The 227,330-nt window shown below is 37.8% G+C and overlaps 2 protein-coding genes across 5 annotated transcripts; one reads left to right on the forward strand and one right to left on the reverse strand.

Moving 5' to 3' along the window:
* Positions 1-79,682: 79,682 nt before the first annotated feature.
* On the reverse strand, positions 79,683-163,952 carry SERPINI1 (serpin family I member 1). 3 transcript variants are annotated; one of them, XM_027541956.1, is made up of 9 exons: positions 163,837-163,952; positions 111,743-112,010; positions 110,488-110,718; positions 107,921-108,115; positions 105,892-106,096; positions 98,772-98,869; positions 83,015-83,101; positions 81,485-81,574; positions 79,683-81,254 (listed from the first exon to the last, which is right to left on the reverse strand). In XM_027541956.1, the coding sequence occupies exons 2-9, from the start codon at positions 111,990-111,992 to the stop codon at positions 81,178-81,180; spliced, it is 1,233 nt and encodes a 410-aa protein (XP_027397757.1). In that variant the 5' UTR covers positions 111,993-112,010; positions 163,837-163,952; the 3' UTR covers positions 79,683-81,177. The 3 variants fall into 3 exon arrangements, with proteins under 3 accessions (XP_027397757.1, XP_027397766.1, XP_027397775.1); XM_027541965.1 differs by having other exon boundaries at positions 163,848-163,948; XM_027541974.1 differs by lacking the exon at positions 163,837-163,952 and adding an exon at positions 123,252-123,274.
* Positions 163,953-164,725: 773 nt separating this feature from the next.
* PDCD10 (programmed cell death 10) lies at positions 164,726-213,077 on the forward strand. 2 transcript variants are annotated; one of them, XM_027541985.1, is made up of 9 exons: positions 164,727-164,844; positions 165,985-166,045; positions 181,338-181,548; positions 194,260-194,313; positions 201,122-201,239; positions 202,910-203,036; positions 208,343-208,421; positions 208,729-208,811; positions 212,015-213,077. In XM_027541985.1, exons 3-9 carry the CDS (start codon positions 181,453-181,455, stop codon positions 212,094-212,096), a joined length of 639 nt encoding a protein of 212 aa, XP_027397786.1. In that variant the 5' UTR covers positions 164,727-164,844; positions 165,985-166,045; positions 181,338-181,452; the 3' UTR covers positions 212,097-213,077. The 2 variants fall into 2 exon arrangements, with proteins under 2 accessions (XP_027397797.1, XP_027397786.1); XM_027541996.1 differs by lacking the exon at positions 165,985-166,045 and having other exon boundaries at positions 164,726-164,844.
* Positions 213,078-227,330: the final 14,253 nt, after the last annotated feature.

Below are 227,330 nucleotides of genomic sequence, written 5' to 3' on the forward strand. Positions count from 1 at the left end.
TCAGTATTTGGTTTCATACTCCTCTTCTGTAGTTTCAGAACAAGCAGAAGGAGCAAAAGGGAAGTTATCTAATTCCAGCTTGAAACTTGCTCAGATAAAACACCTTGGACCTGAAGGTAGGGAATTCTGCCTTGTTCAGCACAAGGAAAGAAAAAGTATTTCAAAGCAAATGTTTACAACCTGTCACAGAAAAAGGAGATCATATCATATTGTATTCTCATTTACTGATTCAAGACGTCTGCTTATAGTACCTGCTATGTGTGTAGATAGCACTGTGAATTTTTAACTTCAGGAGCTGATAAAAGTTCTCTCAGCCTGCTCCTTGCATGCCTTCTTTCCTCCAAATAGAAAATGTGAGCTGTGCTTTTGAGGACTGAGAACTTGTTGTTTGCCAGAAGCACAGTAAACACTTTGATAGTCTCTACTGATTCAGAGAACAAGACATTCAGGAAACCATTTTATTCAAAACCTCATTTCAAAACAAGATGTTTGGCATGTCCTGGAAAAAAGCATTATGTCTCCATTTCTTTTTCCATGCAGTGGCAATCCATCCATAGGTAAAAATTTTCAGGAACCTTAGAGATCTGCTTCATATCAAAAGAGTGTAAACACATTCTCTACATTACGTTTCTGTTAGAATTTATATTACAAAAATGTTTCAGGCTGAAACTTAACATAAAAACTTTTTATGCTAAAAAATATCATTTGATATATTTGGTAAAGACCCACAATTGATTTGTTTCTGTCCAAGTTAGTATAATTAAGAAAAGCTATCAAATATCTATAATAATTAGATCTCAAATTTTCTGACTATTTTTCCCATGATGAGTAGAGATGCCAAATGGCAGACATTTCTTTACCCTCGTCATTTCTAAGCATCCTCAGAATTTCCCCAAGTCCAAAAATTGTAAACCAGTATTATCCCAAGATGAATTAATTAAATTATAAACTGGTCTTAATTAATCTTTTTAGCTTTTAGCCCCCCAAAACACACCATAGTTTCACTACCTCTGGCAAAAGCTATTCATACTCAAAGTTTTCATTCTGACTTTGCCAGAATCCTCAGATCCAATGTCTTCCCCAGTCTCCCAGTTGATCCTCACACTTTCTTCTCTATCTTCTAACTTCCAAGATCTCTGCTCCCATCCTTACTTCCACAAAGCAAACAGAAAGAAATTTCCTCAGGGTCCCATCATCCATTCATCCACTTACTCTCATCTTCCTGCCTATTTCTCATGCTTTCTCCTCATTTACAGGTATGACATCAGCACTTCTATTTTCATTTGTGGACTAGAGCCTATCCCTTCATCTCTACTCAAGACCATTGGTCCAGAAATTCTTCTGCATCATCAATTTCTCCTCTTCACTGCATCATTCCCACAAATGTATAAACATGCTGTGATTTTCCCCATTTAAAGCAGAAACCAAACAAAAATGCCCTGGATCCATTTTTCAATCCAGCTTCATCCCATTGCTTCACATCCATTACAGTGTGGGGAAAGCTTTACAAATGTTGTCTATGCTTGCTGCATCCAGTTCTCTTCCCATCCCTCTTGAACTCATTCAGGTGTTGTTTTCACTCTACTACTTCACTAGAACTACATTTGGCAAGGCCACTAATGACCTTCAAGTCACTAAATTCAGTGGTTGGTTCCTAGTTCTCATTTCCTTGATCTAGCCACTGTATTTGAAACATCGAGTTACTCTCTTCCCTGAAGTACTTTCTTCATTTGGCTTCTAGGACCCCACACTCCACTGGTTTTCTTTCTACTTTATAATCTCTTTTGCTGTTCCCTACTCATCCAACTAATGTCTTAATACTAATGTGTCCAAATCTCAGTCTTTAGACTTCTTTCTCTCTTAACTCACTCCATTAATGATCCTATCCAGTCTCATGGTTTTAAAAACAATTTCTATGCTAATGACTCCAATATTTATAACTCCATCCTAGACCCCCCTTCTCTCTCTTGAATTCCAGGCCTATATATTTACCTGCCTACTTGACATTCCCCTGGATGTTTCACAGTCGCCTCCATTTTAATATTCCCAAAATAAACTTCTAAATCTCCTATCCAGATCAACCCCTTTTATATCCTTCATTTACACAAACCCAAAATCATGGAATCATCCTTAACTACTCTTTTCTTTCAAATATTGCATCCAATCCCTGATGAAATCCTTTCAGCTCTAACTCAAAATATATTTAGAATCTGGCCACTTCCCATCTACTCCATGGCTACCACAGACCTCATATTTCTTTTTTTTTAACTTTGTATTTTGTATTGCAATATAGCCAATTCACAGTGTTGTGATAGTTTCTGGTGGACAGCAAAAGGACTCAGCCATACAGATACATGTATCCATTTTTCCCCACACTCCCCATCCAGGCTGCCACATAACATCAAGCAAAGTTCCCTGTGCTACTTATGGTACCATAAGACTCCATATTTCTCATTTATTTATTGAACTATAGAAACTATAGTAATGAGCACTAGCAATATTGTGTTAGTTTGGGTGTGAAGCAAGGATATTCAGAATATATATTTAGATTCTTTTCCATGATAGGTTATTATAAGATATTGAATATAGTCCCCTGTGCTACACAATGGGTCCTTGTTGTTTATCAACTTTATACAGTGGTGTGTATTTGTTAATCCCTAACTATTTATTTCTACCCTACTTTCTCCTTTGGTAACCATAAACTTGTTTCTAAGTTTGAATCTAGTTCTCGTTTGTAAATAAACTCATTGTATCATATTTTTAGTTTCCATATATAAGTGATATCACGTCATATCTGTCTTTCTCTGCTTGACTTTCTTCACTTAGTATGATAATCTCTAGGTCCATCCATATTGCCTCAATAGCGTTTCATTATTTTTATGGCCGAGTAATATTCCAATGTACATATATAGCACATCTTCTTAAACTAGTCATCTGTTCATGGGCACTTAGATTGCTTCCATGTCTTGGCTATTGTAAATAGTGCTTCTGTGAACACTGATGTGAGACCCCCATATTTCTTAACAGTCGTATTGCAACAGACACTTCACTAGTCTCCTGTTGCAAACAATGCCCCCCCACATTCTCTCCTCAAACACAACATGCAGAGTGATTCTGTTAGTCATTCTCCGTATCAAACACTCAAACGGTTATCTATGTCACAAAGAAAGGACCAGCATGCTTACTAGGAACTACAAGGCACTGATATATCTGGCATTAAAAAAAGTAATATCTCAAAATTAAAACTACTTTTGAACTGTCCTCAAAACAATCAAGATTCAAGTTGACTAAGGTTCTTTGACAACTACCTGGAAGCCCAGGTGGATACCTGATGTTAGACAATTAACTCTTTGAAAACATCCTTCTCCTTTTCTCTCTTATGGGCATCCCAGGTGGCGCTTTTGGTAACGAATCTGCCTGCCAATGCAGCAAACACAAGAGACTCGTGTTCGATCCTTAGGTGGGGAAGATCCCCTGGAGTAGGAAGTGACAACCCACTCCAACATTCTTGTCTGAAAAATCCTATGGACAGAGGAACCCGGCAGACTACAGTCCAAAGAGTTGCAAAGAGCTATACACGACTGAGTGACTAAGTATGCACACTACTTTTCTCTTAAGTTTCAGGACCAGTTAAAATAAGAAGTGTTCCAAATGTGGAATGTGAGCTATTAAAAAAAGGCTACCATTTACAAGTGTTTCTCTGTATAATGGAGTGTTTTCTCAATATTGTGAAATAAAAACAAAAGGTAGAGTTTGTGGGTAGCTTCAGACAGTGGTAGCAGACTAGTTACCAGATCCCTAAGAGGTCCTCTTAACATGCAGCACACACACACTAGGTCCTCTGAGAAGTATACCAAACAAAAGGAAGGGAAGAGTGTGTCTACACAAAAACTCAGCAGACCTTGAGAACAGAGAGTACTAAAACTTCAAAATAACTATGAATTAAAAAAAAAAAATATGAATCTTTTTTTCATCTCATGTGTGTCTCATTTGTCAGTCCTAGCCTCACTCCACAGCAGTATTTCAAGGAAAGCAAAAGCTGAGCAAGAAAAACTGTGGAAAGGACAGAAAAAGATGGAGTCCAATGTAGATCTAAAACTATCACAAGAAAAGATTAAGTCCAGCCTAACCAGGATGTGTTATGAAAATATCCACACAAATCAGAGGAAGGATTATTAGGGAAGAGACTTCAGAGTATGCCAGATGAAAAAGCCCAGGCATGATGTGAAGGGGACATCTTTGAAATAAGTAACTTCTGGGAGAGAAAAATGTGAAAAAAGAAGTGAGAACTTCCCTTTGGCAATTAGGAGGTGGAGACAAAGATAAAAGGGAAAACTTAAGGTCTTATAAAACAAAATAGCATCACTAGATGGAAGGACTCACAATTCACCCTGTGTCAGGTAATATCTCCCCCAGAGATGTCCATATCTGAATACCCAGAGCCTGGGAATGTGTTACCTTACTTACAAAAAGGGAAGTAAGATAACAGATGGAATTAAGGTTGCTAATTAGCTGACTTCAAGACAGGGAAGAGTCTCTGGTTTCTCCAGGTGGATCCAATGTAATCACAAATGCCCTTAAACATAAGAGGAAGTAAAGAAAATTGGTGTCAGAGAAAGACAGCTAGCCATTCCTGGCTTTGCAGATGTAAAGAGGCCATGGGCCAAATAAGGAGGCCATGTAACACAAAAGCATTATCCATAAAAGAGAAAAAAATTGATATACTAACCTTCATCAAAATTAAGACCTTATGCTCTTCAAAAGATACTTGTAAGAGAAAGAAATGGCAAGCAACTTGGAAAAATTATTTGCGAATACATATAATATATCCAGAATATATAAAAAACTCTCAAATTCAATAGTAAGGAGAAAGGGAAAGGAACTAAAAAAGTGGGCAAAATATTTGAAAGGAAGTTTAAGTAGAGTACATATGTGGATGATGAATTAGCATATGAAAAGCATCAGTCATTAAGGGAATGCAAACTGAAACAACAAGATACCATTACACATCTATTAGAATGGTTAAAATTAAAAATAAAAAACTGCAAACAAACAAAATTTCTAGCCAAAAGAAGTGAATGGACTAAAAATTACGATATATTCATACCGGGGAATTACATAGCAATAAAAATGAATTAACTAATGAAATGTAATCTATAGTAACAGAAAGCAGATCTGTTTGTTTGGAAATTGGGCAGGGAATATGCCCACCATTCATCAGAGCAAGAATAGGATTACAGCCTTGCAGGTGGTCCTACCCCAAGCCTCCTGCACTGCCCAGCCATGGTCAACCTCATCATTTTCTTCAATATCACCATCAACAACAAGCCTTTGGGCCACATCTCCTTTTAGCTATTTGCAGACAAAGTTCCAAAGACAACAGAAAACTTTCATGCTCTGAGAACTGGGGAGAAAGGATTTGGTTACACAGATTCCTCCTTTCACAGAATAATTCCAGGATTTATATGCCAAGGTGGTGACTTCAGAGGCCATAATAGCACTGGTAGCAGTGCCATCTCTGGGGAGAAATTCATGGTGAGAATTTCATCCTGAAGCATACAGGTCCTGTAATCTTATCCATGGCAAATGTTGACCCTAACAAAAATGATTCCCAGTTTTTCATCTGCCAGGCTGAGACTGAGTGGTTGGATGGCAAGCATGTGGTCTTTGGCAAGGTGAAAGAGGGCAAGAATACTGTGGAAGCCATGAAGAGCCTTGAAATGGAAAACCCAGAAATATCACCATTGCTGACTTTTCTGGACAAACCCAGCAAATTTGACTTGTGTTTTATCTTTAAGAAAAAAAATAATGGGATTATGAAGGTGTACTTAAAAACATTTTTGGATGATGGACACGTATGTTATATTGATTGTGATGGTTTCACAGGTATATACATATGTCAAAGCTTATCAAATTGTTTTCTTCAAATCTGTGCAGTTTATTATATGTCAATCACACACATACACAGAGAGAGACAGGGAAAGAGTGTGTGTGTGTGTGTGTGTGTGTGTGTGTGTGTGTGCATGTGTGTGTGTGTATGAGAGAAAGACAGAGCCACAGAGAGGAAGAAGGATAAAAGGAGGAGAAGTGAGAGAAGGAAAAAGGAAATAGAATGAGAAGTAAAATGCTGTGGAGGTATAATAAAACTATAACAGCCACTTATAAGCTCAATCTCAAATTTCTGTGCTCATGGAAATAGCCCTATTTTCCTCACTGATTATCTTTATCAGTAATGTATATTTGAACTTCAAAATGAGCTTAAATGAACAGCCTACTGCTCTAATCTCTTTTATACACGTGAGTTCCACTAAGTGGTTATTTCTTTACAGGGATGCATTGCCTACAGATATTGAAAAAATACTGTTTTGCTTTATTTTTGACACTCAGAAAGCCCTTCTAAAATGAACCTGAATATTTACTAGGAGTACTGCTGATGCATTTTGACTTATTGTATTTTATCATGAAATGGTGATTTGCTAGGCAGGCAAGGTGATCCATCTAAGCCCCCACATCCCCTTCAACACTTTAGGCAGAGTTGTGCTTGTATCTATTTTATAAATGGATTTCTGCGTAAGATTTAGATTGATAAAAAGCTGGTTAATAATTGGCAATTTCCATGGAAATGGAAACCAGGGAATAGTGGAAAAATGAACTCAGAGCATGATGCCAGGAAGGGCAGGCCAGTTTGCAAAACTGCAGCAGGGGAAAGCAGAGGGACACTGAGGAAGTGAAGGGTGAGATGAAGAGCGTAGGTTTGGAGATGGCGCCCTATAATGAGTACTATCAAACAAGATTACTCGGGGATAGTCTTCACCTCTACCAAATTCTTCCAGACATATACAAATGAGTAACTAGCCTTCCTCTGCTCTTTCTCCATAATGATCTTTTTGCCTTATACTAAGTAACTAATACCCATAGTACTTTCCCTGTGTATATCATTCACTACTTGATATCTCTCATGCCAAACACAGTGACTAGAATATCATAAGCATGAAATAAGTTCTGGTTAAATGAATGAGCAACAGTGCAGGGTCTAGAGCCATCCTTCTGAATCAGAAGATGGAGGGAGTCCACAGCTGAGAAGTGGTCACTAAGCTGCAGAATATTTCACTGTGTTAACTACTGAGAAAAGTTTGTGTGTTTACAAAGGCATAGATTAAAGAAAACATTTCAAGAGCCTTCTTTCAGTAGAAATGCACTTTAGTCCCCAACAGATTGATCTAGAATCTTCAGAAAAACAAGTGCATATTTTCCTATGAGAGTGTGAAGAATAACTGATAGGCAAATAAGGGAAAAACTGAGAAAAATTCCATGGCATTTCTAACGCAGATGTATGGATTCTGCCTCACATTCCATTCTTTGGGGAGAAAATAACCATGAGAAAAAGTGTTCATTTCCTTCCTGTAAGGTTAAATTGGAGACAAATCAAGGTTTTGCCCTTTCTTTTTCCTGCGATGTGAACAGTTCTGTGCTCCGTGTAGCAGAATTTTGAGGACCTGGCTAGGGTCTTGTACCTAACAGGTACTCAATCATGAGGTGACACCAGAGAATTGGGAGTTCTTTGAGAGATGACTTTATTAATTAGAAGAGAAAAAGATCTTACCTTCAGAGAAGCAGAACAAGGACTTGAGCAGCACCCATTAAAAGGCAGACTAAGAGAGTTCTAAACTTAAGCTGGAAGAAATTATTATTAGGCAAAAATGATTAATAGAATGTATGAGATGGGTCAGGTTTCTGGCATTTTAAATCTTTTTAAATATCCTTGCTACATGAGAAATCTTCTATATGTATATTTGCATGTGCTGTGTTATGTTCAGTTGCTCAGTCATGTCCAACTCTGTGTTACCTTGTAGACGATAGCCTGCCAGGCTCCTCTGTCCATGGGATTTCCCAGGCAAGAATACTGGAGTGGGTTGCCATGCCCTCCTCCAGGGGATCTTCCCAACCCAAGGATCGAACCAGCATCTCCTGCATCTCCTTAACTGCCGGTGGATTCTTTACCTCTGAGCCACTGGGAAACCCCTTTGCATGTGTATGTTTATGTATAATATAAATTTTTAATCTAAAGTTGAATTCACTTAAAAGTAGCTCATGCTGCAAAGTCATAAAGTAGTACTTTCCATTTTGAGTCTTTTCTAAATACACACAAAAAATTAGTTAATTGGCAATGAATTAACAGTTTTTTATATAAAATAACCAAAAACAGCAAAAATACTATATACATTCATCATTTCTAAAATTAAAAGATTGCATAATCCATGTAAGAAAAATACTATCTTAAAAAATATTTCATTAAATTAACAAACTATCTCTGTTTTAAAAAAAAAAAAAACAACTCTATTATGTTTTCTTTATTTTCCCTGTTTGCCCTTGGCTTTGCTGATACTAACTGTGGTCCGTCTTTGGGTCTCTGGCAGTCACTGCTCTGGAGTCAATTCTAAGAAGGAAGCAGGCTGCTGGACTGTGCATAATGGAGTAGGAACATTTTATTGATATTTATTTAGCAGATTTATCATCCTGAAACTCACAGATGGACATAGGGCATGTCATGCTAATATAACTCATGTGTTATGGTATGATAACATCATTTGTACACAAGGGGTTTATGTGAAATATGAAGAAAGTCTTGCTTGCTTTCAGATAAATAATGGGATGAGTTAGCTAAACTCTGGAGACCTAAATTTTGAGTACAGGATGGTTCTGATAAAAGAAGTAAGAAAATAAACTAAATAGTATTCTATTTGGAGTTGCCTCACATCTGATGTTATATTACTGCTGATTCTTAGAATATTAAAATTTTTCTTATATATATATCATCTTTTCTTACTTAATACATGCTAACCAATAGGTTATGAAAATTATATTCTCTACAATAGAAGCGGCAACCAGCCAAATCCCAATGAAACTCATTTTAAAAATTGTTCATTTGCAAAAATATATATGCCAAGAATTCTACTTTGTTTTGCCAGTGTCCAGTAAAATGAGTAATATTTCCCAGTCATAAAGAGTTGCTCTTTTAGGGGTGTGCATGCTAAGTTACTTACAACTCATTTTAACCCTTAGACTATAGCTTGCCAGCCTCCTCTGTCCATGGAATTCTCCAGGCAAGAACACTGGAGTGGGTTGCCATGCCCTCCTCCAGCTTTTTTAGAAGAAGAAGATTAATAGAATTGGGAAAGACTAGACATTTCTTCTGGTAAATCCCATGGGCGGAGGAGCCTGGTAAGCTGCAGTCCTTGGGGTCGCTGAGTCGGACACGACTGAACGACTTGACTTTCACTTTTCACTTTCATGCATTGGAGAAGGAAATGGAAACCCACTCCAGTGTTCTTGCCTGGAGAATCCCAGGGACGGGGGAGCCTGGTGGGCTGCCGTCTATGGGGTTGCACAGAGTCGGACACGACTGAAGCGACTTAGCAGCAGCAGCAGACATTTCTTCAAGAAAATTGAAGATATCAAAGGAACATTTCATGCAAGGATGGACATGATAAAGGACAGGAATGGTAAGGCCCTGACAGAGGCAGGAGAAATTAAGGAGAGGTGGCAAGAATACACAGAAGAACTATTTTTAAAAGGTGTCAATGACCCAGGTAACCGTGATGGTGTGGTCACTAGATGTCACTAGAGCCAGACATCCTGGAGTGTGAAGTCAAGTGGGCATTAGGCAGCATTACTATGAATAGAGCTAGTGGAGGTGATGGGATTCTAGTTGAGCTATTTAAAATCCCAAAAGATGATGCTGTTAAAGTGCTGCACTCATATTTCACCAAGTCTGGAAAACTCAGTAGTGGCCACAGGACTGGTAAAGGTCAATTTTTATTCCAATCTCAATGAAGGGCAATGTCAAAAATGTTCAAACTACTGTACAATTGCACTCATTTACCATGCTAGAAAGGTTAATTTTGAATTTTTGCTGGATCTGCTTCTGTGACTTTAACTCTCATCTTGCCACTTCTGTAAGATAAATAATGGCCTGCCTCAGAGAGATAACCTGAACTGCCCACCTGTGAAGGACTGTAAGAAAATGAAACTAACACAGTCCCCCGCCTGAGGCTTGCCATACTAGGGGACATTTGCAAGGATTGAATAGTTTTTTTTACTTTGTTTCCTCACCTCCACTGCCCATCTCTGATCCATAAAGGAATCTGGAAATCAGGCCCTGATAAGATGGTTATTTTGAGGCACTAGCCTGCCATCTTCTCAGTCAACTTGCTCCGAATAAAGTCCCTTCCTGATCCCAACACTTCGTCTTGGATTCATTGACTTATCCTGTGGCAAGCAGAGCAAGCTTAGACTCAGTAAAACTAACACGTGAAATGAGTGCAATTGTATGATTGTTTGAACATTCTTTAGCATTGCATTTCTTTGAAATTGGAATGAAAACTGATCTTTCCCAGTCCCATGACCAAGTGCTGAGTTTTCCAAATTTGCTGACATATTGAGTGCAGCACTTTAGCGGCAGCATCTTTTAAACTTTGCAATAGTTCACCTGGAATTCCATAACCTCTGTCTATATTTCTTCAAGCACTCTGTCTACCAGATCTAATCCCTTGAATCTATGTATCTTCTCCACTGTATAATCTTAAGGGGTTTGTATAATCTTAGGTCACTGTATAATCTTAGGTCATACCTGAATGGCATAAATCTGGAATATTAAAATTATATGCAAAGAGAAGTGAAACTAACTTCTTCTTCCATAATAAGTGAGGGGAGACCGTTGGACCTCTGTGGAACAGAATTTGAGTATCATTGTCTATAGATAAAAATTATTCCGCATTGTATCAGTTATTTATAAAGCACAGAGTTAATAGCTCCCATCAAATTGAAATTAGATAAGACAAGAAGGTGTGTTCTAGATAAAGGCCAGGCAACCTCCTGACCTCTGGTCAAATTTGTCCTACAGTTACTTTTGATAGGACCTGTAGGTAAGAACCCTTTTTACATTTTTAAAGGGTTGTAAAAACAAACCAAAAACCAAGCAATAGCAACAAAGAAGAATATGCTACAGAAGTATATGCGGCCCTTATAGAAATAGCTTGTTGATCCAACTTGTTGACCTTTGCTCTATTGCAGAGGCCAGCAAAACATGCCATCCATCCAGATGGTTGCATTAGTTTTATAAGTTAGGTTTTATTGAAACATAGACATACACACACATGCATTTTTAAAAATTTACTCTCTATGGCTATTTTAGTATTACAGTGGCAGAATTTAAGTTATAACAGAGCAAAGCCAAAACACTGACTGTATGATCCTTGTTAAGAAAAGTTTGGCTTTACCTCCTTAGACAATACATGGTTCTCCAATAAAACACGGAGTTATTCCTCCTGGGAAGATCTTTTGCTTTTCCTGTTTCTATTTTTTCTTCTCTTTCCTTTACTTGGTTTACCCCATTTTTTCTTCCTGTCATCCATAATTCTTTTTCATATGTTTCCTCCTCTTTAACTCTTTCTTTCTCCATTAAATAGCTATAATGTGGAACCAAAATATAAAATTTTTAAAGTAATTTATGAAATGAATTTTTAGATGTCTTATTAAATCTAAAATAAGAAGAGACCTTTTTCTCACCACATCCAATGCCCTAAGAGTCTCAAGTTAAGTGAAAGTTACTTTTCACTGTGATATATACCTATGTCTATGGGTCAGTGATTCTTAAAAGGACCCCTTACTTGAGAAACAAGAATGGGCGGGTCCAGTTAGTTGCCTTCCCTTTTCCAGCCAAAACAAGGAACACTTATTGATGTTTCAGTGAGAAAGTGACTTAATAACATCTTTTTTGAATGGCTCTTTACTCCCACTGGTATGTACACAAGGCAGTGTGAAGTTGAGATTGACTAATCATGGTATAATTTCTGCATTTTAAAATATAAATATATAAATATAATATAGATTATATCATAAATATACAGTGTAATGTCAGCGTTTTTTAAAACCACTATTCCCAAGCAGTGAAAGATTTACAAGGAAAAGTTTTCTGTCCCTGTTTCCTCTGCTGATTCTTTTTTGTTTCCCTAATCCCCTCTAGATCTCCTTTATTTCATCACTTTACTTCTGTTAATGTCTTAAGTGTCATTTTTTCAAACCATTACCCTTGATCTTCTTTTATTTGTGCATTCTATGTCTGAAAACTCACATTTACTCTTATTTTAACTACCAGCTAATGATTCCCAGTCCGTATCTTTAACTGAGAAGAATAACTAAGGGAAACAGTGAGAGACATTATTTTCTTGGACTCCAAAAATCACTGCAGACAGTAACTGCAGCCATGAAATTAAAAAACACTTGCTTCTTGGAAGAAAAGCTGTGACAAATCTAGACAGCATATTAAAGAGCAAAGACATCACTTTGCAGACAAAGGTCCATCTACAGATGTAAGAGTTGAACCATAAAGAAGACTGAGTGCCAAAGAGTTGATGCTTTCAAACTGTGGTGTTGGAGAAGACTCTTGAGAGTCCCTTGGACTGCAGGGAGATCAAACCAGTCAATCCTAGAGGAAATCAGTTCTGAACATTCCGTACTCATGCTGCAGCTGAAGCTCCAATACCTTGGCCACTTGACATGAAGAGCCGATTCATTAGAAAATACCCTGATGCTGGGAAAGATTGAAGGCAAGAGGAGAAGGGGATGACAGAGGATGAGGTGATTGGATGGCATCACCAACTCAATGGACATGAATTTGAGCAAACTCTGAGAGATGGTGAAAGACAGGGATGCCTGGCATGCTGCAGTCCATGGTATCGCAAAGAGCTGGAGACAACCGAGGGACTGAGCAACAACAACAACAATAGATGTTGCATGTATATATGCATAATACTTATATTAAATGGTCATCTCTAGTTCAGTGTTATTGGGTTGAGCTCAATACACCCCATAAACTTTTATTTATGCATTCTTCCTCATCAACATTAACTTAAGAAACAACCCAAACTCAATTTACCCACACTTTCAATTGATCTTAAATTTTTATTTTTATTGCAAGGGGATGTCTGCAACTTACATTGGAATACATTGAAAAAGGAACAACAGGTGAATGTACTGAGAGATGGATAGATGAATAGATGGATAGATGGAGAGATGGATAGATGAATATGATAAAGAAGGTATAATGAAATGTTAATTGTAGAATTAGGTGATGGGTATATGAGAAGGGAAAGGCCAGGCAGAAAGGGAAAGACAAATTGCAGAGTTCCAGAGAATAACAAGGAGAGATAAGAAGACTTTCTTAAATAAACAAAGCAAAGAAATAGAGGAAAACAACAGAATGGAAAGACTAGAGATCTGTTCAAGAAAATTAGAGAGATGAAGGGGACATTTCATGCAAGGGTGGGCACAATAAAGGACAGAAATGGTAAGGACATAACAGAAGCAGAAAAGATTAAGAAGAGGCAGCAAGAATACACAGAAGAACTATACAAGAAAAGTCATAATATGTCAACAAATTTGGAAAACTCAGCAGTGACCACAAGACTGGAAGAAGTCAGTTTTCATTCCAATCTCAAAGAAAGACAATGCCAAAAAATGTTCAAATTACTGTACGATTGCACTCATTTCACATGCTTGCAAACTAATGCTCAAAATCCTTCAAGCTAGGCTTTACCAGTAGGTAAACTGAGAACTTTCAGATGTAAAATCTGGTTTTAGAAAAGGCGGAGGAACCAGAAATCTAATTGCCAACATTCACTGGGTCATGGAGAAAGCAAGAGAGTTCCAGAAAAACATCTACTTCTGCTTCACTGACTATGCTAAAGCCTTTGACTGTATGGATCACAACAAACTGTAGAAAATTCATGAAGAGATGGAAGTACCTGACCACCTTACCTGTCTCCTGAAAAACCTGTATGCAATTCAAGAAACAACAGCTAGAAGTGAACATGTAACCATAGACTGGCTTCAGATTCAGAAAGGAGTATGAAAAGGCTCTATATTGTCACTCTGCTTATTTAACATTTGTAGAGCACATCATGTGAAATATCAGGCTGGATGAATCACAAGCTGGAATCAAGATTGCCAGGAGAAATATCAACAGCCTCAGACATGCAGATGATACCACTCTGATGGCAGAAAGTGAAGAGGAACCAAAGAGATTCTTAATGAAGGTGAAACAAGATTGGGTGAAAAAACTGGCTTGAAACTCAACATTAAAAACAACTAAGGTCTCGGCATCCAGTCCCATCACTTCATGGCATGGCAACTAGGAGGGAAAAAGTGGAAGCAGTGACAGATTTTTCCCACTCTTAGGCTCCAAAATCACTGTGGATGGTGACTGCAGCCATGAAATTTAAAAACGCTTGCTCCTTGGAAGAAAAGCTGTGACAAACCTACACAGCATGTTCAAAAGCAGAGACATCACTTTGCAGACAAAGGTCTGTATAGTCAAAGCTATGGTTTTCCAGTAGTCATGTAGAGATGTGAGAGTTAGACCGTAAAGAAGACTGAGCTGAGCATCCAAGGAAGAATTGATGCTTTCAGACTGTGGTGCTGGAGAAGACTCTTGAGAGTCCCTTGGACTGCAAGGAGATCAAATCAGTCAATCCTGAAAGAAATCAACCCTGAAGATTCATTTTAAGGATTGATGCTGAAGCTGAAGCTCTAATACTTTGGCCACCTGTTGGGAAGAGCTGCCTTATTGGAAAATACACTGATGCTGGTAAAGATTGAAGGCAGAAGAGGGCGGCAGAGGATAAGATGGTTGAATAGCATCACTAACTGAATGGACATGAATATGAGAAAATTCCAGGAGATAATGGAGGACAGAAGAGCCTGGCATGCTAAGTCCATGGGGTCACAAAGAGTCAAATAGGACTTAGCTACTGAGCAACAACAAATACGGGTACTCACTGTAAGATACTAGACATTTTGTAAGTTTTTTTTTTTTTTTGAATCCGTTAGAAAAGTCTTTCAATCTGCCCCAAGAAGTCTTTAGTTTCCACCACTGCTTTACCTTAGACCCTCATCTCTTTCCTAAGCTATCATGTTTGCCCCTAGTGGGTACTCCTAAGGAAATTCCCCTGAAATGCTGCTACTCAAAGAGTGTTTCACAGAGCAGTAATCAGCCAGCACATCACCTGGGAGCTTGTAGTAAATGCAGGTCTCACCAGGCATATTAAATCAGAATTCACAGTTAGGAAGATCCCCAAGCAATTTGTACAAACTTGAAAGTGTTGAGAAGCTCAGCTGTATATGACAACTTTAGCCTCCATCACTCCATTGCCTGAAACCCTTCAGTGGGTTTCATTGTATAGTGTGATATCTGAGAACTTCAGAGTGGTTGCCTATTTAGAACATTTCAAATATTAATATTTCCAAGGCACATGTGTTGTGTCTCATTCTAATTGCCCTTTCTCTAACACTCTCCACATACCTTAACACAACCTACCTCTTTGTCCTTCAAAATAATTTAGTCCACATTGCTTTCTTATTACTCTGGCAATATCTTTATAGTACCCCTATATTTTAACTTTTGGGGGATAAGAAGATATCTGTTACTTTTCCCAATAAGCTGTGAACCTCAAAAAAAAAAAAAACAAACCAGAAAACATGTCTTATTCGTGATTACATTCCAAGTATTAGCACACTTCGTGTTGTGGATGTGAGTTATTTAAAAATGCTTATTGAACTTAACCCAGAAGGAGGTGACTATTCCTGAAGGTGTGGAGAGTTGGTTCAGAAAGAGAGGTGGAAAGGTGAACAAACAAGGAAAACCAAATTTTACTACAGCTACATTCGTTTAACTATATCTACCTATCTATATCTACTTTCCAGATCCTGACTTTATTCATAACAAAATAGCTATTTCATTAACTGTGTATATACTGAATTCAAATGAAAAAGCCATATAAATGTTGTCACCATATATTTACTGAATTTATTAGAACAAGGTTAGTCTTATTAAGATGTAATATTGCTTTTGTTGTACTTAAAGAGATCTCCTAAATGCTTGTTTTCCAAAAGTTATAGCAATTATATTTATCAGTTTTCATGCATAATAGATGAAAATACAATGTCATATTTATCAACAAAGGCAACGAAATGTTATTTAGATATTCATTAGGCAATCAGTCACCCATCAACAAAGCATAATTCAAATCTCATTTTGACGTTTGCCTGTGAGACTATTACAACTAAATAGAAAATTAAGTATTTTGTGTATATACCTTTGTAGTAGGGTAAATCAGAGCTTTAAGAAAAAAAAAAGAGAGAGAGACTAATAATTCTTATCATGGATCATAAAAAGAAATTCTTGCAATTTAAACCCTAATTCCATTCACCCTCCAATAAAAAGCAATTTTAATCTTATTAGTAGAATAATAAAATATATTTTTTAAAAAAGTAAAGTATGTTGGTAGAATTCATCTAATTTTGAAATAATATTTTAGATGCCAATCACAAGAACTAAATAAGCTATTTATTATTTTACACAGAGCTAATAAACTGAGAAATGGAAATTATTTTCCAACCTCCTTCCTTCCACAATGTTTATTGAACGGTTGCATTGAGCAAAACATTGTGCTATGCTAGGTTCCATGGATACAAAGATAAAGCATTCCTTTATTCATTCCAGAAATATTTAGCACCTTCTACATGCCAGACACTGTCCTAAGCCTTGAAGATACAGCAGTGAATGGACAAAGACTTGTGCTTTTAGAGTTTATATTCTAGTGGGTGAGACAGACAAACAAATGGGTAAGGAGTACAATTACAGATAGGTGATCTGAAAAGTATAAGACGGGGTAATGGCAGAGTATATAAGGTTGGGGAGCAGGAGAGGATGCTATTTTAGGTACAATAGCCAGGAAAGACCATTCAGGAGAAGACAATATCTGAACAGAGAACTGAAAGAACTGAAAAAGTGAGCAATTTGAAGAATGGGACAGGAGAGGTATTCCAGGCAGAGAGAACAGCAGACATAGAGACTCTAAGATGAGATTGAACTTGGGGTATTTTCAGCAAGGAGAAAGGTGAAGCTACTGGAACTCAGGGATGCAGGTAGAGGCTGGTAGAACATAGGGTCAGGAGGGGAGACATGATCTGAGGGTCATTTGATGAGTCTGGATTTTATTTAAAATATGCTGGGAAGCCACTCATGAGATTTAAGCAGGGAAAGTTTGTGAAATGATTCTCTTTTTAGAAAGATCACCCCAGCTACCATGTGGAGAAATAATCACAGAGAAACAAATGGAAGCAAATATTGGGCTAAGAGGCCATTACAGCAGTTCAGGAAATAAACAGCAGTGTCTTAGGTGTCTTAAATTTCTTTCCAAAGGTAGACGTGCATGCATGTGTCCTCAGTCATTTCAGACTTGTCCAACTTTTTGCAACCCTATGGGCTGTAGCCCACCAGGCTCCTTTGTCCATGGGATTCTCCAGGGTGAGAATACTGGAGTGGGTTGCTGTACCCTCCACCAGGGGATCTTCCCAACCCAGGGATCAAACTGGTGTCTCCTACCTTGCAGGAGGATTTTTTACCACTGAGCCACCAGGGAAGTCCCATAGGTAGATCAGATCAGATCAGATCAGTCGCTCAGTTGTGTCCGACTCTTTGCGACCCCATGAATCGCAGCACGCCAGGCCTCCCTGTCCATCACCAACTCCCGGAGTTCACTGAGACTCACGTCCATCGAGTCAGTGATGCCATCCAAACAGTGATGCCATCCAGCCATCTCATCCTCTGTCGTCCTCTTCTCCTCCTGCCCCCAATCCCTCCCAGCATCAGAGTCTTTTCCAATGAGTCAACTCTTCGCATGAGGTGGCCAAAGTACTGGAGTTTCAGCTTTAGCATCATTCCTTCCAAAGAAATCCCAGGCTGATCTCAGGTAGATAGAAGTGATTCAATTGGAGATATACTGTAGAGGTAAAGCTGAGAGGTATTGTGTTTGATTTAGATTTAAGGGAACTGGAGGAGAATAATAACAATAATAATAATAAAGACTTCTGTGTTTAAGTGATAAAGTGAATAGTGAATAGTGAGCTAAGATGGTAAGAGGAGGCAGAAGTCTGTGGAGAAATTGAGATGATATAAGAGGCTTCCTTCCTTGGTGGCTCAATTGGTAAAGAATCCGCCTGTAGTGCAGGAGACCTGGGTTCAATCCCTGGGTTGGGAAGATCCCCTGGAGGAAGGAAAGGCTACCCAGTCCAGTATTCTGGCCTGGAGAATTTCATGGACTATATAGTCCATGGGGTTGCAAAGAGTTGGACACAATCGAGCAACTTTCACCCTCACCCTAGACATCAAAGTGGAAAGGCTAAGCAGGCAGTTTGATATGTACAACTGGAGCTCAGAGGACAGGTCAGAGTTTGTAGAACAAATTAAGGAGTAATCCCCACATAGATGACATTTGAAGCCCAGGGGCTGGATGACATCACCTAAGGAAAAAATAAATGAAAGAAGAGGCTTAGCTCTTATGCAAGTCGTAATATCTAGATCCAATGAGGAAGACTGAGAAGGTGCAGCCAATAATATAGGAGGAAACCCAGGAAGCAGATCAAGCTTCTTGGGTGTATAACCCATGCAGCGCACAGCGCTTTGCACTCAGAAGGGCCCCATACTTGATTGCTCAGCTGCCACCAATTCTTACTTATCTTTGATCTTATGTTTTGTAGGTGAAGTTTGATGGGACAATGGAATGTGCAAGTGAGGAGAGAAGATACACACATTATGTATATCGGCCATTCCTTGACACCCCCATTAACATTCCTGATGCTGCATAAGCACAGAGTTCTAGGGGACCCATGTTGCTTGGGTGTTCAGTGAGACTCAAATCAAGGACAGGTAAGCGAATTACACCTACAACAGAGCAAGGGTGGTGCTGGTGCTGACAGCGTCTAGAGGCGGTACTTTCTGTTCAAACCAAAAGTTGCTTTTAGAGCAGAAGAAGGCAATGGTGACCTAAAAAGCATGAACAACCAAAGAACCCTATCCTGTCCTTTCTTACTTATGCTGCTGTTAACATTTGATGGGGTCCTGATGTTCATCGCTTACAAAAGCAATTGTTTTCTCACAAATGGTAGAAAGGAAAGCCTGAGGTAGACTCAGTGTTCCCTGAAAATCATCTCTGTAGATTCTGCTGGGCCATGAAAGTTTTAAAGGAAAGGAAGGAAGTAATTTCAGTTAATCACTGAGATAGGGGGTCAGGGTCATCACCATCCCCCACTGTTGCAGACTTGTGTGTGGGCTTTTCACTCCTCGAAACATTCCTCTAGAAGTTATCTTCTTCACATGGTCACACAATTTGTTAGGAAGATTACTGAAAGGGAAGCTAAGGAAGAGATCTAGTCATCTGTTCATTACTTATTCTTCATTTCTACTTCTTTGATCTACAAAAAGAACCAACAGGTTAGGCAAGGCATTGTGTGATTAAGAGATTTGAAAGGTGTGGTAGAGCCAGAGATGAGTAGAGGATGGTGGTGCTTGGTTTAAAAGTTAGTTACAGTATAGATTTGTTAAAGTGACAAGAAAAGGGGCCTCCTGCTGAGGGCTGTCTACTGCAAAGAGCTGCTTACGTTACTTCTCTGTGTTAGCCAACCATTTACACTGGAAAGGGTAATGTAGAAGGAGCGGGAAAGATAGAAGAACCCATAGAGCCTTTTCCTTTCAGTCCTCCTTTTCTCATCTATTAGCCAAAGTAGAGAGTATTGATAGAATGAATGCATCACAAGAAGTGAAATAAAAATAATCGAATTAGTCCTGTGCAGCACTTCCACTGTTCTGGGAAAAATAAAAAATATATATGCATGCATTGGCTGCAAACTATGAACTGTGTAATTCATATGACTTAAATGCCCTTATATTTTCATTAACTCTGGCATTGCATATTGTAAAACTGAATGGTAAAATTCATGTTGATAATTTAAATTCTAAATTTTTCTTTATTTATGAACAACATTGAAAGGCAAAAAAAAATGATAAGTTGAGGGAGAGACAGTGGAAGAAAGGAAAAAGCTTTTTTATGATTTATGACCTTTAGATATTTTTTCCCTTGCTTTTTGAACAAGGAAGCCCACATTTTCATCTTGCTCTGGGCCCACAAATTATGTGGCTGGTGCCGCAGGAAGAATATGGTGTCCTGGAATCCAAGTGAAGAAAGTGCTTCCAGGAGGGAGGAGTCTGTCAATTATGTCAAGTGCTGCTGAGAACTGAATAAGGTAAGGATGGAAAATCCATCATTACTTTCATCATGCTGCTGCTGCTGCTAAGTTGCTTCAGTCGTGTCCAACTCTGTGTGACCCCAGAGACGGCAGCCCACCAGGCTCCCCCGTCTCTGGGATTCTCCAGGCAAGAACACTGGAGTGGGTTGCCATTTCCTTCTCAGATGCATGAAAGTGAAAAGTGAAAGTGAAGTTGCTCAGTTATGTCCTACTCTTAGCGACCCAATGGACTGTACCCTACCAGGCTCCTCTGCCCATGGGATTTTCCAGGCAAGAGTACTGGAGTGGGGTGCCATTGCTCTCTCCGCTTTCATCATGGAGACTATCCAATTAAAGTCAGTTCTGTCAGAGACGGTAAAATATTGCATGTAATAGTTTGTGTGAGTAGCTAAGTCATGTCTGACTCTTTGTGACCATGTGAACCGCAGCCTGCAAGGCTCCTCTGTCTATGGAATTCTCCAGGCAAGAATACTGAAGTGGTTAGCTATTCCCTTCTCTGAGGATCTTCCTTACCCAGGGATCGAATCCAGGTCTTCTGCATTCCAGGCAGATTCTTTACCATCTGTATGATAGGTTAGCAATAGTAAAAATAAAGGGCAAGATTTATGCACTCATTTTTATCTGTGATGTTTTTATTTAAATAGTCTATTTAATTATGTTTCAAGAATAAATTAGCATTTGTTCAATGATAAAATGGAATCTTCCTAAAAGTGAAACAATTTAAGAAATATAGTTAAATTATTACTGTTTGTATCTTCTGTTGCAGCAGGTTAAAAAATGTTTATTTTTCTTTCTCTTCTTTTTATTTACTTTCTGCTTTCTTCCCCCTTTACTTTGAACATGAGTACACAAAGAAAGTAAATTATTAGATCAAATTTGGCACAAAAAAAATAGTTTGTTAAAAATCTGTGTGATATCAACAACAGAAAATGTAGATGAAATGCAATGACCAAAACCTTTGCCCTCCTCTATGTGCGTGCTCAGTTGCTCAGTTGTATTTGATTCTTTGTGAACCCATGGACTGTAACCCGCCAGGCTCCTCTGTCCATGGAATTTTCCAGCCAAGAATACTTGAGCGGGGTTGCCATTTCCTACTCTAGAGGATTTTTCCTGACCCAGGGATCAAACCACGTTTCCTGTGTCTCCTGCATTGGCAGGAAGATTCTTTACTGCTGGGCCACCTGGGAAGCCACCCCATCCCCATATTATTTACATAAAAATAAAATTTTCTAGTTCATTATGAAATTAAAAGACACTTGCTCCTTGGAAGAAATGTTATGACCAACCTAGACAGCATATTAAAAAGCAGAGACATTATTTTGCCAACAAAGTTCCATCTAGTCAAAGCTTTGGTTTTTCCAGTAGTCATGTATGGATGTGAGAGTTGGACTATAAAGAAAGCTGAGCGCCAAAGAATTGATGCTTTTGAACTGTGGTGTTGGAGAAGATTCTTGAGAGTCCCTTGGACTGCAAGGAGATCCACCCAGTCCATCCTAAGGGAAACCAGTCCTGAATATTCAGTGGAAGGGCTGATGTTAAAGCTGAAACTCCAATACTTGGGCCACCTGATGCAAAGAAAAGACGCTCATTTGAAAAGACCCTGATGCTGGGAATGATTTAAGGTGGGAAGAGAAGGTGACAGAGGATGAGATATTTGGATGGCATTGCCGACTCGATGGACATGAGTTGAGTAAGTTTCAGGAGTAGGTGATGGACAGGGAAGCCTGGCATGCTGCAGTCCATGGGGTCTCAAAGTGTCGGACCTGACTGAGCGACTGAGCTGAACTGAGTTCATTATGTGGTACTTCAAATCAGCCAGTAGATGGCAGATGTTACCATATTCAACAAATCGTTCTCAAAAGGAAACTGGTTATAAGATTACTCAAAATTATGAGTTGCGGAAACATAAAACCCTATTGATTCATCTCTCCACCCTCCCCGCTCTTGATGAACTCCTTCTGGGGGCTTGATTTCTGTGACAGTTTTCCTTGCATAGAGATGGAAGGATTAAAGCTTTCCCCTACATGTGTATAAGACAGATGATTCAGAAAGCAATTCTGGAATCCTATCAACTCCATAAAATATAAAATTAAATCACAAAACTGAGTAACAGATTGCATTTAAATGACTATGAAGATGAATGGCAATGTTGTACTGGAATGTTTTCAACCAAGGCCAAATGGATAACCACATTGATCTTGCATTTTATATCTTACAAAGAAGGACATGACATAAACATCACAAAACAAGCCAATATATTTACTGCTATGCTAAACTAGTTATAGAACCTTTAAAAAAAAAAAAAGCTTTGATAAGGCATTTGTTCTTTTGACCACTGTGTTGTTTATTATTCCTTATATGGCAGTTCCAGTTAAAGAGTAGGTGAGGAGGAAGAAACCAGGGCTGTTAAAATAATGTAATACTGCAGCATTTAATGTTGTCCCCCATATGCAAAAGTTGACTTTTAGAATCTGCTGAAACTGAAGTCACTCAGTCATATCTGACTCTTTGCGACCCCATGTACTGTAGCCTGCCAGGCTCATCCGTCCGTGGGATTTCCCAGGCAAGAGTGCTGGAGTGGGTTGTCATTTCTGTCTCCAGGGGATCTTCCCTATCCAGGGATCATACCAGGGTCTCCCACATTGTAGGCAGATACTTTACCGTCTAAGCCACCATTTAGAATCTGCTAGAGATTATAATCAACCAAATTCCTTTTGTGGGATTTCATATTACTTATGTGTTGACTGATAACTTGAAATATATTTAAGCAAAATGTGAACCTTTGTTAGTTTGTAATTTTCCTAAGGAAACATACTAATATTCCCTTATGATAAGGGATTTTTTTTTTCAGTTTTACAATTCTGTGAACATTTCATTAAAATGGCTGTAACTATCCTGCAGTATTTCATACCAGCCAAGTATTCTTGCCTGGAAAATAATGAAACAAACAAACAAACAAGAATTGATGAACATGGTGGAAAATTTTGGAACCTGAAAATAAAGAATCAGGGTCAGAAAATAAACCATATTCCCTACTAGAATTCTCCATCACTGCTGACTCTTTTCTAATTCCACGGTATACACTCTGTTTTTCTCTCTACCTGCCCCTTCTCACTGTCTCCCCTGGATTCCTCTTCTGCCTGCTTCTTTCATGCTTCGTCTCTCAGCACTTTTCTCATCACTCTTCACTATTGCTCTATACAATCTATACAATTGTAAGGATACAATTCATTCCCCGTGTTTCAGCTGCTGTGAATAACTAGTTTCTCTCCAAATCCTATGAGTCAGCATCACATACATAGAAGTTATATTTAAGCTCTGACATTAGGCTGCCTGGATTCTAATACTAGTTTGACCACTTAATGGTTAGGTGATATTGATAAATTACTTAACCTCATTGTCTCAGTTTCCTGTCCTGGAATTTGAGAATGATAATAACTCTAATATCTTGTGATTAGGTTAGAATGAAGCAATTCATGTAATGCATTTAGCACAGTATCTGGCAAAAAATAAGGACCTAGTAAATATCCCATCTAGAGCTTTTCCTAAGAAAACAGAGCCATCCATATCCACTGGAGGTCCTCACTCTATGTCTTCTTACAGAAGCCTTAAGATGATAGATCTAAATCTTACAGATCAATATACAATCCCTGAATTACAATCCCTGAATCAGTTTTCCCAAAGCTAAGGAAACTGATGTTTAATATTTAATGTTGTAGTGCTTTTCCTCTAAAGTCAAGAAGATACCTACCATATCCATAACATTTAGCATCATATTGCAGATACTAACCAAAGCAGTTAGATGTGAGAAAGCAACTACTGGATTATGACAAGGAAACAAGTAGGTAAAACTTTATTAAGAGAAGATGTGATTATATATCTGGAAAATTCAAGAGGATCCATGGAAAAAATACAATAATCAGTAAGAGAATTTGAATAAAATAATAGGTTATAAATGTGTGTGTGTGTGTGTTTGTCTGTGTGTGTGTTAGTTATTTAGTCGTGTCTGACTCTTTGCAGCCCCATGGACTGTAACCCACCAGGTTCCTCTGTCTATGGAGTTCTCCAGGCAAGAATATGGAAGTGGGCTACCATTCCCTCCTCCAGGGGATTTTTCCAGCTCATTGATCGAACCTGGGTCTCCTGCACTGAAGGTAGATTCTTTACTGTCTGAGCCACCAGGGAAGCCCCAGTTTATAAAGTAAGGATACAAAAATTAATAGGATATATATGTATGTATGTATGTTTATAAACATATATATGCATAAACAAAAATAGAAAGTGTAATTAAAGACTCCATTTATGATAGAAAATAAAGAAAAGAGAAAAATAATAACATAAACTTAACAAGAAATGTCCAAAACTTAAATAAGCAAAACTGGGGATTGTTTTTGGAAAAAAACTGGATCTTAATGAATGGAAAAACATATCGATTCTGGGAGAGAAAGAGGCAACATCATAAAGATGTCAATTCTCCCTGACTTAAAGACTGGGAGAAAAACCTGTGTCAGATTTTTTTCTTTTTTCTTGTCTGCACCACTTGGCATGTGGGATCTTAGTTCCTGATTAGGGATCGAACCAGCACCGCCTGCATTGGTAGCAGAGTCTTAGCCACTGGACTGCCAGGGAAGTCCCATATCAGACTTTTTACAGTACTATAAAGCCTCTGTAAGTTAAACAATTTATATTAGCACATGAATAGGCATATAAACCAAAGGGAAAAGTAGAAAATCCAGAAATAGATCCAATTCCATATGGAAATTAATATACATTATAGGTGCCTTCACACATCATTGGGGAAAAGATGGACCTTTAAATAAATGTTGTTTTGATTACTGGGTAGCCATATGGAGAAAAATTAAATTGGATCCATTTCTTACATCATAAGCCAGGATAAATTCCCAACAGATCAGATATTTAAATCAAAGATATAAAAAAACACCATGTAGAAAAAGCTTCAGTGAATTCCTTTATAGTCAGGAGATAAGAAAACATTCCTAAATATTACTCAAAATCTAGAAGCAATGAGAAAAAAGATTGACAGATTTTTATCTTGTAAAAGTTAAATTTTTTTTCATTATAAAAATATAGCATACCATTCACAAAATTTAAAAAATACAAGTAGCAGCCTGGGAAAAATATTTGCAAAATATACAGTGAAAGGTATACTGATATATAGAGATGAAAAAGGCCAAGAAGTGGTCTACAGAAAATTCATAGAAAAAGATATATAAACTGCTCTTAACAGTATGAAAAGTTGTCCAACCTTACACATGAGTTGATATAATTGTTTACTGTGTGATGAGTTTGCACATGTTCATTACATCCATGTATGTCCAAATTTGATTCTGTCATTCATTTGACTGAGAACTTCAGATGGCTTCTCATAGCCTGTAGGATGAAGTCCGCTTCGTAGCATGGCATTTAAGACTTTTTAGACAGAGTTCTGCCTAATTGTTTAGCCAAATCCCTTACCATTGTTGTTGTCCTTGTTAAGTCGCTTCAGTCGTATCTGACTCTTGGTGACCCTAGAGTCACCAAGACAGCCAGCCAGGCTTCTTTGTCCATGGGCTTCTCCAGGCAAGAATACTGCAGTGGGTTGCTATTTCCTTCTCCCTTACCATTATCCAACTCTAAAACATTATGCTGTAGTTGCATCAAAGGTTTTGTTATTCCCCAAACATGACATGTATCTTTTTCATATGTCCATGACCTAGCAACTTGTTATTTCCTCTGTCCATAGTCCCCTTTTCTCTGTTCTCTGCTTGGTAAAATTCTACTGTTCTTTAAAATACACTCAAGAGTTCAAGTGTTGAACTTGCTTGCTCCTTTGAGTGCCCTTGACACTTTCCACAGATGTTTATTAAAGCTGTTCTGGGATTTCCTGGGTGGTCCATTGGTCGGAACTCCACACTTCCAACATCGGGCACTCCAGTTCAATCCTTGGTCAGGGAACTAAGATCCCACGTGCTGTCCAGCTCGGCCAAAAAGTTAAAAAGAGACAAAACCTTTCTTACACAGTTCTGTTGCTGCTCCTGCTAATTCGCTTCAGTCGTGTCCGACTCTCTGCAACCCCATGGACTGCAGCCTACCAGGCTTCTCCATCCATGGGATTCTCCAGGCAAGAACACTGGAGCGGGTTGCCATTTCCTTCTCCAACACAGTTCTGTAGTAACTGGTTTTTATGTATGCTTCTGCCATGGACACAGGGTACTTTCTTGCCTCAGTTTCTTTAGTATTTTAAGTGCTTAGCACAATGCCTGGCCCTAAAAAGGCATGGAATAAGTTTGTTGAATAATATGATTTTTATGCTGTTGCCAAAAAGACTTCAACATTTCCTATATAAACCTTTCAAGACAGATGTCAAGGGGAATAGAAGCTAGAAAATAGATGTCTTGCAGATTTTGTTTACTTAGCACCCTGAGTTTTGGCTATTAGTCAGGACTTTTAGTTAAATGACAAAAACTTAGCTTGAACTTGCTCTGCAAGTGGGCAAATTATTTGCTCTGAAAGGCAAAAAGGCAAAGCTTGGAAAGTAGATTTAGCCTCAGGGACACTGGGTTTCTCTCTCTCTCTCTCACATACACACACACACACACACACACACACACACACTTCTTTCCACTTCTGATTGATGTCTTCATCATCTTAGGCCTGTGACCTCCACAAGGCAAGAACTGGTAGCAGAAAGCTCTGGGCTTGTATTCTGAAGGCTTGTTAACTAACAAGAAACAAAGCTATTTCCTGCCAGATTCTGTTAGAAAAATTCTATGCAGGTACTCAGATTGGCCCGAGTCCTATTGATACATTTGTCCCTTAGCTAATTTCCATGACTAGAAAGGTGACATATGTGATTGATCCCCGTCTGGCACCCGTGCCCATCCTGGGGTGGAGATGGGGGAAGAATAATGTGATTAGCAGCCCCCATGAGGACCATATTTTGGAAAGGGAGAGGAGAAGCTCCCCAAGACAACAAAGATCTTGTCTGGACATAGTAATACAAAGAAATGACTCTCCAACATGCATGTGAAGAAAATAGTAAGATCAAATGTTGAAAGGATGTTATATAATTTTATAATTAAATTTTTCTTCTTCCTGATAAATAAATATTGTAGCTCAAATGCATGATAAAATATATCCATCAAAAGAAACAGCTGACCACGAATCTTATTTGAATGCTTTCATCTTTGGGTTCCTATTTCTAATTATTTTTTAAATAAGGACTCACCTAAAGAGTAAAATTCCCTAACCTAAACTTTCTAAGTTTGATACATACATTTTATTATCTTATTCTTTGTCAACCATATTCTCTTGTTCTTTCTTTCACTGAGCACATTTCCTGCAAAATCAAGTACAGTATTCAAAAATAAGAGAAAATTGAAGATTAAAAAAATGTTCTTGTCTGTGAATGTTACCACTCAAAGATGTTTCGAGAGTAGAAAATTATGGAGCAAGCACTTCCATGATATTCACTCTTAACCAAGTTTTCTGATAGCACTTGTGAAGGTATTATAGCATCACAGTGCTCTATATCCAGGAAATTGGGTTGTCTGGCCAAGTATCATCACCCAACTCTGGAAACTACAGTTAAAAAATGTGATCTCATGCTGGTGTGACAGCCCCAACAAGCAACTTTCTCTTGGACTTATTTGGTCCACATACATTTGATTGCCCATAATGGGTAAAAGAACTATCCCAGGAATAGTGGGTGGACAAAAGAAAACCCTCAAAAAGTTAACCCTCCTTAGGAAGAGAAGTGTGCAAAACTGCTGAGTAAGATTTTGAAATAACTTAAGCAAATTAAACCCTTTAATGTAAAGATATATTTATTTTGCCTATCTGTATTTTGTTTATTATGATGAACATACATTTCAAAGATAAAACAAAATGAAAAGTTATTGTAAAATATAAAAGGCTGTGTTCACCATCAAATATGGCATCAAATAATTACAAATCCCATTTCTACCAGTCACCAGCTGTATGAATATGAACAAGTTAATTAATCTCTCTAAGCTTTGGTTTCTTGGGCTATATAATGGAGCTAATAATTCCACCTGCTCAATATTAAATAAGATAAAAGGCAATAAAGTGGTTAATACTGTGTCTGGAATATAGGAGCTGCACAAAACACTATGTTCCTTATTCTTGATATGAATATGAACAAAATCTCATTTGCAAGTTGGAAAAACATTAAGTCTAGGAACAAGTAGTGCCTAACCTAGTTTATTCTTTCCCAATAATTGCTCAAATATGAATTCTCTAGACTCTTCCAACTTTACATCGAACCCTCTCAGAAGCCACTCTGAAGATCTCCGTGTCTTGGGCTACTGTTGCCACATATTTTATTTCTAGTAGCAGACACTGCCTTCAACTTCAGAGAGCCACAGAAACAAGCAAATCTTGCCACCAAGAGAACACAACCTGAGACTATTGGTATCTGCATCTTTTTTTTTTTTTTTTCTAATTGAATCACAATGGGGGGATAAAATGGTGACTTTTCCTTTCTCCTCATTTCTATTACTTTATTTTTCAAAATTATTCAGGTGGAAGTGGTGAATGATGACAGTCTCATCTTTCATCTTCCTTCCATCCTCTCTCCTGCCTCTCAACTCTGGATGGGCTCTTAGTGTTTCTTTCCCACAATGAGAAAGCTAGTTACTGACTTGCATTCTACTCAACTGTCCCTAAAGTTTTCTCACTACCAAACTGGACTTTCTTTTGAGAGGGACTCTTCATTTCTTTCTCTTGTTCAAAATCTTTTTAAACAACAACATCCCAAGAAAGGCATGCAGTTTTATCTTCCTTAGAGGTTATTAGCCAATTGAGACAGACTCTTGACAAATAGATTTTCTCCTGACTTGCTATTTGAATAATCTTAAAGACGAAAGTTAGCATTCTTGTATACAGCAATGCAACTGAAACAAAACAAAATATAATTCTCACTAGCAGAATCCTTGGAAAACAGAATTGATGGCTCTCTAAGTATGGTAGCTACTACTCTTGGTTCTTCTACTAATGAACGTTTAATGTATAACTTACTACTTGTCAGGTAGGGAATAGGCATCATTTAATCCTTTTAGCAACACTAAAACAATCATTGTTATGATTTTTTACCCTTTATAGTTGAGGAAACTGTAGCTGACAGTGGTTAAGTAATTGGACCAAAGCCACCCATTTGGTGAGTGATGGAGTTTGAGACATCCCAATTAAATTGTTAACCTCAATAGATTCTATGATGTACTCAGAGAGGAATATAACCATTGAATTAAACGTTTTAATGTGTGCAAAAGTCCATTCAAAAAGCATGAATTTAGCTCTAAAAGTTGTTTGCATTAAATGAACAATAGTCATTTATCAATGAATTACAGTATATTACTCTTTAAGCTTAATCTGTATGACCTACTGTTCCAAGTTTGAGGGCTTCTCAGACCACTATCGCACTTTAGCACTGGAAAGAAATTTAGAATCTGTCTACTTCAGTGTTTTTTCAACAATACTCTGGAGATGCCCAGTCCCTTGGGGACCATTTTGGAAGAAGGGGCAGGCTTATCAGGCATACCTGGTATTTTCCGGATGCATGGTTACTTGATCCTCTTCATAATAACGATGCATATATTGTTTCAGACCATGGCTGTTCTGTAACTGGTTTATAAGTAACTGGGAGTTTAGAAAATTTGGCAAAGCATCCACCAAACCGATCATCTGAATGTTTACATTTTCAGTCAGTTTTGGTAGAAGTCTGACTTTGGTTGCATCACTTGACAAGGAAAGAAAATATATCATTCTTCATGAGATTTATGTCAAAGATGTACAGACACCATGATTTTCTCAGGTACTTCCAATTTCAAATATTCAGTTCTGGATTTTCCCATATATTAGGAAGTGTCCCCTTCCCCCCCACAATTCTAGTTTATAGAAAATAATCACGGATTGAAGTCAGTCAGGATTATAAAATGAACTAGTCACAAAATTTGTTGCCCCACAAAAGATGTGGAAACACAAACTGGGAGCAATCTGTCTGCATTAAGATTTTTTTTAAACTACTCATGAAAATGCTGAGTGTGTAACATTTATGAGGCATAACTTTATGAATGTGGTACTTCAGTCATAAAGTGTTGTAAAACCACAATAGTGAAAAAGCAGTGTAGTTAAAGTTGAAAAAAAAAAATGACGTAGTACAAAGTGTGTGGTGGGATAATCATTATGTCTGTTATGAGCCATTACTTTGTCTATGGTCAGAAGTTTGAATTAAATCCAAAAGGATTAGTTATAATTTAATGTCCCATGCACCCAGGCAGAAAGAAGTTTTCATTTACTTATGCAGTAAATATACACAGGTATGAATAGATGCATAATCACCAGAGGTTATTGGCTGGAATAAGAGTGTTAGGGACAGCCTGCCTGAGTTCAGATCCTGATTCTGCCTCTTACTAGCTCCTAAGTTAGACAAATGACTTCATTTTTCTGTTCTTTAATTTACCCATCTGTAAATGGGGCTAATAATAGACCCTACATCATATTGCTGATGTAGGGATTAAATAACTTAGAAGAGCACCTGGCGTATATTGTAGTACAAATACTTGGGGCCTGCTCTGTGTCAAGCATTGTCATTTATTCTGGGGACATGAAGGTGAACAAGACAGAGAAGGCCTCTGTTGCAGTCTGCAGTCACATTCTAGTGCAGAAGAGAAAAAATCAGGAAGCATACACCATAAATACATGAGAAAATTGAAGACTCTCTTTAGGACTTCCCCAGTCGTCCAGTGGTCCAGTGGTTAGGAATCTGCCTGCCAATGCAGGAGACACAAGAGCCGCAGGTTCAATCCCTGGTCTGGGAAGATTCCTCATGTTGCAGGGCCACTAAACCCATGCACCACAACTACTGAGCCTGAGCTCTAGAGGGGCTGAGCCACAACTACTGAAGCCCATGGACCCTAGAGCTCGCAATAAGAGAGACCACTGTAATGAGAAACCCACGCACCGCAACTAGAGAGTAGCTACTACTCACTGCAACTGAACAGAAATGCGAATGAGAAGACCATGACACTTCAGAAAGTTCACTTTTAACCCTTTCATGTCCAACCTGAAATAGCCAATGTAAGCTGTGAGAAAGGCACAACCTAAAAGTTGTGAATTAAGTTTTGTTCGGGGATCATACTGAGGATTATAGCCTAGGAGACAGCCTCTCAGATAGCTCTGAAAAACTGCTCCAAAGAAGGAAAAGAGGAGCCAGGATATAAAGGAATTTTTAGCTGGAATAAAACATGTAGTCCAACATCAAAAGATTATTGCTAATCACAAAGCATAGACATTTTAACTAATGAATTTAGTGCTTTTTTATGTATGAAAAGATGCAAGACTATGGGCTTGTGGAAACTGTTCCTTAGCTGCTGCTGCTGCTAAGTCACTTCGGTCGTGTTGGACTCTATGTGACCCCATAGATGGCAGCCCACCAGGGTCCCCTGTACCTGGGATTTTCCAGGCAAGAACACTGGAGTGGGTTGCCATTTCTCCAACGCATGAAAAGTAAAAAGTCAAAGTAAAATCACTCAGTCGTGTCCGACTCTTAGCGACCCCATGGACCACAGCCTACCAGGCTCCTCCATCCATGGGATTTTCCAGGCAAGAGTACTGGAGTGAGGTGCCATTGCCTTCTCCGGTTCCTTAGCTATGCATCCAAATTATTGAGGGCTTCCCTTGTGGCTCAGCTGGTAAAGAATCCATCTCCAGTATTCTGGCCTGGAGAATTCCATGGACTATACAGTCCATGGGGTCGCAAAGAGTTGGACACGACTGAGTGACTTTCACTCACTATCCAAAGTACAGATTCTTACTGTTTTTCTCTGTCCTGAACTCACCTCAGGGTACAACCTTGGGAGGGGTTTCCCAGGTGGCACAGTGGTAAGGAATCCACCTGCCAATGCGAGAGACTCAAGAGATGCAGGAGACACAAGAAATGAGGTTTGGATCCCTGGGTCAGGAAGATTCTCTGGAGGAGGAAATGGCAACCCATTCCAATATTCTTGCCTGGAAAATCCCATGGACAGAGGAGCTTAGCAGGCTGCAATCCACTGGGTCACTAAAAGTTGTGTACACACACACACACACACACACACCCTCGTGGGTGTGTAGGGAGGGTAGGATGGGTAGGGAGGGAGCTGTATGTGCAGTAGCTGAAGGTTTGCTCCTGATAGGCAGGCAGCATTACTTGTTTAGTGAATTGCCAGGCAACAGTCCCTTTCCACAGAGGCAATAAAATATAGTGCAGTTGCTAGTGCAGAGTGGGGGCAACAAATCAGATCGCAATGTCTATTATTGGAAAAATAATTCTTTGTTAGATCGTTTATGCTGGATTTGGGGTGAAACATATTTGCTCATGGGATAGAAGTCTCTAATACTGAAATATTGTTATTCATTTTAAGGATGCATTTTAAGAACTGTTTGCTAAAATAACTCATGAGTATTTTTCTAAAATCTATGGTGAACTGTAAAGACTGGGTCAATGAGAATGGAAGTAGGTTAGCTGGCCCTATTTTAATGTCTACAATATTGAAGCATCAGATGAACAGAGGGAACAGTCAGGAATTTGCTCTTTGTGGACAACCCCTCTGAAGAGGGCACAACCCCTCATCATAGCTTCCTCTTTTATGTAAGCTAGACCTTTAAAGAGGAGCCTTTCTTAAAATTCGTTCTTCCTTTGTTTTTTTCAGCATTGACACATTTTTATAAAGACAATTGTGAGACTGCAGTATGGGAACTGTATCTCAAAATGCAATACTAAGGACCTAGTTTTTTTATGCAGAGATCTTTTGAGTACTCTAGGCTACTTTCACAGCAAATAAAATATTTTTCAGTTATTCGTAATAAAGTAATACAAACAGTTCACTCAAATTATGACTGAAAAATTAGCTAGTATTTATTTTATCACTCTCCATTGTGGCTCAGCTGGTAAAGAATCCACCTGTAATGCGGGAGACCTGGGTTCGATACCTGGGTTGGGAAGATCCCCTGGAGAAGGGAAAGGCTACCCACTCCAGTAGTCTGGCCTGGAGAATTCCATGGACTATAAAGTCCATGGGATCACAAAGAGCTTGACACGACTGATTGACTTTCACATTGTTAAAAAACCAAATTCAGCTGAGTCAACTTGAAGATATAATTGGCTTTATTCAGTGATTCATGAGTTGGGCAGCATCCTGTCTAACAAATAGGAGGGATCTCCAGGGAACTGTATGCAATCGAAGTCTTTTATAGGCAGGAGGGCATGAAAAAGGAAGTTTCTGACAAAGAGTGGACTGTTTCAGGCACGGTTGCCATCCTTTAGGGAAAAGGAAGGAGTCTATCCAGCTGATTGATTAATTCTGATCAGGTAATCCCAGATTAACTGATGAAAGGTTGCATTCTTGGGAGAGGCTGAAAGTGAAGTTAGTTTAGGTCTTAAGCTTTGTTTCCTGTACTGAAGGAAGAGAATCCATCTGGGCCCTGTTATTCCTTTTTTTTTTTTTTAGGCACATGCTAGCTGTATTATTTTATTCTCACAATCCCTATGAACTGGGTATTATCCTGTCAGTTCCTGTGCTGATTTAGCTGAAGCCTGGAAAGACTTCACCAACAAAACGCTTAATCATCATGCTCATCATTGGCATCACATGGTTTTCTGAAGGGGTAGAGTTCAGGGGAAAAAATGAATTAATAAATGTGTATATGATGATTTATTGTAACTAGAATTGTCTTCAATGCAAAGTTTAAAATAGAGCTCCCTAACTTTGTAAAGACACGATTGAGTGGGAAAGGTATTTCTCATTTGGATAAGAGGATACTGCAGTTGTTCATGATGTGGTGAATGAATAGTCACAATGAAAGTGTCCTTATTGACAACCATCACAGTTTGCTGTAATAACTTTTTTTTCATTTTGGATCAGTTGTGCTAGTAAAGGATATTTGTTCCACTTCAAGGACAGATGATGTATTAGCATTCCTGGCTTGCATTGACAGGGAAGGAGCTTTTCAGCTCTGACTGGCAAGTCAGAAACCACCAAGGAGACAGACAAAAATCATAGTTGGAACTTGAGAAAATATTTGTTTTGAATCTCAGTAATGTCTTTCTTTCACATTAGAAATTCAACTATTAAGTTTGAGTTGTTGCTCTTTTTCCTCAAGGCTTGTTGTATCCATCCTTCCTGAAATAACAGCAAAGGGATGCAAGAAAGCAAAGAAGCTCGAGGACAGCCATTGATTACAGTTTTACAAAGTGAAAAACAAAGTGTGGGCTTAGGGAAAAAAGATACTTGAAAAGTTTACATCAATCTTTTTGACCCAGAGTAAGTAATTAGCAATTACTTTTTATTGCCTTTGTTAAAAGTTTTTTTTTTAATTACTTCAAAATTTCCTAAATTGCAAATGTTAAAAACTTGAGTGCAGTTGAATATCATATGTTTCATGCTGGCTATATTTAAGAATAATTTAGGAAAGTATTATCAGAAGACTTGTTAAATTCTCCTATGGGTAAATATGAGTATCTAATCTCTATGGGAACCAGAAATACTTCTGCTTTCTAGTGACAAATCTACAAAATAACATGTTTGAACAATTCTATGCTCTGCAGTCACCGTGGAATACAACTCAAAACACAGTTTTGTCATTTACTAAATATCTGCTTTTAGGAACAAAATAAAGGGTGAGAGTCTAAGTAGCTGATGCTTGGCCACATCCACACCTCAATTCTTTCCAGCATCTTAATGAAAAACAGTTGTCTTGTGACCTGGAAGAAGAGGTGAGTGATGTTAAAACTCAGGCTGGCACTGTAATACTCTGGGTGAAGAGAGGATACTCTGCTATGAAGTAGGAAGTTGTTGAAGGACCTTATATTTATAAAACAGCACACTTCAAAAATACTATTTGAAGTATATGTACTGACAGCGTACATTTGAAAGAGGTTCCATTTTTGTTTTTTTCAGTCCAGTGGAATATTAAGGACCTATCATTTTATAGAAAACCCAATACTTTTTCTCTAAAAAGCAGGATAAAGGAAGCATTTTCCATCTAATATTTGGTGTCTTCTTAATCATTAACCTCTTCTAAAGCTTAAGAGTTCATGTTTACTCTGTAAAGCTGCAAAAAAAGTTTGTGTTTGTCACTAACATTTTAATTTGTTAATAATCTAAAAAATAAAATTTGATTATATCCTAAATGTTAATTTAGTAGAAAGGAAGATATATGTAAAATGAATGATTTACACATGAATAAATAAGAATAAATGCAGAGACTTGGGAAAGTTACCAGAAGTTTCACCACGATGCACCCTGTACATCTTACTTATTAGTATGTGCCTGAATCAACCCTATGTGTAGCTGTAAAAATGAAGAGTGATTACACTTAAAATGTCAAATAAATTGCAATAAGTTTAATGCTGTTTTCTGTTTCTGGAAATTTCTTTCATGTTCCTCCCAACCTCCAGCCTACTGGAAAGAATTCATATCTTACAGCACTAGTTCATAATTTCTCATTTATATCATTTTATTTTGGGAGATTTTAGCAGTGAAATATATTTAAAATTTTACCTCCATGAGGTAAAATCTAGTCTTGATTATAATACGTTGGTTTAGAAAGCTTGTTGGGTTTTAATTTTTTTTAATTTATTTTTGATAGTCGCTTTATAATTTTGTATTTGTTTCTGCCTTACAACAGCATGAACCAGCCATTTTGTTTTGTTTAGGCACTAAGTCGTGTCCACCTCTTCTGTGATCCCATGGACAGACCCCCCACCCTGGCCCCAATTCCACCCCTCTAGGTTGTCACAGAGCACCAAACTGACCTCCCTGTGCTCTATAGTAGCTTCCCATGAGCTAGCTATTTTTACACATGTGGACTTTAATTTTATTTATTTTTTATTTTTTAATTTTATTTTATTTTTAAACTTTACATACTTGTATTAGTTTTGCCAAATATCAAAATGAATCCATCACAGGTTTTAATTACAAGGGTAATATATAACTTTACCAGAAGTGTTGCATAATAGTAGTGATAGCAAACATCCATGTTGCTACTTCAAATGGGAATGAATTTAAAATGTCAGCATTCAAAAAAGTCAATGACTCTTTTGTTTCTCCTTTTCGTTTTGCAAAAGTTAAGGTGCCAGTATCCACATTTTTATGCTCTGTAAGATATCTTCCCTATTTTTCTCATATTTATCCTATTTTAATCTCCTCTTTTTCATTGGAATATGAGTGTGTTATTCATTTCAAATGAGTCAATACTCAGTGAAGGGAGGAAAATGAGAAGTAGGAAATAATAAAGAAGAAAAGAAGCAAAAAATACTGGCAGCCATTCATAAAAAAAATGCCCACAGTATAATCAGTATGGTCAAAGTAGTCCCCACTCCTGTGAAAAACAGCACCAATAAGGTTTTAGATCACAGCCTTCCAGACATTTCCCACGTACTGTATTTATAAATGTATACATAGACTTTCTCTAATTAGACATATTTCTCTATATATTTATGCCTTTTGATGTAGTATATTGCAGGTATTATTTAATGTTAATATATAGTGATCTACACCAGTCCAGGTTTGATGCATGAGACTAGGTGCTCAGGGCTGATGCACTGGGATGACCTTGAGGGATGGGATGGGGAGGGAGATGGGAGAGGGGTTCAGGATGGGGAACACATGTACACCCATGGCTGACTGATGTCAGTGTATGGCAAAAACCACTACAATATTGTAAAGTAATTAGCCTCCAATTAAAATAAAAAGAAATATATATATATATAGTGATCTAAATGGCCATTTTATTAATAAATTGCTGAATATATACAATACATTATTTAACCAGGCCCTTCTTAATAGATGTCTGTACAATTTTTTCAATTACTTTTCTATTGAGAACAATGAATGAACCTACTTTTACATACATTTGGCCCAACCACCTAAATCGTTTCTTAAGTTTTAAATTTAGTTTTTAAATTAAGTTTTTTAAAGTATGAAATTAAAATTTTTAAAAGTGTATGCACCAGGAACTCAGCTCAGTGCTCTGTGAATACTTAGTTGGGTAGGATGGGGGAGCAGAGGGAGGTTTAAGAGGGAGTGGATACATGTATACATATAGCTGATTCACTTTGTTGTACAGTAAAATCTAATGCAACATTGTAAAGCAATTATATACCAAAAAAAAGTACAGATGATCCCCAAGTTATAGTAGTTTAAACTTATTTTTTTATTTTTACGATGGTACAAAAGCTATATGCATTTTGTAGAAACTGTACTTTGAAGTTTTGCATTTTGGTCTTTTTCTGGGTTAGCAGTATGCAGCGTGATAGTCTCTTGTGATGCCTGGCAACAGCGGCAGCCACAGTTCCTAGTGAGCCATGGGATCATGAGGGTAAACAACACCTTACAACCACTCTGTTTTCCATTTTCAGTACAGTATTCGATAACTTACATGAGATACTCAATGCTTCATTATAAAATAGGCTTCATGTTAGACAATTTTACCCCTTTCCCAACTAATTCAAGTGTTTAAGCATGTTTAAAGTAGGCTAGATCATGACATTCAGTAGTTTAGGTGTAAACAAATTTTCAACTTACAGTATTTTCAACTTACGATGGGTTTATGGTGATGTAACCCTATCGTAGTAAGTTGAGAAAGATCTGTATATACATCTCAGTCTTTCTGAAAGTCTATGCTAATTTGCACCTTTACCATTAGTGAAGAGAATTTGTTTATACATATCTTTAGCATCACTAAAATTTATTTATCTTTTTATTACTCCTAGTAGATCTCTTTGTAGAAGTCTGGGAAAGTAGGAAAAGAAGAAAAGAAAAATGTCCACAAAACCATTGTGATCCTTCAGTCTATTTGTTTAGGACTGAATTCATGATGTACATCAGCTTTCAGTTTATATATTTACTATATCCTAGGGAAGTTCTTCAGCCACTTCAAAGTTTAATCTTAATTTCTATTTGTCTACATCCTTTCATATGTGATTTGGACAGGGGCAAGCTATGAATATAATCAAAGAAATTTCTCTTCCCTTGATTTGTTTCATAGTTCTTATTTTAATAGCAGGAGATAGTTAAGAAATAATGATTCAGCTATTTTCTACAGACTTCACAGTTCTATATTAAATAAAGAAAATGTGAATTCCTGGGTGGTATGGTATTTGTGAAGTATTTAAGGTCAGTTTTCATGGAAGGCCTGGACACATCCACACCCTAAAGCTCATAGAATACCATGTTTCAGAATCTGCTAGTTTGGTGATTTGCCAAATGAGATTTAAGCATCACTGTGTGAGTTGCAGGTTCATTTAGTGTTAGAATATTTTATAGTAAAGATTAACTGTTGACTAAAATGGCAGCAATGTTTTTTCTGTTAGGCAGAGTAATGAAGGGGAGCCTTGATGGATAAAATCTTGCCTATCTCATGATCTGGATTATGAATGTGAAAGGATACTACTAAAACCAAAAGCATAAAAAAGCAATATGATGTTCTACTTTTTAATTTGTTTACTTAATGAATCATAGTGATGAATTTTCTAATGCTGAACCATGAGATGGATTTTAAAATATAGAGATAAAAAATGGAAAAGATAATATGCATGGAATGTATTTAAGTTATGAGTAGTTACTCCTGAACCAAGGAAAATGCTGTCTGAGAATATTTAGCCAGGATATAAAACATTAAAAATATGAAACTGTTACTAAAAACCAAAGCATTGGCTGTTGGCAAGGGTGGGGATTGGCTCAGAATGAAGGGGTGGGGACAAGTAGAAATGTTTCCTCTGAAAGGGAGTGAGGGGGAAGCAGGGGCAGGAGATGGTGGGCAAATAAAATATTAATTTTTATGTGCTAGGAAAGACATATACAAGGCTGTGATCCATGTGATCATTTTGGTTAGCTTTCCATGATTGTGGTTGAACAGTTCTAAGAAGACCTATAAGACCTCCTAGAACTAACACCCCATGTCCTTTTCATCATGGGGACTGGAATGCAAAAGTAGGAAGTCAAGAGATACCTGGAGTGATGAGCAAGTTTGGCCTTGGAGTACAAAATTAAGCAGGCAAAAGTCAGCAGAGTTTTGCCAAGAGAATGCACTGATCATAGCAAACACCCTCTTGCAACAATATAAGAGAACTCTACATAGGGACATCACCAGATGATCAATACAGAAATCAGATTGATTATATTCTTTGCAGGTGAAGATACATGCGTGGATGCTAAGTTGCTTCAGTCATGTCTGACTCTTTGCAACCCTATGGACAGTAGCACACCAGGCTCTGCTGTCATGGGATTCTCTAGGCAAGAATACTAGAGTGAGTTACCATTTCCTTCTCCAGGGGATCTTCCCAACTCAGGGATCAAACCCACATCTCTTACATCTCATGCTTTATACAGTCAGAGAAAAACAAGACCTGGAGCTGACTGTGACTCAGAACATCACCTTCTTATTGCAAAATTCAGGCTTGGATCTAAGAAAGTAGGGAAAACAACTAGATATTCAGGTATGACCTAAATCAAGTCCTTATGATTATACAGTAGAGGTGACAAATAGATTCAAAGGATTAGATCTGGTAGACAGAGTGCCACCATGCTTATTTAACTTATATGCAGAGTACATCATGAGAAATGCTGGGCTGAAAGAAGCACAAGCTGGAATCAAGATTGCCAGGAGAAATATCAATAACCTCAGATGTGCAGATGACTCCACCCTTATGGCAAAAAGTGAAGAAGAACTAAAGAGCCTCTTAATGAAAGTGAAAAAGGAGAGTGAAAAAGTTGGCTTAAAGCTCAACATTCAGAAAACTAAGATCATGGCATCTGGTCCCATCACTTCATGGGAAATAGATGGGGAAACAGTGGAAACAGTGTCAGACTTTATTTTTCTGGGCTCCAAAATCACTACAGATGGTGACTGCAGCCATGAAATTAAAAGACGCTTACTTCTTGGAAGAAAAGTAATGACCAACCTAGACAGCATATTAAAAAGTAGAGACGTTACCTTGCCAACAAAGGTCCGTCTAATCAAGGCTATGGTTTTTCCAGTGGTCATGTATGGATGTGAGTGTTGGACCATAAAGAAAGCTGAGTGCTGAAGAATTGATGCTTTTGAACTATGGTATTGCAGAAGACTCTTGAGAGTCCCTTGGACAGCAAGGAGATCCAGCCAGTCCATTCTAAAGGAAATCAGTTCTGAATGTTCATTGGAATGACTAATGTTGAAGCTGAAACTCTAATACTTTGGCCACCTGATGCAAAGAGCTGACTCATTTGAAAAGACCCTGATGCTGGGAAAGATTGAGGGCAGGAGGAGAAGGGAACGACAGAGGATGAGATGGTTGGATGGCATCACCGACTCAATGGACATGAGTTTGAGTAAACTCCAGGAGGTATTGATGGATAGGGAGGCCTGGCATGCTGCAGTCCATGTGGTTGCAAAGAGTCAGACACGACTAAGGACTGAGCAACTGAACTGAATTGAACTGAATAACTATGGAGAGAGCAGATGCTGTAATATTGTGTAAAAGGCGATGACCAACACCATCCCCAGAAAAAAGAAGTGCAAAAAGGCAAAGTGGTTGTCTGAGGAGACCTTACAAATACCTGACAAAAGAAGAGAAATAAAAGGCAAAGGAGAAAGGGAAAGATATATCCAACTGAATGCAGAGTTCCAGGGAAGAGCAAACCAAGATTAAAAAAAAAACCCTTCTAAAGTGGACAATGCAAGGAAATAGAGGAAAACAATAGAATGGGAAAAACTAGACTTCTCTTCAAGAAAATTAGAGATACCAAAGGAACATTTCATGCAAAAATGGGCACAATGAAGGACAGAAACAGTGAGGACCTAAGGGAAGCAGAAAATATTAAGAAGAGGTGGCAAGAATGCACAGAAGAGCTCTACAAAAACAGTTCTTAATGACTTAGATAACCACTAAGGTGCGGTTGCTCGTGTGCAGCCAGCCATCCTGGAGTGTGAGGTCAAGTGGGCCTTAGGAAGCATCACTATGAAGAAAGCTAGTGGAGGTAGTGGAATTCTAACTGAGTTGTTTAAAATCCTAAAAGACGATGCTGTTAAAGCAGCAAATTTGGAAAACTCAGCAGTGACCACAGGACTGGAAAAGGTCAGTTTTCATTCCAATCCCAAATAAGGGCAATGCCAAAGAATGTTCAAACTACTGTACAATTTTACTCATTTTACATGGTAGCAATGTAATGATAAAAATCCTTCAAGCTAGGCCACGGCAGTATGTGAATTGAGAACTTCCAGATGCACAAGCTGGATTTAGAAAAGGCAGAGGAACCAGAGATCAAATTGCCAACATTCGCTGGATCATAGAAAAAACAAGAGAATGCCAGAAAAAAAAAAAAAAAATTCTGTTTCTGCTTCATTGACTACACTAAAGCCTTTGTGTGGATCACAACAAACTATGGAAAATTCTTAAAGAGATGGGAATACCAGACCACCTTACCTGCCTCCTGAGAAACTTGTATGCAGGACAAGAAGCAACAATTAGAACCAGACATGGAACAATGGACTGGTTCAAAATTGGGAAAGGAGTATGTCAAGGCTGTATATTGTTACCCTGCACTTGACTTATATACAGAGTACATCACGCAAAATCACTATCTGGTATCAAGATTGCCGGGAGACATATTAATACCCTCACGTATGCAGATGACACCACTCTAATGGCAGAAAGAGAAGAGGAACTAAAGAGCCTCTTGATACAGGTGAAAGAAGATAGTGAAAAAGCTAGCTTAAAACTCAACATTCAAAAAACGAAGATCATGGCATCTGATCCCATCACTCTATGGCAAATAGATGGGGAAAAGTTGGAAACAGTGACAGATCTGATTTTCTTAGGCTCTGAAATCACCATGAATGGTGACTTCAGCCACAAAATTAAAAGATGCTTGTTCCTTGGAAGGAAAGCTATGACAAACCTACACAGCATATTAAAAAGCAGAGACATCACTTTGCTGACAAACGGCCATATAGTGAAAGCTCTGGTTTTTTCAGTAGTCTTGTATAGATGTTAGAGTTGGACCATAAAGAAGGCTGAGCACTGAAGAATTGATGCTTTCAAGTTGTGCTGCTGAAAAAGACTCTTGAGAGTCCCTTGGACTGCAAGGAGATCCAACCAGTCCATCCTAAGGAAATCAACCCTATTCATTGGAAAGACTGATGCTAAAGCTGAAGCTCCAATACTTTGGCCACCTGATGCAAAGAGTTGGCTCATCAGAAAAGACCCTGATGCTGGGAAAGATTGAGGACAGGAGGAGTAGGGGGCGACAGAGGATGGGGTGTTTGGATGGAATCACTGACTCAATGGACATGAGTTTGAGCAAACTCCGACAGATAGTGAAGGACAGGGAAGCCTGGTTTGCTGCAGTCCATGGGGTTGCAAAGAGTCATACACGACTTAGCAATTGAACAACAGACACATAAATTAAAGTATTATTCTTACATTTGTAAGGTAATATTTAGAGGTATGGAGATTCATCAAACACCATTAATTTAATGATTAATGTTTGCCATAAAAAGGCCTAATATGATTAGCAAAAATACATAGAGAGATAAAAATAGAAAAATTAATAAATAGTAGAAGCAGAAAAAATTAATAAATATTAAATATGATGAGACTAAAAGTCTATTAATCTTCACAATAAATTCCCTATCATGAAACAGTGAATATCAAATTGAATTTTAAAATATATACTGATGTATACTGATACATCGGAGAAGGCAATGGCACCCCACTCCAGTACTCTTGACTGGAGAATCCCGTGGACGGAGGAGCCTGGTAGGCTACAGTCCATGGGGTCGCTGAGGGTCAGACACGACTGAGCGACTTCACTTTCACTTTTCACTTTCATGCATTGGAGGAGGAAATGGCAACCCACTCCAGTGTTCTTGTCTGGAGAACCCCAGGGATGGGGTAGCCTGGTGGGCTGCCGTCTATGGGGGTCACACAGAGTCGGACACAACTGAAGTGACTTAGCAGCAGCATACTGATATATACTATCTATCAGAAACATACCTGAAATAAAAATGAAGATAAAAATTGAGAAAAGGATATGCAGATCACAGAGGCAAATACAAATAAAAATGTAAGAAGGGCTGGCAATATTGATATATCAAATGAAGTAAGATATACAAGAGCATTAAATGAGACAAAGGGGTTCTTTTATCATGGTAAAAGCTAAAGTACAAAGCAAAGTTGATATCTTTATTTGCCAGGCACACAGCATCAAAAATACATAAAATAAAATCTTTCACACATACAAAGATAATTTAATCAACTAAAGATATAATGCATTAAAAATAAGTTCAGCAGACTCCTTTTCAAATATTTACAATTACACATACATATATTTAAAACATTCATATTTTACTGAAAGGGAACATGCTTTCTTTTCCCATATTTTAGAGCATATTCAATTGTGAGTCATATACTTCATCTCATAAAGAGCAATAGAAGCTATATATTCTTTAGTCAATCCAGTAAAACTAGGATTCAATGACAAAATCATGAATAAATAACCAAAAGTACTCTTCTAAACACCCATCAGATCAGAGTAGAAATCAGATGCTAATTATGGCAAATTAATTACTCTTCTGAGCATTTCACTTCAAAATCTATAGAATTGTAGCCTTGAACATTTTTACAGCAACAAAGAAAGCCTACAATTTAACAATTAAGAATTCAACTTAAGGAAGGAGAAGAAGACTAAATTCTGTTACTCTAAGAGTTGAACTATTTTAGGCTTCTGGCTTATCTAGGCTATTTAAGGTCATAGTACACAGAATTCATGGCGATGCAGACCTGGCAAGGATTCAGGCCTATTTCTGATGATTTTTCTGGCACAAGCAGCAGAATGAGTCAGGCTGTTCTGGCTCTGCAGGGCCCAGGGTGGATTCCCCACTAGGACTGCAGAAGAGGCATCTCAGTCCAGTGAGGGGAGTGTTAAGGCATCTCCCCCAGGTTGTTGGCTCCTGAACCACTAGCAGTCTTGGCCTCCTTCTGGGTTCTCCTCAAGGCCTCCTGCAGGCCCTGCAGGTTGGCAGAAAGGGTTCTGAGAGAAGTGGCCTCACCCAAAGGTGGAGCCCAATGTGAGCCAAGAAAGGCAGGATGCTGCTGGTATTGGGAGATGAGGGCTCTTTGGAAGAGCTCCAAGCAGTTTTCCCCCACAAATCATCATCTACTCGCTGGCAGCTGGACACACTCTCAAGGATCTGGGTGGTTCTCAGCAGGCTGCTGGTTCTGTGTTAGGGAGCTGCCGGAGGAAAGGCACTGATGCAGTCGTGCGGGTTGTGCCTTGCAAGTGGCCACCCAGGACCAGCCCTGCTCCACACACACACGGTCCCTCAGTTTGCCCACATCTTTCTTCCCACATGAAGGGTCATTTTCTGATCTGCACAAATGTGTCTTGAAGGGCTGAAGGGAGGCTGTTGTTATTCAGTCACTAAGTCCCGTCCAACTCTTTGTGATCCCATAGCCTACCGCACACGAGGCTCTTCTGTGCCTCACTATCTTACGGAGTTTGATCAAACTCATGTCCATTGAGTCAGTGATATCATCCAACCATCTCATCCTCTGTCTCCTCCTTCTCCTTTGCCTTCAATCTTTCCCAGCATCAGGGTCTTTTCCAATGAATCAGCTCTTTGCATCAGGTGGCCAAAGTACTGGAGCTTCAGCTTCAGCATCAGTCCTTCCAATGAATATTCAGGGTTGATTTCCTTTAGAATTGACTGGTTTGATCTCCCTGAAGTCCAAAGGACTCTCAAGACTCTACTCTGGCACCACAATTTGAAAGCATCAATTCTTAGGCACTCAGCCTTCTTTATGGTCCAACTATCATATCCATACATGACTACTGGGAAACCATAGCTTTGATCATATGGATGTTTGTCAGCTAAGTGATGTCTCTGCTTTTTAATATGCTGTCTAGGTTTGTCATAGCTTTTCTTCCAAGGAGCAAGCATCTTTTAAATTTGTAGGTGCAGTGACCATCCATAGTGATTTTGGAGCTCAAGAAAGTAAAATCTGTCACTGCTTCAACTTTTTCCCCTTCTATTTGCCATGAAGTGATAGAACTGGGTGCCATGGTCTTTGTTTGTTGAATGTTGAGTTTTAAGCCAGCTTTTTTACTCTCCTCTTCACCCTCACCAAGGGGCTCTTCAGTTCCTTTTGAATTTCTGCCACTCAGTGGTTAGAGTGGAACCATCTGCATATCTGAGGTTGTAGCTATTTCTCCCAGCAATCTTGATTCCAGCTTGCGATTCATACAGCCTTGCATCTTGCCTGATGTACAGGTCAGATGCTGCCACATTTCTGGTCCCAGAGAGAAATTTGGGGAGCCCTGAAAATGTTGCAGTGATGAACTGAGGCAAAGATCTAGCTCAACACTCCACCAGGAGGTGGGGACAGAAGGAAGGGACTCAGTTTCTTCTGGAAAGTTGGATTCTGGGAAGCCACAAGGGCAGGGATTTAGTGTTCTCTCCCGTGCTCCACCTTGCTTCCTCTAAAAGAGGACACTGTCATTTATGTCATGATGCTTTGACTGCAGATGTTGTGACACTGTGGCAGCAGGTGACCTCCGCTGTCTAAACTGTGATCCTAGGAGCTGTCGGTCTCCAGCCCCACAAGGAATGAAGCTGGCCTCTCCTTGAACATCACATGCATCTGATGTGACCTGAGCAAGTGCAGAGTTCAGATCAGGCTTGGAGCTTCCCATCACATCAGGGGCTGCCTACACCCCACCCAATGCTACCTTCCACTGATTTAGATGGTTGGCTTTGAAAACAAGGCAGAGCTTTTCCAGTCCTTCATAACCCAACAGATTCAGTGTACCATGCAGGACTCTGGTACTCTGGGTGCTTGCTACCCAGTCCTGAATTCAGGAGCATCAGCAACTTGGGAGACAAGACCTCCAGGCAACCAGTGTGCACATTTGGATTTGAGAAACACTGCCTACCAAGCCATCTCCTTTCTCAGTTAGAGTTGAGGCAAGAAAAAGTATGAAATTGTTTTAAAGTTAATATCTTTGAGTGGTGTGTGTTTCTCCACCTTTTCTCTGGTTTAAGTTGCTGAAAAAGTCTTGAACTAAGGAAAACAGAATTGTAGCCATTTCCTTCTCCAGGGGATCTTCCCAACCCAGGGATCAAACCTGGGTCTCCCACATTACAGGTGGATTCTTTACTCTCTGAGCCACCAGGGAAGCCCCAAGGATTACTGAGAATTGCTGTCAGTATACATGGCTTGTCTCATTCATGCCTGGAGCCCTGAATCTGATTTTAATGTCTAGCTCTCCAGGTCCTCTGGGGCCCTGCTGTTTGAAGAATGTAATGTAAATCCCACTCAGTTGGACAGCAAAGGACTATCTCCTGATGAATTCATCCTTTTCATCCTTATCCTGAACCAGTTAATTCTCATCTCACAAAATCTCAGGGTTTAATATTCTAAATTCATTAGGAAATACCATTTTACATTCACTACTTCTGTTTCCTACATGACAGTCACCCGATAGGTATGTGAACTGTTTATCTCATTTTTTTTCAAACGAAACAATCTCTTGTAAGCAAGCCAAGATTTATCAAAAATGCAGAAATTAACTGCTCATGGAGGGGCATTTTTATTTGTTTTCTTATGTTCCTAGGTTTGTTTTAGACAGCCTATTATATTTCTAAGGTATGATTTTAACAATAACCGCATACACGTTGTCATTTTATTTACGATGAAGTATAGATTGGTAAATAGTTCATTCATTATGAGGAAGATTTCCAAATATCTATTATAACATGTGTTTGGTGAGGCCATTTTTAAAAAGGAGCATAAAAATATATTTTTTTAAACATCGCATTTTCAAATTCCCCAGGGCACTCAACTTTCCCACTGCAATACAGAAGTGAATAAGGTATTCTGTTTAAACCAGCTGAATTCTCATCTCTGTGGAGTTACAAAAAGGAGAAACAAAGCCTTTCTCAAAGAGTTTACAGTCTACAATCATATCTATAAAAGAGAGAAAGTTCAATATTGTTTTATGGTTGGACTGTGTACCTTGAAGGTCAAAGAAGAGAGAATCTGTAGCTTGCTGTAATAATCTGCATACATAACGTGTAACTTGAACATTCCACATAAACAGAGTCAGGGTTTACAGTGAATGTGGGAATGAGAATAAAATATTTGATGTCAGCCAGCATTTGTGTGCAGATTAACTCCAAAACGCCTCTCCCAGGATTTCTAATTTTAAATGCCCTCTTTCTCTTCAAGCTAAAAAATTTCCATGAGGATGTCCTCTGTTCAGTTCAGTTCAGTTCAGTCACTCAGTTGTGTCCAACTCTTTGCAACCCCATGGACTGCAGCATGCCAGGCCTCCTTGTCCATCACCAACTCCTGGAGTTTACTCAAACTCATGTGCACTGAGTCTGTGATGCCATCCAACCATCTCATCCTCTGTCGTCCCCTTCTCCTCTCACCTTCAATCTTTCCCAGCATCAGGGTCTTTTCAAATAAATGAGTCAGGTCTTCGCATCAAGTGGCCAAAGTATTGGAGTTTCAATTCCAGTATCAGTCCTTTCAATAAATATTCAGGACTGATTTCCTTTAGGATGGACTGGTTGGATCTCCTTGCAGTCCAAGGGACTCTCAAGAGTCTTCTCCAACACCACAGGATGTCCTACTCATGACAAATATACTGGTTAGAGACCAGGGTCCACGGCATGGGACTTCGGAGAGAGAGAAAATCGCAGGCTGAATCAGGACACTCATCACATACACAGTGAGACAAGCTAGGATTAAAATTTCAATGGTATAGTAGATCCTCTGATTATCAATGTAATATGTATCCACTGACAAAAGAAAATAGAAAAAAAGAAAAATAATAAAAGAAGCTATTTGATTCTAACATACCAATTGGAGATAATTGCTGTAAGCATTTAGGACTGTATTTACCAGGATTTTGTATGCATTTATAATAAAATATATACACATTATATATACCACCATTGTGTGGTATCCTGCTGTGAATTCCTGGGACTGACAACAGAGGAGAGAGAAGACGGATAAGGAGGCTACAGCTCAATCAGTCTCTTTCAGTTGATACTGCTTTGTCTTGCATTGCTTTTCAATGCTATCATTTTGATGTATGGTGTGACAGGTTACTTTCTTTAGCACCATCAGTGCTAAAGTGATGGTTAATTCAGTATTCACTTATGCTGTCTACACTGTTCTAGGTGAGATTTGACAAATGCACACACTACGCAAAATAGAAATGATACTTTAGAGTTTTTTTCATGGCCTTTGAAAACTGAGTTACTCAGTTATTTCTTAAAAGGTTTCAGATGTCTATATCTGCTTTCATATGAGAAAAATGTCAAGTCTTGCAAGATGTGGTTGTGATGTAATTAACATAAACCTTTTTGCTAAGCTTGTAGATCTCTTAATCCCAAATCACCTGTGTACTGCAGAATGGGACTGTTTGAGAATTGATGTTAAAGACATCATTCTAGGCCCAGTGAAAGAAAAATTTGTGCCAGATATGGGCCTTGACTCATAGAACTCACTGTCTAGAATGGGAGGTACGCCATATGGAATGTACTAATCATGAGCACACGATGAGTATACATTCCAGAAAAATGCAGGGGCGATTTGCCTTCGTGCCTAACTGAGGAATCCCAGTTGCTCTTTTGGATTCTCTTGGGCATCATTCCCCAGTTCCCCGAGGACACCTTCTCTCTGAGTCCTAGTTAGACTAGAGACCCTTTCATGATACTTCTGTTAGGATATGCCTGTCTCTATCTCTATGCCAACTCCATTTTTATTCCTTATATCTCTTTTCTTTTCCAGGTTATGAATAAATTGAAAGCAAGTAGCAAAACAGTTATTTTTGCATCTCTGGGAAATAGCATCTGGCACGTAAAATTATTGAATAAATGCTATTGGGATGTATGAAATCAAGAGAAGTTCAGGAAGGGAACTTGAAGGTATCATTTTGATGTTGAGGTACTAGCAAATTCTTTAAGAAACCAAAATTTGAGAAAGCAGTTATAATATAGAGTGAAATTGAGGAGCTCAGAATGCCATGGCACTGAGGGTATCCATGATCTCATTCACAAGTGGGGTGCCCTGGCTTGCCTCAGTACAGAGTGAAACTTGATGGGTGGTGCAAGAGAAAACAGTTATTTAATTTTCTTAAAGTTGTGATTCAAATTTCAAAGACAAGTTAATTTTAGAAACTAGCCTGCCTTTAAACAAGTCAGTGGGGCCAGAACAATAGCACATCTTTCAGAATTTTTAAAACAAATGGTTTTTTAAAAAATGACAAGTGATTTTTTAAAATAATTGAATGGTCTCTAATATTTAAGAGATTGTCTTTCCCAACTCCTTCTCAACATTACTTTCCCCCTCTACCACCTTTTTTTAAGTTAATTTTTTTGTTTGTTTCATTTATTTATTTACTTGGCTGCGTTGGATCTTAGTTGCAGCATGTGGGATTTTCATGCATCATGTGGGATCTTTCATTGTGGCACACAGACTCTCTAGTTGTGGCTCAAGTATTCAGTAGTAGCTGTGCACGGGCTTAGCTCCTCCAGGCACGTGGGGATCTTAGTTCCTGACTAAGGACTAAACCTCTGTCCCCTGCATTGCAATGCAAATTCTTAGCCCCTGGACCACCAGGGAAGTCCTTCTGCGGTCTGATATATAAAGTGAAAATGTTAGTTGCTCAGTTGTGTCCAACTCTTTGAAACCCCATGGACCATAGCCTGCCGGGCTCCTCTGTCCATGGAATTCTCCAGGCAAAAATACTAGAGTGGGTAGCTATTCCCTTCTCCAGGAGATCTTCCTGACCCAGGAATTGAACCCAGGTCTCTCTCATTACAAATTCTTTACTATCTGATCCACCTTTTAAAACATAAACATATTTGTTACGGGCCTTCAAGAGTAATATAAAGCAGTCCAACTGTTGGAGGCTTTCAGGTGAAGGGAGAAGGTGATATTTGAGGAAGGCATTCATGAAATGCATACACATGATTTATAAGAAAACAATTGAATTTTAATCAGTCTCAGAAACACATTTTGGAACAATTCTGGAAGTGTGGGTGGTAATATATTTGAATATCAAATAGAATGGTTCCAGTTTACCATATGATTTATGTCATATGAATCAAATTTATAAAGATATGCCTGTACTGCCCTTTTATGCTCAAGTTTTTCATAAATTTCCCTTGTAGAAACTCTTTAGGTGTGGGTCATTTTTTCAGTATTATCTTTAGACTTATTATATTCACTTTCAAATTGATATCCACATTTTTTAGATTTAATTTGCATTACAATATTTTATTACAGAGCTAGAAAAAAAAGTCTTAGAGTTAGAAGAGATCTTGTAGCTATATTAACCTAATCCTGAACAAATTGAATAGAAAGACAAGTACTTGTCACAGTACTGTGAAAGAACATACATTTTTAAATCAAATAATCTTGATTGTTGTCTTGGTTCTACTATCTACTTTTTGGATTTTATGTTTTGTAAGAATGAATTAAATCATTACATACTGGAATTAAATGAAAATAGTTGGTTAAATGTTTTAAATATCTTAACTGAGTACCTATTGAATTAAGTATTCCAATAGATTGTAAACTTGCTTAAAGTAGGAATTTTTATCTATTGTCCAGATCTGGAAATAATGCTTGGAAGATAATAGGTATTCTATATAATCTTTTAAAATCAATGAATTTAATAAATTAATAGCTTTGAAGAAATACAATCCTTTTAGCATTAAAACTACACTGAGTATAATTCAGTATTGAATAACTGGAAGTCAATATTATATTGACTTCCACATATCTTGACATCATTAAAGTATTTTGATTTTGAGGTGCCAGAAGGTCATTTAGGGGGTTCTAGTTTTATGGGTTGATGGAAATGGAGCTTATTGAGCTTTAACTTCCTTTAAAATTTTCAGAGACAAGGATCTTACTCTGTATTTATACAGACTTAGGCTTTTTATTAATATAAGTGAAGGTATTCTCCTTGTGATTCATGGGAAAAGACCAAGAAATATGATTTAATTATAGGTAGCAAAATTTTGGCAGCAAACTATCAAATAAATTCTCTCATTAATCTATCCAACCACCCATCTATTCATAATGATTCTGCCCTGGAAGCTGACATGATGGATGAACTAGGAAGTGTATGGTGTAGAGTGGTTCAATAAAGTCTTCCTGTTTAATATTTATTGGGGACCCTCTGTGTGCTAGGCAACCTATAGAATACAGATTAGACCACAGTTCTCACCTTCAAAAATCTAAGACACAAGTATACCTCATAAAGTCTCTGTGGAATGAGGCAAGCTGCCAAACCAAGAAAACAGGAAAAAAAAAAATCTGAAAAGTAATGACTTCAATTTTACCTCTGATTTTTGATTCTTTCTTGCTCTGTCTGAAGAAATAAATCTGAAACAGAACAGATGGGGCATATCCAGCCTGTGTTCGATTACCTGGGCATTGAAGTAGACCCATCCATCTGCAAAGAGCTATATTGAGCTGCCTTCATGGAAGAAAAGCTTGATTTGTGTTTTAAGAGATAATAAATTTCATCAGTTTCTTTCTAAAAGTTGTGATACAAAGTTCAAAGAAAACTTATTCTAGATATTTTTCTCTGTTTAATTGAGCAATAACCTGAGTTACAAAAAAAAATATTTTTTAAAGGATATTTTAAAACAGCTGAGTTTCTATATAATTGATTAATAGGTAAGGACATATTAAGAGGGTGAAATCTCCAAGCCTATGGTAAGGGAAGGTGCCTGCCCCTTCACCCTTCAGAAAACTTGTCTAAAGCACAAACATGTTTGTAACAGAAAGCTGGATTTATTCTATGAGTGATAAAAAACCATTGTTAGGTTTCCTCACAAGATAATCTGTAACAGAGTTGTCTAAAATGGCTCCTGGGCACTGAAATGAGTCTAACCCAAATTTAAATGGTCCTGTAACTATAAAATACACACTAGATTTTGAAGACAGTATCAAAAATGAAAACTATCTAAATTAATATTTTATATTGATCACATGTTGAAATATATTTTGGATAAGCTGGGGTGAAGTATGTTATAAAATTAATTCCAAACTCTTTCTCTTCACCTTTTTAATATGGCTGCTAGAAAAATTTAGAATTGCCTAAGTGGCTTACTTTATACTTCTTTTGGAAAACAATGTTGAATATTGAGTGAAACTTTTCCTATTGCCCTGAAATTGGCTTCTAGGACCTATAGATAAGGACAAGTGCTATCTAGCCCCACATTCCAAAAACAGCAGCCAGAAACTGGGCTAAACAACCCTCTGAATTAGAATGTGGGGAACTCTTTCTTCTACAGTCCCAACTTCAACCAAACAGTACACTCCCAAGGGCACTGTTTGTAGAAAAGGGCTTTCAGCCTCTCCTTCCTACATGCATATTTCATCCACTTTCAAGCCAAGTGATAAGGTTTGAAAGTAGGAGGTGGAAATTAAAGCTTGAAGGTCACTGCAAGAGATGGAGCTGTGTATTTTGCTTCTATTCCTGGCTGAATGTTTGATCAGTTGCAGGATCTTGGCACCACACTGATGGGGCATCAGAATGCAGTGGAGAGTGTGGCGAAAGAATCATTGGGAAAACTTGAAGGTGGCTTTTGGATTGAAACATAGAAACTGGTCTCTCCTTTTAGTCTAGAAATGCATGAAAGCAGGATGCTTGCTGTAATCGTTTGCCTAGAAAAAGAGACTGTTCTGTAATTTTCCTGTAAAGAAAAATCAAAGGGAAGAAGCCATTCCCAAGTCCCATGGCCCTCAGAAAGAATATAAGAGGATCACTTTTATTCTCGTGGCTTCCTATAAAGGGGCATGGAGGCTACAGGAGGGAGCAGAGGCTATAGGTTTACCCAGGCATCCTGGCCAAGGGAGGGGACATTCCATCTCACCAAGAATGCTATACTCCCTCTCTTCATTTTCCCAGTGCTGCTTGTATGCATGTGTGGGAAGGGAGGTGATGATTAAGGGAGGTCAGGGTAAAACCTGTTGCCTGAATCATTGACTGTTCTTTTTATAATGTGAAATACTTAACATTGGTTCTCAGTTATGAACTCTAGTCCCAAGCACACAGCGCTAATCCCAACATTCTACTACAGACTCACTTGTGTCATGGTCCTACTCAAAGGCTATTAATGGTTTCTCACTGTCTGGAAGACAAAATTGTAATTCCTTAGAAGACCATAGTTATAGAATTTGGTCCATACCCAACTTTTTAGCCTCTCATCTGTTAACACCAATCTTTCTGCTTTAACCAGATAGAACCACCAGGAACTGCTCATTTTTGTTTAAAATCATGTTTTCATTCATTCAACAAATGTATATCATCTCTTATGCATCCAAGCACTCTTCTAGGCATTAAGGATGTAGTAGATAAATTAGATATATTTCCTTTCAACACAGAGCTAACAGTCTCTAATAAATAAGATACTTTTGTCTCGGTAAAATTCTGTCCCTGCTTCTTGAATATGTGTCTCTTCCATTGCAGCTTAAATATTACCTCCACTGTGAAGCTTTTCTTCAGATAGGACAAAGGCTGTTTGGCTCTGTAGTTTGTATTTATTATTTGATGGAATCTTCTGTTACTTGATTATCTCCCCACCTAGTCTGAGATCTCATTGACAGGAACTGTGTTCAATCTATCTTTGAATCTGCAACATCTGGCACATTATGTGTGCTTTAAAAATGCATATGCTGAAATGCTTCAACATTATTGTCTTTCATTTAATTCTCTCCTTATTTCTTACTTTTGTATTGAATATTTTCTCAGAGGTTACATAACAGTCAGAGACTTACAAGCCAAGTTTAGTTCAGAACAGTTACACAATCAAAATATGCTTTAAAGAAGTCTATTCCAAGTAGCATTGGTTGAATATTTCTTTCTGCATCTAAACAGTGAAGTCATTCCTGTCTTTTGGGCAAAAGGTAGAGTAATAGCTCCCTGAATATTCTCAAAATTAAGGATAAGCAGCTGCTATCATTTTTAAAACATAAAACTATTTTGACCATCAGAGGCTCATTTCAATGCATACAAAAATAAAGCTAAATATAGTTAACACAGACTTGCATGTTGCTAAGTTATAATCACTGAGTCACTGATTAAGGGTGGCTTACTTCTGGGATTTGTCTTGAAAACAAGATTTTTCACCATTAAAATGGTTATTTTCTTTTCTTTAGTATTTGATAAAAACTAAAAGTAATTCAAGATTTCAAATAGCAATCTGTGACACTGAATATTAGCAGTTGAACTTTATTAATCTACTTTATTAGTGGGACTCAAATAAGTAGTTATGTAGTTGATTAGATCCCCAGATAACCTCAGAATTTATGATACACAAAAACATCAGAATGTCCCAAGCATCTGAAAGTAGCATCAAAGGAATGAGGGTCCCAGCCTCCCAAAAGTGTCTGGCATCTTGTATGGCAGTTGTAGAAGCAGCAGGCAGGATGGGACCACAAGGAGGAAATCTTGTGATAAGGAAGTAGACATCTGTGTATAAAATCTACCAAGTACCAATACAAAGATGGCCAAGTCAGAAGATGACAGCATGGCTGGATTATGACAAAAAGCCAAGTATCCACGCATACCCCAACCCCTCTTTTCTCTGCATGCGTCCTGGTTCTCAGATGCAATTCCAGAAAAATGTCAGGAAATGAATCCTGAAATGAATTAGATTTATTTTTACCACATGGTGCAATGGGCTTGAAGTATAAATCAAGTTGACTTAGAGGGAAAAAAAAATTACATTTCTTGAGTTTAGAAGCTGTTTTGCAAATATGTTGCACAATATTCCTGTGCATTCATGTGTCTTTCTGAAGGATATATTTCTAGAAGTGAAATGCTGGATCAAAAGATACGCATCTTTCACATTTTGGTAGATACTACCGAATCAACTTCTAAAATTACATGCATTTTCTTTCTACTAATGATGTATAAGAATGTCCTTTGTCTGATCCCCTTGCCAATATTTATTAATAGCTTCTAAAGATTCATTTACTTAAAATATCTTCTTTGGTTTCTTTCCACAGAAATATCTCTTTTGGTTTGCTTCCAGAAAAACCTAGCCCAAAGATAATTGCATTTAGCTCAATTTCATTCAAATCCAATGTCATTAATTCATTTTTATCATCTATTTCCTTTGCTTTGAGGACATGTAGAGGTGGAGGACAGGAGGGTAACATTCACGAGGTGGTTACTTTGAATCAAGCACTTTATAAACAGTATTTCTCATCCTAATGACATTGTTTCAGTGGTTTTCAAAGTGTGAGATCTAGAAAAGCAGCATCAGCATCACTTGGGACCTTTGTGGAAATGCATATTCTCAGGCCTTGCCCTGGACCTACTGAATCAGAATCTCTGTGGAGGGCCCAGCACTCTGTTTTCTCTTTTTCAAGCCCTCCAGGTAATGCTAAGGTACCCTACATTTTGAGAACCACTGCATATGCCCATTTCATAGGGGAGGAACTAAAGGACTAAGTAGCTTGTTCAAGGTCATCAGCTATGACTTCAAAGTCAGCACAGTGCTTCCTCCTTGGGTGGAGATAAATGTTAATAGGATTCAAGGTATGAGATGTGCTGTTGGGGAGAAAATATGATAAAGTAAGACAGAGTAGGACTCAGAAAATCCAGCAATAGCAGAAGCCTGTGGATAATCATTATGGCCAGGTGATTACCAGCAGAGTAAACAGGGTTCCAAAACTAGGAGAGGGAGACAGACTTTCCCAATATACCCACTAGGCCTGAAATTGACCCTGTGTCTATGATTCCTTTTATTCTCACAAAATAAGCTGAAAAGGTGGAGAATAGCTAGTACACAAAGCGTAAGCCCATGATTTTTGTGTTAGGATTCTTGTGGTCTTGAAAATATGGCAAAAGAATGGAAAAGTTGGAAGAAAACAAATTTCTCTTGTGCTCAAATTAGAGCGTCTTTGTCAAAGATGATTATTAGTCCCTGAAATGTTTTTGTTTTTTTAAGAAGCAGAAAACATTGCAAGTTGTGGTAAAAAGTTTGGGTCACAGAAGAATATGAAAACTAGAAAGTAAAGGGCTTTCATTTCAGCAGAGGAGAGAGGTCCCCCCCCCCCAGATAATTATAGTAACTTTAATCAGATAATAAGTTAATAGTACAAGTTCTTTTAAAGGAGGATCTTATGGATTTTTTTATTTAAAATTTTTAATTTTTTACTGGGGTATAGCCAATTAACAATGTCATGATAGTTTCAGGTGAATGGTGAAGGGTCTCAGCCATACATCTACATGTATCCATTCTCCCCCAAACCCCCCTGCCATCCAGGCTGGTACATAACATTGAACAGTTATGAGCTATACAATAGGTTTTTGTTGGTTATCCATTTTAGATAAAGCAATATGTACCTAACCTTCCCAAAGTCCTTAACTATCGCTTCCGCAATCATAAGTACATTTTCTAAGTCTGTGAGTCCCTTTGTTTTGTAAGTTCATTTGTATCATTTCTTTTTAGATTCCACATAGAAGAGATGTCATACAATATTTCTTCTTCTCCGGCAGAGGCGAGAGTTTAATGTTGCTCATTGTTAAGAAAATAAGTTCTCTGAGACATCTTCCCTAGCTTTCCTTGTCTGCTCACATAAAAATTTAACTTGAGCTATATACGGGGAATAACTGGCTACTAGTCATTTAATTCAGGAATGTAACCTTGGGAAAGGAGTCTATTGGATAGATTCTTAATTTCAAGAGCCCTTTGAATCTGAAAGTAGGGTAAATATAACTTTGGCTTCCTATGATGTACCCGAGTGTCCATATCAAGATCTCTTGGGTTCATCTCCAAGAATAGCAGTGTTTTTCTTCTTCAAATCTTAAAATAACTAGAAAAATCTTTGATCAACTTGAGAGCAGGAAATGTGGGCAGCAGGGTGTTGTAAGTGATTCTCAAACTTAAGTGTGCATCAGGATCCTCTGGAAGGCTTGTTAAATACAGGTTGCTGTGCTGGACTCCCAGAATTTCTGATTCTTTAGTTGGGGGTGGGACCAAAGAATTTGATTTACAAAGTAAGTTGCTTGGTGAGGCTGATACTTAGAACCACTGGTGTAGGGGAAAAGAGTCTGAATTTGGGAATAAGATCACCTGTGTCCCTCTTTAAGTTGTAGCATCTAACTGCCAAATTCCCTTGGAAAAATCACTGAATGCTCCTGATTTGGGACTTCTCTTTTATAAATTCCGTGGATAAGGAAATGACAACCCACTCCAGTATTCTTACCTGGAGAATTCCATGGACAGAGGAGCCTGCTGGGCTGTAGTTCATACAGAGTTCACAAAGTTCACAAAGAGCTGGACATGACTGATTTTCACTTTCACTTTTTATAAATTAGGCATAATAGTAATAATACCAAGTTAATAAAGTTGTCCAGAATTATTGGGAGGACCAAATGCAGTGATGCAAGAAAATGTTTGTGAATACTGGTTAATAATTCGTGTGTGTTGGTTAACTTTATGTGTCCACTTGACTGGATTAAGGGATGTGCTCAGTCCCTTTTTGACTGGACAAAAGGCAGAAGAAGGGCAAATTCTCTCTCCTTCTTCTTGAGCTAGGATGTTCATCTTCTCTTGTTCTTGGACATCACAGCTCCTGGTTCTGAGGCCTTCAAACACAAATTGTATTATATCATCAGCTTTCCTGGTTCTCCAGTTTGCAGATAACAGACTGTGGGACTTCTCGGGCTCCATGACCACATGAGTCAATTCTTATAATAGATCTCTTTATGTATCTTTATATATCCTATTGGTTTTGTGTCTTTGGTGCACCCTGACAAAAATAGTATTTCTTCCTCTTTATTTTTACAGCTCAAAACAAAAAACTCCTCCATCCACAAATTTATCTCCAGATGGCTCTCCTTTGTTTGTCTCAGTGCTGATGTAAGCCAAAGTAGGTGAGCAGTCTATCACAATGGTAAATCGGAAATTCTATTAGACAATATTGGTGGCCTACCCAATAACCACCTCTTTTCTCTTTTTTGTCTTAGCAGAACATTAATTTTCTTCAAGAATGTGCTCAAGGTAGAAGAATCCATTCCCTAGCCCAGGGGTGTCAATTGATCTAATCTGATCATGGCAACCTTGACTTTTTCTCATTATTTCTCATTATTCTCTTGAATAATGCTAAGAGGGTCAAATTCACACATTCAAAATTTATTTATTCACTGCTAAACACTGTTATTGATGCCAGAAAATAAAGATGAACAAAAATGAAAGGCCTGGGACTTCACTGGTCATCCAGTGGTTGAAACTCTGCACTCCCAGTGCAGGGGTTTGGTTCCATGGATGGGTTCCATCCCTGGTTGGGGAAGTAAGATCCCACATGCTGTGCAGTGCCTTCCAAAACAAACAAACACAAAAAAACAATGGGAGGCCTACTTTGAACAATTAATAACAAATCATTTCTGCCATAAAATAAATTTACTGTATGTAGTAAGGCTATGTTATTGGAATTCTAAACTGTTCTGGGGGAAGCAAGAGGAAAGGGGTATCAAAGAAAATTTCTGTAAGTTATGCTTTAAGAATTAAGGATGATAAGAGCAAAAATATTTCAAACTTGTATGGAGGCTATGATATGAAAAAAAACTTTGAAATACACAGATTGGAGATATCAAATGGGATCAGATTGTAGAAAGTGTGGTGGGTTATGTTGGGAGTTTCAAACTTTAGCCAAAGGGAAAAATGGGAAGTCACTAAAGGGTTTAAGCTTACTCGTAAAAGCAGTTTTGCATTGAGAAAAAATTATTCTGGCTTCCCATGAAGAATGAACTTAAAGGGTACCAAGTGGGCATGGTTGAAGCTCATTAACAGACCCTACAAAAAGAGATGGTCAGAGGGTGGACTAGAGTTGCTCAGTCTGATATGGGAGGCATTAGCCACAGGCGGCTACTGAGCACTTGTGAAATGTGATTTGTCCAAATGACAGTGTGCTGTAAGTATAAAGTACACTTCAGATTCCAAAGAACTAGTAAGGAAAAAAAAGAATGTAAATACTGCATTAACAATATTTTATATTCATTACATGTTAAAATAGTAATACTTCGGATATATTGAGTTAATATATCTTATTAAATTCAATTTCATCAATTTCTTTTTACCTTTTTAACTACTAGAAAATATAAAATTATATGGGTGACTTGCATGTATGGATTACGTTATATTTCATCAGACAGTGTTCATGTGTTGACAATGGAGATGGAAAGAAGTAGACATATTTGAAAAGTGTTTAGGAGACTGGATTGAGTAATTTGATAATTTATTGTGAAAGAGAGGATTATTAAGAATCATATCTCTGTTTATGGAATAAATAATTAGATGGATATATCATTTCTTGAGGCATGAAATAAGGAACTGAACTGCGGAGAATATGAAAGAGGATGTGTTACATTCACTCACACTGAGTTTAGTATTCTCCCTCACAGATATCTGAGCCAGACATAGGAATTTAAGAGTTGGTAAATAAAGCTATGGGAGTGGTTGCATGTAAGAGGAAACTAACAATTTAAAGAAAAGACTGAGAAGCAGCTCCCAGAGGAATAAAAAGCAAACTAGGAGAATGTGTTATCTGAAGAAAAGGAGGGAGGTGTTGAGACAGAAATCACAAAAGGTTGATAGTTTCTGAAATTCAGTGATGGACACATGGTAGCTTATTCTTCTCAAGTTTGGTATAAAATAAATGGTACTGATGAACCTATTTGCAGGGCAGAGACACTGATGTAGGGGATGAACTTGAGGAATCGGAAGGAGAGGGTGGGACAAACTGAGAGAGTAGTATTAACATGCATACACTACCATGTGTAAAACAGATAGCTAGTGAGAAGCTACTTTGTAGCACAAGGAGCTAAGCTCTGTGCTCTGTGATGTCCTAGTGGGGTGGGGTCCGGTAGGTAGGAGGGAAGTTCAGGAGGGAGGAGATACATGTATACATATAGCACAGCAGACACCCACACAACATTGTAAGGAATTATACTCCAATTAAAAAAATTTCTAATACAGCAAAATTAACTCTTCTAGAAACCTAGAAAGATAAGGTCTGAAATATATTCTTTGGAGCAGATTCAGCCTAATCATCCATAAATTTTTATCAGTTAAATTGTACACATTGCTTCCCTGGTGGTTCAGATGGTAAAGAAGAATCTGCCTGCAATGCGAGAGGAAAGTGAAATGAAAGGAAAGTGAAGTCGCTCAGTCGTGTCCGACTCTTTGCGACCCCATGGGCTGTAGCCTACCAGGCTCCTCTGTTCATGGGATTTTCCAGGCAATAGTACTGAAGTAGATTGCCATTTCCTTCTCCGGGGATCTTCTCGACCCAGGGATCGGACCCAGGTCTCCCGCATTGCAATGCGAGAGACCCAGGTTCAATTCCTGGGTCGGGAAGATCTTCTGGAGAAGGGAATGGCTACCCACGCCAGTATTCTTGCCTGGAGAACTCCATGGACAGAGAAGCCTGGCGGGCTACAGTCCGTGGCGCCACAAAGAGTCTGACGTGACTGAGCAACTAACACATACACACAGTACAATTAATGAAAAACCAAACAGTTATAGATTTTAAGGCTCAGGGACACTTGTCCAATGAAGAAATACCTTATGAACATTCTCTCTTCCATGGTCATAGCAGTGTATTCCATGTAATTTGAGAAGAGGTAATGTATGAGTGCAGGTACTCCTTGTATGTGGGCTGGGCGAGAAAGAGGATAAGAATAAGAACTTTCAGATCGTGTCCTATGAATTTTCATTCTGCCCACTGACCCAAAGGAGAAACAAATCACAGAGATGTAAAACTTAGATAATCTCTTAAATGATAATATACAGTAGCTTAAGTCAAGGCTAATATATTCCAGCTTTGTGATTTCCTGTTCCTAACATTTAAGCCAGTATTGTCTATCTTTGTGTTTGGTATATTTTAATTATTTTCGTTATGAGTTCAAATTCCTGGGATTTTGAGTATAATGGTTCTAGGTGTCAGTAACCAGTAGATCATGTTTTAATACTTTTTTCTTCTCTAGGCATGAGTAGGACTAGAATTCTAAGATCAGTGAAAGTAAGAAAAACCAATAATTTAAGTTATATAGATTGCATTAAAAATGTTACCACAGTGAGTTTGTGTTGAAAATTTTAACACAAACTTATTCTTAAAGTTCTTTCAAAACTGTATTAAAAATACACCTTTTTGTGGACTGATATTTTGTCTGAATATGGGAAGAAAATACAAAATTCACAAACAGGAAATATAAAAATTAAGTATTGAAAAAAGTTTAAGTTTGTAGGTTAAGTCTGAATTGTTCAATGAATGCTTTTGAAACAGTTGATCAATTATTTGTAATAATCTATAATAAAATAGATCCTAGCACCATATGTCCAAATATATTAGAATAAACTCCATATGGGTTGAATATCAAAATGAAACAGAAATGTTAACAATTACATAAGTGATCTTATACATATATATATGCAAAAACATAAAGAGAAGTATTTATAGATATAACTTTACAAAATATGGGACATTAAAAACACTCTAAACCAAAATAAAAAGGCAAAACATAATATGGAGGAAATATTTACAACATATGCAAAAATATTGATGTATTTAATACCAAAATCTTACAGAACTATTAAAAAACAGATAAATGTCTAGTTAAGATATAGACAAAAGGCATGAAATACTTTCCAAAATAGTAAAATTCCACTTTATGTAACTATTGGAGATTTAAAAAAAAATAATAGATGCTACTCTGAGAGCATGGGCTGTCACATAGTCTATTGATGTAACTTAATATAATCTTTTTGGAAAGCAATTTTAAAACATGATTAATCCCATAAATTTTACTTATAAGACCATATTCAAGGGTATTATCACAGTTATGAAAAAATATATACATCCAAGAATATTCATTAAAACATTATTTAAAATTATGAAAATTAAAACAGCCTACTTTTTCAGGAAGGGAAGATTGATTAAATAAAGCATGTTATAGACATATAATGAAATGCCATTCAGGAAAGATGTAAGAATAAGTATTTAATATTTTGAAAATATATGTATAATATAACTTTTTAAATTGCAACAAAAAGCATGGTGTCATTTCCCATACATATGACTACAGAATACAGTCACAGTTGTTATTTCTAGACGGTTGACTTATGGTGGTAGCATAATGAAAATTCGTTTCTCCTTTGGCTTGTCAGAAGGTTTTCAAATGTTCTCTTATTTCTATCTTAAATAATTTATAAAATTATGACATAGTTCAAACCTATAGAAAAGTGTGGGGTATAACATAATAACCATCTCAGAACTGGAAACTCAAAGTGCTTTATTGAGTTTATTCCTTCCCTTCCCTTCCCTCCTTCTTTCAGGTTATTTTTCAGAATTAATTAATACTTGCACTTCAAACCATAAGGAAATAAGAGGATTAAACAACTTAAAAATTTAAATTATAGGAAACAACCACTTCTTGACATTGGACTACAGATAGCACTGGGACGCTTGAGGAAAGGCAGATGAGCCCTAAAATCACTCTACTTGCTGGTAACTGTTGGACTGTATGACACATACATTTGATATCTTCCTCCCTTGGATACCCTTGTTTGATCTCATATCTTGTCTTTTTGATCAAAACAGGGTTTTATATTTTTACTATGTACATCCATTTAGCATTATATGGTACTATTTTGTGTGGCTTAAAATTTTATAGAAATTTTGTTCAATGCTATGTTTTTGAGATTTTTTTCATATTCCTCCATGATATATAGTGTTAAATTGTATGAATCTGAAATAATCTATTCATCCATTCCAGTTTTGATGGACCCAGTTCATATTTTATACAAATAAATAGATATTATCTTTTAAAAATCACAAAAGTATTGAGATTATTGAGCACTACTAAAAAATATTACATGATGAAATTCAGATAATACATTGGCTGTGATATCTTGCAGGGATTATCTGATTTTGCCACTAAAATGCAAATATTCTTATATAAATTCCCCTTATATAAAGGTAAATTCTATTTAAACTTATAATGACATAATTTTCTCATTTAAAATTTTAAAAAACCATTTACTCTCTAAAATACTAAAAAGAATGTAGAAGAAAAAGCTATTTTAGCTTCTTTGTAATGGAAGCTTCCTAGGCAGTCACACATCCAGCAGAAAGAGACAGTTTTAGCCTTTTTTAAAGGTCAACTGAATTTTAATGTACAATTTACCATCAAGTTGACATAAAGCTACCTATTTTTCTGAACCTAAGGGTAGGAATAATTCTCACTCCTCTCTTCTTGAGGCCTGGCATATAATAGATGGACAGTAAATATTCGTTAAATAAGTTGATATTGAATCTATTGATTTTGGGCTTTGAGAAAATGTCTGGGAGAGGGCATGTTGTCATCAAAACTTGGAAATTTCAGAAACACTTGGGTGTTTTATAAAAAAGTAGTGTGGGCAGAATATCTCTTTTAAATTGATATTTTCCTAGAAAGTCTGAGACATGATTTTGGTAGATTATAATAGATTCTTGCATGCTTTGCTATCCCTTTCATTCAATATCTGGTAGATGACATTAAAGCTTCAATAAAGAAGTATCAGATGACCCACCTCCCAGAATATTGGAAATAAAAGCAAAAATAAACAAATGGGACCTAATTAACCTTAAAAGCTTCTGCACATCAAAGGAAACTATTAGCAAGGTGAAAAGGCAGCCTTCAGAATGGGAGAAAATAATAGCAAATGAAGCAACTGACAAACAACTAATCTCAAAAATATACAAGCAACTCCTACAGCTCAACTCCAGAAAAATAAATGACCCATTCAAAAAATGGGCCAAAGAACTAAATAGACATTTCTCCAAAGAAGACATACAGATGGCTAACAAACACATGAAAAGATGCTCAACATCACTCATTATCAGAGAAATGCAAATCAAAACCACTATGAGGTACCATTTCACACCAGTCAGAATGGCTGCGATCCAAAAATCTACAAATAATAAATGCTGGAGAGGGTGTGGAGAAAAGGGAACCCTCTTACACTGTTGGTGGGAATGCAAACTAGTACAGCCACTATGGAGAACAGTGTGGAGATTCCTTAAAAAACGGAAATAGAATTGCCTTATGATCCAGCAATCCCACTGCTGGGCATACACACTGAGAAAACCAGAAGGGAAAGAGACACGTGTGCCCCAATGTTCATCGCAGCACTGTTTATAATAGCCAGGACATGGAAGCAACCTAGATGTCCATCAGCAGATGAATGGATAAGAAAGCAGTGGTACACATACACAATGGAGTATTACTCAGCCATGAAAAAGAATACATTTGAATCAGTCCTAATGAGATGGATGAAACTGGAGCCTATTATACAGAGTGAAGTAAGCCAGAAGGAAAAACATCAATACAGTATACTAACGCATATATATGGAATTTAGAAAGATGGTAACAATAACCCGGTGTACGAGACAGCAAAAGAGACACTGATGTATAGAACAGTCTTATGGACTCTGTGGGAGAGGGAGAGGGTGGGAAGATTTGGGAGAATGGCATTGAAACATGTGAAATATCATGTAAGAAACGAGTTGCCAGTCCAGGTTCGATGCACGATACTGGATGCTTGGGGCTAGTGCACTGGGACGACCCAGAGGGATGGTATGGGGAGGGAGGAGGGAGGAGGGTTCAGGATGGGGAACACATGTATACCTGTGGCGGATTCATTTTGATATTTGGCAAAACTAATACAATTATGTAAAGTTTAAAAATAAAATAAAATTAAAAAAAAAACTTAACTGTTAAAAGTAAAAAAAAAAAAAAAAAAGAAGAAGTATCAGATGGCACTATTTTAGAATAGAAATCAGCTCCCATTTAGGGAAATATGGATATGTTTTACATAAATATTATTATTATATTCTACATAGATTTTTATTAGAAATTTCAAAAAATGATGTTATATTAATTCTTTTAAAATGTTAGAGTTTCAGTTTTATCATTGATAATTTCTTTACATTTATTCTTATTTTCTTCAAGACACACTCAGATGTCTCAGCCTTGTTCTCAACAGATAACACACATTTCTCCCCTCTGAACTACCTTATATTTTATTTTCTGTCAACATAGTGATTGTAATGTACAAGTAATTTTTGAAAGATAATCTTGAAACTGATGTCTAACTAATTATGTGGATGGAACCACTCCTTCAAACGTGTTGGTGAAAATTTGCCACAGATAAATTTGTGATGACAAAGCACTATGTTTTATGCATTTAATTTTCATTCATTCATTTGCTCAACAGCATCTTTGAATGCCTAACATGTGGCGAGTTTTTTAATAACTATACCAACTATACTTGGTCGTCCCGAGGCTTGGATTCTGTGGTTCCACAACCAACAACCATCTGGTGCAATGATTCAGAATGCTGGCTCTGAAGAAAGAAGCCCCATGAATGACATTTTAGCTGTGTGATCCTGAGCACAGCATACAATGGTTCGGGCATCAGTTTCCTTATTAATAAATGGAAATGAAAATAGCACCCAGGAGTAAGAGGATGATATGGTGCAATATATAAAGCATAGTGGCCAGCACAGAGAGTGCAAGAGTCAACACAATGGTGAAGTTGATAATAATGGTTAAGTCCAGCAAGAACTGCACTTGTTTGGGTCTCTGTTTCTTCAACTATAAAATGTGGAGTTGAACCAGGTTCTCTTTAAGTGCAAATAATTGATTACATGGGGGCCATGGGCGGGGAAGAACTACAGCAGAAAACATTTGTACTTCCATTCCCTTAGAATAAATTAGGCATCCTGGGAGGCCTTTAAGGGCTAGTTGGAAGTGCAAAACACACAAAGATAAAAATTCTGTTCCTGAGGTGTGCACAGGCTAAGTGTCCATAATGCTTATGTTGCCACATCTGTATCTCATGCCAAGACCTAGCTGTGGTCATACTTTCTTTAAAACAGTGAACTAAAGTGTTCTTGGTCAGGATCATAGCTGAATAGTCACCATTAGAGGAACTCTGATAATACTCTTTTCATACTTGCAAAACTTTTAAGGTCTACCTTGTAAATATGCACAGTCTTAATATCAGATAAATTATTACTTGATAATTATATTTACTAAATGTGTCATGATTTTAGAACTTAAGGAATAGAACTATTTATTTTTAAAAATCAATTTTAAAATATGTTTCAAAGGTCATATTCAGTGATCTATTATTTTCCTATAATTTTATTAAAAATCACTCTATTTTTATCTTTGCCACTTATAATATTTGGGGCAGATCGTTTGTTTTAGGCCATTGCTTTTATTTGTTTTTGCTTGACATTTGGGGTTTTGGGATTTCACCAGTTCTGTTTTGATTTTGAAACTTAAGAATTCAGAGCTGAGTTCTTATATTGATAGCTTGAACTCTGTCTCTTGGTGGAGAAAAGCACACAAAACTACTAATTGCCTGCAATGCTTCCCTCATCTGCTCTGTTATCACTTGGAGCTTCCACTGCATGTTATATTTTCAAAGTATCTTAGCACTGTTTTAATTTGTGTTATGCCTGTGAAATGAGAATGCCATAAATACTCCCAAAGTAGGTTAGTTTATAAAATATCAGTAAACATCTTGATTTTTAAGAGAAAATAAAGACCCAAACTAAAAATCAAAATAACAGGAAAATATATTTAAATAAATGCAGCATGAAAATGAATCTAAAGGAAGTGTTTCTTACAGCAGAAGGCTAATAACAAATGCTATTTTAAAAAATGCTTTAATAGGCTCCTTTTTAGACAATGTTTTTTAAATGTCTTACATTGCATGCAATAAAAGGCACAAATCTAAAGTTTGCATGACCTAATTTTAACAGAGCTTCCCTCTATCACATATCTCTTAAGGCTTTTAACTGCCTTAGTGGACATTTGTCTCTACCTCCTTCTGTAAGAGTGTAAGCTCTCTGAAGGTAAGGTCTGAGCCAAGCTCTCTGGTTTCTCTGTGACCTCACAGAGCCGGAAGGTGCTCAGTGAAAGATGAATAAATTGATAAGTGAATAAATATTCATGAATAGGATATCTTATTATCCTGCCTAGCTGCTTTTCTTGGTGGCTCTGGCCTGATAAGAGATGGGAGGGGAATAAGGGTTGTGAATACCTGTGGCAGCCTTGGCTTGAGGGTGTGGAGGGTGATCTACCAGTCAGGGCTCTTCTTCAGTGCAGGTTGAAGTTTCTGAGAAAGATAACTGGACAAAAGATGTAGTGTCCTGGGGCTGACTGGTTCAGGAAACGAGCTATTTCAAATACCTGGCTCTTAGAGTCAAAAGCAGAGAAGTGGTAAAAATCCTATCAATAGTTATTAGTTGACACAGTAGGCTTGTGCAAGGGGGCTGTACAGGCTGCCAGCATTTGAAAATCCTTCCTGAAAATAGTGTCCTGCATTGTTCAACAGTTTCTTTTACCATCTGAGCCACCAGGGGAACTCTATTCAGTTTCTAATGAAAGCAACCTCATAATGATCAAACATTAATGTAAAATAAATATGTTGATTGGAGACCACATTGGTATCTGGAGTAAGTATACTATGTAGTGTATTATTTTGACAAAATGTCAAGGAAAAGGAAAATGGAAAAAAGTGTAAAGGTATACAGCATGCTTATAAGAATAAATCAGTCATATGTATGCCTAGAAAAGTCACAGTAGGCAAACTGCTATAATAAACAAACTCAAATTTAGTGACTCAACTATACATATTTTAGTTTTTGCTCCTGCACAGGTCAAATGCATCTTCCTGGTCTCATGGCTCTTCTGGACATCTCTTCTACAAGTGGCGGCTCAGGAAACCAAGCTCCATCCCTCTTGGGCTTCTTCCAGCTCTGAAGGCCTGAGCCCCACTAGAGATATTCTGCACCCAGTCAACAGATAAGGGGAGAGAAAGAGCTGGTCAAAATTTAGTTACTTGACTGCACATAACTGGGGCAAGCTGGGATTTGCTGGGTTCGGAGTGTTAGGCAGGAAGTTAGCTACGAGCAAAGAGAGGTGACCCCACTGGCTAAACATTCAATGGCCACCTAATCCTACCAAGCTATTTACCAACCCCACCCCAGATATGCCCCCATCAGTACTCCAAAACAGGGGACTGGAAAAAATCCCCCACTGACTGACTGGCAGGACTTTCCTTACTCTGGTATATGCATACACCTCACACTATCATGTACTTAGGTAATCTTTGGTGGCCATTGTACTCATTAAATATTCATAAATATTCTATGAATGCATGCATCTAAGTATAACAGACTGAATTATGGGAAGGACATGCAGAGTAGAGCCTCTTGTTACATAACCTGCAGCTGTCAATCAAGACTGTCAGTCAATGACCTCCTGGATTATGCAAATAACCTTGCCTTAAAAACTCTGCACTCCAGCTCTCCAGGGCCATTGCCTCCCTTGGCCAGGTCCATCTCTCTCTTGAGGTGTTGATTCTGTTCTCTCTTTTCTTATCTTCAATAAATTCTCTTACAGTGAGTAAGACCTCAGATTCTTCTTTGCCTCCTTAACAAGAACAGAGGCCCATGGGAAGAGGAGTCTCCAGACCCTCCTCTGCTAACACCAGGAGAAAATGAAACAGTGGTGAAAAGTAGTCATTTTTTGTCACAGAGCTAGTCATATCTTATCCTATGAACTGTTGGCTTTGGGGATATCTTTTGACCACCCTCAACCTCCACTCCCCCAAACCCTGGACTCTGGCAGCAACCCATCTATTCTCTGTTTCTGAGTTGAGTTTTTTTAGATTCCACATATAAGTGATATCATATAGTATCTCACTTAGCATAATGCCATCAAGGTCCGTCCATGTTGTAGCAAATGACAGGATTTCCTGGATTTTTATGGCTGAATAATATATCACCTTTTCCTTATCCAGTCATCCATCCATGGGTACTTAAGGTTGTCTGCATGTTTTGGCTATGGTAAACAATGGTACAGTGAATATGGCGGTGCAGATATCTCTTTGAGATAGTGATTTCATTTCCTTTGGATATATGCCCAGAAGTGGACTTGCTGAATCATGTAGTAGTTCTAATTTTAGTTTTTTGAGGAACCTCCATATTGTTTTCCATTGTGGCTGCACAACTTTACATTCCTATGAAGGCACAGCATTCCCTTTTCTCTATATCCTTGCCAATACTTGCTACTTCTTGTCTTTTTGATGACAGCCATTCTAAAAGGTTTTGATTTGCATTTCCCTGAGGATTAGTAGTGTTAACATTTTTTCATGCACCTGTTGGCCATCTGAATATCTTCTCTGGAAAAATATCTACTCTGGTCCTCTGCTTATTTTATAATCAGATGGTTTGGGATTTTTTTTTTTTTTGCTATTGAAGCTTTTTGTTTTGCCAATTGTTTTTAATTTTTAAAAATCTAATTCTCTGAAGAAAATATCTTCTTCTTGACAGTAGCTGACATTTTTATTCTAAGAAAAGCCATAGACAACCTGGATGGGAGGGGAGTTGGGGGGAGAGTGGATCTATGTATTAATATATGTATGACTGAGTCTCTTTGTTCTTCACGTGAAACTGACAAAATTGTTAATGGGCTACGTGTGCTGTGCTTAATCACTCAGCATGTCTGACTTTTTCGACCCCATGGACTGTAGTCCACCAGGCTCCTCTGTCCATGGGATTCTTCAGGCAAGAATACTGGTGTGGGTTGCTATGCCCTTCTCCAGGGGATCTTCCCAACCCAGGGATTGAACTTCAATACCCTGCTTTGCAGGTGGATTCTTTACTGTCTATACCCCAATACAAAATAAAAAGTTAAAAACAAACAAACAAAACACACCTAAAGACTGATAAAACATTTACATTCAATTTTGTAAATACAAATACTAAAAAGATTTTTTTAAGTCAAAAAAAGAAGTAATAGACAGCAGGTGCTAGGTCAGATCAAGGAAGATAGTTGGGGTTGCAGGATGGATATGGAAATAACTCAGACCTAGTTTAGGTTGCCTATACTTAGGTTTATCCCCCATATAGCAAAGAAGCGGTTCAAAAGATGCAAATGCCAGATATGACTAGGTGGGTACTGTACTCCATGGCTCCCTTATAGGGGTTGCCCAGGAATTGGTGATTTTGGTGACATTTTTGGAAAGGGATTGCCCCAATGTTGGAAGACCATAAGAATGAACTTGTTCTTGTTTACTTCCGATCAGGTCATTGTCCAGAAACAGCTCATGTATCTGTTGTTATTATCCAACTGCTAAGTTGTATCTGACTCTTTGCAATCCCGTGGGTGAGAGGACATCAAGCTTCTCTGTCCTTCACTCACTCTCAACCCAGAGTTTGCTCAAATTCATGCCCATTAAGTCAGTGATGCTGTCTAACCATTTCATCCTCTCCCACCCTCTTCTTTTGCTTTCAATCTTTCTGAGCATCAGGGTCTTTGCCAATGAGTCACCTCTTCACATCAGGTGGCCAAAGTATTGGAGTTTCAGCTTCAGCATCAGTCCTGCCAATGAATATTCAGAATTGATTTCCTTTAGGATTGACTAGTTTGATCTTTTTGTAGTAGGGACTCTCAGGAGTCTTCTCCAGCACCACAGTTCCAAAGCATCAATTCTTCGGTCTCAGCCTTCTTTATAGACCAGGTCTCACATCTGCACTGGATGACTACTGGAAAAACCATAGGTTTGACTATATGGACCTTTGTTGACAAAATAATGTCTTTGCTTTTTAATATGCTGTCCATGGCTCTAAATCTACCACTTAGGAACTTTTGTCACCTTGTAATGATATACAAGCTCTGACCACAGAGATCTTTCTGTGCCAGCACTGGAATAATCTTTTTACATGACCCTGAATATCAAGGCCAACGGAGATGTTTATGCCTGAGCTGGGGCTTTCCAAAGGTAAGGTCTAGCTGTGACTATTACAGAGGAGAACTCGTTTTTCTAACTCCAGAGACTAGGTTTAGGGATCAAAACGTGCTTTACTAATAAGGAGAGAACTTCTAGCTGACAAGATAAACTCCTAAGCTTTGCTGTATCTCTATTCTCCATTAATTTTTTTCACCTTTTCCTTTTTTACAGACCAGGAGATCAATAGACAAGCACTTTTTTTTGCACTAAGTTATGTGCAGAAGCAAGCAAGTGTGGAATTCAATATGGTTATGCAGCCACATGAGCATTGCTTCAGAGAACTTCTCTTTAGGAATATTTTCTATCTTCAAGTAAACAATCTCTTACATTTCTTTCACATTAACAATGGTTTGATGAGTTAAGTAAATTTATCAAAGCAGAAAGAAAGCTGAAATGATGCATTTTGGCAGGTTTTTTTTCATCGTAGAGGAAAATAAATCAGCATATCTAGTGAACAAATAGCAGTCATCTAAAGGTCTATGTTGCCTCCTGCTTGAAATTTATATAGACTGGACCTCTTTACTCTGCCTCTTGGGGAACTCACCTTTTCATCTCTGCCCCAGCTGCACGCGGTATGAGCTCCTACCCCAACATCATCTGCTAATAGAGTTGCTTTCTTCAGCTGGATATCAAGAACCTTAAGATTCTGGTGGCTCTGTATCTCATTCATCTTTGTAGCTCTCTGTAGCATGATAAATTAGTAATTAAGTGAATACATATGGAAAAAAACTTCAGTAAAAGAAAAGTGATGACCAAAGTTACTGGTGGAAAGGCTTTCGTATAACTGGTTATGTGTTGCTTTTGTAACTTTTAAAATTAAAGTATAATTATTTACAGTATTTTACTAGTTTCAGGTGTACAGAAGAATTTGTTTTTCAAAACGTTTATCTGATGAGACACTCCTTTTAAAAAAGGGACAACTTTTTAAAAAATGCCCCCAAATCAATATATACAAAACAATCAGTTCCTTGTAACTACAGCATAAAACTTCTGAATGTAGTATCATTTTACATGTTCAGAGCATTAAAAGGACTTGCTTTAATAAGTGACAGGTTGTTTTATTAGTAAAATAACCAACTAAACTCACTTTTCCCCATGAGCTTGTCACTATAGTTGAAACAGAGGTTCATAGACGCCCTTTTAATCTGTGTGCTTTGACTGTAGGATGTGAATCAAAAGATTTTCTACAGGGAAGTTAACAAGAATGAGTAGTTCATTTATGGTTTTTGTCTCAAATATATTACCAAGAGAGATTTTTTTCCTTTTTTTTTTCTTTAATGGCCTACACTGTGTTTTTCTCACAATTTTATCTCCATCAAAAGCATCATAGAACTGGTATAGAGAACTTTCAGTGGATCTTAAACCTGAAGTTTTTATTTCCAATCAGTCCAAAGTATTATTCTACTTGAAATCTGAATCAGAAATAGGCTAGATAGAATTTTGTCATAAAAATGAAGATGATTTTATTTCAAAAGAATGAAAGATTCATATTCTATTCTATGAAAGTTGTCATTGAATACCAGAGGCTCATTCCAAGGTGTATTTTTTAAGAGTTGTGTATAGATTTGAAAAGATAGATTGTAACATTACCAAGTGCTTTGTGCCTATTTTGAGTGTTTTCTCACCTAACTTCTTTTAATGTTGAAATAAAAGCAGTTACTACCCTTATTGGTTTATTAGGATTACAGTGACATCTTGTGGCATGTCATTTTCCCTTTTAAAACTTGCCCAGGTCAAAATCTAAGATTTTAGTTCTTGCTAAAGAGTTTTAGTTTTATTAATGGAATAGATATTAATGAAAAAACTCAGTAACTACTATTTGAAATACAAGTCAGATGAATAAAATGCAATCCAGTTTATTTGGTTCAAGTAAATACTTCTGGATAATTTCAATTAGAAAAATATTTTCTTTCGAAAATACCAAGATCTAGCATTCATTTAAAATTTTATTCCATTGGCATCATTATGACACAGGAAAGGCCCTAGAAATTGATCCATGCAGACAATGAAATTAAAAATTAAAATTCCATTGCTAATGAAGTATTGTGTGATTATAGCTTCTGTGAATTGTCAAGACCAGCTAATTAAAAACAGTCTTATTGGAAGAAAGGTTTTTATTGGAAGGAAAAAAATTTTCAGGACAAAATTAAACCTCTGCCATTTAATCTGATACTTATCAGCTTCCTCATGGACTGCCTCTAATTAGTATGTAGAGTATGTAAGGTTAGAATGTCATTAAACTACATTAAGAGGTGTAAATTAAGAAAAAAAGAAAAACTAGATTCAATATTCCCACCCTCCCATTCTGCCCTCCTCACACATATTCCAGTCATTAACATTCACTTCTGTGTGATGAATGCCAGAAAAATTCTTCTTTCAGATGCTTTTTAATGACCAAGTTCAGTCTACTTTAGATATTGTAGAGTCATTTTGCTGAAAATAATTACCATTTGCAGGTAGCTTGTGCATATTTGCTGTTCTGCTCCCATTTTCCTTTTCTTGCTCACACACTGCCTCCCTCCCCTCTTTTAAAAGTCTGGAACGCAATCTCCTTTGAAAATGATATATAACAACATTTCCACTCACTATGTACTTTAACAAATATGATTCCTTCACACATCTTGCTGTGATTAATATATTTCGTCCAATTCAAGACATCAGTTTTAGGACACTCCTTTGTTTTATGTAAGCTTAGAAGGAAAAACCTGCTTTCAGTTAAACTATGACACATTAAACAGAAGGTGTATTTCAAAATTCATTTGAGACATTAAGTGTATCTTTTAGACTTATTTAAATAACATTTTATTATGGATCATACTTATGTATGTTTTAAAGTGAAAATATGAACAAAATGCAATGTTTTTCAACAGAGTCCAGCTCCAAGTCCCTTCCTATGCGGTGACTGAGGTCTGCGTTTGCCCACACCATTGTCCTCCATGCTATTAAGAGCCGCGGCATGACACAGACATTCCCAGAGTGTAACTTCTGTCTCTAGGACTTTCCCTTAAGCTATTGACACCTGTTTCACAAGTTTTGAAACTGGCACTTTATCTGACAGAAAAATCAATGAAAAGTTTTTAGACAATTCACAGTGCTTCCTCAGACAGTCATTATGATTCTTTCTCAGAGGTTTGTGGACTAAGAAGTCAAGAGTTAGACTGCCATCATGTAACAAGATTGCTGCGTATACAAGCAATACCATCTAAGTCATGGCTGTTACCTTCACCAGCAATTGTAAGACACCATTGATCACTCCATTCTCTGAATGTTAAAATCTGAAAAATGATGTGCCTTAGAAGAGCTGAAATATGGTCATGTAATGCTAACAGCTAGCCTTTTGTGACTGACTGCTATGTGTCAAGTACTTACTGTATTCCTCATACACATTATATCATTTAATCCTCAGATAACCCTACGAAGTAGATGTTACTATTTCAATACACAGATGAAAATCAAACAACTGGTCAAGGACAGACATCTAGTAAGTGGCAGATCTGGTGTTTAAATTTGGTTTTCTCTCTTGCCACACGATCTGTGTTTTTCCATAGGAAACTGGTTATAAATACTTAAGCAGAAAATATTTGAAGCAGGGGTGACTCAATCATATGGAAGAGAATATGCTCTCCACTGGCAATTTTCCTTAAATAACAGACAAAGAGCAATTGTGTGAACAAATATCAGATTTGTATGTTTGTGAATTATCACGAAACTTTCAGAAGAGGGGAGAGATGAAACATTGTCTTCTATTTGAGGAAGACAAAAAACTGCTATATCAGCCAGTAGCTATGATGACTGCTAAAGAAACATTTTCTGGAACATGCCATATGTCACAAATAATTATGCAATTTTCCCCCAAATAGAGAAAGATCTCTGCAATTTTCAACAAGAGGAAAAGTTTATCTATATTTCACTTATAATAAGGCCCAGATTTGGACAAAGGACAGTATGTATCTTATTTGAAATTGGTTTTATTTTCATTAATTAAACACTTTTCTCACAACTCTGTGCATCTTTGTCTCATCAAAATCAGAAGCCAATATATTTAGGATGCACCTTTAGTTTTTAGCTTATTAATGTTAAACTGTATTCTATCTGTAGACTGATTATTTTGTGGAAATATCTCTCCCAGTTTTCATAAGATGGAGTTCTTTACATGAAGTATTTTTATGTTCATGTAGAGAGTTCAGAATTCCCTCAGGAATAACTTAGTTGGCAGACAGGAAACAAAGCAGTGGAGTTAAGCTTCATATTCTCTATGTTTGTTCTCTTAGGACAAAACACAGGGGAAAAGATTCTGATTTTGGTCTTGGCCATCAGTTTTTGGATATGACACCAAAATTACAGGCAATAAAAGCAAAAACAACAAATGGAATTGCATCAAACTAAAAAGCTTCTGTAGAACAAAAGTAACCATCAACAAAATGAAAAGGGAATCTAAAAAATTGGAGAAAATATTATTTGCAAACCATATATGACAAGGGTTTAATATCTAAAGTATATATCCAAAGGAATAAAAATTAGTGTCTTTAAGAGATATCTGTACTCTTGCATTATTGCAGCATTATTCATAAAGGCATAAAATAACCTAAACATCCATTGATGTTTGAATGGATAAAGAAATGTAATATATGTATTCCTGTGTAACGCATATATATATATATACACAAATACATATATATACAAGTGTAATATATGTATTCCTGTGTAATACATATATAAATATACACACACACACACACAGGAATATTATTCAGTCATAAAAAGATGGAAATCCTGCCATTTGCAATAGCATGGATGAATCTGAAGGACACCATGCTAAGTGAAATAAGATAAAGACAAATACTGTATGATCTCATAATGAAAAATCTAAAAATAAAAGATAAATAAAATAAAAAGTAAGAGTATATAGAAAGTGAACAGAATGGTGGTTGCCAGGGTTGAGGGGCTTATTTATAATAACAGGGATAAACCTGGAGGGCCTTGTGCTATGTGAAATAAGTCATAAAAAGAAAGACAAATACTGTATGATATCAATTATATGTGGAACCCTCAAAAAACAGTCAAATTCATAGAAACAGAGAGTAGAATGGTGGTTTTACATGCGGAGGGGTGGGGGAAGTAGGGAGATATTGAGCAAAGGATACAAACTTTTGATTATAAGATGCATAAGTTCTGGAGATCTAATGCACAGCATGCTGACCATAGCTAAGAATACTATATTGTATGCTTGAAATTTGCTAAGAGAATACATCTAAAGCATTCTCACCACACACACACACACACACACACAAGGTAACCATATGAGGTGATATATTTGTTAATCAACTTGGTTGTGTTAATCACAGCATATACGTATATCAAATCATTGTGTTGTAAAGTTTAAATATATACAATTTTGTTTGTCAATTACACCTCAGGGAAGCTGGAAAAATGATTTAAAGTAAAAGCAGAAAATGTATGATTGTTGTTGATTTCCTCCCCCCAGATATGAGACAAATAGAAAAGTTTTCATAAGCTGGCTGTGCACATCGTATGTGTGTGCCTGTGTGTTTGTGTGCTAACACACATTTTAAAGGAAATGAAACTGGCCTATACTTTTTCATTTTTCTCCTCAAAACACTAAAAATATAAGTACCATATGATCCAGTAATTCTACTCCTGTGCATACAGCTTAAGAAAATGAAAACACTAATTTGAAAAGATACATGTACCCCAAGATTCATAGCAGCATTATTTCCAATAGCCAAGATATGGAGGCAGCCTAAATGCCCAACAGCAGATGAATGGATAACAAAGATGTGGCATATGTATATGTATGGAATATTAATCAGCCATAAAAAGAAAGAAATTTTGCCATTTGCAAAACCAAGGATGGACCTAGAGGATATTCTGCTAAGTAAAATAAGAGAAAGACAAATACTGTATGTTATGACATATATGTTGAATCTAAAAAATAAAACAAACGAATGTAATGAAAAAGAAACTGACTTACAGATGTAGAGGAAAAACTAGTGGTTACCAATGGGGAGAAAAAGAGCAGAGGGGCAAGATAAAATAGGGAGGTTAAGAGGTAAAAACTACTATGTACAAATAAACAAGCAACAAAAATATACTGTATAGCACTGGGAATATGGGCAGTATTTCATATTAACTTTAAATGGAGTATAAGCTATAAAAAATTTGAATTATTATGTTGTATACCTGAAAATAATATAATATTGTAAATCAACTACACCCCAATTTAAATAAAAAGAAACTAAAAAAAGATTTATTTTTCAATAGAAAGGAAATATTGAAGAAATTATAAACAAGACAAAACAATAGGAAAACCTTGGTATTATCAAATATTCTATTTTTAAGCACTCCATAAACATGCTAATAATAAGGTAGACTCCATTTTCATTTAAGGGACATCTAAATTGTTTTGAAATATTTTAAGGTAAACATTGACTATGTCAAACCCTTTGACTGTGTGGATCACAATAAGCTGTGGAAAATTCTGAAAGAGATGGGAATACCAGACCACCTGATCTGCCTCTTGAGAAATTTCTATGCAGGTCAGGAAGCAACAGTTAGAACTGGACATGGAACAACAGACTGGTTCCAAATAGGAAAAGGAGTATGTCAAGGCTGTATATTGTCACCCTGCTTATTTAACTTATATGCAGAGTACATCATGAGAAACGCTGGACTGGAAGAAACATAAGCTGGAATCAAGATTGCCGGGAGAAATATCAATAACCTCAGATATGCAGATGACACCACCCTTATGGCAGAAAGTGAAGAGGAACTAAAAAGCCTCTCGATGAAAGTGAAAGAGGAGAGTGAAAAAGTTGGCTTAAAGCTCAACATTCAGAAAACTAAGATCATGGCATCTGGTCCCATCACTTCATGGGAAATAGATGGGGAAACAGTGTCAGACTTTATTTTTTGGGGCTCCAAAATCACTGCAGATGGTGATTACAGCCATGAAATTAAAAGATGCTTACTCCTTGGAAGGAAAGTTACGAGCAACCTAGATAGCATATTCAAAAGTAGAGACATTACTTTACCAACAAAGATCCATCTAGTCAAGGCTATGGATTTTCCCACTGGTCATGTATGGATGTGAAAGTTGGACTGTGAAGAAAGCTGAGCGCCGAAGAATTGATGCTTTTGAACTGTGGTATTGGAGAAGACTCTTGAGAGTCCCTTGGACTGCAAGGAGATCCAACCAGTCCATTCTAAAGGAGATCAGTCCTGGGTGTTCTTTGGAAGGACTGATGCTAAGGCTGAAACTCCAGTACTTTGGCCACCTCATGCGAAGAGCTGACTCATTGGAAAAGACTCTGATGCTGGGAGGGATTGGGGGCAGGAGGAGAAGGGGATGACAGAGGATGAGATGGCTGGATGGCATCACCGACTCGATGGACATGAGTTTGAGTGAACTCTGGGAGTTGGTGATGGACAGGGAGGCCTGGCGTGCTGCGATTCATGGGGTCGCAAAGAGTCTGACAAGACTGAGTGACTGAACTGAACTGAACTGAAGGTAAACATTCAGAATGGTAAAGTTTAATTTTATATCAGCAAATAAAAATTACATTTTGGACTTTATAAAATTCACATGCTTGTCTAATGATGTTTACTGTCCCTTATAGGTAACTCATTTAGTTGACTGATGGCTACACAGGTATAACAATATAGGTAATGCTTAAGAAGTAGTGAAATGGTAATAAAGAACATCACAAACTCAGGATATCAATACTGAATCAACAGCCTGTGTACATTATAAATGAAAACAAGAACGCTGGTCTCCAATAACCTCAGCTTTATGAATAAACTATAAGTCTTATGAATATACAAGTAGTAAAAGATTAAATGTTAAATATTGTGTCCTTGGATACTCATAAATTCTTTTGTGGGCATTGCCTATAAATGTCTTTATATTTTTAAAGACTATATTTCAAGTGTTCTAATATGCGAAGGAAGTCTGCATTTTTCTATAGTGTGTAATAGAAAAAAGAACTCTCAAGTACAATAATTTTCTAATAAATTTACTGCACTCTTAATGTAAACTACAACCCTCTCTCTTGAATCTCTCCAAGTTGCATGAAAATTATAAAATTTTTCTGTTTCAATAGGTAAACCTTGCTCCACTTAAGTCAGGGGGCCTGAGTCAACGGGCCAACAGTAATGGCATGGCCTGGGAACTTGTTAAAAATGTAGAATTTCAGGTCCCACCCAAAAGCTACTAAATGAGAATCTGCATTTTTAATTAGATACCCAAGTGATCACATTACACATAAAAAACCAATTTAGGGTACTTCATTGATTGATCTAATTTTCTATAAATTAACCACATGATCTGATCTGAAACTAGTGAAGCTTTCCAGGGGTTCACTGGTAAAGAATCTGCCTGCCAATACAAAAGGACACAGGACATGTGGGTTCAATCCCTGGGTCAGGAAGATCCCCTGGAGGAGAAAATGGCAACCCACTCCAATATTCTTGCCTGGAGAATCCCCATGGACAGAGGAGCCTTGTGGGCTACAGACGACAGGGTCACAGAGTTGGACATGACTGAACGACTGAGTACTCATGCATGCAAACAAATAATATTTAAGTGTTCCACATGTATCCTTTATTTTAGCAATATTCAAGATTTAGTGTATAACAAAATCACCAAAGGAACTTTTTAAAAATGCAGATTTTCAAGTTTTTCCTCTCAGTTTAGAATTCAGTATGTCAAAGTCAGGCCTGCTTGCTCTAAACCACAGCTCTCCTGAACAGAATTAAAGTTAATAATATCAATCCTTTTAACAGCTCCAAATCATAGCAAGATATCTAACATACAAGAAAGTCACAATCAAACTGTTTCTGTTAAATTTTGAAACATTTAGAACCTTTTCAGAAATTATTAATCAAAGAATCAAACATTTGGCATTAAATGAGTCTGGTTCCATTCATGGAATCTGATGAGATTATTCCTTCCCCCATGCACCCATCCCCCAACAAAGGAATGCCGTTATTTCAGCCACAGGATGACAAAATAATTTACTAGAGAACTTAAGAAATTGATACTGTCCCCACTGGAATTGACAACATTTGTACTAGAAAATAAAAGCAAAACATTACATAAAGGACGTATCTCTCAAGAGGTCTCAAACACAAGTGTATTCCAGAACCATCAGGAACCAATGGGAAAAACAAGGAATGCGATACTCCAATTACAGATCTTTAAGTTCAAAAAAGGAAAACCTCTTACACAGAACAAACAAGAACATCCCTGTGAGCAGCTTTCGGCCTGTGACCTGCTAGTTTCCAGTATCTGTACCAGCAGAGTTTTTCTAGTTTATTCTCCAGTGACATACCAGAGGGCATATTTTTAATTTGCTCATCTGGCTTATTTGGCAACTTGGGGGACCTAAGTTGTAGGTCAGATTTTACTTGCAGCAGCAAAACATGGTGATATACCAGGCTTGTAATCTATATCACCCTTATGAAGCCAAGTGGATCTTTAAAGACATAGTCAATAAGCTATAGCTATAAACTATGGGTTGGCATAGCCCCAATTTTTTCCTAACAATTTTTTTCATGGAGCCACATAAAAGATGTTCAGTTTGTAGATTTTTATTTTAAACTATACACTGTCTTCAGAGAAACAGCAATCAGAGTTTTTGTGGAGTAGCTGTCCACAAAAATACCTCACTAGTTGTTATGTATAAGTGAATAACACTAATCTACTTTGGTGCTTTGTTTCTGCACAATTATGAAAGACTTAAGAAGTCCAGAAGTACCACTGTTTCCAAATTCTATGTAGAGGTATCTCTATACTACAGCTTCTAAAATGAAAAACAGAGCTGTTCACATGTTCACTATGTACTTTTATTTTAAATACTAGCACAACAAACACGATGACATGACAGGACCATTATCTCAATTATACTGATAACATTCCTTGACAAGTTGGCTTATAATTTACATACATTATTTTTCAGGAACTATTTTAAATATTATTTTAAGATATATTGTAAAACACAAGTCTCAAATATATACCAGTTGCAAACATAATGTGCTTAGTTACTGTTTTCTTTGTTACTCAAATAAAATGATTTAAAGTTCCTCAAAATCATGTCCACTGGCATTCATGGTTTCAGGATGCATGACTCGTCCCATGAATAGGATTGTACCTGCATTGGGTAGGGAGTGAACAAAAAAGGAGTTGAAACAAAAGCTATTTATTTTCCTTCTTGCTTACAATTAGCAATGTTCTAAAGATAAGAATGTGAATAAATTATTGTCACTTAAAAAATCATTTGAACATTAGAAATTATCTGATAAAAATGCAGGAATATGTTTTCAGTTAACAAATGATTTCTTTTTGGCCATAAATAAAGTTCTGTTCTCACAACACACTTACCTGTTCTCCTGTTCCTGATAAGAAAGAAAAATGGATGGTCGACAATAACTTGAGGATACAGCACAGCCATCCTGCTAATTGCAATCATTCCTGTAGCACAGAGAGAAAGTAATTACATGTCTGTGGAGATGCAGGGACTAATAAGCAATTTCTCCAAACCATCTATGTTCAGCACAAAGGTAATGATTTATACAAAGCAAGATTTTAAAGACTTTTAAAGAGAGAAAAATTGTAAATGAGCTAATATCTCTATTTGATCTTAAAGAAAAACAAATACGTACACACACATGTACACACACTCAGTTTCCTCCCATCACCCCACCGAAAACAGAGGTTAATTTATTCTGCCTATTACAAATTTTTATTCTCGGCCTCAGACAAATACTTATGGCTTTAATAAAATGACTTAAGGAAAATGGGAAAAAAACAAAAACAAAAAACCAAATACCCTCCTCCAGTTTTCCCCTCCCCCAGTTTCTTTATATTACCAAATCATCATTTATCTGAAATGGGGATTTTACATAGCAAGTCACCAGGCTTCTAGCAAGTGGCCAGAACAGCAGTGATTAAAGAGAAAATACAGCAGGGAGAGATTCAATGATGTTTCCTACAGCTGGGAAACTGAATTCCCTTGAGATCCTTATTGTGGGATAATCATTTTATACTTGCTGCAGGGTGATGTGTTGTCAGGAATAGGCCAAGATTAAATGATGTAAGATTTGAAGCTTTCTCGATGCCTGAGACTACTGTTTCTATTTCCTCCCCCAAACACCATTTTAACTGATGAGATCCTTGTAACGGGTAAATATATGTGGAGGTTAAAAATGTGTACAAACATGATGTGTTACATTTTACTAGAGAAGGGAAAAATCCTCCTAAAATTTGGTGATGGCTGTTGAACATGATATTGAAAAAAAACCAAACAAATAAACGAGAAAAGAAAAATCCTTCTTACTTAACTAAGGAAATCAGAATGTTCAAAATAATTAAGGACATTTACTGTTATTGTTGTTGGTTTTTTTTTTTTGGATGCATGATTTAGGTAAATTTTTTAAAATTTTCATTTAAAATTCTTATTTTATTATTAACTTAAAATTTTGTATTGCATGCTATCATGTATGCTTGTTTGTGCATGCGCTTTTAAAAAAATCAAAGCTCTTCACTGACAAACTTAAGAACTAACTCCCACAAATAATTAAATAGAAAGAAAAATGTTTAACGGGGCAGCAGGGAAATATTTTAAATATCTAAATGGACAGCACAGCAGGAAAATCTATTCTGCATAGCTGACAGTCTCCTCCTGCCTCTCATTAGAGATGGGAGTTATTCTGTATGGGGCACTGAAATGAATGCATGTTTCATACCCTATTTGGAAAATCCTAGCACGTTCATCATTAGCTTGACTTCTAAGTGAGGGCAGCATCAGTTTTATGACTTGGTTCTAAAAATGACTCCCATTCCCCCACCCAAGACTGCTTTAAGAATACAAATCTAGAAAAGGTGAGATTTGGGAAGACCAGAGTTTGGCACCTGAGGCAGCAGCAGCTTCTGAGCCTTCTTCATTGACCTCTATGAAGCACTTGTGAATTGCTTTGGAAAGGAAAATCTCTTTGTTATCTGCCAAAAAAAAGAGAGAGATGACAGAAGCTTTTTTTTTTTTTTTTTGGTATCAGAGATAGGAAAGCACTTTACCCTTTACAGATCTGAAAAACATAAGTGACATAAGGTACTAATATAAAACATATGAGATACTGTTGTAAGATTACTTTTATGATTTGAGAGAACTGTTGAAGATGTATTTCCTGTTTTGTCTTTTATATTATATTCTCTTGCTAACTTTCTCCTCCATTTTATTGGTAATTTTCCCATCGTTTGTTTTGTATATTGCCAGGAAAAGCAAAACGTGGCTCTGTTTTTAATAACAATTTCAAATTAGTTCATAACTCAAGAAAAACTCTTTATCTGTTTCTCGCTAACTTGAAACTTAAAAACATAAAATGAAAATGGGTAGAAATCCACATATAACCTAAATAAGAAATTTAAAAAAAATCTAATCTCTGATTACTGTGATAATATAAATATCCTTGGCAAAGGAAAACAAACTTGACTTCTAGATTGTAGAAAAATGAACATATTAAAAAGTTATTTCCCATGCCAGTTAATTGGTTTATCTCAGGTTTCAAAAACACACTTTATCTTAAAGTCAGGCTAAATAACACTTTTAATATTAGGAGGGCTGTTTTTCCCTTTGAATTGTCTTTCTAGTTATGCTTACTTTTAAGTTGATGGCTGTTGTAGCTTGAATTTCGGAGAAGGCAATGGCACCCCACTCCAGTACTCTTGCCTGGAAAATCCTATGGACAGAGGGGCCTGGTAGGCTGCAGTCCCAGGGGTCGCTAAGAGTGGAACACGACTTAGCGACTTCACTTTCACTTTTCACTTTCATGCATTGGAGAAGAAAATGGCAACCCACTCCAGTGTTCTTGCCTGGAGAATCCCAGGGACGGGGAAGCCTGGTGGGCTGCCGTCTATGGGGTCTCACAGAGTCAGACATGACTGAAGTGACTTGGCAGTAGCAGCTTGAATTTGTTCTCTAAAATGCATATATTGAAGCTCTAACCCCCAAAATTTCATAATAGGACTGTATTTGGAAATTGCTGTTGTTGTTTAGTCGCTAAGTTGTGTCTTATTCTTTGTGACCCCATGGACTGTAGCCCATTGGGCTCCTCTGTCAATGAGATTTCCCAGGCAAGAATACTAGAGTGGGTTGCCATTTCCTTCTCCAGGGGATCTTCCCAACCCGAGGGTCAAACCCACGTTTCCTGCACAATTGTGCAAGCCAACTCCTTAAAATAAATCTCAATCTCTGTGTGTGTGTGTGTAAATGTGTATATAGACACAAATGCACCGAGCCATCTGTGTGTGTGTGTATCCATTCATCCTGTTGGATCTGTTTTATCTGGAGAACCCTGACTAATACAACATGTGAAGACATAGAAGACGGCCATCTATAACTCAAAGAGAGAGCTCTTATAAGAAACCAACCCTGAAGACACCTTAATCTTGGACTTTCAGCCTCCACAACTATGATGAAATAAATGTCTGTTGTTTAAGCCACTCAGTCTGCAGTGCTTTGTTATGGGAGCCCTAGCAAATGATACAATACAACAGCATTCAGTCTTGGGCTTCCAACTTCTCTTCAAGATTAAAACAAAACAACCAGGAGGTACCTCAAATACAGAAAAAAGAAAAAGTAGCACAAGGAAGCAGAGAAAGGATTACTCAAGTTTGTACCTTTTTTTTTTTCATCCCAGGAGGTCTACTTCAAATTTAAGATAATTAGCTTTGTTGCTGATGCCGAGCACCACTCAGTAAAGGCAGAATTGATTTCCCATTAAACTGCTTAGTAGTACTTTCAAAAACACATAATTATCTGATACGGTTAGAAAATGATGTTAGACAACATTTTTGGTACACCTCTTGAAACGCTCCTGCTTGTTCTGAATAAGCCTCAAGACAAACTGGTAGCATCTCTGATCATACTTTTTAAAGATCTATTCCTTCTTCAGCTCATATTTAGCAATAAGATATAAGCCCTGCATTATGAAATAGTCCATCTCACATATTATGATATTTTCTTCTAGAATGCATTTGATAACTAGAAGAAAATTAGAAGGCATAAAGTTTTACATTAAACAAGTATAACTAGCTCTCTCAAATCCAGACAACTAGTCTTTTTTAGCAAATGAAAAGAAAAATATCAATTGCATTAACTAGTAAAAACAATTTAGTTGGCAAAACACTGAAATCCAAGAAAGTAAAATATATTAACTATTTAGTATTTAAATGGTGCTATATTATTTTCGGATTCTGCCGTCCGTTTTTATCAGCCTGCCAGTTAAGGCAGGCTCACACATCAATGGCCCTGAGTGTGAAAGAGGCAGCACCTAGGTAAAGAGTGTCCACAGAAGAGAATTTTTAAAAATCACAAAGAATACTGTGCATAATTTTCTGCATATAAATGTTAATCAACTTTGTGTGCTAAGTCAATTCAGCCACGTCTGACTCTTTGCAACTCTATGAACTGTAGCCTACCAGGCTCCTCCAACCATGGGATTTTTCAGGCAAGAATACTATAGTGGGTTGCCATTCCCTTCCCCAGGGGATCTTCCTGACGCAGGGATTAAACCTGCATCTCTTACATCTCCTGCACTGGCAGGCAGGTTCTTTACCACTAGCACCACCAGGGAAGCTTAATCAACTTTAAGGGATATAAAGTATTTACTATGCACTGTATCTGTTTATAATACACAATTTGGCAAATTCTGATAAATGCGTATATCTATGACCCCACTTCCACAAATAAGATAAAGAATATTTCCACCTCCCCTCAAAGTTTCTTGTGCTCCTTTATGTGGATAACTTTGAAATAGAAGATTTGCCATAAACTGGACAATTTTACAAACATACATAAATCAGAAAGTTGAATCAAGGAAAAATATAGAAAGTCTGAATAGTCCAATAAGCATTAAAATAGCTGAATCAGTAGACAGAATCTTCCCCAGACCTCAAAATTAAAGACTCCAAGCTTAGATGGTTTTCTAGGGAACTTTAACCAAATCTTCTAGGAATAGATAGAATTTTCTGAGATAAAACTATTCCAGACTCTAGAAAGAGAATAAAAGCAATCTAAGTCATCTCTGGGTAGTCTTAACCTTGCTATTAAAATTAAACAAGTTCAGTTCAGTTGCTCAGTTATGTCCGACTCTTTGCGACCCCATGAACCGCAGCACGCCAGGCCTCCCTGTCCATCACCAGCTCCCGGACTCTACCCAAACCCATGTCCATTGAGTCGGTGATGCCATACTCTGTCATCCCCCATCTCCTCCTGCCCTCAATCTTTCCCAGCATCAGGGTCTTTTCCAATGAGTCAGTTCTTCGCATCAGGTGGCCAAAGTATTGGACATCAGTGGCCAAAGTATTCAACATCAGTCCTTCCAATGAACACCCAGGACTGATCTCCTTTAGGATGGACTGGTTGGATCTCCCTGCAGTCCAAGGGACTCTCAAGAGTCTTCTCCAACACCACAGTTCAAAAGCATCAATTCTTTGGCACCCAGCTTTCTTTATAGTCCAACTCTCACATCCATACATGACCACTGGAAAAACCATAGCCTTGACTAGATGGACCTTTGTTGACAAAGTAATGTCTCTGTTTTTTAATATGCTGTCTAGGTTGGGACTGTCTAAAAAAAGAAAATCATAGACCAAACTCACTTATTAACATGGAGGTAAAATTCTTTAAAATCAGAAAATTAAACCTAGAAGCATATACAAATCTTTTTTTAAAATGAGTTTCTGGGGATGTCAGCAGTTAAAACTGCTCTGCCTCCAGTTCCCATCACAAGCTTCCTCTGGGATGACCATCAAACACAAACCAATTTTTGCTACTCCCCTACTTAAACTGTTATCCTCTAACCTGCTAGCCCGCCCTCCCATCTCCCATTCAGTATATCACATACCTACATGCCTGCTCAGGATGCAGTATGAAGGCCTCCGTGAGGTTGACTCTGCCTCTTTCATTTAGCATTCTTCACTCTACACACTGTGTTCCAGATTTTTTGAACTGCAGTGGTTTGAGCATACCACACTTCATCACTTCTGTGTCTTTGTTTCCCTGGAAACTCTCTAAACCCTTGTACAGTCAGACACTAATCTTTTAAGGCTCAGCTTCCAGCCCTACCTGGGCTTTCCTGGTGGCTCAGAAGTAAAGAATTTGCCTGCAATGCAGAAGACCCGGGTTCAATCCTTGGGTCGGGAAGATCCCCTGGAGAAGGGAATGGCCACCCACTCCAGTATTCTTGCCTGGAAAATTTCATGGGCAGAGGAGCCTGGTAGGTGGGCTACAGTCTATAGAGTCGCAAAGAGTCAGACACGACTGAGCAGCTAACACTCACATTTTTCCCAACCCTACCAGGACTTTTCTGCTCTCCTCTGATTCCTACCCCCCATTAAAGTAGAACTAAGCACTTTCCCTCTGAACCCAGGATCTAATTCTATTTAAGCCTTCATAATATATCATATTTATACTGTTATCTCCCTCTTTCAGTGGATTTTCCACCTCCTTCAGGCAAGGATTGTGTCCTTCCTCTTAGCACCCCTGGCTTCTGGCATCTAGTGAGCCTAAGGGGCGAACTAACCTAAGTAGAGGGAGCTTTCTGGTAATGTGTAATTTACCAGTATTTAATTCAACATTTTGTTGTTGTTTAGTCATTAAATCGTATCTGATTCTTTTGCAACCCATGGACTGTGTAGCCTGCTCGGCTGCTCTACCACTGAGCCATCAGAGAAGTCCACAATCCAACATTTAGTAATTGTTGAATGAAAGAAAGAGAAAGTTGCTCAGTCGTGTCCAATTCTTTGTGACCCCATGGACTATATCCCGCCAGGCTCCTCTGTCCATGGGGATTCTCCAGGCAAGACTACTAAAGTGGGTAGCCATTCCCTTCTCCAGGGGATCTTCCCAATCCTGGGATCAAACCCGGTGTCCTGCATTGCAGGCTGATTTTTTACTGTTTGAGCCACTAGGAAAGCCCAAATGAAAGGGGTTAATTATTTCATATATTAATAGTAAGACCGTGGGTATTGTCACTCTACAGGTATTGTCACTCTACAGGCCCCACAATTCTGTTCACAATTATGGCTATAGAGTTTATTCTTATAATAAATAAAACATATGACACTAATTCAGAGTAGATGGAAAACAGTCCCAGAGAGACAGAAAGAATACAAAGACCTCACACACACTAGAAGACTTAGAAAATCTAACTGAGTGGAAGAGCAAAGGGAATGTGACTCAACAACCAATGTTATCATATATATTTCAAAGACAGCAAATAAAGATTGAAACCAATGTCCCAACCCCACCAGAGACAGCAGGCTTCTGCAGTTGTAAACAAGATCTCAGGACACTTAACCTTGAGAGAAATGCCACCTCTTTGGATGTACAAGTAGGAGAGAACATGTAAAAAGTGAGAAATCACATCATGAATACTGAGTTTTTCTTTTGGGACAAACTTCAAGCAGTTACATTGAAATAAAATATAAGCTGTAAGTGGCTTAAGAAAGAGTATGCTGCCAGCACATCACAGAAGGAGATAAGGTCATGCAGGAATACAGGCAAGTTCATAGCTTCTGTGTTTGCCCTCCAATATTGCTCATCCTTGTGTAATTATGTGTCAATCAAGGCCATCTTTCCTACTAGGCCAGACACTTATTCCCTGAGGGCCTGGACCTTCCTGTGCTATTCATCTTCTGTCTCAATCCCCAATTTCAGGCACACTGCCAGCCACTCAGGTATTTGAGGAATCATTATGTGAGGGGAGTTAAAAGAGATTCACACTGATGAGTTTATCTTATTGCTTAGAGAAAAGATAACTGTTCTCTAAAAATGGAAATAAAGAAACCATTGGGAAATAGACACACCAAAAAAAAAAAAAGAAATCCACACACTGTTCCCAAGCAGTCTTCCGGTCACTGCAGACACTGCTGCCAAATAACTGGTCCTTCTTTTCTCTGGGCAGCATGGTGCAAGGCTTTTCACAATGGATGAGATGGGAACAGGGCCAGCAAACCCTAGATCCCCCAGAGAAGAGCTGGGAGATAATACAAGCTTTCCCCAAAAAAGCAGAGCAAAATACTAAGGTATTCATTCAGCCGCAGAGCAAATATTTATCGAGTACCTTGCTTGCATGAGGTGTTGTTCAGGGCACCAGAGGCTCTGAGTGTCTGCGATGGACATATGCTGGCAGGCTAGCCTTCATACGGGAGGATGCCACTACTTCCTTCGTGGCACTGTTCCTAAACAGTCAATTTAAATAGATTGCTGCGTCACCAAGGACAGGCTTAAAATAACAAATGAACGGAGTTCCATAACAGAACCCTGGGCTACCAAAAACGTCTCTGTCTCTGTAATTTAGCTGCTAAAATATTTTGAGCTTCAGGCCCACCCACGACCTTTAGAAAGGTTTTAAGAATCTGAGCTCCTTCAAGGTGGGAATAGTGTTTGCTTGTTTATTTTTCCACATAGATTTTGTGATAGACCAGCAAATATTCATTTATGTATTCACTCATTCACTTAGTCATGTACTGAGCACCTGTGTGCCTGATATTGTTGATGAACTGGGTATGCTGCTGCTGCTGCTGCTAAGTCGCTTCAGTTGTGTCCGACTCTGTGCGACCCCATAAACGGCAGCCCACCAGGCTCCCCCGTCCCTGGGATTCTCCAGGCAAGAATACTGTAGTGGGTTGCCATTTCCTTCTCCAGTGCATGAAAGTGAAAAGTGAAAGTGAAGTCGCTCAGTCGTATCCGACTCTTCGAGACCCCATGGACTGGGTATACTATGATGCACTAAATAGTTCCCTCCTGGGAGGGAAAGCAGACATTAAATGAATGCATGCTCAGTTGCTCAGTTGTGTCCAACTCTTTGCGACTCCATGCAACCCTGCCAGGCTCCTCTGTCCATGGGGTTTCCCAGGAAAGAATACTGGAGTCGGTGGCCATTTCCTACTCGAGGGGATTTTCCTGACCCAGGGATTGAACCCACATCTCCTGCATTATCTACATTAGCAGGCAGATTCATTACACTTTCACTTTACTTTTTACCACTGAGTCACCTCGGAAGTCCAGACATTAAATAACAAGGATGATTTTTAAAAAAGAGAATCAATGAAAGACCACAGTTTCAGGGTATATTAAGTATAAGAAATAAGGTAAAGTGATGGGTTAGCTGTGACTAGGGCAGGTAAGAGGAACTACCTGATATCAGATGTTAAGAAAGGCTTGTCTAAGGAGATTAATTTGAGCTGAGACCTAAAGAATACAGAGGAGTCAGTGCTGGACAGACTTGAAGGCAGAGTTTCCGGTAAAATGGGAGAAAGGCTAGTGCAATGCAGATACAAGCCAGGTGTGTTCAAGGACCCAGAAAAGGCCTGTGTGACTGGAGCATGGGGAGCGAGGAGGGCCAGAGCCTCGAGAGAAGCCCCCAACTTGGAGCAAGGCAGGGCCCAGGATCATCTCCTAAGGGCTTGCTCCCATCCAGCATCTATCCTGCTTCCCACATTGTGTTGGGCTCTGAGGACAGAAAGACATCTGTGACACATTCTGACAGCTTCTGAGGAGCTTCTGGCTTAGTGATAGGTAAGAGAACAAACAATCTAAAGAAAAGTGGAACTCTGATAGCACTTTGCACTATCAGAGTTCAGATGACGGAGAGAAAAACCATCTAGGAAGGGAACGATGTCCAGGAAGCTGCTCAGGGATGGTGACATATGAACTGGTTCTTGAAGAATAAGTAGAAGAGTGAAAGTTGGAGAAGGGGACAAGGCCATTCCCAAGTCAGGAATTATATTTGCAAGGTGAGCGGAGCAGTGGTGATGACCTGAAAGTCCAACTGAAGCCGGGGCTATAGGAGGAGGGAAGGGGCAGGGAATGTGCTCGATCTTAAGAGCTTGGATCATGATGCTAGAGAGCCTGGGGTTCGTTCAGAAGGAACAGGACACGACTGCTCTGATTTTAGCAGATACCTGCGGCAGCAGCTGGAAAGCGTGAATTGGATGAGCAATCAGCTGGGGGCAAGAAGATCAACTTTGTCAGTTGTTGCAACAATCCAGGCAAAAAAGTAGGGGGAGAAGTGGAATTATGGTTTCAGTTGGAACCATAGCTGGAAGAGAAAGGCAGCCCTCTGACTTACAGGCAGAAGAAGAAAGAGAACAAACAAGGGCAGGTTGTAAGAGTCAGTACAGCACAAATCTACATACTTGAGTCTGACCTGAATATGGCTTTTGCTGTGTCTTCTTAATTCCTTTATTTTATTGGGTCCTTTATTAAAGCTCATACTTTGTGCTGAAGGATTTAGTACTCTCTTTCTCTTTCCCCTTACACCTTCCAAGAGGATTATCTATTAATCCAAATGCTGACATTCATTTCCATTACAAAAATAGCCCTACTCTATAACCGGATCCTCACTGCAACTAGATGAGCATTTTAAATACAGCCTGAGAAGAAAATGATTCTCAGCACTCTCTAGGTTCCATGTTTATTATATGAGTCTTTACTATGTTTTATGTTAATGGAATTTAGCGTCAAAAGTAATGGACATCAAACCGAGGTGAAAAAATAAACACCACAGATACAGAGCGTCTCATCTTATTTGTTCTTTCATTCAGACAGTACAAAGCAGAAAGCAACACACATAAGGATCAATTTGGGGGAGCTTAAATTCTGGCAGGGGATACCTAATACATAAATAATTTTAGGAGATTAGACATGATATGTGACATAAGAAAAATAAGAGAATATTGTAGTAGTTAAGGAGTGGTAGCTTCTGGTTGGTATAATCATGGTGACTTATCAAAGTTAGGGATATCTGACCTGAGGCTCAGTTCAAAAGATATTTCAGGTGGGAGAGATTTCATAATGATGGGGTGCTGGGGGGATGTGGGGTGCCGAGCGAGTGTTCAGTTTGGCTGGAGCACAGGCTGTCTGTATGGAATCAGATGGAGCTGAGGCTGGAGGGAGCTGAGGCCTGAATGTCTTGATGAGAAGTGTGGATAGTGCACGGCAGACTGAAGGGACGCTTTGAACAGGAACTGGAATGATCTGAGAGTGAGTTTTAAGGCGATTAATCTTGGCAGTGGTAGATAAGACAGATTAGATGGAAGAGAGATTGGAAACCGTTTAGGAGGCTATTGAAATAGTCTAGGGCAGCAGTAATGAGAGTCTGAAATGAAAGTAGATGCCATGGAACAGAAAATGAAAGAGTGGATTCAAGGGGTCTTAGCAAAGGACTCTCAAGTCACTCAGTTTTTCCAGGAGCAAGAGAATGTGAAGCAGGGTATTTTGTTGTTGCTGTTGTTCACTGCTAAATCACATTGACTATTTTTGAAGAAAGATAAAATTTTCATTACATGATTTTAAAATGTAACAGCATCCCAACAGTACCGAATTGTTTTCTGGGTGCTTTCAAATTTATAAATTCTGCTAATAATGTTATTTTTAAAAGATTTTCTTAGTTTTTAAATGTGTGTGTGTACACCCGGTCATGTCTGATTCTCTGGGCCCCATAGACTGCAGCCTTCCAGGCTTCTTTGTCCATGGAATTTTCCAGGCAAGAATACTGGAGTGAGTTGCCATTTCCTTCTCAAGGGATCTTCCTGACCCAGGAATTAAACCTGCTTCTCTTATATCTCCTACTTTAGCAGGTAGATTCTTTACCAAAGAGTATTAAAGAAGTCATACATACACAAGGTAAATTTCCAAACCAAATACAGTGGCCTATGAAGTGAAAAGCCCTCTCTCACCTACAGCCTCTGTCCTTGAGGCAACCACTGCTATCATTTTCTAAGATAGTCATAATATTCTGCTCATTTAAAAGCTTAAATACATACTTATGAGGAGGTGGTCTAAGATGGTGATGGAGCAAAATCCTGAACTCTGCTTCCACAGACAGCAAATCTACTGCTATGTATGGAACAATGACTGCTAGAAAAGAATGAATAAGCAGCTGACCAATGGGAGGGGTCACAATGAGTCAAAGGGCCTCATGGAGACAGGTAGGAGAGGCAGAGGATCAGTCTCACCAAAAATCCCACACCCTGGTGCAAAGACCCCCAGTAGGGAGGGATTTCTGGTCCAGAGCTACTCACCCAACCCTGCAGAGATGAGATCCCCAAATATCTGGCTTTGGAAACCTAAGGGGCTTATGTCCAGAGGACCCAGGGGCTGGGGAGACTTGAGACATTCCTTTTAAATGACACGGTCTCGCTTGTTCCAGAATTCAGCACAAAGACAGCAGTTAGAGAAGTGGCATGGATGAGTTCTGTGTTTGCTCTCTCCCTGTACCTTGCTTGCACAGGCTCAGCCTTGCTGGTCTTGGGTGTGCCCATTCCCAGAGCTCGTCCCCAATCTTTCTAAAGGCAGGGGTGTGCCCTTCCCCCAGTGTTCTTCACCTGCATCACTAAAGCCAGGGAGTGAGCACAGTCCATTCAGGGAGGCCCCTTAATTGCCTGGTCCTTGTGGCCAGAGGGGTTTGCATTTCTGGCCACCCCCCCAAACTGTAACAACCAGAGAGACAGTTCTGTGAGGCTCCTACCCCCAGGGCACTGCATAGACAGTAAATTAAAACCACCTCAGTCTGCCTGCGAAAAAGGCTCATTGCCTTGTCCTGGAGCTTCAACCTGAGGGACAGGCTGCAGGTGTGTTTCCATGAACAGGTTACAGAGGCGCTCGCAGAGAATGCAGGCAGGAAGACACCCTCCTTCAGCCCTCTCTGGGCCTCACCACAACTTGCTGGTCCCTCCCCAGAAAGAAATTATTCACTCCCCTGAAGCCCTGATTTTTGCAAACTTTCACCCGGGGACACATTGAGATCTGGTCTGGAGATCAGCAGTGTTTGTAATTGTGGGCCCGCAGGGCTGCAGGGACTTGCATACCTTAAAAGCTACAGCCTGGGGCTTCCCTGGTGGCTCAGTGGTGAAGAATCCACCTGCCAGTGCAGGAGACAGGAGTTCGATCCCTGATCCTGGAAGATCCCACGTGCCACGGAGTGACAAATCCCATGAACCACAACTGTTGAGCCTGTGTTCCAGAGCCCGCGAACTACAACTACTGAACTCTGTGCACCCTACAGCCCATTCTCTGCAACAAGAGAAGGCACTGCAATGAGAAGCCCGCCCACCACCACTAGAGACTAGCCCCTGCTCCCTGCAGTAGAAAAAAGCCCGCACGCAGCAGTGAAGACCCAGCACAGACAAAATTAAATAAATAAATAAAATTATTTTTTAAAAAAGAACCACTCTAAAATAAAACATTTTTGTCACTCTTCCCTTAATTAAGTCCAGCTGCTTATGTCTCTCTCCTCACAAGTCTGTGTATCTCTTCAGAGCAGGTCAGGTCAGATCAGATCAGTCGTTCAGTTGTGTCCGACTCTTTGCGATCCCATGAATCGCAGCACGCCAGGCCTCCCTGTCCATCACCAACTCCCGGAGTTCACTGAGACTCACATCCATCGAGTCAGTGATGCCATCCAGCCATCTCATCCTCTGTCGTCCCCTTCTCCTCCTGCCCCCAATCCCTCCCAGCATCAGGGTCTTTTCCAATGAGTCAACTCTTCGCATGAGCTGGCCAAAGTACTGGAGTTTCAGCTTTAGCATCATTCCTTCCAAAGAAATCCCAGGGCTGATCTCCTTCAGAATGGACTGGTTGGATCTCCTTGCAGTCCAAGGGACTCTCAAGAGTCTTCTTCAACACCACAGTTCAAAAGCATCAATTCTTTGGCACTCAGCCTTCTTCATCGTCCAACTCTCACATCCATACATGACCAGTGGAAAAACCATAGCCTTGACTAGATGGACCTTTGTTGGCAAAGTAATGTCTCTGCTTTTGAATATGCTATCTAGGTTGGTCATAACTTTCCTTCCAAGGAGTAAGCATCTTTTAATTTCATGGCTGCAGTCACCATCTGCAGTGATTTTGGAGCCCAGAAAAATAAAGTCTGACACTGTTTCCACTATTTCCCCATCTATTTCCCATGAAGTGATGGGACCGGATGCCATGATCTTAGCTTTCTGAATGTTGAGCTTTAAGCCAACTTTTTCACTCTCCTCTTTCACTTTCATCAAGAGGCTTTTTAGTTCCTCTTCACTTTCTGCCATAAGGGTGGTGTCATCTGCATATCTGAGGTTATTGATATTTCTCCCAGCAATCTTGATTCCAGCTTGTGCTTCTTCCAGTCCAGCGTTTCTCATGATGTACTCTGCATAGAAGTTAAATAAACAGGGTGACAATATACAGCCTTGACATACTCCTTTTCCTATTTGGAACCAGTCTGTTGTTCCATGTCCAGTTCTAACTGTTGCTTCCTGACCTGCATAGAAATTTCTCAAGAGGCAGGTCAGGTGGTCTGGTATTCCCATCTCTTTCAGAATTTTCCACAGTTTATTGTGATCCACACAGTCAAAGGTATAACATCATAATCATTTCTTCCTTTTTATGACTTAGTACTTTGCTCACCCTCTCTGCCTTACTAAGAGTTGTTAAATGAAAGGAATAGATGTGGCACTGAATATAATTAATTTGTATAACTTAAACACCATGAAATTTTCATTAAAGCAGAAAGTAGTAATCAAATACATGTTTATAATTTGCCTAGGTACTTGCGAGGATTACTAAGTGTCATAAACATTTTAATCAGCAAGGTTTTCATGTTATTTGGGGAAAAGAAGTATACATGTGAAAAGGACACCAACCACATAAGACAGAGCATATGGTGTCCCCAAAATGATGCAGGGAATAAATGCTATTGAATTTAGAGGAATGGAGAGGCAAGTTTTATAGTTGTGTCACTAGAAGGTTTCTGAATGAATGATTTATAAGGTAATGTGTATATTTGTGAGAGAGAGAGAGAGGGAAAGAGAAAGAGAATGAAGAATGTATTAGCTGGGGTGGCTGGTATGCCAGGATTTCCAAGACTCTGGCAAAACTGGAAATTTAAGAATCAAGGAATTCTCACTGAAAGCTTGAGAAGTTAACCTTAGATCAGTTATCCTGAAAATCTCAATTGGGTAGCATTTGAGGCCAATCCTGGATTTCTTACTGATATTTTAAGGAGTTAAATGATCCAAGAAATATAGCAGACAAGGTGGCCCCAGATAAACCTATTCTCTCCTTCTCTCCCTTGTTTTATCCTCTAGCAGATGTTTGTGTGTGCCCAATCAATTCAGTCATGTCCAATTATTTGTGACCCTATGTACTGCAGCCCACTAGGCTCCTCTGTCCATGGGATTCTTCAGGCAGGAATACTGGAGTGGGTTGCTATGCCCTTCTCCAGGGGATCGTCCCAATCCAGGGATTGAACCCACATCTCGTACATCTCCTGCAATGCACCAGGGAAGCCTAGCAGATGTCTACTGTGTACCAACTATGTGTCAGCCCTGGGTCAAGTGCTGGGAATGCCTCTGCAAGCAGGATGCTGAGACAAATTCAATGCTGATGGAGGCTTGTTCAAAGAGCAGAGACTTTCCACTATAGACTATACGAACTCCGAAAAAGACTAGTGTGATTTCAAATCTGCACTAATATGTACATTTATGCTCTACTGTCCCTGACAGTAAAGGCAATTAAATATTACCTTATAAACCTTCCAGATATGTGAAAAAATTTAAGCCACACTAATCACAATAATTGATTTGCCATTACAACGATACTCCCTCAGGACTGAAAAGCAGCAAATATTCTGTGTGTGCGAAATAACTGCCTAGATGTTTGGGTGAGACAGTGAGGAATATTTAATCAAACTGAAAATAGAGCCATGGTAAGAAAGCAAAATATAATTATCCAGTTGGAATTTGGCCAGTATAGCAGACAGATTATCTGAATTCCTAAGGAAAGGAGCGTAAGAACTTGAAATTATCCTATGCTCGAACCATGAATATATTTCTGACTCAATTACAATGTACACATTACTTTCTGAATCTCCACCAGTCCTATCTTCTTGACAACCCTACTCAAAAGTTCAGAGCCCTAGGAGCCTGGATGTGAGCCATGAGGACCTTTCCTCAGGGAACATTCACTTCTCTCGTGAGGACAGGAACATCTATATAGTAGACATGTAGAAAAGTTCTATTAGTGTTTTGGGATGTAAGTTGTCTAAATGACGGGTAGAAGTTGTGGTATCGAATACATCAGTATCATCTCATTGCCAGAAGCTGAATGCTGGTTAGAAAACAAGCTTCCCAAGCCAAAACCTGGGAGGATAAAACCTTTTTTCATTGTAGACTCTTGAGAAATTCTTGAAAGCTATGTACCTGCTATCTCTGCCCTGTCTCTCTTTCTTGTACACACACACACACATATATATGCATGCACCCCTATATGCAATTTCGGGGGGGACGCATCCACTTCTCTAAATTCAGTCCATGTTGAGAAGCTATTATTCACACTCCAGGTTGAGAAGCTATTATTCAGTCAGCTTGATTTTTCTATAGGTTGCTGCTTCAGGAGAGAAAAATCTAAATTCTTTCCTATAAACACATGAAAGGCTAAGGATTTTTTTTTTTTTTATCACCTCTACTCTCTCTATAGTTGGAGACTTTGATTCAATAAATTGCATATAAAGAAGCCCTACCTATTCAGTATCTTTTTTCTTGATATATATCTGTCTTTATCTCATCAGAAAAAGGATTATTTCCCATGTTCTATAGAAATAATAGAAAATAATTATCTAATCTAAGACTTATACTCACAAGTGTCTTAGAATTGGCTGCTTTAAAGTATTTCCAAAAGAATTGTACATTTCTAAGTACCTTAACAGTACTATTACTAATACGTTAATATTTTTATCCTGATCAAATTAGGAAATCAAATAATTTAACTGGTTGTTTTCCTGTGGGATATTTAAAATAAATTACTCAACAGCTAATACGCCAAGTATATTTGAAGCTATTTCTTCAAAACCACGGTTTTTTATTGAAGACTTAGGACAATATTTAGGAGAAGGCAATGGCAACCCACTCCTGGTAGGCTGCAGTCCATGGGGTTGTGAAGAGTCGGACACGACTGAACGACTTCACTTTCACTTTTCACTTTTCTGCACTGGAGAAGGAAATGGTAACCCACTCCAGTGTTCTTGCCTGGAGAATCCCCGGGATGGGGGAGTCTGGTGGGCTGCCGTCTATGGGGTCGCACAGAGTCGGACACAGCTGAAGCGACTTAGCAGCAGCAGCAGCAGGACAATATTTACATCATCTCACAGGTATTCTTTTTAAAACATCTAGTTCTCACAGTGGGTACTCAGTTATCCTTTCTGCCTTCTTTCTTTCCTATATGATTTATTATAGTAGTTTAGTTTAGTCGCTACGTCGTATCCGACTCTTGCGACCCCATGGACATGATTTATTATAACCAGATACATTGAGATATTCAATCAACACATCTATTGATTATCTACAAGGCATTTTGTCAGATGTTATGGGGAATTCAAAGATGTATAAGAGAGGTCTTCTGGAGAATATAATCTACTGTCAAAGATAAGACATGAATCAGAATAACAAATTTAGTGTTATGACTGTATTTATAATTTTCTTATAGAAGTTAAATATATTTGCTATATTTATCTGGCAATTGATAAATATATTTTACCTCAGAACTCTGTAATAAACAGAGGCTTCACCATCATCATTATAAAAAAGCTTTTTGGAATATTTTTTTTAATTGATGTTTATTTCCTACCAGACAAGGCTGTCAGATTTGCATTTTTGATGAAAACTTCAGTTACTCCAAGAGCCTTCAAAACATCTTTTAAATCAATTTCCTGTTCCACTGTGAACCTGGAGAACATAGAGCGGAAGAAGTATTTAGTTACAGCATATTGTTACCTGGGACAAGAATAAAATGTTAGATATGTTGATTTTTTAAAAGTCTATTTTATAGAGGATAAATTATGCTAAAACTGGCTTTTGACTGCATGTAGCATTTGGTTATTATTGTAAAAAGAGGGAGTATTAAAAAGAATAACATAACAGAATAGTATTACATTAATAAATAGGGAGTCATGTTGGTCTTAATATGGAATCTCTTCCAAATCAATGCATTGTATCACCAATATTTCCAGTGAAAAATATGGACCAAATATGACTGTATTAATAAACAACCACAGTTTTTAAAAGCAAAGGCTTTTTATTAATTTTTTTATAAAATGTGAAAACAGCTGGTTAGTACTATTTCCTTTTAAAAATATTGTTGCCTTCTAATCAAAACAGATCATAAATATACAAGTTTTTAGGTAATGGGCTGTGTCCTTAAAAAGCTAAGTTTGTAATAGTCACTAAATGTTATACTAGCATCATTTGTGATTTTCTGGTTTTAAGAAGAATGACAAGAGAATGGTTGCTATAAACAGGAGTAATAATCAGGAGAAAACCAACAGATGAGTAAATGTATAGCAAACATATTAAACTAAGTACTAAATGTTGTCTATATCTAACAGTTTAACTTGCACTTAAACATTGTTTACTTTGATACCACAAAAAGCAGATAGTGACTGTGAAAATAAAAAGTGGGATGAGTAGGAAAATATACTGCAGAATATATTCAATGGCTTGAGTGAAATTTTAAAGTGTTTTCTGTGTATGCTTTGTCATTTATTTATTTGTTCATTTACTTATTGGTCACAGATGGAGCTTACTATACAATAGAAACTTTTCCAACAGTATAAAATAGATCAATAAAAACAGATTAATTTAAATATCACTACAGCCCTTTGAGGTAGCTATTATTATCTTCAGTTAATATTAGAGGAAACTGAAGGGCAGAGAAATGAAATAACTTGATTAAGTTGTGACGGTGGTGGTTTAGTTACTAAGTCGTATCTGACTCTTTTAGTCCTGTGGAATGTAGACCACTCAGCTCCTCTGTCCATGGAACTTCCCAGGCAAGAATACTGGTGTGGGTTGCCATTTCCTTCTCCAGGGGATCTTCCTGATCCAGGGATCAAACCAAGGTCTCCTGCATTGCAGATTCTTTACTGCTGAGCCACCAAGGGAGCTCCACCTTGGATCATAGCTAATAAGTGGCAGAGCTGAGATATGATCCAGGTAGTATATATATCCTGATCTGCCTAAAATAGGGACGTGAAGGAAGATATCAGTAAGGAATCCTTTTTACTTCTTAAAACCAGCTTCATTTGTTTCACACTTCTGAGGCTGTTCAGATGAAGATGGTATTTGATAGAGATTGATTTGGGGCAAGTTCCCTAATTTCTGAGCCTTGATTTTGGGATGCGGAAAATGGCAATAATAATGCCTACTTCACAGTATCATTGAGGAGATTAAATAAGGTTTCCAAATGTCTTAGGACAGTGCTATCATGCAGGAGGCATGAAATAAAGGGCAGATACTGTTAAAGTACTTACTATATTGCAGCTATGTGTAACATTCACACTGAGTGTTCACCAAGTCCCAGTGCAGTGCAGTGCTAAGTCGCTTTAGTCATTTCTGATTTTTTGTGACCCTAGATCACCAGACTCTTCTCTCTGTGGGATTTTCCAGGCAAGAACACTGGAGTGGGTTTTCATTTCCTTCTCCAGAGTATCTTCCCTACTTAGGGATCAGATACACATCTCTTACATCTCCTCCATTGGCAGGAGAGTTTTTTACCATTAGTGCTAGTGCCACCATGTCCTGGGCACTGTGCAAATTCTTTTATGCTTAGAATCTCATTTAATCATCCCTGTGATAATCTCACACAGTCCTATGAGATAGGTATTATTATCTCTGTTCCACAGAAGAACAAACTGAAGTTCAACAACACTAAGCTGCTACTAAGTCACTTCAGTCGTGTCCAACTCTGTGCGACCCCATAGATGGTAGCCCACCAGGCTCCTCTGTCCCTGGGATTCTCCAGGCAAGAACACTGGAGTGGGTTGCCATTTCCTTCTCCAACTCATGAAAGTGAAAAGTGAAAGTGAAGTCACTTAGTCGTGCCCGACTTAGTGACCCCATGGACTGCAGCCTACCAAGCAACTTGCCCTAATCACACAGCTAGTAGGTGGCAGAATAAAGATATGAGCTGAGATCTTCCTGACTGAAAAGTCCCCCCACTACTAATCACCATAATTCCAACAATGGCTTCTTTAGAAACAGACAAACAAGCTACAGGAAGATCTTACATTTCACCCACTGGTTTTAAAAATAAAAAGCCACAACACTGCTTTTTTTAAAACCATTAGGCATGGCTGTTTTTGTAAAGGCATTTGATGTAATCTTATATTTGCAACTTTCTATTATATCTGAATAAATTAAAGAGGTATATGGAGGGCAGAAACACTGGAGATTACGTGAAGTAAGTGTTAGAAAAGAACAAACATATATTACATATAAGGACATTTGTAAAAAAAAAATATGTGTAAGAATCAATCAAACCCTTTGTAGAAAAATCTAATAAAAGCATTCATGTTAAAGAACAAAGTCAGATGGCTTATGCACCGGTTTTCTTTTAAGGCATGGAACTGAAGTGCTTTATTAGTAGACAAGCATTTCAAAGTAGCAGGATGGTTTCTCATTACAAAATAGAGAACCACTTATCCTTTGATTTCTAGCACTCTGATCACAAATGAAAAATCTGAGACTACAAAGGTCAGAGTGGAAAGAAACTACAGCCAGTCCATCTGCATTCCAAACAGAGATTTGATTCTGATGTTAGAAAAATCTTTTTATACCTAAACTCTATCAGTAAAAACAGAAAAGTAAAAATATATAATGAAGATGGCAATTTCATTAGAATCAGGTTTTAGAAATCCTACTTAGAGAAAAGTATGTATAAAGATAGATTAACAAAAGATAAATACTAGGACTTAGAAATAAACAATAGTAATAATAGATAATAATTACATGATCGTTACTTTAGGGCAGGCATTATTCCACAGTGCTTTTAAATATTTTACATATATTATGCATATATAAATAATACATATTTTATATAGTAGCCAAATTATATTTTCTAACATGGATAAATTGGAAGACTATTTGGCAATCCCATTTAAATCTTAGAGATGTACGTATGACTTTGTATAAACTTTGTGGTATTTCACTGGATTTGGTAATATCACATAGAGATAGAAATCTTACCCTCTTCTGAACAGATTCTTGTATTTTGGATAAAAATGTAATTTCAATTCAGCATCTGATTCCTGTAGGATTTATTGTTCAGGGGGAAAAAAATAACAATACAAAAGTAATTGCCTCTTCCACTCTCCCCCAACTCCCAAATACCCTATGCCTCTTAAGGAAAGCATTTTAAATCAATTTGTATAAAACCTGATATAATAGAAAGTAAATACCTGTCAGATAGGACCAGAATGTGGGCAAATTCAGAAATACTAAGTTCAATTCTTAGAGTAATGTCTTCATGTGAAAAAAAACAAACAAGCAAGCTATATAAGCCCTTTAAGACAGACACTTGAGTAAAGCTGGAACACAACTATTAGAAAATTTTTACCTTTGCTAAAATTAAAGTCACATAAATCATTACCCTAATCATTACCCTCAATGAACATTTGCTGGGTCCTAAAGCTGTAAAATGGAAGGGTGGATGGTTCCCATTGATTATTACTGACACACTGGCATTTGAAAACAGTCAATCTCTTAAAAAAGGAAACCCAATTTATCTTATGTAGCTATTTAGCCTCCCACTCTATGCATTAGCCATGCAGAAGGAGAATTGGTAGTACTTCTGGCAAAATGGATACATGGTAATTAACTGTGCCTAGTTTAGTAACAGGCATTAATATGAGCAAGCAAGCAAGCTAAACTATTTCATAATTGAAGAGTATCTCTTAGAAAATGAAAATTTAATTTTCTTCTGCTGCCGCATTCAATTTCTCAGTGGACAGGACCTAGAGGCCACATTTTCTAGTGAATACGGTTGAATTACAATATATGATACTTATTAAGCATTCATTTAGAATTCTTTTAAAATACCAAATAACTTTGCATCCTCATAGAATTAAACATTTGAGGAAATGCTACAGCTAATTCATAGAATTTAGTAAAAGATGCATTAATTCTGTACTGAATTTCTGATATCATCAAAAAGAATTCCTTATAAAATACAAGGGAAAATACAAAATTAATGATAAAAGGTCAGTAGATAAGAGTTTAAATCAGATTTAGTTATTTAAAGATTAATATTGAAAAGTAAATGGTTCCTTTAGAGTTAAGATACATTGTTCATATATTAAATGGTTATTGTTCAGTTGTGCCCTACACTTTTGCAACCCCATGGACTATAGCCTGCCAAGTTCCTCTGTCTATGGGATTTCCCAGACAACAATTCTGGAGTGGGTTACCATTTCCTTCTCCAGGGGATCTTCGCAACCCAGTTAATGAACCTATGTCTTCTGCATTGGCAGGCAGATTCTTTACCAATGAGCCATCAGGGAAGCCCTCATGTACTAAATAATAGACGTAAATGATCACCTATTATAAAAACCCTTGGTTTTGTTTGTTAGATATTCATTGACTATCTCTCCTTGAGAACAGAAATCTTTCTACATAAATGTATTATCATGGGAAATTATACAAGTTAAGTACATTAGCCAGAAAGAAAAAAAACTGGGGTTATGATTACCTTAACTTTCATATGTAGACTAAGAAATATATGGCTATATATTATGAATATACAACTTTAAAATAAAGTGCACATATAGTTTTAGCTAAAAATGTATATAGTTTCAAACAGTCTTTCATTAACATAAACAAACATCAGCTAAAGTTTTGGAAAAATAAGTATTAATATAAAATGTGACTTTCAAATGATAATTCCTATTGTTATTAAAGGAATAAATATGAACTAGTTAATGAGTTTTAGTATTCTTGCCTGGAGAATCCCATGGACAGAGGAATCTGATGGGGTGGGGGGCATTGCAAAGAGTTGGACATGACTGAAGAGACACAGCATGCATGCGTGAACAATGAACTTTAGTAATTCAATTTTAATACTAATATCTTATTTATCATCCTTCAGTATTCATATTAATCATGTTTTTAAAATTTTCTAATGAGGTGGATGAAACTGGAGCCTATTATACAGAGTGAAGTAAGCCAGAAGGAAAAACACCAATACAGTATACTAACGCATATATATGGAATTTAGAAAGATGATAACAATAACCCTGTGTACGAGACAGCAAAAGAGACACTGATGTATGGAACAGTCTTATAGACTCTGTGGGAGAGGGAGAGGGTGGGAAGATTTGGGAGAATGGCATTGAAACATGTAAAATATCATGTATGAAATGAGATGCCAGTCCAGGTTCAATGCACAATACTGGATGCTTGGGGCTAGTGCACTGGGATGACCCAGAGGGATGGTATGGGGAGGGAGGAGGGAGGAGGGTTCAGGATGGGGAGCACATGTATACCTGTGATGGATTCATTTTGATATTTGGCAAAACTAATACAATTATGTAAAGTTTAAAAATAAAATAAAATTAAAAAAAAATAAAATAAAATTTTCTTAATATGGAATGAATATTGGAACTGTACTCCACATACACACTTGTACATGCTTATTGGCTGTTTATCTGTGTCTTGTTTTCTAGCCTAGAATTTACACATTATGTTTATAAATTTGTTGTTTGTGTTTACTGGTCTAGCTCCCCTATTAGGTTTTAAGGTATTCAGGGCAGAATAATATCTTCAGTTGGATTTTATTTTTGCAAACACTTATTGTGTTTCTAGGATGGGAGAGAGAACTGACTTTAAAAGAATCGACATAAAAAAAATCAAGACCTACAAAAAATTTAATTCTGCTTGGGGTGGTAATTTGGGACTTCCCAGGTGGCACTAGTGGTAAAGAACCCACCTGCCAATGCAAGAGACAGTAAGAGACGTGGGTTCAATCCTTGGGTCGGGAAGACCCCCTGGAGGAGGGCATGGCAACCCACTCCAGTATTCTGCTTGGACAATCCCATGGACAGAGGAGCCTGGTGACCTACAGTCCACAGGGTCACAGAGAGTTGGACATGACTGAAGTGACTTGGCAAACATGCACAGTAACATAAATGCATTGTCATAACAGGGAGGTGCATACATGAGGCAAAGGGAGGATCATCTGCTCCATCACCTGGTTCTAGAAGAATTGGTGCCAGAGTTGTAACCTGAAGGCCAAGTAAACAATACCTGGCAAAGACTCCAAGAGGGCATTTTAGGTTAATGCAAAAATGTACATAGAGACCTAGAGGCATAAAAGGGCAGGTGACTGTGCTATAAGTACAAGCACACAGACAGTACCTACTACAAAGGATTTGATACGGTGAGTGGTCAGAGAAAGGGTTGAGGAAGTGGATGGTAGTCAGAATATCTAGGCCCTGCATAGCTTTTATTCTTTCAGCCACAGGGAAAATTTTAAGCTTCTTCCTGCTTATTTATGATTGCATTTAACACCTAAAACATGACTTGTTTGCACTTCCAACAAAATAGAAAGTTATTTTCCCCCAGCTATTATCAACTTCAAATATTAATGAACTACCAGAAGACTGTCAATGCAAATGATATTCAGAGACAATCTATTGAAAAATCTTCTAAAATTAAGCTAAGGATATTGACTCATATCTGAAACTTGGTCTTGATAAGTGGTACTGAATAAATAAATGAGTCAGCCTGTGTCTCTGGGCAGAACTGAGTGAAAGAATATTTTTTAAAAAGATGAAGAAGGAGGAGAAGGAAAAGGAGGAAGAGAAGAGCAACACAAGACAAAATTTGAAAGCAGTGACAAGAGTTCCTTTGAGTCAGAAGCCTCATTGATACCCTCTGCCCATGCTTTCAGAGGGAGTTATACAGGAGTCTCTCACCTGGGCAGGTACACTTCCACCTTTTGCTTCTTTACAGAGTTTGCCCACTCTTCAATCAGCTGTGCTTTAACCAATGGCTCCAGTGTGGCCAGTGGAACTTCCTGTCTGGACAATACCAGCATCATACTTATCGCATCTCCCTCATATGGTATTTCCAGGACTTGGTAGATGCCACCAGCTTCATTGGAGCCATCACTAAATTCCCCTAAAAAAGGACAGAAAGGAGAAAAAGGGCCTCCATCAAGGCTTGAATAAAATGTTTATATTTGTTATAACTTTCTTCCAAAGTTATGCATAGAATATAAAAAATTCAGGCATCTGAGAAGAAGACAATTTATTTTAAAGTAGGCCCTGAAATTGTGATTCCTCAGTCCTACCAAATTAATTTTAGGATCTCCAGAACTGTTTCACATGTGTCATAGCATGTTCTCTAGACTTAACATTTTATTTTTAAGGGATATACCTCAAATGAATATATTTTAGGGATATCATTAAAAAAATGAAAAGTCATGATTAGAAAAATAAAGCTCTGGATCCATGTTGGATGTGAATCACATTTACCAATATCCACCTGATTTCTAAGAAGGGAAAAACTGACCATGTAATACCCCATACTCTTGCTCAGTCATGTCCAACTCTTTCTGACTCCATAGATTCTAGCCCGCCAGGCTCCTCTGTCCATAAAATTCTCCAGGCAAGAAAACTGGAATGGGTTGCCATTCACTTCTCCCAAGGATCTTCCCAACCCAGGGATAGTCCACCAGGAAAGCCTACTCTATTATTACCACAGCTAAAAGTTTTGAGGCCAAGGTAGCACAGCCAACATGAAATTTAGAGCATTTATGGTGACTAAAATCTCCAAAGTAGATAATTAGGTAATTGGCTTAGTGTTCCATGAATTTAGCTAAATTGACCAGGCTTTCATTAATAATAATAATAATAAAGTCTTTAAAATAAATAACCCTGCAACTAGTTTTAAAAAATGTAATGTTTTTGTTCTGAATATTTTCATTTAACTGATATCCTTTAGACGCCACATTAAATATTTTGGTTCTCAAATAAATGGATATTTTCCTTTCATATTTTGACTGTTAATTTAATTAACTGTGATTATAATCTGTTACTTTTATAATGTACCTTTGCATAGAATAAAATATTTGTTCTAATATATATTTAGCTTACTTATATTTCTGCTTAAGACAATAAATTATCACAGTTCAGCATGGTATATAGAGAGGATTAGCACCCTAAAATTCTGAAAAGTCCAACAAAATATCCCTGAAAATAATGCCAAAGATGCTGACTTGTATCACAAATTATAGACTCTCAGTAAGTGAAACTATGAATAATTATGCCTGACCATGCATATTTATGGGCTTCCCAAGTGGCACAGTGGTAAAGAATCTGCCCACCAGTGCAGCAGATGCAAGAGATATGGGTTCAATCCCTGGGTCAGGACGATCCCCTGGAGTGGAAATGGCAACCCACTCTAGTATTCTGGCATGGGAAATCCCGTGAACAGAGGAGCCTGGTAGGCTAGAGTTCATGGGGTCTCAAAGAGTCAGACATGACTGAGTGACCGAGCACACACACACACACACACACACACACACACACATACATACATAAGTCTGAAAGCAAAATTTTAAAAGAATGCTTATAGTTCAAAAAGTGATGGGGTGTACAAACCAAGACCTGGGTAGAACATATGGTTCACTGAAAACTACCCCAAAGTGAATGGCTTTCTGGAGGAACTCAGAACATTCTTATACAAGGTCAGATATTTTCACATGAATAAAGTCACTCTGTATGTGTACTCAACTTTATAAACTAAACATATTGGAAAACTGTCACAACATATAATATTCACTCAGGATCTAATCAAAAGTCTTTGAAAATAGGGCCAAGAAAATTGAATTGTAGCCCAAATCAGATTGACAAGAAATCTGAATAACAAATATTTCATGTTTTTTCTTAGAAATTTGTTGATGTGCTCTAAGAAGAGAGAAAAAAAGCCAAAATGTCTTACCATAATAAAATTCTCCTTGTTGGTACATCATTGGAATTTGGACTTCACTTTCATCATCTTTAGTGAAGGAAAAAGTTCTGGTATTTTCAGGTCTGAATTGTGACTTCCAGCTCCCCTTGAAATAGACAGCATTGATGAGGGCCAGATGAGTGACAGCATCAAAATCCCTTGGGGATACCAAATCCTTCAACAGACCTATTCAGGAAAAGACAAATGGATGAAAATTCATATTAAATCAAAAGATGAAAGAATATCAAAAGATTGTCAAACTATCATCTGACAGAGTGATTAAGAACTTTATACCATTGTAATATTTACAATAAAAATTAAAAGTACCTAATGACATTAAAAGACACTTACTCCTTGGAAGGAAAGTTATGACCAACCTAGATAGCATATTCAAAAGCAGAGACATTACTTTGCCAACAAAGGTCCATCTAGTCAAGGCTACGGTTTTTCCAGTGGTCATGTATGGATGTGAGAGTTGGACTGTGAAGAAAGCTGAGGGCTGAAGAACTGATGCTTTTGAACTGTGGTGTTGGAGAAGACTCTTGAGAGTCCCTTGGACTGCAAGGAGATCCAACCGGTCCATCCTAAAGATCAGTCCTGAGTGTTCTTTGGAAGGAATGATGCTAAAGCTGAAACTCCAATACTTTGGTCACCTCATGTGAAGAGTTGACTCACTGGAAAAGACTCTGATGCTGGGAGGGATTGGGGGCAGGAGGAGAAGGGGACGACAGAGGATGAGATGGCTGGATGGCATCACCGACTCGATGGACGTGAGTTTGAGTGAACTCCGGGAGTTAGTGATGGACAGGGAGGCCTGGCATGCTGCGATTCATGGGGTTGCAAAGAGTCTGACATGACTGAGCGACTGAACTGAACTGAACTTTTAAAGGAAAAAATGTTATACACACACACACACACACTTACAGACTAAGGGGATCTAAAACACCCACACCATCTAAAATAACACTAGTAGTATTCTGACATTTTCACAAACTACAGAACCACATACAACAGAATCTCAGGCTTCACTACTTCCTAGTTGCAATGATAAACGTAAAACTCAACACAGAGTGTGCATGTGCTCAGTAGCTCAGTCGTGTCTGACTCTGTGACCCTGTGGACTATAGCCTGCCATGCTCCTCTGTCCATAGAATTTTTCAGACAAAAATACTGGAGTGGGTTGCCATTCCCTTTTCCGGGGAATCTTCCCAACCCATGGATAGAACCTAGTCTCCTGCATTGGCAGGCAGATTCTTTACCACTGAGCTACCTGGAAAGCCCCCCAACACAGAATAAGCATTCAACAAACATTTCTAAGTTTACTCTTGTACAATGTATGTAATTTAAATGTCATCCAATTCAAATGGTTTCCCCATGTACATTGGATATCTTTTTACCAAATGCAACAACTGCTTCTGAGTAAGTGAAAACAGATGTGTAAAAGCCAATTTAACTCATGATATCTTATTTCTCATCATTTAAATGTTCCTATCTAAATCTATTGTGAAAGACATTGGGACTTTGGTGATGGCTGAAATTGTTTAAGGGGAGTTTGGAATTAAACAGCTTTCAATAATTCAGTCTGATGCAGGTGAATTATTATTCGTAACTTACTCTTTGAATGTTAAAACACAATTGTGTTTCTTTTATGTTACATTTTAATCTCATAGTTAGAAACCATAGAGCCAATATTTGCTTGGCACTCTCTCATTTTATTAGTCAGCACTTCTTTTTTTTTTTTTTAAGTCAGCATTTTGGGGATTATGGGACAAAGAGTATGTGATCAGGGTCTTTTGTTGTTGCTGTTCCAGCATTAAATGTATTAAGACTAATATTATTTTTGGAGTCTTGACAACATGAGTTAATTAATTTAATGAACAGCCAAAGTAATCTACTTTCAGTTTGGTCTTATTTTTTTTTAATTCCAATTTCAATTATTTTTTGGTAAAATTGGAAAATAAAATGATAACATATGAAACATTTGGAGAGTTCGAATACATTTGGATAATAAGATTTAGAAGTAAAAATTAAAACAAATGCATCTTTTTCTAATCCCTCTCCATTTATTTGGCTTAAAATGGGCTTCTCTTTTTAAAAGGAATCCTGTATAATTTTTTGATTACCAGTTAAGTTCTGTGGTTTAAAAGTCAACAAATATTTTTAAACTCTCTTATTCTATTTTAATCACACTGTTAAGAGAGTCACCAACTGTCATTCTAAATAGTATCTAACTTATGAAATAGTCAGCTGTAGTAAAATTCCATACAGTAATAAAATTACTGTTCAGATGAAACTCACCAACTGGGGACACACATCTCATATTAATTTATCAGTGCCAATATTCTATATATGTCAAAAGACTTAACATCTTTCTCTAATGTTTATTCATGAACAAGGTTTCTAAAATCAGTTGTAATCTATAAAAAATAATTAGTAGATACTCAACTAAATGCAATCTAACATTCAACATGTAAAAGGAACAAAGGGACAAATAATGTCAGAAGGAAAAGAAAGTTCAAACTAAGCTATTAGAGAAAGAAAGGAGCCAAATAACTTACTGTTTGTGTTATTCTCCACCCACTTATTGATATAGTTGGCCACAGCTACATTTTGACTGAAGTCCACATGATTGACTTCTGCATTAAAGTACTTTTTTATCATTTGCAAAAACTCTTCACTGATATGAAATCCATTTTGCACAAAGAGGGAATTGGCAATTTTCATCACATACTGGCTCTCTTCAGCAGTTACCATGTGAGAAAGATCCTTCAAGAAGGAAAATTCTTCACCTGCAAAATGACAAAGGATGTTTATTAGTGGAACAAACACAGTGAAAGATTCTGAAGAGTGGAAGAGCATGAAAATATAGCAAGGAGGATTAAGAGAACAGGCCCAAAGAAAAAGCACTTGCTTCTTCCCCACACTGACATGGTGTGGAAGTTGCAAGATTTGTGCTATTTCTAGATGTTCAAATTAACTTTTGCAGTTTTATTACTGATATTATTTTTATTTTTTATTGATTATCTATCTATAAAGTAGAGATATTTGGATTGTTTTCTTTCAAAGTACTTAGGTTACTTTAAGTTAGTCTTATAATTATCAGAAATATGAATTAATTTTTATTATCTAGTTTAAAAATCAAAATATTCCTTTAAATTTTACTTTCAGTAAACTTTTTAACTTTATAAATAGAAAATCCAGTCAAAATTGTATTAATTCTCAAGTTTTTAATGAGTTAATTCATATGTATATTGGAAATATTAAATAGAAATTTTACATCATAGCAAAGTGATTACAATATACATTTTGGCTAGAAATTTTCTCCAATACAAGATTTTCATGATAGTATTATACAACATTCCAAAAAAATTCATGGTTTCTAGTTGAATAATGAAGATACAGTTGATTTTAAATAAAAATTTCTGATATTTAGAGAATTTTTTCTTTAAAGCACTCCTAACAGTTGTAATTTCTCATTTATTTATGTGATAATTGATTAATTTATGCCTCTCTCTCTAAATTGGAAACGCCATCAGAGCAAGAACCATGTTTGCCTTTGTTAATCACAGTGAAGTTTATTTAAATAACAATAATAATAATAATAAAGATATCATTTCCTTAGATTAGCTCAGCCAGGGATGCAGCTAAGAAAAAGAACTTTCTTGAGTTTCCTAATGCTTGTCTTCCTCATACCATCTTAGTGAGACCACTTTCTTACCCTGTTTAAATACTGCTGCCTCAGATATAGACAACACAATTGAGTTGAGAACTAAAGTCAAACTATTTTGAGAAATCAAACCTAAGCACACTTACCATTTTTCAGGCTGTCATATCCCATTGAGTGACGGATTTCTTTCAGCGTAGACCCTTGGGCCCCAAGTTCCAACATTCCCATTGCAAGGGTGACACTCAGTGGAGAGAAGAGAATATTTTCATCCTCCCCAGTGGCTCGAAGATGATTATACATATTCACTGACAACTCAGCAATGGTTTCATCAGTGAAAGTGGTCCCTAAAGCCAAACTTTGCAGAACCAGCAAAGAGAAGAGTCCAAGAAAAGCCATGCTGGAATAATCTCAAGCCTGGAGAACAATAATTTACATATTAATTACTACCTCAGAGAAATGGAACCATAAAATAATAATAAAAATAATTTCCTGGAAAAGCTGTAAAGCAAACCAAAATTTTTAAACACATGCAGTGTTATTGTCTCTATAACAAAAGCTCATTAAGGGATTTGTTGGAAGATCCTATTAATCAATTAATAGTCAAATGAGCAAGTAATGCTGCTGATTTCTGAGGATACTCCCCGGAACAAGATAGCCCTGGTCCCATCTTCATGAGGTTAAGTATATATAGATACATATTTAACAATGTGTGGTGAGGCTAATATATCAGTTTTCACAGCCTCATCATATATGAGGCTTCTTTGGTTGCTCAGATGGTAAAGAATCTGCCTGCAATGCAAGAGACCCAGATTTGATCTCAGGGTTGGGAAGACCTCCTGGAGAAGGAAATGGCAACCCACCCCAGTATTGCTGCCTGGAGAATTCCATGGACAGAGGAGCCTGGCTGGCTACAGTCCATGGGGTCACAGAGTCAGACACGACTGAGCGACTACCACTTCCATCATATATATTTTGGTCATGACTTTGAAACAGTTTATTCTAGCTAACACTAAACTATGTAGGCCCAGGACAATCCAAGTGAAAACCAAAAAATATTCACAGGGTTTAAGATCAGTTACTGAAGTTAGGCATTTTCAAATGCCCCTTTACCCCTTTACTACAGTTTGATGGCACAGACAGTAAAAAATCTGCCTGCAATGCAGCAGACCTGGGTTCAGTCCCTGGATTGGGAAGATCCCCTGGAGAAGGGAATGGCTACCCACTCCAGTATTCTTGCCTGGAGAATCCCCATGGACAGAGAACCCTGGAGGGCTACTGGGGCTACTACTCCCCCTGGCAGTCCATGGGGTCACAAAGAATCAGACACGACTGAGCGACTACCATTTTCACATGAAGTTAATACACCACCTGGGTTACCAACTAGAGGGGAGATATCAGACACACACCTGCCAGGAGCCCCAGTTTACTCAGCCCAAGCTGCTGAACCCACAGGAAGTGGTAACCCTGAGAAAAAGCAGATGTGGCAGATCCTGTGTGGTTTTCCTTACACATCAGTTCCTAGGAGGCTGCTGTCCTAGGTGCCTGTCTCTGTGCAGGGAGGAGCCACGCTCCAGCAATACTATCCTTTCATACTCAGGCTTATAGGACTATTTCAGCTCACCAGTAAACTAGTGATTCTATTTAAATAACTATTCAAAATATCAAGCTCATCTGGTCCTTGAACCATTTTCTCTTGGGAAGAGAAAGCAGTGTTACCACCCAGATATCTTAGAATGATATTCCTGCCTCTTGGCAACTAGTGTTCCACATGCCCTCTCTCCCCACAAAGAGCCTAACTGGCACACACTGGAAACAGGATTCCCTCTCTCCTAGTATTCTGACACTTTGTCACTGTAGGCATCTGGAAGCTAAACTATTCAAACAATGAAGTAGCTTCCTTGTTCTTGATACTTTTTAAAAAACAAATTATCATTAAAACAACAAGTAAAGTGGTAGTGAGCAAACATATTTGGAAAATTGTATTTTAATTAGTATGATGCAAAACAGTCCCCATTACTCAGTTAACAGAGTGAATACACATTTAATCTAAGAGCAGCATGCTTCTGACAGGTTTTTGAGTCAGAATGCTTTAACCAGTCCTGTAATATTTCTGATCAATTTCAGAGAACTTTGCCTAGTCACTTTGCAAATCCTTCACATTTTAGGGTTAAGTTTCAGGTATCAGTTTTTTGTCTGAGAAGTTCCAAACTCCCCCACCCCCACATCCATCCCCCCACACACTTCGTGTGTGTGTGTGTGTGTGTGTGTGTGTGCGCTTAGTCACGTCTGACTCTTTGTGACCCCAAGGACTGTAGCCTGCCAGGCTCCTCTGTCCATGGAATTCTCCAGGCAAGAATATTGGAGGGAGTTGCTTTGCCTTCCTCCAGGGGATCTTCCCAAACCAGGGATAAGAACCCGGGTATCCCACATTGCAGGCAGATCCTTTACTGTCTGAGCCACCCGGGAACCTCATGAATACTGGAGTAGGTAGCCTATCCCTTCTCCAGGGTATTGTCCCAGCACAGGAACTGAACCAGAGTCTTCTGCATTGCAGACAGATTCTTTACCAGCTGAGCTACCAGGGAAGCCCACACATTTTGCAATAAGGTTTGAATAATTTTTGCCTGTTTAGGAAGATAACGTTTAGCCGATATGTAAATATGAACTCTCACAACCCATGCGGTGAGGAGGCCGAGAATAGCTACTGGTGGGAGATGAAGTGCACGGTTGCAGAACAGAGTCTGCAGTGGAAACAGCATCCAGACAGAAGCCAGATGCCAGGGCACAGCTGCCCTGTTGGTCCACAGACTTCAGCCACCATAGAGGCTGCTGTGGCATTCTCTTTTCCTCTGTCCTCTCCAGGGAAAATCAAAGTAGAAGATATGAGTTTTCTCTCTAGTTTCAGATGGAACAAATTTAGCATATACTATCGTAAGCTGAAAGAGAACTTAAAACATATCTAGTATTTAATACTGAAGATGTAATGGTATTTAGGGAAAGTCTGAAATCCAAATGGGGTTCAAAAGCTCATGCTCTTCATCATGTCACCGTACTGCTTACTATCTGATGTGCCATCTTCACTTTACCTAGCAAAGACACATTGTTTTCATTTAATGTTATCTAGTATAAGACCAAGAAATTAAAGTCACTATATGGTAGTAGTATCTGTCATTCAGTAACACAACTATTGGGAAATGACTGCGTTTCACATGGAAAAGAAATGCAAAAAAGCAAAATGGCTGTCTGGGGAGGCCTTACAAATAGCTGTGAAAAGAAGAGAAGTGAAAAGCAAAGGAGAAAGGAAAGATATAAGCATCTGAATGCAGAGTTCCAAAGACTAGCAAGGAGAGATAAGAAAGCCTTCCTCAGTGATAAATGCAAAGAAATAGAGGAAAACAACAGAATGGGAAAGACCAGAGATCTCTTCAAGAAAATTAGAGATACCAAGGGGACATTTCATGCAAAGATGGGCTCGATAAAGGACAGAAATGGTATGGACCTAACAGAAGCAGGAGATATTAATAAGAGATGGTAAGAATACACAGAAGAACTGTGCAAAAAAGATCTTCACGACCCAGATAATCACGATGGTGTGATCACTCACCTAGGGCCAGACATCCTGGAATGTGAAGTCAAGTGGGCCTTAGAAAGCATCACTATGAACAAAGCTAGTGGAGGAGATGGAATTCCAGTTGAGCTATTTCAAATCCTGAAAGATGATGCTGTGAAAGTGCTGCACTCAATATGCCAGCAAATTTGGAAAACTCAGCAGTGGCCACAGGACTGGAAAAGGTCAGTTTTCATTCCAATCCCAAAGAAAGGCAATGCCAAAGAATGTTCAAACTACTGCACAATTGCACTCATCTCACACGCTAGTACAGTAATGCTCAAAATTCTCCAAGCCAGGCTTCAGCAATACGTGAACAGTGAACTTCCAGATGTTCAAGCTGGTTTTAGAAAAGGCAGAGGAACCAGAGATCAAATTGCCAACATCCGCTGGATCGTGAAAAAAGGAAGAGAGTTCCAGAAAAACATCTATTTCTGCTTTATTGACTATGCCAAAGCCTTTGACTGTGTGGATCACAATAAACTGTGGAAAATTCTGAAAGAGATGGGAATACCAGACCACCTGACCTGCCTGAGAAAGCTATATGCAGGTCAGGAAGCAACAGTTAGAACTGGACATGGAACAACAGACTGGTTCCAATAAGGAAAAGGAGTACGTGTCTCCTTTTACATATACTCTAGAGGAGTATATGTCGCTAGAAATCTAAAGAATACCCAGGTGTAATGCTGCTTCTCAATTCTTTGCCCGTGGAAGGAGTAGAAGAAGTAACAGTAACCTTATCGCATGATCATTTACTAACACTTATGCACACCCTGAAAGGCTGAGAAATGAGGTAAAATACCGGGTGAAGTTTTACGGTGTGCCAATGTAAAAAAAAAATTTTTTTACAGAAAGATTTTCAGAACATTCAAATCCAGTTTTAAACATGTCTTGATAATGTACAGTCAGAAGTGTAAATACAATTTTGTAACATGATGAAATAGGGTATTGTCACCCTGCTTATTTAACTTATATGCAGAGTACATCATGAGAGACGCTGGGCTGGAAGAAGCACAAGCTGGAATCAAGATTGCCGGGAGAAATATCAATAACCTCAGATTTACAGATGACACCACCCTTATGGCAGAAAGTGAAGAGGAACTAAAAAGCATCTTGATGAAAGTGAAAGAGGAGAGTGAAAAAGTTGGCTTAAAGCTCAACATTCAGAAAACGAGGATCATGGTATCTGATCCCATCACTTCATGGGAAACAGATGGGGAAACAGTGGAAACAGTGTCAGACTTTATTTTTTTGGGCTCCAAAATCACTGCAGATGGTGACTGCAGCCAAGAAATTAAAAGATGCTTACTCCTTGGAAGGAAAGTTATGACCAACCTAGATAGCATATTGAAAAGCAGAGACATTACTTTGCCAACAAAGTCCATCTAGTCAAGGCTATGGTTTTTCCAGTGGTCATGTATGGATGTGACAGTTGGACTGTGAAGAAAGGTGAGCGCTGAAGAGTTGATGCTTTTGAACTGTGGTGTTGGAGAAGACTCTTGAGTCCCTTGGACTGCAAGGAGATCCAACCAGTCCATTCTAAAGGAGATCAGTCCTGGGTATACTTTGGAAGGATTGATGTTGAAGCAGAAACTCCAATACTTTGGCCACCTCATGCGAAGAGTTGACTCATTGGAAAAGACTCTGGTGCTGGGAGGGATTAAGGGCAGAAAGAGAAGGGGACGGCAGAGGATGAGATGGCTGGATGGCATCACTGACTCGGTGAACTTGAGTTTGAGTGAACTCCGGGAGTTGGTGATGGACAGGGAGGCCTGGCGTGCTGCAATTCATGGGGTCACAAAGAGTCGGACACGACTGAGCGACTGAACTGAACATGAGTGTTATATTTTAAGCTAATAAAAAGCCTTCCTTCATATAAAAGCAAAACCCATTGCCAACCAATAAATATTTCAGGAAGTATGGCCAACTCTATTGCATTTGTAGACATTTTTGTTTACTAATGTATATGAGTGTGTGTTTTGGTTGCTCAGTCATGTCCCAGTTCTTTGTGACCCCACAGACTGTAGTCCACCAGGCTCCTCTGTCCGTGGAATTCTCCAGGCAAGAATACTGGAGTGGATAGACATTCCCTTCTCCAGGACTAATGTATGTACCATGAGATAATAGTAATAGCTGACATATGACATATGGCTTATGACAAGTCATGTGCATTCTGTGTCTTGGCTTCCTCATTCATTACATGAAGATATCAATCCCTACTCTGCACACTTATTAAAGAAAGAAATGAGACCATGTGTATGTTTGAAGCACTCATTTTATGCTGAAAGTTATACTAGTAAAGGACACTAGAAAATTATTAGAAAATATGTTTCCTAGGCTTGTATAATTGCTAAGTCAAGCAAGAGATTGTAGAGACAAAATGAGCATTTTATCATTAGTGCTGGCCCACTGAATGCAGCACCATTACCCAGTCATTCAGCCAAGACTGACAGAGGTATCAGGAAGATACCAAAATTTATAAGGACTGGCTCTTGTCTTCAAGGAACTCACATCATTGTGCAACACTGCATGATCTATTACAGTGCTTCTCATCTTTTTAAGAAAAGAGATACTTTTAAGAATCAGGTGAAGGGTAAATCATCTCCTCAAGAAATGCATGCATGGGGAACAGAACATTATATTCCCTGGGCAGGGTATTTGCTGGCCTCACATTAGGAATCCCTGATCTACAGCAGATGGTCCATTTCAGAAAGAAGTGTTCGATGGACCCACAGCTCTGCAACATTGCCTTACTAGGGGAAAGAAATGTCTAAACCTATCATGTCCCATCAAGCTTTTAGAGGATTCCTGGAAAGACCAGCCATATGTTTGTGAGACAGGGCTCTTCCCAGGGGAGTGAGCAGCAGGACACTGATTTACATGTTCTGCTAGAGAATTAGAAATTCTAATAAATTAGAAAATCTCTAGCAGAAGCAAGTGATATCAGGAAACTCCTTAATAAAGATTTAATGAACACTCCTCTGGAAACAGACATCTGATCTATAGTTAAGTGATTTTTCCTTCTTTTGAAGGCAAGATCATGTGCAAGCAAAATGAGCTCTGCTAGCCTGATCCAGCTATTGTGATCCCACCTACTCCACCCTTGGTCCCTGGCCCCCTTCACCTCTGCTGCTTCTGACTCCTGAGTGGTTCCCCCCCACCCCACCTCCTGCCCCGAGGAGAGGGGAAGATTTCCTTTCCCCTTCTATCAAGTAGGTATACTCTCTGGATCTGTTCCTGACCTTCTCCCGTGTAATGCTATTCTTGTTCCTGCTGGTGAATGTCTCAAAACAAAAAAGTACTTTAACTATTGTTCCTATTCATATTATTCCCAAATAAGTAAAATTCTAGCTCTAGCTTTATTTTTATCTTCATTTCCAGTGTGCATTGCAAGTCATTCTTGGGATATTTAGTCTTTGACTCCTGCCAGCATTTCAAATTCAAGGTGGCTCAAATAGGAATCTTTGTCTTATCAATCAAACCCACCCTTTTTAAAAATGTCAGTGTCAAAGTCTTTGATGCTTCCCCATCTCTTTTCCCCTTATGTTCAACCATACTGCATCCCTGACACCTCCTAGCCATCAACCCATGATCACTCCCCTGACCATGGTGGCAGTTCTTCCTTTTAATGTATTCCTAAGGACTCCACCAAGAACCCTCAGCCATTCTCTGAATTCCGGGCTACAGTCCTCCTCATTCCAACAACTGCATATCCTCCTGATGAACTGTCTTGATGTGCTGTTACAAACAGGTATTCCTGTATTTATAAAACCTTGGAATCACCCTTATGCCTGGAGACTAAACTCCCAAATCTTTAGTCTTGAATATAACTCACTTCTGTGCTATGCCAGCATTCCCTTCTATCCATTACTCTCCTTCCTGGATCCTGCATTTCTAGTGAGAATCCCTCTTGCAATACATATCCCAGAATTTCCCTCCTGTTTCTGGTTTGTGTAGTTTTCTTTCTGGAACAACTTTAACCTGGTTCCATATGTTCAAATCCTAACCACTTATCAGGGTTCCTAACCACTTCCTTTTCTTTTATGAATACCCTCCTAGTTCTTCAGTTAAAACATCTATTTCCCCTTTCTCTGAAATCTTGGCACATTTTATCTCTACCTCTCCAACAGCATGTACGCTGCTTCCTTCTATTACAGACAATTCTCTACATGTGTTCTCTCTTCTCCGAGGCTTTTGGAAGGCACAATAGAAGTGCTTTCATCTTTTATATCTTAGGATAATCAGAATAAGCACCTAATGCATCCCACATACTAGGTGCCCAATAAATATCTGTGGAATGAATATAGCATGGGATCTCAAGGTCTACACAGCGGCTTTAGAAGGAACAGCAAGAGTAGTGCGGCTTCTGCGTTCTTGAGGCTGATTTAATTTGAGCCCACAGGTAGTAGCTCATTTCCATTTTTTACTGCCTTTGATAAAGTGTTTCCTTATTGAGTCTGAGACTGTCTTTCCAGCCTGACAGAGTGGCACTGTCACCAATGCTGGCATAGTGCGATGGCTGGACACGGGGTGCATTAACACACAAGTATACCACCTTGAAAAATCACAAAAGGTGATACCCAAATGTTACTGTATTAACATTTGTCTACAAAATGCCAGGGTCCCACCATTAATCATAACAATCCATGCATTCTAAAATGTATTACTCTCACACGGAACATCACTTTGTAGATTATTTTCAAGCTATTGAATAAAATACTTTCTTCGTAAAAACAAGGGGCTACAGTACCAGACTAATAATGGACTGTGTTTTGGTGCTAGGAAAGGCAAAGGCAGCTGAGCTGTGGATAAACCATGTTAATTCTTGCATTTCTCCTCCTATTGCTATTGGTCAGGTAGGTTGTGGACACATGTATGAGTATCTTACTTCAGAAAAAACCTCACTGAAACAGGTTAGAGAACTAAATCATTTTATAACTGAGGTATGAGGAATCACAGAACCCAAAGCTAGAACAATAAAAAAAAGATAGTATTATTTATATTATTTATAGAGAGGTTGATTATTCATATATGTAACATTTCTTTTTTGATAACCTAATTATTTGAAATTTTTAAAAAGTGTTTTCATATTTTGAGTTGAGAAAGCAAGGGAGGTGTTCTTAAGAAGGTGAGATAAATAGCTGAAGAAGGTCCTTTCTCCAGTAAGAAACAGCCATGGGACTTAACTACGGAGAAACGTCTACTGCAAAGAATACTTGAAATTATCACAATACTTTTTTGTTAATCAGCTATATCCTAGTACAAAATAAAAAGTTGTGTTTTTTTTTTTTTTTAAAAGAACACTGTCTTGAAGCCCTCTGGCCTATTAATTCTCAGATTTTTGCATGAAAATTTTTTAATTGAGGGAACTAAATTTAGGTTTGCTATATTTTTACTTTACCAAGTACGTATATTGGGATGGGGCAAAAAAATTCACAACAATAATGAATCACATAAAAGAGCAAACATTTCCAAATGAAAATAAGACAGTCACTTATAGTGTATATACTTAAATTCATGAAGGTTTCTCTTCCCCCATGAGAAGGTATTGAGTGGTTGGAAACCACTACTCTAATTTTGGTTAGTTCTAGCTCACTTGATGAAATTTGGAACAAGAAAGTTGATGTTTCTAGATCTGTGGTTTCTGATTAAGAGACAGGTTTAACCTAGATCTGCAGAAATGAAACTGGGAAATTTTTCAAAGAATTTGTCACATACAGAAAAAAAAAAGAGAGAGAGTCATTACTTGTGAAACAATATATATTTAAACAACCCATAATTTAGCAAGCTTCATCAACTGTAACATGCATGGTGTTCCTTCTTATCCCCAATTTTAACTTTTCTGAAATTGGAATGATTCTTTTAATCAATGTTCAATGAAACCACCTAGTCCTCAGACAGAGAGGCAAGTTGCCATTACCTGTATAAGCATCATAGCCTGGAAAATGTGAACTTTAGGCTATTTGTTTGCCCTTGCTCTCTAAGCTGACTTATTTTGACTGATGTTGGCTCCCATAATTAAATTCTTGCTTCACGTTGGATCTAGAATTGCCCTCAAAAGGACTATAGTATGATGGCAGTCCTAGAAAGAAAGAGAACCACATATACAGAAGAGAATAAAAAGGAGAATGCTGCTGCTGCTGCTGCTAAATCACTTCAGTTGTGTCCGACTCTGTGACCCCATAGATGGCAGCCCACCAGGCTCCCCGTCCCTGGGATTCTCCAAGCAAGAACACTGGAGTGGGTTGCCATTTTCTTCTCCAATGCAAGAAAGTGAAAAGTGAAAAGTGAAAGTGAAGTCACTCAGTCATGTCCGACTCTTAGCGACCCCATGGATTGCAGCCTAACAGGCTCCTCTGTCCATGGGATTTTCCAAGCAAGAGTACTGGAGTGGGGTGCCATTGCCTTCTCCGAGTGAAGGACTAGGACTACTGAAGTGAAGTCGCTCAGTCGTGTTTGACTCTTTGCAATCCTATAAACTGTAATCTGCCAGGCTCCTCTGTTCATGGGATTTTCCAGGCAAGAAACTACAGTGGGTTGCCATTTCCTTCTCCAGGGGACCTTTCTGACCCAGGGATCCTACCTGGGTCTCCCGCACTACAGGAAGACTCTTTACTGTCTGAGCCACCAGAGAAGCCTAAGGACTAATGCTCAGGTGCTAAGCTGTCAAAATCATCCTGATAACTTTCAAAAATAGCTATATACTCATGTGGAGTGTAGGGGTATGGTGACGGACTAATCAAATCATCAAACGGAAATGTAGAGAACACATCACTATTTGAAATGTCTTAGGATTACACTTCAATCACAAAAGCACTAAAAGTTTTTGATCAGAAAATGCATTATGTAAAGTATCATGTCATACGCATGATAAATAATGGCCCAGTGTTAATTCAGAAGGATGACAAGAAGCCTTAGATTTAAACTCTGCTTATTAAGGGAACAATATACTATGGAATGAATAAATATATTCCATTGTGTTATTTTTAAAAAGACATGTACACCTTTTTCCTTTTTAAATATCCCTTCTAAAAAAACAGGTGTTATTAAATTGAGATATATATTAAAACCAAGAGGTCAGAAGCAAGGAAATAAGAGAAACAAAGAGGTTTAATTTTCTAATTGCAACATCTATGAAATTATGATATCAATGATTTCATCTTTTCATCTTTTTCTTTCTTTTGCTTCTCCCTTCAGCTATTCGGCCCACTGGGACACTTTTCGATAGTCTCTTAGATTTTTCTGTAAGAAATATATTTATGTTCTTTTTCCTGTTCTGTTGAATCAAGAGAAAAAAAAAAAAAAGAAAGCCCATCAAATATCTCTCCAACAAGGGGGAAATGGCCAGGCAAATCAAAGGACCAGAGCTAGGGAGAGAGAAAACCTATAGAGATTTAATTTACCATAAAAAATTATAAAAGGCTTGGAAGTGGACTAGGATATTTACTGGGTGTCTTCAGTGAAAAATTATGTATTATCTAGAACATACCCTTCCAAGTTATCTAACTGTGGGTTTGGACCTTTCATTGTCTTTGAACAATTTTACAACTCTCTAAATTACAGAGAATTGATAGTGATGCAAATGATTCTTGTCTATAAAAATGCATAGTGTATATGGATGGTTAGAATGCAACTAATTGCATATTGTCCTGTGGTAGTGACCGGTTTTGCATCAATTAAGCAAATACATTTCAGTAGTCCTGATAGACTTATGTATTCATTTGCTTCCTGGATTTTCTCATGAATTGTTTTTAACATGTTACTGGATCTCTTACTAATTAATGAGCTAAATAAAATCTTTGACATTTGTTCATTTTATATTTGGATGAAAATCAAGATTATAATCTTAAAAAGATTATAAATAAGATTAAAAAATAAAGAAAAAAGGTAATTTTTCTTTATTTTTTAAAATCCTTAAAGTTAGAATTTTTTCTTTCAAAAAATGTTTATTTTCATGGGATACCCCAATAAGCAGAATAGGAAGGAACTGTGATATTAGACTTTAATTACTGACTATTCCTTAATTATTGGTTGAATTAGTATTATACCTGTGGTATCCCAAAGTGATTTCATAGAACTCTGAGTTTCATAGAACTCTGTGGAATTACTGATTATATAGCAGCCAGCACTGAGTCGCTCTCCTATAGTTTTAAAGTTCTTGAGTATTTTGCATGCATCCCAGATGAAGGTTAGGCCTGCAAAAGACAATGGAGATCTGCTCATTTAGGGACTAACTAGTTCGGGTAATGCTGAGAAATAATTAAAGGTACCAAAACTTCCCAGAATTTATAAAGTGCTTTGATACATATTAATATAATTAATATATAGTCCTCAGGCTAATTGGAATGAAGATGAACAGTGACTGAGAAGATTGGCTTTCTCTGATAGCAGCTAAGGCTTCCAAGGAGCTTTTGGGTTTTCTCAGTAATCTCCCTGGGCCACAATATCATCGATCTAGTAAGAAGCAGGGGCCATAAACTTTCAGGAATATTTCACAACAAAGATAACCTCTTGGGAAATTGTTTTGACTCGGTGAATAAATTCTGAATAAATAAATCTCTGGCCAAAACTTTTCCTACTTTAGGCCCTAAGAAATTTCTAAAATTAAAAGCCAAAATATTGTTTACTCTGTATCCTTCAAAAAGTTAGGAAAATGTGGCCCAAAAGAACTCTTGGCAATGATAAAAATATTACCTATGTTTCCTTGTCCAACAAGATAGCCATTTGACACTTGTAATTATTGGGTTCTTGTAATGTGGTTAGTGCAACAGAGGAATAAGAATTTTAATTTAATTGATTTAAATAGTTACATGTAGCTAGTAGTTACTGAAGGACAGGGAAGCCTGGTGTGCTGCAGTCTATGAGGGTGTAAAAAGACAGACACATATTTGAGCCACTGAACAACAACAAGTGGTTACCATATTTGCAAGTGTAGAGCTAGAAGTAGGCGAAACACATTTACTCTCCATAATCTGACCGTGATACAAGTGCTTGAAACAAAAACAGAAAAATCAGCAGGGACCTCACAAAACATGTTTCTTTAAAAATATACTCCCTTTCTTCAGATCTTAACTCATAAGGAGGCTCCATTTGGAATTCAAAAACGTTTGGTTACTGCTGGTGATTACTGAGGAAAACAAAGTCAATATCAACAAAAACTCGTGAGCTGGCAGGTGCTTAGTCCTCCTAGATATATGATTTGGGCTTTCCATAAAATGGTAATGAATAATTCTGTTTGGCACAATTGGGAGAGACTTTGTACTTGCCAACAACCAACTTCCTCTGGAATACTGTCAGGAAAGCTAAACAAGTGACATGCGAGCCCCACAGCAAAATTCAGTGAATAGTTTCAGAGAGATAGGTTAAAAAGTCCTCACCATGATTGATGGTCAATCATGGTCACGCGTGGCCCAAGGCCACTGTGGAACTAAGCCAGACATTAATGGTCTTAGCTTACCCATTAATGTTTTAAGAAATGCTTGTGCTCTCTCTCACTCTCTTCCCTAGCCTGAAGGCTTAGCTGTTTACAAGACTATAGCACATTTCTGCCAGAAACACTTTGCCCAGACCCTCATGTTATAGATGAGGAAACAAAGTCATTTGTATTGAACATCTTGTACACAAACAATATTTAATGAGTTACGATAGATACTTAAAGAAAAAGCCAAAACTTCCAATGTGAATACTGAATTTCATTCACTCGTTCAATAAATACCTGTCCTTGACAGCTACATGTCACACCCTACATTAGTTGCTAGGAATGTAGATGAGAACAGAGAGACACAAGAGAGGCCTTTGTGGTATTTGCCTTCTTGTGTTAGTTCTACATTGTTTAAAGAGATATTCAGTTTTTTTCAGATTTCAGGTTTTTTCTATTCTCAATAAAAAAATATTGGATTTTCTATTTTTTCAATATTAAAATATTGCTTGTGTAATAAAGCTTTTAAAAGTTGAATATGTCTCTAGAAATCTAAATAATACCCAGGTGTAAGGCTGCTTCTCAATTATTTGCCAGTGGAAGGAGTAGAAGAAGTAGCAGTAACCTCATCGCGTGGTCGTTTACTAACACTTAAGTACACTCTGAAAGGCTGAGAAATGAGGTGAAATACCCGGAGAATTTTTACAGTGTGCCAACCTAAAAAAAAAATTTTACAGAAAGATTATCAGAACATTCAAATCCAGTTTTAAACTTGTCTTGATAATGTACAGTCAGAAGTGTAAGTACAATTTTGTAATGTGATGAAAAAGGAAAAGGAGTATGTCAAGGCTGTATATTGTTACCCTGCTTATTTAACTTATATGCAGAGTTCATCCTGAGAAATTCTGGGCTGCAGGAAGCACAAGGTGGAATCAAGATTGCCGGGAGAAATATCAATAACCTCCGATATGCAGATGACACCACCCTTATGGCAGAAAGTGAAGAGGAACTAAAAAGCCTCTCGATGAAGGTGAAAGAGGAGAGTGAAAAGGTTGGCTTAAAACTCAACATTCAGAAAACTAAGATCATGGCATCCAGTCCCATCACTTCATGGGAAATAGATGGGGAAACAGGGGAAACAGTGACAGACTTTATTTTTCTGGGCTCTAAAGTCACTGCAGATGGTGACTGCAGCCATGAAATTAAAAGACACTTACTCCTTGGAAGGAAAGTTATGACCAACCTAGATAGCATATTGAAAAGCAGAGACATTACTTTGCCAACAAAGTCCATCTAGTCAAGGCTATGGTTTTTCCAGTGGTCATGTATGGATGTGAGAGTTGGACTCTAAAGAAAGCTGAAAGCTGAAGAATTGATGCTTTTGAACTGTGGTGTTGGAGAAGACTCTTGAGAGTCCCTTGAACTGCAAGGAGATCCAACCAGTCCATCCTAAAAGAGATCAGTCCTTAGTATTCATTGGAAGGACTGATGTTGAAGCTGAAATTCCAATACTTTGGCCACCTGATGCGAAGAACTGACTCACTGGAAAAGACCCTGATGCTGGGAAAGATTGAGGGCGGGAGGAGAAGGGGACGACAGAGGATGAGATGGTTGGATGGCATCACCGACTCAATGGACATGGGTTTGGGTGGACTCCGGGAGTTGGTGATGGACAGGGAGGCCTGGCTTGCTGCGATTCATGGGGTCGCAAAGAGTCGGACACGACTGAGTGACTGAACTGATCTTCTAACAGAGAACAGTAGTGGTTAGGGCTCTTGATCAGACACACAGAAGAATCTCAGATATTCAGTATATTTGCATGTTTTTAAAATTATATTTGGGTTATAATTACAGTGTTTCCAACTCCCCTTTCTCCCTTCCTTCTTCCTTTCCTTCATTCCCTCCTCCCTCTCTCTTTTCTTTCCTTTTTTCTTTTTTTGATTCTCTGTCTCTCCCCATGATAATGGAGCCCTACAGCTATTGTTAATTTGCTCCCCTAGCTTTACCCTCTCGCCTTATTTTAAGAGATCATGGGTGAGGTTTGGGGACATCTGAACTATCCTGAGGTGAAATGCATAGGTTCTCTTTGCCTCAGGGTCTGTTAAGGCCATACAAGTCTACTTCTTTATCCTGGCTAATAATTATAATATTCCCAAGATCAGCTTGCCCTTTTAGTAATATGGTTTAGGCTCATGGAATTCTGACACCAAATGAATAAGGCAAGATGTTAATATATTAGATCAAGTCTTGTGAAATTACCATTTTTATAAGTGAAAGTGGTTAGGTATCAGCAATTTCATATGCTTCCAACTACACTTTACTGAGCATCTATTGTGTCCCAGGCTAAATATTAAAACATTAACAGATTGTTTTGTTATTTAGTATTTCATACAGTTGTTTCACTGTTTTCAGAGGTCACAATATCTCATATTTTTAATAGGCATCCTCATTAAGAAATCTGGGGAAACAGTTATTATGATTTCCTCTTAGAAGTCTTTTCTCTTTATCTTTTGCTGGAAATGCTAGAAACTGACAGAGGAACACTCCAACCAATACAAAACACTAACCTAAATTAGGTGGCTCTTTCTTTAGAAGAAAAAACACAAAATCCTTGTGGCTCACACCCACTGTACCCTGAGGAAATTGTTATATGCCTTATTTTTTTTTTAAACATCAGTTGTAAAAAGTACTTTTTTTATTTTTTAAATTTTTATTGGAGTATAGTTGATTTATCATGTTGTGTTACTTTCTGCTGTACAACAAAGTGAATCAGTTATACAGACCTATAAGGGAAAACATTCTAAATAAGGGCAGATACATACATTACTTTAAGAAACACCTGGAGTAACAGGCAAATTTGGCCTTGGAATATGGAATGAAGCAGGGCAAAGACTAATAGAATTTTGCCAAAAAAATACACAGGTCATAACAAACACTCTCTTCCAACAACACAAGAGAAGACTCTACACATGGACATCACCAGATGGTCAACATCGAAATCAGATTGATTATATTCTTTGCAGCCAAAGATGGAGAAGCTCTATACAGTCAGCAAAAACAAGACCAGGAGCTGACTGTGGCTCAGACCATGAACTCCTTATTGCCAAATTCAGACTGAAATTGAAGAAAGTAGGGAAAACCACTAGACCATTCAGGTATGACCTAAATAAAATCCCTTATGATTATACAGTGGAAGTGAGAAATAGATTTAAGGGCCTAGATCTGATAGATAGAGTGCCTGATGAACTATGGACTGAGGTTCGTGACATTGTACAGGAGACAGGGATCAAGACCATCCCCATGGAAAAGAAATGCAAAAAAGCAAAATGGCTGTCTGGGGAGGCCTTACAAATAGCTGTGAAAAGAGAAGCGAAAAGCAAAGGAGAAAAGGAAAGATATAAACATCTGAATGCAGAGTTCCAAAGAATAGCAAGAAGAGATAAGAAAGCCTTCTTCAGCAATAAATGCAAAGAAATAGAGGAAAACAACAGAATGGGAAAGACTAGAGATCTCTTCAAGAAAATCAGAGATACCAAAGGAACATTTCATGCAAAGATGGGCTCGATAAAGGAAAGAAATGGTATGGACCTAACAGAAGCAGAAGATATTAAGAAGAGGTGGCAAGAATACACAGAAGAACTGTACAAAAAAGATCTTCATGACCCAGATAATCACAATGATGTGATCACTCACCTAGAGCCAGACATCCTGGAATGTGAAGTCAAGTGGGCCTTAGAAAGCATCACTATGAACGAAGCTAGTGGAGGTGATAGGATTCCAGTTGAGCTATCCCAAATCCTGAAAGATGATGCTGTGAAAGTGCTGCACTCAATATGCTAGCAAATTTGGAAAACTCAGCAGTGGCCACAGGACTGGAAAAGGTCAGTTTTCATCCTAATCCCAAAGAAAGGCAATGCCAAAGTATGCTCAAACTACCGCACAATTGCACTCATCTCACACGCTAGTAAAGTAATGCTCAAAATTCTCCAAGCCAGGCTTCAGCAATATGTGAACCGAGAACTTCCTGATGTTCAAGCTGGTTTTAGAAAAGGCAGAGGAACCAGAGATCAAATTGCCAACATCCGCTGGATCATGGAAAAAGCAAGAGAGTTCCAGAAAAACATCTACTTCTGCTTTATTGACTATGCCAAAGCCTTTGACCGTGTGGATCACAATAAACTGTGGGAAATTCTGAAAGAGATGGGAATACCAGACCACCTGATCTGCCTCTTGAGAAATTTGTATGCAGGTCAGGAAGCAACAGTTAGAACTGGACATGGAACAACAGACTGGTTCCAAATAGGAAAAGGGGTACGTCAAGGTTGTATATTGTCACCCTGTTTATTTAACTTATATGCAGAGTACATCATGGGAAACGCTGGACTGGAAGAAACACAAGCTGGAATCAAGATTGCCGGGAGAAATACCAATAACCTCAGATATGCAGATGACACCACCCTTATGGCAGAAAGTGAAGAGGAACTCAAAAGTCTCTTGATGAAAGTGAAAGAGGAGAGTGAAAAAGTTGGCTTAAAACTCAACATTCAGAAAACGAAGATCATGGCATCTGGTCCCATCACTTCATGGGAAATAGATGGGGAAACAGTGGAAACAGTGTCAGACTTTATTCTTTTTGGGCTCCAAAATCACTGCAGAGGTGACTGCAGCCATGAAATTAATAGATGCTTACTCCTTGGAAGGAAAGTTATAACCAACCTAGATAGCATATTCAAAAGCAGAGACATTACTTTGCCAACAAAGGTCCATCTAGTCAAGCTATGGTTTTTCCTGTTGTCATGTATGGATGTGAGAGTTGGACTGTGAAGAAGGCTGAGCGCTGAAGAATTGATGCTTTTGAACTGTGGTGTTGGAGAAGACTCTTGAGAGTCCCTTGGACTGCAAGGAGATCCAATCAGTCCATTCTGAAGGAGATCAGCCCTGGGATTTCTTTAGAAGGAATGATGCTAAAGCTGAAACTCCAGTACTCTGGCCACCTCATGCGAAGAGTTGACTCATTGGAAAAGACTCTGATGCTGGGAGGGATTGGGGGCAGGAGGAGAAGGGGACGACAGAGGATGAGATAGCTGGATGGCATCACTGACTTGATGGACGTGAGTCTCAGTGAACTCCAGGAGTTGGTGATGGACAGGGAGGCCTGGCATGCTGTGATTCATGGGGTCGCAAAGAGTTGGACCCGACTGAACGACTGATCTGATCTGATCTAATCTGATAGACCGTGGGGAAAGTGAAAGTGAGAAAGAACATGTAAAAATTTTTCACTGCTTTGTTTATACACTTAAAACTTAAAATATAAAATTTTCCTGATATTGACTAATGTTGTATTAATGCTATTTGAAAATATCCACCTGATAACTCTATTTATAAACCTGCCACACACGGTAACAGGGGATTTCTAAAAGTGCTTTGGTTTCCTCTTCCTGTTCATCACTGTGAATGACTGAAAAAGCAACTTGTAATTTTTCTTGCTGAGTGTGGGCAAATAAGTGAAACTGTATGCAGATATATGGGCTATATGAAAGTATCCTGGTTTCACTTCCTGTAATTTTCAGAACAATATTTACAATATAGTAACAGCTTTAGGAAGTGTGTAGAAAGACGAATCAAGGAAATCAGCCAATGAAATGTTGCAAAGGCAAAAACATAAAAATAGAGATGGCTAGGGTACTTCTCCACAAGGCAGAGTTAAATCATTCCAAATGGTAACCAATGTGTCTTATTTTCAGAGATCTGTAGAGATGTATCAATAGATTTAATTCTTTTTTTTTTTTTAATGTCTTCCAAGTTTAATAGTCTTCACTGACAGGAAATTGTCCCTAGCACTCTCCTTGCATGGCAGCTTAAGGCTTTCCCCATCATTGTACAGTTAGATGGAGGGATTTATCTCATGGTTCTGATATTGTGAGAACGAGCACTGACCAGCACCCTCTGATGGTGCAGCTGTCTTCCTCTGGGTTAACAATTGAAGGATCCAGAAGAGTCTGGAGAAATGGAGGCAAGGATATTGGCTTTTCATTGTGTTACCTTGCGTGCGGGCTGCCTCTTACACATCTTAAGATTTATAAAATGTGAAAGTTAGCTGTATCAGAGAAATTTCAGAGAATATTTTTATGACTCTAAGGTATCTGTCAGAGTCTATCTTGCAGATGAGACATCTATAAGTAAATTGGAATAAAATGAAATAGGTCTCTCAACTTAGCTTTTTAAAAATTCAGATAATTGGCCTTGCAGAGAATGACTGAATGGTGGGCAACCTGAGCCTCATAGATTTTAGCCTGTAACAGCGCTATAGAACTATAATTTTAAATATACAGTTTTATAGGCCCAAGGAGAAAAAACAATGAAAGGCAGAGCTCAAGTCAAGAGAAGTGGGTAAGAGGCCACCCAAATAGAATGGGAAACACTGCCTGCTTTCTCATTTCTAGGATTGCTTGAGAGTTTACATATAGCTGCTGGGAGCCTGAAGAGGAGGGCATTGCTAATAAAATTCAAGAACACAATTAGGGATATCTCAGTTTCAAAATAAAAAGGAGAAATGTTCCCATAAAATATATCCTTTGACCTCAGTTTTCTCCCCAGGGACTAATTAATTCATGGAATTCTAGAGCTAAAAAATAACATAATGGACCAGGCATCTGGGCATAATGTAAATTACCACTCATTCTCATAACAAGTTGGAAGTTAAGTGAAGGTAATTCTGTTTTGTAGAATAAGAAACTGAAACCTAGTAAGTTTAAGATATTTTTACAACGTTGATAAGTTTACTAAGAAAGAGAAAAGGCGGCTGAACTTTTGCCTGAGGGCTTCAAACCCCTTGCTAGTTTTATTGTGCCATGCCAAACATGTTGGGCAGGAATTCCCTCAACAACACTGACTGTGTGAATTCTGTGTGCCAAATAATGCTACAACAGGCTTTAAACATAAAGCATCTTAATTTGGATCTTAACCTGTTATATAATACATTATAATACTTAAACTTTTAAAGTAAAAATCATTAAATAGGTAAAGCATTCACAGAGTACAAATTCAAAGGTATATGAAAAGGCATATAATGAAGATTCTCTCTCCCACACTCTCCTGTCCCTCAGTCAGCCAATTTCTCTTGGTGAATCAATGTTATCTTCCAGAAATATCTTATGTATATTCAGTATATATATGTCCCCTTTTCTTACAGAAATAATAGCATAATATCCATACTGATTTGCAACCTCATTTTTTCATTTAGCAATATATCTTGGAAAATATTTCTTACCCTTACATAAGGAAGTCCCTCATTTTAATTTTTTTTAACAATGTTATAGTATTTCACTACATGGGCAAGCCATAATTTACTTAATTAGTCTCCAACCAACGGGAATTTAGATTATTGCAATCTTTTGCTATTACAAATAATGAGACAATGAGTAATTTCAGAAATACATCATTTCGCAGGTGTGCAATTACCTCTGTAGGATAAATTCCTAGAAGTTAAATTGCTAGGTCAAAAGATACAAGTTCTTGCAATTTTGATAAATGGTGCCAAGCTGCTCTCCTTAGAGGTTATATGATTACTAAAAAATCTTAGGAATACACTCAGAAAGAAATAAGGAAGATATACACAAGAAAAATGGAAATGTCGCTGAGAAATAGATTAAAGAAAACACAGAATATTTTGTCTCCTATGTAGTATTCTTCCTAAAATAAGGACAGATGAACATGTTAAACACCAACAACAGGGTATAATCAACAAGATCCAGATGGCAGGAAACTCCACAGGACAAGTGATTGTTTCAACAAATAAAATGTAAAAATAAAGGGCCAGTGAGATGCAGGGAGGCAGATGGTTTAAAAAGATTTCAAAGACATATCAACAAATTGTAATTTTTGGACTTTATCTGAATGCTGGTTGAAGCAAACAAGCTGTAAAAATCATTTATGGCATTGTGAGACAATTAGGGGAAAGACTAGGATAAATGGAAATTGATATCTTATTCTTAAATTCAATATCATAAAGCTGTAAGTTCTTCCTATATTACTCCGTACATTTAGTGCAATTTCAATAAAAAAAAAACTTTAAAAAATTAGACAAGAAAATTTAAAGTTTATGTAGAAAAAAATTAGAAAGCAGGAATAGCAAGAAAAGCTCTGGGGATAAAAGAGTGATCAGATAATAAAATGCACTTAAAAGCTATGATAATACTCTGTGGGAGAAGGTGAGGGTGGGATGATTTGAGAGAATAGTATTGAAACATATATATTACCATATATAAAATAGGTGACCACTGCAAGTTTGATGCATGAAGCAGGGCACTCAAAGCCAGTGCTCTGGAACAACCCAGAGGGATGGGGTGGGAAGGGAGGTGGGAGGGGGGGTTTAGAATGGGGGAACACATGTAAACCCAAGGCTGATTCATGCCGATGTATGGCAAAAACCACCACAATGTTGTAAAGTAATCAGCCTCCAATTAAAATAATTTTTTTAAAAAAAGCTTCAATAATTAGAATGGTGAGAAATATAATTTGGTATATCATAAAATTTAGCATGTCAAATCAGTGGGGTAGCAGAGATTATTCAGTAAGTGGTAACTGGTGTTAGAAAGAGGTGAAGATAAATTTCCAGGGATTAAAAATAAAGAAGATGAGTAGTTTGTATTTTAAATCAAAATAAGTTCCAGATAGATCAAACTTTAAAAGTGAACACTGAAACTTGAAATTTCCAGGGAGAAAGTACGGGGATTTTAAATAATATATTCATAAGTAAAGATATATGTGTATATATATACACACACACATAAATATGTATATATACATAGTTCATATATATATGTATATACATATAAGGCTATGGTTTTTCCTGTGGTCATGTATGGATGTGAGAGTTGGACTGTGAAGAAGGCTGAGTACTGAAGAATTGATGCTTTTGAACTGTGGTGTTGGAGAAGACTCTTGAGAGTCCCTTGGACTGCAAGGAGATCCAACCAGTCCATTCTGAAGGAGATCAGCCCTGGGATTTCTTTGGAGAGAATGATGCTAAAGCTGAAACTCCAGTACTTTGGGCACTCATGCGAAGAGTTGACTCATTGGAGAAGATTGAGGGCAGGAAGAGCAGGGGATGGCAGAGGATGAGATGGCTGGATGGCATCACTGACTTGATGGACGTGAGTCTGGGTGAACTCCGGGAGTTGGTGATGGACAGGGAGGCCTGGCGTGCTGCAATTCATGGGGTTGCAAAGAGTTGGACATGACTGAGCGACTGAACTGAACTGAACAGATATTTATATTGTACTATCTTTATGTATATGCTTTATGTATATATACTATACACACAAATGTATTATACACACAGTGTTGAATGGAGAAGGCCTAAGTGTGACAAAGACACAGGAGCCATTAAAGATTAATAAATTTTACTATATACATACAGATTAAAATTCTGCACAGCAGAAATCATACGGGTAAAGTCAAAACAGAAGGGATAAACTGAAAAATCAGTTTAAATCTTAAAGATAAGGGATAAGTTCTCTACTCTATATAAGACCTCTATCAATCAATAAATCCAACAGAAATCCTACAGAAAAATAGGCAAAGGACAGACATCAAAGGATTTTAATAGCTCTTAAACACATAAAAGATGATCAAACTTTTCTACAATTATTAATTATAGTAAAATTACACTGACGTACCATTAGTTACTTATTGGACTGATAAAAGTAATATTATGGCCTGAACTATGCAGATATAACACAATGGCCTTAAAGTCTAGGACCACTTACTACAGGTACATTTCTTATGAGGATGAGGGTATTAACGTAGTGCCCAATTTTAGATATTCATGAGGATGCCCTTGAACCATCTCAAAAACATTAGCTTATTCTGCTCAGTAGATTCTGGAGGAATATAAATAACAAATAGACAAACTACCATAAGTCATCTGACACAAAATGCTGGGATATTTACCAGGATAAATTTCAATTGTCTTTTTCTAGACATAGTGAAAAACAAATTTTTCCTTGGACACAGCTATCTATGGTATTCAGTTCAGTTCAGTTCAGTCGCTCAGTCGTGTCTGACTCTTTGCGACCCCATGAATTGCAGCACGCCAGGCCTCCCTGTCCATCACCAGCTGCCAGAGTTCACTCAGACTCACGTCCATCGAGTCAGTGATGCCATCCAGCCATCTCATCCTCTGTTGTCCCCTTCTCCTCCTGCCTCCAATCCCTCCCAGCATCAGAGTCTTTTCCAATGAGTCAACTCTTCGCATGATATCTTCGCATAATATCTATGACATTACCATAGGTTAAAAGACAAATAACAGGGAGTTCTCTGATGGCCTAATGGTTAGGATTCTGGGCTTTCATTACCGTGGCCCTGGTTCGGTTCTTGGTCAAGGAACTGAGATGCCACAAGTTGCACAGAGAGGCCAAAAAAATGAGAGACAAATAATAAATTGTCATTGGCGTGCTTTTAACCCACAAGTCAGCTTTTCCGCCTTTTGCTTTTAATTCACAAGTCAGATTTTCCACCTTCAATCATTCTGAATTGAGTAATATCTAACACCTTCTGATTATTTACAAAGGAATAATTTTGTGGGTTTATGACCTTATTGTAGAACATGGCCACATGTCATACATCAAAATTACTTGCCTTAGCATAATTATGTTAACGGAGTGAAATGATGTTCACATTTGAATCTGCATGGCTCAATCATGGCAGCAGTCAGCACCATCTGTTGATTGCTTTCCTTAGTGTCTGTGGCAGGAAGGCTCTCTGAGGTCAATTTTCTTTTCGGTTGTGGCTCTCTTTGCTAGTCCGTACTTCTTAGCCACATAAATGGATGACATTTTAAAACCCTTTGTATTTTTTGCAATAAAGCTACAAGGCAACCAAAGATGTTCTCAGGGGGGTGAGTTATTTTAAGATTGAGACCCTAGTAAGATTAGATAGCATGTGTGTAGCCTCTAAGGATCATTAATATCATTAATATGAGGCAAAGTCTTGGAATAAATGGCTTCTAGGAGAGCATAATTTATTCAAAATGACATGACTTTAAAATGTTTTTATTACCTATTATTAAAAAGAAAGATGATAAAACTCTTTCTCTAAATCAGCACTTCTCAGTGTGTGGTCTGTATCAGAATTTCCTGGGAGATGGTGAAAATGCAGGTTGGAGGCCATATTACCAACCTCTTGAATCATTCTAGACATATACCCCCTGCCTCCTCGCCTGTATTTTTTATGAAATATTTCAGGATGCAATCAAGTATGAAAATCAAGTTGGGAAGATTACCAACTAGCATATGCCTCTCAGGAAAACTGAGCTTTTAGGCAGTGGTGGCAAGAGAGTAACATTGTTACATTTGTTTCTAGGATTATTGAACATATCTAGGTATTAAACATACCTACCTCCTTCCTAGACTCCAAGCTCCACGAGGGCAGGAATCATCTCTGTCTCACTCAGGATTGTCTGAGAACGTAGCCCATTGCTTGACCTAGACTGCCCTCAACATTCACTGAGTGAATGATTTAAGTATATTATGCCCACCTACAGGTGAGCAATCTGAGTCTTGGAAAGGGTAGACAGCCCAAAGCCACTCAGAGGGTGAGCAGAATGTCCTTCCGGGCTGGCTCCAAGCCCAGGCCCTTTCCTTGTCATGGGACGTTCAATTTGGTGGTAGAGGGGATCTATATCAGCTTTGCCTGTTAAACAATCAAATCCTCAAAAAGCCCAATTAATGAGTTTATTTAGAAAACAAAATAAGTTTTATAGTGCTTTGCTGCTGTTACTGCTAAGTCGCTTCAGTCGTGTCTGACTCTGTGCGACCCCAGAGACGGCAGCCCACCAGGCTCCCCCATCCCTGGGATTCTCCAGGCAAGAACACTGGAGTGGGTTGCCATTTCCTTCTCCAATGCATGAAACTGAAGTCGCTCAGTCGTGTCCGACTCTTAGCGACCTCATGGACTGCAGCCTGCCAGGCTCCTCCATCCATGGGATTTTCCAGGCAGGAGTATTGGAGTGGGTTGCCATTGCCTTCTCCTATTAGAATGTTAAAAAAAAATCAACACAGCACAAGAGGATAAGAAGTGAGGGGATGTGAAGAACTATTTCAATTTTAAATAAAATGATGGAAAGTTTTCACTCAACAGGTGATTTTTTTGAACAAAGCCTTAGAGGAAGAAGCAAGCCACTGACACCTGGGGTCAGAGGCCAGGGACCACCAAGATCAAATGCCTGAGGAAGGAGTAGGTCTGTTTAATCCAAAGATCTACAAGAAGCCAACACAGATGGAACAGAGAGGGTAGGGAGGATGAGGTGAAACCTGATCAGAATGAGTTACAGAAGAACCGGAAGAGATGATTCAGAAACAGTAGAAATTGGGCAGCAGCTGGGCAGCAGCGGGGTGGAGAAGTGGTTAGTCAAGAGAGTTTCCTTTGTTTGCTTAAGGTAGGAGGAAACACAGGATGCTTGTTTTCTGGTATTAATGCTCCAGGGGAAGAGGGGGGAATTGATGATTCAGGAGAGAAGGGCATTGCAGGAGCAGAACTGTGAGGTTGAGAAGGTTGAGAACCTGTGCACTGGTAGGGGGTGGCCTTAGAAACACAGACACTTCATCTATAGAAACAGGAGAAAAGACAAAGTATATGGAGGGACTTCCCTGGTAGTCTGGTGATTAAGACTTCATGCTACCAATGCAGGGGGCATGGGTTTGATCCATGGTTGGAAAACTAAAATTCTACATGCTGTGTGGCGCAGCCAAAAAAAAAAGAAAAAGAAAAAAGCAAAGTACATGGGTAGAGAGCTATTAGGTAGGGGCCTGTGGTAGTGAGAGGCTGTGCCAATCTTTTGATAGGTTCTCTTTTTTTCCATGAAATAGGATGCAAAGTCATTAGCTGAGAACAAGTCTGGGAGCATGTGCTAGAGAACCTCCTTAAGGACATCTTTCACTGCATTCTGCTGCTGCTGCTGCTGCTGCTGTTAAGTCACTTCAGTTGTTTTTGACTCTGTGCGATCCCGTAGATGGCAGCCCACCAGGCTCCCCCGTCCCTGGGATTCGCCAGGCAAGAACATTGGAGTGGGTTGTCATTTCCTTCTCCAATGCATGAAAGTGAAAAGTGAAAGTGAAGTCGCTCAGTTGTGTCCAGCTCTTAGTGACCCCATGGACTGCAGCCCACCAGGCTCCTCTGTCCATGGGATTTTCCAGGCAAGAGTACTGGAGTGGGATGCCATGCTTTCTCTGTCACTGCATTCTACTCGTATATAAACATGGTACTTGGGAGTTTCTGCTTAAGCATATGGAAATACCTTATGCACAAACTTTTGCCAACATAGTGTTACTCATCTTTGGTTAGAATTAGCTTGGAAAGTAAACTGTATAAGTAATGAATTTTGAAAAATAAATTAATACAGATTGAAAACCTTCTCATCTGCTCTCATTCATATTGCAAATTTATTGTCTCAAAATTATTTCATGTCCTGAATGTCACTGAGAAATTTAGTAGATAGCTGAGCTGCACCCCAGAAGTGGGTTTCCAACCATAGTTTAATTGGAAGGGTCGTAACTAAGTTTTACCATATGGGGTTGCCAGATGTAATCAGTGCAGTATAAGTGTGAAGAAGACATTATTGAGTGTGTCGAAGCACATTTTATAAGCAGTGAAAGCTATCATTTATGCAACAGAAATCACTCTAATGTCTCATGAAATTAGGACATCAGTAGAATATACAAGTGTTGGAGAGTTAATGCAAAACAAGTAATTTTGGTTGAAAGCTAGCATGCTATTTAAAGACATACATACATTAGATCAGGGCTTCCCTTGTAGTTCAGTTGGTAAAAATTCTGCCTGCAATGTAGGAGACCTGGGTTTGATTCCTGGGTTGGGACGATCCTCTGGAAAAGGAAATGGCAACCCACTCCAGTATTCTTGCCTGGAGAATTCCATGGAGAGAGGAGCCTGGCAGGCTATATAGTCCATGGAGTCACAAGTCAGACACAACTTAGCAACTAAACCACCATCACATAAGTTAGATAATAAAAGTATTACTCACCATTCCTCCGCCTTGTCATATGAATCAAATCTGTAAGGATGACATGGCTTGAAGTTCTTATGCCAACACAACAGATAATATAATTGGAAACTGATATAGTTGGGAATTTAGTTTTATTAACATAGAATCTGGGCAAATTCCTCAGCCATAAAGTAGAGGCCCATAAAGTTTTCAACCTGGGGCCAATGGATGGTTTAACAAATTGATATAGGTATTACTGAATTTTCAGTTGTTATTTGTATTCTTAAAGTCTCAAAGCTCTTGAAACTCGGTAGCTAGTCTTGAACAGATTAAACCTAACAAAACCTATGATAATCCCAAAAGTCTATCATACTAATGTCTGAAGGCAGGCTCAGAACAAAAGATCACAACTGAATACACCATACAAAAGGCACTGCCTTCCCTACTTCTAGGTCAAACTGAACAGAGTCATTGTACAAGCAAAGAGTTCATCGGCCCTAATTGTGCATCAGCAGTAGCTGTTGCACTAGTATTAAATCTTGCTCAAATAGAGATGTATAAATTACATATGCACCAAAACAATGGCACTCCAAGGCTAAATATCCAAGATTACCCATTATGCAGAGACTAATCATCTGGTTTTATTCTCCCTGAACTTGGATACAATTATTTGTAGGACTGTGATAAATGACTGTTAAGAGTTTAATGCCTTAAATCCTCACAATGTGGAATTCATACTCCCTCACATACTAATAAGAGTGCATGTGAAACAGGGAAGGAAAGGCAAACTCAGACAATTTGAACTATGTAATGTGTGGCCAGGTTAGATAAATCCAAGAAAGGCATTCTATTTAAAGGGTTTAGCAGGTTAAGGCTTGTAAAGCAGTCAAGACTATGCACACACACAACTTGGAGCCAAGCTATCAGAACTGAAGAATCTCCCACTGCCAGCTGGAGAATTTCAGCTGGGGGATATGATCAGCCCAGAGACACACTGTGAGAGGACTGGAGGTCACACTTGTTCTCTGGTCAGTTGCTTTCTGCAGCCCTACTGTCAAACCAGTGTGTGATGCTGAGTTCTAAAGCCAGGCGGGTGCATCTTCTCTTGACATTAGTTATCCAGCCACCTTTCTTGGGTACTATTATAACTTTGGAAAGATGATCCCACTGGTGGTACCATACAGAGAAACTGTTGAGGTTGGATCACAGAGATGTACTGCTGCTGCCGCCAAGTCGCTTCAGTCGTGTCTGACTCTGTGCGACCCCATGGACTGCAGCCTACCAGGCTTCTCCGTCCATGGGATTCTCCAGGCAAGAACACTGGAGTGGGCTGCTGTTTCCTTCTCCAATACATGAAAGTGGAAAGTGAAAGTGAAGTCACTCAGTCGTGTCTGACTCTTAGCGACCCCATGGACTGCAGCCTACCAGGCTCCTCCATCCATGGGATTTTCCAGGCAGGAGTACTGGAGTGGGATGCCACTGCCTTCTCCCACAGAGATGTACAGGCAAGACTAATTTAAGCTTGCCAGTGAAGCAGAATGCAAGTAAATTCTACAACAATTTCCAAAGCAAAGTTAAGGTGAAGAAAATGAACTTTACATTTAAACAGCAGTCTGTAAGAACCTTTCACTAGTGAGTGGGCGCTAAATGCTTACAGAGTTGTAAATAAAAGGAACTGTGACTATGCTGGGCTTCAAGGCCAATTCTGTTGCACTCTTGATTTATCCTTAGGGCCAAGTTACCCTCTTTCCTACCCAGAATGATGTCCTTACCTTTTTTTTAACTTGGCTAACTTCTATTTCTTTTCAAAAACTCACCTCATTGAAAGTGGCTTCCAGAAAGTAATTTATATTTTTGTATATATAGTGTTCAGTGCAATGCTTTGACTGGAAAACTCTGAACAGATGTTTCTTGAATAGTAGAGAAAGATAACTATATTTGGGGAACATGAATGAAAAGAAAACTGGACTGAGAAAGAGAAGACCTGAACTTGAACTGTCACCCCCCACCCCTACCCACCACCGCCACTCTGTGGAGATAAAGCTTTTCTTCTTGCTGGGACTCTTGTTTCCAAGTCTACAAAATAGCAATCATAATGCATTCTCCTTCTACTTTGTAAAGTAGCTATGATAAGAAGTGGCTGTGATGAACACATGGCTTTATTATGGGGGAAAGTGAAAGTGTTAGTCGCTTCAGTTCAGTTCAGTTCAGTCGCTCAGTCGTGTCCGACTCTTTGCGACCCCATGAATCACAGCACGCCAGGCCTCCCTGTCCATCACCAACTCCCGGAGTTCACCCAGACTCACATCCATCGAGTCAGTGATGCCATCCAGCCATCTCATCCTCTGTTGTCCCCTTCTCCTCCTGCCCCCCAATCCCTCCCAGCATCAGAGTCTTTTCCAATGAGTCAACTCTTCGAATGAGGCAGCCAAAGTACTGGAGTTTCAGCTTTAGCATCATTCCTTCCAAAGAAATCCCAGGGCTGATCTCCTTCAGAATAGACTGGTTGGATTTCCTTGCAGTCCAAGGGACTCTCAAGAGTCTTCTCCAACACCACAGTTCAAAAGCATCAATTCTTCAGTGCTCAGCCTTCTTCACAGTCCAACTCTCACATCATGTCTAACTCTTTGGGACCCCATGGACTGTAGGCCACCAGGCTCCTCTGTCCATGGAATTCTCCAGGCAAGAATACTGGAGTATGTAGCCATTCCCTTCTCCAGGGGATCTTCCCAACCCAGGGATCAAACCCAGGTCTCCTGCATTGCAGGCAGATTATTGTCAGAGCCACCAGGGGAGCTGTCTATAATGGGTAGCCTTGAGCAAATCACAGAAATGACAGGCATCTATTTCCTGTGTCAAAGGAGGATCATACAAACTTCTCTATTTCTTAACATTTTTAAAAAAGTTTTCAAATGTCAGAAGATGTTAGAGCTTTTTTATTTATTTATTTTTAGGTTCAAATTTTAGTCTTGAAATAATTTCACACTTAGAAAAAGGTTAAGTAAAGTACAAAAAGTATTCCTATATACTCTTCACTTAGTTTCTCCAAATATTAATATCTTACTTATAACTGATACACAATGATCAAAACCAGGAAATTAACACTGACATAATACTACTAACTGATCTATAAATTTCATTCAAATGTTTCCAATTATTCTTTTAATGTCCTTTTCTGGTCCTGGATTCTGTCCAGGTTCCCACGTTGCATTTTGTTGTCATGTCAAATGGCAACCCACTCCAGTGTTCCTGCCTGGAGAATCCCAGGGGCGAGGGAGCCTGGTGGGCTGCCGTCTGTGGGGTCACACAGACTTGGACACGACTGAAGTGACTTAGCCCCTTAGTATCCTCCAATGTTTAAAAAAGTATCTCATGAGTGGATGCATTAAGACTGAAAATATCCTATTTCTCATCATACTTTTGGCCACTAATTTTAACATCCATTGATTATTCTTATCTGAAGCAATGAACACAGTGTTTGCCAAATGGTGATTTTTCTACTTCTATCGTTCTTTCTTCATTCATCAAATGGACTTCTCCTGCAAGCAACAGCTGTCCCTTTTTTCTTCCTTATTAATGTATTTAAGTTATTTATTTGTATGAGTATGGACTTGTGGGTATTTGTTTTTTATGCATTACAGTCCATTACTATCGTTATTTATTTCACAAATTGTCCCAGGTTTGCTATGGCCTTTTAGATGATTCAACTCACAGATCAGTGCCTTGCTTAAAATCAATCCACTTCAAGAAATGCCTGTTTGGAGATGTGGTATAGGAGAAAAAGTGAAAATGTATAGGTGGAGAAGGAAAAATGCCCAGGGTATGAAGGACAAAGGGTACTGAAACCAGATCCTGGCTGCTCCAAGAATGAAAGACAAAAGGCTCATATGGATACAGAAGCTCAGGGTACCAAATACCCCTGGCTTTTATACTCTGGCTGGAGATCTGACCATCTGGCAATTGGCAAGAAGGTTTAAGAAAATATTTATATGCCTGTATCATCTGAACATACAGAGGTCAGCCAGAAGTCATAATTACAAGTTCAATAACTCTATCTCACAGGTATATGCGTGTTTGTGTGCATGTGTATGCCCGTGCACGCTCGAGTGTGAACAGAGGGTAGGGTGCATAGTACAGGGAGAGATTAAGATATCAGCAGATTAGGCTACTGTAATGAGAACTTTTTGAAAACAGATAAAATCGACCTTGAACATGATTTGTATAACACAAATCCCTGTGCAACAGACAGGTGATCATGTTTGTTCATAAAATCACTTATTAATTCATCACACAGACTCACACTCTGAATGTTTAAAATGTTCCTAGCACTGCGCAAACACCACAGATATAAGCAACAATTAAACACTGTCTTTGCTGACCTTGCACTTCTGTGGAACTGAGGTCATTTCAGAAAGCTGGAATGTTCCAGGTGGTCTTAGAGAAAGCTTTGGGCTTCATCAGTAAAATGGGAGAATTGGTCTTTGATCTTTAAGATTCTTTCCAGCATTGAAGTCATTTGATATTGTAATTCGCTAAACTGATTATTTAAAAATTACTGCTTAATGTGCCTTTCTCTCAAAATATCCTAATCAGTAATAGATGCACTCTTCTCTTTAATAAATCCTTTGTAGCTGCTTACTGAGTCTCACAGAGCTGATTCCCTTGAGGTAGAAAATCTCATTTACATACAGTCACCAACTCTATTTTTCACACAGTGGCTTAGACTTCTGACACAATGAAAAGTCAGCTGAGACTCAGAATACACAGTTTTTAAAGTCAGAAGCATATTGTATATTGTATGTTTATTGTATATGTATATGCAATATACAATATACATATTATATGTTGTATACACATGGCATATTGTAGCTATAGCTTTCTTATCTTCTCTTGATGAAGAGAAATCAAATAGCTAATTTAAATAATTTTAGTGGTGGACAGAAATTGCTTTCATGGCTATGACTGTCATATTCATTACAAGGGACACATGCTTATCTGTATCTTCCAAAATAAGAAAGATGCCTTATTTTTTTTATGGTAAGACATACTTATTTGGAAGTTCAGTAAGAAAACAATTTTAGCAAATCAGCAACACATTTAATAGTTAATAATACAGGTGTTAAGTTTACTAACCTAAATCTAAACTATGACAGCAGGACTAGTATCTTAGAGAAAACAGAGAAGAAGAGTAGAAAAACAGACAAAATCCAAGATATTTTAAAAACTACTGATACCACACTATCAAATTTGTATTTTACACTTACTACAGTCCCAAATATGAACAGTGAGTGATACTGGTCTGCATTGCACAAAGTCCCAATACTAATCACAGTCTTCTTATGGTTCCTTCTCTTCCAATCTTTTAGTTTAAAATAGCAAATCTTTTCATAAAGCGTAGCCATATCACAATGGGCTTGAATGAAGGAGTTTTAGAACTATTGTTTCATTTTTATAAAGCAAGAACAGATTTTTCACTTGTATATTGATTTAAAATACTGAATGTACCAGTATACCTTTGGTTACTTGCCTACTCTAAATCAGAAGTAAACGGGTGCTGCAGACAAAAATCTGAACTTATTCTAAAGGGAGGTCAGTTTCGAGTAGTCACTTTAATACCAATACCATCTGCTTTCTTTCAGTTTCTTAATGGAGAAACACTTCAAAACTATCATCCTGAAATGTACCACGGATAAAAATGTACCACTTCCTGCATCCCTACAGATAAGCTTATGAAATGTAGGCCTGGGGTAGTAACTGTAATTCTTCTAGTGTGAGATATGACCCAGTAACCTGTTGGGAGAGTTGAAAGATTAAAAGTGAAGGGGGATTTGGATTGAATGAATATGTTTTTGGGAATACCAGTTGAGACAACAGATTGGGTTCATTGAGTTGTTAGAGGCTGCAGGAAAGGGTTTTTGATGATGTTTGTGAACAGCAGGAAAGGAAGAAAAGTAACTCAGGGAGACCAACTAGATGGTCAGTAAGAGGAAAAAAAGTTTTGGTGGGAGCCCAGGAAGCAAGCAGCTAATGAGGCTGCAGAAGACACGGCCAAGATCAACTTAGCCCTGAACTGAAATGGGATCCCAGACCATCAGTGGAACATTGAGAAATCCCAAAGTGGAAGGAAATGAAAGGATTTAGCTCATTCCATGTGAGAGCACTATAGAGTCAGTCTTTCCTGGTGGCTCAGACGGTAAAGAATATTCCTGTGATGCAGGAGACCTGGGTTTGATCCCTGGGTCAGGAAGCTCCCCTGGACAAGGGAATGGCAACCCACTCCAGTATTCTTGCCTGGAGAATCCCATGGACAGAAGAGCCTGGAGGGCTAAAGTCCATGGAGTCGCAAAGAATCGGACACAACCAAGTGACTAACACACACATAGAATTGCAACTTAAAATGAACTACGCTATCATGAAACAAATGATGAGGATGTGTTCCATGAACTTCTCTTCTTGAAGATAGCTCTACCAGAAGTAGTTTTATTTCTAATGGACAGATCTGGTTAGTGACACTCACAGTGTGTTCCAAAGATTCATAAAATCAGATTTTGCACCATATATTTCCTTAAACCCAGATCCTAAACTTTAATGCTATTTTATGTTGACATTTAAAGTATTCAAATTTGAAGAGCCTCCATATACTACAGAAAGCACAGTTTTATGCTCAAAACTGCAGCCTGTGAAAATATATGCCCCATAGAAGTAGGGCACTTCGAACTGCTTAATATTTCAATTGCATAAAATGCTTGTAAACATTTTACAATTATACACTAGCAGAGGGCTTTAAGAGGCACTTTCATCTGTTCTGATGGCTCAAGTTACTTCTCATAGCCCAGGGTTGGGCTGTAATATGTGGTTCTGTTGGTTGATGAATTCTCACTTCCCTTATTTCTGGGATTTGTGGACATCCTCTGGTGATTCTAACCCTCACCCTTCTCTCCCTCCTGGATTTCATGCCTAATTAACTGATATAAAAATGAACGCAGAGCTCACAAATTCTTAAACTGAAATAACACAAAGGTAAATGTGGCATGACTGAGTCTCTTCCAACTAGTCCTTGGGAATATAAATATTTCCCTTAAAAAAGGGGCCTGAAGTAAGGTTAAGACATGATTTGAGAGGGTTAAGAAATCTGTTGTCCTCTCTCCCCTTTCTTTAAAGAAAAACAAACAAATTATGGGCTAGCAACTGCTTTCAGGATTCAATCCAAAGTAATACAGCCAGAGGAACACTCTATCAAGCACACGTTCTGACATGTTTTACCTACAGAGAGACAGTAGCATTACTATACAACCATTGCATAGTATCTTTTATTTTTTAAAAATACTTTTGCCTAAAATTGACAGCCTTCTAATATGGAGCCTTTATCAGTTATTATTCCAGTGACAACTGGTTCTAGGCAAGATTTAAAATGTGTTTCTCAATTTTTGCTTCAATATACCTGAGGAATATAATATACTTAAAAATACCTATACTCTAGTAAGCAGTGGAGGTGAGGTGTAAGTGTAAGGAGTCTGAAAAATGTTACAGAAATTACGCATGCACCTACCCACTGTTTTAATACTCATGGGGATCCAGGGCTTTTGAGAACTACTTGTGTGATTCGCAAAAAAAAAAAAAAAAAAATTACTATCTGAAAAAGGCATTAGGGTTTCCAATATCTATTGAGTACTTGCCATGTACTAGGGACTTCCTATGGTTTCTTTTATTAACCCTCTCAGAGTGTCACTAGAAAGGAACTCTGCCAAAGAATAAACAAAAGTTTATTTACTCAACAAATATTTATTAAGCATCTGCTATTCACCAGGGACTTTTTAGGTGTTGGGGATACAGCAGTGAACAAAATAGAGAGAGTATATACTTTCAAAATCTTGTATTAAGGGTTAATTTAGGGGCTCAGAAAAGTTAACTCACCCCAAATAAAGATGAGATTTGAGACCACTCCATGTTTCATACAACACACTTTCAGAGGCCCCTCATCACTGCATGCTCTTCTGAACAATCTGGTTTTCTTTGAGCACCAATGTCAAGACAGATTGTTTTGCACTTCAAGCTGATAGCAGTCACTATGAACTGGGCCCTGGACACAAATACACAAGGGGCCTGCCTTATGGAGCTTATATCAAACAAATAAATCACACATATAGATATCTAATTGCAAACTATGTGGATGGGGAAGGTCCCCTGGAGAATAAAATGGCAACCCACTCCAGTATTCTCGCCTGGAAAATCCCATGGACAGAGGAGCCTGGTGGGCTACAGTCCATGGGGTCACAAAGAGTCAGACATGACTTAACAACAATAACAAACTGTGTTACGTACAGTGAAGAAAAGTCGGCAATGTGCTATGTCATAGAATCATGGGGCCCTAGTTTAGATGAGAGAGGACCAGGAAAGGCCTTTCTGAGCAAGTGTCACTTAAGCTGACCATTGATGGATAAGTAAGAGTTAAGAAGAGAAGCAGTATTCCACATGGAGGGAATAACACAAAGGCCTGAGTTCAGGAGAGAGTTTTGTGACTGTGAGGAACTGATAAACATCATTAAACAAAAGGGAGAGAAGTGGCTGGCTTTAAGTAGCTAGGGGTCAGAACATATAGGGCCTTATAGAGGCAGCAAGTATGTTGCATTTTCTCCTAAATGGAGAACAGTTTAAGAAGCTGATGTTTACAGAATGGATTTCAAGGAAGTCTAGAAGTACAAGCCTAAAGACAAATTGGGTGCTTATTGTAACAATCTGAGTGAAAGGAGATAGTGGCTAGATTAAGGTGGCTAAAAAAAAATGGAGATAGAACAGAAGTAGACAGATTCTCAATATTATTATATAAGAGATAGACTGAATAGAAAATAGGTAATGGTAAGGAGAGACGACTCCTTGGTTTCTCCAGTACCAGAGAGCAGGGTGGAGGTGCCCTTCTCCAGGATGCAGGAAGTTGAGCCAAGAACAGACAGAAGTAAAGAAAGAGATCAGAAATTTTGTTTTGAATAGGTAAATCTGAGATGCCCTTGAAACATTCACTCGAAGAGTCAAAGAAGTGTAGTTAGATAAATGAGGTTAGAGTTCAGAGTGGGGCTTCCCAGGTGGCGCAGTGGTAAAGAATCCATCTGCCAAACCAGGAGACCTGGGTTTGATCCTTGGGTCAGGAAAATCTCCTGGAGGAGGAAATGCAACCCACTCCAGTATTCTTGCCTGGGAAATCCCATGGGCAGAGGAACCTGGTGGGCTACAGTCCATGAAGTTGCAAAGAGTCGGACACAACTGAATGATTAAACACAAATGCACACAGAGTTCAGAGTACAGGTCTGGGAGAGAGGGATATTTGGGAGTTGTCAGCACATTTAAGCCTATCAAGACAAATGAGATTTTGGGGGGGGGGGGGTGTGGGGGTGGGTGGGTGTGGTGAACAGCCCGCCAATGGCCAAGCACTGGAAAATTCCAATACTTGTAAGACCTAGGAGGATGAAGTAAAAAAATGACCATCCACGTGAGCACAGGGCCTGGCAGAAAGCAAGGACACAATGCCTGTTTATTACTAGCCAAGAAACAAAGCCATATTTTAGTGTCTAGTGAAAAACACTTTCCCAATTTGAAACAATTGTATAATATCTAGGCTGGAATAGTTGATGTACTACATTAAAATAAGTCAACTGTCTTTTTCTTTTTTGTAGGTCAAAACTGGTCAAATTTTGGCATTTTTATTAAGTTTATTATTATACAAACATAAGTTGGAAGAAAATCCATTATATCAAAGAATACAGTTCTAAAACGTTGCCCTTTCACACATGGAGAGTAATCTTTTGCTAACTCTAGAAGCTTCATTATTAATTTAGATATAAAAGATATTAAAAAAACATACATGGTAATGCTGAATACCACTTAACCAATTAATTTCACCCTGGCAATCAAGCTGACAGCCTGAAAATATCATTGACAACTTATTATCATATTCTGACTACTGACAATCCCCAAACCACTACTCCCTGGGAAATCTACATATCTATCAGGGTAAGCATTTTCAATTTCACACATTTTGAATTTTCTGTCTGAGTTAAGAAAAATCTGACTTCCCAGTTCTTTCTACAGGGAAAAAGAAAACATTAATAGGAAACTAATAGACATGGTTGACAGCTCTATAATTTAATCTTAGTTCGTAGGGACTATGCTTTGAAAGTTTGAGTTACTCTGTATAATCATGGGTCTCTTTCATTTTATCAGACATATTCACCCCCCAAAAGTTAATAATTCAGTATACTTTCAATTTACCTAGGACTTGTGATTTCCCTTGTGGCTCAGCTTGTAAAAGATCTGCCTGCAAGACCAGAGACATGGGTTCAATCCTTGGGTTGTAAAAATCCCCTGGAGAAGGGAAAGGTCACCCACTCCAGTGTTCTGGCCTGGAGAATTCCATGGACTATATGGACACATTCCATGGTGTCGCAAAGAGTCAGACACAACTGAGCAACTTTCATTTTCACACTTTCATGATTTCAAGCTGGGATTGCAAGATGTCAAAGGTGTAAATTGGACCAGTGTAATAGAGAGGAGTGGCATCTGCAGCAAATAAAGAAATTTTTTTCCCCCCCAAAAACATAAACTCTGCAAAAACAATCCAGATGAGGTAAGGTGGCAGGATTTCAGTCTGCCCAGCTGGAAGTTTGACACATATGATTTAAAGTAACTTTGTAGTGGGTTTTTTGGTATTATCACTGAACATCCTCTAGTTTTATGTGAAGTTAGAATTTTAAAATATTGCTTTTACTTTTTAAAGGGTTAAGACCTAACAATCATAAATGTTCTCATTTGTTTAAGAATGAAGGAGACTTCATAGTTGCAGAATGCAAGGTGCATGACACAAATGTTGTGTAGTAACTATGGAAAAGTCTATAGAAATACACAGAGGATGTTGGTCACTTTTGAAGTAATGACTGTAAGCCATGTTTAGGCTAAGAACAACAACAACACAAACTTGATCCTGTGTGGCGATACCTGAGATAACCTACACAACTTTCTGTGCCTCAGTTTCCTCATTTGTGAAATGGGGACTAAAATAGTACTTGTCTCATAGGATTATTACAGAAATTAAGGGGAATCATGTATGTATATAAAGATACTAGCAGAGTGTGTAGGTAGAGGTAAAAACCCAGACTCAGAAAACAATAAAGTACCTGGATTTCCCTCTGCACAACATCCACTGCTTCCTCAAAACCTTTCACTTTACCTTCTCTCACAATAATAGTCCCTACATGACCTGCAAACAAGTATCAGGAACATAGGATTGTAAACCCATTGTTCAATGTGGCCTTTAATATTTCAGTAATTTCTATGTGCAGTCATCTTGTTCTTCTTTTCCCACCCTAAACTGTACTGATAAAATTATACTTCTCAGAGAGCTTCCTAAAACTCAACCAGGACAAGAGAAAGCCAACATCAGGTACAATTAGTCACTTTATATGCACATATCTAAAGTAAATACACCAATATTAACACCATTATTTTTGATACTCAAATAAATAGATACGTAACTATACATAGAAAAAGCAAAATTTTGTTTTTTCTTAACTTCTCTGAAAATGTCATCCTGGCTGGGTGTTTTACCAATAGCTGTTAATTTACTACTTATCCACCGAAATTTCTATTACCATTTGCATGAAACATAGAAAACTCATAGTCTGTTTTTTTCTCAGAAAACTGGAAATGTAACTATTTAACCTCTTTGTCACTCAGCTTACTGTTCTTCGCTCATCCAACTAAGCACCTCTCACCATCCTAGGGCACACGCGTCACAGGTCTTCACTGAGGTTTCAAGACATGTACCTTTCAGATGACTACATTTCTTTAGTTTCACAGTTTTCCCCCCCTCTCATTTTTATGGGAGGGTTTATATTATTGAACCGTTGCCAATTTGTCTAAACACACAAATTAAACAGTAAATTAAACAGCTTATTAAAAGTAAACAGACTCTGAATAAGGGCTTGAGGGGCTAATGAATGCAGAAAGTAATTTTACCGCAAGAAATTTGGCTGGATTAGAAAGCTGGGTTCTAAGGTATGTTTTGGTGAATGAAGTCTGGATCCACTCGATAAATAAGATCTTTCTGTTAAAGGTTTTCTAAAAGTTATTCTAAGAGAGAGAAAGAGGAAAACATTTTTTGAAATATCAGCTGGTACACTATTATATTTAAAGTGAAACTGGGCTTATGATTTTAAGTTGTCAGCCATATCATCAAATGACTGGCTTTACCTGTATAAAGACAGCAATTACTGTAGTTAATGATTCTTAGTGATGGATTATTCATGCTAGTTAGCTAGCTGAACATTATGTTTCTATAATAGTAAAAGCATGATTAATATGTTTTGTGGCAGTTAAGAAGCAGGTGTCAAATCAAAAACTAAAATTTTCCAATTAGGGTGACAGAAAAAGGAAGATGATATGAAAGTAAACTAAAGCAACGACAAAAATTTTAAGACTGAAAAGAAAGGAAATGAGACATATTTTAATTAAAGCTGACTTCCTTAATCTAAAAGCAAGGAGACCCTTTTTTTCATAGGGATGTTTCAATGTCAAGTAAGCCAGTACTTTTTACGAAATGAAGCAAATCGAATGTAGATAAATGAACATAATCCTCTTAAGACAGATTTAAATGCTTCAGCTGATTTATAATTATCACTACATTTTTAGGTCTCTAAACTTTTTTATTGTAGTAAAAAATAATCTATCTTAACATTTTTAAGTGTATACAATCGTTACTTTTTGAACCACTACAATGATTCATTTTCCTCTTATTCCTCAGATTCACAACTTTCTTAGTCATTCTTCCTTAGCCATCTCCCTTACTGCATCCCTGGGGTCATACACTGAAATGCCCACAGAGGCTGGCATGGGAAGTGGGAGCAGGCAAGGTGATAAATGGGACCCAAGGAGTTCAATATAAGAGAAGAGAGAATGGTTGCGGAGAACTGACATTTAAACACACACACACACGTGTGGGCTGACCTCTGACTTGTTTTGAAATCCTTGGCTTGTAGCTAATAAAGGGACAAAACCTGTTGATTCTGTATCCCAGATCTTCTTTGAATCTATATCATCACTGCTATCACCTCTGGGCCACTGTGATCACTTCTGCTTCCTCCCACATTCTACTTTTGTCCTTTCCTTATTCTCAGCTTTACATGTTTATTTACTTGTTTCCCTAGAGTACAGATCTGATAACAAAAGATCTGATAACAAAATGTTTTCTGTGTCACATTGTTTTATGTATTTTAAGGCGACATGACCAGCATGAATAGATTCATGGCTATTAAAGCTTCAGTGTGTATTATATCTTTTCCAATATAAATTGTCTTTACTGACCAGATTAAAGTTTTTGCTTTGAATTCTGTCACCTAACAAATATGTCACTCTGTATTATTAAATTTATTTTTGTCTATTATTGCATTGCCACTCTTTTACTTTAACTGATGCTACTTTGCTTAGCATTGTCTCTAAAAACAAGTTTTTGCTTTTCATCCACCATGGCAGATTCTACCTTTCAATAAGAGAGTAAATCTGTTGATAACTGTAATATATTTGCTTAGCATTTTGTCATGCTTCTTATGTTTTCTTTTTGCATAGATCACATATTTCCTCTGTTCTTAAATACTGTTTTTCTGTGAATATGAAGAATAAAACAACATCTACTGACTCCACAATCTGTAAAATAAGGGATTTAATATTCTTTCTTATACATCCTTCTCTGTGTTTTTGAAGTGATCTGGGGTATTTGACACAGAACATTATTTTTTCTACCATAAGGCATCTTATAAGAATCATTTTTAACATCTGAGTTGTTTAGAAACAAAATAGGAACAGCTTATTTAAATGTCATCCACTTCATCACTTTATAGTTCCAGTCCTGAATCCCTGATTCTGATTAGTTGGCCAGCAAAGTAAGCATTTTTTGTTGTTGTTGTAGCAGTGGTGGTGTGCGTGTGTGTGTGTCTGCCCTTGTATGGCTGAGAAGATCATTCTTTTGCTCTTCACACTGAACCCTAGCTCATCTCGATAAGCAATTTTGAATCGTAAACTTATTTCATTGTAGCTGTATATACATTATTCCATTACCTTCTGTCATTAAATGCCACAGAAGAGAAGTCTGATCACAAGCTAATGTTTTTACTCCCTTTATTTTTATCTGTTTGGAGTACTTTAGGTTCTTTTCTCCCCCTTCATTTTAAAATTAAAAAATAAAACAAGTTTACCAAAGTGTGGCTGGATTTCAGTCTCCATTAATTTTGTCTGGTGTTCTAAGGCCAAATCATATATAATGAGAATATTTCCTTCATTCTTATCTGCTGGTCTGGATTCCTTATAATTTGATCTTCTATAACTCTTATGTTTAAAAACAATCACCTCATATTATATTCACTTACACTTTTTATATGTTCATTTTTAAAGCATACAAGTCAGTAGTTTTTAAAAGCTCTGCAATCATCACTGCTATCTAGTTCTAGAACATTTTACCCCAGAAAGAAACCCTCTAACCATTAGCAGTCACTCTCCATTTCCCCTGTCCCTTAACACTAATCTACTTTTTTTGCCTTTATGGATTTGGCTATGCTGGATATTTTATACAGAATAAAATGTGGCCTGTTGTGTCTGGCTTTGTTTAGAATAGTATTTTCAAGAGTCATCCGTATTGTAGCGTCTATCAGTACTTCATTCTTTTCTGTGGTTAAGTAATATTCCATTGCATTGTTGTACAACTCTTTGCTTATCCATGTATTTATTGAGGGACACTGGGCTGTCTTCATTTTTTGTCTATTACGAATAACAATACTATAAACATTTGTGTAAAAGTTCTTGTATGGAAATATTTTTATTTCAATTCTCTGGGCTTGTGTCCAGAGTGGAACTGCTGGGTCATATGCTAAATATATGGTTAATATTTTGAGGATTAATCAAACCATTTTCAGGCTTCCCAGGTGGTGGTGCTAGTGGTAAAGAACCCACCAGCCAATGCAGGAGACCTAAGAGACATGAGTTTGATCCCTGGATTTGGGAAGATCCCTGGAGGAGGACATGGCAACCCACTCTGATAGCCTTGCCTGGAGAATCCCATGGACAGAGGAGACTGGCAGGCTACAGTCCACAGGGTCGCAATGAGTTGAACATGACTGAAGTGACTTCGCACGCAAACCATTTTCATTGTGGCTGCACCATTTTACAGCCCCACCAAGAATTTCAGATCAGTTCAGTTCAGTCGCTCAGTCGTGTCCAACTCTTTGCGACCCCATGAATCGCAGCACGCCAGGCCTCCCTGTCCATCACCAACTCCCAGAGTTCACTCAAGACTCACGCCCATCGAGTCGGTGATGCCATCCTTTCCTTAGGATGGTTCAATTTTCTCCACATCCTTACTAGTATTTGTTATTGTCTTTTTTATTTTAGCCACCTAGTGGCTGTGAATATATGTCCTATGAATGTCTCTTCTCAAGAAGAGATTTGTTTGATTGGCAAATATTTTCTTCTGTGGCTTATGCCTTCACTTTCTTGATTTTGTCATTTGAAACGCAAAGTTTTAAATTTGATTACTTTTATTTTCTTTTGTCACTTGTGCTTTTAGCATTATACCTAAGAAACCACTGACTAATGCAAGATGATGACAATTTACTCCTTATGTTTTAAGGGTTTTATAGTTTTTAGCTCTTCTGTTTAGGCCTGCAGTCCATTTTGAGTTACATTTACATATGGTGTGAGTTAGCGACCAGTTTCACTCTTTACATGTGGATATCACGGGATTCCCTGATAGTTCAGCTGATAAAGAAAACTGCAATTCAGGAGACCCTGGTTCGATTACTGGGTTGGGGAGAGTCCCTGAGGAAGGGACAGGCTACCCACTCCAGCATTCTTGGGCTTCCCTGGTGGCTCAGATGGTAAAGAATTCGCCTGCAGTGCCGGAGACCTGGGTTTGATCCCTGGGTTGGGAAGATCCCCTGGAGGAGGGCATGGCAACCCACTCGAGTATTCTTGCCTGGAGAATCCCCACGCACAGAGGAGCCTGGAGCCTGGTGGGCTACAGTCCATGGGGTCAGAAAGACTCAGACACGACTGAGAGACTAAGCACAATATATCATTATCTTAGTATCATTTGTTGATGACTATCTGTTCTCTTGTTGCAAATCAACTGACCATAAATATAAGGGTTTTTTCCTGAACTTTCTATTCCACTGGGTCCTTAGCATTTTTAAATGCTTTAAGATCAGTTTATGAATTTTTGCAAAAAAAGCAGCTGATATTTTGATGCATTAAATCTGTAGATTAAACTTGGGGAACGCTGCCATCATAACAATATTAAGTCTTCTAATTCTTCTAACACAAATTACCTTCCAGTTTATGTTTCCTTTATTAAATGTATTCTTAAATATTTAATTCTTTTAGATGCTATTGTAAATGGATTGCTTTTAATTTTGTTTTTGAATGTTCACTAGTGTATAAAAAAATAACAACTGAAATCTTTATTATGCTCTTATGGCTTATAACCTTCCTGAACTTTAACAGTTTGTGTATGTGTGTATTTCTTAGAATTTTCTATATAAAATATAAGTTAATCTATAGAGATAGATTTACTTCTTCCTTTCCAATCTGGATGCATTTAATTACTTTTTCTTGACAACTGCCCTGGCTAAAACCCCTACCACAATGCTGAATAGAAGATGAAAGGAGACATCTCTTCAGACATCCTTCCTGATCTTAAGGAGAAATATTCAGTCTTTCACTATTAAGAAAGATGTTACCTATGGGTTTTTTGCAGATGTCCTTTGTAAGTTGAGGAGGTTCCCTTCTATTCCTAGTTTGTTGAGTGTTTTCACCAAGAAAATGTATTGGATTTTGTCAGATGATTTTCTGTATCTATTCAGATGATCATGTGACTTTTGTTCTACTGATATGGTATATTATACTGCTGATTTTCAGGTTCAACCAACTTTGCATTCTGGAATAGATCACACTTGATTACAGTATATAATTTTCATTTGTTGTCAGATTTGACATAAGGACTTTTGAGTTTACATTCAGAGTTCCTATTTCTTCTTGTTTTGGTAGTTTGTGTTTTTGTACTTATTTGTCTATTTCATCTAGGTCATCTAATTTGTTATCATATTATTGTTCATAGTATTCCTTACTACTATCTTTTATTTTTCCAAGGCTAGTAGTAATGTCTCTTCTTTATTAAATTCACTTAAAAATTTCATTTTCCTCTAAGTTTTAATAAAGTATCTTAATTTCTCTTTAATTGACTCTCATAGCTTCCTACAATATTCAATATGCTAGTCAGTCTTTATTAATTGTATTTTAAAGTCTTGGTTTTACTATTCTGTACATTTGTTCATCTCTTACATCAAGATCCCTGTCTCTACATAACATTTTGTGCAACTCCTGAAAATTTCTTAAGATTAGATGATTTGCTTCCCAGCTTCTTGAACTTTTATTTCAGGGGTAGGGAGTACTTAACTTTAGAGATTCTAATTTCTACTTGAATTAAAAGTTATAATTCACTTAAAATAATAAGTCATAATAAAATAAAATCTAACATTTAATAAAATATTTAATAAGTATGTAACACATGCCAAGTATTATACAATGTACTTTATGTGAAATCTCCCTCTATCAATATAAACATCCTTTAAGCTACAGATTACAAAACCAAATTTTAACCCAGCTTTGTACAACAGCAGAACCCACATTCTTAACCAGTGTCTGACAAACTTTAAAAAGGACCAGATAGGAAATATTTTAAGTTTGTGGGCCATATGATCTTTGCCACAATGACTCAACTCCTCTCTTGTAGCAAGAAAACAGTCTTAGCAATACATAAATGAATGCGCAAAGCTGTTCCAATAAATTTGACTTACAAAAAAAGATAGTATGCCACAGGCCATAGGTTGTGGTCCCCTGCTCTTCACCAGCACACCACACTGGCCTACTTATTTTTCAAAGCCTTCCCTTATTACCACATAGTTCAATTTCTTCTGCTTCTGGACATGTGTCACAGCAACTGTTGTAATGCCATCATCCTAAATCACATGTCCTTGTTTATACAAATATATCTTACAATGTCATCTTTTGTTAAACATATTGACAAAAGATTATGCCAAGGAGTAATGATTTTATGTATTTTGTTGCATCTGTGTAACACCCAACTCGATGCTTCAGATTATAGTAGTTTAGAAATTTACATGACTATATCTAGAGTTTTGCCTCAATAAAACCACTGATCTAAGTTCACATAAAAGAAATATTAAGAACTGGACAATAAAGATGTTGATATGGAAATACAGACAACTGCAATATAGCCAAGAGTCCTATGGTCAACATCTTTGACTATGAGCTCTTTCAGTGTAGAAGAAATACTTGTTTCCATTGTCTTGGTTTCAACTTTTTTCACGCTTTCTTATCAGAAATCATAATTTACAAAACTCTAATAAGTTCTATGATGTATTTTTATAAGAATGAGTAATACTTTAGGTAATAATCAGTGTATAGATGTTGGTAATATTTTTTACATTTTAAAAATGGTAACAACACCATTTTCCAGGATTAAATTTTTTGAGAGTGAGTTCCTGTCTATGAAGCAGTGGCTTTTTTGGCCCTTTTTTTTTTTTTTTTTTGACAGATAGCATTTGTTTTTAAGTTTTGTTTACTATTCAATTGTTCTTTTATTTATACTACATCTATATTTTTCAATTTGACCTATATGAAGATTCTGTGATACTTGGAGGCTTAAAGCAGATTTAAAAATAGAAACATCCTTTCAATGCTACAGAAAATATCTGTAATGAACAGAACAGGACAAGTATTATATGTGATTTGGCTAGATGGTCTTTTAACTAGAGATACCATCAGTCTTTGGGAAATGCCTTTGCCCAGAGACTTCAACTCTGGTAGTCACAGAAACGAAAACTTGGTGTAAGAAGATCAGAGTTTTCTAACCTGGGGAGAAAAACAAACAAAAACCCAAATGAACAAACAGGAAACAATGAGTCAGTTAGAAGATGGAATACATTTTAAAGTTAGTAAAGTTAGTATAGTTTTAATTATCAGACTATGGCTAACACTATTGATTGGTTACCCCAAATTACATTCAAACCATTGTTCCCCTGCTTCATCCACCACAAAGGTCCAAAGTCCTTGATATCTCAACATCCCTTAATGCTAGGGGTAGCTACATGCCATGGGCCACTAAGTCCACAGTGGACATTTGGTAGAGGTCATTGGAAAAGCTTTTATTTCCTTATTAAAAGAGAAAAACTCAATAGGTACAAGCTGTTCCTCAGTCTTCCTGCCCTAAACTAGAATATGATATCTTGATCTGCAGAAGCATCCATCTTGTATCAGGCACAAGAGAAAGCATGAAGACAAAATCCTGACTACATTCAACTAGCCTCTAAACAAAAGGACACAACCACTTTCTTCTAGACTTTTTGTCCTGGAAAAAAAATAAATCCCTATTATTTCATGTCACTGTGCATGAAACTTGCAGCTGAAAGCATTTCTAACTGATACGTACTTACGAACTACTTTTTAAATTGTCAATTAATTTTGGCCACATAATGTAAATGAAATTTGGTTTTTAAGATAACCCTGGACAATAAGACTTCTTTCTCCTTCAAAATGTTTAATTATATATTAATAATTATTAACTAAATCTGTTGTTATACTAAAAAATGAATAGCTATTATTAGGTCTTTATAATTTTGTTACTGACATTTATTTTTAAAAGAGATTTAGAATAGTTAGTAGAGGTTACTTAACTGGGAGGCTGGATGTATCTAAAAGGCATTAATTGCTTCAGTGATTTTAAATTACTTTGTGAAGTACACAACAATTAAATGCTCCAATAACTGATTTAATTCAAGTGAATGGCAAAAATTATACATCATAATACAGTATCTATAGCATACTACTAAAAGGTGAAAAAACAATAAAATTAACTCTTTAAGTTATATAGGATTAAAAGAGCTCAAATAAAACTTAGGTTTCAGAACAAAATTTAGGTTATCAAGAAAAAGACAGAAGCAGTCCAATGGGGGCAAAATATCAGAAGTATCCCAGTGAGCTCTTGGAGGTCCATTCAAAAATGTTAAGATACTAACAGAAAAACAAACTATGGGTTGATAGGTACTCACTGAATTGCTAGACTGTGCTACAGAAATACTTTCTGACACTTGAGTTACTGTTACTGGGAACTTTGGTATATCTGGGAAAAACAATACACTTAGGAAAATGAAGTAATTAAATCAAAGTAAATTCCATCTGCCTTCCTTCCCATACTAAATTATGAGCTGTGGGATCAGAAGGCTTTCCTTTCTTAGCCTAAACCAGAAGAGGGCCTTGAAGCAGTGGCTTGAGCTTGAGGAACCAGGCGCACTTGAGCAGCTGGGCTGTATGGAAGGCCAGCACTGAGCTCTGTCAATGTCTCAGAACTCATCCTCTGCCCATGCTGGCTCAAAGATGACAAATACTTGAATAATTTAAATTTAATAAGTCTGAGTACGGTCTCCCATTGTAACCATTTCACTGAAAATAGAATATTCAAGAGCAGTTAAGTTTTAGTTAAGAGAAGGCCTCATGTTGTATTCACGTACTTTAAGTCTACTTTCAGGCGTTAAGGAAAAAAAAAGTAAAAAATGCGTATATATGTGTATAGTGGGGAATGTTACATAAAAGTACACCTTTAAGTCAGCACAGTTCTAGAGACAACGAGAGACCACACAAATTCCAAACTGCTTTGAATTAATAAATTTATATTTAAAGTATACACACATGCAAAGTTGCCACTAACTAAGCAATGTTTATTCATTCAGAAATCCAGGAAGAGGCAGTGATATTTATATTTAGCTTGATATAAGCAACTGTTGAGGGCAGTGGGCTGAATTTAGTGTAAAAAGAGATGTCTAAGAAAATTTCATTTTTCTAGTTGTACTTGTTTGTGAAAAATGTAGAATGCTTCATTATAGGTTGTCAAAATATAATGACTGTTATTGTTAAACTATGTATAAGGCTGTCAAAGTAAATACCAAGGGAAATGAAACTCAGTCTTAATTCTGAAGATACTATGCATCTGGTGAGGAAGACAGGAACTCAGTAACTCTATACAAGACACTGTGCTGAGCTAAAGAGTAATGCCATCGAAACATGAAGATTAATCAATCATCTAAGTCAAACTCTATATCAGTATGCTAATAAAGGCATATTAAAAAGTAAACAAAAGACAAGTTAAATATCTGCCCTTATTAAATTCACTGCTAAAGAACTATTTACAATTAAGTTCTCCAGGTCTTATAATAATAAAAGGAAAATCACATTTGAATTCTTAATTCTAACACTAATCAGATTGTTTCTGGAAGGTCAAGTACAAAAACAATAAATGCCCAATTCCACATGTGCTTAAACACAATAAATCTGACTTTTTAAAAAAAGAATGATTAGAAAAAATTGAAGAGTAAATTTAATTTTTATAGAATGAAATATGATTTTTAATAGATAAGCTTCAACAAAGGTATCTTATTAAGGTGTATGATGGTGAGCCACAGGTTCCTCTGGTTGTAGAAGGCTGATCTTAAGTGCCACTAGCAGGAGAGCCCTTTTCCTTGCCTATAATTCCTTGTCTCTGCGATGAATTTAGAAATGGGGGCACACAAAGTTGTAGGTAAATCTTTGCAGCCCAGTCGGAATCAAATCGGGCTCAAGTAACACTTTGGTAAAGGCTAAACAGCACAAAGACATTCTCAGAAGGCCTAATGTAGAGTAATTATTCTGTGAGGGCAACTGACTTCTTCATCAAAGTGCAAGATGTCTCAACACATACATTAAAGAAGTATTGGTTCCAAGTTCTTGAAATAGTAAGTGGTTATAGGGCAACTTCTTTCTGCTGGGCATGATGTTGGTGCTAAGAGCAAAAGACAGGAAAGGAGCATAGAGTCTCCAGGAGCTAATAATTGTTACTTAAAACACAGTTAACCAAACTTTAATGACTAAATGCTGACATTAAACATAAGACTGAAAATAAAACAGAAACAAATCTTTACCTCTGTATGACAATTAATCTTGATCCTCAAAGCAGTATTTAACTTTAGAAGATGGCTTTTAAAGGTGGCAGGGGCAGGAAGCAAGGGGTATCTTGCTTTAGTGTCTAGTTCAAGTACTTCTGTTATTTAGGGGAAAACATCAGTTTTTACTTTTTAATATTATATCCAAATAATACTAAGTTTCACATACACATATACACCTGCAGTAGTCTTTCCACTTTGCTTCAATAACCGATGATTATTCAACATGTAATGAATTAATGTCTATTTGGCTTCAGTTAAAATGATAATGTAGGAAAGTACTGTCTCCCACAATGGGTGTAGGCCTCTAGAAATTAATAACTTGGGGGAAAAAAAAGGTCATGAAATCACTTACAGGCATTCAACCAAAAAAGGATCAAATCTCTTTTTTCTCTTGCTAAGGGTATGTGTCTCATACATTTTTCCTCATATTTATCCCCCCTTGTCCTCTATGCCACCTATCCCTGTCCCACATCAAAACCATTTGATCTTGAACCTTTAAATCTTATTCTTTTGTGCTGCATGCAACAGTGAATCCTCCTATTAGAGAGAAATCCATGCTACTCAATTATTTTTACTCAATAGGCTTAGAGTTAGAATGTTATGTAAAAAAAAAGTCCAATATATATTGTAATTTGAAATTAACCAGGTCTTTCAGCTAAAGGACACTAATCCCATGAGCATCTTCCACTTGAGAGACATTCTGCATTCTGCTGATTTTTTTTTCCTTTCTCATCCTATATATACTCTGATAGCCATACGCAAATAGTAAAAATAAAGAGCAGAATAATGTGCTTTTAAACCAAGTAATGCTTCACAGAAAACTATAAACTGTCATATGAGGAACTTCTCACCAGTAACATTTAAGAATTCTGAGATTTAGTGTGAACACCAATTTAAAATGTGTCAAGAGTCCAAGGTAACAAATACTCAAGTGCCACATACTGCCAATGATTTTCTTCCTTATAAAAACATGGTTTTCTTATTCTCAAATGATACAGAAACCCAATCTTTTACACTGACACAATAAAAAAGATCCATATCTTGGAAAAAGGTGAAAAATTCTGTTAATACCACAGACTCATTCATTCATAATGAGAATTCCTTTTTGATGCTTCAAAGCATCAAGACCTATAAATAGTTGGGACTCAAAGTACATCTGAATTTCAACTGTTTTGGTATGTATTTTCTATCTTATTTACTTGATTACTAACTGACTCCCAACCAAACCCTGTCAAAAAGATCTTTTGATAAAGACCCTGAAAGAATTTCAGTGCCAGTATTATTCTTAATTATTATTATTACATGGTAGAAACAACCCAGTGACAGCAAGTATTCAGTTTCACAAAATGAAACAGTAGCAGAGCCTGAGACAGAAACAGACTGATTCAGGATGATCTACTTAATCAGAAATAACAAGGGCAAACACAATCTTTTCCAAACCTAACTACACCCTAGTACCCATTTTTCCACCTAAAATCATTTCCACAGGTCATATCAGCTATATGTAGATTCACAGACTCTCTGGTGATGCAGCAAAGATAAAATCCCTTCCTTAACCATAGTTGCGAAGTTTAGTGGCTACTGTTGCCTTTTCTTCCTTCTAAGCTCTTTGTTGCTTCTAATACTTACTTGATCTACTTGAGTACAATCTAAAAAGACACTGTTTTTCTAACATGTGTCCCCTATATATTTCTCTAATTGTGAGAGTATGGGAGGGGCTTTTGGAGTATATACATTGATTAAGTCACTTAGGCTTATCAGTGGTAGCGCTCAGTAGGATTGAACTTTAAGCTATGAATTTTTTCTAGCCATTTCTTTTCAGAAAAGAATTCTGTGTGTGTTACAGAAATAAAATCCAAAAATCATGAGTGAATCAGCAAACCATGGAAACAAAAAAATAGAAGGCAATTATTCCATTTTACTGACCCCAGTTAAAAAGAAAAAAAAATCCCAAATTAAAGTATTCAGGCAGACTCTGAAATATACAACTGTCACAAAGAAAGCATTTCTGGGCAAAATGTGCTGCAATATGCTACTATGATTAAAAGCTATGTAATCTGGGGGAACCTCTGTAACAAAAAGAAAATGAACTGGGCAAATAGCTTTTTACAACCTTTCTTTTTAAAAAAAGGCTGTAATTCTGTCATAGTTACACAAAGGTAGATGGGACTTTCATCTTTATCTAGAATTAAAAACATATTTCCATCTACAGGTATTTAATTATAGTCAAAGAAACCACACATGGTTTCGTACTGAGAATAAACTATTATTTTATAATACCATTACATGTGTTAAGTCTGAACCCATCATAATGCATACTAAGGGAAATCACTTAGCACATGATCTCTAAACAGAAAAGATCCTTGCACAGCTCTCTTGGTACTTCTGTTTGTTAAAATGTACAAATACTACTAGACACAAATGAGAGAATAAGGGGCAGCAGTGAAGTACAACATACGTTCCCACTGTAGGCTGAGTCCTGGTCTTTGTTCCGATATTCTAGAGCCACTGGCAGGGAAAGCTAAGTATCCCTCTATTATAAAAAGCATTTTTACATGATTGCTGGCAAAAGTTATACTTCTGATAGGTTCAATCATCTTGATTATTTCTGACTGCATTTGATTATTTAATAGAGATCTTGCAATTCTAGAAACCTGCAGTATAACCACCGAAAACGGATCTGTAGCAGGACAATCTGATAAAACAACATAAAGGGCACATAGTGAGGAAAACTGCAAAGTTATTTGACCAGCGAAACAGTTCTGAAGTAATTCTCTATCAATGACAAAATTTTCTGTATTTTACCAGCTACGCACCTACCCAAATATCATCCACCTTGCCCTCAATTAGCAGGGTTTCCTCAATATTAAAATCTCCCAGAACAGTTTAATGGTACAACTCAGATCAAAAACACTAACCACGCCCTTAATGCCCCGAGTCAAGCCACCTTTTGCTGCCTTATCCTCCCTTAAACTCCAAAAACGTATATCTTTCACCTAAAAGGGTTTGCACCAGTTCGCTAACCTTAGTCAGAGACTCTTTTTAGCTGTGCCTTGATAAAATTCCTATTGGAAGACGCTTTCTCCTGGGCAGAGCAGAAGCCCAGGAGAGGCACCCACGCTTACCTCCCACACACCTGCAACCCCTGGCGGGATGCTGGACCTAAGGCTTCGAGGACTGCGCTCCGCTCCTGTTCCTGCTCTCTCTCCCGGGAAACTACAGTCCAGGCTGCGCCTTCGGCTGCTACAGGGACCCAAGCTCCGCCTCCCCCTCCTCTAGTTGGCGAATTCAGCAGCTGTTGCTCCTCCCCCTGCTGTTCCGGCTGCTGTCCTGGCTGAAGGCAGCGGGAAGCTGCTGCTCTGGTACCTAAGCGTTTCCTCGCGCTCCTGCAGCTTCTTTGCCGCTTCCCTCCCCTGGTGACCCCTCTCCCCTCACGCAGTAGCCTGACACCTGGAGCAGCTCCCCGCCCCGTCAGGGCATATCCGCGAGTAGCCTAGGCTCAACCTATCCCTGCCCGACCCGCAGGTCTGAACGATCGGTGTGCCTGGTGCTTGGCCGCTTTCGGGGAAACTGATCCTTCGGCCGGAGCGCATCCCCACATCTCGCTTTCCCTCCACCCTGGCGATTCCCCAGTGACTTCCCCGCCGCCCGCGAGGCTCAGCCGCCTCACTTTAGCCACTTGAAGCTCTTCCCCCACCCTCGTTCCCTCCTTGCCTCCGCTAGCCCGCCCCCACAATGGGTGAGACGCCTGCCGGGCCGACCCTGCATCCTGATTGGCGCAGGTGAGAGCTGACCCCTCCCTTCCTCTTCTTTCTGTGCACCCTCTCTCTTCTTCTCACCTCCTCCCGCAAAGGCAGGGACTCTCTCCTTATTGGCTAAAAGTGTCCCCACCCATAGTCTTCGGTTGCATCGCATAGCCTGACGGGAATTGTAGTCCTGGGTATGCAGGAATTGCCGATGATGCCAGCGAGCGGGACTACGAGTCCCCATAGGCCCCTGCGCGACTCCGGCTGGGCAGGATTCCGGACAACGCCTGGTTCCTCTCGGGTCCTTCCGGCGTCGCCGGAGTGAATTGATCCGGGAGTTGAAGAGGGCTTCAAAGGTGGGAAGTGAAGTCAGTACCTCAGTAACCGGTAAGGTGTGGCTGTTCTGTCCCAGTCCCTGTGGTCCCGCGTGGAGCAGAAGAGGTCTGGGGTCACATGGGGGCCGTGGCTAAGGCACTAGGGCTTGGTTCTGGCAGGCGGAGCGGACAGGGCTGGGAACGGGGCCCTATGGGCGTAAGCGAGGTTACCCTACGCGAGTGGCGTAAAGCGGGTTTGTAAATGCCGCCTGCCCTGCTCGGGCCTGAACGCCTCCAGGAAGTCTCCTGTAGGTGGGGGCGGGAGGGGAAGGGCGAGGTTGGCCTCTGCTGCCCCCGGAGTAGGGAGAGGGCGGATGTGCCTGGGGTGGGGTCCTCTGAAGGTGTGGCTTGGGGCGGGGAGATGAGACTGCTGTTTTCCCCTAGCTTTAGAAGTAGGATAGGGAAGGAGTGGAGGAAGGAAGGGGCACTTGGAGTCGACTCTTAAGGTGACTCGGTTTATGCCCTTTGAGAGAAGAGAACTGTAGAAGGAAGAGTCAAAATGTTGACAGAGATCTACGGATTCAGTTCCAGTTTCATGATGTGGTCCCTCTAAGGAGGTAATTTTGCTCCGAATAGGCAAGTTTAACTTTATAAAGATGTAATTCCTAATATGTATTTACACCTTTGCTGTTTCAAGGAGTATTCCTAGTGGGATGCTAATAAGGAAACTGAGGGGGTAAATGATGTGCACAAGGTCACACACGTAGGGACAGATCTTCTGACTCTAATCCATTTGTAATCCAGCTTCTAAATCTGAGCTGCCGTACCAGAAAGAAAAAGTGGGGAGGTTGGTTGTGTTTTTTGAAGAGGAAGTTGCAAAGTAATGCATTTTAGGTATTTCTAAGAAGCCATCTGTGAATTCCTCAATAAAAGAAGCACTCACTCTAATCTGTTGTTGGAAAAATAAGAATCAATTTCAACTTAGCTGTTTTTTCCTCATATTAGAGGTATATTCAGTAATGAATGGTGCTACCGTTTTAAAGGGTAGTTAATGGGACAGGAGAAAGGTAACAATATGGCTCATCTCTACTCTTGAAAGATACTCCTTTCCCTTTCTACTTTAGGACTGTATTATTATTATTATTCTCAACTGAGAACAATGGGATTGGGATTCTTCCACGAAACTTATTTTACACTTTTTCAAATAATACAGCATCAAGAGACAGTTTAGTGTGCTCATTACTAGAAAAGAAGATACGCTGCATTTCTTGGAGGTAACATGACGTTTTTGTTTTTACTTCCCCTCATTTTCTTTTCGTGTGTGTGTGTAAATAACATCAGGCTTTTGTATATTTTATTTTTCTTACCATCTATGAGTTTTAACTCATCCTTGTTTTATGTTAAAGAATGGAAAAATAGTACATTTATGTTTTGTATTGAGCAGAAAATAGTGTGCTTGTTCCAGTCTTATCCATTGTTGTGACCACATATAATTACAGTGCATAAATATTAGACAGTTCTTTAATAGAGTTTTAGTAGTACATTCATTGACATTTGTTCCTAATAAGTTTATATATAAGAATCAGTTATCTGCTGATCGCAGGTAATCTGTCATGGCTTACTGTTGTATGCATTGACCATTGAAATATGGCGCATTTGAATGTACTCTGCAGTTATTAAAATTACCCACAATATGTCTTAACTTTTGAATGCAAAAACACTTTCTAGGATCAGGAGTTCTATTACATTCCTTTTAAAATAAAAATGACTTTTAAAATAAAAGAGAGGTGTAATACTATAGAATGAAGTAAAATCAAGAATAGTTAGCACCATGAGTAAGAAATGCAGTACACAAGAAAGGAAGACCTAGCTAAGCAAGTGGACAATTATGTGGAGATAACTGACTCAGTGCTGTGTTAGACGGGTGCGGTAGTTAAAGTAAACCATAAACTGATCATGAGTCAGTGATAGTAAAGAAAGAATGTTAATATATTTTCTATATGGCCACATACAGGCATTTGGTTTGTTGGAGGAAGTGAGAAACGAGTTCTAATTTTTGGCATGCATTTGGGAGGTTGTGGAATGAACTTTTGAACCAAAAGTCAGCAAAATTTGGGAATTAGTGAAATTGACATAACACACTTTGGTGCTGCTGCTGCTGCTAAGTCGTTTCAGTCGTGTCCGACTCTATGTGACCCCATAGACGGCAGCCCATCAGGCTCTCCCGTCCCTGGGATTCTCCAGGCAAGAATACTGAAGTGGGTTGCCATTTCCTTCTCCAATGCATGAAAGTGAAGTCGCTCAGTCATGTCCGACTCCTAGCGACCCCATGGACTGCAGCCTACCAGGCTCCTCCGTCCATGGGATTTTCCAGGCAAGAGTACTGGAGTAGATTGCCATTGCCTTCTCCGAATGCACTTGTCTAGTGCATGCTAATTTTTGTCCTTGGTTAGATTGTACCACTAACTTTTCTTCATCTCTGAGGGTCATCGTAGTTTTGGTATTTTGTCTGGTCAGTAACAGAATGGTAAGATAATGTTTTTATTGTGTTTATCATCTTTCAGTCACATGCTGGAGTACTGTGGTGGTATAACTGAGTACCTGTTTACAAAGAGAATAAAGAAAGAAGTTCAGATTGGTTTTAAGTGCAGGATTCTGTAACTAGTAACTGGCGGTACCAAGGCATAATCCAGGTCTTTTAACTATAGATCTTTTTAATACTTTGAGATAAAGACTCAGTTTCCTTATTTATTTTTACATGAGAAAAAGACTTAAAATGACTTAAATATTCAGGTACTATTACCCTGTTACTCTATTCAGTGCTGACAGTTTCTCTTTTGTTTCCTGTGTAGCTTTCCAGCCTTATCTCCAGCCTTTCTTGTTTACTGTGCCTTTCAGTTACTACCTGCATTACTGTGCCTTTCAGTTACTACCTGCATAAGCTCTTTCCTGACTTGGGGGCATTTATACCTGTTTCATCCTCCTGCTTGGACTGCTTCACCTCCCCTTCCCAAGTCTGGCTCTTTTCAACTCCATGGACTGTAGCCCACCACACTCCTCTATCTATGGAGTTCTTCAGGCAAGAATACTGGAATGGGTAGCCATTCCCTTCTCCAGGGGATCTTCCCGTCCTAGGGATTGAACCCGGGTCTCCTGCTTGCCTTGCAGGCAGATTCTACTGTCTGAGCTACCAGGGAGGCCCCAAGTCTGGCCAACTCCTAGTTAATTTTCAAGTCTCAGTTTAGATGTCATTTCTCAGGGAATGTTCCCTGACCTTTGACTCCTCCTTCCTCAAACTAAGTTCCTACTATATATTCACCATACTCTGTACTTTTTTGTAGCATCATCACAATAGGAACTTAATTATTTTTGTGTTTATTTTATAAGTGTCTGTCTCCCTCACTAGACAGTAAGCTTCCTGAGTGGGCCCTTATTTGTCATGTGCCTTACCTCATTACTTACACAGTGCCCAGCACAAAGTTAAGTAGTCAGTAATTATTTGCTGAGTGTATGAATAAATGTAAGTGCTTTCATGCACAGTGCGTCCATACATAGTGCATCCAGCACTCTGCAAGGGGCAGAAATACAAAAATGCATGAAAGAGATGTGTTTCCTACCTTTGGATAAAAAGAGGTTATTGACAGAAGTTGGATACAAATTATAGAAAGATGTTTGTTCTTTCTTGGAGGTCTGTAAAATGGGGCTAGTTTTCTGTGTGGAAATGGCAAAGGAATCATTTTCTATTACAGCAAAATTTCTGTATAACAGTGTTTTTGGAGACCTTATCACTATCCTGCTCTTTATTAATTATAATAAAATATAGATATGCAAGAAACTAACTTTCTGTGAATTCTCTTCTTCCCTGTTAGCTCGTCTGTCTTCAACAAAATTCATGATTTTCCCTTTTCTTTGTTGTTTTTTAACCACAGTAATCTTCCTTTGAATTTTACCTTTAATATAACTTGCCTTAGACAGGGTGACTATAAAACTGAGTGGTGTTTATTTCAAAGGAGCTTATAGTTTGAGCTTCATGAAAATTGTCATATTTCAGTGGGTCTTAAGGTAATATCTTATTTCTTTAAACCTCAGTACTTACAAGAGTAAAAATATTACTTTCGAAACATGAAGACAATTCAGAAATAGATTGTGCTAGGTTTTGGTTCTGAAAACAAATTCTCTGATCCTTCAGAGTACTACTATAATGGTATAGAATAAGTTCAGCAGCTCAGAGTTGCTGTAGCCTTGCATGGCTTCATGAATTTACCAGTTCACTGTCCCACAAAATATTGTCAAAAAGTGCTTGCTCATATTTAGCCCAGTTTTTATTATTAATACAAGTCTTTGGTAAATCCTAAACTTATATTTTTAGGTAAGTCCCTATGTTACTTGAATCAGGGATAATAAAATTCGTATTGACCTAGCATACCAATAAGTGAAGGATAAAACTGAGGTACTGCTTCTTATATCTTGTTCAGTTATTAAGGTTGTTATGATTGGTAACGTGTGCCAAGAATTTTAAGCTAATTCCATGTTAATTTTTTCTCCACAATATAAACTGCAGAAGTGATTTAGAAGTTAAATTGTGTGATTGATGGTGTATATTACTGCATTTGAAATGTTATAGAAAGTTGCAGTGTTATTAGTGATTTATATTTTAGCAGTACAAGCATGCACACACACATGATGTAAAAAGTGAAAGCACCTTTATTGTAGCAGTTAGAAATAATTTATTTGCAGAAAGGTAAACTGTGTAGTTTGGTGGTCCATTTTTGTTTCTATGTAGAATTTAGTTTTCTCATTTTAGCTACACAATTAATTGCATCTTGGATACAATGTAATATTATAATCATATTTTTCAGGGTCACGCTTACGTTTTTTGGTGTGCATAATCTTTCTTTTTAACCACTTAAAAAGTGAAATGGGTCTTCAAACTCAGTGTCACTGTACAGTTGTCTAGAATCAGGTGTTGCTATTTAAAAAAAAAAAAGATTTTTCTTTTTCATCAGCTGGCTTATGAATTATTGGGTAACAGCAGTGGAACATATTAAGTAGTAGTCATTACTGTTTACTCAGGCCAGTCCTTTGGCAATAAGTTTACCAGAAAGAGATAGATTGTATAATAATGATACTTTGATTTATTCATTTATCATATATTTGTTAAATATATATTATGTGTAAAATTGCCTTAAATCTTTGTATGAGCCTGTGATATAGAGGCACTATTATCCCCAGTTTAAGAAAACTAAAGTATAGGGAGGTTAAGTAACTTTCGCAAGGTTACACAACCACTTATTGCTTGGAATTAGGATTTAAATCCATGCTGGTGAAGTTAAGACACTATATTTTTAATCATGGCAGTAAAAATGATGTTAGTTTTTGAGCACCGATGGAGGGCTCAACTTAAAGAGTTCCAGTTACAAAACGTTGTGTCTTAGATACTAAAGTCAAGGTGGCAGGCAAAAATTACTTAAAATTTACTCTAAAAGGAACATTTTGAAAGTTACCACATTGGAAACTGACATAGCATTAACAAATACATTTTTTCTCTAGCAGTGGAATAGAATTACTTTTCCTTTGAGTGCTGCGTCAAGTATTTAACTTGCTATTCAGAGATCTTTCTGGAAAGGAAATATGTACATTATACTACAAGAGTCACAGTGTGGTGAGCCTCTCATTTGGGGGACAGCTGTGGCTCTCAGTCCAGTGGTGGGTAGCAGCAGATCCATGTCTTTATCACTTTCATTCAGGGGCTTATATTTGTGGAATGGAGTTAAAATCACCCAGTATTTCAATAGTTATTTTTCTTTTTGTTTTCTTCAAAAATGAAAAATGTTAAACGTGCCCGTTGAATTTGCATAGGGCAAGTATATGTATAGTATGACACAGGTATGCTCCCCGGAGTTATGTAAAGTGGCAGCTTGACATGTATTTCTTTATTGTCTCTCTTCCCTACAAGACTGCACACCCTCAAGGGCATGGACTATATCTAGCTTTTCATTATCGCATCTCCTACCCTGCTGCTGATTTAGAGTGACTATGAAGATCCCCTGGAGAAGAAAATGACAACCCACTCCAGTATTCTTGCCTGGAGAATCACATGGACAGAGGAGCCTGGTGGGCTACAGTCCACGGGATTGCAAAGAGTTGGACACGACTGAGCGACTACACTTCCTTATGCAGAGTACTGAGCTAGGTACTAGGAAATAGAGAAAGGAATAAAACTTCTGTACAGTGTTTATAATTTAGTGGATAGTAGCGGGGTGGAAAGACCATTATATGGACATTTGGTCTTTCTGATATATTAAGTACTTGAACATGCATCAATTCATTTGATAATTTTGCATCAGAGCCAATAGGAAGGGGGAAAAAATGATAGTTTTTCTGAGTTACCTTCGGGTCCCTGGCACTGAAATATGCCTTTCTGCCTTATTCAGCCATCCTGTCTTCAGGATGAACTGGAAATCTAATGGAGTTTGGAGTTCAGGAAGGACAAAACCCTCAGGTGTTAAACTCTTGCTTCCTTCTTAGACTTCTTATGTTGCTGGAACCAAAGGCATTTGGGAATGGTAAATGAGTCATACCTAGCCTCCAGAGTGCAACTGCTCCCTATAGCAGTTCACATTGTTACAAGGCTGTCTAGTTTAATTCCATAGGATTTCGAATAATGCTGTGGCCTTTTATTCAGGAGTAGACACTTGGCAGATGACTTTATTCGTAATAAAATTGGCATTTTGACAGTACTGTCAAAACTTGAGAGGTTTCTGAGGTCCTCCCTTAATTTTGGTGTCCTTCCTTGAAAAATGAATTACAGTTTTATAAGTGAAGGTCATGGGAAGAATTGTATATACGATACAAACAGATGCCATTCTGTCTCCTTCATTTCTTCTTGTGACTAATAGCATTTTTATTTGAGATCACTTGGAGCTAAAGGTGAAGTTAAATGTCATTATCTAGATAGAATCTTGTCCTTATTCTCACTTACTGTTAAACAAATGAGTCAGAGTCCATTTATTAGGTTGGTGCAAAAGTAATTGCAGTTTCAGTCCGTGAATTTTAAATCATAACTTGGCTAAAATACATCTTTATTAATCAAAATAGGAACCATTACAATCAACACATTTTTGCCAATGAGAAAGAAGTTTGTTTATTCCTGTAGTGTAAAAATCCATGCTTGGGGATTCAACAAACTCTTGGAAAGCATTTTCTGCATCCTTTTGGTTATGGAAGCATTTTGCCTGCAAAAAGTTGGTGAGATGCTTGAAGAAGTGGTAGTTGGTTGACGAGAGGTCAGGTGAACCTGGCGAATGAGGTAAGGCCCAATTCATTCAACTTTTGAAGTGTTGTGCAACGTGTGGTCAGATGTTGTCCTGGATAAGAATTAGGCCGTGTAGACCAGTGCTGGCTGCAAGCATTGCAGTTTTCGGTGCATCTCATCAATTTGCTGAGCATACCTACCAGATGTAGTGGTTTCACTAGGATTCAGAATGTTGTAGTAGATCAGACACTACCAAACAGTAACCAGGACTTTGGTGCAAGTTTGGTTTTGGGATGTATTTTGGAGATTCTTCTCAGTCCAGCACTGAACTTGCATCACCACCAGTTGTCATATAAAATCCACTTTTCATCTCACATAACAATCCAATCGAGAAATAGTTTGTTGTTGTGTAGAATAAGAGAATATACTTCAAAGCAATGTTTTTTTTTTTTGGTTTGCAGTCAGCTCACGAGGCACCCACTTAACTAGCTTTTTCACCTTCCAGTTTGCTTCTAATACCAAGTGATTGTAGAATGGTTGAGATGTTGAGTTCTTCAGCAACTTCTCCTGTAGTTATAAGAGAATCAGCTTCAATGATTGCTCTCGGTTGTTGTCAACTTCTGACGGCTGGCCACTGTGCTCCTCATCTTCAAGGCTCTTACCTCCTTTGCGGAACTTCTTGAACCACCACTGCACTGTGTGCTCGTTAGCAGTTCCTGGGCCAAATGCGTTGTTGATGGTGTGAGTTGTCAGCGCTGCCTTATGACCCTTTTTGAACTCAGATGAGAAAATTGCCCGAATTTGCGTTTTGTCTAACATCATTTCCATAGTCCAAAATAAATATAAAATAAACAGCAAGTAGTAAATGATTAGCAAAAAAACATAAAGTGAGAAATGCACTTTAAAATAATGTATAACATAACCACATTTATTAAGAATATATTCCAATATCAAACAGCAAATTTCAACAGTGCAAAACTGCAATTACATTTGTACCAACCTAATATCTGGGGCTAATAATTTTAGCAACATTTAAGCACCTTGTGGCAGTCTTGTGGTGCAAAGAAATTTGATAAAGAAAATACACATTGCATACTGTAGCGAACCTTAGGCGATAAGGAGTTATTAAGGAAAATGTAAGACTATAAGTGATACAGAGCAGGTAAGCCTGAGCCGTGTGTTACGTGTGTGTGTTAGTTGCTCAGTCGTGTGTGATTCTTTGGGACTTAGCCCTCCAGGCTCCTCTGTCCATGGAATTCTCCAGGCAAGAATACTGGAGTGGGTAGCCGTTCCCTTCTCCAGGGTGTCTTCCCAACCCAGGGACAGAACCTAGGACTACCACATTGCAGGCAGATGCTTTACCATCTGAACCACGAGGGAGCCCACGAGAGCTTAAGTTGAATTTCTAAGGGGTTTTAAAGGAAGGCTTTAGAGTTGTATTAGAGAAATTGAAACTCACAAATACTAATGCAAAAGAATATAGACATGTATCTTAAACACTAAGGCAATTAGGCGTTTAATTCATGAACCACTAGATTAAGAACTTCGTGGGCAAAAGATGAACACATTCAAAGGAACAAATTTGCTTCCTACCCTTCAACAAATGTTTTCATTTAAATTTTGTTCAGACCAGAATTGAACAAAACTTTAGGCATTCAAATAGGGGGAGAAAATAGAATATTGTCACTGCCAAAGAGATGTGTCTTTTCCCCTGAACTTGTGCAGAAATATCTTAGAAGCTCAAATAGCAGTTGCTATTTTTGTTGTTCCCCTTTCCCATCAGAGGTAACAAGCCTTTTGATTCTATTCTCTTTTGGTTTTCCTGTATAGATTATCCCCTCTTACAGATTTTTTTGGGAAGTTCTTTGACCACATCTTGATATCACTCTTCTACCAAGCCTGCTTCTGGGCCACAACTTTCTTTATTAAATTGATCTACATACACTAAGAGAATAAAAATTTTAACACAGACTTAGCAAATAATTTTAAAATGCATTTGATGATCACATTTTTTAAGAATTCCTAAACTGTAATTTGCTTTGGATGACACCTGTAACTTTTTGGGTGGCCCAGGTAATTTATATATGCCTTCATTTTGGCAAGTGGGGAAGGAAAGGTTTTAAAAGGCTATTGTAAGTGTCCTTTTTGACATTGTGATAATCAGTATTAGCCCATCCTTGTGTGTACTGTGCAGGGGCAGGACTAGGATGAGGCAAGCAAAGAGTTTAGTATACAAAATTTTAAGAGGCACTCACTCTGTGTCCTACAAGTAAGAGCTTAATTTTGTGCTCTAGCCATCTGGTTTGCCTCACACTCATTCCAGTCCTGATGCTGTGTCAGATTCATAGAATCTTGGATGAAATATCAGTAACTAATAATATGAATGTTTATTGTATGTCAGATACTGCAATAAGTACATGCATTTTGTACTTATTGCAGTATCTGACATACCTCAGTGTGAATGTGATGTGAATACCTCAGTCAGTATTGCCAGTAAATTTCTCATTGAGTTTAAAAAGAGATTAAATGGTATCACCCATTCAGACTTAAACCTGTTTTAAATCTGAGCACTTACCTACTACTCTGCTATCCATACATATGTAGAAAATGTTAGTTACTTGTCCATTTATGATTTCTGTATTTAGACACTGCTGCTGCTAAGTCGCTTCAGTTGTGTCCGACCCTGTGCGACCCCATAGATGGCAGCCCACCAGGCTCCCCCGTCCCTGGGATTCTCCAGGCAAGAACACCAGAGTGGGTTGCCATTTCTCTCTCCAATGCATGAAAAGTGAAAAGTGAAAGTGAAGTCGCTCAGTCGTGTCCGACTCTTAGTGACCCCAGGGACTGCAGCCCACCAGGCTCCTCCATCCATGGGATTTTCCAGGCAAGAGTACTGGAGTGGAGTGCCATTGCCTTCTCCGATTTAGACACTACTCCCCCCAAATATTCTTACACTGACATGATGCAGTTAACTTTTACAGTACCTGAGTCAGAGGTCTTGGTATTAAGAAATGGAAGATCCACAGACTTGTGCTGCTGTATACCCTAAGGCGACCTTGAATCAGAGCCACGTTCCCATTGGCGTTAGTCTCTAAATATTCTGCCTGGAGTCTGGGGGTCTTGGCTGTCAGCTGAGTGATCCATGGAGGACACAGAGAGCAGGGCAGGTGATCCTAGAAGTAGATCACTTTGGAAGACAGAAGACGTGGCAGGCATGTCCCACACAATGGGTTATAGTAGCTCTATAGAATATATACTTGCAATATGTCACTGTTTAGTTTATTAATGTGAATTTCTGGGGACTTTTATTTCTAAATTGTGAGATTTGGAGATTGGACTTGAAAGTATAGAGGAATATGTGCTAATGGCTGTTTTTGCTTTAAAATTTTATAGTCTTAATGTTTAGGTTTCTTAAATGCATGAGTATGTGACAACAATACAGATAAATTTACTGGTGAGAGATTGAGATCTGAAACTATCTGAATTATGGAAAAAAATCTGGGTCTGGATAATTTTTGCCAGCGCTTACCTTTACATTTGGACCACTTACTTTTGTTCATAATGCTTGTGTAGTGATTGTGCCTAGAGCAGTGGTTCTCAAATTGTGGAGAGAGAAGGCTCCTGTGAGAGAAAGGGCTGGTAAACTGTAGTTATTACCCAGTACATTTATTGGATAAATGAACAGTTTATTGAATCCAAGCAAGTCTGGTTCTAGAGTCACTGTGCTTGTTATTCACCACTCTAATGACAGTGCTAATAATGTTAATTAAGTACAGTAGCCCCCTCACAACTTCCCCCTGCTATGCCTATAGGTTCCAAGACTCCTAGTGGATGTTGGAAACCTCAGATAGTACCAAGCTCTCCATATACTATTATTTTTTTTCCTATACATCCATATCTATGATAGTTTAATTTATAAATAGCAAGAGATTGGCAGCCATAATAAAATAGAGCAATTATAATAATTCAGTGTAATAAAGTTATGCAGTTATGGTCTCAAAATATCTTAGTGTACTGTACTTACCTTCCTGTGATGATACTAGGTGATAAAATGTCTGAGTGATAAGACTAAGTGAGGTGAATGACATGGGCATTGTGATTTAGTGTTAGGATACTATTGACCTTCTTTTGTTTTCTTACTATTGACCTGATGATACATCTGAAGGAGGATCATCAAGCCATGATGATGTGAGTAGTGGCATGTTAGGAGCAGATGATATCTATGATTAGGGGGTCTCAGACTGGAGGGCGTGAGATTACATTATGCTGCTCAGAATGGCAAACAGTTAAAAATTTATGAATTGTTTATTTCTGAAATGTTCCATTTATTATTTTGGACCTTTGTCGACCTTAGGTGAAACTGGTTAAAGTAAGGGGTAAACCACTGTGTAATTCAAACAGCCCTATTCCTATTCACCTTTAGGTGAAGTGTTAAGCCTTTCTTAGAACCTTACAAAGTCGCCTCAGTCGTATCTGACTCTTTGCGACCCCATGGACTGTAGCCTGTCAGGCTCCTCTGTCATGGGATTCTCCAGGCAAGAATACTAGAGTAGGTTGCCATTTCCTCCTCTAGAGAATCTTCCTGACCCAGGGATCGAACCCACGAGTCCTGTGTAGCAGGTAGATTCTTTACCAAATTCATTTTGGTCTAAGTAGGATCTCTTGCGTGCCCTTTTCCTCTGCCTGCCTTTTTCCTAGCATCTTCCTCTAAACTTTTGTCTCTTGTTTGGAAGTGGCTACAACATTTTGACCTGAGAAGGTCCTGAAAGGTAGGTCGTGATATCAAATGCTCACCTTTCCAACTATGTGACTTGGCCAGACTGATCTATTCCTACCTTTAAAAAAATTCAGTTTCTGGGTATGATTTGTGATGCTGGGTGCTTGAGAGAAAGCAAAGTGGTGTTAGTTATTTGAAACCCTGAATCAATCATTCAAGAAGATCTCCTTTATCAGAATTTGTAAATATTTTCTATGATCTCATGAGTTTTTTTTTTTTTTAATTTCCCATGAAATTCCTTTGGAACCCTTAGTAGACACCAGGAATAAAGTTTTACTGTCCTTGAATTTTAAAGTTCCATGGCCTTTTTTAAAATGATACAGTTTTTACCTCCTTTGTACTTTCTGATGAGGAAACAAGGCCAGTGATTAAGTGAAACTTCTGTCAAGTCAGGAGGACCAAAAACCCTTGTCTCAGGTGCTGAGTTAAACTTAATTTTACCTGTGTCTTGGAGACTGTCCTTAGCAGTTTTTTTTTTTTTTTCCTTTCTTCTGACTCTAGCCATTGTTCTTTCCATACCAGTAATATCCAACCTGTCCTGTTCACGAGAATCATCTGGGCTGGCTGCTGAGAATACAGCTTCCTTAACCCTTTCTTGGCGATCATGAGTAACCTTGAGAACTTGTGTTTTTAATAAGCCCTGAAGTGATTGTGACAGCTTAGGTTGTCCAGCATTTGGAAACTGCAGCACTCTTCACTCTTTCTCATAAAGTTTTGCTTTCTCCTGAAAGCTGGGTAACTTTTTGGGTCTTGCTTATGTGTAAAGCAAGGTTAACCAATGTTGGAATGCTTCCCCTTTGAGAATTTTGTGAACTATTAAATTATACACCAGTTGTATCCTTAATAAAATTAAGACATTAGAATTAATAATCTCTGTTTTAGTTTCCTTTGTTTTCCTTTGGCTTTCTGTAAATTTCTTTTGGAATTCTGATTTTATTTGCAGTGGTCTGATGCTTATATTCTCAGTTTACTACAGTAGGAAGAGCTTGGGATAGCCAAAAGAGATAAAAACTGGTAAATGTAACTGGGTCCAGACTTCGTTAATAGAATTATTTAGATTTCTGTGTTTGTTTTTGTTTTGCTAGGCTTAGTATTTGAAAAGTGTTAGCAAGACTGATTCAACTTACAAATTGCCCATCTCTTGTCTGATTAATTTATGAATTCAGCAAACGTTTATTAAGGTCTGCTGTGTACCTGCTAATGCTGACTGGTAATGTCACTATTGGGAAAAAGAAATACACTTATAAATTATAACATGAACTCATGGATTCTATTTACTGCTGGAATTAATAAACTTCTTTTAGCTAAATATTATGGACAGTTTGGAGAGCCAACGAAAATAAATAAAACTTTCCTCCTTTAGGGAGGGAAGTGAAAGGAATTATAAGAATTTGGGATCATGTAAGGGGGCTAGTATTAGATTTGACTATAGAGAAAAGCAAGACAACCTGCTTACAAATATTTTTCAAGTCTAGAATTTCCTTTACTTAGGAAGCTTCTATTTTTCCCTAGAACTGTATGCATCAATTCCAAGAACTTCCATTTGTTCACACATTTATTTGAGAGTAAATAACCTTGGCCCTGCCCCAAAGGGAGAATGTGAGGCTGTTTCAGGAAATGCTAATTCTGAGCCTTGTGATATACCCAGGTGTGGTTCTTTAAATGAACAGACTCCTTTGCTTGGTTGCATAGTGTGTGGCAGAAACTCTTAAGACTAAATTTGGCATTAAAGTGGCATAGAGTTGCACGTTGTTTATTGAACTGTTTCAAATGAAGAAGCATGTAGAAGGATTGACAACAAAATTTTAACTTGAAGTTAAAATTGGCAGAACAGTTTAATATTTAAAAAGCCTTATTGGAATTGTTGATTTTTATTCACATATAAACACTAATGAAACTGTTTGGCCCAGCTTGTGATTGTCTGTTCTGAAAAGTTCAGCTATAAATTGGTTCTTTGGAACAGTTTTCCCATGGGAACAATGTTTTAAAAGCGCGGTTAACTGTGGAGTAACCAGCCACCTGTGTAGCCCATAATGTTGCTATAATACTGTCTTTTTGATGACAAATAGTAGCTGATAGTAAAGTTAGTTTTGGAGGCAAGAAAAACTATGTATATATTTATATATGTATAAGTAAATTAGAGAAAGAGACAGTTATAGAGAGAGACAGTTAATTTAAATAATATCTTAAGAGAAAATTTCCAACATGGTACAGTACCACTTATTAGACAAAACGTTTTTTTAAAAAAATCAATGCCAGTATTTGAAAAGGTAAAATTAAGTGTTTGAGTGAGTTTAGTGGGGTAGATAGGTAGATATCAGCAGGAATTCAGAAAGTGACTCTAGCCACCTTACTAATCCATTCAACTGTGTCTGCCTTTGTATATGCAGGTATAGGCATGTGTTCAAAAGAGTGAAAGACAAAAATGATCCCATTGAGCATACTTCAATGTCTTACCTCCTTTAATTTCTTCCTCCTTTTGACTGAGATCCTTTAAAACTTAAAGTCCTCTCTTGCCAGCTCACCAGTTCAGCCTCTGCTGGTAGTGCCCTCTGTGTACAAGTGACACTGCTCTTTGCGTGTTATACTTGATCTCATCAAGAAATAAAATAAAAAAATTTTTAGGTTATTGTCCATATTCAGAAGCATCTAAAACTTGTGACGTCCTTCTCTTGGAAACACCTGATGCTGGTCCTCTTACCTAGTTCTCCCATAAAAGCATAGCATCCTGTGTGGTTTTCACAATTGTTCATTTTGTCTTTCCTTCCATAGTACAAGGTCTCTGAGGTCTTGTCTTGTTCACTGTTCTGTATTAGTACTAGACCCAATATTGTATGGATAGTCAAATTTTTTTTTAAAGAAATATTTATTAAATAAATGAAAGATTTTTTTTCCTGTCATTCTGTAAAATAGTTCCTCAAGTTCTGTTGTTGACCCTGTACTGTCTTCACTTTCTTTTTTCATAGATAGCTATGCTTTTCATTTACTCTCAATACTGTACATCCGGTATCCATCATTTTCACTTTGATTAGTATCACAGCATTTCAGCCCTTCTTTTTTGTTCCAAGTTTATTATGAAAAGGTATTCACAGTTAAATATAAGTGGAAAGGCAGATTATCAAATGGTTTATTAAGTAGTCAGATAGTAACAGCAGATATTTACTTGCTCTTGTTTATTACTCAGGTTCTATTGATCTGGATGCATTAGGTTTCTTAAGTTTTTTCCTGCCTTCAGCTTCGTTCCTCCTTTCTGTCCTTAATGCTATGACCAAAGAAGTCTATTTAAGTACCAGTTGACTAATCAGATAATGGTTTTGTCTTGTCTTATAGAATAAAATTTAGGAATTGGCCTTTTCTTCCTTTTATTTATTATTTATTTCATTATTTGATTCTGTGAATTCAGGAAGCAGATGTAAGCTCAGAAAGAGGAAAAAATTTCCATGTTTAGAACTACCATAAATAAGACTAAACTTTCAGTTGATGTCAGTTGGTGTTGAGTTCCCCTTCACTGGTAGGAATATGGAGGAATAGTAAGCAGTTCTCAGATGGGACAGTTCATTGGAGTGTGTTTGAAGCTATGAGCAGTAGCCTTTGTAGCTTTCAGAGTGCTTAGGTCTTCCACATTCTGCATCAGGTAATTTTTTAACGATTAGAACCACATCTTTTTCATCCCCCACTGCACATGCATGTAGTAGGTGGTTAACATATATTTATAAAGTAAATGAATAACATCTGGGTACTTTCTTGGGTAGATGGGGTTCTTGGTTTTCACTTGATACTCTGTTTCTTGATTTGGGAGTGTCAGATCTGAATTCATAGACCTCTGCATGTGTGATCTTAGGCAAGTTATTTACCATCTGAGTCTGCTTTTTCATCTGTAAAATTACAATGACAGTTACTATAAGGTAAGTTATTGGGAGGACGAAATGCATGTGAAAATATTTTATAATCTGAAAATGCTTTATAAAAGGTACAAATTATTCAAAATTGATAGCTTCTTTTGTTGAACTTACATATTATGTATCATTTAATATATAAATATGTTAACTACTATTACTCTTTCACTTTATAATTAGGCTCAGTTTTCACCCTAGCAAAGGAATTAAATATAGTTGCTTTCTTTTCAAAAGCAACACATTTCCTCAACTCCTCAAGGCAAAATTTCTCTCTTATATTGTTGAATTCTCAATATTTTATTTCCAAACTTTCAGTACCCATGGATTTTTCTTCCTAGTTTCTGTGTTAACTTTGAACAAAGATTCAAAAAAATGCCACTGGCAAGATTAAATAATATTAAATTATTTAATTAAGAAATTAGATCAATTTTTCCCCCCAAATAGATCACATTTGGTGGAATTTTCCCAATTTAAAAATTTGCTTTAAATCTTTGATGGTTGCCATGTTTTTGTTATTTTTTAGGTGACAAAATCAGTGAAGGATTAGCAAAAAATTGTAATGAAAATGTTAAACACTTGAAGTTTTTATTCTTAATTCTAATATAGTAAATATCTGTTCTTTCTTGCCCTTTAACCAGGTCAGTATATGTTTTGTGCTTTATTCTTTTATCACAAAGAAGAGAAGAAAGACTGCAGTGAATGAAGATTCCTCTGCATTTTAGCACTGCTTTTTCTACTGTAGTTGGCTTTTGAATGAGGATGACAATGGAAGAGATGAAGAATGAAGCTGAGACCACTTCTATGGTTTCTATGCCCCTCTATGCAGTCATGTATCCTGTGTTTAATGAGGTAAGTGAATAAACATTTCTTCACATGACCTGTGGAATTTCTTTATGTCTGCTTCGTTTATTCATTTGTTTGTTTGTTTCCTCATATAACAAGTACTTATATAAATGGACTCCATCTATGTATTAAGCATTGTTCCAGGGCTCGACATAAAACAGTGAGGGAAAAGCCCTGAGCTTTTGCTCTTCCTCTGGAGGTTTCGCTATAGTAGAAGAGAGAGACATTGGACAAAAGAATACAAGTAATTTTATAAATGAAGAATTGTGATGAGTGCTATGAAGTGTAAAAACAAAATGTGTTAAGTAAAGTAGCAGGTGAGACCTATTTTAGGGGCCAGGACAGGCCTCACTGGAATAAGAGACATATGCTAACGTCTGAAAGTGGTAAATAAGGCTTAGTGTGTTGAAGAGTTGGGGATTAGCACCTTTTAGGTAGCCAGAAGAGCAAGCCCGAAAATATCCTAATGAGTTACAGTGAAAGTGAAAAGGTGAAAGTGAAAGTCGCTCAGTCGTGTCCGACTCTTTGCGACCCCGTGAACTGCATATGCACAGTCTGTGGAATTCTCCAGACCCCATGAACTGCATATGCACAGTCCGTGGAATTCTCCAGGCCAGAATACCGGAGGGGTAGCCTTTCCCTTCTCCAGGGGATCTTCCCAAACCAGGGATTGAACCCAGGTCTCCAGTATTGCAAACAGATTCTTTACCAGCTGAGCCACAGGGAAGCCCAAGAATACTGGAGTGGGTAGCCTATCCCTTCTCCAGCGGATCTTCCCCACCCAGGAATGGAACCAGGATCTCCTGCATCACAGACGGATTCTTTACCAACTGAGCTATGAGGGAAGCCCCGAGTTAAAGTTAGAGTGAGCAGTGACAAAGCATAATTTTACTGATAAATGGAAGATACCATTGCTTTGTATCTAGAGAAGATATAATTGCTTTTTTATTTGAGGAATTTTCTAGGACTTAATAATACTGATACATTTTAGTTTTTTTTTTTTTTTAAGTTGATATTTAATAGGCTAAGCTATGTAGAGTTTTTAGAACTGGAAGATCTGTAAGAGATAATTTCTCCCCTCCTTTTAATGGTGAACTGAGGTCCTGATTTTTGAGATTATTTTGCTTTAAAGTTTCTTTCTTTACATAAAAAATTCTGGAGGTAAGTGCTCCAGGACTAATAGTATTATGAGTCAGTATCATCAAAAACTGAGGTTCCTGTCTTCTGTTTCATCATCCTAGTGCTTGCCTTCCCTTGTCAAGGCCACTTCAGCATGTAGGATGGCTGCTGCTGTTTTGTCCTAAGTTGTCTGAAAGGGGTAAAAAAACGAAGCAGGGAGTGGGGATTTATTTCCAGCTGATACAGCTTCCTTAAAGTAACCTTTCTGAAAGTCATACTTGAGACTTCCATTTACATCTCATTGGCAAGAATATAGACTTATGACCACACCTAGCTGGGCAGTTAGGAAATTTAGAAGTTTACTGGAGAGGAAACAAAGAGGAGGCATCTTTTGGAAAACCTGTCCCGATTATCCTGCTACCATGATAGCATTGGAGGCACTCTTCTAGGACTGGCTATACCCATCTCTGGCAGCTGTAGCCAACACTCCAGTCATTAATTCTGCCATTTTGTTCTAACACTTTAGCCAGGCATTGCAAGACTATAGGTATTGTTGGAAGCAGTGCTTCAGTGCTGTTCAGTAAATATTTACTAAATACCAGTCATTTGTTTGTCGAGTCCGCTGCAAGGGTCTGTAGATATGGGGAAGAAAAAGTCAGCATGCTTCTCAAGAGTTTCAGGGAATACAGATGTTTAAGCAAATCAATTATTAACTGTTCAGTTATCCTTGTACCAGGTATGAGGTAAAGAGAGTCACTGAAGATGATGATTAAACTGTCTTGACATTTAGTATTTAAACTTCTCAGGTTCTTCAAGAGCCATCATGACAGTTCCATCCAGAGATGGTCCCTCTTTTCATATTTATGTAGCTAACTCTGTAGGCTATTGGATCAAGTTGTCTGGGGGGCATTTTCTATATTTATCTGGTATTTTGAGTCTTTATGGAAGGTCAATTTGCATTGCTGAACTTCAGTTTAACTCTCTAGTTAATGAAAGAGGAATGAGAAAAGCTTTTTTTCCTAAGAGTTTGAGTGACCTTTTCGTCCATATGGTGAAATCATTTTATGTGATGCTTGACTTTGGAAAACAGTTGTGTAGCGTGTAGGATTTGGGTGAAGTCTTAGGATTAATACTGGTATACCTTTTCTACTTTATTCATGTGTAAGAAGAATTAACTTGAAAGGAAAAGAATTGGCTACGAATGGACCAGTAAATCTCTTCAGAAATCTGAAACTTGAACAACATGTGGGATATAATGGGCCCAAGATTAGAACACGTTGCCAGATGATTCAGAGTTGTTGTTAGAAGTTGTTAGAAATTTGAAAACGAAGTGGCTGGTTGTGTCAGACTGAGAGATACTACATCAAGTTCAGTTCAGTTCAGTTCAGTCGCTCAGTCGCCTCCCTGTCCATCAACAACTCTCAGAGTTCACTCAGACTCACATCCATCGAGTCAGTGATGCCATCCAGCCATCTCATCTTTTGTCGTCCCCTTCTCCTCCTGGACCCAATCCCTCCCAGCATCAGAGTCTTTTCCAATGAGTCAACTCTTCGCGTGAGGTGGCCAAAATACTGGAGCTTCAGCTTTAGCATCATTCCTTCCAAAGAAATCCCAGGGCTGATCTCCTTCAGAATGGACTGGTTGGATCTCCTTGCAGTCCAAGGGACTCTCAAGAGTCTTCTCCAACACCACAGTTCAAAAGCATCAATTCTTTGGCACTCAGCCTTCTTCATAGTCCAACTCTCACATCCATACATGACCACAGGAAAAACCATAGCCTTGACTAGACAGACCTTTGTTGGCAAAGTAATGTCACTGATTTTGAATATGCTGTCTAGTTTGGTCATAACTTTCCTTCCAAGGAGTAAGCGTCTTTTAATTTCATGGCTGCAGTCACCATCTGCAGTGATTTTGGAGCCCAAAAAAAGAAAGTCTGACCCTGTTTCCACTGTTTCCCCATCTATTTCCCATGAAGTGATGGGACTGGATGCCATGATCTTCATTTTCTGAATGTTGAGCTTTAAGCCACCTTTTTCACTCTCCACTTTTACTTTCATCAAGAGGCTTTTTACTTCCTCTTCACTTTCTGCCGTAAGGGTGGTATCATCTGCATATCTGAGGTTATTGATATTTCTCCCAGCAATCTTGATTCCAGCTTGTGTTTCTTCCAGTCCAGCGTTTCTCATGATGTACTCTGCATAGAAGTTAAATAAGCAGGGTGACAATATACAGCCTTGACGTACTCTTTTTCCTATTTGGAACCAGTCTATTGTTCCATGTCCAGTTTTAACTGTTGCTTCCTGACCTGCATACAGAGGCAGGTCAGGTGGTCTTGTATTCCCATCTCTTTCAGAATTTTCCACAGTTTATTGTGATCCATACAGTCAAAGGCTTTGGCATAGTCAATAAAGCAGAAAGAGATGTTTTTCTGGAACTCTTGCTTTTTCCATGACCCAGCGGATTTTGGCAATATGATCTCTGGTTCCTCTGCCTTTTCTAAAACCAGCTTGAACATCAGGAAGTTCACGGTTCACGTATTGCTTAAGCCTGGCTTGGAGAATTTTGAGCATTACTTTACTAGCATGTGAGATGAGTGCAATTGTGTGGTAGTTTGAGCATTCTTTGGCATTGCCTTTCTTTGGGATTGGAATGAAAACTGACCTTTTCCAGTCCTGTGGCCACTGCTGAGTTTTCCAAATTTGCTGGCATATTGAGTGCAGCACTTTCACAGCATCATCTTTCAGGATTTGAAATAGCTCAACTGGAATTCCATTACCTCCACTAGCTTTGTTCGTAGTGATGCTTTCTAAGGCCCACTTGACTTCACGTTCCAGGATGTCTGGCTCTAGGTGAGTGATCACACCATCGTGATTATCTGGGTTGTGAAGATCTTTTTTGTACAGTTCTTCTGTGTATTCTTGCCACCTCTTCTTAATATCTTCTGCTTCTGTTAGGTCCATACCATTTCTGTCCTTTATCGAGCCCATCTTTGCATGAAATGTCCCCTTGGTATCTCTAATTTTCTTGAAGAGATCTCTAGTCTTTCCCATTCTGTTGTTTTCCTCTATTTCTTTGCATTGATCACTGAGGAAGGCTTTCTTATCTCTCCTTGTTAGTCTTTGGAACTCTGCATTATATGCTTATATCTTTCCTTTTCTCCTTTGCTTTTTGCTTCTCTTCTTTTCACAGCTATTTGTAAGGCCTCCCCAGACAGCCATTTTGCTTTTTTGCATTTCTTTTCCATGGGTATGGTCTTGATCCCTGTCTCCTGTACAGTGTCACGAACCTCATTCCATAGTTCATCAGGCACTCTATCAGATCTAGGCCCTTAAATCTAAGATATTTCTCTCTTCCACTGTATAATCATAAGGGATTTGATTTAGGTCATACCTGAATGGTCTAGTGGTTTTCCCTACTTTCTTCAATTTCAGTCTGAATTTGGTAATAAGGAGTTCATGATCTGAGCCACAGTCGGCTCCTGATCTTGTTTTTGCTGACTGTATAGAGCTTCTCTATCTTTGGCTGCAAAGAATATAATCAATCTGATTTCGGTGTTTACCATTCGGTGATGTCCATGTGTAGAGTCTTGTGTTGTTGGAAGAGAGTGTTTGCTATGACCAGTGCATTTTCTTGGCAAAACTCTATTAGTCTTTGCCCTGCTTCATTCCGTATTCCAAGGCCAAATTTGCGTGTTACTCCAGGTGTTTCTTGACTTCCTACTTTTGCATTCCAGTCCCCTATAATGAAAAGGACATCTTTTTTGGGTGTTAGTTCTAAAAGGTCTTGTAGGTCTTCATAGAACAATTCAACTTCAGCTTCTTCAGCGTTACTGCTTGGGGCATAGACTTGGATTACTGTGATATTGAATGGTCTGCCTTGGAAACGAACAGAGATCATTCTATCGTTTTTGAGATTGCATCCAAGTACTGCATTTCGGACTCTTTTGTTGACCATGATGGCTACTCCATTTCTTCTGAGGAATTCCTGCCCGCAGTAGTAGATATAATGGTCATCTGAGTTAAATTCACCCATTCCAGTCCATTTTAGTTTGCTGATTCCTAGAATGTCGACATTCACTCTTGCCATCTCTTGTTTAACCACTTCCAATTTGCCTTGATTCATGGACCTGACATTCCAGATTCCTATGCAATATTGCTCTTCACGGCATCGGACCTTGCTTCTTTCACCAGTCATATCCACAGTTGGGTATTGTTTTTGCTTTGGCTCCATCCCTTCATTCTGAAGTTATTTCTCCACTGATCTCCAGTAGCATATTGGGCCCCTACTGACCTGGGGAGTTTCTCTTTCAGTATCCTATCATTTTGCCTTTTCATACTGTTCATGGGGTTCTCAGGGCAAGAATACTGAAGTGGTTTGCCATTGCCTTCTCCAGTGGACCACATTCTGTCAGATCTCTCCATTATGACCCGCCCATTTTGGGTTGCCCCATGGACATGGCTTAATGTCATTGAGTTAGACAAGGCTGTGGTCCTAGGGTGATTAGATTGACTAGTTTTCTGTGAGTATGGTTTCAGTGTGTCTACCCTCTGATGCCCTCTTGCAACACCTACCATCTTACTTGGGTTTCTCTTCCCTTGGGCGTGGGGTATCTCTTCACGGCTGCTCCAGCAAAGTGCAGCTGCTGCTCCTTACCTTGGACAAGGGTCATCTCCTCACCGCCACCCTTCCTGACCTTCAACGTGGGATAGCTCCTCTAGGCCTCCTGCGCCGGAGCTGCCACTGCTCCTTGGAGGTGGGGTTGGTCCTCCTGGCCGCTGCCCCGGCCTTGGGCGTGGAGTTGGTCTTCCCAGCTGCCGCCCCTGGCCTCGGACTTGGGTAGCTCTTCTCAGGGTCTGATTTCTCATATTGAGTTTATTGATCATGGTATCAATTTTTTTTTAATAAAATATAAGCATTGTTCTCTGGCATTCTAATGTATTATTGTAACATCTTAAATAAGATACCTTTATTTAACTATAGTTCAAACATGGATTTTTCTATAAATCTAGTAATGGGGAAATTAAAATCTAGTTTGGCTCTGCTTTTCTCTGCTTTGCATATTTAAAGATAAAATGGATATCAAATTAATTTTACAAAAAACACCACCACAATAGGGATAAAGTTTTACTCTGAAGGTAAATGATTCACTAAATTTTGTCCACTGTGTTGGGAAGAGTTAAAAAACTTATGCATGCTCACTTTAATGTTACATTCATAAAACTAACAATGGTAGCTTAGAAGCCATTTTGCAGAACCGATTTTTAGATAGTAGGATATCCTTACACCTGGGGAAATGTTAGTACTGTTACTCCAGCTCACAGGGGAAAGTTATTTATGACATTCTGGGAGCAAGATGCTTGCTAAACTTAATGAAGCTATGCGGAAAGTAAGCTGCTTGTTTAGTCAGCTGCTGCACAGTTCAGAGTCCAAGTATATTGCCTGTGTTGTAAATGTACTGTGAAATAGGTCTCCTGGTTGCATTATGGAATAATGAGTTTATAGAAACTTCAGGCCAAGTCTTATATAGATCAGGTTCTCACGTTCTGTGTCCTTTTTTGCTGACTCTTTGTATATGGAGGAGGAAGGATGTATGGTTCGGTTCTTCATTCCAGGAAAAGACATGTTATGTATGTTCTTTCCCGGTGACTTGAAAGAAAACTTTTTAAGGCAAATATAAATATTTTTCCTATTAAAAAAATCAAACCTCAAATTTTAAGTAAATATTTACACTTCTCCACAGTGAAGGCGTGGGCTTCACTTATAATCCCAATATTTAGAAGTGATCATAGTTAATATTTTGGATTTGATTTACTTCTCTGCCATTTACTGTGCTATATAATCTTGTCTTAGTTTTCTGTTCTGCAAAATGAGGATAAAAAATATTTTATTTAATTCTCACAACTCTCGGAAGTAAGTGAATTGATGTAGTGCTTAGAACAGTACCAGACACGTGTAAGTATTAGATCTTATTATTAAGTAGTCTTCCACATAATTTTATATAAAATTGTGATCATACCTGAGAGTGTGCACATTTTTAGGCAATGTTTTAGTGGGATATTCTTACAGTAGTTAGATGGCTCTGCTTATTTTTTTGCTAGACAACTTAGCAATCCCAGAAACTGATTCTTTTAGAGCCAGTTATTGGACTTACTATGTACAGAACAGATGATTGCACTTTGCCTTTGTAAACTCGTAAAATTTAATGAGTGGCCTCTCGATTCTGTCTACTTCTGTTTTTGTTCTGGCTTTTTTTTTTTTTTAACCTAACTCTTCTCATCATCATTTGAATCACAAGAGATGTATGTGGAGTTTTTATTCGTGGCTCAGTTTAACTTTCTTTTAAAGAATATGGTCAGTAATCTTGATGGCATTGAGGGGAGGGTGGGAAAAAGGGAGAAGGTATCAGTGTGGGGGAAATTGGCCTGATTTTGAGGAAGCAGGTTTTATAGACAATTTGGAACCAACTAATTAATTATAATTATTTTGACCTAAAAAAAAAACTTAAAAGGTTTTGTAAGACTGTTTAAAACTTGATACTAAAGTGTTACTGCTACTGCTAAGTCGCTTCAGTCGTGTCCAACTATGTGCAACCCCATAGACGGCAGCCCACCAGGCTCCACAGTCCTTGGGATTCTCCAGGCAAGAACACTGGAGTGGGTTGCCATTTCCTTCTCCAATGTAAGTGTTAAGTGGATATATATTTTTTTAATTTCAGGTTTAAGAAACTGGCTTGAGGGACTCCCTGGCAGTCTAGTGATTAAGACTCCAAGCCACTACTGCAGGGGACTGGGGTTCAGTCTCTAGTCAGGGAACTAAAATCCTGCATGCTGCATAGCGTGATCAGACATTTTTTTTAATGTATTTTTTAAGAAAAAGAAATTGGCTTGATACTAGAAAATAAAGTACAGAAATGAACTGTTATTTCTAGAGGGAGTGATATAATAAAAGCACTCTATGGATTCAAAATTATATAAGCTTTTAAAATATGTTTAGAAGTGATCCAAAAAGTTAAGTTTGAAAAGTTTGCAGTTAGTTAACAGTGGTGGAGAAGGCAATGGCAGCCCACTCCAGTACTCTTGCCTGGAAAATCCCATGGATGGAAGAGCCTGGTGGGCTGCAGTCCATGGGGTTGTGACTGAGCGACTTCCCTTTCACTTTTCACTTTCACGCATTGGAAAAGGAAATGGCAACCCACTCCAGTGTTCTTGCCTGGAGAATCCCAGGGACGGTGGAGCCTGGTGGGCTGCCGTCTGTGGGGTCGCACAGAGTCGGACACGACTGGAGCGACTTAGCAGCAGCAGCAGCAGCAGCAGCAGTAAGTGGATGCAAAAGCTGTGAAGAGTAAGTTACAGGAGGAGCTCACACAACTGAGAAGGAGACAAAATGTGAGGTTGAGGTGAGACCTTAATGTTAAGCTCACCCAGCCTATAGTTTCCCTCCAGTTGCACTTTCGTCTCTAAGTGAGGAGAGGTGTTATGTGCCCTTTTCTCTTACTCTGATTCCCTCTCTCTTAACTTTTTTACTGGCGACATGGAAATCCAACATGGCAGAGATCCAGGAGTGCCTCTCCATGTCCCAGTATCCATTCGTACAAAAATGTCATCATATATCCCTTTCCTTTTTCTTTGGATTTAAAATACGGTATATGCACTGTCAGGCACTGCTGAAAAATGATTCCACTGGCTCCTTAAACATACACCAGTCAAAGACCATTATCCCAAAAGCTAAAAAAATACTGGACCCAGTAGAAAAGTATTGGAAACAAAGTGGATATTATTATCTGTTCCAAACTGACATAACCGTCATTATATCCACAGGGTGCTAGCAACCCTGAAGAAACACTAAGGAGGAGGATTTTAGGAGGTCACATTCTTCAAGGACCAGTTTAGCTCTCATCTTCATACTTTTTACTTCAGCTGACAGTGGTCCCATCAGCTTCTTTGTAGCTACTTACTTAGTCTTCTGGGGTTCCAGGAATATAGTCTGTTTCTTTGTATCTCTCAAACTGACTTCTCTCACATGGTAGAAACTCAGTACATTGTTGGTTCTTAAGCAGTTGAAGAGATTCAGTGATGGGACAGAAGCCAGCCTGTAAAGGGTGAGTACAGGGTGGGTGCGTACAGGGAGCTGAGTGGCTTGTGTATTGGTTTTAGAGCCAGACAGATCTGGTATGAAGCCTGTTTCTGTACTTTTTAGCTCTTTTATGTTGGGAAAATTTATGCAAACTGAGTTTATTCCTCTATAAAATGGAGATGATGATAGATAGAGATTTATTATGAGGGTTAGTTAGAGATACTCTATAAAAATACATAATAAAGTCCATAATATGTGCTTAGTACAGTGGTAGCTGTTACTGGTATATTACTGGAACCTGATACTTTAATGAAAAGTACAGGTAAGGTGAACATGAGTTTATTATGAAATCATCTATCACATGTGAGAGGCCTTAAATAGAAGCCCATTATAATAGGGAAGGTGTAAACATACGGTGCTACTTGAGTATTAGAGGCTGAAATTATAAATATATTAAAAAACAATTTAGGTAAATTTATGGATGAAAGGTTAAGTTTCATTCAAAGTATTTTTTGAATGTATGTAGGTGCCTATATGCCTGGTATTGCCTGGGCATTGTGAATATCTTATGAGTAATAAATCCTGGTGGGATTATTGCAAGATGTGTGGGTAAATACTGTATCCCAAATGACTCCCAGTGGAGTTCTTGTCAGGTGCTTCCCAGATCACTGACTTGATTCAGTATGCTAAGTCTGAGCTTTCTCTCCTTTCTAAGATACACATATGTAAACCTAATCTAGAAATCTAGAGCTGTAGATGTCTATCTTGGCTAATTATATAGTTCCTCACTGACTGGCAGCCCCTTTTACTTGCATTGACCCTTTCATATACCAGTTAGGGCAGTACAGAGTGAGTTAATGCTTGTACTTGAAAGGCACTCATCTGACTCAGACCTTTGACTTGGTGAAAGAGGTCAGTGTGGTGTAAACCCGAACAAGGAAATGGGTTCCTGTCAGGGAGGAAACATTCATTCTGTCTCCCTCTGCCTCCCTTGTACAATAAGAACTTGAGATCAGAAGAACTATATTACTAAATCTTTGTGATTCATTATAATTAAGTGAATTTGGTGGAAGAGGAAATTTTAATTTCTTGGAGGTATACCTTCATTAGTTAATTAATATCTTATTTAGTTGCTTACTTGCTATTTTTGCCTACCTGGATCCCCTTGTGTCTTTCCTTTTACTTACCAGGGCAGTGTTAGATTTTACAAGGTTTGTAGAAGCCAAGTTAAATAAATACTAAATTGAATGGCCCATTGTTTATTTTGGAGATAAATTGTTAATCTTGGCCAGTTTTGATGCTTTTCTTTTTGTTAAGGCAAGTAATTCACAGGGAGATAAGGTTCTTGGCATTTCTGTCTTATTTAGAAAATAAATTAATTTAAACTGTTTGGAGAGTCACTAAATTGTATGTGTGTGTGTAAAACTGTTTTCATTGCCTTAAAGAATTGAAAATAATAGTTACTGCGTAATGAAATCATTATGTGATCTATAACCATAAGGTTTTTTTAGAAATATTATACTTGCATAAAAATCTACAAAGATTACATTGATTTTGAAGGTTTAATATTATCCCAAATAAAAAATATATACATTGAGTTTTATTGAGTTAACTGGCCTAATTCTTAGGAACTAACAAAATCTGATTTTAACTGAAGCTAGTTATTTTAAGCCTGGCAATTAATTCTTCAAAAAATGTAGTAACTTTTATGAAATTGTATACCTTCTTTAGCCCAATGAAAAGCAACTTATACAGTGTTTAATAAGGACATTTATCTTTCAGAATTATAATCCTTATACATTTGATAATAAAAGTTAAAAGCATTTGAGTTAAACTTTCAATTCAGGACTTTTGGTAGCCATTTTTAAAATTCTGATTAAAAAAAAAGAAGACAGATATAAACATCTGTAAAATCCAGATGACCCACAGTCTTCAATTTAAGTAACAAACCTTTTATCAGTACTGTTTTCTAATTAATTAAAAAAAAGACTTACCTTAGTTTAATGCCTAACTGAGGAGATGAAGAAGCAGTTTTAAAAGAGTTAGGTAGTAGGCACTAGAAATAAAAATAAATGAGACCTAATCTAACTTACAAGCTTTTGCACAGCAAAGGGAAACCATAAAAAAATGAAAAGACAACCTACAGAATGGGAGAAAATATTTGCAAATGATGCTACAGACAGGGGCTTAATCTTCAAAATATACAAACAGCTTATACAGTTCAACAACAAAAAGACAACCCAATTGAAAAACTGTCAGAAGATCTTAATAGACAGTTCTCCAAAGAAGACATACAGACAGCCAATAGGCAACATGAAAAGATGTCAACATCACTAATTATTAGAGAAATACAAATCAAAACTACAGTGAGGTGCCACTTAACACCAGTCAGAATGGCCATCATTAAAGTATCTACAAATAAAAATGCTGGAGAGGGTGTGGAGAAAAGGGAACCGCCCTGTACTGCTGGTGGGAATGTAAGTTGTTGTAACCACCATGGAAAACAGTGTAGAGGTTCTTCAAAAAACTAAAAATTGCCATATGATCCAGCAATCCCACTCCTGGGCATATACCTGAACAAAACTATAATGCAAAAAGATGCATGCACCCCTGTGTTTATAGCAGCACCATTCACAGCAGCCAGGTCATGGAGACTGCCTATATGTCCATCAACAGATGAATGGGTAAAGAAGACGTGGTACATATATACGATGGATATATTGTAATCTATATATGCAGTGGATAAACTGTAATGGGAAAGAATATTAAAAATAGAATGTATGTGTATAACTGAGTTACTTTCCTGTACAGCAGAGATTGGCACAATACTGTCAACCAACTGTACTCCAATTAAAAAAATAAAAGAGTAAGGTAGTAAATACAAAAAATCTTAAGTAATACATATTTTCTTTGTTTTGGTCATTTTATAGTCGATACACACATAATTTGCCATCTCTTTTTAACTGAACATTGAAAGTTAATCTTGAATCCTCCCATTTTCAAAAATTTAAGTGAATATGTTTATTTCTACTAGGGACATACACTATTTTGAATTCTGTGCTTATCTTAAATCAGTCTTTAAGGTGATGTGTGCTAAGTCGCTTCAGTTGTGTCCAACTCTTTGCGACCCTGTGGACTTTAGCCCACGAGGCTCCTCTGTCCATGGGATGCTCTAGAAAGAATACTGAAGTGGGTTGCCATGCTTGCCTCCAGGAGATCCTCCTGACTCAGGAATCAAACCCGCATCTCTTAAGTCTCCTGCGTTGGTCGACATGTTCTTTGCCACTAGCGCCACCTAGGAAGCCCCAAAGGAATAAATAAGGGACTAATACACATACCTTAATTTTTCATCCTTTCTAATGAAAATTTTAGATCATCTATTTGAAGAATTATGTTGATTCAGAATCTTTAGCAAGTTATGTTTGTTAATTGATGGGTGTATCAGTGTGATTACTTTAAAATGCAGTATCAGAAATGTATTTTTTCCAGAAAACTGATATTAATGATTTAAAATTTTTATTGCAGCTAGAACGAGTAAATCTGTCCGCAGCTCAGACACTGAGAGCAGCTTTCATTAAGGTGAGGCACAGATAATTTATTATTATGGTGGTTAAAATGTATCTTATAAAGAAATCTAAATACCATGTCATAAATGTCAGTTTATTTTTTTAACCTTTCTTTTTGGGTACCTTTCTCTTTTGTTTTTGTTCTGTTGTTTAGTGAAAACCTTTTCAGTCATCTTGTGCCTGTTTTAGTGCTACACTTTTAAAGCTTAAAACACTTCTAAAAAGTGAGTTGGAACAAGTGCTCTTTCAGTAGCATTCAGCTGTTCATCACTTTGTGCTTTTAAACTGACTTCTTCAGAATGTTTTCTCTTTAGCTTTAGAGTATATTTTAAAATTCTGTTTTATTTGACGTATTCAAAACTTTTATAAAGTTAAACCCAAAGATTTTCTTCATGCTGTTTTTAACTATAGAACATAAGTGTAAAACTGTGTTTTGAATGGGGAAATAAGAGCTCTGTGTTGATCACATCAAGGATATTTTGAGGATCAGCTGAGTCACTCAGGGTGAACTTTTTCATTGTCTTATTGTTTCATTGCCCTGAAGATATTAAGTTGATAATCCCTAGCTTACATGTTGCTGTTGAGCATTTAAAACATAGCAAGTTCAAATTGAGTTGTACTCCAGGTTTATAAGCAACTCAGTAATATGTATTATGTTGATTGCATGTTGAAATGATAATATTTTGGGTGTACTCTTAAAATAACTTGATTTGTTTTTTCTATTTTTTTAATGTGGCTACTAAGAATTTTAAATCAGATAGGCTCCTACCAAATATTTGTATTGGATAGCCCTACTCCACTTACTGAATGCAGCCTTTCATATAAGACTTAATCCATTTCATCCTAAATAGACATCCATCCCAAATCACTTCAGTTATGTCTGACTCTTGTGATACCATGAACTGTAGCCTGCCAGGCTACTCTGTCCATGGGATTCGCCAGGCAAAAATACTGGAGTGGGTTGCCATTTCCTTCTCCAGGGTATCTTCCCGACCCAGGGATTCAACCCACGTTTGATCCTCTTATATCTCCTTCACTGGCAGGCAGGTTCTTTACTACTAGCGCCACCTGGGAAGACCTAAATACGTATCAGGATACCCAAAATTTTGATTTTTATTTACTTTTTGTGTGTTTTCTCCCTTCAGTAGCTAAAACAACTTATATTTCAAGTATTTTAATGTTTAAATCTAGAATAAATTTATAGCTGAGTCTCATTGGAGTTGAAACTGTGAATATTCAGCTTGATTTCTTTTTATGGCAGAGGTTAGCTTATTGATACCTTGCTTACCTGGTAGCATAAATAATGCCGTTAGACATCTATTTCACTACTAGAAATTACATTTTGTGTATTGATCAGTACTATTTTGATGTAATACTCTAAATGCAGTGCCTGTATACACAGGCATACTAATTTTATTTAAATATATCCTGCCAAATCATTGGATTAATGAAGAGAATGAATGAAGTAGCACCGTCCTTAGTGGAGTTTTTTGTTGTTTATTTGTTTTTCGTTTTCTTCTTTGCATTAAGTATCAGTGTGATTTTGAATGGTATATTTGGTTGTCAGGGTGGCATCATAGGGACTATTTTAACCATCTTTGTGGCCAAAGAAGGAAAAATGATCTGTTACACACCACAATATTGATAAGGCAAAAGGGTTTTTGGCTTTTCTGATACCAAGAAGAGAGAGAAACTTCTCCTGTGTGTCCTCATAAGGACGACTCACTCTGAAGTATTTATTATATACCCACTGACAGTCATAAAAGACATAAAATAATGAACATTATTAAGCTTTTCCTTGTAATATCCTTATATATAAGCTGACATTTTAACTCTAAAGTATAATTAAAAAGCAAACTGTTTAAAGTATGTGGTTATGATAAATCTGGTTAAATATGATAGATCTGGATAAATTTTATTCATGGCACTGATTCTTTTTTTTTTTTTTAATTTATTTTAATTGGAGGCTATTTACTTTGCAACGTTGTGGTGGTTTTTGCCATACATTGACGTGAGCCAGCCGTGGGTGTGCTCGTGTTCCCCCCGTCCTGTACCCCCCTCACACCTCCCTCCCCATCCTCTCTCTCTGGGTTGTCCCAGTGCACCAGCTTTGAGTGCCCTATTTCACGCATCGAACTTGGACTGGTCATCTATTTCACATATGGTAATATACATGTTTCAGTGCTATTCTCTCAAATCATTCCACCCTTGCCTTCTCCCACAGAGTCCAAAAGTCTGTTTTTTACATCTGTGTCTCTTTTGCTGTCTTGCATATAGGGTCGTCATTACCATCTTTCTAAATTCCTTATATATGTGTTAATATATTATATTTGTGTTTTTCTTTCTGACTTATTTCACTCTATATAATAGGCTCCAGTTTTATCCGCCTCATTAGAACTGACTCAAATGTGTTCTTTGTAATGCTGAGTAGTACTCCATTCAGGACAGTGTGATCACTCACCTAGAGCCAGACATCCTGAATGCGAAGTCAAGTGGGCCTTAGGAACCATCACTATGAACAAAGCTAGTGGAGGTAATGGAATTCCAGTTGAGCAATTTCAAATCCTAAAAGGTGATGCTGTGAAAGTGCTGCACTCAATATGCCAGCAAATTTCTAAAACTCAGCAGTGGCCACAGGACTGGAAAAGGTCAGTTTTCATTCCAGTCCCAAAGAAAGGCAATGCCAGAGAACGCTCAAACTACCACACGATTGCACTCATCTCATGCTAGCAAAGTAATGCTCACAATTCTCCAAGCCAGGCTTCAAAAGTACATGAACCGCAAACTTCCAGATGTTCAAGCTGGATTTAGAAAAGGCAGAGGAACCAGAGATCAAATTGCCAACATATGTGGGATCATCAGAAAAGTGAAAGAATTCCAGAAAAACATCTACTTCTGCTTTATTGACTATGCCAAAGCCTTTGTGTGGATCACAACACACTGTTGAAAAGTCTTCAGGAGATGAAATACCAGACCACCTGACCTGCCTCGTGAGAAATCTATATGCAGATCAAGAAGCAACAGTTAGAACTGGACATGGAACAACAGACTGGTTCCAGATAGGGAAAGGAGTACGTCAAGGCTGTGTATTGTCACCCTGCTTATTTAACTTACATGCAGAGTACATCATGAGAAATTCTGGACTGGATGAAACAAATTGGAATCAAGATTGCTGGGAGAAATAGCAATAACTTCAGATATACAGATGACACCATCCTTATGGCAGAAAGTGAAGAAGAACTAAAGAGCCTCTTGATGAAAGTGAAAGAGGAGAGTAAAAAAGTTGGCTTAAAGCTCAACATTCAGAAAACTATGATCATGGCATCTGGTCCCATCACTTCATGACAGATAGATGGGGGAGACAGTGGAAACAGTGACACACTTTATTTTGGGGGGCTCCAAAATCACTGCAGATACTGACTGCAGCCATGAAATTAAAAGATGCTTGCTCATTGGAAGAAAAGTTATGACCAACCTAGACAGCATGTTAAAAACAGAGACATCACTTTGCCGGCAAAGGTCCATCTAGTCAGAGCTATGGTTTTTCCAATAATCGTCATGTATGGATGTGAAAGTTGGACTATAAAGAAAGCTGAGTGCTGAAAAATTGATGCTTTTGAACTCTCGTGTTGGAGAAGTCTCTTGAGAGTCACTTGGACTGCAAGGAGATCCAACTAGTCCATCCTAAAGGAAATCAGTTCTGACTATTCATTGGAAGGACTGATGCTGAATCTGAAACTCCAGTACTTTGGCCACCTGATGTGAAGAACTGACTTATTTGAAAAGACCCTGATTCTGGGAAAGATTGAAGGCAAGAGGAGAAGGGGTCGACAGAGGATGAGGTTGTTAGGTGGCATCACCGACTCAATGCACATGAGTTTGAGTCAACTCCAGCAGTTGGTGATGGACAGGGAGGCCTGGCGTGCTGCAGTCCATGACGTCGCAAAGAGTTGGACATGACTGAGTGACTGAACTGAACTGAATATTCCATTGTGTATATGTACCACAAATTTCTTATCCATTCGTCTGCCAATGGACATCCAGGTTGCTTCCATGTCCTAGCTGTTGTAAACAGCATGGCACTGATTTTTAATTAGGGATAGTGAGAGTTATTTGGAAGAAAGTATATTAGTTTTGCATTGATTTATTCTTAATTACTGTATTCTGTTTGGTAAAAATTTCAAATGATTTTAAAGGAGGGCATGCATTAAAAACATTAAGATTTTTGTGATTTTTAAACTTTAATTTACTTGGAAAAAAACCATGCCTAGCCATATGTCTGTATTTATATCCAGTTATATTTTCATGTTTCCACTTCTTGGTTCATAGCACCAGTGATATTTATCAAGCTTTAATACCTATTTTTGTTATTTGGAGAAAAATAATTTTTCCCAAGATACTAGTGATTATTATCTCTTATGATATCAATCCTGCTTTCCCCTCTGGGAGGTTTCTGATAATGTTAAGGATCGTTGATCCCAAGAGAGGGTATTTCTGCCCTTGGCTTTTCATAAAAGTTGGATAGCACAAAGTTTAAGATTGTATTCTGAAGGAAAACTTGAAGGTATAGGTACAGTGTCTGATTTAAGGGTTTTTCAGTTAGAGTCACTGGTTGTGTTTGAGGCCTCTAAGATAAAAAGTAGCATAACTAGGACGTCAGCCAGAAGATGCTAAACTACTGTTCCCAGAGTATGTGCCAAGCTACCTCAGGACCCCACAGAAAACTCAGAGGGGGTCATGAGATATTTTAAACATTTGAAGGAATAGAGTGATTTTAACATTAGCTTGACACTGTGTGAACTACTAGCTTGAGATAGTTTGCAGTTTCAACATCTTCAGCTGGGCTGCATTCCTTTCAGTGATGTCATATCTTTGTGAAACTGCTGTTGATAGAAAGCAAGTTCACAAGAAAATCAATGTATAATAGGAAATGAATAACATTTGAGAAATCGTACAGTGCCCAACAGGTTCTCACATCTCATTAATAAAATAAATCATGGTTATTTAAGAATAAATAAAATATTTTTCTTTCAATTCATGTGATTTTTAAAGGCTATTGAGTTGTTGGGACGTAAGTACTTACTAAAGTTGTATGAACTTTATTTACTGCACAGCAGTGTTAGGTATTTCGGTATTTCTTCTGGCACTGAGAACACTGAACTAAGAAAGAGTAGGGATGTCTGTGAGGACTCTAATGCTGCAGCTATGGCATGTGAGGGCTCCAGACGAACTGGGTACTGAAAGCGTTCTTCTCAGACTTGCAGAAGCGTTTTATTTTTTCCGTACTTTATTATAACTTAACCAAAGAAGTTGTATTTTTCTGTTGACATTCTCTGGAAGCACATAGAAAATCCCCCACTTTCTAAGATAATTCATTGTGTAGGTAGATTTAATGTTACTCAGAGAAAATAAACCACTCTTACCAAATACTGGCTTGTTTCACTCTTACCAAATAACTATGTTATTTTGTGGCAGTTTACCAAATTAATAATGTTGACACCATCTTAAGCCTTTTTTGTACAGCTTATCTTTCAACAACTCTTTTTATTAAAATAGATTCTTAAATACATTCATGAGAGGGAAAATTAAACAGATTTTAAAGAAGAAATCAGTAGGACATACTTTATTATCTGTCTAAATGACTTTCCTGTAAGCATTTGACAACAGTTAAAATGATCCCAGGATTGAACTAAATGTGTGTGTTTTCTTTTCTGCTTTCATTCCACAACCTTTCAGTTTTTGGTACTTGAAATCTAATAAGAAGCAAGATGTTATAATGTAAAGAGCTGAAGAAAGCTAAAACTGCAGTGGTTCCAGAACTGAGGAGGCAGAGGCTAAACATAACTTGGTCCGTCAGGAGGCAAATAAATTGCCATTTGATAGATCATATTTACTATGTAGTACCAGGGCAAAAAAAAAGAGGAAATCATCAGCATAATGATTAAAATTGGCAGGCATCCTAAAAGAAACAGAGTGTGATTACAAAAATTTTTTTAAATAGTAAAATGGGGCAGAATTACAAGGGAAAATCCAAATCTTGAAAACTAACTTTGGTAAACTTAGGACTTTTTATGTTCAATCTTGAAATGGCTAGAAGATTTTAGTGCCCTAGGGAATTTAAGTAACAGAATCAATGCAAGCTCATTAGTGAAACAAGCTCAGGAGGTAGTAAAAGGATTAATGGTTTTCTGAAAGCTAGTGAAGGAAATAATATTCTTGCTGCAAAAATAAAGTAGGAAATGAAAATCATTGTGTGAGAATGTAGTTAAGGAATCATATAGCTTCAATAAAACTTCCAAAATGAATCCTGGTTTTTTTTGTTGTTGTTTTTCCTGAAAGTTTGTTAATTTAAATGCAGAGAATCTGAAGGAAAAAAATTGGTGAGATGAGTTACTGTTTGATTTTCAAGTTGAAATATTGCTTAATGAAAAAGAGCTAAAAATCTTCATTGTTTTTAAACTCTTGAAAAAGGTAATTGAAAAACTGTCTTTATGTATATATATACCTGTACGTATATTTACTCTTCATTTCTATGTTTGTTATTAGTTTGATTGCAAGAGAGTATAAATGAGAAGTAGGAAATGTTAAATACATTATGTTCAGATGGAAGTTTGGATCGTGACTGTAGTAATTTATGGATGCACAAACTCTCCCCACACATAAGTGAATGGCATCACGACGCTTGCTTTGCAAAGATTTCTGCCCTTATTTGTAAGTTGATCAGTTTAAGGAGGTCCTAAGAGATTCTGAATGGTTAGGTTTTGGCTTTAAAATATTGATTCAGTTTCTGTATTTCAAAACTAGCTTTCTCTTTCTTATAGGCTGAAAAAGAAAATCCGGGACTCACACAAGACATAATTATGAAAATTTTAGAGAAAAAAAGTGTAGAAGTCAACTTCACAGAGTCCCTTCTTCGAATGGCAGCTGATGATGTAGAAGGTAATCAGAAAGTCTTGTTTAGTTTTCTTACAGATATTGAAAAGCTCTTCCTCCAAATCTTTCTTATTTGATAAAAGTGGCTCCTCTCCTCCCTTCCTCTCCCCTTTCCCTTCTCCTCCCTTCCCTCTTACTGTTAGTGTTATTGTTATTATTTTGAAATGAAAATGGGGGGTTGGCGCAGGAGGTACAAACCCATATAAAATAGAAATGTAGTTCTTTTTATTTTTTGTCAGATTGAGTTACTAGAAGTAAAGCATTTGTTTATGCTGCATGGTTTATTTTTCCCCCTATTAATTAATACGTTTGATGAGTTCTAGTTTAATGAAGAGACAAGCTCTTTGGAATGGTGGTTTTATTTTGTGTTGAGTTTATGTAGATACCAGTTTGAAAGTAATGAGTTTCTTCTTTTTAAACTTTGGTATAGCATGTTTGTGGGGGGTTTTTTTGTTGTCGTTGTTGGCAAGGTAATGTCTCTGCTTTTTATTTATTTATTTATTTTTTAATATAAATTTATTTATTTTAATTGGAGGCTAATTACAATATTGTATTCAAATGTAGGTTTGAGAGAACAATATTACTAATCATCCTTTTGGCCTCTTTTCACATTTTTGCTTTTTAAAATGATTAGAAATGTTTGTGTGCTTGGTCACTAAGTCATGTCCAGTTCTGCAACCCCATGGACTGTAGCCCACCAGGCTCCTCTGTCCGTGGGATTCTCCAGGCAAGAATACTGGAGTGGGTTGCCATCTCCTTCTCCAGGGGATCTTCCCGACCCAGGGTTTGAACCCATTTCAGGGTTTATCAGGCGGATTCTTTACCACTGAGCCACCTAGAAAGCCCTGGGTTTTACTTAAATTTAGTAGTCATTTTCCCTGTAATTTAGAAAAACATAGAGGTATAATATCTCATGTTTATTAAGGGAGAACAAAAATAGATGTTTTAACTGATTCTGTAAATTATGAGAAAGTCCTCATTATTATTCTGGATTGAGCACCTGCAGCCTGTCAGGCCAGGTTGTATTGATGAGTTGGTAGAGTTGTAATGTTTCCAAGCCTACGGTGAATCTGGTTGTGAAGTTTTTGCCTTTGCTGCATCTGACTAAACTTCCTTACCAAAGTTGCTGTTTTTTGATACCAAGCCTTATGTTGGACTTTCTATGGTGGTATTTTTGTTTTAAGTGAGATTTCAAGAATGTGCTGAAGACTTTAGTAGGTTTGGAGTTTTGATGTAATGAGCCGTTGTATGTTGAATGTAGAGGTTTCTTTAATTAAACTCATATTCACCATTGGCAGATATATATTGCCATTGTATTTGTTACAAATGTCATTACTTACCAAATGTTCCTTGTGAAATGTAACTTGAGAGGCCTGAAAAATTTGATTAAGCCTTCCTTTAAAATTTTATTTATTTCTAAGATTTCATGGAATTTCCATTTATCCCATATTGAAGATGTTCATTTTTTTATCTTCTGATATTTTACTTGGAGGGACCCTAATACAACTACTGAACTGAGTTAAACTGTAATTAATTCTGCTTTGCAACCTTGTTCTTCCTAGTTTTCTAGCCTTTTATCTCCCCTCTCACCTCCTTGACCAACACATTGGAAATTCTTAGACTTGAATTTGGCAGCAAGTTGCATAATGTTTTTTACTACGTATTTATTTCATCAGAGTATATGATTGAACGACCAGAGCCAGAATTCCAGGACCTAAATGAAAAGGCACGAGCACTTAAACAAATTCTCAGCAAGATCCCAGATGAGATCAACGACAGAGTGAGGTTTCTGCAGACAATCAAGTAAGCAGCTTCTTGTTTGGTTCTTCTTTTTTAAGTACTTCAAAAGGACCACTCATTTTAGATGTTTTACTGTGGTATGACATTAATTTTAAGTTGAAATATTAATTTGAAATTAAAAATTTGAAAATTACCATATTTTTTATTAATTTCTAAACTGTCTCTGGCTTCTGAGTATAGTAAAATATTTTAGAATGTTTCATTTAAAAGCAGAGAATGGAATGTACATAAACTAGAATGCAGTTTGAACTTCGTAAGTGGAAGAATGTAAATGTCAGATTAAAGTGAAGAGGGTAGTTGAAGAGATTGATAACAAAGGATACAAATACTGTTTTTTATTTCAGAAATAGTTCACGTTATTAGCACAATGGTGTACTCTTAGTTGTAAATAACACTTTCTAATACTGACCAAATTGTGAACCTCCCAAAATCCTTGTATTTGGGATGTAGAGTGAAAGAAATTGAGCTGACACACTTCAGTTCAGCCAGGAAGCATGCTGATGGGCAGCAGCAAGAAGGGTTCTTCTCAAACAGGGACATAGCACCTCCACCCAGGGGCATTCTCAGGGGTGAGAGGGTGGAGGAGTCAGAAGGGAACTCCAAACGTAATTTCTAGATGAGTATTTTTAAACTAAAGAATCTGATAATTTTATTTCACCTCAATGGGTAGAACACAAAACTGGGAATAACTAGTGGGACTATCAGTGCAACCTTTTGTGAAACAAGTAGAAATTGCTAGAAAGGAGTGGGAGGGAGGTTCAAGAGGGTAGGGACAAATGTCTACATGTGGCTGATTCATGTTGTTGTATGGCAGAAACCAACACAGCACTGTAAAGCAATTATCTTCCAATTAAAACAAGTTTAAAAAAGCAGGTAAGCACTACTGGAACCAGACTGTGTAAAAAATTGCTAGAAAGGAAGGATTTAGCACAGATTTTTTTCTGGAAGAAGCTGCAACATAACATTATTATCTTTCAAGAACTGAAGGAGGCTCCCCTGGAATAAATATTACCATACATCTCACAGGAAGAGTGTTCTTTGTAATTCACATAGCAAAATTATATTTTAGCTGATTGGCTACATTTTATTGGGATAGAGGGAGGAGTGTGACCCATTTTAGAAAATGATGGTAATAGGTACCAACTCGGCTATCAAGGAATGACTGTGTTCTTTTTGGTCCTCTGATTGAGGATCAGAAAGTACAAAAGACTCCATTGACTAGTCAAAGTCCATGTCACCGAGACTAAGACCTTAAGGTAAATATTTTTACTTTTATTGGCAAGCCTCAGCTTTCTTTAGTAGTTTTTATTACAGATTTTTATTTTCAGTTTTGTGTAAAGTGAACATGTTTGGCCTGTAAAAGGATAATTGTCAGTGATCTCAAACACAGCTGTTTAAACACGTATTTCTAGAATTTTTAAATAATATAATTTATTTCGATAATCATATGCTACATCTCTATCACCTGGTTGGAACTTAAGCAGACTGACTCCAAGGACTTCTCTGGTGCTTGCCAATCATAGAGATTCATAATGTCAGTCTAATCAAGTGATTGAAAAAAAGAATGTTTCTGCTGTTTGGAAGAGGCCTGGTAAAGGACATCCTGTATATTGGATGTCAGTAGGTAAGAGGGAAAATAGCGTTGTGGTTGAAGCTGGAAGTGAGATGGTATGCCCAGAACCCTCAGCCTGCTATTTTGATACCCTCTTTCCACTTCAAGGACTCCCGGACTCATCTCTGCTAAACCCATTGTTACTGTAAAGAGAGAGAGTTTGAAAACTACTTTATTACCAGCCACATTTTAATCATAAGGAAGTCGATGTCAAGAGTCTCTGAGCCTTGTCCTTAGTCATTGACAGGCTGAATTAGGGTCTTGTCTCTTATTTATGGGGCAATAATAGTATTTCGTTCTGTTTTCTGGAATGTGCTCCGCACAACTGAATTAAGATTACTGGCAATTAACATTTATTTTGTATCCATTTTAAGAGGGATAACTTGCCGTGGAAATTTTGTTGATAATATGTATTGTTTCTAAGACTGAAATTTAACCATGTGTGTATTAGCATGGATGGCTGTGGCTATTTGTATCACTGACACATATAGATAAGTTTTGATATATATTGTTACTGCTGTTAATTGTTTGAAAAATTAGTGGATAAAATTGAGCCGAAATAAAAACAGTTTATCCTTCAAGCACAGCAAATTGTGCAGTTTTTATTTTACTTTCTCATACTTAAGGTGAATATCCTCTTCTCTCATTATTTTCACAATACTTCTCAATATACCTATATCAAATACTTACTGTCTTAGCACTGTACAAAATGCTGTGTGAGAAAGTAACTCCTGTCAGATGACAAATATCTGTATATACCGGCAAACCTAGGTTTGACTTGCTAACAGTTTGCTTTGTGACCTTGCTAAGTTGCTTAGCTTCTGTGACTCTAGTTTCTGCCTGTGAAGATGAGGGTAACGGTTGTGAATTGGAAATGTATACATAGTGCCTAGCACAGAATCTAGCACCACAGCACATAAAGCATTGTGAAATAAGATTTGTTTTTTCCCTCTATGAAGTTGAAGAGGAAAAATGATTTGATTAATGTTTCTGTTTGACTGCATTTGAGCTTATGCAAATACTTTATAAAATTAGTTCTTAGGATACTTTCCAATTAATAGATAACTAGTGGAATCTGGATTTAATAGTCCAGAAATCTCTGCATTTAACTCTTTACCCTTATCTATATTTGAATATTCATAGGTGAGGGTTTGTAAGGGTTGGTTTTGATGATGGCCTCAAAATAGCTTTTCCGGGGTGTCCAGTCTAGACCAAACTGAACATACAGCATAGGAATTTCCTTCCTGCAGTATGTTTGTATAAACATAATTACACAAATTTGGGTGACAGAAGTTCTACTGTCCCATGCAAGTTTTTTGTAAGATGTATTACATTTCTTCTGATGCCTCTTGCCCTTTTCAGTATATATGTTTCCCCAAAGTTGTCCCACGAAATACATGCAAGTTGCTAAAATTCCTTCCTACTCTATCCATCCTATATGTCTCTTATCGCAGAATTCATAAACTCCAAACTCTGCATGTGCTTAGTCGCTCCGTTGTGTCCAGCTCTTTGCAACCCCATAGACTGTAGCGTGACAGGCTCCTCTGTCCGTGGGATTCTCCAGACAAGAATACTGGAGTGTGTTGCCATGCACTTCTCCAGGGGATCTTCCCAACCCAGGGATGCACTACAATTGTTTTACCCCTCAGGTTTTCCTCAGTTTTTTATTTGTTTAATTGTCTGAAGTTGTGTGTGCGTGTGCGCGCGCGTGTGTACTGGTATTTTCTCTTCAGGACACAGACCCTCAGGTTGTTAACTACCTTCTCTGGTGCAAACCTTAGTGCTGTAAATGAAGATGCATTTCTGTGTACACACAGATCATCTAATATTTGACATGAATTGCTGCAGATTATCGTAGAGAAGGCCAGGCCTAGGGACAATCTTGGTCTTTATAAAGCTCTGTGGCAAATAGTGGATCAAAGCTCAACATTAGGTTCTGAGTTCCCAAACAGTAGTTTCCAAACTTGGTTCATCAGCAGAATCATGTGGGGAGCTTTTTTCTCTTTTGAAGTACAGATTCCCAATATTCCATAAAGTACACTACAAAATATGGTTGTCTTATAAACAGCTGTCTGATTACTGTAATTTGCTTTATTGTATTCCTTTTGAATAAGCTTACTTCAAACCCACAGGTGTTTGAAGAATCTTCCATATCCAGAGATTGGACATTTTTTAATTTGTTGAAATTGTCATTTTTCTCACATAATAGGATGGTTGTACGACACCGTCATTAAGCAGTAGGGGGCTTAATGCCTGTCACAGCAATACAGGGATACAGCTTTCCTGAAAACATAAAGGAACAGTTAATGTAACTAAAAATTGTTATTACTAGAGGTCAAAAAAAAAGAGTGGACAGGTATAATTTCTACGTAAACTTATTGTCCTTTTTGAATATCTGATGTTTTAATGTTTCAGCCTGTTACCGACGAGTGACTTACAAGAGGTAATAAGGAAATATTTATTGAAATATTGAATTAGAAGGTCATTACTACTGCAGAATAAGCTAAAATGCTTTTTTATACTAAAAGCTTTTATATTTGTAATTTTTAGAATTTCCATATGCTTATTTACTAAAAATAAACTGTGAAACACACAGAAAAATCTGGACACGGAGCTTTTTGGTTTTCTTTAAATAGTTTAGCTGAAATTTTTAAGTATGAAATAACTAAAATCTGACATTTGTGATTAAAAGGTAGGTAATAAAAGGTTGTGTTTTGGGTAGTCTAGACTGATGTTTTACTAATTCATCTCCTTACACTTGCATTGCATTTGAACAGCAAAATTTGTAGCAGTTAACAGCTAAGAGAATGGATATGAAAAAGAGAAGATTTGCCTTAGAGACTGAGAGGCTGTTTGAGAATACAGAATTACAATAAGTTCAGTTTGCTAGAATATTGCTATGAAGTTAGAACACGGAAATTGAAAAGGGCGTACATAGAAAAGATGAGAATTTTTAAAAATGATACAGGGATAGGAAGAAAAGTCAACTCAAATGAGAATGATTGATTTCTTCTCTCTTTAGAAAGGGGAGAAAAATGCTGATGCACATGTAGTCAAAGGATGATTGTTGGAAAGGTTAAGGTAGAAGAATATTCTGATTTGTCTCTCCCAGAAATATAAATATATTTTCTAAGGAAAATAGTGACAGCAAAGATTTGAAAGAGGAGAATATGTGGTTGTTAGAGAGGAGACTAGATAAATGTGTCTTAAGGGAGAATAGCTACATCTGAGGAGGAAATATTTTAAACATCGAAACTATCAGGTCTATAATTTGAAGTGTTTTAAATACAGGAATGAGTTACATGTAATAGCAAAATTTCATATAATTGTTCATGAGATGGCAAAAGTGAATAATACAGTTGCTCAAATTCACCTACATGAGAAAGGAAAAGTCATAACAGGAAAAGATGAGAGTCAGAGGTCTCTTATAAATTTGAGTAGGTAATGCTAAATAAAATGAAAATGTTTTGGGAAAGTTGATGTTAGTTGTGTAGTATTTCCTCAGCAGTGCAAAAGTAGCTGGGATCACAGGAGGACACAGGCTAAATCCCCCACTTAACCAGCCAGTCAAATATTTGGCTTGATACAGTATTCATATGGTAATTAAGTATAGTGATTCTTAAACATAGCTGTGTATAGAGACTTCTTTCAAATGAAACTGATTTTAAGAAGATTCTTTTTTTTCCTCACCCAACAGGGATATAGCTAGTGCAATAAAAGAACTTCTTGATACAGTAAACAATGTCTTCAAGAAATACCAATACCAGAACCGCAGGGTAAGTTTAGTAGAAACCTTACAAGCTGCCACCTCAGATATTGGTTTACATCTAGTTGTTTTATTGAATAATAAGACTGTTGAATTATTGAAAATGGTTTTTTATCATTAATGACTGGATTTGTCCTTGAATTTGAATGTGCTGTTAAATGTGTATTTAAGTGAATACTCCTAAAACTGATTATCTGTAATATAAGGTGTATTCTTAATTCTGTGTAATCTTCTGTCTCTGACTTTGGCCTTTGTGTTATTTCTCTTTTCTTACTTGTTTTTTATTTTTTTATTATTATTATTTTTGATGTCTGTAGGCACTCGAACATCAAAAGAAAGAATTCGTAAAGTACTCTAAAAGTTTCAGTGATACTCTGAAAACCTATTTTAAAGATGGCAAGTAAGTATTATCATTTATCCCCCTTTTAAAATTATAAAATTATGTGGCTTTCTATAATACTGAAACCATATATATTTAACTCTTTTACTATATTATTAATACTTAAGTGAACTACTAAGATAGACTATTAAAAATGGAAAGGGGGTGTTTGATAATCCAGCCATGACTATAGTCTGGAGCTGCAGTTGCAGACTTTTTCTGAAAAGGGCCAGATGGCAGATATTTTAACTTGGTGAGCTTGTTGCAGCTATAGCACTTCACCTCTGCTGCTGTAGTGCAGAAGCAGCTGTAGACAATTCGGAAACAAGTGAGCATTTTTATGGCTGAGTTCTAATAAACACTTACTTTATAGACACTGAATTGAATAATTTTCAACTGTCTCATAATATTATTTTGATTTTTTAAAAATTTTTACTGTTTAAAAATGTAAAAGTATTCCTAACTTTCAGGCCATACAGTAGTGAGATTTGGCTTACTGGGCTACTTTACCAACCCCTGAAGCAGTGATTCTCAAACTTTAATAGCCTCAGGGTCATCTGGAGGGCTTGTTATAGACAAAATGTTTTTGGGTCCTACCCAGAGTTTCTGATTCTGTTGGTCTAGGGTGGGCCCAGGAAGTAACATTTCTAAGAAATTTCTAGATGATATGAATGCTACAGGTCTGTTAAGAACTGTTGTACTATAGTTAAAACAGTGGTTCTCAATCCTTTTTGCACATTAAAATCACTTGTATTCAGTGTTTTAAAATCCCAGTGCCTTGACACCCCACCTTCAGAGCTTCTGATTCCATTGGCTTGAGTGGGCCCAGGCTCAGGTGTTTTTTAAAAGTACTTCATGTGTTTTTAAAGGGCCACAAAAGGTTGTGATCCACTGTCCTAGAAGAGAGGCTTTCTGTAAGACAGAAAGTATACTAAAAAGGTAAATTAGATATTATTTTAAAATCTACATATACTCGGCTACAGAACATTCTAGAAAACCAAAAAATACTATGTGATTTATGTATAATACACATGTACATACAATGTATAAACTGATCCAAAGGCTATGTCTTCTGCAACCTCATACTTTATAGAGAATTCTTTGTATCTCAAATAGAATTTTGTGGACAAGACCATTTTCTATCAGTGCTTGAAGCAGAAGAATAAACAGTGATTATTTCAGCTATTGTTGGCAGGGAGCTTTAACATCCTGTCCCACCACTGACATTGTAAGATCCTGATATCCATGTCAAACTATTACAGTATTATTGTAGTAATATTAAAAAGTAATAAAATACATTAAAAAGGTATAATGATTTTCAGAGTCATTTTTAATAGTTCAAACAGATTGAAATATTTCCATTTTATTACAAATTAAAGATATTGAGCTAAATATTATTAATAATTTTGTGTTGTTTAATACTGCTATTCAGGTTGTGTAAAGGAAAATGTACCTTGTTGATTTAGTTTAATAAGCTGGCAGGTGTGTTCTGAAAATAAACTTACACCTGTTTTTCCTTGGTCTCCTCTGCTAAGTCCAAATAACCAAAAAGCACATCAAAAGAATAATTTGCATTAAGGAGATTATTTATGATACTGATTAATTAAGAACAACATGGGAAAAGCACATTAAAAGGTAGAAATTCATTTAGAGCATAACTTTGATTAATGTGAAATTATTTACTCTCATCCCTGTTTGTACAGTAGAATCACTTGGGTTCAGTTTTTAAAAATCTTTGTCCTTAGTCCCAAAGTTATTTTTAACAGCTTAAACAGGCATATGGATTATTCAGGTTCCCTGCTACTACTTTTTCTCCGTTCAGCAGCTTCCTTTAATTTACCATTATTTGCATATGAATAACATACCACAAGTTTTCTCCCTGTGTCCTCAAAGTTGAAAATTATTAATTAGAGCTTGATCTTTGAGCCATTTTTCAATAGGAGGATGAATTTGCATTGATTCATTTAATTTTTCCTAGGCCCCCTTTGTTGAGGAATGCCTAAGATAAAGATACTGTCAGCCCTTCGTATCCATAGGTTCCAAATCCCTTTGTTATTGTTTAGTTGCTCAGTGTCCAACTCTTTTGTCCCCCATGGACTGTAGCCCTGCAGGCTCCTCTGTCCATGGGATTTCCCAAGCCAGAATGCTGGGGTGGGTAGCCTTCTCCCCAGGAGAAGGTGATCTTCCCAACCCAGAGATCAAGCCAGCGTCTCCTGCATTGCAGGCGGGTTCTTTACCACTGAGCCACCTGGGAAACTCCAAGTCCCTGTATTCAACCAGTTGAAAATTTTTGGAGAAAGAAATTCCAGAAAGTTTCATGGCATTTATATTGTACTTCAGCTATTTACATTGCATTTACACTATATTAAGAATAACAAGTAATCTAGAGATATTACTGGAGGATGTGCCTAGGTTATTTGCAAATACTACACCATTATATATAAGGGACTTGAGCATCCACAGATTCTGGTTTCTGAGGGGACTCCTGGAACCAGTCCTTCTCTGATACTAAGGGGTGATTGTACAAGCTTATGCTCCTGAGAAACTGATAAGGGCATGCAGGGGGACTAGCATCAGCTCTGTGCTCCAGATCACATGAGGATGGGCTGATAGAAAATGTGGTTCAGAATGAAGTAATTTTTAAGAACATACTTTTACACATTGTCAACTCTTAAATATTGAAACCACATGATTATTTTGTTTTAAAAGTATATTAATTCTAAAAGTAATTCAATTTTTTTTGAAGGAAGGTAAGGATAGGGATGAATCAGATTCAAAGTAATGAACCTTTTCCCAAGTATCATCCCATTGATATACAAATTTTGAGACTGAATATGGTATTTTAGCAGGTCTTATTTTGATAACTTCTGTGAAATCACAGCTGGAGACTACGTTCGAATCCTCCTCTTTGGCCAGTTACATGTTTGACCTATAAAATGAACTCTGGTTGTTGAGGCACCACCCATCATTAGCAGCCCACCAACACCTTATTGCCAGCCAGGACCACTAGGGGGCAGTAACTCCTAGATAGTTTCCAATAATGCAGGACACTTCCAAGCTGTGATAAAAGTTGCTACTCAGTACTAACTTGCATTTGTTGTTGTTGTTGTTCTTAAATAGATTTTATTGCTGCTGCTAGTCGGGCATTTTAAGTATAAATATTTTTAAAGGATTAATTTTTTGGATAAAATTAATACTTACTCTTTTTTTTTTTTTTGAAACAGGGCAATAAATGTGTTCATAAGTGCCAACCGACTAATTCATCAAACCAACTTGATACTTCAGACCTTCAAAACTGTGGCCTGAGAGTTGTATATGTTAAGAGATGTACTTCTCAGTGGCAGTATTGGACTGCCTTTATCTGTAAATTTTAAAGTTTGACTGTATAAATTATCAGTCCCTCCTGAAGGGATTTAATAATCCAGGATGTTGAATGGGATTATTGCCATCTTACACCATATTTTTGTAAAATGTAGCTTAATCATAATCTCACACTGAAGATTTTGCATCACTTTTGCTATTATCATTCTTTTAAGAATTATAAGCCAAAAGAATTTACGCCTTAATGTGTCATTATATAACATTCCTTAATTGTAAATATTGGTGTTTGTTTCTGACATTTTAACTTGAAAGCGATATGCTGCAAGATAATGTATTTAACAATATTTGGTGGCAAATATTCAATAAATAGTTTACATCTGTTAAACATTTCTTTACTTGAAAAAATGCATATATATATGTGAATATATATATGATCAGAAGACCAAGACGACTTGGTGTAATGTCTAAAGAACTTCTAAGGGGAGCTTATTAGCAGTTTATCGGATAATAAAGCAACAAGAATTCGTATTTTTTTGTCCTTAATCACTCTGGGCAAAAAGTAGTTGATGGAGATATTTTTGTTAGTTACTATATTTGAGGTACTGAGTATTTTTCCAACCTTTGTTTTAAGAGACTTACGAGAAGCAGATGGCAGTGTGTAGTGTCTTCACATTCTGCTGCCATTTTTGAGCTCTGTGACAATGTAAGATTAAGTCTTTCTGGTATGCTGGGCCCTAATAAGCTTTGCGCCTTTTTTCCATAAATAGCCACAACTAATAGTAATTTGAAGCTATACCAATGCTAGTTGGTCTGAAATTGTCATGAGTGTTAATAATATTATATACACTCTTTAAATATGTACAGTTTTGTTTCACCATAGAGAAATTCTAAGGAAATTATGTATCAAGTATTCATGTTAAGTGATTTCATTTTTCAATTATGATAAAATAAAGGAAAAAATCAGAATTTGTTTATCTTTTATAAAGATTTTAAATGTTAAACTAATTTCTGTTGAAAATATAAATTTTTTGCTGTAATGCAATTTATTCTTTAAAATTTCCCCATTTTAGAAAATAGATTTTTAAAGAATTGCTGTCATTAGCAATACAAAAGGAAATCATCCACTTAGCTGTAAACAGGAAACGTGGAAGAAAGCAAAAAAACTGATAGACGATTGAATGAAATATCATAACTTACAGACATTATACTGATTTTTTTTCTTCAGTGATACTTGGTTAGTAAAACACGTATAATTGGTGATTTTAATACTGTGTATTTTAGGCATAAGCTGTTTTTCACTCTTGGAAGCAGATGAATGGTGATTTGCAAAACAGACTTGTGAATATATGAAGAAAAGAAATACTGCTTTTCTTTTCTTTGAGCAGCAGACTTTTCTAACATGAATGAGTACTATCTGTCTTCCTGTTTTCCCTCCTTAAGAAAACTCACCTGTTAACCAGTCATGCCTCAGCTCATCTTTTTTTTTTTTTTTAATGGTTATCTTTTTATTCTACTATGCAGTATCTCCATTTTTTTTTTTTTTCCATTTTCATGAAATTTACCTCCAGAAAGGAGATTTAGTCTCAGGATAATTCAGTTTCTTACACGATCCTAGTGGTTTGTGTTTTGGGGTCAGGGAGTCAGATACAACTCTAGAGAACAGAAACGTGGCTCCCGAGGGAAGGAAGAAAGGAGACGTTTGTTGAGCACCTCTGTAGCAAGCATTTTTCTAGAGTCATCAATTTCTTATAATTCTCTTTGCAGTCCTATGACTTTGTCGTCTGCCTTGCAGTTGAGGAAACTGGCTAAGAGAGCTTCAGTTACAAAACTACAAAACTGGTAATTGCTAGAGCTAGGACTTGAATTCAACATTTGTCTCCAGATTCCACACTCTTTCAACTGAACTGTACTTTATCCATTGCCTAAAATGCAGTGTTCGGTTACAGTTTCCTTAACCAAGCTGACATAGCAAGAAATGAGAAAAGACATTGTGATAAGTCTTTTTCATAAATCTTAAATTTATTTTAAAGAGGCCTCCTTTTATTTGAGACCATAACTATGTTTTAGATGTTTAAAATGCCTTCTCACAGTATTTTTAAACAAAGTGATATAATTGTAGTTTGGGGTTTTTTCACGATTGCATTATTGTGATAACCTTGTTTGGCAAAATGAGGTTGGTATCCCAGTGTAAGGCCTTCCTAATTGGTTACTAACTTTTCATATGGAAATAATTTCAAGTTGATGGCAAATTTACCAAAACTTAGCAAGAGGAACAATAGTGCAAAGAACATCAACACGTCTTTTATCTAGATTGACCTATTGTTAAGATTTTACCATTTTTATTTTGTCATTTGTGTGTTTTCCTTCTCTTAAACTCCTGGGTCAGTTTACCCTGGGTCATTTCCATGGCTTTTTTTCTTTCATGGTGTTTACTTGTGTTTTTGAAAAATATAGTCTTCTGTCTCTTGCCCACTCCTTGCTTTATAATAGAATATTCCTTATTTTGGGTTTCCTCATGATTAGATTCAATTTATGCATTCTTGGTCAGAATACTATAAGGTGACCCATCTGCTCCTCACTGATGGTAATTTTGGTCACTCGGTCAAGGTGGTGGTCAATTTCTCAAATGTATAGTTACTGTTTTTATCTTGCACTTGATAAGCGATCTGAGGAAGCGGTAAAGAATCTGTCTGTCAGTGTAGGAGACTCAGGTTGGATCCCTGAGTGGGGAAGATCCCCTGGAAAAGGAAATGTTAATCCACTCCAGTATTCTTGCCTCGGAAATCACATGGACAAGGAGCCTGGCGGGCTACAATCCATGGGGTCGCAAAGAGCTGCACACGATTAGCAGCCAAGTAGCAACATCAGTGTTTTACCCCCAGCATTTAGTATCCGTTGATGATTCTTGCTTATTCAGTCTTTACTTTGATGGTTTCAAAATGGTGATTTTCCCAATGCCCGTTGACACTGTTCTACTGTCTAAATATGAACCTTCCTTTCTCTCCACCCTCTTATTCATCCATATCTACCCACATGAATTTTTAAACTTATTTTGGTTTTCTATTTTTTCAATGGCTTATAATTCATTATTTATTTTGATACTTAAATGGTCTTAGATTTGATCAGTATGAGGACCTTCTATTTCAATCTGACTTCTGTGTCCTTGTGGCTTCCACTTAATCTTTTTTTTTTTCTTTCCGTAAGTACATTATCTTAAGTATGTCCCACAATTTGGAATCAGCGGTTTTTCCAGGGAACCCTGAGGGATGATAAGAGATACACAGGTCTGGCTACTGAGTGGGCTCATTACTACTGGACATTGTCTGCTTCTAGGCTGATTCAGACAACTAGGAAATGTGCGTGTACAAACATGTACACACAAATCTGCATGTACATGTACATTTTACATGTTATATGCGTATTATGTGTGATTTCAGAAATCGTGAGTTCACAGTAATACCTCCAATTGCAATCCATCCTCCTAGGGTTCACTCTTACATTCGCATTCCATATTTCTATGTCTCTTCCCCAGAATCCCAACTCCCCGAAACATCAGTATTCACTTGTTCAGTCCTATAGTATATTCGAAATAGTTTTAGAATTTCTTTTGCCCTATCAATGTAGAAAGCACACTTAAAAGATGATAAGATCATTTACAGTTCTTTCACTGTACTCTGCCCAAGACTGAGGATATGTAATTACATTCTGTGTTTATGAGTTACTTGGATCAATCCTTTTTTTCTCCGTCACTGTGATTATGTACTTTATTCTAAATAAATTGGGTTCATTTGTTTCAGTTTTCTTCCAGCTTTAAGGTTCCTTCCCCCGACTCACCCACACCACCCACTTCACATCCTTACACATTTATTTATTAAGAATATATAGAACATTAGCATGCTTCTAAACATAAGAACTGTAACTTAAACATAAGAACTGTACCAAAAAGTATACTAGAGAAGTGTCACTCATACCCTTCTGCGCCACTTCCCACCATGCCAAGTAGGTATCCAACTCCACTGTTTTTTGATGTTTATCCATGTTTCTTTTTTGAAAAAAAATATGGTTTCATATCCCTCCTTTCTTATCCAAAAGATAGAATTCATGCAGGGAAACCAACCCTCCCAGTTTGCTTCAGTTCAGTTCAGTCGCTCAGTCATGTCTGACTCTTTGCAACCCCATGAATCGCAGCACGTCAGGCCTCCCTGTCAATCACCAATTCCCAGAGTTTACCCACACTCATGTCCATCGAGTTGGTGATGCCATCCAGCCATCTCATCCTCTATCGTCCCCTTCTCCTGCCCCCAAACCCTCCCAGCATCAGGGTCTTTTCCAATGAGTCGGCTCTTTGCATGAGGTGGTCAAAGTATTGGAGTTTCAGCTTCAGCATCAGTCCTTCCAATGAACACCCAGGACTGATGTCCTTTAGAATGGACGGGTTGGATCGCCTTGAAGTCCAAGAGACTCTCAAGAGTCTTCAACACCACAGTTCAAAAGCATCAATTCTTCGGCACTCAGCTTTCTTCACAGTCCAACTCTCACATCCATACATGACCACTGGAAAAACCATAGCCATGACTAGACGGACCTTTGTTGGCAAAGTAATGTCTCTGCTTTTCAATATGCTATCTAGGTTGGCTTTCCTTCCAAGCAGTAAGTGTCTTTTAATTTCATGGCTGCAATCAGCATCTGCAGTGATTTTGGACCCCCCGAAAATAAAGTCTGACACTGTTTCCACTGTTTCCCCATCTATTTCCTATGAAGTGATGTGACCAGATGCCATGATCTTCGTTTTCTGAATGTTGAGCTTTAAGCCAACTTTTTTACTCTCCTCTTTCACTTTCATCAAGAGGGTTTTTAGTTCCTCTTCATATTCTGCCATAAGGGTGGTGTCATCTGCATATCTGAGGTTATTGCTTAGGACCGCTGTTTCTTGGCACATGGATTATTTACTGCAAAATCTGGAAGAATCAGGCAAATTGGGAGAATTAGTCATTTAATATACATGCTTTTATAAAATGCAACTTTATTGGTGTATGGTTTACATATATGCCTTCACAAAAATAAGGTATAATTCAGTGTCATAAGTAAGTTAAGTTGCTCAGTCGTGTCTCTTTGCGACCCCATGAATCGCAGCTCGCCAGGCCTCCCTGTCCATCACCAACTCCCAGAGTTCACTCAGACTCACGTCCATCGAGTCAGTGATGTTATCCAGCCATCTCGTCCTCCGTCGTCCCCTTCTCCTCCTGCCCCCAATCCCTCCCAGCATCAGAGTCTTTTCCAATGAGTCAACTCTTCGCATGAGGTGGCCAAAGTACTGGAGTTTCAGCTTTAGCATCAGTCCTTCCAAAGAAATCCCAGGGCTGATCTCCTTTAGAATGGACTGGTTGGATCTCCTTGCAGTCCAAGAGACTCTCAAGAGTCTTCTCCAACACCACAGTTCATAAGCATCAATTCTTCGGTGCTCAGCCTTCTTCACAGTCCAACTCTCACATCCATACATGACCACAGGAAAAACCATAGCCTTGACTAGATGGACCTTTGTTGGCAAAGTAATGTCTCTGCTTTTCAATATGCTATCTAGGTTGGTCATAGCTTTCCTTCCAAGCAGTAGGTGTCTTTTAATTTCATGGCTGCAGTCAGCATCTGCAGTGATTTTGCACCCCCAAAAAATAAAGTCTAACACTGTTTCCACTCATCTATCTCCCATGAAGTGATGGGACCAGATGCCATGATCTTAGTTTTCTGAATGTTGAGCTTTAAGCCAACTTTTTCACTCTCCACTTTCACTTTCATCAAGAGGCTTTTTAGTTCCTCTTCACTTTCTGCCATAAGGGTGGTGTCATCTGCATATATTAGGTTATTGATATTTCTCCCGACAATCTTGATTCCAGCTTGTGTTTCTTCCAGTCCAGCGTTTCTCATGATGTACTTTGCATATAAGTTAAATAAGATTCACCCATTTTAAGAGTTGTGCAACCTGACCACAATTATAGAATACTTTTATCATCCTGGAAAAAGTCTTCATGCCCAGATATTGGTTAATCCTTGTTCTCCCCAGTTCCAGGAACCCTTAACCTCTTTCTGGATGTTTTCATATACATAGAATCACACAATGTTATATTTCTAGTCTGGCTTCTTTTACTTAGCATAATGTTTTTGAGGTTCAGCCATGTTAGTATTTCTATCAGTACCCTTATTGCTAATGAATATCCCATTATATGAATCTCCTATATTTTATCTATCCTTTAAATAGTTGACAGACATTTGAGTTGCTTCCTTCTTCACTAAGATGCATAATGTTGCTATGAACATTGCTGCTATGAACATTCACCTGCTAGTCTTTTATGGACATGGGTTTTCATTTCTTTTAAATGGATACCTAAGAGTGGAAATGTTTGGTTGTTTGATAAATTTATATTTAAGTTTTTAAGAAAATGTCATACTGTTTTCCAGTAGTATACCATTTTACATTCCCAGCAACAATTTAAGGCGGTTCCCGTATCTCTACATCTTCACCATCATTTATTAATGACTTTTTTATTGTAGGCATTCTTGTACATGTAAAATGATATCTCACAGGGACATTTCCCTTATGATGAATGAAGTGCAATGTTTTTCATGTATATATTAGTATTTCACATGGTTCTTTTCACTTAATATCTTCAGGAATCACTCTATGCTTAAGTCTATTAGAGATCCTCTCTCTCTCTTTTTTTTTTTTTGTAGCAGCCTAGTGTTCCAGCGTGTGTAGGTACCCTAATTTATTTATCTGATCAATCTCCTATGCTTGTGCATTCAGATAGTATTCAGTATTTTGCAAAACTACAAGTAATGCTATAGTGAATGTTCTTACATACCTATTTCTGGTTTGTTTGAAGTATACATTCAGAGGAGACTCTTAGAAGTGGGCTTGCTACTAGTCAACAACATATATATATATGACATTTTATTAGATATTGACAAATTCCATAAAGGTTGAGGCAATTCATATTCGGCCAAGAATGTATGAGGCCATTTATTTACCCAAAACTTCACTTAAAATTGTCAAGCTTTTGAATTTTTGACTAGTAACTCATTATACCTTCATCTGCATTTCACTGCTGTGGGTAAAGTTAGGCATCTTTCATGTTTAAGGACCAGTTTTGTTATCTCTGATTTTGAATTTGCTTATGTTTCCTTACCATGCAGAATTTATGTAGACATATTTATTAATTCCTCCATGAAAGCATCTGGGCTTGGTGTTTTTTTGTGGAGTAATTGTTTGATAATTTTATTTCTCTTATGCAAAAAAATGTTAAGCTTTCTATCTCTACAGGAGTCAGCTTGTCAAATATACTTTTCTAGGAAAGTGTCCATTTCTTCTAGTTTTCACATGTGTATTTCTATTGAAGTGAGCAAACTAATGTTTTAAATTTTTCTCCGTATCATAGCTGTTTCTTTGTGGTGATTTCTTATTCTGTATATTTTCACTCTCTTGTCGTTCAGTTCATACATACACTCTTGTTTGACTTACTTGACCTGTCTCGTACTCCATGTTACAGCCTCTGTTAGTAGTGTGTTTCTCTGTTTCTCCCTGCAGCTCTTGCAGTGTTTGTTTACATATGTGGTTACTGTGTTATTTGTTGTATAGATATTCATACCTGTTACATCCTAAATGTGAATGTGATTTTAGCGTTATAAAGTGTCCTTTTCTTTTTTCTTGTTTAGTAGTGTTTTTAAAAATTTGTCTTTTGACCTTGAGTTAAGCCCATTCACATTTATTGTCATGACTACTGTGTTTAGGCTAAATCTGCTATGTTGTAATTTCTGCATGTATTATGTTATAGATGTTTTTTCTACTTGCTTTTTAAAAAAAATTTCCTTTTGGTATTCAGGAAGGTATATATATTTATCCTCCACCAGGGAAGCCCCATTAACTATGTTTGGGCTAATTATGTATTATGTTTATTTTTTCTACTTTAAAAATTCCTTTTGGTATTTATAAAGTTTATATTTTTATCTTAGTGGTGGCTTTGTATTAATATAGGATTTTTAATCTTTTTTTCTTAAATTTTTATTATCTGGTGTGTCAGTTTTAAATCATATCCTTTAAATCTCACCTGTTATCTAAATGAGAGTCAGTGTTCTTTTTTTTACATCTTGTCCCCCTTTTCTCTCCCTTTTCTTATTTTTAATTACATTTTTCTACTTTATCAAAACATAATATTTACATGTTTTTCTTCTACCTTTGTTTTCTTCTACAAAGGTAGAAGAAATAATCCACCATTATTTCAGTATAAATGCTACAATTAAACATGAATACTCACATATATTGTGAGCTCACATACGTGTGAATGCTCACATATGTCATAGTCCCTTTGCCTGTTTTCTCTGTCATCTATTGGTTGGATGAAGTTCATCCTCTAGAAGCTTTTATAACTACACGTTTATATAGTACTCTGAGCTCTTGCAGGTTCAGCATTATTTTCCTATAGTCTTGTTTCTTAAAGACTTTCAGTTGTCTATAATATCCTTAGTTCACATTTTATTCCCTTCAGTTTACTGAAAATTGTAGCTTCACTTTTGCTTTGCTTTGTATGTTGTTTCTGAGAAGTTTGATGTAAATCTAATTTTCTTGCTTTTATATAATTTGTCTTTTCACCTGGAAATGCAAGGATTTTTCCCTTATTTTCAGAGTCTAATAGTTTTATTAGGATATGTATCAAAGTTGGTCATTCCAGGTCAGTTTTCCTGGTACCTAATGGGTCCTTTTTATGTGTAGATTGAGGTCTTACTTTATTTCTATAAAGTGATCTTGGGTTACAGTTTTAAATACGAATTCTATTCCATTCTTTTGTCTTTCTGGGACATTAATTAACATGTTGAACTCTCTTTGCCTATCTTCCACTTTCTTTGTGACCTTCTTTTACTTTTTGCTTTATTTATTTATTTGCCTGCTTTTCATCAAGATTTTTTGTTAATTTTTTATCCAAGTCTGGCTGTAGGTCAGTGATCACATCATCGTGATTATCTGGATCGTGAAGATCACTGACCTAGAACCAGACATCCTGGAATGTGAAGTCAAGTGGGCCTTAGAAAGCATCACTAGGAACAAAGCTAGTGGAGGTGACGGAATTCCAGTTGAGCTATTTCAAATCCTAAAAGATGATGCTGTGAAAGTGCTACACTCAATATGCCAGCAAATTTCTAAAACTCAGCAGTGGCCACAGGACTGGAAAAGGTCAGTTTTCATTCCAATCCCAAAGAAAGGCAATGCCAAAGAATGCTCAAACTACCGCACAATTGCACTCATCTCACATGCTAGTAAAGTAACGCTCAAAATTCTCCAAGCCAGGCTTCAGCAATACATGAACTATGAACTTCCTGATGTTCAAGCTGGTTTTAGAAAAGGCAGAGGAACCAGAGATCAAATTGCCAACATCCGCTGGATCATGGAAAAAGCAAGAGAGTTCCAGAAAAACATCTATTTCTGCTTTATTGACTATGCCAAAGCCTTTGACTGTGTGGATCACAATAAACTGTGGGAAATTCTGAAAGACATAGAAATACCAGACCACCTGACCTGCCTCTTGAGAAATCTGTATGCAGGTCAGGAAGCAACAGTTAGAACTGGACATGGAACAACAGACTGGTTCCAAATAGGAAAAGGAGTACATCAAGGCTGTATATTGTCACCCTGCTTATTTAACTTATTTGGAGAGTACATCATGAGAAACGCTGGACTGGAAGAAGCACAAGCTGGAATCAAGATTGCCGGGAGAATTATCAATAACCTCAGATACGCAGGTGACACCACCCTTATGGCAGAAAGTGAAGAGGAACTAAAAAGCCTCTGGATGAAAGTGAAAGTGGAGAGTGAGAAAGTTGGCTTAAAGCTCAACATTCAGAAAACTAAGATCATGGCATCTGGTCCCATCACTTCATGGGAAATGGATGGGGAAACAGTGGAAACAGTGACAGACTATTTTTTTGGGCTCCAAAATCACTGCAGATGGTGATTTGCAGCCATGAAATTAAAAGACGCTTACTCCTTGGAAGGAAAGTTATGACCAACCTAGATAGCATATTCAAAAGCAGAGACATTATTTTGCCAACAAAGGTCCGTCTAGTCAAGGCTATGGTTTTTCCAGTGGTCATGTATGAATGTGAGAGCTGGACTGTGAAGAAGGCTGAGCGCCAAAGAATTGATGCTTTTGAACTGTGGTGTTGGAGAAGACTCTTGAGAGTCCCTTGGACTGCAAGGAGATCCAACCGGTCCATTCTGAAGGAGATCAGCCCTGGGATTTCTTTGGAAGGAATGATGCTAAAGCTGAAACCAGTACTTTGGCCACCTCATGTGAAGAGTTGACTCATTGGAAAAGACTCTGATGCTGGGAGGGATTGGGGGCAGGAGAAAAAGGGGACGACAGAGGATGAGATGGCTGGATGGCAATACTGACTTGATGGACATGAGTCTGAGTGAACTCCGGGAGTTGGTGATGGACAGGGAGGCCTGGCGTGCTACAATTCATGGGTTCACAAAGAGTTGGACACAACTGAGCGACTGAACTGAACTGATCCAAATCTACTCTCTCAGACACTTAGTAATTTAATCTTTATTTATGGTGTAATTTTTTCCTCCTACGTTTAGTCAACTCTCATCTCTCCCTATTTTTGTGCATTTCTGTCCTTGGTACTTGTATTTCTGATTTAGTCTACTTTTTTCATATTGTTGTTGTTCAGTCACCCAGTCATGTCTGACTCTTTGTGACCCTATGGACTGCAGCATGCAAGGCCTCTCTGTCCCTCACCATCTCCTGAAGTTTGCCCAAGTTCATGTCCATTGCATCGGTGATGCCATCCAGCCATCTCATCCTCTGATGCCCTCTTCCTCTTCTGCCCTCAATCTTTCCTAGTATCAAGGGCTTTTCCAGTGAGTCAGCTGTTCGCATCAGATGACCAAAATATTGGAGTTTCAGCTTTAGCATCAGTCCTTCCAATGAGTATTCAGGGTTTATTTCCCTTAAGATGGACTGGTTTGATTTCCTTGCAGTCCAAGGGACTCTCAGGAGTCTTCTCCAGCACCACAGTTCAAAGGCATCAATTCTTCAGCTCTCAGCCTTCTTTGCGGTCCAGCTGTCACAACCGTATGTGACCACTAGAAAGACCATAGCCTTGACTATAGGCACTTTTGTTGGCAGAGGAATGTCTCTGCTTTTCGACATACTGTCTAGGTTTGTCATAGTTTTCCTTCCAGTAAGCAAACATCTTCTGATTTATTGGCCGAAGTCACCATCCACAGGGATTTTAGAGTCCAAGAAGAGGAAATGGAGGGGGGAAAGTAGAAGTAATTTTTCATATACCACATGCTTATTTGAGGATATTTTATTTAGTTGGGGTGGACTCGCTCAGTTTTCTTTAGTGGCTTATTTTGGGAGGATTTTTAGCAGCAAAAAATGGATTGTGTTGCTGTAGGGGAAAGAGCCCAGTGTACCCTGTTTCTTTTCTGTGACTGCTATATACTTAGTTTCTGCTTCTGCTCTCCTCCTTTTCTTCCACTGCCTTGTTCTCTGGATGCAGTGCTTCATCAGAGCTGCCGCACCCAGCCCCTGCAACTCATGCTGAGAGCTTTCTATCAAGTACCCACCTGTGCTCAGAGTCTTGGCCTTTCATGTTGCACTTTCTCTTTCAAGAGATGATTTTATTGTTGCTTTTTCTAAGTCCTCTTTTCCTTTCTGCTCCTTTCCAGAGGCTCTTAAACTTCCCCTAACCTGCTCTCCTGGCTCACAGGCTTGCCAACAGCAGGAGAGAAGTGAGAACTGTCAGATTTTTCCTCTCTACTCACTGGTGATTTGAAAGTTGTGGCGTTCGCTGTCTCCTAGTTACACGGAAGGCATACATCAGCTAACATTTCATTTACTCTTATTGAATTTGTCATTTCAATTAGGATACCAAATATCTTTTGGGATATTAAGAATCAGACGGCCACTGTTCTCCAAACCTAGCATTTCCTTTCTCAGTTTTTCCAGTAATTTTGCTGGTTTGTGAAATCCCCAATTCCTGAAACCTATGGATTAAAAGACTCGGCTTTGGAGATAAATGAAGACTCCGTGTTTAGGCAGGCAGGCTTCACTGAGACGCTGTGGACTAGCTCAGTCCTTCCAGTCTCCTTCCTCTACAGGCAGCACTGGTAGGAAGTCAGCTTCTGGTCTGGCTCTGGTCTTGGTGCACTTGCTGCTATCTTACAGGTTAGCAGTGGGAGACAGTTTTCTATTCTGAGAGAGTTCTAAGTGGCACACTCATGTTGGCTAAACTGGGATATTCCTGGACTTCAAAGTAAGCATAATGTATCTGGAAAGTCCGAAGGTCATTTCCAGCCCTCCAATGAACTACGCAGACCAACTGTGATAAATGTAAAAGCATGCATTTTGAGTAAAACTTAGTGTTATTAATGAGGAGTAGGCCCAGCTGAATCAGTCTACCCTGGCTGTCATGAAATATCATAGCCTACATGGCTTATACAACAAAATTTCATTTTCTTGCAGATTTGGAGGCTGGAAGGCCGAGATCATAAACAGAAAAGAGGATCAGCGAAGAGAACGCTAGGAAAACTGTTGAACTTCAGTTATGTTAAGGAAGACCTAAGATAGACGGTCTCATTTGCTAAAATTAATATTAAAGGAGGGAGGGAACCCATGAAAGAAACACACAAGAATTTAAAAATGAATTTGCATACCATGCCTTTCAACTACAAGAAATAAGCAGAAAAAAGAAAATGTTCTGAAGATGATTCTAAATAACATTACCTTGTAAATATGCTAAAATGTTTCACTCAGCATGAAATAATCAAGATATTTGTTTTGTTTTGTAAAGATGCTAAATAAGAGAACAGAATGCTTCAGAAATGATGTCTCATCACCTGGCACACTGCATGAAAAGCTAAAAATTATCCACAGGATATTATTCTAAATGGAATTTGAAAAAAGAAGAAATTACATAGATTGAATTCCAAATGAAATTAAGATTTAAGGTGGGGGCAAGTATAGTGATCTATTGCACCTATTTTCTTGATTGACATTTATATTTGACCTCTTTTATAATGTTTATGCATTTCTCTTTGCTATTACACATTTTCCAGAAATTGTTTTAGAGCATTTTTATGATTTTGACAGTTTGACATTTATATTCCAAGCAGAAGCGCTAAGCTTTTTCAAGCATGTGTTACTAAGGTCTTTGAGAAAATAAACCCAGTCATTTGATACCACTGCAGGGAAATAGCAGTCATCTTTCTAAATCACATCAGCTATTCATAACAGCATATTTAATATCTCATTTCATCTACAACTACCCTTCAGGGTCTGGCTTTGTGAATATAGTTGGAAAATTATTCTCCAAATACCATTATACTTACCAGCATATTTCTTATTTTCCTCTTTTTTTGATGGTACACACAAGCCCCCCATGAGTTACTTCCTCCAGACTCTATCCTTGAAGGAAACTGCTCCATTCATGGTCATTGCTGAAGAAAAGGGATCCTGGCTGTTTCAATGTGACGTTTCCCATCTACACTGATTGGAACAGGGGTGGAAACCTTATCCAAGGACAAAAATTACTGGGATTGGCTTTTGAGATAGCTGTTCTGTAGTACATCTCTGCTCAACCATGGCCACTACAGCCAGGCCACTTCAATCTTGCTCTAAATTCTAAGCTAGGTAATTCTGAAAGTCAGCTGACTATGGGAAAGGAAACTGAAATGATACAATGACGCTATAAAGCAGAAGAAGCACATACCAGCCCACAGTAGGAGGAAGCAGAAAGGATGAGGTGGAGAAAATTGGCCAGAAGATAAATTGTCAGTTTGTAGTGAAAAAGTAGGTGTAGAAACAAAAATAAACAGCAGAATCACTCAAGTTACAATTGAGGTGAAAATTCAATTGACTGCTATTGAGAGAAAATAATCCAATTCTCAGCCCTAGTTTGGTTCTAGAATGACCTTCCAGTGCTGCATCAAACTTGGCTCTGCTGTGCAGACATATCTCAGAGATGTTGCAGGTTCAGTTCCATATCACCACAATAAAGCAAATCCAGTTCTTTCATTTCCCAATGTATATAAAAGTTACGTCTATACTGTAATCTAGTAAGTGCACCATAGTTTTATGTCTAAAAAACAACACACATGCTTTAATTAAAAAATACTTTATTGCTAAAAGTGCTAGCCATCATCTGAGCCTTTGAAAGATGAAACTGTTAGTCATTCAGTCATGTCTGACTCTTCTGTGACCACATGCACTATAGCCCGCCAGGCTCCTCTGGCCATGGAATTCTCCAGGCAAGAATACTGGAGTGGGTAGTCATTTTCTTCTCCAAAGGATCTTCCTGACCCAGGGATCAAACTGTGATCTTCTGCATTGCAAGCAGATTCTTTACCATCTGAACCACCAGGGAAGCCCATCTAAGCCTTTGAGTTGTAATCTTTTTACAATAGTAATATCACAGATAACTGATTACAGATGACCATAACAAATACAATAACAATGAAAAAATTTAAAATATAAAAATTACTGAAATGTGTCATGAAGATGCAAAATGAGAGATGCTACTGGAAAATTTGCTTGACACAGGGTTGCCACAAACCTTCATTTTGTAAAACGTGCAATATCTGTGAAGCATAGTAAAACAAGGTATACCAGTAATTCCTTACTTCTTCAGGGGTGCCCAATGTGTCTCTCTCCTTGCTTTTAGTCATATTATGTAACAAATCCCCATTACTTGGTTGTCGGAGCAAGCCTGGTTCTTACAACCCATATAGCCTGACCTACATTGCCTTATAGTAGTGTTTCAGTAGCTCTATTGTGAAGTATTGGAATATAGGTACTCAATTTTCTTAACCTATTATTCTCTCTTAATTTCTCTATTCCCCTCCCCCCACTTCTTTTTTTTTTTTTTTTTTCCTGTAAGTTACCACTGAAGTAAAAGCTCTATTTGTGGAGTATTGGTATTTAGGTACTCATTTATTTTCTTAACACATTATTCTCTTTTAATTTCTCCATCCCCTCTTTTTTTTTTTTTTTTTTTTGCTGATAAATCACCACTGAAGTAAAGGGAGGAAAAGAAGGTGGGCTGATCTGGAGAGTTATCAGCTATAGAACTCTCCTGACTAGTCAGAATTTCTTTCTAATTTAGAACAGAATGGTCTCTCAATTGTACTTACCACTCTCAAATAAAAGACAACTAGATTTC

Source organism: Bos indicus x Bos taurus, chromosome 1 (genome assembly GCF_003369695.1).
Source record: "Bos indicus x Bos taurus breed Angus x Brahman F1 hybrid chromosome 1, Bos_hybrid_MaternalHap_v2.0, whole genome shotgun sequence".
Lineage (NCBI taxonomy): Eukaryota > Metazoa > Chordata > Mammalia > Artiodactyla > Bovidae > Bos > Bos indicus x Bos taurus.

What these genes read in the sequence shown, in the direction of transcription:
- PDCD10 (XM_027541996.1), top strand. Translation starts at nt 181,453, where the DNA reads ATGAGGATGACAATGGAAGAGATGAAGAATGAAGCTGAGACCACTTCT. An exon ending in TGAGAGCAGCTTTCATTAAG is followed by an intron (nt 194,314 to 201,121) that starts GTGAGGCACAGA and finishes TCTTTCTTATAG; the next exon opens with GCTGAAAAAGAAAATCCGGG. An exon ending in ACCAATACCAGAACCGCAGG is followed by an intron (nt 208,422 to 208,728) that starts GTAAGTTTAGTA and finishes TGATGTCTGTAG; the next exon opens with GCACTCGAACATCAAAAGAA.
- SERPINI1 (XM_027541956.1), bottom strand. Translation starts at nt 111,992, where the DNA reads ATGGCTTTTCTTGGACTCTTCTCTTTGCTGGTTCTGCAAAGTTTGGCT. An exon ending in ATATGACAGCCTGAAAAATG is followed by an intron (nt 110,719 to 111,742) that starts GTAAGTGTGCTT and finishes GTCATTTTGCAG; the next exon opens with GTGAAGAATTTTCCTTCTTG. An exon ending in TATCAGGAACAGGAGAACAG is followed by an intron (nt 81,255 to 81,484) that starts GTAAGTGTGTTG and finishes TACCCAATGCAG; the next exon opens with GTACAATCCTATTCATGGGA.